At 40.2% G+C, this 287,240-nt stretch overlaps 6 protein-coding genes and 1 long non-coding RNA gene across 16 annotated transcripts; 4 read left to right on the top strand and 3 right to left on the bottom strand.

Annotated features, from left to right (window-relative positions):
• The first annotated feature begins 19,097 nt into the window (after positions 1 to 19,097).
• tslig3a (tRNA splicing ligase complex subunit 3A) lies at positions 19,098 to 24,882 on the top strand. The gene is made up of 8 exons (XM_086180046.1): positions 19,098 to 19,263; positions 19,828 to 19,976; positions 20,861 to 20,995; positions 22,089 to 22,270; positions 22,386 to 22,466; positions 22,558 to 22,674; positions 23,163 to 23,330; positions 23,588 to 24,882. Exons 1-8 carry the CDS (start codon positions 19,226 to 19,228, stop codon positions 24,215 to 24,217), a joined length of 1,500 nt encoding a protein of 499 aa, XP_086036172.1. The 5' UTR covers positions 19,098 to 19,225; the 3' UTR covers positions 24,218 to 24,882.
• A 335-nt stretch (positions 24,883 to 25,217) lies between these two features.
• LOC147247643 (uncharacterized) lies at positions 25,218 to 42,168 on the top strand. The gene is made up of 10 exons (XM_086181331.1): positions 25,218 to 25,231; positions 25,390 to 25,584; positions 29,586 to 29,625; positions 30,214 to 30,359; positions 32,851 to 33,409; positions 34,514 to 35,189; positions 35,532 to 35,599; positions 36,020 to 36,116; positions 36,220 to 36,338; positions 37,724 to 42,168. Exons 1-10 carry the CDS (start codon positions 25,218 to 25,220, stop codon positions 38,264 to 38,266), a joined length of 2,457 nt encoding a protein of 818 aa, XP_086037457.1. The 3' UTR covers positions 38,267 to 42,168.
• A 21,112-nt stretch (positions 42,169 to 63,280) lies between these two features.
• Positions 63,281 to 80,905, top strand: LOC147247642 (B-cadherin-like). Of its 2 annotated transcripts, none has more exons than XM_086181269.1 (18): positions 63,281 to 63,589; positions 65,037 to 65,151; positions 70,254 to 70,342; positions 70,881 to 71,081; positions 72,094 to 72,234; positions 72,474 to 72,629; positions 72,847 to 72,991; positions 73,185 to 73,357; positions 73,843 to 73,971; positions 74,202 to 74,387; positions 74,760 to 75,004; positions 75,298 to 75,440; positions 76,668 to 76,759; positions 77,761 to 77,893; positions 78,252 to 78,470; positions 78,699 to 78,826; positions 79,706 to 79,849; positions 80,064 to 80,905. In XM_086181269.1, the coding sequence occupies exons 1-18, from the start codon at positions 63,539 to 63,541 to the stop codon at positions 80,277 to 80,279; spliced, it is 2,706 nt and encodes a 901-aa protein (XP_086037395.1). In that variant the 5' UTR covers positions 63,281 to 63,538; the 3' UTR covers positions 80,280 to 80,905. The 2 variants fall into 2 exon arrangements, with proteins under 2 accessions (XP_086037395.1, XP_086037393.1); XM_086181267.1 differs by having other exon boundaries at positions 63,288 to 63,589; positions 78,696 to 78,826; positions 80,064 to 80,904.
• A 1,043-nt stretch (positions 80,906 to 81,948) lies between these two features.
• rasgrp3 (RAS guanyl releasing protein 3 (calcium and DAG-regulated)) lies at positions 81,949 to 142,033 on the bottom strand. Of its 5 annotated transcripts, none has more exons than XM_086181273.1 (17): positions 141,867 to 142,033; positions 133,543 to 135,647; positions 109,882 to 110,016; positions 108,276 to 108,378; positions 105,839 to 105,901; positions 105,008 to 105,139; positions 104,065 to 104,212; positions 96,946 to 97,119; positions 94,435 to 94,551; positions 93,971 to 94,249; positions 92,872 to 92,952; positions 92,572 to 92,685; positions 92,363 to 92,478; positions 88,318 to 88,465; positions 87,950 to 87,986; positions 87,231 to 87,380; positions 81,949 to 87,102 (listed from the first exon to the last, which is right to left on the bottom strand). In XM_086181273.1, exons 3-17 carry the CDS (start codon positions 109,949 to 109,951, stop codon positions 86,663 to 86,665), a joined length of 2,172 nt encoding a protein of 723 aa, XP_086037399.1. In that variant the 5' UTR covers positions 109,952 to 110,016; positions 133,543 to 135,647; positions 141,867 to 142,033; the 3' UTR covers positions 81,949 to 86,662. The 5 variants fall into 5 exon arrangements, with proteins under 5 accessions (XP_086037399.1, XP_086037397.1, XP_086037396.1 ...); XM_086181271.1 differs by lacking the exon at positions 141,867 to 142,033 and adding an exon at positions 139,431 to 139,664; XM_086181274.1 differs by lacking the exon at positions 133,543 to 135,647 and having other exon boundaries at positions 81,953 to 83,613; positions 86,726 to 87,102.
• Positions 123,216 to 130,599, bottom strand: LOC147247641 (uncharacterized protein K02A2.6). The gene is given in 11 exon segments (XM_086181329.1): positions 123,216 to 124,084; positions 124,136 to 124,719; positions 124,721 to 125,093; positions 125,260 to 125,531; positions 125,533 to 125,568; positions 125,570 to 125,787; positions 125,789 to 126,130; positions 126,388 to 126,709; positions 128,479 to 128,555; positions 129,775 to 129,923; positions 130,116 to 130,599. Coding segments are annotated over 11 exon segments (3,726 nt in total).
• Positions 142,034 to 146,567: 4,534 nt separating the features above from the next.
• On the bottom strand, positions 146,568 to 280,431 carry ltbp1 (latent transforming growth factor beta binding protein 1). 5 transcript variants are annotated; one of them, XM_086179748.1, is made up of 31 exons: positions 279,767 to 280,431; positions 269,812 to 269,882; positions 250,034 to 250,391; positions 229,852 to 230,003; positions 219,853 to 220,020; positions 208,888 to 209,094; positions 207,551 to 207,858; positions 205,241 to 205,343; positions 201,990 to 202,049; positions 198,251 to 198,373; positions 194,020 to 194,187; positions 188,889 to 189,062; positions 184,446 to 184,468; positions 183,886 to 183,988; positions 182,635 to 182,721; positions 179,951 to 180,076; positions 179,584 to 179,709; positions 175,348 to 175,467; positions 171,753 to 171,875; positions 170,876 to 171,001; positions 169,540 to 169,668; positions 166,045 to 166,173; positions 159,226 to 159,363; positions 158,435 to 158,596; positions 158,024 to 158,113; positions 157,376 to 157,504; positions 157,109 to 157,249; positions 155,978 to 156,154; positions 154,168 to 154,329; positions 151,136 to 151,285; positions 146,568 to 151,053 (listed from the first exon to the last, which is right to left on the bottom strand). In XM_086179748.1, the coding sequence occupies exons 1-31, from the start codon at positions 280,111 to 280,113 to the stop codon at positions 150,881 to 150,883; spliced, it is 4,653 nt and encodes a 1,550-aa protein (XP_086035874.1). In that variant the 5' UTR covers positions 280,114 to 280,431; the 3' UTR covers positions 146,568 to 150,880. The 5 variants fall into 5 exon arrangements, with proteins under 5 accessions (XP_086035874.1, XP_086035875.1, XP_086035878.1 ...); XM_086179749.1 differs by having other exon boundaries at positions 184,446 to 184,465; XM_086179752.1 differs by lacking the exon at positions 194,020 to 194,187.
• Positions 236,579 to 238,847, top strand: LOC147247639 (uncharacterized). The gene is made up of 3 exons (XR_015109345.1): positions 236,579 to 236,614; positions 236,976 to 237,788; positions 238,683 to 238,847. It is a non-coding gene; the product is annotated as an uncharacterized LOC147247639 (long non-coding RNA).
• Positions 280,432 to 287,240: the final 6,809 nt, after the last annotated feature.

Genomic DNA, 287,240 nt, shown 5'->3' with positions numbered 1-287,240 from the left:
CACAACAAATGGCCCCATTGGGGATAATAAAGACACTTTGATACAGATTGACATGTCCTTACAGAACCAGATAGGCAGGGAGTATGTGGCCAAGGTATTATCTAATGGAATGCTGAAAGTGAACTGTATGGACAGAAAGTAATATGAGGAAGCTATGAATGTGGGGAAAGTTGTGACCAAAGTAGAGAGAATAGAAACAACCCCTTGTGAAATCAGGGAAGTAAGGGGGTGGTCTATGGAATGTTTGCTGCACTGTCAGAACGGGACATTTTGGACAATATGGGGAGGGGGGGTAATGGCTGTTAGGAGATTCAAGACTAGGGAGGAGGCCTGAGGTGATCTGCCAGTCCTGCTGAAATTTAAAGACACCCAGCTACCAGGGAGGTTTTATCTAGGGGCTATGACATATCAGTTGAGGGAAGAATGGAGGGAGAAAACTACTACAATGCTATAACTGTTGAAGATGTGGGCATATTGCAGACTCCTGCTGTGATAAATGGACTCAATTTATGTAGTGCTTTTGTGAAATATTGTCTTGTATGGATATGGGTTTGTGGTGAGGACGTAGACCAACACAATGGTATTGCTTTTAGGCAAAGGCACAAACATTGTGTTGGTCTACCTCCTTACCACAAACCCATATCCATACAAGACAATATTTCACATGGTCCTTCGAGCCGGAGCAGAGATCAATTCAATGGATGAAGCACAAACAAATAGGCCAGCACGTTTCCGTAGACAACCTGTATATCTGAAGGATTATCACACACAATTCTCAGGCCCACGTCCAGTCAATCCTCTGTCCTTTGAGTCTCATCCTATCCCTCAGCCTTCAAAGCCTCCAGAACAAGCTAGATAGCCATGTGTAGCTTCAGCAGAAAGACCAGTTGCCAGTGGATCACTTCTCCTTCCCTCTGAACCCCCTAATGCTGCAGGAGAGGAATCTGCTAGTATGGACATGCAGGTTATGAAGAAAGAAATGGACCAACTAAAAGGTCTCATTCTGCTGCTGGGGAAGACTGTAGCGGCCTTGGGAGACAGACTGGACGCCCAGTCATGTTGTGGTGCATCTATTTCTCCTCATTCTTTACCTTCATTAGAGGATGATTGTGACACAGAGCAAATCCCACAATCTCTTGCTTCCCAGAAACCTCCTCCTATAGTGCATGAACTGCATGAGAAGTTATGTGAGCATAACATTCCCATCATTCATTGTGTCTCTCATTCTCCTTCACCAGCACTCAGTCGTCTTTGTTCCCTTCCACCACCTCCTAGTACTTTACAGGCTACCCTGCAGCCTGCTACATCAAAGTTGTCCCAGGCAACCCAAGTCACCGGGCATCACGATGAGCATCACTCGGACTTTGATGTGTCCAGTGAACCTGCTGACTTGCAGCAACCAGGTCAAGGAGCTTCAGCAGCTTTGCCTTATGGTGCTCCCCTGGATCTATCATCCAGGCCTCGGGAATATTATGAGCCCCAGCCTACTGACCGAGCAAAAAGTCATCTTTCTTTGCCCTTCCCTTGGACCCAAGATTTCAGAGCATCCTCTGCTTCTCAGCCCACTCATCTGACTGTTCAACCACCTCCAGTGACCTATCCCTCTCCCATGGTTGCTTTGGTTAATCATCCTTATTCACAGCCTCCTTCACAAGTTGCTATGCATCCTCCTGGGCCTACTTCCCTGCAGCCCCGTGCCCTTTTGTATCAGCAACAGTTTCCCCCAGCTGCTTACCCACATCCTCAGGCTACATCAGCCTATCGTTACACTGCTCCCTCTCTCCAGCATGTTGGCAGTGTAGATGCTACGAACCAAGCTCAGTTAGTGTTTCAATACCCATTACAGCAGCCACTGTAATCCCAAAGAGCTCATCCAGTTGCAGCCCCTTCCTTTCCCTACCTTACCCATGAGGATCCCAAACAGTTTGCACTGCTTAAGATTGCTCTTACAAATCTTCTACCTTATGATGAAAGTGAACAGTTTAAATACCATGTGCTGTTGGACCACTTGAAGATGGACACAGCCTATCACCTCGCCTTGGCCTATGCCCATCATCCCCATCCTTACACTGGAGCTATTCTAGGCTTGCAGCAGAGATACGGTCAGCCACAGCAGCTTGTCTTGAGATTACAGCCATCGAGAATCTTCCCTCTCTCCTTCTGGTGATTCTAGAAGCTTTAGTGACTTTGCCATCCATATCCGAGCTCTTGTTGGCATGCTCCAGTCATTAGAGAATGGTGAAGGGGAACTTCCCTCTGAGCATGTTGCTAATTATGCCCGCTTCAGCCGAGCTACCAAACCAGGGGTCCCTTATAACCTGGTTGACTTTTCCAACTGGCTTGAAGAAGAAGCAGAGTGTCAAGTTATGGCCACACAGACAAGTGACAGGAACGGGCTCCAAGAGGAACTTAAGTCCATGAAATCCAGTTACCCAAAGTTTCGTAACCCAGTGGCTACTGTCTTTCATGGCACTAGTCATCCTCAATGCCAAGTTCAGAAACCTTCAAATGATTCTGCTACATGCCATAGCCAGATATGCCCCTATTGTAGTGTCCCTGGTCATCATATAAGCGTCTGCCCAGATTTCCGCCAACTGTCAAAGGATGCCATTAAGAGATGGATTAAAGAGAAGGCACGTTGCTGGAAATGTGCTCGTGAACATCGGGCCAGAGACTGTGATTTAAAGAAATGCTGCCCAAAGTGTAATGGAAGGCACCTTGGAATCCTTCATGAAGTGAATCAACCACAAAGTGATTCAAGCACCTCCTGCCCTATTCGCTCCAGCTGCAGTACCAGAGTCCTTTTTAAAAGTGGTTAAAGTTCTGCTAAGCTACAGGGGGAGAGACTTTGAAACTCATGCCATAGTAGACGATGGGTCCGAAAGAACCATGCTTTTGGCAGCTGCAGTTAGATCTCTTGGTCTTGACGGGGCGGCTGAGTCTCTCAAGCTGAAAACTGTCCAGCAGGGAACTGAGACATTCACTAGCACAACCGTGACTTTCAACATTTCCTCAGTAGCTAATAAAGACAAGAAATGTATTATAAAGAATGCCTTTGCTGCTGAGAACCTAGGTCAGGCCCCACAGTCTTATCCTGCGCATGTTCTCCAGAGATTCAAGCATCTGCATAACTTACCACTCCAAGCTTTTCAAAAAGTTCAACCCCTTCTATTTATTGGCTCAGATCATCCTCATCTAGCATGCCCTGTGGAACGAGTCCGTCTGGGTCCAGGGGGTGGCCCAGCGGCAGTGCACACACGCCTTGGCTGGGCTTTGGAAGGACCCACAATGCTCCCTGAGGATCTCCTTGCCACCTCGGATTGTTCTCCTTCTGAAACTGAAAGATTAACTAACCAGTCCTTGTTCATTTCCTGTATATGCCCAGACGCAGACCTGTATCATGCCGTGGAAAAGCTGTGGAAAGTAGATGTACTACCTTACCAGAGTGAGAAAGTCATCACACGTTCCAAAAAAGACCAGGAAGCAGTAGCTCTTCTGAATAACCACACTGTGAGAGTGGATATCAGTCACTATGCAACCCCCCCTACTTCATAGACCAAATACCCCCAAACTCCAAGCTCCAAAGGAATCAGTCCTGCCTGCCTTCAGACGCACTGAACGGAGACTGTTAAAGAACCCAGAGCATGCAATCTCATACCACAATGAAATCAATAAGTTGCTGGAGGCTGGATATGTAGTCAAGTCAAGTCAATTTTATTTATATAGCGCCAAATCACAACAAAAGTTATCTCATGACACTTTACAGGGAGAGCAGGTCTAGTACCACACACCTTCAGTGAATTTACACCCAACAATTCTCCATGAGCAAGCACATCCTGCAACAGTGGCGATGAAAACCTTTCTTTTAACAGGCAGGAACGTCGAACAGATCCAGGCTCAATGGGGACGGCCTTCTGCTTTGACCAGTTGGGGGGAAAGAGAGCAGGAGAGCGGGACAGAGACAAAGACAGCTAATGGAAGAAGATAGATATGCAGAAAGACAGAGTGGGACAGAGATAAAGAGGGAGAGAAAGGAAGAGACTGATGGACAGACAGGGACATAAGCAAGTGGAGCTATGGGTGGTAGCTTGAGCCTCTTCAGGTCTGCAACCTCCTCCAGCAGCCCCCGGGATCTGGGATGAGGGGAGCCCGAAGGCTCCGGAGAAGAAGACGAGTTAGTAATACGTATGAGTATGATTTATGTATGACAAATATAGGAGGACAGAGAGGAGTAGAGAGAAGCCCAGTGCACCATGGGAGATCCCCTGGCAGTCTAAGCCTATAGCAGCATATCTAAGGGCCAGCCTAAGCAGCCCTAACTATAAGCCTGATCAAAAAGGAAGGTCTTAAGTCTGCTCTTAAAGGTCAAGAGGGTGTCTGCATCCCGGACCGAAACTGGGAGACGGTTCCACAAGAGGGGAGCCTGATAGCTGAAGGCTCTGGCTCCCAGTCTACTTTTAGAAACTCTAGGAACCAGGGATATGTCTAGTGACATCAAAGACATATTCCACCAGATCAGATTGGTGGCTGAGGACAGACCCCTTCTCCGTTTTATTTGGCGGGATATATCGTGAGGAGCCTGCAGTGGTTTACGAGTGGCAAGTTCTGCCATTTGGGACCACATGCAGTCCTTTTTGTACCACATATGCTCTTCAGTGACATGTGAAGGATGGAGGAGAGGAAGACATCAAAACATCAGTACTGCAGTCCTTCCATGTGGACAACTGTATGCAGAGTTTCGCCACAGACGAGGAGGCCAGAAGTCTCCTTGACCGCCTTCAAGCACGGCTTGCCTCTGGTGGCTTTGAGATCTGCCAATGTATCAGTAACCTCCCCTCAGTGGTTCTGCACCTTCCCAAAGAGGCCCGATCTGACAGCACTGAAATGTGGCTCATCCAAGACCACACTGACCCCTAGGAAGGAGCATTGGGTTAAGTATGGTTTTGCTCTTCAGACACCTTGGGATATAAACAGACCAGTCAGTCACCATCCTCTTACCCTCCGGAATGTTTACAGGATACTGGCCATGCAATATGACCCTCTGGGGTTCATCATCCCCTTTAACACCTGAGCAAAGGTTCTTCTTCAGAAATTGTGGTCCAAGGAGCGGGATTGGGATGACCCCTGCCTTCCTGATGCCTTTGTAAAGGCCTGGACCTCATGGGAAGAGGAACTCCCACACTTGTCCAGGATCAGGCTCCCACGCTGTTATGGACTGACGGAGAACCAAGACCCTTCAATGACCAGAGAATTGCACGTGTTTTGTGATGCATCTGAAGTAGCATATGGCTCTGTTGCCTATTTAAGGACAGTGGAGTCCAGTGGACAGGTTCATGTCTCCTTTGTCATGGCGCGTTCACGGGTGGCACCACGACGGCAAATTACTGTACCCCGTCTTGAGCTGTGTGCTGCTCTTACTGGAGCCCAACTGGCCAGGATGCTGAGAACAGAGCTGATCCTTCCCCTCCATTGTCTAGTGATGTGGACAGACTCAACCACTGTTCTAACCTGGCAGCACTCAGAGACCTGCCAGTACAAGATCTTTGTCGCTCATCGTGTCACAGAGATCCTTGAGACTACTGCTGCTTCAGACTGGAGGTATACAGATTCAACCAACAACCCTGCAGATGACATTACAAGAGGAAAAACCCTCACAGAGCTTGCTGCACCCCATCGCTGGAATCAGGGTCCTCCTTTCCTGTGCTTGCCCCCTCATCAGTGGCACTTAAACCCCTCCTCACCTTGCACTGAAACAGCCACAGAGTTGAGGAAGTCGGCCTTCTGTGGTAATGCTCAAGTACTGCCCCCTAGTGTTCCCCCAGACCTCTTGCAGTTCAAGTGCTGGGAGGATTTGGTGACTGGCACCTCTCAACCTCTCATCATCCCTGACTGAAGGTTCTCACCCTCCAGAGAGATTCCATGTGGAAACTCTTCTCCTCCAACATGCACAGAAGGAGAGCTTCCCCGAAGACTATGCTCTGCTCCAGACGAACCAACCCAGTTCAAAGCAAAGTCCCCTGAATAACTTGGCCCCAGAGTTTGATCACATCACTTATCTAATCAGAGTGGGAGGTCGGCTGCGTAAAAGTGAGGGATTAGATTGTGGCGGCATGCACCCAGTGGTCTTGGATACTGATTAAGGATTATGACCAGCGGCAGCACCACCCTGGCCCAGAGAGAGTTTATGCCAGCCTTCGGAGGAACTATTGGATTTTGAGATGGAGACAAGCAATAAAGAAACACCAACATCCATGTATGGAGTGTAGGAAATGTAAAGCCAAATCCTTGATCCCTCGGATGGCTGACTTGCCACCATCCTGCCTGCGGTTCTTTAAGCCACCCTTCCGGTCCATGGGGATGGATTGGTTTGGGCCCTTCCTCATCAAAATTGGTCGTCGGCGAGAGAAAAGATGGGGAATTCTTCTTAAATACCTCACCACCCGTTGCATCCACCTTGATCTTCTCCCAAGCTTGGATACTGACAGCTTCCTCATTTCTTTCCACCAATTTGTCGCTCGGCGTGGAACCCCTTTTGAGGTACATTCTGATCAGGGCACCAACTTTGTAGGAGACAAAGAGTTGCAAAGGGCCTTTGATCAAATGACCTCTGACCTCCAGGAACAACTGGCTAAATCCAAGGTTTGCTTCCTTGAGACACATTCCAGCCAGCACGAGGAAGTCCGCCAAGCCTGGAAGGAGAGTTTATTAATATATAAAAAAGAACTCTGTAATGCCAGAAGCGCTTACTACTCGTCCCTGATAGAAAAGAATAAGAACAACCCCAGGTTCCTCTTCAGCACTGTGGGCAGGCTCACCAAGAACCATAGTGCTGTTGAGCCATGCTTCCCCCCAAGTCTCAGCAGTAACGACTTCCTTTCTTTCTTTACTGAAAAGATTGTGAATATTAGAACGAAGATTGCCAGTAATGGAGGACAGACTACAGTCCCCATAGAAGCACCTCCCAGACTTGGTGCATACTTGGACAGCTTCTCCCCGATTCTCTTCACTCTTTACATGCTCCCATTAGGTGACATAATCCAGAAGCACTCGATCAACTTCCACTGTTATGCAGATGACACACAACTTTACTGGTCGATGGAGCCAGACGACACAAGCCAGCTTACTCATCTGCAAGACTGCCTGAAAGACATTAAATCCTGGATGTCCTCTAACTTCTTAATGCTCAATTCAGATAAAACTGAGGTAATCATTTTTGGACCTAAACACCACAGGGACACACTCTTGAATCGGATCTCTACTCTAGATGGCATCACCCTAACTCCGAGTACAACTGCAAGGAACCTTGGGGTCATTTTTGACCATGACCTTTCCTTCAGCTCCCACATAAAGCATGTGACTAGGACCGCCTTCTTCCATCTGCGAAGTATCGCTAAGATTAGGAATATCCTTTCCCAGAGTGATGCTGAAAAACTGGTGCATGCATTTATCACTTCTCGGCTGGACTACTGCAACTCTCTCCTGTCAGGATGTCCTAAATACTCCCTAAAGAGTCTCCAGCTGGTCCAGAACGCTGCAGCGAGGGTTTTGACGGGAGTTAAGAAGAGAAAACACATCTCTCCCACTTTAGCTTCTCTCCACTGGCTTCCTGTAGGATCTAGAATCGACTTCAAAGTCCTTCTGCTGACTTATAAAGCTCTTAATGATAAAGCTCCATCCTATTTGAAAGAGCTCATTACTCCCTACTGTCCGACCAGAGCACTCCGTTCCCAGAATGCAGGTCTTTTAGTGATTCCCAGTATCAATAAAAACAGACTGGGAGGTAGAGCCTTTAGTTACCGGGCTCCTCTACTGTGGAACCAGCTCTCTCCATGGGTCAGAGAGGCAGACACTTTAACTACGTTTAAGTCCAGGCTGAATACCTTCCTCTATGACAGAGCCTTCAGTTAGGACTGGTTCAGGTAGCTCTGAACCATTGATAGCTATGCTGCTACAGGCTTAGACTGCTGGGGGACACATCAGGTTACATGGAGCCCTTCCCTCCTCTCCTCTCCTCTCCCCCTCTCTCCTCCTCTCCTCCCTGAGCATTTTTGGAACTGTCACTACCACTACTTGTTGCACTTTGTAGTTTGGCCTTGGTGTCTTGCAGTCTCTCTGTTTCCATGGATCCACCAGAGCCCCAACCGCCGCCTGCATCGCCCCCCCCCCTCTTATTCCCTACTGTTACACCGGCCTGCGCTCTCCTTCCATGAACCAGTCTGCCATCCAGTCCCCCATCAAGCTGGCTTGCTCTCCCTGCCTCCCCTACCAGAAGCTTCCTTCTTCAGCTGTTATTAACATTTCCGTGTTTCTCACATTCTGCATTGTAAACTGTTTTCTTGTCTGTAACAACATCTACTGCACGTCTGTCCGTCCTGGGTGAGGGATCCCTCCTCTGTTGCTCACCCTGAGGTTTCTCAGATTTTTCCCTGTTAAAAGGGTTTTCTATGGAGTTTTTCCTCAGTTGATGTGAGGGTCTAAGGGCAGAGGATGTTGTTATGATGCCATGTGAAGCCCTTTGAGACAAACTGTTTGTGAAAACGGGCTATACAAATAAAATTGCCTTGCCTTGCCTTGCCTTGCCTTGCCTTCCTGAGGAATCCACCACATGCCCCTCACTTTGGAGGAACCTGGGAAAGAGAGGTGAGAGCGATCAAATCCGCTCTACGTGTGACCTTGGGTGATCAAGTTGGGACTGAGGAAGTGTTGAACACCGTGATCATCGAGGTGGAAGAAATCTTAAACTCAAAGCCCCTTGGATATCTGTCATCTGATGTGTCTGACCCTGAACCAGTCACCCCCAATTTCCTCTTCATGGGGAGGCTTGAAGCTGTCCTTCCCCAAGTAATGTATACCTGTCCTGACCTCCTGATAAACCAGAAGATGGCGTCACAGTCAAGTACTTGCTGATCATTTCTGGGTAAGTTTCCTGAGACATTATCTGCCAACCCTTCAACCTAGACACAAATGGAAAATGAAAACCCTGCACCTCACTGTGCATACTGTAGTCATGATTGTGGATTCAAATCTACCCCGGGCCTCATGGCCAATAGATAAAGTCCAGAATATCCTCCCAAGCTTGGACAGAAGAGTCAGAGTTGCTGAGATAATCATAAAAGGAAAACCTAATGTATGTCCAGTAAACCGTCTGATTGCACTCACGGAATTAAAGGATGAGCCTGACTCTCCGTCATAATGATTTTCTTCCATATCAAATATGGTCTCATATTTAAGGGCTGACTGTAGAAAATCCCTGCCTCCATCAAACACCCCTGTCTCTTAGTGTGATTGTTTTGCGTCTGACAATGGAATGCCAGGAGTTTAGTAAAAAATGGACAGGAACGAAAGAAGTATCTTGACAGACTTGAGAATGAGCCAGAGGTGATTTGTGTTCAAGAGACATGGCTGCAGCTATACTTGGACTTTGTAATTCCAGGATATGAGAGCTTGAGACTGGATAGGTGAGAAATAGTAGGGAGGGAGTCAGTGGAGGCTGATAGAATGCATGGGGGTTGTACAACTTTTGTTAAGGATGGGCTGCTGTATAAGAGAGTGGGAATAAAGGGAAATCTGGAATGTATTGCTGTGAAGGTAAAGGCTAATCAAAATCAAAGGGGTAAAGCCAAAAGTAGGGGTTATGATAATGGATAATGATAATGAAATAACACTGAGGGTCAGAATGGAAATAGTAGGGATGGCAGTATTAATAGTAAGAGCATCACAGTGATTAATTTTTACAACCCCTGTAAATTGTATTAGACAACGTCAGACTTAGATGATGTAATGGAGAAGGTAAAGTGCCCAGTAATATGGGCAGGTTACTTTAACCCCTGTAACAGCTTATAGGGCAGTATGTAAAAAAAGGGATAGGATTTGGGCTGCAGTAGAGGACTTTCTAGACAAGTATGGGCTGGTAGTGATAAACGATGGGAAGCCAACCTGGTACGATATAGCTAGGAATACCTCTAGTCACTTAGACCTTACTATAACTCATCCTAGCATAGTTTAAAACAAAATTAAATATGGGGGTATAGGGGCACCTCAGCTACACAACTCCATAATATTTGGAATGCAGGTAATGGTGAAAATGATCAAATCATATTCAGTGTATCTAACTTTTTCTTATTCCTGCAAGTAAAGTAACAACGATGCTTAAAGTATACAAATGTAGCACAATATACAGACAACTGTACTGCTTACTGTGTTAAGAGGACTCGGGTGGGAAGATGTTCAGCTCAGCCTGTAGTGATCACTATGAGCTCATTCTCTTGGTCCATCAGGAATAGCAGGGATACTTCCTCTTGGTTAGGACGTGGGCTAATCATGGTGAAGACATTCAGTGGTAATTCTATTGTGCAAAATCATCACCGTTAAAATTGAGGACATATGGTTGTAAAGAAAACATATGATCATGTGCGTCAGTATTTTTTTCTGGCCCTGTATGAAACGTGATGTTACTGCATATATGAAGACATGTCACACTTGTCAGGTTAAAAGGAAAACATAACCAAACAATAAAACCTGCTCCTTTGTATTCTATTCCTGCAGTGAGTCAGCCTTTTGAGCACCTGATTGACTGTGCAGGTCCTCCTCCCAGGTCCAAGTCAGGTTGTTCTTTTTTGCTAACTGTAATGTGCCAGTCAACTCGATATCCAGCTGGTTATCCTCATCGTTCAATCACTGCAAAGTCCTTTGTTAAGGCCATGAGTCAATTCACATCTGTTTGGCTTTCTCGAATGAGTACAGGGTAATGAGCGGTCAAAAATTTACATTGCTGCTATCTGAGCAAATCCTTGGACAACTTCATATAAAACATAACAAGGCCTCGGCCTACCACCCTCCAGCCAAGGTACACTTTAATGCTTTCACCAACATTTGAAATCTTTGCTGCAAGCTTACTGTGCAGAACTAAAAGCAGATTTGGAGGAGGGTTTGCCATGGCTCTTGTTGGCAGTGAGCAAGGTTGGTCAAGAGAGTACAGTATTAGACCTAATGAGCTTGTTTTGGCTCATACTGTCTGTGGTCCCTTGTCTGTGGTGCATGATCAGTGGAGGTCAACTGATACTCTGCAGAATTTTATTACCTCTTTTAATGGGTTTAGGCAGAGACTCTGAGACTGGGGAACTAGCTAAACTAAAGTTACAGATTTCTCAGAAAAAAATTAAAAGACTGTTTGGCTGCAAGTTAGAGCAATGACAATTTAGCCCGGGTGACCAGGTTCTGGTTCTTCTGCCACTGGTAGACTCACCTTTTCAGGCAAAATGTTTTGGTCCATGTCATATAGTCTGTCAGGTTTCAGAGCAAAATTACCTGATTGAAATGCCAAATAAAAGAAAATCATTTAAATCATGCCATATTAATCTGCTCAAGCCTTACCATGTGTGCGCTCTTTTGGGTGATATATGGATTTTTCAGGGCTGATACGATACCAATTATTAATAACCAAGCGAAACCGATAGCCGATACATATAAGCGAAATCTATTTGCAGTACAAATGAAAATTTTGGTGTCAAAATTTACAGAAACAGTATACTGTTTGTTTACACTGAAAAAATGGCCTTAACTTTTGTAAAACAACATGAACACGTAATTAACATAATACCATGAACAAATAATCTTAATTGAAATGCCTTTTAATTATATTAAAACAAAGTGCAGGGGCCTTCTGGCAGCATTTCTTAAAACTCACTCAAATGAATAAATAAATAAATAAAATAGCTCCGTGAATTTTTGAAAAAATGTTCCTCCCATGCTGACATTGTCTTTGCAGGGATTGCAGACTGCCTTTCCTGGGGTTGGCTGTGTGAAATACTGCCATTCTGTACTTTTCACCCGCTTCTTTGATCCATCCACCTGTAATGAGGATTTAGAGAAAGAGACAAAAAAAGAGTGAGAATTAAGAGAAAATATATATTCAATTATTAGAGCAAAACTGTCTCTTAAACTTCCACTACACTACATAATATTCTTAATGATATCATTAATTAAATGATAATAATGTAGGCTGTCTTATGTTCTCTCCCTCTCAGGTAGGATACATCTGATCCAGCCTGATTAAGACTCAACAATAAAGAGGGTGGCCAGAACCTTGGATCACTGCATTCATTTTATAGATATAACGATTACTTTTCAGATTAAAATTTTACATAAACAGCATGAGTAAATAAAGACAACTTTCAGTGCTCACCAGAGTTTCTCACTTATAATTCCTTATTTATTATTATATTTATTCATTTAGAGAAATGAATTCATATTTGGAATCTCAGAACATTAAATGTACACTATTGTGCTTAGAACTCAATACTGGTATGAGGTGTGTCGTCAGTGGTGTATGCATGTGACATGGTGTGGAGAGTGTTGTATGGTGTGAACATAAAATGCTAAGATGGCCGAAGCCAACCAAACCAAAAGGTGTCTGTCACAAACTACATGTTACATGGCTGACCTGTCTACTGTTACTAGACTGATACAATACTTGCCACCCGCTCCTGCTTCACCTTTGCCATCCTACTTCCTCCCTCAGCAACCTGGTACCTGGGAAGCAAATTAAGAGGGAAAAGGGGAGGCAAGACAAATCGATAGCAGGCACAGGATTATCCACACAGGCGACTATCGATGATAAGGAGCTCGGGACAAAGCATCTGCCACAACATTATCCAGCCTTTAATTTAGTGGATATCCAACCAATATGACTGCAGCAATAGCGACCACCGTATCAGTCGTTGGTTCGGACACTGCAGAGAGTTAAGAAAGGCCAAGGGATTGTGGTCGGTGTAGACCACCACAGGTAGAGAGAAAATGGTCAGTCAAACCGTGGGGCTGCCAAAACTGGGGCACTGCACAACAGGGCCTTCACCCTCTCAAAAACCTGTTGGCAAACAGGGGTCCACACAAAAGTTGCCTTTCCTTTTAGCAAATCAGTAAGGGGTGCTACCACTTCAGAAAAATTCCTGCAAAAACTCTTGTAGTATCCCACTTGGCCAAGGAAATGCATGAGTTCCTTCTTTGTGGCTGGCGGAGGATACTGCTCAACAGCTCTGATTTTTTCCTGCACTGGCCTAACTGTACCCTGCCCAACCACTCGACCCAGATAGGTCACTGTCGCCCTCGCAAACTCACACTTAGCGAGGTTGATGGTGAGCTGGGCCTCAGTCAAGCAGGTGAACAACATCTGGATGCGCTGCAAATGAGAAGACCATGAGTCAGAATAAACAACAACATCATCCAAAGACAGATCTGCCTGCTGAGATGTTGTAAGGTGACCCAAAAGACTCTCCAAGTTGCACAATGATTCAGAGTTCTTTAAACACCCTTGTAACATTAGAACATCAAGACAAGGCAACCCATCCTCCACCTCGACACTCTGAGGAGCAGAAACAACAGACACCCTCCCCACTGGACACACGGCCTGCACCCCCCTGGAGAAGACTGAACTTCACCTTCAGGTTTAACAGACAAACGGCAGTAATAAGGTTTTAACAAATTCACATGGCACAGTTGGGTTGACTTCCTGCGCTCAGGAGTGGCTATAATATAGTTTTGTTCAGACACTTTTCGCAGGATCTTATGTGGACCAGTAAATTTGGCTTCAAAGGGCGAGCTGACAATAGGCAGAAGTGCTAGAACCTGATCTCCAACACTGAACACATGACTCTCGGCGCGGCTGTCATTCAATTTCTTCACTTTCCCCTGTGCAGATGACAGCTTCTGTTTAGTGAGCTCCCCAGCTGCATAAAGCCTATGACGAAACCCATTTACATCGTCAATGAGACCTTTAGGAGGATCCGCTTCCTTCCACTGATCATACAGCACAGTCAAGGGCCCCCGCACTGTGTGCCCAAATACCAGATCATTTGGACTGAAACCAGTACTTTCTTGTGTCACCTCCCTAGCAGCTAGCATCAACCAGGGCAACCCCTCCTCCCAATCCCTCTCCATCTGAGTACAATAAGCACATAACACAGACTTCAAAGTCTGATGGAACCGCTCTAGAGCACCCTGACTCATGGTAAGCATATGCTTTGTTGTGCTTGACATGAAGTTGTTTCAGTACTTGAGCGAAGAGATGGGAAGTGAAGTTCGACCCCTGGTCAGTTTGGATGATCTTTGGGATACCAAAAATAGAAATTCACTGTGAAAGAGCACGAACCACAGCCCTTGCCGTAATAGTGCCCAATGGGTATGCGGCCGGATAACGAGTACTCTGACACATTACTTTTAGGAGATAACTTGCACCAGACTTCGAACGCGGAAGTGGACCCACACAATCAATTATCAGATGTTCAAACGGCTGGCAGACAGGTGAAATGGGTGACAAAGGAGCAGGAGCTATGCTCTGGTTTGGTCTCCTAGTGAGTTGGCAAGTATGACATGTTTTAATATGTGCCGCAACATCCTTTTTCAAATGGAACCAAAAGAAATTTCGCAAGACCCTATCATAGGTTTTCCTGACCCCCAAATGTCCAGATTCCTAATGAGTTATTTTCAACACTGATTCCCGAAACATAACTGGCAACACAATCTGAATAATGGGGTCCCCAACAAAACTGTCACCGTGAGGCACCCACTTTCGTACCAACAGATCACTATGCTTGAAGTAGCCCCGAGAGCTACTTTTTACCTCCTCACCAGGAAGCACCTGCTCAAACAAGCCCTTCAAAAGACGGATCAGCTCGCTGTTCCGCTTTCAGGTCTTCCTGCGAGATGGAGAGAGGTAGATCAGACAGAGAAAATTCACATACTTCTGATAAATCACCTTTCAAACTTTCAGAACCAGACAGAATTAAGGTTGTCACGCATCATGGAGCGTGTCACTGCACATGCAGTAAAAACCTCAGGGAACTGGACCTCATTTTCATCAGGCTGTTGTCTCACCAATGGAACTGAAGAAACCACAGGAGGGGGCGGCGGTGGAACATCTGCCCAAACGCTCCCTCCTGCCACACCATTACCCAGAATCAATGTGATGCCCCTGATAGGCAGTACCGGACGCACACCAACAACAACTTGGCCCTGGAACAAGTCAGAGTACAGCATGACATTGTGCAAAGGGACCTGCAAAGTTTTCATACCCATTCCTAGCATAGGAATAGAGCACCCAGTATCACTTTCCTCTGAAAAAGGCAATACTGAAGCTTGAATGAAAGAGTCGAAAGCAGCGGTATCAAGTAGTATTCGAACAGGCACCTTCACCTCACTTCCCACAAGAGAGACAAAACCCTCCGACACAAAAGGCGAAAATGAATCCAGCTCACCAGACGACACTTCTTCCTGCATCCCATCACCTACTACCCCCACAGGTGTCCTGTTTGACATAGGCACCGCTAGACATGCACCCTTTGCTTGCCCCACTGTACCAGTTGGTCTAGCCTTAGTGAGCAGTTAGATCACGAGCAAACTCCAGATGTGTCTGTTTATCCCCTTTCCTCCATGTACGGAAACGCTGACGGTACGCTTCAGGGACCAACTCATACGCCTTCAATACAGCTGATTTAACAATCGAATACTTTTGACTATCCGCCAAAGACAAAGATGAGTAAGCCTCTTGGGCTCTCCTAGTCAACACACATTGCAACATTACAGCATGAGCAGGCTCTGGCCACCTCCTCGTGTCGGCCACACGCTCAAACAAAGAGATAAATGTCTCTAGGTCTCTCTCATTAAACTTTGGCAACAGCTTCAGGTTGCCCAAAATATCAAAAGACTCCTCTGTAGACCCAAGACTAAAGGAGGACCTCTCTACCTCCCTAGAACCATCAGCAGCCAACCTCCCATTCTCAATTAAGTCAAGCTTCCTCTGCTCTAAAGTCAACTTTGCCTGCTCAAGCTTTATTCTGTCTCTTTCAATATCAGCCTTGTGTCTTATGCCATCATGCTCCAACTGCAACAACAACAACTCCTTCTGCTGGTCCAATGTCAAACCACCAGTTGCCATAACTGATGGTATCAACCCAGCAGCAGAAGTTAGATTAGACACCAGAGGGGCGGATACTTCTTCCTGAAGAGCCAAAATGCCACTTTCCCTTAGGTTTGCTTTCAACATCACTTTAACATTATCTTTCAACCGCTTATCAGGAATGCCAATGTCATAATGCTTCGCTATTCTTAACAGCTGCTCCTTTGTACACCTGTCCAAAAACTCCTCTGATGGAGCACTAACAAAATCAGTAATATCAGCCATCATGCAACAAAAACAAATGTCTAAACCCCACAACGCCACAGCTACAGAGGGCCAAGCAAGTGCCAACACGGTGGGTACAGGGTCCAAATTAACCCACAAAGAGTGCTTATCCCCTCTACCTACTCAAATCTAACTAGACTCAACCCTAGTCTTCATGCAGTGCCAATGGTGGGTACTTATGCACTGGCTACTACTAGCGCAGAAAAACAACCAAAAAATGGCCACTTCCCTGCAACTACGGAAAGTGCTCCCGAGCAGTTGCTCCAACCACGTTTACTGCAACACTACAAGAAAAAAAACAAACCGACAAACCCAAAGGGGTACCGCCGCTATGCCTAACAGGGAATAATGCACTCACAAACACATCTGCACCAGCTGACACCCACCTAAACCCCCTGGCCACAACACTGAAACAAAAACCAATCATACTCTCAACTCAAAAAACTGTGTTTCACCCTAGTAGATTAACTACCATCACAAAACCAATCAAGGATTACAATTTACACGATTACACTATAATTGGACGAGCCCCCACTTTGTCATGACTCGGCTCAGGAGCCATGACAAAAAAAAAGGGGAGAGACAGCAGTTTATAAAGAAATGGATAAGTTTACTTAACAAAAGCAAGGATGACTAAAAATACTCAATACTGGTATGAGGTGTGTCATCAGTGGTGTATGTATGCGACATGGTGTGGAGAGTGTTGTATGGTGTGAACATAAAATGCTAAGATGGCCGAAGCCAACCAAACCAAAAGGTGCCAGGCATGTGGAGGAAGAGACAAAACTGCCTGATCAGCCAGCATTTTATACCCCTGGGAGCACTGGCCAGGTGCTCCCAGTTGGACTAATTGGCCCCTCCTCCTAAGGCCTGCAGAGAAACAAACAGAACATCAGACATGGGGAAAAACAACATAAGCAGACCCAGTAAGGCAGGAGGCCATCACACTTGGCAATTGTAAATGCAAACATTAAAGGCTACTTTACACACGTGGGTTCTAGACGCGACTGTAAATTTATTGATTGAAAAAACTTGAAGTGTGCTCTCTGCTTGACTCATTGAAATAGCCCATCATTTCCCTGGACTTTACGAGTGACAGGCAAAAAGACGAATATTTATCATCTATTCTGTGTGATCATTGTGTAGTGACAGCATGAGCACTGAGGGAGAGGCGACTATAAACAAACAAGGACACGTTAGCGTGTGGTGTTAAAACTTATAGGCTATAATTGCCTCGGGTGTTGTTTATTGACAAACCAGGAGCCGCCCCACGGGCTGAGACACGTTAGGAGATTAATTATTCCCACAAAGTCATAGTTTTATTTAATTAAGCAAGGGACTTCAGGTCATCTTCACTCACATCTTTTTATCTTTTCATTTTTTTTTCTTTGTCGTGAGTGGTGCTAGTCCTATCTTGCAAAGCCGTATGCTTGATGTGACTTGACAAGTAGGTTGGTGAAATGTCGTCTATTTCTCCTCTGTGTCTGTGGCACTGCAGGTAGAGACTTCAGTGTTGATTGATTGGCTGTCACTGGCTCATTTGTGCCAAGTAGCCAATCAGTGAGGGATGTGGGCGGGACATTGTTACACAACCAAGCGAGTGATGACTTAAGGCAGAGACGGCTGAATCAGAGCCGAAGGAGCGCATTTTCAAATACATAAATTAATTTTATAGGTTATCAGGGAAAAAAAAACGGCCGATGCCGATGATCGCAAAAATGCCGAACATCGGCGATATTATCGACCACGCCGGTAATTGGTCGATCCCAAGTGAGGATGTCAAAAGTTATCCAGCTCTGATGGTAAATGACTGCAGGTCAGTGCTTGAGGGGGAGGAGGATTTTGCAGGTGATGGAGTTTTGCAATCATCCACCCATCCATTTTCTGCTGCTTGACCTGTTGCCTTTGTATGGGAGGTGGGATTCATCCTGGGTGGGTCACGGGTCCATCGCAGGGCCAACACATGTAGACGGACGGCCATTCACCCTCTTAGCCACACCTGAGGTCAATTTGGATCGCCCAATTAGCCTGGTCCTTTCATGTCTTTGGACTGTGGGGGGAGCCTGGAGTGCTTCGGGAGAGCCCACATGGGCATGGGGGGCATGTGGGCTCCATGAGGTGGGAGCCCGGCCTCAGAAACAGAAACTCTTGCAAAATTAGATGGAATGCTTAGTCACTCTTGTGCAGGTTGATGTGATTTGAGATTTCTTATTTGAGATCCGAGAGTCTTTTTGGTTGTCTGGGATCTCATCAGAAGAGATGAACACCTGAGTTGGTGTGAATACTCCTTTTAAAAGGGAGCACTGAGCATTCACTCTTTGTTTCTCCTGTTTGAGTTTCTGTGTTTGAGTTTTGGTTATTTGTGTCTTTTTTTTTACATTCTACATTTAAACACACACACACACACACACACACACACACACACACACACACATTCCCATATCTTGCAAACGTTACTGATGAACTGACATACGTAGGTCACTTTAATTGTGCCTAATTAAATAAATCTTTATTTGTGGCCACCATCTTTTGTCCTACCTCTGAGCCAGGTTGTGACAACAGGAAAACATGACACAGGGTCATGCCAGTATGCGCAGCCAGAAAAGCACATGTTCCTAGAAGGCAATAGAAAAATACAGAAGGATACCATCTATTTACAAGAATGTCACAACTAGGAGTTGAGGTCTTCTCTGTTTCTGTCTCTGTTCTCTTTATTTGTTCATATTAAGAACCACCAAAGTATTTCCAAGGCAATATTGCAGTTCCTACACAACATTAAAATGTGTAGGAAGCTCTAGTTAAGCAGGAGACCAGTTGAGGGCAGTAATACGCCTTACTGCGTCCACACTGCCGGAAATGGAAAAGAAGAACGCTCCACTTTGATACTCCAATCCGGTTGGTGGCAGTAATGCGGTACTGGGCTGGTTTCCTGTCGTCAATATTTCCCAGAGAAGAAGAAGCAAAGGTAAAACGTGTATCAGCTGAGCTGGCTGATGCGAAAACTGTTTGACATTACGTGATTTTACAACGTATCCATAAATTACTGGGATGGAGAATGATATCCTTGTCTCTCTTGAAGATTTAGGGTAAGTTAAAGACACTGATATCTGTACATCTGCATGAAGATTAACAGTGCCTGTGTTTTCTGCTACGTAGCTTGCTTCTCCTCCTAAATGGCTAACGTTACCCTGCAGTGGTAGCTAACGTTTCTGTCAATTACACACACACGTTATATATATATATATATACATAGAGAGAGAGAGAGAGAGAGAGATAGAAAGAAAGATAGATAGATAGATAGATAGATAGAAAGATAGAAAGAAAGAAAGATAGACAGATAGATAGACAGATAGATAGAGAGAGACAGCTGTAGACTTTTTTGGCAGCTCCAGTCATGGCTGCTATCAGGAGCAGTTCCAGCACATTCTTCCATCCTAGCCCTACTCTTTAAATACTTTTGCTACTGCATATGTTTCCTTTGTAAGAAATCACTGCACTTCCCGGGGCTTTTTTTTGTCATAAGCATGTCAACTTCTGAGGGAGTACACATTTTGGTTATGAGTAGTGGTATTTGGCCCCAAATCTCCAGTTATTCTGTTGTGGTTCAGATTGAATATGTTTTGATGTGAACTCACTTTGTGTCATTTAAGGTACCAAGGTCCTTTGTTGGAGGAGGGAGCTCTGGATTCTGCTGTCAATGGGGGCGGGACTTCACCTGAGTTTACTAAGCTCTGTGGTTGGCTTGTCTCTGAGCTTCGACTGTATTGCAAGCTGGAGGAAAATGTCCATGCCACCAACTGTAAGACATCTTTCCATATTAACTTAATTTTCCTCTTATGCAGAATTGAAGAGATAAGCATCATGAATTTGGCAAGTTATTTAGGCAGAGCTCTTATTCAAGATGAATGATGATGACTCTGGACTGAAAAAATAATAACATACACACAATCAAAAGTGGATTTTGTGTCATGAAGAGTTAAATAACATGTCAGACATTTATGTCTTGACAACAGCCAGGTCATTTTTTTTCCAACTAATCTTAGATCTTTCCATATATCTATAAAGGCATTTCCTCTTGATGCTGGACCGCACAAATGGAACTGGTCATGTGAAAGGCTGTATTTACTTACAACAATAGCGATAGGAAAACTGTTCAATTGAACCTTAATAATTTTATATAAATGAATTAATGAAAGCACATATGAAATAAGTTAAGTTGCTGTAACCCACCCAAAGCATGCTCCCTTCCTGGCTTTTCAGTGGCCTATCTTATCTCTCCATCTATGAGCTTCTTGTCATTTAAAAGAGTTGTTTGGTTGCTCCCTGGACTTGTAGATGGTGATGTTTTTCAATATGAGACTGGTGGTACTGTGGTTTGCACTGTCACCTCACAGCAAGAAGATCCCTGGCTCGTGCCCCCGTTGAGTATGGGATCTTTCTCTGTGGAGTTTGCCTGTTCTCCTTGTGCCTGTGTGGGTTCCCTCCGGGTACTCTGGCGTCCTCTGGCGTCCTCCCACAGTCCAAAGACATGCAAGAGGGGACTAGGCTAATTGGATATTTTAAATTGACTGTATGTGTGAATGTGAATGTGACGGGTTGTCTGTATGTATTGGCCCTGCGATGGACTGTTTAAGTATCTCGGGGAAATCATATTGCATGTGTTTGTCCCTCTATCCTACTTAGGTCCAAGTGAGGCAGAGGGCTTCCAGCTTGAGATGAGTGGTCTCCTTTCAGAGCTGGCGTGTCCCTACACCGTCCTCACCACTGGCGACATCACCCAGAGGTTCCTCAACAGGAACGACTGCCTGCTGCTACTCTGTAAGGTTAACAGCATTTGAACCATCTAATTTGTAAGGAGTACTTTCATACAAAACCTTTCAGCTTAGCTGTGTTGACTGTGTACTGTGGTTCAGTCCTACAGAATTGAACAGAAGTTGAGGACAGATGTCAGGGTGCTGGTCTGTGACTTCATATGCATACCCTAAAGAAACCACTAGATGGTGTAATGAGAAGGTTTTCTCAGCCTGTTTGTTCTTCAAACTGTATTCAATGTGTGTTCAGTCATTCTGCCTGATGTGACATCAGCTCATGTCAAATTAGGCTGGGAATGAAATCACACACACGTAAATATCAATGCTCTATTTTTTCCCCGTACATTTGCAGAAGCCCCCTACAATAATGAATGACTTCCTTGTTGAATCCCAATCAGCTAGAAATGGCCATAAAAACTAGTGCTTCATATTCCACACTCCAAAGCAAAAGGGTTTAGGTAATAGAGCAACTAATTGCTCAATTCAGTATTTCAGTCATTTCTACTTTTGTGAACTTTTAAAATTTTTCCCCATCTCAGAAATAGTGCTTTGTTCATTTCCATACATCAGCTTTGTTCTTCTAATCATTGGAGTTATACTGTGAAAGTCATCAAAGTGGTGTTTCCAAGTGGAGATGTTCTTGCTGAAAAAAATGCATGTCTCATCAACTTTTGATCGCCACAGAGCAGGTTTTCTTCAGTAATCCAAAATCCAATATAACAATCCCATTGGCTTTTGATGAAGGAAACACATGGAGATGCTGAGCTCTGGCTCAGCCTGTTTGATTGGGGTGGATCACTGTTTCCTTGTGTAACATGTTTGCATAGTGAAAACCTCACAAAATATCATAGTTATATTTCTCAACTCCCTGTTCGATGAGTTTAGGTGCAGCTAGTAGAGCTCAGGTACTATTACCTTTTGAGGAACAAAAGAGTTGGTATACAGTTTATTTCCTCTTGGCTGTTGTTCCTGATGTCTGATATGTACCATATTAACTCAGTCTCACATTTCTGCCAAAAAAAGGACTGGTATACTGTTTTCTTACACCCTTGGCAAACAACAGGATGTGCAGGTTCAATAAAATCCAATCTGTATTTTAGCCTTTCTGGTGTCTGAGTTGGAGGCTTCGAGGATGGTCCTGGTTAACAATCCTCAGAAGAAAGCCCAGGATTCTGGGAGTCCTGTGTTTCAGGAACTGAAAGGCATCTGCATGGCACTGGGCATGTCCAAACCTCCCGCCAACATTGCCATGTTCCAGTTCTTCAGTGGAATAGAGAAGAAGGTCAGTTTGATGGCATGGCAAGATGGTGCACAGTCAAAACAGGGACTGAGACATGACATGAGACAATAATGTGACTGCACTCATCTGCGTGTTGTCTTTCATGGCATTGTATTAGCTGAAGGAGGCAATGAGCAGAGTCCCAGCCAACCATGTAGGAGAGCCTTTGATGAATAAAACCCTTGGACCTGTGCACCTGGTAAATCCTGAACAATCCTGATCAAGTACTAGTCTGTTGAGGAACACTGCAATCTTGAATGACACTCTACCCTGTTTTCTTGTTTTGGCAGGAAAAAATTGAAGCCATTAACCAAGCACTTGTAAATGAATATGAAGTGAGAAGAAAGATGTTACTGAAGCGTCTGGATGTGACTGTGCAATCTTTTGGTTGGTCTGACAGGGCAAAGGTTTGTGGGATTTTGGTGTCTTGCTGAATACACAAATGAAACTCAGATGCATTTGAAACAGCATATATGCTTCTATACTATGGTTAATCAAGCGGAGATTTGAAGGGAGTGGATGAAAAGGCTAAATGCATACACACGAGTTGTGTCAACACATTTAAGAAATGGTCAGATCACAATGTGTCTAAGTGTTCTGAATGGAATGCTAAGCTGGCGACTTGTGATCGAGTCCCTCAGATAGCATGTTAACACATGACTGATTAGGGTCCTAGGGTACAGGATTTGCACTCTGCACTATGGACTCTTAGTATGTTTGGTACTTCGGAGACCTTGGTTCGAGACCAGAGTGGGGGACCTCCTTCCTCTACTGAACCTACCATGTTGCACTCAGGATAACTACTTTATAGGGCCTGAGCCAGAAGGCACTTCAGGTGAAGACCCTATTGAGATTGCTTGTTTTTTGTTGTTGTTTTTTTTTTTTCCTACAACAGACGCAAGCTGAAAAACTGGCCAAAGTTTACCAGCCCTTGCGCTCTTCTCTGGCCACCAAGAGCAAAATCTCTGTAGCTCACCTTCTCGCAGCTCGACAAGACTTCTCCAAAATCCTCCGCACAAGCAGTGGAAAGATACGAGAGAAGACTGCTTGTGCTATAAATAAGGTGAGGTGATTCCAATTATTTTTACCATTTCATTATATTTTTATGCTAGTAATATTACGTAGGATGCTTAAAAAGCCATGTTCTCATAAGTGCTCTGTGTAATCTGTAATCTTTATCACAAGATGTTATTTGCCAAATTATTCAAGCAAATATTGATTTTATATAGAATGCTTTGGTATTTAGAGACTAGTTGAATTGAATGAAAAAGATAAGTCACAATAGGAGCAGTTTGGCTTTGAACTGTATCTTTTTCTCAGGTTTTAATGGGCAGAGTGCCAGACAGGGGAGGTCGACCCTGTGAGATCGAGCCGCCTCCTCCAGAAATGCCCTCCTGGCAGAAACGTCAGGATGCTCCACAAGGAGGTGGACACTATGGAGGGAGCAGGGGGGGATACGATCACCACTCTCAAGGTGGCCGTGGAGGCTATGAGAGGGGGGGAGGACATGTAGAAAGGGGAGGTCGAGGAGGAGGCGGCAGCAGAGGGGGGAGGGTGCAGGGTGGCTGGGTGGAGGGAGGGGGAGGCGGGAGAGGCAGTTATAATCAAGGCCAGTATCAAGATGCACGAGGTCACCAGGGGGGAGGAGGAAGAGGAGGTTATAGGGAAGGGGGAAACCACCAAGGAGGCTTCCATGAGTCAGGAGGCAGCTACCATGGAGGAGGTGGAGGTTATCACGACGGTTACCACCAAGACGGAGGCTGGCACCAGGAGAGAGGTGGGGGTCGAGGAGGCAGGGGAAGAGGAGGTCGAGGAGGACAAGGAGGAGGCTGGGGAGGGAGAGGAGGCCAGAATTTTAACCAAGGAGGACAGTTTGAACAGTTCTTTCAACATGGTGGCCAGCACTACAACCAAGCTGGCTTCAGTCAAGGCCGACATTACACTAGTTGAAGACACAGTAAGGGGCATCGCAGCAGAGTCCAGCAAACACTCAACAGCAGATCTACACTGCCTTATCATTCTCAATCAGCATGGACAAAGATGGGTTACGTACACATCCTTTCCACACACCTCCAGGATGCTTCTGCTCTAAAGCAATGACTGCATTTCTCTCATGGTTTCTTGCTTTTTTCACACACTGTTTTTCTACTTTTCTGCCTCCACAATGTGTGATCAGACCAAAAATTTCTGTGCTAAAAATAAAGAAGGAAAAAAGTTAGCTGGTTATGTGGACTCTGCTGTTATGACCCCATTTGGACAAGTAATTAGCCTTAAAGTGGCCTCTTTGAAACACAGTAGAGACTTGAGAAATTCAGTGTTGGTTTACAGACTGCATATCTGACATTAAACAGTGACTATAGATATTACTCATAGGGTTATTGGAATCCATAGTTTCACTACGTTGATGCTTACTTGAAAAAGGCTTCTTTGTTCCAGTCTTCATTTTGTTTCAGTAAATTTGACTGGAATCTCCTTTGTTATTTAAAAGATGTGCGTAAAATATTAAAAGAAAAGCATCTTGTTCTACTCCTGAAAGTTTGTGTGAAAATAAATATGGGTGGTGGTTTGCATGGATGTGTGGCTGAGCAATAAAGTCTGAAATGGGAATATTATAATTTTCTATCACATTTTCTGTTATACACTGGAAGGAACTACAGCAAAAATACATGGCTTCATACTCTATAAGTGACATTATGCAGGGTCAAGCGTTTACTCCAGTACTGTATTTAAATGCAAATACTATGAATTAAATATCTTTCAGATTTTACTACTTTGCTAAGAAGTCAGTTGTTACTGTTGCACTGTGATCTACTTACCCTTTTGTGTACAGTGGACTACATTCTGATAACATGAAAAAAATATATTGTAGATATGTCCTACATTTTGGATAGTGAAAATTAACAAATCCCCCCCAGCGAGATCAGAAGATCAAAATGCAAACGAAGCGCTGATGTTACTGCACCGGTAGGCGGCAGCAATACACTAAACAGCAACTGTCTAGCCTAAAGAAGAAGACGTGTTCCTGCGTCTCAGTTGTCTGGAGCCGATAGCTGTGCTGTTAACCTGGACACAAGCTACTGTGGAAGTGAATTTACTTACTTGGAAGCAGTTTAATTCCACAGCGTGCCATGTACCGACCAGGTCACCCTGCACACGGGCCGGCACCTTTTGGACCTCCTCCTCTCGGCCCTCCTTTCAGTGTGGGAGGACCGTTTGGTGTTCCACAGGGACACGTACCACCTGGACCCAGTGGACAATTTGCCCCTTCAGCTCCGGATTTTCTGCTCAACAGACAACAAAGGGGACATTTCATCAGTGTACGTACCGAATATGAAGTTAGCTTTGCTGTATATTTCCTGAGTTAGTCCAGAATAGAACTGTGGTACCGCTAAATAACGTTAGCACCAGGCTAACAACATGAAGGCAGCCAATTCCTTCAGTTAATAATGTAATTGGCTATCGCAGCGTTACATTCGTGACTGTGCCCTGGGACACATAGACACCACGGCATGTAAATGACTATAATTTTACCTTGCAATTTGGGGACATTTTTGATGTAAGTGATTTGCCCAAATCTAGCGGTGTCTTCCGGTCTTTGCTGTAACCCACACCACCAATCATGTCAGTGTAAAACGACCCCCCCCCCCTTCTAATTTATCATGAAACGTTCAACAGAAACAGCAGTGATGCAGCATTAACACGTGTCAAAAGAAACATATTCAAAATATATTTGAAGCATGACATCAAAAAGAATTACGAATGATCTCCATTTAAAATAAGAATAGAGAAAGAACAAAACAAACATCACAAGAGTCTTAACATTATTGTAATGTTTAAATAATATGGTTGTTGGTAAGTTAATATTTTTAGTTTTCAATAGAGGTTAATTATTTTAAGGTCTAGAGTTTTAAAAATGTCGTAGAAGGGTATATTTTGGTCATATCATTAATCATTTCAGCAAACATTCAGGACCTGCATCCTTAAATTAACAAGTTGGTCTAGTTCCAAATTTACTGTACTGAGTGATCTTATGCTTCTAGCCACGGTCATATAAGTTATTTATGCTTACTCTGTTATTCTTGTATTTTTGAGGGAATAGTTTGCTTTTTTGTGTGTGAAAGTTTTGTCATTTTGGGTGCTGTTGATATTAAAAGACTGTGCTTTAGTATTACTTAAGATAGTCTGTTAAAAGATAATTAAGTGGACTTACAAACACTGACACTTACATTTATGAGCCAGAACATTAAACCACTGACAGATATCTAACTTAGTATAATACAAATATATGAAATAGATACCCCCTTCATTAGAATTATAAAGTGCAGTTTTTATTAAATCTCTTTTAGGGAGGAGTTGATCTGTTGTTAAGGTCATTTTGGAGACTGTTAATAATATGTGGTGCTGTTGACTGTTCCTGGCTTATACTGGGACGTGTTCCTAATAGTTTGTCACCTTGAATGGTATGAATGGGATGGAGAATACATCAGTAAAAGTCATTATAGTTTCACATCACCACAAACTACAGACCTCATCATGACCATTAAATTAAATAAACTGCTCTCTCAAAATGTTTCATTGACCACTGAATATTGTAATTGTTATGGGAAGGGAAATGGTTTAATTTTTTTAAATTTTCTTTTTATTTTGCCACAAAGCTAGGCTTGTGGAGTTAAACATGGGTGTTAAGATCTGTGATAAAACACCACGTTGCATATATATATATATATATATATATATATATATATATATATATATATATATGACTGAAGTGCAGAGAGATTAATGCAAGTGCATAGCTCATCAGTGTACAGTCAGCTGTTGACAAAGTTTCAGATGTAAACCAATGGTTTATGTTTGTAAGCTCTCTAATTGACAAGGCTGTTTGGGGGTGTATCTCGGTTTGGTTTACTGTACATTAGCATGAACATTGCTATTGTTGTCAAGTACAAATCACGTAGTCAAGTGATGGGTAATTCAAGCAAATTAACAAGTAGATATTAATTAGGAACTAGATTTCTTCAAGGAATGAGCTAAGGGTTCACAGTGTTGAGCCTTTAGTTGTATATTTAACAGTTTGTTAAGGTTCAGTACGACCCTCCTGCCAATTATACTCAGCACCATGGTAGTAACTGTTCAATACGTACACACAAAAGTTGTATTTAACGTTTTGTGTCTGCACATTCATGTTGGCATCCATTATTTAGCAATCAGAAGGAGGGCGGCTTTATAACAATGGCGAGATGAGATGAGGGCTGAACGCGATATCAGAATTGTAGAAATCACAATTTGACCCATCGCAATATCCAAATCACAGGAGGTGCAATACTTACAAAACAAAAATTACTGTCAAAATACCATTCTAAAGGAAATACTGTGGTGCTGCAGAGATTTCCCCAGCTTAAAATTACTCTAAGAAAACATCTATGTTTAGCACAGAAAAAGTCACACTACTAAAGTCACACACCATAGTCACACTACTATCATTTAAATTACTTCTTCAGCTAAAATGTGAAAAAAGACAAAATAATGGTAATTTCTTCAAATTTTGTGAATTGTATCACAATTGCATTAGTAAAAGTAATTACAGTATGATATTGTTTCAATTACCGGTACTTTCAGCCTCAGAGAAATAGTATAAACAAAGCAGATTGCAAATTAGTTTGATTTAATTTATTCTAACCTATAACAGCAGGGTTTGGCCCTGATACTCAACTTCTGCATTATTTTGGATGGCTGTAGTCAAAACTACTAGAAAGATTTTATATGCTTTTATAATATCTTTCTTTTTGATTTTTCAAAATTTCTTCTTTTGCCCATCCCACTTTCATAAATGAGATATCCAAGAGTCTGGAACCAGCAAATGTTTGATGTTATTGCTCGAAAAATAAACTGAAAAAATAAATTGATCTTCATAATACATACAGTATATGGCAATTTTCTTGTGATCATTTAATCCATTTATTGTTTGAACTGTAAGATTTCTCATACCTGGCATTTAACTTTGACTGCTGTCATACAGCTGACAAAGCCAGCGTGAATATAATGCTACTTTTTTCGAGGTCAAAAATTGAGTGTTTTGTTCAACTGGCTATGAAGCTTGAGAGAGTGCTGTTTGCTTACGCAAAAAATAGCACATTCAAATTTGTCAGCTGAGCATGGATCTGCAATTTTTGTGGAAACACCTGCATTACATCACAAATGGTAAGCCAACAGATACCACATTTGTTCTTTCAAGACACTTTTCCTGCTAGTATATTTATCGTGTGTCACTAAATCCTGCTAACATACCATCTTATTACATACTTAGTATTTAAATTTTTTTTCAGAAGTAGAACTTGTGTAAAATTGAATTACATATTTTAAAGTGGCCTTGTTTTTATTGTATTATTATATCACAGGATACTGTAATATATGTTTGTTGATATGTAATCAATGTTTAACACTGTTTTCTACTGTTAATTTTGCAGTGAAAAAATGTGGAAGGAGATGGAGCCAAGTAGGACAGTGCAGCATCTTTTTTATAGCTGGAGAAAAGCAGATGGAACTGATCTTGACAAACCTCATGTAATCAAAACAGAGGCACTTCGGCACTACAATAAAACGACCGGTCTTTCATTGTTTGTTCATCGTGTTAGACTGGAAATGTAGATGTTGTAAATGTACATGCAAGGCAAGGCAATTTTATTTGTAGAGCCCGTTTTCACAAACAGTTTGTCTCAAAGGGCTTTACATGGAGTCATAACAACATCCTCTGCCCTTAGACCCTCACATCGACTGAGGAAAAACTCCATAGAAAATCCTTTTATGTTGTGGCGTAGAAGTGTCATAATATTATATTTATTGGATTTCTTTCAGCGATGTGTTGACTTCTTTTAATGGTAATTTTCGAGGCTACCAGTTTTGGTGCTCTTAAACTGTACTGAGATATGTTTCCTCAATACACTGTCCTTTCCATTGAGTTGACATTTTGTTTATGATCAGTTAACTTTCTGATTTTATGCACAAAGATAAGTTGTTTTTCAGTCAAGGAAAATGAGAATTAAATAAAGACATACTGAGTCTATTGTAAAATGTGTGGTTGTTATTTTATAACTGCTTTGAAAAAGCATTTTCCACTCAAGGTCTGTTCTGTGTGTCCGTTTAGAACTCCCAAAATTCAATGAGCTGTCACTGATCTATGCATTCAATACTGAATTTGCATTTACGAGTTGTACAACTGTGACTAAATAAGATTTGAAAAAGTGAAATGTTTTCTGTGAGGTTGTATCAGCAAATCTTGTGTGCTTGACAGATAATTAGGCTTGTTTTTACTCCTCAGGAAATTATTTCAGCCATGGCAGCTACAGCATTTTACACAAGTGAGACACTCTTTTTGAATAACGTGAGACATCTTAACACTCAGGGCAGATGAACTCATAAAGAAACAACATACTTCTAGTTAATTAGGCCAAAATAGAGAAAAGTTTTGATAGCAGTTAATTCATATCCTCTATTCAATAAACCTGCCACTACACAAATACAGCCATGTGATATTTATTTTTGCTAACTATTGATAATGTTTCTGACTGGTACTTTCATTCTTTTGAACATGTCATGTGTGACATGCTAAATAATGATATTATGGTAATATTCCCAGCATTCTTGGGAAATTGAACAACACACTGCATGTTGTACATTGTACTGTGCAGTAGAATGTTATTGCAGTTTTGATCCTGTCAAATATCATGTGTTGAATTACTTCTACAATTTATATTAAAAAAAAAAACTAAACTAAATGCGTGGAACTGTTCTTATCATTTACAAATGATTTGGGAATGTATTTTAAAAGAATTAGGTTTGTGTAAATTATTTTTTAGGTTAAGAAGCAAACAGGAAAAAATTGCATGAATGTATTTTTGCAGTTGTGTCTGCTCTAGCGCCATAACATTATTTCTGAATACTCTCAGCCCCATTGTAGCAGCTTCTCCATAGATCGTAGTACAGTGATTGCTTTGGGAGGCAACCAGCCGATTGCCCCTCCTGCACAACAGCCACACCCTCAGGTCCCCCAGTGGAATTCCCCTCCAGTGGAGCATCGTCCACCAGACAACAGGTATATGCTACATTTATTTATATGTATCTATATATCTATATCTATATATATATGTATATGTGTGTGTGTGTGTATATATATATATATATATATATATATATATATATATATGTATATATGTGTGTGTGTGTGTGTATATATATATATATGTAGATGTGTGTGTGTGTATATATATATATATATGTGTGTGTGTGTATATATATATATATGTATATGTGTGTGTGTGTATATATATATATGTATATGTGTGTGTGTATATATGTGTATATGTGTGTGTGTGTGTGTATATATATGTATATATGTGTATATATGTGTATATATGTATATATATACATATGTGTATATATACACATGTGTATATATATACATATGTGTATATATACACATGTGTATATATACACATATGTGTATATATACACATATGTGTGTATATATACACATATGTGTATACACATACATATATGTATACACATATGTGTATATATATACATATATGTATACACATATGTGTATATATATACATATGTGTATACACATATGTGTATATATACACATATGTGTATACACATATGTGTATATATACATATATGTGTATACACATATGTGTATATATACATATATGTGTATATATACACACACATACATACATATATATGTATATATACAATGGGGGAAATAAATATTGAACGCATTAACTTTTTTGTCATTACATTTATTTCCAAAGATGCAATTCATGCGACATTTCTGCCAGACACTGGTATTAACTCAAATAATCCACACATGAAAAGAAATCACAACATTCAAATCCATAAATACTGATTATGTGGAATTTGTGCAATAACACAGGAAAAAAGTATTGAACACACTATCTGAGACTGGTTTAATACTTTGTGGAGTAGCCTTTGTTTGCAATGACAGCTTCCAGACGCTTCTTGTATGTATTAACTAATCGCCCACACTGCTCAGGTGTGATTTTTGCCCATTCCTCCGCACAGATTGTCTTTAAATCTTGAATATTCTTTGGTGCTCTCTGGTGAACCTTTTTCTTTAGTTCTTTCCACAAATGTTCAATCGGATTTAAGTCAGGTGATTGACTGGGCCATTCTAACACATTGATTTTCTTATTTTTAAACCATTCGAGAGTCAACTTTGCCATGTGCTTCGGATCGTTGTCCTGTTGAAAGGTCCAGCCACGTCTCATCTTCATCATCCTGGTGGATGGCAGCAGGTTCATCTCAAGAATTTGCCGATAGATGTTTCCATTCATTGCTCTGCCAGTACCACGAGATGAGAAACAACCCCATGCCATGATGTTTCCACCACCAAACTTCACTGTTGGTATAGTGTTATTTGGGTGATGTGCAGTGCCATTTCTCCTCCAAACACGGTGTGTAGTATGACAGCCAAAAAGTTCACTTTTGGTCTCGTCTGACCAGACAACATTCTCTCAGTATTCCACAGGCTTAACCAGATGCTGTTTAGCAAACTTTAAACGAGCTTCAACGTGCCTTTTTTTGAGGAATGGAGTCTTGCGGGCTGAGCGTCCATAGAGGCCATGGTGGTGGAGTGTATTGCCTATCGTTTTCTCTGTAACACTTGTACCTGCTGCCTCCATGTCTTTCTGGAGCGCTTTCCGGGTGGTCCTTGGCTCTTTGAGAACTCTTCTGACCATCTTTCTGACCCCCTGGTCAGAAATCTTGCGAGGAGCTCCTGTGCGTGGCCTGTTGATGATAAGGTGATGCTTCTTCCACTTGCGGATAATAGCCCCAACGGTGCTTACTGGAATACTCAGATGCTTTGAGATAAGTCTGTAACCAGTTCCATTCTGATGCTGAGCAACAATCAGGTTGCAAAGGTCTTGAGAGAGCTCCTTGCTTTTACCCATCACGAGATGTGTCTTGTTTGACTACTTGGTGAAAAAAACAACCTGTTTATAGGGCCATCAATTAGCACTAACCCAGCTGATGTTGGTTTGCACTTATAGGAAGTACAAAGACTAATTTCTTTCAGATTTGAGATGGTATGGTTCCTTTCCTTGCCAAACTATACAGCTTTCCCATGGTGTGTTCAATACTTTTTTCCTGTGTTATTGCACATAATTCCACATAATCATTATTTATGGATTTGAATGTTGTGATTTCTTTTCATGTGTTGATTATTTGAGTTAATACTAGTGTCTGGAAGAAATGTCACATGAATTGCATCTTTGGAAATAAATGTAATGACAAAAAAGTTAATGCTTTCAATACTTATTTCCCCCATTGTATATGTATATATGTGTGTGTATGTATGTATGTATGTATATATATATATATATATATATATATATATATATATATATATATATACATACACACACACACACACACACACACACACACATATATATATATATATATATATATATATATATATATATATATATATAAATTAAAAGTTTTGTGGTACTTGTGTTTGCTAGTGTTTGGAACACATGCATTTTCATTTTCAGTGACAGAGCTAGTGAGGAGTTCCTGCGATGTATTGCTGCCAACAAGCCTCTCCCAGACTATCTCAAAGGGAACATGGCATACAACCTGGCTGATGCACTTAAATCAGCTAATGTCCTGAAGGAGGCAGTCAAATCAGACGCTGAGCTGAAGAAACACCTGACTAGGAGCAAAAGTCGCAGCCGAAGTCGCGGGAGAAGTCGTCCCAAGTCTCGAGCTAGGAGCCGGAGCAGAGCAAGGAGCAAAAGTCGTGCTCGTGGAAAGAGTCGAGCTAGAAGCAAAAGCAGAGCTCGCAGTAGGAGTCGGAGTCATAGCAGAAGCAAGAAGAAAAGTCATGTACGGAGCAAAAGCCGAGGCAGGAGATCCAAGTCACCAAGCTATGAAAAGAGCCATGGCAAAGATAAAAAGAGAAAAATCAGCCCAAGCTACAACACAAACAGTGCTAGCAGCAGCACCAGTCTAGCTGGCAGTGGCCTGTTGGAGGGACTGAAGCTGGTCATGAATAGCAAAGAGCTGGAAGACAAGCTGCCCAGCCTCAAAGATGCCATCCTCACGATTCAGGTAGTCTACAACATGTCAGCTTTAATGTGATGTTGGTGGTTGCACTGAGTCACAATTTTCTCAGTACATGTTCAACAAAATACACAAGATGCATTGTCTGTGGAGCAGCAGTTGTTGTCATTTACCTGAATTCATCTAATAGGTTTTGAGGAGGCGTGGTCAGGTTAGATACTGAAATACTGCATTTTCTGCTTAGATGTCTGTGATAAAACAAGGCAGCTGCTGAGCAGGAGATGAACAAACATTGAAAAACTGAGAAAACACTGCTATGCTCCAGTGTATTTTGTTGCATCACTTTTTATCATACATAACATATTTCAGAGTTTTCACACAAGTCTGACCATTATAATTTTGACAGATCTGAAAGCTGTGTTTTAATATACAGTATATATGCATATTCATAAGTACATAGCACTCAGTAAAAATACAAATGCATTGGTTTTGTTTTTGCTTTTTTAAGAGTTCATGCATGAAAGACCTATATGCACACAATTTTTTTCCTTAGTGTTAAAATCCATATTCGTGAGCACCACATCCCTCCACATGACAGGTGTAATTAAACATATGTCTAGAACCAGCAAATCTTAGACGTTTTTGTTTGTTGATCGATCATTGTTGCACAACTACTCTTAAATGTGCAGTATTATCACACAACTTACTTCCTCAGATGTTGTACATAATGAGGGAGTGTTTTTTCCTTATTGCATCTACAATATTGTTTCCAAGTATTTGGCACTAGGTCCAACTGGTTGTTTCACACAGGCTTCAGTACCTGGAACCTGACCTGATATTTCTCAGGTCTGTAAGGGTATGGGTCACAGCTGGACAGGTCCAGTTTAGTTCCGGATAGTTCTTTTTCAAGTTTCACCTTCTTTGGGGCAGATGTCTATTGTAAATCTAAAAAGTAATAAGAATTAGGAACTGAAAGTCTTCAGACACTGGATTGCTGTGTGCAGTATCATTAGCTACCAGTATCTATTCAGTGTTCAGCCGCACTTTTAGGCATTCAGTTTTTGAAGGTTTAAGGATTTGTCACATCATTCCTATTAAACACATTTTCAGAAGATAAAAAAACTGAAGAGACTGTGTGTTTATCGTCTGCAGGCCTCAGATGAAAGTAAAACCATGGACAATTGTGTGCCTCGGAAGTATCAACGTGCCAGTCCAAAGAATTCTTTACAGGAAAACAACAACATGGAAAACGAGAGTGTGCTCCTTCCTCACGAGAGAGTAGTGGGTAGTGAGTTCTCTTGGCTCCAGGCGCAGAGTCACGAGGACACCACGGTCAGGAAAAGTGATGAGTTTGAAGATGAAGAATCTTTCTTGTATGGGAATGATGACGCTACAGAAAAACAATCCTGTGATAAACGTACTTCAGTTTTTCCTGCGCTTTCAAAGACTGGAGAACACATCAAACTGCAAAGTAACAATATGAATATGATGAGTTGTGGTCTTGGCAGTCAACAGCACCAAAGCAAGTCCTTTTCCAGCAGCTTTGGGGATATGCTTGATATGGACCAGCCATTTCAGATCATGTCCTCAAGCCAAACCTCTGCTAATCTGGACAGTAGTGAATGTGACAAGATCAGAAACATACTGCAAAGTCTGGAAAAAGCAGATAGCAGTAAGATATTGAAGATGGAAGGACCAAAGGAAGGGAAGCAGCTTTCGACGACACAGCTAATTAGTTCTGTCCCAGCAACAGCAACTTTGGGATTAACGGCACTGAATAGCCCCAATGTACGGCAAGCTTTGGAGTCCCTGCAGTCTCTCATTAAAGGTAAGAAAGAAAGAAATATGAAAAACTGCAATTAAATGTTATGTGCCTCATATATGTGATATAAAATGAAGAAAGTAAGCAGTAAAATAAAGTATGGGGGCTTGATTTGTGTCGCAACCTGAGTATTGTATGTAGATGTGTTATTTACTTGCCTTTTGGTATTTATTTAGATGTTATAATTTGTGTTTATTTTGGATCTGTTTCTCTCAGGCTGTCACCAATAAGATTTTGTGAGCGCAGACCGTGAAGGTGTACCTCATTGTACCACTTGTCCTGATAATTTATTATTTATTAATACTTATTATTTAGAATATGATGGTATAATGTTCTTTCTTTTCCAAGCAACCAAGGAGAAGCGGGAAAAAAGTGATTGCAGTAGCACATCTTGCACATCCCCTGATAAACCCAAGGTGAAACTGTTACTGTCTCCATGTATATGGACCACAACATTCTGACTCTATTTAAACACAACCACAATAAGAGTGTTTACATAACTTTCCCTTTGGAAATTGACCTGAAAAAGAATGTGTCATGTTGGGACATTATAATTATGATTAGAAAAAAAAGTGCTTGCAAAGAGCCAAATTCTCACCACTTGCTGGAAGGTAGACGTAAGCTTCTGTATCAGATATTGGATAATGTGATAAGGTGTTGAGTTTTCTATGTAATGTTGGCAGTGGCAGTGTCATATTCCGAATGTTGCCTTAACTGGGTTAATGTCGGGATATTGTAGTCAATGAAAAGTTAGTCAATGCCTACTCAACATCATGATTGTATTGAACTCACTGAAAAAATACTAAAACTGATTTTCTGAAATGTTCACTTCCCAGGCAGGGGAAGATGAGGAAAGGAAGAATGACAAAAAAGTCAGAATAAGTAAGATTGAACATTTGATGAAAGAAGTGGAGAGCTTGTTGGAAAAGGATGGTAAAATATTTTCTCTTGTTATATTCACAGGCTCCATGTTTTTAATTTTTTTTCCAACGTGTAGTACTCCATATGTTTCAATGCCTTTCTTGTCCTTTTGCAGGATTTAGATATCTAACACCAGTGATTGGATTTTACTGTCAGAAGTGTGAAGAGTTCATTGGAGATTTGAGTAGTGCTGAAATTCATTCAACCAACCATAGCCACAGTAACGTAAGCAGTGTAAGTACTATGTCTATTTCTCCAGGAATATAAAAGTGACCTTGACTATAAATATGACTGGAATTTCTCAGTTCTCCAAGTCCCTGCTAGTAGCCTTCTGAGGCATTGCTCTTGAGCACTGGCACAGTTTAAAGAGACCTGTTCTTATTTTCAGATTATACTTGGATCTCAGTTGGCTGCTAGAGTAGTCTTAGGTTTTTCTCATACTGATTAAACACGCTGTCTGAAATGCGCCATTCCAGCTTCTGGCCCTGAAAGTCCAACCTCAAATAAACACCTTCACACAGTTTGCAGGTCTTCTGAGTGTGCATCAGCAGTGAACATCACCACAATCACTGCTTCTAAAAAAAACAAAACAAAACCTCAATTTATAGCAGAAATCTTCCCCACGGTCCAGAAGACCGATAATGTCCCAACATCTGCCAGTTTATAGGTAGTTAGACTCATGACTTTTGACTTGATCTTAACGAATGGTTGCAGTACATCAAGAATCAAGTGGTATTTTCATTTACAGCCCTACTAGTGGTTACTGGTTATGCTAGCATGCTTTGCTGCTAGTGTGCTACCAGTACCATTGATGTTCATTTCCCAAAGATTTGACAATCCAGTTTCAGGGTTTCACTTGCAACAAGATAACATGGAGGCAGTGGAAGTCAAGTCAAGTCAATTTTATTTGTATAACGCCAAATCACAACAAAAGTTATCTCATGACACTTTACAGGGAGAGCAGGTCTAGAACCACACTCCTTCAATGAATTTACACCCAACAATTCTCCATCAGCAAGCACATCCTGCAACAGTGAAACGAAAACGAAAACCTTCTTTTTAACAGGCAGGAACGTCGAGCAGATCCGGGCTCAATGGGGACGACCTTCTGCTTTGACCGGTTGGGGGGAAAGAGAGCAGGAGAGTGGGGCAGAGACAAAGACAGATAATGGGAGATAAAGATAAAGGAAGACAGATATACAGAAGGAAAGAGAGGGACAGAGATAAAGAGAGAGAGACATGGAAGAGACTGATTGACAGACAGGGACGTGAGCAGGTGGTGGTTTGAGCCTCTTCAGGTCTGTAGCCTCCTCCAGCAGTACCCGGGATCTTGGATGCGGGGAGCTCGAAGGCTTCCCTCTCTTCTTTTAAGAGCAGATATGCTGCTGTAGGCTTGGACTGCCAGGGGATCTCCCATGATGCACTGGGCTTCTCTCTCCTCCTCTCATTTCTCTCTGTCCTCCTATATGTGTTATGTATAAATCATACTCATATGTGTTACTAACGAGCCATTTACCTCTAACCTTTGGCCCATTGTATGTGAAATATTAGGGTAGCTATGAACTTTTTGTTGTGGTTCGGTTACTATATCTGTATTATTTCCTGTCCTTTGTCTTTAGCTGAAGGTGCAGTTGGACAAGCATGCTGGAGATCACAAAGGACACCCAATCTACCACAGCAGCAAGACTGAAAACCAACAAGCCCATCCCTCAGACAAGAGGGATCAGAGGGACGATGGTTTTCATAGAGATTTGGGAGACAGCTGGAGTCTTAGGAACCACCAGCAAGAATGGAGTGATGAGAGAGCCAGCCAAAGCAAACAAGAGGATGACTACCGAGATCACAGGGCTGGGAAGGAAAGTATCTTGTTAAAGGAGGAGATGAAGAAGGAGAGGATGCTCATAACAGTGTCCCATTGCGAGACGCCTCCTAATATCAGGGCCAAGGAGGAGGTGAGTAAGGAGCTGGTCGTTGGAGGCCACGGCAAATTTAAAGTGGAAGACTCAGACAGTCAGGATAAATCCAAGGACCACAAAGAAAAAGCTATTAAGGAAAAAGATTCAAGCAGTGACAATGACAAAGAAAAAAAACACAAAGAGAAGTCCCTCAAGAAGAAGAAGAAAAAGGAGAAAAAGAAGAAGAAGAAGCGTGATAAGTCTTAAAAGGGGGTAGGCACTGCCTGTTTTGGGCTTTTTTTTCTTTCCTTTTTATGTATTTTCTTTTTTTTTTATTTAACAAAAGAAACAAGATATACAAACAATATGGCATCAATCTGTCATAATAAAACCTTTTTTAAATCATACTCTGATCATGATCATGAGCTCCTCACAACCTACACTGACAACAAATTACCACAATTATAGCCTCTTTCGCTAGCTAACAATGTTGACACATGGATTTCTTAAAAGAAAGGCTGCTGCTTGTGCATCCAAGCTAAACCTTTTGATTCTTTTAGACTCCTCCAGTGAGCAAATGAATCCCCACGAAGGATCTCTGTCGCACCAAACCTTTTATACTTTTCCCTCTTATCTATTGCAAGTTCTACGAGAGACCCTTTTCTTTTTGAAGTGTTTTCTTCTTGATCCATGCTCGTCCTCCTCGATGCTGCCCACCCAACACTGATCCAACAAGGCGTTGATACCTGCTTTAGGCTTCCTGGTCTCAGCCTTTTGACAGATCAGGCGCAGTCTGGTTTCGGCTGTTGATGGACAGTTAAACAGGCAGAAGTAAACTTGGCCCCGTATTCATTATGTAGTAGGGATTTTGATGCTTCTTTTTTTTAAACATAGTTTATTGGTTACCATCGAGACATCATGACAAATTCAGGGATTATAACAAAGTACATAGAAATCTGGGAGCCTACCCTTCCTTTAAGAGTTGTTTTATAGTTGTGGGTTTTTCAAATCTGTCATCGAAACAATGTTGGCAGATGCTGATGTCCAAGTTTCTAAATCTAAAACTCACACTTCTGATATAGAGTTGTTTCCTCCTAGTGGTTCTAGGTCCATTTTAGTTGTTCCTTTTGAAAGCGGGCATTGGACACCCCTGGGCTTTGGTCTTCATGGCTACAGAGACAGTCTGTCATTTGACATTGTGCTATTTTGTGCAGTTAACAAGAGACGTGATTCCAGGACACATGGATCTGATCCGAGGTTCAATAGACTTGAGGCAGGAAATTGGGAGAGCTGGTTCCAGGGTTGGTGCCAGCAGTTGGCCTGAACATGTGCTAGATTGAAGTCTGAACAGAAATGTAATGAAATTTAACATAGTTCTTTCATTTTTAGTTCAAAGTATCAGGGTCCTCCTTTTGTTTGACTGCCACCTAAGAAATGTTTTTTCAAGTCTGCGCTTGCATTCTGGTGTCATTTTTGCCTTCAGCTGTACCTTACCTGTACCTACCATGTATATTTTACAACAGCCAGTTAATTTCAGTGTTTGAATGTGGTATATTTTGTGTTCGCCTCAGACTTTGTCTGAAATTTCGTTTGAAATACAAAATGACCCCCAAGTCTGTCTCCTGTGGTGGCGTTTAAGACTAATCAATATCTGAAAGTCTTATAAGTCTTATAAGTATAGACTAATGGTGTAAAACATCCCCTTGACACACGTTAAAAAACCCAACCATCATTACAGGTGAATATGTACAAAAGATGTCATGGTTAAGTTTAATGTGTGTGTGCACTAGAAGATTCATTTATCTATCATGAGTGTCTGCTGAATAACTGGACCACAAGTCTCTTCCATGTTTGTAGTCCTCCTAAAATCAGATTTCCTACGAGCACTAAGAGTTGTTTGTGGGGCGAGGTCATGGGTTGAGTGGTGTTGTGTATGAAAGCCTTTTAATTGCAGACATCATTTTTAAAGTATAGAAAGTTGGAAACAAAACCAAAAGCAATAAATCATAATGTCTTGTCATTACAACTACATGCTCCACCCTTTATCTAACTGCAGGGACAGACATGGCTTAATCCTTAATCTCTAAATCCCTATACACCCAGGCAAACACAGACACACACATCCTTGTACTTCTATCATTGTGAAGACTTTAAGTGATGTAATGCATTCCATAGCCCTTTTCCCTAACCATCTCAACTGAGTGCCTGACCCTATCCTTGACTCTAAACCAAACCATGACCTAATTCTGACCTTGACCCTAAAACCAAATCTTGACCTTCTAAGGGCCTTTTGAAGATGTGAGGACTGGCTAAAATGTCCTCACTTTTTGAAAAATGTCCTCACTCTGTTGGTTAAATGCATATTCTATGGCGTCAGATAGCTGTTAAAATCATGAGAGCGCGAATAAAAACTGAACGAGCACAGGATCAGGAATTGAGGGCGTAAGAAACATAAAATAGAGAGGTCAAAAATACTCTTGTGGCAATTAAAGTTTTTGTCTCGAGCGTGTAAATTGTGACAGAGGGCAGTTGTGGAAGCGGTGGCGTTGCTTGCTCTCTCTTCTAACTTTCAAGCTCGCTCGCTTTGGATGTTTCCTCGCTCTCGATATTTTTTCCTACCTGAAATACGTCATGGGGGCAAGGCTCGACAAGACGATTGCCGATGGAAGTTCGTCGGCGGAGTACGCCTGTTAATGGTCAGCTGTTTAAATCAATGCCATAATATTCTAGTCCTCAATATGTAGCAAGGAAAAGAACACACACTCAAGCAAAGTTTTGCTTTATCAAATGGATAACTGGGGAAACATTTGTGGCATCTAAGCAAACTGAGATTGTCAATAATATTTCGTTGAATATATCTTGAGGACCTCTATTATTAATCCATACTTGCAAACAGACTGGTGATTTGAATTGTAAATTTGGATTTCCCAATCTCTGCAAGAGAGGGCCTTTTGCAGACATTATTGCTCAGGAAACATCTAATGGACCTGAAAAAAACGAAACATTAAACAGTGCAATCCGCCATCACAGTGTTGGATTGTGTTTAGAAAAGTTATTGGAAGAGTGGACTATTACTTAATGGTTGTCCGCACTCAACAAAGGCACCTCAGGCTAGTGATATTCACATGGGTACTACTCTGACTGTGACATGTAATATATGTTTCCTTTACTCCTGTACAAGCAGACATACCAAGATAAAACCATACTCTGGTAAAAGTAAAAGCCTCTATGCAAAGTTCTACTGCATTTTTTTTAGCTGGTATCTGTGTATTTCCGGGTCTTGGCAGCAATTAGACCTCTGATCTCTGAATGTCATGTTAGAGTGGTGTGTGTGACTGCTTTGACTATGTCCTCTTCAAATGTGAAAGTGGATTATCTTCATCAGGCCTTAATGTGTTTTTTATACATTTTTTTTTCCTTCAAGTAACTGATGGGTTCCATATAAATGCAACTGAGGTAAACAATTTTGTTTGAGTCCCCTAAAATGCAAATAATCAAATAAGATGCGGATACAATTTTTATCTAAGTGCAGTTAATATAGAATCCAGTAGTATAAATTTAGTGGAGTAAATGTAAAATGTCACCTTTAAATAGAAAAACTGAAATTCATTGGAGTTGAGTGCTGTTGTTCAATCTGTTTTCCACTGCTATTGCTTCCGTCACCATTGTCCATGTGTATATCCTTACATTCCAGAGATTTCCCACATTAACGTTTTATGGATCTTCATGAAAGTAATTAAAATGTCCCTCCCAGATTATAATACTCAGTTTCCTAATGAACTGTGTGAAAGCTGGGGATTTGTTTGTTCATTTTAGAGGCTCAACTTCACTGACTTTGACTTTGCCCCATGACAGAGCTTGTCACAGTTTTACACGTGCAGATAATGTCGGTGATGCTAGATTCAGAACACCTCTCAACTGACTGAGCTTCCAAAAGCCTTTTCCTGTCCCTCTGGTCTGTAACACAATCAAAGACAAGTAGTCAATAAAGTTGGTTTCCAGTGAGTTATTATTTTCTTGTCATCATGTTCATTTATTTTATGCTTTGCTAATATGTTGTAATTTTCCTGTATATGTTGTCAACTTTTAATGTAGATAAAGAGGGGGTTTATAGTGCAGGCATTCAATAACCTACACATCTCACTTGATAATTAATACTGCAATAAAGTTAAGACAAACTGGCTTGGACTTTTTCTTTTATCAATTCATTTGTTTCAATATCTGTAAAGACTTTACCTGCAATGGGTCCACTGATGGGATGGTGTGGAGGTTGTCAAATTGGTGCCTGGGTATCCCCAGCATAACTTGAGTGTCTTCCAGGGAGGTCCTCTGCATGGTGTAGTTTACTTTGCCTTGAATGGAGGCCTTTTAACAGGTATATCTAGTCTAGGGTTGACAAAATAACCGTTTTTTTGTGAGTTGAGTAATTATGGAAAAACATGAATTAATTAACCCATTTAATTGCACCCTTGCCCCGAGACACCTTATGTGGATTTAGCTTTTAAATAGAGAGCTGTGAGTAAATGGTGGAGAACAAATTTACTGTATCTGATGTTTCTGCACATCACTGAAGACAGTACGTTTTGACATTTGCCCCATTAAACCTACTCCCTGTAACTGCTGTGTTACTATGTCTTAAATTTAGCTGTTTGAAGAAGTACGGTGTAGTGGAGTCAAGTTATAACAGTTTCCCTGTTTTATGGAAAAATATCAAACATGGTTGCCTCACCATGATAACACTCTAACATCAGTGAATTGAAAGTCTGTTGTCATTTCCTGAAATCTTTAGATCTTGAAAATTACGATTTTGGCACAACCGATGTTAAATATCATTTCCTTTCACAGTTTCTGCTGTTATGCCCATAATTAGCCACTAGATGGAGACGTTCTCATTCCCTCATACCTGCGAAGTCCAGCTATGGATTGCATTCAACATGACAGTCCAGGAGAAAGGGGGAAACCGGAATTTATATTCACCGTGGTTTTCATCAGTTTTGATTTGTTAAAAACAAGATTAATATGGATCTGAGTGATTAATATCCAGAAATCCTAAATGCTGCCATCTAGAATTGGCAAATCAATGTGACTTTTGCCCCATGAACAGCATTGGACTGGATCACCTTGATCCAATAGCACAACAGCAAAAAATCTATAATACCAATTCTCCAGGTTACAATACATATAACAATGGTGGCTACTGTACATAAAGAACAAACAGAAGAAATGTCAGCTTGAAACCACTTTATGTATAATAACCAAAACAAAATACTTGAAAAACATCATTTTGCCAGTTTCAGTTTCTCATCTGACCTACAGCCTATCATTAATACATAAACATTACATCAGATTTTCAGTACCTAACAGATCAAGGCCACAAGCTCTTCATTTGTGTACTGAGAGGCTCACAAGGCAGTTTCATGTGTATTTAATCTATTTACAGATTCAAATCCAGTCAGAAAGTTCACATTTATGCCTTGTTGTATATTTTGTTATTTTAAGTTTCACTGGTTTTTTTTCCCAAAATTGAATTTCTTTTTATTGTAAAACTAATACTTTTGAATAACACATATTGAAGGTTTGATCCAAAAAAAAAACAACCCTACACTGGAATATATCATACACATATTGACAAATATTACTTTGTTTACAGCTTTGTACCAGTCATCAAATATTTTCATACATTTTTAATTAATTCTTATCTGTGTAAATACATTTAAAGAGTAACATTTCTTGTATGTGTAAAGTGTGTATAAAGCCAGATCTGTCTCTGATACAGACAGTCTACAGTTCATGACACAGTCCTCATTTGTATGTCTAAGAGTGTGCAGCAACATGTTGTTTCAGAGCTGATTCAGGCTTTGTCACATTCCCATCACTGCAAGTCACAGCCCATCCCCATCTGTGGCGCTTTGTCATTTAAAGAGGGTGAATTGCATTTTACATTAATGCCACTTTCAAAGTTATATCAGTCCATATAGTCAGTACAGAAATTCCCTCAGGATCCAGGAAAACATGTGCCACAGCTAGAGAAAGAACCATTATAAAGACGAAGAAAATAATGTATTTTATTTTATTCAAAATCTAGTTTTTCTTTTTTCAAATTTGAATAATGATTTTGCTTGCTCCTCGTGCTCTGCTCTCTCTGTTTTTTCATGTCGATTGGCTTCTTTTGTTAACAAATGTCAATGACTGCAATTGTAAAGAGCAACCACACCTAGACTCAGAGAGCAATGACAATAGACTGGCGGTTAAACACACACAACAAGGATAAAAAGGGGTTAAGGTGCAGGGTGTGGTCTGGAGCTTTCTCAGTGATTAATACCTGGGCCTCAGTCAGTCTTCACCTTTCCATGGGGGTTGGGTGGGTGGGGGATTAAGTACAATACAAATTCCCATGATTAGCACAAAATGTTCAAAATGTACCCAAGACAAAGAAAAACCCCAAAACTTTATTATTAGCCAGACAAAACTTCTCGATTAATTTTGGGGGAATGAATGAAAAATGAAGTTACGAGTGTTTGGAATCACCTTTCTAGTCCATGACCCCTCCTTGCTCTGTCGGGACTTCTGTGTAGACGACTATGGAGGGAGCTAATCTGAAACACAAAATAACACTGTCAAGCACAACACTGGCCTCCTGGACCTTGCAATCCTCTTGTCCATGTGACTTTTTTTTGTGTCTGCCAGTGCAGTGCATGATGGGATATAATGCTAATAGTGCAAGTGTCTGTGCTCTGAATCGTCAAGGTACTTGAAAGGATGTTGTTACTTTGTTAGTTTGTAAGGTGGGAAAGTCAAAACTCACGATGAAGCCATGCTCTGCAATTTTTCCTTGGGTACAGCTTGTGGACATAAAGAGCACACTAGGGGCGCGTTACCACTGGCCCACTTCGGCTCGGCTCGGGTTGGTTCGGCCCTGTTTCCACTGGCCCCAACATGGTACAAACCATTACCATTTTGGTCCCTGCTCCACTGGGGTTCCAAGCAAGCTCAGCAGGGAGTAAAATGTGACGTAAACACATAGCGGGGCACTGATTGGGTTACTTACCCGCTTACATCGTCTATTTTTGTATCATCTTAGCTTCGGTTGTTAGACGGGCTTTCTACCTCTGAGCCATGCTGCCCCCAATATTAGGTATTATTTTCCAAAACAAAAAACTAGTGGCATCATTCAGCAATGATGCTCTGAAAGAGTAAAATCAACTAATCAATGTATGAAGTGATTTTGGTGACACTACACTGACTTATTTTTGTTGTAACTTTTCAGGGTTGCAGTTTTTGATAATTCCTGCGACTGCCTACAAGTGCACCTGACTGTCGTATGCAGATCGGGATGGGTTAAATGTGGGCGAGGCTAAATATAAACATCTGGCAGCCCCTGACGCCCGGAACTGGGATTCAAGAGCTGACCAACCTCAAAAATATAATAATAAAACAGACAATATACAAGGGGAAAAAAAATAATTAAAAAAATAATGCCGACATATTCACAAAAATCTATAAGTACATAATAAAAAAAGGTGAAGGGACAGAAAATAATAATATAATAAGAAGAAGAACTGTTCAAAATAAGTGGAAAGTTAAAAACAATTTGCAGTGTGTAGGGGACCACAGGCAAAAACCAGATACAACAGGTAAGTAATAAGGTGCTAGGCTGCAGGATGCAGAGTGCAAAAGATGCAGAATGTGTGTCATTTAAGTGTTTATGGTCCGTATGGCCTGAGGGAAGAAGCTTTTTCTCAGCCTCTCAGTCCTGGCCATGATGGAGCAGAGTCGCTTGCCAGAGGGCAGCCACTCAAACAGTTTGTGTTTGGGGTGGTGATTTGCCCTGGACCTGCACCGTCTGGTGTAGATGTCCTGGAGGTTAGGTTTAAGCATTAGATCGACCCTAATCCATCAATGCCTCGATGATTGTGGCAAGTTTGCGGAGACAAACGTTTAACTCCACCCACATTGAGCCACTCCTCGATCTGCGAACTGTAGTCAGCCTAGTCATGCCTAAACATCATATTCTCTCTGATTGCCAGCAGGGGAGGACTTCTGTCATTGCAAAATAAATCTATGACAAAAAGACCCTACTTGTCACTTTTGTTATCTCATTTTCCTGCTCAGTTTTATTGTCTCAGCAGCAGCTAGTTTTAGGTCTTCTCCAGAACAGCATCATTGGACCTCTGGTCTGGCTGGAGGAATATTATATATTTTGGGGTTGTCATTATGCCGTCCATCTGCCTCATTGTTCTTTACCACAATAGCTCTTGAAAGCCTTGAGGGAATTTTTCAGAAATTTGCCACAAATATCCACTGAATTGTTTCTTATTAGAGTTCTTTGGGGGCCTTCACAGTTGATCACTTCTGTTCTGTGTGCAGCATCTTGCTGTGTGCTTCTGATTGCTGTCTTTTCTGGACTTGTTTTCCACATGTGATCCATGCATAATATTCTGCAGGCTATCATACTTTGGTTACATGTCCTCACGGTTGTGAATTTGGTGGGATGATAGAACCTTTGTTGAGGAATAACCAATTAGATTATAGATCTGATTCAGATCTGAGGATTTTATGTCGCCTTAGCAGTATTTGCTGCTCAACTGCCCTCTAGCATGATGATGTTGTCAACTTTGAATGTGAAGAGGACAAAGTTTTTTTTTTTAAATCGTTTTTATGGCAACCCATCCAGGGTGTACCCCGCCTCACGCACGAAAGCTGCTGAGACAGGCTCCCCCCGCCCCCCAACCCAACCCAACAGGATAAGCAGAAGAAAATGGATGGAAAGGTGGATGGATTTTTAAAATCTTTTTTTTAACATCTAATACATCAACACGTGAGCCATGAGACATTTGGTTCCATACCACTGTCACTCAAACCCATGCAATGGATAAAATCCAAATAGGTGCTAGGTTTCATTTTTCAGACCGAATGAAAGTTTGTCTCTGCAGAAAATATATCTACAACAACAGTGATTAAGAAACACTTCCACATTTTTTTATGAGTGACTTGTATTTCTGTATAATCCCAGTCACATTAAGTGAATGGGAAGTATGGTAAATTCCACACCCACCATTATAGGAGTGAACTTCCCTTTAGTTTTAGCTGCCCTAGTCACGGCATAACACACAAGGTCTAAGGGTATGACACATACCCACACAGATGGTATCACATGAATGTCATTCAAGCAAACTTTACATACCTGTTCACTCATCATGCCATTAAAAAGTTTCGCCTCTCTTTCCCGATCAGTTTCATGAAGCTGTCCACACTTATTGCAGCAAAACTGTGCAACATAACTAACATCCTGTGATCATTTTCAAACTCATGGAAATACAAAATGGATCGGACATCTGGCTAGAGGAGCTCTATTTGACAGAAGTCCTGGGGGAAATCTTATTCAGGTACATGATGTGTTCTCTAAGTGCTAAAATGTTTGCACTTGTGATGTGTTAATGATGAATCTTGAGTCTCTGTAAGTGCATTCACAATCCTCAGGTGAGGGAATGAGGCTATGGAGGTATGGGCACACTCTGAATGTGGTATGAGATAATAATAAGAAGAGAAAGAACCGAAAGAAAATCTAAAAATGGTGGAGCACCAAACTTCAAAATCATCAGTAGAGTAGTAGGGAAGTTCAGCAACACCTGCAGGAAGTGAACGGCGAATAACCTCATTTTGGTCAAATTCAGAAGCTTCAGGGGTGGATGTCAAAATAAAAACTATTCTCTTGACTATTACTTAGTGAATACTGCATCAGGAGAATTTACAAACAAATATGAAACCTAACCATAGGAGCCATTTTTACACATCGTTACAAGTCAAACACAGGTATAATCAGTAACATTAATTATGGCCTTGTTCTATTAAGGTGTGCCAGGAGTCTGGTATTGTATGTACATGGTGGTTCACCATGACTGTGACATTCAATAGAGTGGGACAAATACTATTTTGATGAAATACATTTGTGATAACCAGCCACGACATGTTGAAATGACACTAGAGAGACTTGAGGAGAGACCATCGGAGGAAATGTGAGCTGGATCAGCTCATCTGAGCCTGCAAAGGAGGGATTTTAGTGCAAGATAAAGGAAGGAAGGGGTCCTTTGTTGCAGTTGTTCTGTGTGTTCTCAGTTTTTTTCACTGGCTAGTAGGGGAGGTCTGAAGGGGGCTCCAACTTGTGCAAATTACCACGTTCACCCAGGATTTGTTTTCTATCAATGCCGACTGGAATCGAGACGATAAATAAAAGAAATCCTTTGCGTGAATGCCTCAGTAAAGATTCTCTCATTGTAGAAAAAGGTTTCTCTCCATGTATTTGGAGAGTGACATGACACACATCCTTAGTTCCTCATTCGTCAGTGATCATCTCCACAATTGGTTACTGTACATGCACAGAAAGTGCATTCATTTCCAGTGAAAACCTCAGTGATCTCTCATGTGTTTTCAAGGCTATTACTTTTATTTATCTATTTCAAAATTTACTGATAGGCCATGAACAGTGTGCTACCAAGAAAAAACAAATGGGCCTGCATATATTCAGTGTCTAGGTGTGAAAAACACATAAGACATGTGTCCCCCCCCCCCCATCCATTTTCCACCATTCAAAAAATATGAACATTTTAAATCAAGCCTTTATTTTAAAATAAATTCATATCTGTCCCTTTTTGTGCCAAATCACCTAATTGGCACGTCTGCTTGGTTTACATGATTGTATTACTCTGCCATTCAACACAATCATTCTGTGGCCATTCTTTAGCTTTGTTTGATTTAAATCCTGATGTATACTATTGGAACAGATTCAATTTGTATCCACCTACTGAAAGACACGGATGTCCTTTTATCATTTACCGCTTCTTCCATGAACATCTGGATGTATTGTGACTGAAAATAAAAGAGAATGCCAAAATTGGATCTGAAAGAACTTTCATGAGTGATGGAACAAAAGTGATTCTATTTTGGTTATGGGTAAACTTCAGAAGCGGTTGCGATCAAGCTAACAGATGCTATGTTGAGAGTCATGTCTGGGCTTAACCAGTGGTGTCTGCAACTAAATGTATGATTTTGTCAAAAAACAAAAACAAAACACAGCACAGATATGAAACTGAACGTCTACACCTCTGGAGAGACAAGTTGTCACCGTGTACAAATATCTTGGAAAAAATACATTCAGTAAGGCTTTATTTTCAAGGTCCCACATCATTTCATTCATTCAAGCCAAGAAAAAAGGCTCATTGACACCCATAGACAACGATGCTGTTATTTGTCTGTATCATGTGATCGTGTATTTGATGTTTTTTTTTTTTTTATCAATCACTGTGTGCTTTGTTTCTACCTGTTTTACATGTTGTATTTTGTTGTTTTTATTATCTAGTATGCCAATTTACATTAGGCAAAGGGACTACTGATGAAAAGTAGCCTTTCTAGCACTGGTGCATTTACATTTCTTAAAAATCTTAATTAATAATCACTGTCCCTTTTTTAAAAGAGAGAATGGAATATTCAGCCATAAATGCAGGCGAGATGTTAATATGATGAGTTAGTGGTAAAGCAGTGAGCAATTGCTGACACAATTGTTCGAAAGAAGAAGAGGATGAATTCCCCTCCTCCATGGTGTTGCTCTCTCCACCTCAGGTGAAATGGCTGCACATCACCCATTCCAGGAAGAACAGTCATGTCTAGGCTTGTCCCCCACAACACACATCAGGCCTTCTTAACCTGATATTATCTGTACTCCTGTTGGTAGTGTTGTGAGGTGCCTGTACTTGTAGTTTTGGTGTCTGCCAGCAAACTCATAGTACTCATGTGAACGTGTAAATGTGAACCAGAGGCTTTGAAACTGGAAGCTCTCATCAGAAAGTAAAAGACTTCACTGCCATAAAGATTTGATGAGAGCTAAAAGCTTATGAACAGTCTGCTGATGGGCTTTTAACAGGAAGTTAGTGTTACTGGATGATGGGAGTGTGTTTATGCTGCTGTCAGCTGAAGACCTATAGATAAACAACAGCAAAGGGAGAGACACATTGGGTCCAGAGTACAGAGTATTTCCTGTAAAACTGTTCTATTCCTAAATCACCAAGGTACAGCTGAGTCCTGTTAAATATAGCAGTGAAGAAAGGGATTCAGATTTATACTGTATATGATTGAAGCTTTAAAGCAGGCTTCTCTGGTAATGCTTTATTTAACATATTTGCCAATGTCCAGACTCACGTTACTATTATTACAATTAATCATTTACTCCACATCCAAGTTCTTCAATCTTGATCTCCTCCCCTGTAATGACCCACTCCCTGATCTTCCCACTTACCTGCATAACTGCGCCTCATTCAAGTGTGGAAACGCAGTGTGGATCTGCATGACACGCTGGACAGGGTTCGGACATATAGGTCATGGATTGAAGGTGGGTTCTAGTATGATGGTGGAGTGAGCCGACCTGATTTGGTGGTTTCAAATTCTTTGTTCTTTGTTTTGTTTTTATGCAGTAAAGACAAGAATATATCACATAACCAATCAAGCATAACACACTATTAATGCCTAATTGTAAATGTTCAGCCATGTCGCTAAATTTAGCTGGCACACTAATGGCGAAACATCATTACAGACAGTATGTGGTTTGTTACTCAATATTTAAAAAAAGATGAGTAAGTTAAGATGAGGCATTACAGACTTTCCTCAGTATCTTAACTGAAAGCTTTTCCATGATGTCACCATACCTGTCTGGATGATTTACCTCAAAACTTCTCCAACTTCTAAATTTTTTCTCCCCCCCAAATATAATTGTTCATGACTGTATAAATCCTGCAGAATATCTGGATGTCAGACCCAGGTATTGACAGGGTTACACCTGGATAAACACAAGGAAATCTTCTGGAGCTGGTACACTGGAGACTAATTACTAGTGTCTATCGCGATCACTGGAGTACATGCTGGGGCCTGGAAGCAGGAGGATCTCGATCATAGAAACCGGTTATGCTTTTGAAGTGCCAAATGTCAGATTAAGGTGTGTACTTCAAAAGTCATGGCCTAAACTTAAGCTCTGATTTGCAACCACAGAATCATCATCATCGTCATCATCATCATCATCATCATCATCATCAACAAAATCAGTCCAGTATCAGTTTGCTAAGGGAACTTTAGTGATTATCTCCATAAGCAATAACTGTGACTGCTGTGATGGCTTTAATAGATTGCTAATCTGATAGCTTCTTTTCTCTTATAAATCCAACACTTTGGTCATGCGTCAGTATCCCATAGGTTCCAATCTGAATATTTACAGTAAGCTACAGTAAATGAGTGCTGTGGTGCATTTGGAGACACTACATTATGTACCACTGATAAAGCACTTTACGTTATGATAATCTCAGCTTTATGGTAGAAGTTTAGTTATTCAGGTGCTTCAAGACAGTTAGCAGTTCCTGTTAAGACTGCTGCAGACTTGCAAGCAACTCTTCGAACACAAGACCATATAAATGGTTTCTTCAGACCCCTTAATAGAACACATTTCCTTGTGCTCAACATTTCACTGTAATCTGTTGAGCAATTCTTTTATATACAGTGCTAAAACTGATACCCTATTAAATACAGTAATGTACAGTTTATTATGACTACTTATCATTTAAAATATTTTGAAACTTCGACTCATTGCAATGACAGATTGCACACCTGTTATTTTAAATCCAACAATTTCTCTTTCCCCTCTGCTGTCAGGAGATACAAGCTTCTCTAAACATTGACTATTCAGTTAATAATTACCCTGATGTCCCTTCACCAGCAGCAGTAAAGGCCTCATATCAATAGACCATTTCCTGGTTAAAACACACAATGGATCCCTTTGTTTGTCTTGTCAAGACATTTACCTGACTTAATATTACACCAATGAATTACAAGTTGTCTTACCAAAGAAAGTATTGACCATTAGAGCTGCACAGGTCTATTTTTTTGTTGTCTATTTGTGTGAAAGTTATGCCTTGACCCTGACATATGTTTGGAATGTGCAGCTATAGCAAGAAAGTGGACCATGAGTTCTAGATTTTTTTAAAATGTTATCAAAATTGAAAGGATATCAAACCTTCCTTTGTTGTCACAAATTCTGATTGCAGAGCAGCTACTCAATGATCATGACCAAGTTGGCAGTCCACTGCCATGCTAGTTGCTCTATGATGCTAAACACAAACGGGGGTGTTCGTCCTGCTCACCATCTTAGTTTGAGATGACGGTGCCAATTACAGATTACATTAAAGATCTGGAAACTTAAAATTTCAGAAGCATCTGCTGTACTTTTTTACCACATGTAAACAAAAATATGGGACATGCTGCTATATTTTATTTATGGAGAAAGAGAAACACTTAGCAGCTCACCATCACCAATGAGATGACATTGTAAAGTGCTTTGACTGCCGCAAGGGTAGAATGGTGCTATATAAATTGAGTCCATTTACCATTTACCATATGTAGTCAAATTTGCTGTGGAGTTACAGGTGCACTGGAACTTAAATTTTCATTTTTGTTATATATGTATGATATATATGTTCAAGAAAAATTAACATTATCATATCATCTCAACGACCTTTCCAGGATGAACCCCGCCTCTCTGTGCCTGAAAGCCGCTGGGATAGGCTCCAGCCCCCCTGGGACCCTTAACAGGAAAAGCAGAAAAAAATTTGATGGATGGACTTCAACTTCCTAAACATTTTGCAGAGGAAACATACATCTCGATTCTTAGATCAACTGTCAAATTTGATTTACATATTTTCTGCTTTGTATCATATTTTAGGAGGAATATTCAAGAATTTCACAGTGGTGCTGTGGTTAGTGCCGTCGCCTCACAGCAAAAAGTTTCCTGGTTTGAGCCCGGGGCTTTTCTGTGTGAGTCTCCATGTTCTCCCTGTGCCTGTGTGGGTTCTCCCCTGGTACTCCAGCTTCCTCCCACCGTCCAAAGAGGAGGAAATTTGGTTAATTGGTGACTCTGAATTGACTACAGGTGTGGCTGTGAGTGTGAATGGTTGTTTGTCTCTATGTGTTGGCCCTGCGATGGACTGGCGATCTGTCCAGGGTGAACCCCGCCTCTCGCCAGAAGTCAGCTGGGAAAGACTCCAGCCCCCCCCCCCCCATGTCCCTTAACGGATAAGTAGAAAATGGATGGAACAACAAAATCTGTGGCTTCAAAATAGACTAGCTAACATATGAGGAACAATAGTAATGTGTAGTTAATGTTATAATGTTTTAAGTACAATACTGTCTTTTTTATGGAATGGTTCTTCTATGTGCAGTGTATGATATTAAATATTAAATGTAGGCTGTAATGTGTTAAACTCGTGTAAATAGTTTTTGTTTCACACATTTCACATTGGACAAAAAGACATTAACATGTGCTAACATCTGGATTGTAACTGCAGAGGTAAAGGGAATAATCTTCATTCATTATCAGTGGTCAGGGGATTTATCTGGTCCATCTCCCAGGCTAACATGATATCTTTTACCTGTTTGCATGCAATGCCACACTGCAAACATTGTAGACACCTGTCACCTGACCAGCTGTTCCATAGACAACACCCCAGCTATAGTTTATGGGCAGTATAACATGGTGATTTTTTCTTAAAAATGTAATTTTTTTGGTCCGAATTTAAAAACCCTCATATACAGGCTAATTTTGGTGTTAAAATTAGATCAAGTTATGCTTTGTTTTTTCCATCCATCCATTTTCTTCCGCTTATCCTGTTAAGGGTCGCGAGGGGGCCGGAGCCTGTTATTTCTGAATTCCTCATCACATGGATATTTAGATATTCCTCAAAACAGAAAATATCCTCCTTGTTGAGGTGTTAGAGGAAAGTCATGGTCATCTGGGCACAATACATCTCTGCTCTCATTGGACACCATCTGGTATATGAGTGTGAACCAAAACTGCAGATCAACCAAGAGCCATGTTACCAGAGCTTCCACTCAGTCTTTTGCTGTTGTCTTGGGTCTTTTCTTGATTGTATTATTTTATGTATTGTGGATTGTTCCCTCTCTTGTAAAAGACAGCCATTGTGTGAACAGGAAGGTTTTGCGCTGTGTCCCCACACTGACAGTTGCGTAATTCATTTTTTCAAGTTTTTCAGAAAACACAAAATTAACTGGAGACAAAACATCGTAAGGAGTTGATTGAAGCACAAAATTTTTTTTTTTGTCCAAAAATGACTTAGGCAATCATTTAAAGAAGGTGACGGTATGTTAAAAAGGACCTTACTCTGGGAACAATTCTCCCACTCTGATCCCTTTTCTTTCTCTAATAATTAACCAGGTTCATCTCCAGTCTGGGAGTTGGTGTTGCATTCCAGCGTGATAGTAGAAGGACAACGTGCTTGTTTGTGTGTGAGAATGTGAGAGAGTGGAATTTCACCAAGGATAAGAAATCTGGTCAGAATAAACTTCATCTTTCAGTTGACACACATGAAGACAGTCAAGGTCATTTGTTCAACTGGAATAAAAATAGCAGTTAATGGGGGCAGATCTGTCTTTGGACATTTTCTTTACACACTTGCTTCTACTTATGTGTGATGCAGAGTTTGATATGACATATATATATATATATACTGTATATAGACTGAAATTTCTAATACCCTGACCATGCTGTGATTCTGCTATTTAAGAAAAAATGGCTTCAAAAGTGGAAATTTATTTTTGAACTTCCAGGGAAGCCTATAATTGCAACTGACTATATTTAACAACAAGCAATGTTAGATTTTTGTTTGCCTGATAGCATAATTGCCCTAAGTCATGTTTTGGCCAAATTGAGATATCTGTCTAACTCACTTAACTAACTAACCTAAAAATGTATTTGTTTGTTGCGTTTTTTTTTTGTTGAAAACCTTAAATATGACTTACACAATTCTTCTATGAGTCTAACAATTTAAAATATATTTAAAGACACTCCTCGAAATCCCTTAATATAATGTGGCGAGTAAAGTGAACCACTGGTATAGGTTGTCAGCACTAACAGGTTGACTCTATAGATGCACATGCAAAAGACTATGGTACTAAATGAAAGAGCATCACTTTGAAGCAATATTTGACCTAAATAGAGTATTTTGCCTTTTGCATTTTCTTCCCCTCCAGTATTACTTCTTAGTGATTCCAGGGTCCATGCTCATAGTCAGTAGCACTGAATTGGATGTGTTGTGGTTTGTTTTTGGCTCAAATCAGTGTAGGTGGTTTACTGTGCATACAGCTAGATAAAGAAGAGGGATTATACTGGATGATGGACTTGAGGGTTTGTGAACGTTGTAAACAGGGTTTGGGACATTTTTGGACAGTTTTGCTGCTCTTAGCTGTCAGTCTCCATTAGCTTCATGCTACATGTAAGTAGCTTGCTTTTTCTGCATTCTGGTGTCACAAAGAAGTAATGCAGGAGGGAAAAAACATTTTTGTGGCTAAAGACACATATTAATGAGAACTTCAGAGGCAAAAACAAAAAAACAAAACCCTTTTTCCTTTTCCAATAGACAATGTTCAGTAACCTATCATCTCCTCTACTCCTACTTTATTTCTAGTGGTCAGGCCACCTAAAGAGTTTGAGTGAGCAGCCAACAATGAAGTTTCAACTTCTGTAAGGGTAAAGGGTGGGGTTGGGACACAGTAAATGGGCCCTTGGCAATGTGAAAAGGCTCTTGGAATGTGGAGCATCACCTCTCTGTGGGGGAGGGGTGGAGATCTGTTGCCACTTCATCCCATGATAAGGGATGTTGTCTTTCCAGCTAAGGAGAAAGGAAGAGTACAATGTTACATAGAATGTAACTTCAAATCTTCTCTCTCTCTCTCTCTCTCTCTCTCTCTCTCTCTCTCTCTCTCTCTCTCTCTCTCTCTCGATTCCCTGTGTGTTGTTGAGTGGAGCACTGTTATGAACCGAATCTCGCTTGGTGATGATTAAAGTCTTCTGATTCTGATTCTAATTCTGAAATATTATATCTGTATTTGTGATTTGTGGAGAACCAGAGGACAAGTTACCATTTTGCCTCGTCAGACTGAACACCTGAAGGTGGAGAGGCAGACCAGACAGCAGCTTACTCCTTTCATGTTTAATTATTTTCATTTATATTTTTTGATTTTTTTTTGTTTAAAAAAAGGCATGGGTTTGGACTATATTATAATTGGAAACTTAACTCACAAATATACATATACAGACTATACAGCAGAGGACTCAGACAGCAGCCTTGGGGTGGTCCTGTGTTTAACACTATAGAGGCTGATGAGCAGAGCTAACTCTGACAGTCTGGGAATTGCATGTTAGGAAACCCTGTGTCCACCTGCAGATGGAATTACAGAGGCCCAGGTCTAACAGCTTAGGTATCAGGATAGAAGTTCTGATGGTACTGAAGGCACAACTATAACCAACAAATAGCATCCTGACATAAGTATCCCTGCCCTCTAGATCAGAGGTGTATGTACCATGGAGGGCCTTGTGTATGCAGGTTTTGCTTCTGACTGAACACTTTAACAGGTGTTTTCACTGATTAACACACCTTCAACCACAGAGGTGTGTTAATCAGTGAAATCACCTGTTGAAGTGTTTAGTTAGAAGCAAAACCTGCATACACAAGGCCCTCCATGGTACATGGTTCCCCACCCCTGCTTTAGATGCTGGAGCACAATATGCAAAGCTGAGGATGCAGCATCATCCACAGCTCTGTTTGATCTATATGCAGATAGTGGATCAGTTGAGACAGGTATGCATTTGTTGATATATGCCTTCACAAGCTGTTCAAAACATTTCATTACAACAGAAATCAAAGCTATAGATATGACACCATTCATACAGGTGACAGGTTTTTTTTCTTAGACACAGGAATTTTTTTTTTTAAACAATCCAGAACCACACAGAAAGCAAGTGACATGTTAAAAATGTCAGTGAAAAGTTGGCTATAACGTCTTTAAGACTTGTGGGGTGATGCCATCAGGCCCAGCATCCTTCCCTGTTTTCACAGATTTAAAAACCTTTTATCAGCTTTACAATCTGACTCTGCTCATGGCCTTCTACCCGCTCTGCTTGGCTTCTCCACTGCCCCTTCCTTTCAGTCCTCCTCTTGTCTTGAATCCTTCCCTCCCCATCCCTCATTGATCCTGTTCACTGGCTAAGTGGTGACCACTGTAAATGGACCAGCCTTTCATCTGCCCCCACGTCTCCGTCTTTCTGTGGTGAGGAAGGATGACTAGTGGAGGGGAAGAGCAAGAGATAACATCACTTAATTGCTTTTTGAAAAGTCCCCCATTTTGTGCTATCAAAAAGCCGATATTGGCATGTATTACTACTTTATTCCATGCTGTTGTCTGTAGTATCCTTTGTTGCTTGCATGCTTGAATAATAATCAAATTTGGAGTCTTTGAAATGAAATTACCAATGTAGTGTTATTCAAGTAGAATATTTTTTTTTACATAAGGTTTTTTACGCAAGGCTTCATTCTTTTATTTTTGTGTTTTATTGTAATGATGCCAGTGGTTGGTTAGTGTTCTACATATGCACATGCTTCAGGGATGGTGTGTTCTCTGCCTCTGGTAGGCTACAAATAATAAAAAATAAAAAAGAATTACAACACATCAGCTGACATTATTAGCGCTTGGTTGGGATGACTGATATAGTAAGTTAACTAAAATTCAGTCGTTATTTCCTTTTATCCTCCACATAATTATCTGACAGTTCTGTTAGATTGATTGGGAACTGTATAACACTAGTGGAAATTACAAGTATTATTAGCAACTATTCAAAAATGTCTGGTTAGCAGCTACAGGAAGTTTTTCAATGTAATATAATTTTTAATTTGTTGTTGCATCATTATTTTGTTAGCTGTCATAATGGGAATATGACAACAACTGCAGTGCTCAATAAATAATAACTTCTGTTTTGAGGATAAAATACCCTGTTGCAAATGTAATATCTAATTACTTACAGTGCTAACTAGGTCCAAGCTACAATTGCTAAGAAAATAAAAAATTCAATATATATTATTTGAATTTACATTTTGAACACCAACTGCTTTATAATGTACATACAAGTCATTAAAGTACTAAATTGCAAAGGGCATTTTTTTTTACATTGTTCCTCCTTTTCTGTGGAGGATGTGTTTGACATGGGGCTTTCTAGTTTACAAGTTAGCTACAAACACCTCCCTTTTTGTAACATGCCCATGTCAATACCAATAAACCTGTGGATGTACACTATGCAGTAGTGGTCGCCTATATGCCAATAGGGTCTGAATCCAGATCCAACAGATGTCACCTCCGGACTGAGAAAAATTGTAAATAAATAATAATATTTTTATAATAATAATATATATATTTTTATTTTTTTTAACAGCTTATGTTTCTAAAGACGTTAAAAACATTAAATAAACTATATATTTATGGCAGGCTATCTTTTTGTTTCAATATTATAATACTAGTAACCTTAGCTGACTCCTGCACTGAGCTGCGAGCTCTGTGGGACTGGTGCGCGCTCACGCTGCAGACTTAACGCTGCGATTGACAGGAGGAAAAAGCGTGCGTTAGTTGAGAGGGGGAAGGAAAGAAATTTTATTCAGTTCGTGGTTCAAGAGAAGGATTGAGTGCTCGTAAAAGAGAAAAGTGGACATTGAGAACCGAACATTTAAAGACAAGTGGACGGACTCTGGATGTTTACTCTGCCTCCACGTAACACTAACCCCGTGGGTCCGACATGCTCTGAGACCGTGGGACTTGTCAAAAGTAGTTCAGCATTTTATCTTAAAGGAGCATAGGTCTTCCATCAAGCTCTCAGGTTTTTATTTTGTATTGTTATGAGCAGCTGAATAGCAAAATGCTTACGTGAAACAGAAAAGGATATTGTCACATGTTTAATGTTAATGTAGAAATGACTGATAATTATTGAGGTATTATTGAATGCACTTTAAGCCCTATGTGGCCCCCCTGCTGGACAGTATGTTTAAGGTTAATTAGGAAAAACAGACAATAAATACTGTTGAAATATTATTGAAATGTAGGCTAAAACATTTGATCTGAAAGTACATTGTTGACAAAACAGACACTGACACAACCAGACAGCTTAAACAAAAAAACCCAGGAAGTTGAGAGAATATGGCGCCACTCCAAACTGGAGGAGTCACATATAGATAGATAGATACAAGATAGCCTTAAAACCTGTAAGAAAGCCCTATGTATAGTGAGAGCAGCCTACTACTCAGCACTAATCGAGGAGCAGAAGAACAACCCCTGGTTCCTCTTCAGTACTGTAGCCAGACTGACAGAGAGCCACAGCTCTACTGAACCAAGCATTCCTGTTTCCCTGAGCAGCAAAGATTTCATGGACTTCTTTAATGACAAAATTGTCCTTATTAGAGAGAAAATTCACCTCCTCCTGCCATCTACTGACAACATGGCACCTATAGCCTCAGAAGCCTTGGAGGCAGCTTTGAGAGTTTTTCTCCCATTAGCCTTCATGAGCTTACAACAATAATTTCCTCCTCTAAACCCTCCACCTGTCTTCTAGACCCCATCCCAACTAAGCTGCTCAAAGACTCTACCCCTCGTTAGCACCTCTCTTGGACATGATCAATGTGTCGCTGTTATCTGGTTACGTCCCACAGTCCTTTAAAGTAGCACGAATTAAACCCCTTCTCAAAAAATCAACAGTGGATCCAGAAGATCCTTTTCTCTCCAAAATTCTGGAGAAAGAATCAGAAACTGTACTGTTCTTCTGTACTGGCTTCTCTGCATTGGCTCCCTGTCAAATTCAGAATAAAATTCAAAATTCTCCTTCTAACATACAAAGGTGTAGAATGGGAGCCAGAGCCTTCAACTATCAGGCTCCCCTCCAGTGGAACCGTCTCCCAGTTTTGGTCAGGGATGCAGACACCCTCTCGACCTTTAAGAGCAGACTTAAGACCTTCCCTTTTGATCAGGCTTATAGTTGGGCTGCTTAGGCTTAGGTTTAGGCTGGCCCTCAGATATGCTGCTATAGGCTTAGACTGCCGGGGATCTCCCAGTATTGCACTGGGCTTCTCTCTGCTCCTGTCTTTCCTCTCTGTCCTCCTATATGTGTTATATATAAATCATCCTCATATGTGTCAGTAACTCATCTTCTTTGGAGCCTTCGGCCCCCCGCATCCTGGGTGCTGCTGGAGGAGGCTACAGACCTAAAAAGGCTCAAGCAACCACCTTCAGCACCACCTGCTCACGTACCTGTCTGTCCATCAGTCTCTTCCCTTTGTCTCTCACTTTATCTCTGTCCCTCTCTTTCCTTCTCTGTATCTGTTGTCCTCCATTATCTGTCTTTGTCTCTGCCCCGCTCTCCTGCTCTCTTTCCCCCCAACCGGTCAAAGCAAAAGGCTATCCCCATTGAGCCTGGGTCTGCTCGACGTTCCTGCCAGTTGTTCTCCTATTGTGTTTGTGTGTGTGTGCGCGCGAGTGTGTGTGTGTATGTGTGTGTGTGCATGTGTGTCCTCATAACTATTCAACAAAGTGTTTAATTTGCCAATGGTTCCCAAGAAAATAAATGAATACAACCTCACCTGGAAATACCCTTTTCCTTTTCTCAAGGCTGCTTTGAAAAGGGCCTGCCATGGGACAAGTAAAGGCCTGGTTATATCTGTCCATAGAATAAGGTTTGGTGACTTCTAATGTAATTTAGCTGCAATTCTACTTTAATTCAACATCTGCAAAACTAATGAACATGAAGAAAGACATGAGCTTACCAGGAATTCAACATTATGTGCTTTCAGCTTGTCAAGTATTTCTGAACATTTGTTTGCATTAATAAAACAAACCTGTGTGTCTGTTCCTGCTGACCAGGCTGTTTGTTGTGAGTAGCTCTGTCATCTGCTTGCTTTTCCCGCTTGCAAATACAAGTTTTGACCCTATTTCCATTTCCCCACTAACAGAACGAAACAGCAGGAAAGTTAAAGGACAGCTAATGATTGGTTGCTATCAAACCCATAAATTTTCTTAATGTTGCCCAACACAGGAGTGCATCCTTGCTGGGCTGAGCTGATTGTAGTGCGGGAGTCATGTCTGCATCTAAACGCTTTGTGCACAAATTGAAAGATATTTAATTTTGGTGCTCTGCACAATACAGCAGTTGTTGATGTTCAATAGCAGTGCCCATTGCAAAAAAGGACTCCTCAAATGCCACTGGGTAATTCAAACCCTGATGCAAACAGGTAACATGTAAAATGTGATCCCATCACACGATAGTCTAGGCCTGTAAGACTGTATGGCTATACTGTTTTATGTTAACAGGCCCTTTTATCTTGAATGTATTTCATCACATGATTTGGATTTTAGGCCAGGTTTACATGTTTGGTGTGACAGTGTTGTTATTTAATAGCCCAAAAATCACTAAAGTTGAAATGGAATTTATTTCTCTGTCCAGGGGGAAAAAAGTGCATGGAATGGGTACAGTGATGCTCCCAAACCGCAACTTGTTTAATAAAGTCAAAAGGATGAAATTCAAAATTAAATTTGATGGCTGGCTTTGATTTCTGCTAAAACTATAAAAAAAAGTCCAATTAAAAAATACGGTTATTCAAAAATAATTTGTTTATTTAAATCATGTTGGGTAAACAGTTTTTGCGCTGAGCATCTCAACATTTTCTAAACTGTAGAATAACACCCAGTTTTGCTCAGAAACCCATGGACAATTCCTACAATCTGATTGAAATTAATTAATGTTTTTGGATGTCTTTCTTGGGCTGCAGGGACGTGCAGTGGTTAGCACTGTCATCTCACAGCAAGAAGGTTCCAGGTTCGAGTCCTGGCTCGGGCACGGGATCTTTCTGTGTGGAGTCTCCATGTTCTCCCTGTTCCTGCGTGGGTTCTCTCCAGGTACTCCGGCTTCCTCCCACCATCCAAAGACATGCAATTGGGGACTAGGCTGATTGATACTCTAAATTGACTGTAGGTGTGAATGTGAGTGTGAATGGTTGTTCGTCTCTATGTGTTGGCCCTGCGATGGACTGGCGACCTGTCCAGGGTGAACCTCTCGCCTGTAGACGCTGGGATAGGCCCCAGCCCCCCCACGACCCTTAATGTACGTACGAATAAGCGGAAGACAATGGATGGATATCTTTCTCCAGTTCCATTCACATGGTTGCCTGTTTACTACTGAATCTTAATGTCAACCAATGTCCTGAAAGTCTGGGGAGAGTGAAGGATGAATGCATGAGAGAAGTGCTCTTTTCTTTGGAATCAATTATTAATGGTTTAAGACCATAGTGGATGACTTTAAGGGTACCTTCAGATAATTGTTTATAAATGAGTGTGTACTACAGATTATTAACTGATTCCATTGCATATGTAGAAAACTTAAAAGCAACATAAATATACTCATGGTGAGATGAGTTTCAGTCACTATTGGTTGCACATCAGTGTTCTGAGAGGCGAGTTGATGCACATTACTCGTGAGTGTCAAGGTGCCTAGATGGCCTGAGCTCTATAGTCTGTAAACAAAGCATTAAACTCCAAACTGACCCAAAATCTGTGTTGCCTTAAACTGGGAATTCCATCCTTATCACTATTGAGAAATTAAGAATCTCACTGGGGTGTCAGTGATGATGCTCTTCTGAGATGTGTCACTCTGATGACTGATGGACTGGTTTGAGACTGGTGAATATTGTGTGCGTGTGTGTGTGTGTGTGTGTGTGTGTGTGTGAGTGTGCCAGTAGGTTCTTGGTTGTCATGATGAGTGTGGTAGTTAAGGGAAACACATCTAAGATGAATTCTGACAATTCTGAGTCAACATATACTATACATACTCTCTCTCTCTCTGTATATATATATATATATATATATATATATATATATATATATATATAATACAATATATACAAATAAATATATATACTATGTGTATATACACACAGTATATATATTTATACATGTATGTGTTGACAAAAGGGCTACTTTTTTAAAATCTTATTTGGTCAAATTACTAGGTGAAGAATAAGATAACCTCTTTTGAACATGATTATTACCTGAGTAGCTTTTTCATCGTTTTTGGCTTATGTTTGGTATGATTTATTTTGCTTCTGTTTTACTAATGCTTTAATCTTTGTTGCTTAAACATGTTGAACTGACTGAAGAAAGAATTGTTTTAATAGGACAGAATGGAAATGGAGAGAGAGAGAGAGAGAGAGAGAGAGAGAGAGAGAGAGAGAGATGCGCATGCATGTTGGGGGTGGCTGGAGATAAGAAATGAGACAGAGACTTCATAGAGACATAGCCCTCCGCTGGTCAGTATTACCTGGCAGGATCTCTGGTATGTGAATCGTCACCAGGAAGTAAGAGGAACTCTTGGTATCTGTCTATTTAGGCGTGTCTGCCTCTGTGACCATATGAGGAAGACGGAACTCGCACACCTGTGGGCTGACGTCATAGACAGAAAGTACCTGCTGAAACTCGTCCAGCTGAATTCATTCAGTTACTGCAACGACCCGCAAGGGCTAAGACAAAGAGCAACGACGAGGACAACCAAGACGGAATACATTGGTATTTAATTCATTTACTTGTTTTTGTTCTTCACTGCAACGACTGGTGACAGAGGACTTCTCACAGATGGGTGCCGCTCGCTTCGCGGTTTGGGGCAGTTTAATTGTCATTATTCAGGTGAGATTTCTTTTTTTTTTTTAAACTGACTGCAGTTGTCCTATTACTAACCGTTTACTCACTTATTAATGATATCAATCCATTTTCTGTCCAAATCCATGACAATAATTTCGCCGTTTCAGGGAAGTTACGCTTCCTCCGTCTGCAGCTAGGTTGAGGAAGTTTGATAGAGAGATGACTGGCGTCCATTATAACTCAATTAAGTGCAGCTTTCTCCATCGGCGATGTTTCAGTCGCTACTTCAGAGAAAATGAGTTCATAAACTCTAAGCATATAAGGTCCATATCGTTGGAACTTTCTGTCGTCGTGGAGCCAACGGCGGGGCCTCGCCCTTGTTCAGTTGATGACGTTGCCGACAGGTTAAACTTTGACTCTGTTTCGTTTTGTTGACTTCTCATCCGTGAGTTTTAACTTGTAATTGTATTAATGTCGATTGGTTGCTGGTACAACTAACACACAGTCTTTCTAATGGTTAAATTGTAATTGAAAAGCGTATATTAGTCTCTGAGCAAACCAAGGTGACTCATGCAGGCTGTAGTAGCTGGGCAGATTACTGTAATACTCACCCCTCTACCAAAGAATTCAGTCAGTCAGGTGTAATTAATTCAAATTTCCGCTGTACAAGTGTTAAGTCCTAAAGGACAGTTCACATTACTCCCAGTTTAAAATCTTTACACTGGTTACCAGTTTATCATAGTGATCTTAAAATGTCTTGATAAATTAAAAGACTTAGATGGCCCTTACTACATTTTAAAAATGCTTTCAGTTTATGAATCATTTGTTTCAGCTGTTCCACAAAGCAGAACCGCAGTGTCTGGTGAAGCTGCTTTTAGTCATGTTGGTACAAGCTTCCTGAGGACCTGAAAGGGTTGTGGTTGTTTTGTTTTTTTTTTTAAACTTAATTTGAACACATCAATTTAGTCTAGATTTTCTGTGCTATTACTTTTGCTTTAGTTGATGTTTGGGTCCTCACATATTTTAGTATAATATGCATATTACTGGTGCTGACCTGTACTCTTTATTCTCTTATTTGATCTTCATTGAATTATTTGACATTCAAAACACTGAAGAAAGTTATTGGTATTGGGTAAGTGTATATTAACCTGCCTGTTGACTACATAAAGCATTTGAAGCGTTCAATGTCCGCTCTCACAGACTTGTAAGGGACTTTACAGGTTTTACTGATATTACAATAAAACCTGTAAAGTCCCTTACAAGTCTGTGAGAGCGGACTGGATTAATAAGATACTGGATTAATAGTAAATAAAAACTTTGTTGGTTGTATACCCTTTTGTTCCACTGTATCCACTTGAATTGTGAATTACGAATGTACAGTACAGTTTCCCCATAAAAGTTGACTTGAAATGTTTTATCTTCCTTACCGTTGTCATACATTACTTCAGGTAACTGATCTCCATGATTTTGTCACATATTTTTCTTCTTTTAGGTATTGGCTGTGGTCTTTGCTGAAGAGCAAACATGTGCACCTGGATTCCAGTCAGATATGTTGATTTTCAAAGTGAACAGCGTGCGCCTTAGACCGGGCACATTGGTGGGCAAAGGTAGGAACAATCCAGGAGGTGGTTGTGAGTCATTACCCAATACAGTTCAATGGTTATGCTCAATTCTTATGATTGTTTGAGGTGTTTTGGTCATTTGTTACTGTAGAATATTGCACATTTTCAATCTAAATTAAGACGTTCAGCTGTGGTAGTATTTAGAAAAACAATGTCCAAAATTTTTAAGCCAAACACTCCTATGCCATGATAAAGGGCTCAAGATGGCATTCACAGATTAAGCTGTTCTTATTGTTGACACATGTAGCCTAAACAATCATTGGGCTCAGTTTGCTCTCTCGCTGCTCTTCATGTAATGCGTCCCCTGCAGGGCACAATAATGTCCCCAAGCCTGTTCTGCAGGCTTGGGGACAGGAAAAGGTGCCAAATGCTAGAAGCACAGGAGCAAGTGATTTTTGTTGAATTCTTTTGCTCCAGCCAAGCAATTTTCAGTGGGCCATAACCTTTAATGACTGTTGTTTTAATTGGGCCCTATAATTTCCATGGTCACAGATCGCAGAATTGGCAAATTGACATGGAATCTAGTTCCATCCATCAATCCATTTTCTTCCCCTTATTCCTGTTAAGGGTCACGTTGGGGCTGGAGCCTATCCCAGCAGCTTTCGGGCAAGAGGCGGGGTACACGCTGGCCAGGTCGCCAGTCCATCTCAGGGCCAAGATATATAGACAAACAACCATTCACACATACGGTTAATTTAGAGAATCCAATCAGCCCAATTGCATGTCTTTGGATGGTGGGAAGAAGCTGGAGTACCTGGAGAGAACCCACTCAGGCACAGGGAGAACATGCAGACTCCACACAGAGAGATCCCGTGCCTGAGATGCCACCTGGAATCTAGTTTTAATATGGAATTTCGTATATTTTAAATGAAATTCTGTTTTCATGTGGCAGAGGAACATATGTCAGGGGGAAGCAAATCTGAGTGACACAACCCTTCCTGTCTTCTCAGCACTCCTTGCCCTCCCTCCCCCGTCAAAACAATAACAGTATGGTGAAGCAACTAGCCACGGCTCTGACTTAGTCAGCGAAAAAAATTAAGGAACTCGATGCAAAGCCCTTGGTGCCAAGCCGAGCAGTTCTCAGCTGATATTTATGTGTCAGGTGAACTTTTGTAATTTTGTAAGTTTTGTCAAGTTCTGTTGACTGGAGATGCAAAAATACATGTACTGACGACTTGTTGTCCAAAAGCTATGTAAAAAAAACAAGGAGAATTACAATAACGCGAACAAGGTAACCACGTCCCTCCAAACTTGCATTACTGCTGTTTCATTCAAGTCTTGGGACTCTAGAAAAGAGTTTGTTGAGGATTTTGTCACAATGTGAAGCGTAGACTCACACACTAGGAAATACGTAAGGGCCAATTATTCCTGGTCTATGTAGGTTGATCCATGCAGATCTTTATTCAAATGGTAATTTGTTATGTAATTCTGTATATCCACAGCACCCAAACTTTACTTTTACAGTATGGTCAGGTATATTAAAGACTGCCAAGCTGTATCTTTGGTAACGGCATCGATTAACTTCCATTCGCTTAACCCTTCTGTCCCTGTTTGTTCTTCCATTGTAAAAAAATACCAACAGGTTGTCAGTGGACACACCTGAGTAACACAGTAGTGGTTATTTCAATTATCATGAAAACAAGATAATCAGAATAACATTTGTGACTATGCATTATTGAAATTCAATTAATCTTCTAGATCTAATTAACATGCTTAACAAAAAGTGTTTTGAATGACAAGTAGAAATTACATTATACTTAATTTTGTATGTGCATGTCAACCCTAACTGATTAAAAATACGAAGGGCAATATAGTTTTTATGCTTACATCCAGTACAGTTTAACAATTCAAATTTCATTTTATTCTCCAAATGTCCATAAATCTAAATCGACACGTTTCTCAAATAGATTTTGATAATAAAAGTGGAGCGCTAGAATTGTCATGAAAGGAACAAAGTGGACCTAATTGTTAAATGGAAAGTTTTTTTGTTTTTTTTTCTGCTGCGGTATTTTTGGAACAGAATTTCTCATACATTGCGTGATCATACTCAGAGGTGCACATAACTGGTGCGCATGCGTTGTTGGAATGCATGCTGCGCGGTAGATCAAACGCATTGAAACACTCTTGCGCATTAACAGCTGGGACCGCTGGGAGAGGAAGCACTCGTCAAAATGTCTAAGAAGCAGGTGATGATGATCGCACCGTTGATGATGTGGTGCAAAATATGCTGCGAGGATGTTCACGTTTCAATGTGTTTGATATACTTAATGTTAGTTATGACTCACTCATTTCCTGGGTGCCCATCTTGAGTAAGATGGTAAGGGGCCTGTACTTTGCAAGTCAAACCACTCATACTTCCTGAACATAACTTGTTAAACCATTGGGTTTAAACCCCAGATAGTGATATATTGCCATGTATCATTGCAGACATGGCATCTCCATTCATGCCTTCAACCTTCAGACATAAACTCAAAGCCTGAAATGATCAATACCAAATGTTCTGTACTTAACATAATGACTATGCGAACATTTTCCCTAGGTTTTGACTACCTCTAACTAGTGCACACTAGATATCATCTATACTTCTACTACTCTAAATGTTTCTAAAAATGTTAAATTAGCATATTCATGTGATTTTTTTTTTTGTCTGATTTGTTTTTTTAGGACACAGCCTGAAAATATCCTCATTTCCCAAACCTGACTGTTGATGCCTCATTATCTTTAGACATTTGAATGCATTTGCGCACATAACAAGGACTGTGGTTTTATTGTCTGCAAGTCCAATAGGAAGGAGAACTGCAGAAATAAAGAGTGATAAGAGCTTAACCACCTGACTGCTGATTTTAGGACAAATATGAACATCTCATTAACACACACACACACAGATATATCGAGATAGAGATGGAGATAGATAGATAGATAGATAGATAGATAGATAGATAGATAGATATAGCAAGTTGTGTTATGCGTCTTCCCCAAAGTCATGAGTTTAGATCACAAGACATTGTACAGCATGGTCACATTAGTTGGTTGTGTCACTGGTAGTGTCACACTTGATTGAACTTCCTTCTAAGAACAAAATGGTTTGTGTGATGCAATTAGGTCTGAAACCCTATAAATACAACATGGGTATTCCAGGAGTGTAGCATATGGTTTTAATTTCATGTTAATTACCTGCATCAATTCCTCAATGCTGAATTTCTATGCACTCCGAATATAACATATACCTGAACTCACATGCATACTTCTGAATTCTTCACACAATGTAATGTGTTCGGATTGCATAATAGTAATTAGGCCTGGGAATTGCTACCGATTTTCTGAATTTATCTGATGTATAAATTTGTGGTTCAATATTAAAAAAATAGTAATTTCAGGTTCAGAACCAATTTCGCTTGGTTATCAAAGACATTTTGATTTAATAGTGCTGCAAATTGTGCAAAGATGGAACTCTCATCCGTTCCATTATTAATACTATGTTAAGTTTTAAAAATTGACCCGGAAGTAGTAAAATTACTGCACTCTTTATTTAATATGACCCACACAGAGTGGAGCTTTTTTGTATTTCCACAATATTTTACCTGTAGTTTGCACATTCACATACAGAGATTCTTTTACCAGCTGTTTTGTCGTCATATTTTGTCATGCTGCAAGACTTTCATGCTTTCAGGCCTAATGATGCTTTCAGTGGAGCTGCTTTCATCATGTGTTGGTTACAGAGCTTTTTAGTGACACTAGTACAGAGGATACAGGAAATAGGATTATTTCCTGTATCCTCTGTACTAGTATCACTAACAAGCTCTGTTAGTTGTGTTAAAAGATGTATATTAATTTAGGATATTCTAAATATCTTGTTTTGTTTCTTGGTTAGTCTCAGGAGTATAAGCATTGACCAAATGGAAAACAGTCAAATGTCTGTGTGACACAATTATCAATACACTTGTTAATGTTCACATTTTCATCTTTTTATTTAATCTCCATTGAGTGTAAACTTTTATGGTCTAGACTGTTGTTGGCAACCGATAACAGCTATGCTTTGGTGCTGTTGACCACATGATTTTACTTGCATTATGTAAGTACCTGCAATTGTACAATATCTGTATTTATGTTAAAAATAACTGATAGTTTGTTGTGATGAAACATTAACATTTCACTCAACAGTATGTACTGCAACCTACAAAACTCTCAGTGGATTATTTAATTATACACTTTCACTGAATTAGCAACCTACCCTTTGCATTTCTAGCAAATTTATCTGAAAAATGTTATATAAAATATCAAGGGTAGTTTTCATGAAAGTGTTGCTATTTTCTGTTCATTTGTTGAATATGTTGGGTGTGTGTGTGTGTGTGTGTGTGTGTGTGTGTATATAGATAGATAGATAGATAGATGGATGTCTATCTATCTATCTATCTATCTAATGCAATATTTACATCACTAATATTTTTAATACTAGTCATTACGAACTACATTATTACATGCAAGGCTGTTAGTCCACATTACTGGTCACAGGAATTACAGTAGATCAATAATTAGCCTGAAGTAGGATACTAGCATGGTACTACATGCTTACAATTACATGGTAATAATTTCCCTGCGGAACAGTACTCCAAAAGCACAGGGCAGAAGGGACCCATTTAATTGATGTACCACTAAAGTATGCTGAAGAAAACAGTCAGCTGCGTCTGTTGGTTTTGACTGAAACGTCAAGTAACATTTGTGGAAAAAAAACGAAGCAAAAGACCAGTCGGACTTGCATAAAAAAGTCTTGCTCTAGGGTCTTCTATGAGAACAACATAAAAATATGATTAAGGAACAATTTTGAAAAATTCTGTCATATCTGGTCATATGGCCAGCACTATGTCACTGTATAACCAAAAGTCTTTTTACCTCATGTAGAAAAATAGTTTGCCAATTCTTAAACTGAACAGATTAGAATGCATCAGTGCACTTAAACCCTTGTCCGCTTATCAATGACATTGATCTACTTACCACTTGTCAGCAGAGGTGACCATGACTCAGCAAAATGACATGTTACTTTATACTTGAGAACATTATTAATTATTTTTTTCTGTCCCTTTTCCAAGTGGGCTTCACTGACTGCACAGACCACCAAATATTTCCTTTCTTGAGTGAGAACTCACGTTTCAAGTTACAATCAGATGGAGTTTTAAAGGTGAGTGGGTAGAATTTTGGAGCTGATCATAAGAACCTAGTGGTTCATATTTCACATCTCAAGATGGAAAATGTCCACCCATTTGTAAGAAACCATAAAATGCTTCTGAATTGTGATTAGGGGGTGTAGCTCTAAATTTACAACCAAGCTCTCTGTCTTCCAAAAAGGACCTACTGTATGCTCAGTCAGTTTCAGGATCCCATCGAGAGACAAAGTACTTCTTCAGTCCAGTACCTTGTGCACCGTAGATCAGCCTCTAGTGTGAACAATTGTACTGTATGTTTGCAAAGAAGTTTAAAATATCCGGTTGAATCTTTCCAACTTGCTGCTGATCTACTTGGGAAATAGGCTTCACCCTCCTATCATGTAAAGATTGACCTGCTTGGTACAGATTGGCTATATACGGCATATGAACTTTGCAATTCAGAACATGATCATATTCCATTCAAGTGTTTCTCCTTGTGGCAGAATTTATTGATGACTTCAATGTTGCAATTTTAAATACCACATTATATATTCTATGACAATTTTTTGCCAGGTAAATAGAGAAGTTGTTCTTTATGATGGACCTCTCAACTTCCTGATCCACACCTGGACATCACAAGGTCAGAAGATGACTGTTCCTGTCAGTATAGTGCATCATCATCATGGCAACCACCATCAAAATGCTGGGCACCACCATGGGGACCACAACGATCAGCACCATCATGTAGACAGGAACCCAGTCAATAATACAGAGGTGGGATTTTAGGCACTATTAAGAAAGCATGAAGGGTAACTCCATTTGTGGTTTAGATGAGTCATCACCCAAAAAGTATATTGTGCCTTTGAATTAGGTACAGATTTTTCCCCTCCCACATTACTTCTTTGTGATACCACAATGGAGACAGAAACAGCGACATAAATTTAGCTTGGTGCTAATGAAACCTTTAAAAAATAATTGTTTCAAAATGTCCATTCACAAACTATGAAGCATTGCCTGGTTAATCCATGTCTTCTTCATCCAATTTTATGCTCGGTAATAATTGGTGGATTATACTGGACACAGCTTGAGTTTGTTGTTGGACAGTTTTGCTGTTGCTAGCGATTAGTATCTGTTAGATTAAAGATAGAAGTACAAGGGGAAAAAAAAGGTTTTCCTCAGCTCAGGACATCTATTTTTGAGTGCTCGATAGTCACTTTTTGGGTGAAACAGTTTCTGTGCTGAAACAAAAATAACATTAAATAGAATCTCTCTCCATTGAGTGCCTAAGTCCATCAAGACCAATGTAAAGAATTCATGTTTCACTTAAATTGATCTGACCTGTAACTGGGTAGGATTTTCCTTTGCCCTGGCTCCACTCCTCATCATTAGGTGTAATACTGTTGAGGGACAGACGAGTCTAATAATATTACCTTCAAAACAGGGGAGGAAAACTCTTAATAGGAAATATTATTTGGGGTTCCATATCACTCAAATATTTGAAAAGAAAGTTGAAAAGAAAGCTGAAAGGTTCTGTTTTTTGAACAAACATCGCCCCCTTGTGATTGTAGAAGAATGGCATGAAGCTACAAAGGATTTTCAGATGGGAATCCAGGCAGTGACTTGTAGGATACAGCTTTTATATTAACAGTATGTGCTTGTTGTGCTGATTTGTTGTAATGGGAGCGTTGAACGCCCAAACCAGAGACATGGTAGGATTGGAAGCATGGACATAAAAACTCGTGAATAGCTTAACAAACATTAACTTGATTATTGCATGCTTTTGCAGAGTGCAACTGATCCAGAACTGCCTGTCCTGAGATTCCCAGTGTCCAGTGAAGGGCTTAGGAGGAGAAAGAGAGACTGGGTTATTCCTGACATCAATGTTGCTGAGAATGAAAGAGGACCTTACCCCATGCAAGTGTCTCAAGTAAGATCTGCAGCCTCTCTTTTGACTATTTGATTTAAATTAAAAAAAAAAAAACTTGTAATGTTTCTCAATTTATCAATAGAAAGAACATGTTTTTAGATAATGTGAAATATTACACTGGGAACAGGATTATCTTAAAACCCATGGTGTTTTCCACTGTGGCTATCTTGATGAAGTTTTCCCCAAATATTATTGCAGTCATGTTCTGTCTATATTCAGCCGTGATATCCTTTGTCCAGATTCGCTCCAATGAAGACAAAGTAAAGAAGATCTATTACAGTATTACTGGTCCAGGAGCTGATGAGCCTCCTGTTGGTCTATTCACCATGGACCGAGACACTGGTCATCTTTATCTGACTCAACCCCTGGACCGAGAGAAGGTGCCCAGGTACACGGTAAGCATTCAATTATTTTTTTAACATGTAAATGAATAAATGACACGAGATTATACATTGACTGCTCTTTATTTTTACAATGCACGTTAAGCAAAAATGGTATGATGCATTTAGGGTATTTAACATTTATATGTAGAATGCAAAATCTTTTTTTCATTATGCCTCGAGTGATGGGAAATTCGTGCAGTGTGTATTATTCATACAAATGTGATTCCAGTTTCAAGCGCATGCAGTGGCCCAGGGTGCAGTAAATGCTGAGGAGCCCATGGAAATCATAGTGAATGTCATTGACCAGAATGACAACAAACCTGTTTTCAGTCAAGCCACCTTCCTGGGACAAGTGCCTGAGGCATCACCCAAAGGTATTTATTGGAATTAGTTTTTTAAGCCTGACCAACTCATCTATGAAGGTGTAAGAATGCCAAAGTTAGTTTTCATTCGCAACCATTTTTTCCCCCCCAAATCGAATAACTAATTTAGCTCATGCGATTAGCAGGGGTAGATGGAGAGTGAAGTTCTGCCAATAATTTGCTCCTCTTACTTCTTTCTCTTTAGATTTTGAGGTGATTAAGGTTTTAGCCACAGACCTGGACCAGCCCAATACTGACAACTCAGATATCCGCTACCGTATTCTGAGCCAGGACCCTGAGTTACCCTCTGAATCCCTGTTTGAAATCAATCCAGTCACCGGATCCATCCGAGTCAGTGGTACCGGGTTGGACCGAGAGGTGAGTCTATGAAGTCACATTATACTTGTCTCATTATGCTTTTATATGTGACTGATTTTAAATGGTGTGCAACTTAACCATGTAATATAAACATGAAACAGTAGTGTAGCTACCAAAGTGAAAACTTAGACTCCCATCTAGTATTTGACATTACGCCAGCCTTCAGTCTCTGGCCACTTCCCAGCCACATTGTTGTCACCACTGTATTATCTTATGTTTTATTTTTATGATAGCGAGGAGTCTTTTGCTTGTATACATGAATGTACACATTCATCCTTCTATTGGTTTCATAGATTTGGGCATACTTAATGCTGTTTTTTCTGACTGAATAGCATATTGGTACAGAACCTCTACATTTTTCTGAATGGCATTTGAAATTTCAAGTAACTCAGAGGAGATATGAATCCTTCAAAACACGAAATGAATTTGTCAAATATGAAATGGCAGCAAAATGTTTCAGCCCTTTTGTGTGTTTGTTCCAACAGAAATACCCTAAGTACACTCTGGTGGTGCAGGCAGCTGATATGGTGGGAGAAGGGTTGAGTGGAGAGGCTAAAGTGATCCTAACTGTCACAGATAGCAATGACAACGCTCCAAAATTCACTCAGCCCTCTGTAAGTACACAATACCTTGAAATACCGTCGATGTTATGTTGATGTTAGTGCCTAAGTTTTAATATTTGTTGGTCTGCATCATTCGATAGTGACACTTTAAAATAAACCTAATTGTATGACAAGTCAGAGCTTTAAAATGAAAATGTTGTTTTCAGAAATAAGAAAGATGAAAGAAAAAAAGGCAACATTAGCCATTTTTTCCCCTATCCTTTTATCTAATTCTTTTCCAGTATGAAACTGCAATAGCAGAAAACAAAGCTGACACCGTAGTTGCTAAGATGTTAGTAGATGACCAAGATGAGCCACATTCCCCAGCCTGGAATGCCATGTTCAAGATTGTTGATGGTGATCCTGGAAAACTTTTCACAATTAAAACCGGACCTAACAAGAATGAAGGAATCATCTCTACTGCCAAGGTAGGAAGTTGAACACAGTATTGAAGTTGACATGTCTTTTAATGTTAATGTCAATATACTAGAAACAAAAAGCAGAGTTGAAAAAGAGTAATCTTTAAAGAACATGTATTGAAAATTTATGAAAATAAAATAAATATCTTGTTTTATTACTTTTTGTCATGTAGTTAAATGTGCAAAAACTCAGGGTTTTTTTTCCCTGGGGGTGAAACCTTGTATTTGATTCAACAAACTACTTCTCTTCAAACTGTCAAAATCACTGAAGTAGTTGAACACCATCACTTTGGAAATACATCAAAGTTGTTCAGCAGGAAAGAACTGTAAGATATTCCGTGATTAACTTTGTGGCTTTGCCATCACTCTCGGTCCACACAGGGTCTTGACTTTGAAAAGGCCAGTCAGCACACTTTGTTGGTCTCAGTGGAGAATGAGATTCCTTTTGCTGTTCCGCTGCCCACCTCTACTGCCACTGTGGTGGTGAACGTGCTGGATGTGAATGAACCTCCAGTCTTTGATCCAGTGGAGAAGCATGTGACCAAAATGGAAGACCTTGCTATTGATGCTGATGTGGTGCACTACACAGCTTCTGACCCAGACATTGCACGCAAACAGAAAGTCATGTAAGATTAAACTCACTCTGCAATTCCCTTAATTTCAAACCCAGTCATATTTATGTGTATATACATACTTACACATACATATATATGTACACATGTATGTATGTACGTATGTATATATGTCTGTCTATCTGGCTGATAAATTTATTAGCCGAAAAAAGTTTTTTTTACTGAAATATCAAACTGTCAGAGATTTCTAATGTTTCTGCCCCCAGAAGTAGGAGGCATCCAACTGCTTGGTGGTAATTCTGAGCAGTCAGCTAACAGTTGGATATCTGTTTCTTTTCTATGACCAGGTATAAAATCGTCAGTGACCCAGCAGGCTGGTTGAATGTGGCCAAAGATAGCGGCCTGATTACAGTAAAGTCTGCCATGGACAGAGAGTCTCTCTTTGTCAAGGACAACAAATACCAAGCTCTCATTGGTGCATTTGACAACGGTAGGTGGGACACCCAACAATTTCCAGTTCAGCTTTTTTTGATTAGAAATGGCCATGCAAGAAATAAAAGCTTTGGGGAAGGTGATCTTGCTTGCTGAGTCCAAAAGTTACTGTTTGACCCACCCCCACATACTAATGTACAGTTGTTTCTTTTCATCATGTCATCTCCAATGTCGTGCTAGTGACTGAAAAACAGTAATTAGTTATAGTTACTAGTTACTGTAATTCAAAAGCAACACAGTTACTAACTCAGTTATTAAAAGCAAAAAGTAAAGCATGACTATGAAAAGTAACTATTTAGTTACAAAAAAAAGTTCAGAACTTTTAGCATTGTAGGCTCTGTACTACTTGACATGCATTTTCATCACTGAACTGAACTCTGCTCAGCAATATGGTCTATATTTATACAAACACTAAGATGTTTCAAAGTGATTGATTAACTTTAGCCTGGCTAGCAGCAGCACTCCCTCGCTGAAAAGAACAACTCAGGCGCTGTTGCTTAGGTGCATGGGGTGAGGTGACATCTGTGTCAGTATCTGGGCCGGTCCCTGACCCGCTAGCTTTAGCAACAAGTTTCGTTGCCGCCGCATGCTGCGTGCCTGGATGCTGCGTGCCTGGATGCTGCGTGCCTGGATGCTGCGTGCCTGGATGCTTTAATAGAGTAGAGCTGCTGTTTGCGGCCGCAGAGAGGGTCTTAGTTCCGAGACACAAGTTGCATTTAACAAACATCTTTCTCCTTCTGCTCAATGAAGGAGAAGTAGTGAGCGTACTTCCACGTGAAGAAACTCGCTCTAGGTTCCGCCGTGATGTCTTGCACGTTCTTGCTGTTATAAACAAATACGCCCCCACAGCGCAGCTCACTCTCCTCCTGTCTCTTTCACTTCCCCCAAGCCCCCCCGACACAGGAAGTAAACACTGTGGCTCAGCGGAGATAGTAAAATAACGTGAAATAAACTAATAAACGGATCGTTTAGTAACTATAACTGAGTTATTGAATTTTTAAAATAATGCGTTTGATTATTAGTTACTGCCAAAGTTACTTTTTTGGCAGTAACTAATAACGCAATAACGCGTTAGTCCCAACACTGGTCATCTCTAACTTAACATGCAAAAGTGGTAAAAAAAAAAAATAGTTCAGTGTTTTGTATTTGAGAAATTCTTCAGGAAGAACATGAATATAAATATGAATTTAATCTCATCATGTCTATGTGCATGTGTTGTCACTAGATGAAGTACCAGCCACAGGAACAGGCACCCTAATAATCCAGCTTGAAGATGTTAATGACAATGCCCCCTCCATTGAGCAACGTGAAATCAAGGTACATGTTCTCCAGCACACTGAACATTTGTCATGGGTCTGAACACGTTCAATGTAGATTAAAGTTAAACTCACTGATTGATGGGATGTGGTTTAAAATGTGGTCGTTCATGTTTAGATCAAATGAAAACTAAACGTGGAATTTTGGCATTTCTCTCTGAATGTTGGCCAGGACTAAGACTGATGGATTATGGTTTACTTTCACTTCAGCCATTCTCCATTTTCTATCCTTGTGAATGCACTGCTAGAGCTATGAAGAATGAAGCTGAAGCTCTGTTTTATCTTACAAAAATAAACCTTAAATCTTAAAAAATTCCATGTCCTTTTTAGTCCTGTTAGTTTTTACAAATTTTACAGTTTTTTTTTTTTTAGTTGATGATGGATTTGCATACTTGTACCATTTTGTTCATAACTGTAAAAGTTACAACTGTGTTGTAATATTGAAGGGAAGGGAATGAAACAAGCAGGAACAAACATTCACCACATGACTTACAAAGTTTATCCTCCCTTTCACATTGGAAACCATATTACTACAAACACATTACATTAAGGGAACACAGTTATGTTTGCACACAGCTGAGCAGATGTCCTTTTCCCTTTTGAGAATTACAGCGTAGCTCCATGCTATGGCAGTCCTTAATTTACAGCCTACCCTAATCATGAAGCAATTGATAATAAAACAGTTGAAGTGCCAACCAGATGCTTAAATAGTTGACATGTTCCATGATCAGTGGAAGCCCTTTGTTTCATGTTGGCACATGGCAAGACGTTCACTTGTCCTTTTCTTTGAAATGTTTTTTGAGTTAATGTTGCAGGGAGTTACCACCCTCTCAAAATTAAAGCACTGGAATGAACATGTAAAGTGAGAGGAATTTAAAGCTGACTTTAACAAAGGTGTACGTAAAAGGTTGTAAATTGTATGCTGTGCTCTGTTAAAGGTACTTTACGATAATAAATTGTTAATTCCAGATTTGAATTTCACTGAATGTGTTTGTTTCTCAGGTGTGTAACAAGCAATCGGCTCCTCATCTGCTGTCAGTGACAGATAAAGACGGCCCCGGAAACACTGCTCCATACAGGGTTTCCTTATACGGCATGTCTAAGGCCAACTGGACTGCTAGGATGAACGACTCCAGTATGTACATGATGGATGAATGCATCTATTTCAATAGGGAGACTATGAAGTTATTCCTGAAACAAATTCTTTTCAAAGTCAGCGAAGAAATAAGAACCTAATATATAACATTGGAACAAATAAAAGTGACTGTTTTTCCCTCCCCTGAAACCAGTATATCGGTTAATGTTTACGATCTCTGATGAGATCAGGGATCTTCTCAGATTTTTATTGTTGGAGTATAACTTCATGTAAAGAGGCCATGATGAAAGATACTTACCAGGACACAAACTTTTTAGCCAATGGCTAAAAGGCAGTGGTAAAAGATCAAATTGTAGTTGCAGGTTGCACAGTAATCCCTGGTCTTTTTCTGATGCAGAAACAGGCATTATCTTGAACTTGGCCACTGAGCTGGCCAGTGGAGTGTACACTGTGGTCCTTCGGGTGGGAGATAACCAGGGCTTTGAACAGGACAGCACTGTCCAGGCTAAAGTGTGTGACTGCAGCGGTGAACAGGTTATCTGCAAAGGGCGTGTGGCTGGTGGCACTGAACTGCCCGTAATCCTGGGAATACTGGGAGGCATCCTGTTGCTGCTCAGTGAGTGTGATATTTGATTTGTATTCAGTATGGAATGATGTTTATCATGACATCCTCGATGGAAAGTCATGGGATGTTAAATGTTTTCTTTGGGTCTCTGCATTAGTTTCAGTTGAGCTCAGCAATATTAACAACACTAAGACTACTTACGTTGACTGTTCAGCTGCACAATAATCAACTCAATGTGTCATGACAGTGCTGACTGTGTCTCTGCTATTTTCTCAGTGCTGCTGCTGCTGCTGCTGCTGTTTGCAAGACGAAGAGGAGGACGGAAAGAGGAACCTCTACTGCAGGATGACGACATCAGGGACAACATCTACTACTATGATGAGGAGGGAGGCGGCGAGGATGATCAGGTAACTAACCCTTGGTTTCTGGATGATAAACACTGGTTTCCAAATTTCCTGAATATTTTTTGATATTTTTTTTTTTTTGTTTTGTTAATATGGCCACTATGTTATAACTAAGTTGTCATTCCATAACTAGACTACAATAATTTTCTCAGCATGTGTCATGTGATTTTGAAATGCTTTGTGCTCCATAATCGTGTAAATTTGGGCATCTCATTGACTTGAACATCAGTGTATGTATGAAGGTGCATACAGATGACAGGGTGGCATCAAGGTATTCTGTCGTATGATTGTTGCTAAATCCAAATTACAAATGATCCTATTTCTATTTTGCAAAGCAATTTCAAAATGATATGCAATTTTACATATCAGGGTCATAATTTGGAGGTAGAGAACAGGAAGCTGGTCACTGCTGGTCAATGGTCTCTTGGCTAAACAAAATATGTCTAGCTGGGGACGCATCAAAATATTTCCACGTAGAACTTGATGACTTTTTTTTTTTTTTCCCAAACGGCCTGTTTGGTGCCTGCAGCTGTTATTGTGTCCTCCTGCAAGAATCTATGGATAACTACTGGCCTGGAGTTTACAAAGCCAGGGAGAGTTGTCTAAAGTCAAATATTAGACTCTCTGCGTTGTAAGCTATAGAATGTCTTATATGCTACATTGACTTCTGACAGCAGCAGCTCAGCTTTTGTTGGTTCCTGAATACATAAATATTTTTGGAGATTCCATTCAAGTCTATTTGTGGTTATAGCACAGTCCCCTCTGGCCTGATCTAAAGTCTGGATTCCATTTTCAACAATGTGTAGAAAAACACTGTTATCATTCTGGAATCCTGTGTTTTGTATGTGATCGAGTTTAATATCTCTAAATTATCTCCATCAGGACTATGATCTCAGTGTCCTCCATCAAGGTCTGGACAACCGGCCTGAAGTGTTCCGGAACGATGTGGTGCCAAACTTCATGCCTGCCCCACAGTACCGACCTCGCCCTGCCAACCCAGAGGAAATTGGCAACTTCATCGATGATGTGAGTCAAGAGCTCATAAACACTTCAATGAATGCTAGTTGAATCATATCACGAATCTTTGCTTTGATACATGCTTTTTTATGACATGTTTACACATGTTGCTGTCTTAATTATTAATGTTGCTTTAGAAGCACTTCAGAACTTGTACACCGACTATGTCGTAATGTCAGTGACTTGATGATGCAGTCTTGTGTAATTCCTGATTCCCCCTCAGAACCTGAAGGCAGCTGACAATGACCCAACAGCACCCCCCTATGACTCGCTGCTGGTGTTTGACTATGAAGGAGGTGGCTCAGATGCAGGAAGCCTGTCGACTCTGAACTCGTCAAGCAGCGGTGACCAAGACTATGATTGTCTCAGTGACTGGGGACCTCGCTTCAAGAAACTGGCTGACATGTATGGAGGTGGAGAGGATGACGACATGCTGTAAACACACAGAAGAACAGAATGGATGTGAGTGAAGCTTTGTGACAAACTTGGACTGATAAATGAATGTGTCCCAGGAAAACCGCTCAGCCACATATCAATAGTTTTGAGTTTGTGTGTCCTTATTAGCAGTTACGAGCCATTGCTCAGAAGCCAGAGGGAGGTGTTAAGAGTTTTCACATTGAATGGTGAAGCTCTGATGTCTTTTACACCCTTGTTGGACTTCCAGCCTAAGAACTAAAATACTTTTGATAATCATCATCATCCTTGAGCTCGGCAGCATTCATCACATCTTAATGTTGATTTGTGTATTTTGTACAGATATTGTTGCTTGCATTGTGACTTACTGGGTCACAATGGATACACATGCACATGCTTACGGTTGTATTATTCTGGCAGTTTATGATGCTGAGCCATTTCTGTTTTTGTAGTCTGCTTCAGGGACGTGCCATTATTTTGTGTTTCTTAATCAAATGACCATGATGAAATCAGTTAGTTGTTTTTACTTTGTAATGCCACAACACTTGTTTGCTGTTAACTCCAAAGGTACTTTATTACAAACATTTGCTAATTTTGGATTTTTTTATAAAGTTGTCTTAATACAATTAAAGGTTTGTGAGTGGCCTCTTTTTCAACTCATGGATTTGTCATTCATGCACCCAACACCATGTGCCGAAGTGGGTGTGTATATATCAACTTAGCAAATGCAGTTTTGTGAACATAATGTATATAATGAACACCCCTCACCTCCCCACCCCGTCCCCTGGCCTTCATATGCTACTTTTTAACTATAAAGTGAACATGGTTGTTTGATACAGACCCGTCAAAGACTTTATTTTTCAAATTTGGGGAAAAAATGTCTAAATTTGTAAAGATTATCATTTCAAATAGTACTTGAGTGGTGTCACAATGACATCTGTCAAAATGTCAACTTGTGTGGGAAAGTTCCCTCTATCTTTTATAGGTGGGTGAGGATGATTCCTGATGGAAGACTTAAACATGGCTGTATTAGAGGTGCAGTGTTATACAAGTTATGCCTTTCGACGGTGATTAGAGAGGGAAAATCCATTCAAACTGTCCCCCCCCCCCCCAATCTTTGTTCACTATTTTAGAGAAGAGTATTAAAATGTGTGAATCCAATGAAAAAGTATAAATTTCAGTCCCTTCAGAAAAACGTGATTATACAATTGCATAATTCAAGGCATAATCAGCCAAAGTCCGCAAATTTCTGCGGGGGTGGCTTTTTTTTTTTTTTCAAAGACACCGCACTTTCGCCCCATAAATTGACCATTTCCACGCAAAATGCGCGAAATATGTGGGGCTTGCATGATTTCATAATCCTCATTTTCATTGCAAAACAGCCACACATCTTTGCAGAAAGTTGACAAATGTTGCATTGACTGCACACGAGCAGCCGTTTTCCTCCTGTTGCCTTGGGAACATTGTGAAGTGATGTCATCTGAATGCTGCAAACCCCGCGAAGAAGACATGATGAATTTCACGAATTAGTCTCATTTGCTAAAAAAAAAAAACAACCTTGGAATTTCTTTGACTCATCAACGTTTTGTAAGTTTGAACCATTTGTTTATTGAGGTCTGAAACCAAACAAGTTGAGAACTTAATTATTCCCATTTACTGTGATGACGTATGCTTTCTTATCACAGGAAGTCATTAAAATGACTCTACATTAAGGTCCTTGCCTAGTGAGAACAGAGTGTTGGGGGAATCACTTTTTTTTTTCTTATTCATCAAACTGCAGTTTTCACAAGTTCCTGCAACTTTTGCAAATGCCCGAAAATTCATCACATACAGTCGCATAAATATCCTGTATATTCCATCGCATTGTAAAAGAAAACTTTCCGCACAAGGATTTTTGCCCCCAACAATCACAAAACACTCCGCATTTTTCTGGAAGGACTTTAAATACATTTGCAAGAGACTTCTGCTGTGCTAAGAAATTGATGAAGTGAATCACAGTTTCATTCAACAGTTTCGATTGCTGTGATGTCATAAAATTAAAAAGATGATCATAATTTAAACTTTTAAGTTTATTATTACAAGTTTCAGCCATCCATCCATCCATCCACCCATTTTCTTCCGCTTATCCTGTTTTGGGTTGCGGGGGGCTGGAGCCTATCCCAGCAGCCTTCAGGTGAGAGGCGGGGTTCACCCTAGGCAGGTCACTGGTCCATCGCAGGGCCAACACATAGAGACAGACAACCATTCACACTCACAGTCATACCTATGGTCAATTTAGAGTATCAATCAGCCTCGTCCCCAATTGCATGTCTTTGGACTGATGGAGGAAGTCGGAGTGCTAACGTGAACATCATTAATTATTACCAGACACTTCAGTTAACTTGTAATGAATAGTTAGTTGATGCTTATTACTGTAGTAGCTTATGTTAATAATGTACCCTTTTATGTGTTTCATATTACTTCATCATTACCTTTATGAAAAGAACACATTTTGTGGTAGGTGTGTGGTGTCAATGGTATTCTGGTCCTCTGATATTTTGTTTCAATATTTATTTTTTGTGAAACAGTTAAAGAAGACAGTTTTCCAAAATATCAGCACACTTTCTTTCTCACACGATGTGCCCTTTAGTTCATAGCTGCTGTAAATTAATTGTTTATACATCATTGATTCTAAAGAGGATCTTTCATATATCACAATAAAACAGTCTTCATATGAAAATGAAAAGATCACAACTAAATATGGAGTTGACCCAGCTGTAGTTGCCAAATAATTTCATCTTCATCTCCATCTTTCAACATCACAATCCATGATCAATGTTCAGGATGCCTTTTCACTTTCATTTTGATTTCCCCTTTATTAGCAACCCCACCTACAAATATTAACACACACATGTACTGATGCTTCCTCTCATTGTTCACTGCAAAGTCTTCATCCCAATGACGATGAGACATGGTGGACCCATGCTGGACCGAAAAGCAACTGGCTGCTATCAAACCATTAAACTTAACTCATCTTTTGAAAACCCTTCTTACTTTCTCGAGTGCTGATTTAAATGTACCACCTGGAACAAAAATCTTCTTAAGAATCTACTCCAGTCCCTAGGATTGAGGTGTGGTCTCATTTGACTCAAACTGGGCAGCTTGGTGGTCTGCTATCCACGGATGCCAGGTCATGGCCTTCACTGCATCCATCAGGCGTCTGCATGTTGTTCTGTTGCTGCTGTAGTCAACAGAGGACCTGAAGGGGGAATTCAGATGGCCCAGCACCTCCCCAAACAGAAGATCTTCCTGGTCCCAGATATTAGGAGCTTTCTGGACCCCCGGGACTGGCCCTCATGTCCGTGACCAAGTCAGCTGTCCTGAGAGGGAAGAGGAGGGATATTTTCTCATTTAGATCTAGAATATCAGCATTCTTACTTAAATGTCTTTCACTGTGGTCCTGGTTTCATTAAGTTACATATACTGCCTTACAACATTGCCAAACAATCTATCGGAACGTTCATTGTTTGGTCTTGACAGGTATTATTTTTTCTCTAGTGGATGATGATGTTCTAGGTCTACATCTATTCCGAGGCTCCACATAAGAGACAATCCAAGCAGGGCTCATGTTTTAGCTCTGCTGCATGCTGGATTTCTGTTAGTTATGACAGTTAAACGCAAGACCTTTCCAGACCCTTTTTAGATCATTTGGACCACAATAGCACAATCTGCTATTGCAGTGTAGGTGTTGTTCCTACGACATTATAAACGTCTCCCTCTTGTGAAAGAGTATTTGGCGGTTCCTGGTATGACCCTTGACACTAGATGTTTGTGAGGAAGTCACTGAACACTGATGATGTCATCGGTGTATGAATGTATGTGGATGTGTTACTAAAGTTGTCAGCTTTCATAACAGCCTATCAATATTATGAAAGTTTTGTAAAGGGGTTTAAGTATCTTATAGACTGGAAAAGACCTATAATCAATTTAACATCTTAGATAACCCCTGCTAATATTTTTCTTACTTGAACTTAAACCTGTCATATTCTCCATCTAATAAAAGTCCAATATCGATTCTCTTTTATGTCCCCTTTGGCTCATTGCTTGTTCTTTCTGACAGTAGTGGACACTATTTTCACTCAAATTCTGTACCTAAGTACAGTGTCAAGGTATCTACACTTATTGATTATTCATATTTTAAGGTTTTTTTTTCTCCATTAAATCTCAAAGGATTTTTTTTTTTACTGCACTACATTTTTACCTAAAACCATCAATTGCGATTTAGAGTTGATGATAATCCATCGTCATCTTCTGCTTAGTCCTTGCTAGTAAGGGTCGCGGGGGGGCTGGAGCCTATCCCAGCATCTACGGGCGAGAGGCGGGGTTCACCCTGGACAGGGTGAATATCAATAAGCCTAGTCCCCATTTGCATGTCTTTGGACTGTGGGAGGAAGCTGGAGTACCTGGAGAGAACCCACACAGGCACAGGGAGAACATGCAGACTCCACACAGAAAGATCCCGTGCCCGAGCCGGGACTCGAACCCGGAACCTTCTTGCTGTGAGGCCACAGTGCTAACCACTGCACCACCGTGCAGCCTGCCCCTGATGATGATGTAATTTCAAATTTAAAACCTTCAACTGCAGAAAAAAGAGCACCACAAATGAAACACATACCTTTAAAACTCAGTGGTTTTAGGCTTGAATTCTCCAAAGCACCAGAATACACAAACATCAGGTAGAATGTATAATTTACTTAAGTAAACCAAAAATCAAACCCTTTTACTTGTAGAATTTGAAAATGAAGCTTTTACTTTTGCCAAAGTACCATTTGATTTGTGTATTTCTGCATTTGCCACCGTTATCTGGCACATTCACTCCAAATGCTCCACTACAAAACTGTGTATTTAGTTCTGAGCATGTCATTGGCAGTTGAATTTTAGAGCTGTACTCTGAAAACAGTTGCCTGCTGCAGCAGATAGAAATAATGGAGGCTGCATTGCAAGGAGCCAGCCTGCTCATCAAGAGCATTTGGAGCTTCAGTATCTTTCTCAAGAACATTTCAATGTAATCACTGGGGATCAAACCAGTGACCCTTTGGTTATTCGATGGCCACTTAAACTCCAAGCCATGCTGCCTCAAAAACCACACAATGAAAACTGTAACAGTCAATAAAACAGAACAGAAAAATGAGCTGAACATGCAGAGCCTTCAGTAATTCAGTAGATACATACGAGTGACGCCTCTGACATCACACTCTTGTCATTTTTATATACACAATAAAAAAACTATTGATAACTGACTTCAGTAAATTCATGTTTAGATAAGTTAAACAGTTAAAACAAATAATATCAGTGATGTGGAGTTAGATTACTATCATGTGTAAATGTCAATGTGAGGATTTATGTAACAGATTAGTTTAGTTAAATGATATGTATGCACTGGTGAAAAATTTCATCTGAAGTAACAAATTTGCATGTGTTAAATTCACAGCTGTGAATATTGTCTGAAATCCATTTTAAATCCAAAAAGTTAAAGTTGCAACCACAACTGACAAAGCATACTTTGCAAAACTTCCATCCATTTTCATCCTGTTAAGGGTAACGGGGTGGGGGTGGGGGGCTGGAGCCTATCCCACCAGCTTCGTAGGATTCACCCTGGACAGGTCTCCAGGTCTCCATTGCAGGGCCAACACATATAGACAGACAACCATTCACCCTCACAGCCACACCTACAGTCAGTTTAGAGTATCAATCAGCCTCATCCCCATTTGCATGTCTTTGGACTGAGGGAGGAAGCCGGAGTACCAGAGAGAATCCCCACAGGAACAGGGAGAACATGGAGACACCAAACAGAGCCAGGACTCGAACCCGGAACCTTCTCTCTGTGAGGCAACAGTGCTAACCACTGCACCACCGTGCTGCCTCTTTGCAAAAGTTGTTAGTATTGTTTCAGTAAAATTTGGTCTGTTTATTGCTATTAAATCACATTAAAATCTTAGTTGGAAATAGCTGCTTTGAGGGCTATGAGGCAAAAATATTGGCTGATTACAAAAAATAAAACAAATAAAAAAGATTAAAATGGAGTAAAGTCTGCTGCTCCTCCTATTTTGCAGATGAGAATAATGAATATTTCTGGTTTACTTCAATTTATTCATCATGCAGTGGAAACACAACATTGAAATTGCTCTCAAGGTCAGGGCTGGAGTTTCATTGTCATTGCATCATGTTTGATCGTGTTCGTTTTTAACTTGAAAAATTCTATTTCATCATCTGCAGTTTTGAGATTAATGGCATCACAAGTTAATGTTTTATTCTATTTGTTACTCACTGTATGCTTTTCCCCCCTCTTTTGCAATTGACCTCCAGGAGACACACAGGTGTCCTCATATAGAAGGCTTATATAATGTATCATTATACAATATATAAGCCTTACCTCTCTGTGTAACAAATGTCATACTTTAAATGAAAACCTATATTGAGCTCCTCCATTACCTTCCCTCTGTATGTGATCCCGTTCTGTATGAGCTCTCCTGAGACTCTGGACCTTTCCTGAGATGCCGCACTGCACTGTGAAGAAACTGCCTGTCGCTGTGTGTCATCCTGGTTTACCCAACAGGCAAAACCTTTATTTTTAGAAGTCTTCCTGTGAGTTCGGTATTTCATTTTGGGGAAGGTGTGGGAACCACTGTCTGCGACCCCCCAGCTGTGTTCAGGCCACAGAGGGTCAGTCTGTGTGGCCTGGCTGGTGGTAGCTCTCTGCAGGCGCACTGAGATTCTCTGGGCTGAGCCAGTCATCAGGGTGATGGACTTAGTATCCAAAGCCGGACCTGTAGATGTGACAGCTGGGAACTCAAACACTTCGTCCTCGTCTAAAGGAGGGAGTACAGGAGATTATTGAGGGAATACAACCTTTGAGAGTACAAATGCATTGATGAATTACATAAATATGTTTAGTACTGTTTGGTTGTTACTATGTTCGGGTTTGCAGATATCTGACCTTTACAACTGGGCAGTGCAGGGCTGCTGGGCAGTGAGCTGTGGGTCAGTCTGGCTGGGGAAACACTGCCCAGAGACCCTGAGCGCAACAGCTTCCTACAAGCCAGAACCAACAGCTCCCGACATTGTTTATGACAGTTGACACCACAGTCTGTGAAGACAACACACACACATAAGCCTTGTATGAATGCTGGTCTTGATTTTCTAGATAAGAATCTGTAGATTCTCTGTCTTTGAGAAAGACCAAAATGATCTTGAAACTTCCATCCATCCATCCATTCTCTTCCGTTTATCCTGTTAAGGGTCGCGGGGGGGCTGGAGCCTATCCAAGTGGCTTTCGAGCAAGAGGCAGGGTTCACCCTGCACAGGTCACCAGTCCATCACAGGGCCAACACATAGAGACAGACAACCATTCACACTCACATTCATACCTACGGTCAATTTAGAGTATCAATCAGCCTCGTCCCCATTTGCATGTCTTTGGACTGTGGGAGGAAGCTGGAGTACCAGAGAGAACCCACACAGGCACAGGGAGAACATGCAGACTCCACACAGAAAGATCCCGTGCCCGAGCCGGGACTCGAACCCGGAACCTTCTTGATTTGAGGCGATCTTGAAATTTGTGTAAACTAAATAAAAGTCACACTGTATATGAAAATTATTATGTACAGGATCCCAGAGGAACCATTAGCATTGAATGATGAAGGATACATCCTTTACCTTTGCACTTATAGCCTTGTTTAATGATTCCCCAGAGCTTCAGGAGCAAGTCCACCATGATGCAGTCCATTAAGGTCCATAAGAGCGGTGAAGAGGGTGCAGGAAATAAAGAAAACCCACATGAGATAATGAAGCAGCTCATTTTACGAACCAACATTTTTGCCGCAAATAGGAGCAAGTCTTCTAATATCATCCTCGGATAATAAAGAGTCTGACTGAATACCTTAATGAAACTACATAGGGAAAGAGTGTATGTTCAGGAGGGTATCTGCAGGATAACCTTTGAGACATTTGTACATTTGTGATTTTAGGAGGGAATGTAATTGAGAGATATGACACATGCAGTGATGGATCTATGAGATACTCACAAATCCAGCACAATGTTCACAGAAGGTGGGCTTCAAGTATGTCATTTCTTGAAAGTTGTGGATGAAACCTGGACCCATTTTACACTGGAGCAGCGGGTTAGCCCGAAGGAAATATGCTATCATTTCATCTTTACTAATCAATCCATCTCTGTGAAAGAGAAGAAAGAGTACAAAAGAAAATATTAACAGCGAGAGAGGTGGCCATTTGCAAATGCTCTAGTCTAACCATATCAACAAATGTGTATTAAATCCCTCTTAAGATTCATTAAAGGGTTACAAACAAAAACCATGCCCTCTCTCAGTTTTCCCTCAACATCTGTAACTTTATTTTACCTTGTCAGAATTCCAAGTCAAATTTCCTGTTGATTTCAGTTAGCATCATCATGGTCTCTTCTCTTTAGGTTAAAGTTTTGTCTTGTGTTAGTGTTTTAGAAACATTTGTCAGTTCTTGTTTTACTTTGAAACTCACTTCCCTCCTGTATCTCTGTATTTTTATACTTCCTGTTTTTGTCTGTTTCCTGTGTTTCTTTGAATACCACCTTTGTCTTATCAGTTAATCCGTGCTCATTAGTCACAGCTTTATTCTGTGTTTCTTGTCCAATCTGCTCCTTGCCAGCCCTTGCGTTTTCCCAGCTGTCTCTTTTTACGTGATTAGTTGAGTTTTTATTTTAGTTTGTTTCTCTGTTCTTGATGGTTCTTCCCGTTGTTCCTGTGCTTTTAAGTGGTGTTGCATTCAGCAGTTATACAAGGACTCCAAAAAAGTCAAATAATCAAATCTGGTTCATGAGATATCTAGATGCAACAGGAACTGTTCAAGTTTTGAAAGCATTGGCTATCACTGGCTGAAAGTGACAAATGTCAGTTATGAAACAGAATAACTGCCCTAATAAAATCACTATATGCATTTCCTCTCCTCTTTAAAATCATAAAGGTACTGGTAGTCACTTCAGGTGTATCTCTATTAGAAACTACGGATGACGCAGGCATTTGAATTCCATATTGTGCGACAGCATATGACCAATGCTACTGCATTCTGAGAAAACCATCACATGATCATCCATCAACATCTTCTGCTTATTCCTTACTATTAAGTGTCGCGGGGGGCTGGAGCCTATCCCAGCATCTATGGGCGAGAGGCGGGGTTCACCCTGGACAGGTCGCCAGTCGATCGCAGGGCCAACATACAGAGACGAACAACCATTCACTCTCACATTCGTACCTACAGTCAATTTAGAGAATAAATCAGCCTCGTCCCCAAATTGATGTCTTTGGACGGTGGGAGGAAGCTGGAGTACCAGAGAGAACCCACACAGGCATGGGGAGAACATGCAAACTCCACACAGAAAGATCCCGCGCCCGAGCCGGGACTCGAACCCGGAACCTTCTTGCTGTGAGGCCACAGTGCTGACCACTGCACCACCACGCAGCCCACATGATCATATCAATCATATATTTTAAATATATATATATATATATATATAGAGAGAGAGAGAGAGAGAGAGAGAGAGAGAGAGAGAGATAGATAGATGTAGATATAGATATGTACTGAAGACAAAATATATTATCTAGCAAAGAAAAAAATTGTTTAACTGTAAATGTATTTAATATTTTAGATTCTCAAAAGTATCCACACTTTGCTTTGTTGACAGCACTGCAAACCCTTGGCCTTCTCTCAATGAGCTTCATGATGTAGTCACCTGGAATGGTTTTCACTTCACAGGTTTGCCTTGTCAGGGTTCATTTGTGGAGTTTCTTGCCTTCTTTATGGCGTTGGGACCATCAGTTGTGTTGTGCAGAAGTCAGGTTGGTACACAGCTGACAGCCCTATTTGACAACTGTTAGAATTCATATTATGGTAAGAACCAATCAGCAAAGTAAAGAGAAACAACAGTCCATCATTACTTTAAGAACTGAAGGTCAGTCAGTCTGGAAAATTGCAAAAACTTTGATTGTGTCCCCAAATGCAGTTGCAAAAACCATCAATGATGAAACTGGCTGAAGTGAGGACCGCCCCAGTAAAAGAAGTCAAAGAGTCACCTCTGCTGCTGAGGATAAGTTCATCCAAGTCACCAGCCTCAGAAATGTAAAGTTCACACCACCTCAGATGAGAGCCCAGATAAATGCCAGGCAGAGTTCTGGTAGCAGACACATCTCTACATCAACTGTTCAGAGGAGACTGCGCCAATCAGGCCTTTGTGGTAGAATAGCTGCTAGAAAACAAGGAATGGACATCAGACCAAAATCTGTGTTTTGGTCTGATGACTCAAAATTGGAGATCTTTGGTTCCACACGCCATGTCTGTGCAATGCGGAAAAGAAAGTAACGTTTATTTATTTATCACCTTTCACAAATATAAAATAACAAAGTGCTTTGCATTAAAAGACAAACACAATTAAAAAAGAGATAAAAAGAAAAGATGATAATATATATGTACACACACTTTGGACAGTGGGAGGAAGCCGGAGTACCCAAAGAGAGAACCCACATGGGAACAGGGAGAACATGCAAACTCCACACAGAAAGATCCTGTGCCCAAGCTGGGCCTCAAACCTGGAACCTTCTTGCTGTGAGGCGACAGTGCTGACCACTGCACCACCGTGCAGCCACACACACACACACACACACACGCACACACACACATATATATATATATATATATATATATATATATATATATATATATATATATATATATATATATATATATATATATATATATATATATATATATATATATATATATATATATATATATATATATATATATATATAATTAATAAAATTAACAATAGGGGAAAAAAAGTACCGGGACTGACAAGTTAAAAAAATAGCAGCAATGCAGACAATGAATGCGAGTTCAACCAAAAACCTGTCTGAATGAAAGCATTTTCTGCTGCTTCATGAAGCTTTCACAGGGATTCAAAGTTGAACAGATAGTCTCTTCATGTATAGTTCTCACCGTGATGCATAGAGGAGGAGGTGATGTGTGGGGGTGCTTTGATGGTGATACTGTTGGGGATTTATTCAAAATTGAAGGCACACTGAACCAGCATGGCTACCACAGCATCCTGCAGCAACACGCCATCCCATCTGGTTTGTATTTAGTTGGACCATCATTTATTTTTCAACAGGACAATGACCCCAGACACACCTCCAGGCTTTGTAAGAGCTATTTGACCAAGATGGAGAGTGATAGAGTGCTGCACCAGATGACCTGGCCTCCACAGTCACCTGACCTAAACCCAATCTAGATGGTTTGGGATGAGATGGACCACAGAGTGAAGGCTAAAGGGCCAACAAGTGCTCAGCATCTATGGGAACTCCTTCAAGAGTGTTGGATAGCCATTTCAGGTGACTACATCATGAAGCTCACCCAGAGAATGCCAAGAGTGTACAAAGCAGTAATCAAACTAAAGGGTGCCTATTTTGAAGAATCTAAAATATAAAACATGTTTTGAGTTATTTTACTCTTTTTTGTTTACTACATAATTCAATATGTGTTCATTTATAGTTTTGATGCCTTTAGTGAGAATCTATGATGTTCATAAAATAAAGAAAAACCATTAAATGAGAAGGTGTGTCTAAACCTGCTAAAACACACACACACACACACACACACACACACACACACACACACACACACACACACACACATACATACATACACTGTATGACTGATTCCGTGGTACAATTTATTAATATTTGTATGCCTCTGTGGCTGCAACAACTGTGGGATGGAAGAAATATGTTTTTGGATTGTCCATCTGTCCCATTTTTATCAACAACAAATCTAAGGACAGTTTTGAGAAAATTCCGATTTGGCACAAAAATGTTCACTGGGATTCATGGATAAACTAACAAGATTTTGATGGGCATAGATCAAGGTCATTCTCACAGATATACACTGCAGAGACCTACAACCATGGTGCAGAATTTCTTGTTTGTTTTTAACAATTGGATTATGGTCAGATGTGCATCAGTGTCTTATGTAAAGCCTTTATATTTGGGTTTGTAGATTAATGCGCAGATAGTGTCCAGCACTCACTGATCTTTGTCCAAAACACAGAAGGAGTCCAGGAAGGGAAAGTTAGCAGCAATGCTCTCAAAGTCTTCTTGAGAAATATAGCCATCATGGTCATGATCATAATTCCGGAACACAGACTTCCCAACAACACATAAGGAAAATGGTTACTTCAAAAAATATTCAACCGACAGGTCATCTGCGTAAAACTGAAAAAGATATTGTGAACTCACATCCACCACTTTCCTGATGTGTTTATTGACCAAGGAGGGGTCTGGTTTAGTGGTGACACCTGAGGCCCAGTCCAGTGGAGCCAAAGGTTTATTGGGAGTTGTTGGAGAGGTAGGCTGGGAGGACACAGAGTTTTAATTATTCAGTTCAGCACTGACAAAAATTGGTTGTAATCATAACTGAACATACAGTATCTACCTTAAAAATCGCAGAAGACCAAACATTTTAATGTAATACACAAATTTAAGTTGTAGCTATGCAAACTGGATAAACCAACATCAAATTATTTCAATGAAACATACCAAAGATTTGGGGTTACGTGGTTCCCTTAGCAACGACAGCTCGTAAATCTCATCCTCTGTGTAATACAGGTCTAAAGAAAGCTGCAAAATACAAGATGTTTGGATTTAATTTGCTTAAAAAGTACACGGAACAGTGGCATATTGAACCTTCACTTGATGTGCACATATATTAAATATGTTAAGATAAGTCGGAATGATCTAGACTCTGAATGGTATGAAATCATTTTTCTCTGTAGCTTTAATCTAATTTTCCATCCTGCTTTTCCTCAGCAAAAGTCTAGAAAAACATTTTCGTAGAGTTTCTCACTTTTTTTTTTTTTATAGATAGACACCATGAGCACTCATAAAAACTGAAGCCAACAGATCTCAATTGCCCCCTGATGGTTGGGTGCAGTGTAGGCCCATGGTAGAAAACATAAATTGTGACAAACTGTGTCAAATTTTTTCTGTGATTTTATTATCACATTGATGTGAGTTTTCCTTTTATTTTAGCTATTTTTTTTAAGATATTGTAAGTATGGACATTGAGATGAGATATCAAGATAACTTTCTGAAACTGTGATTTTTTTTGTTACAAACAAAGTTGTTCTGCTCACAGTTGACTCAAGGGGGACTCTCCCCAGTAATCACCTAGCTGGCCACCAACATTGTTAAACCTTCATTTTGTGGTGATTAAAATTCATTGTCAGGGCAACGTCTAATGCCAATTTCAGTTTGATATAAAATACTTATGATAGCTGATGTTGACTCTTTGTTGGTTTTATTCTGCCTTGTTAACTAACAAAAATCATGATATTTTGACATGGGGGGGGGGGGGGTAATTCAATACAAAGTTTAATATGTCAATGGACCAACACTGAGTTTCTTTATAAAAATGATAAGTTTCCAGCTGAGCTACTAACAATCTCCATTCCAAAATTGCAACTGCTCAGAATCAGCTTATAAATGAAGTCACCAGTCCAAAATGGTAGCACCTATATCCCATATATTTTGGCTTCATTTTTGCCTTTTTTCTCTTTTTTTTTTTCCATTTGTGTGAAACCTCACAGAGAATCACAGAGCAGTCAGCATAGAATGTGGTGGTTTTTTTTCCCCTCACCGTTAGCAGGTAGATCAGGTCCATGTTGGGCTCCACTTGGCCCACTGCACTCTGCAATGATACCAGCTCATTGAAAGTCATGTAGAGCTGCTGCATCTTCACCAGGTTCACCTTATCACTGTCATCAACCCAGTCAGGAAAGACCACATGGACTGCAATGAGGTCCTTGAGGTGCACGCCCAGAATAGGGATCTTAAAGCCCTGGCACTCACTGAAGGCCTTACGGTAGCAAGAATAGTTGTTGTTGGAAGAGACCAGTTCTGTCATCTCGCTCCAGATCTGGAATGGGAAGTTCAGTTCAGTTATGGTTTGGATAGTTTAACGAAAGTAATCATGATTTAAGATTTCACTATACAATTAGGGTGACCAAAAGAATTCACATTAATGATGCTGCGTGTTTGTACTGAATGTGTTATGGATAGACAGTGCAATAAAATTTCCTTAAAAAGTTGATGTAAACTTACCCTAACAACATCTGCAGACAGATATGAGTGAGTCTCCTTCAGCCGAGAAATGGAGCTGTGGCTCAACCCCCCCACCACAGCCATCAGAGTGTTGAAGTTCTGCAGCTGTAGAAGTTTCTGATGATAGACAGTGACAGGTTTCAATGTTGCTATTGTTTTCATTAATGCGCTCTTTAAAGATGTCTTCATCTGGGTGCTATATTGCAAAAGAAGTAAACAGTAGGATCTGAGAAACAGATCAGGAACAGACCAGATCTAATTCTGTATACACACATTCATCCTTGAGTCTGTCTGCAGTCTGTCAATAGGAGACAGGATCACTGAGCATTTGTTATTAGATGATCTATTCCTTTCAGTATTAATGGGAAAGTGACAGAGAAGCTCTTAGGCTCTCAAAAGATGGAAATGCACAGCACAACTGCCAATAACATTTAACAAATTTCATTGTCAGCAAATGGACTTTACAACCACTTGACTAACATTAGAAGTGCAGTGGGAGAGTGCACATCTAGCTGATGTATAAAATTTCCTGAGGACTCAGTAAAAATGTCCAGTTAAATTTTTATTTTCATGAAACTTCATGATACATGACACCAGGTTCATTTCACGAATGAATACATGATGAAATATTGGACATAAAAATGCATATGTACAAATTTGTGAGTAGGAACAATTTAAGCCATTTTATGGCATTCATCAACAGTTCTTCTGTGCTCTTATCCAGTTTTAAGCCAACATGTACAAAGCCATCTTGTTTGGGGTTTTTTGCCATGAAAGACACGGTGAAAAAGAATTTACTTCATTAAAAATAACTGATTATGCTAATTAAAGATCATCAGTGCTTACTATTTTGAAGGTGCTAAAACTCAACATCCTGCCTGCAACTCTTTTAAACTGCAGAGTGACAGCAAGGTTGGAACAATGTACTGCTGGAAGAAGTTGGCTTATTTGGTAGCATATTATGATACAACCACACTCACATTGGTGAAAGAAAAAAAATCTAAAGGCAGAAAGAATTCTTTTTGTTCCACTAAGGTTGAATTTTCCTTCCCTTTTTTCTTCATTTATCTGAGTTTCACATAACCAAGAAAACAGATGGTACATGAGAACCCACCTGAGCAGAGGTAATGGTTCCTTCAGGGTACCAGACTTCTATTTTATAAATTGCTTTTAGATGTATGTTAGAATAGGCAAAAATAGAGCAGCAGTTTAATTTTAATCCTGATCTTCCAAGTATCAATATTGTATAATTCATAGAGGTGCATAGAACAACATAACTGTAAAAATAAGAGAACAGCTGTTTCTGCAGCTATCAGTTTATGAAGTGTGCTTGACTTGACTGGAAATTGTTTGCAGTATTCAACATACAGCATTCAAGGACTGCAAACAGCTTCCAGGGATTGAAAACAATCTTTAACGAATGTATTTCAGCATGTTGCATTGTTTACCAGGAGAACAAGACTGAAAATAGATGCCTGAAGATCTAAGGAAGCAGGAGATATAAACTGGAACACACAATGAGGCCACACCTTAAATATTTCAGGTTCAGATATATCAACATATCACAGAAAAATAATGTTCTAATGTTTGCGCAGTGTGGCATGGTAGTACAGTGGTTAGCACTGTCGTCTTACAGCAAGAAGGTTCTGGGTTCAAGTCCCAACTCAGGCATGGACTCTTTTTGTGGGGAGTTTGCATGTTCTCCCCATGCCTGTGTAGGTTCCTCCCAGAGTCCAAAGACATGCAATTGGGGACTAGGCTGATTGATACTCTAAACTGACCGTAGGTATGAATGTGAGTGTGAATGGTTGTCTGTCTCTCTATGTTGGCCCTGCGATGGACTGGTGACCTGTCTAGGGTGAACCCCGCCTCTCGCCCGTAGCCGCTGGGATAGGCCCCAGCCCCCCCCCCCCCCCCCCCCCACGACCTTTAACAGGAATAAGAAAATGGATGGATGTTTGTTCAAAAATATATTGCAGAATTATACACACAACACTATTTTGGAGACATTCTTTGTCACTTATCATGGATAAAGACTATATGTTTTGTTCATTTAAACTTTTATATAGTGCCCCCCGTGTTATTTTTGTTCTTTTGACTTAGCTAAATTCCACACAGCCATGGCTAATTAAGCAAATTTATCAGTCATTTGGCATGCTGTTTTGGACTGAACTTTTGACTGTATATTAATACAACTGATTAGCATACGGGATTATTATTATTATCATTACTATTCAACTGCCAGTTATCTGATGAATATGTGTAATTTGCATGTTTTAGTAGCTGAATTTACATAGATTTGTTCATGAGAATCTGAGCTTCTAAATGATGTATGGCATGAGTAGCTTCTTAACTCTAGAATTTTTGGTTGCAGTGTTGAATGTTGATAGTTAGATAGATTGATAACAGGCCTTTTCCATGTGTTATGAAATGTTGACAGTCATACATTGGCCCTGTCTAAGGTCATGGTACTCTCTGGACACATGCTCTGTATCTTACTGCCTCGCTTACCTGAGCCACATGGATGTATTTGGTGATAACCTCTGCTCGGGTTGGAGGTGTTAGCTTGCTTAGCACCATAAGCTGGACCCACTGCGAGACCCCATTGAATAGAGCTATGGAGCGCTCCAAAGTGGGGTTGTCCACCAAGCAGCCATGGATCACATAGCTCTGGTAATCAGTGAACTGGAGACAGAATGACAGCACAGATGAGGTGTTCAGGTGCAGTTTTCAGTATTGCCTTTGGGGAGTATTAATACCCATTTAAAGCTGGTCAAAACATCTGGCTTTTGGGATCCAAAAACATCAGCTTAACAGGTACAATCCATATTTACTCCTGGGTAACTTTGTGGCAGTCTCATATATAGTGTATAATGTATCTACTCCTGTGATCGGCTCAGCTGTGATAGAAACATATTAGTTATTGCCCTTTTCTGATGTAATGCCTGCCCATGAACACCATAAACACATCTGTGACCTGCCACCTGGATGGATGCTCATCTTCAACTCACAATCACTGCACTGCTGGGATGACTGACAGTAATTAAGTAAGACCAAATAAAAAGAAGAAGAAGAGAAGAAGAAGAAGAAGAGCAAACAAAGAAGCAACAATTAGTCATTTCCAATGAAATAAAATATTACAGTAATTAACTCCACAGTTCAACTTGTCTAAAGACTAATACAAAGGAAACACATATGATTTTGAATTCAATAATTTCTTTGGCATCAATTTTAACATTTTGTGTTTGGGAAGAGAATTGCATCTTTAAAATCATAAAGCTCAAGTCAAAGTGAAGTCAGTAGCTTTAGTTGGGTCAAAGTGGACTCACAACATTAATTTAATTTAGAAATCAATCTGAACTCTGACTAAAGTTGAAGTACTGAAAACCAATTTATCTTGACCATAAAGCACAGTTTTTTTGGTTAATGATTGGAGGAAAGGCTTAGTTTGGTGCGTGAAAATTGATTGAGAGTCACCCTAAAAATTTGCCAGCATCATACAAGATTTAACAGCAAAAAACATCAAAGAAAATGGACATGAGGAATTGGTAAAAGCAATACTTATCCAAATACTTCAATTTATTTCTCATGCTAAACAAGTGTTTGTGGATTATTTTGGATAAAGAAGATGCAGATACATTGGATAATGTGCTTTGTTAGCTCTTAGCACTACAATAACACCATCAATGTTGGCGTGGGCTTGTAGTTATTGTAAATTTATTGTCAGGTCATGCTGGAGGAAGCCGCATCAGTAGTGCTAAGAGTGAAGCCGGCCTATCATGCGATGGTTTAGACTTGATGTGATTTACCAGTGGAGGAAACAGAAGGAAAGCTTGTCTTCTAGCAACAGGAATGTAGCTAAGTAGTGGATTTATCCAAGTTGAGAAAAAAACTGTGTTCTAAGTGCAAATATGGCTCAAAGATGGCATTTGTGTCTGTTAAGTAGATACAAAAATTCACAGTGTGGAGGCTGTAATACATGATGACCAGGGACTGTCTGGTAGGGCAGAAGTATGTGGAGATTTCAAAGCTCAAGAGGGCACGCCAGTAAATCCCAGACATACCACAGACATATTTTGTGGCGAGGCCCTGTAAGACCTTAAACACACAGTAACCAATAAAATAAATATATATAATATAATATAATATAAAATCTTAATGGGGGAGCCATGTGGAAGTGAGCACAGAGGTAATATGATCTTGTCTTTTGTCCCTGTAATGGGACAAGAAGCAACGGTGAGAAAACAACTTAACATTTATGACAGGATTGTCAAAGCAGGTTATAATCAAACATGAACCTTGGTATCGTATAGACCGTATATTTGCAGCTTTTTCAAATATCTGTTTGATTGTAATGTAATTTGTATGTAGACCTAATATTGTGGTAACTGAAGAAAGGAGATATGTAGGGGGACCAGAATGGTTTTTCCCTCAGGGAAGAGTCCTTTTTCCAATTTAGCGAGTGGTGACATGTTTAGCCGCATGCATTCATTCCATCGCTGCATGTCTAGGTGGTGCTTAGATAACAACGTGGCTTATATAGACTACTGAACCTCCTTCTGGGGAAAGCCAAGTCTGATTCCTAGAGATGGTGTCCAGCCTACTTTGGATGGTGCATCTCTCTTATCTAGGAACATAGGGCAATTCATTAGCCATACTAATCCCTGACAAGCACCCAGAGTTCAGACCGGCAGGCAGAGTTTAACACTCCCCTCTGCTGGTTCCTTTGTGTTGTCACCCAGCCTACAGAAACTGTGTCTTCTTCAAGGCTGTATGAGCCTAAACCCACATCTGGAGGAGTAATTTAACTTACCAAATTATATCCCACCTGGGAAAAAATCCCACTTCAGTAGATGTTTATGTGACACTGCTGTTTCTAGATTTAAAGAGCTTATTCCAGCAGAGCTTGCTGCCACAGCTTGTAACAATATAATGGGCAGTTGTGCTGATTTCACCCCTATATTCCATCTTTTGGATAGCACTGCAGCAGCACTCTTTGGGACACATGATTCCGTAGCTCCCCTGAAAAAGAAGGTTATCAACCAGAAAAGAATAGCTCCCTGGTACAGCCCAAACCTGCGCACTTTGAAACAGAAGACCAGGCAGCTGGAAATGAAAACACATACCAGCCAGCATGAGGAAGACCATAAAGCCTGGAAGGATAGTTTATCAATATATAAAAAAGAACTCCGTAATGCTAGAAGCACTTACTACTCATCCCCAAATGAAAAGAATAAGAACAACCCCAGGTTCCTCTTCAGCACTGTGGCCAGGCTAACCAAGAACCATACTGCTGTTGAGCCATGCATCCCCCCAACTCTCAGCAGTAACATCTTCCTATCTTTCTTTACTGAAAAGATTGTGAATATTAGAACAAAGATCACCATTAATGGAGCACAGAATACAGTACCCATAGAAGCACCTCCCAGATTTGGTGCATACTTGGACAGCTTCTCCCCCATTGACCTGTCAGACTTAACTTCTGCAATCACTTCCTCCAAGTCAGCCACTTGTCTGCTGGATCCCGTCCCTACAAGCCTCCTTAAGGATGCCTTCCCCTCAGTCAGCACTATACTACACTACACTTCTATATTGAACCAAGTCAGTCTTTCCCTAGTCACAGGTTACGTGCCACGGCCTTTAAGGTGGCTGTCATTAACTATTTACTTAAAAAAACCTTCTCTTGACCCAGATGTGTTAGCCAACTATAGGCCAATATCCAACCTCCCCTACATCTCCAAGATCCTTGAGAAGGTTGTCCTGGAGCAGCTACATGAACATCTGCACAACAATGAGCTCTTTGAAGCTTTCCAGTCTGGATTCAGGGAACACCATAGCACTGAAACAGCACTGGTCAGAGTCTCTAATGATCTTCTTATAGCTTCAGACAGAGGTCTTGTCTCTGTGCTTGTCCTTTTGGACCTCAGTGCTGCATTTGACACCATTGACCACAGCATCCTGCTACAGAGACTAGACCATGACATTGGGATTAAAGGAACTGCCCCAAAATGGTTCACTGTAAGTCATACGTATCTGACAGGTTTCAATTTGTTAATGTAAATAACGACCATTCGGGATATAGCAGAGTTACATATGGTGTACCACAGGGTTCAGTTTTAGGACCAATTCTCTTCGTTCTTTACATGATCCCATTAGGTGACATAATTCGGAAGCACTCAAACAATTTTCACTGTTGTGCGGATGATACGCAACTCTACATGTCAATGGAGCCAGATAACAGAAGCCGGCTCACCAACCTGCAAACTCCTTGCTACTGAATTTTAATCAAACTGAGGTCATCGTGTTTGGACCTAAACACCTCTGGGACACACTCTCTAATCAGATCACTACTCTAGATGGCATCAAGGTCATTTTTGACCAGGACCTTTCCTTCAGCTCCCACATAAAACATGTGATGAGGACCGCCTTCTCCCATCTGCACAGTATCACTTAGATAGAATTGGAATATCTTTTCCCAGAGTGATACTGAGAAACTGGTACATGCATTTATCACTTCTAGGCTGGACTACTGCAACTCTCTCCTGTCAGGATGTCTGAAAACTCTCTAAAGAGACTTCAGCTAGTCCAGAATGCTGCAGCGAAGGTTTTGACAGGCGTTAGGAAGAGAGAACACATCTCTCCCACTTTAGCTTCTCTCCACTGGCTTCCTGTAGAATTTAGAATAGACTTCAAAATCCTTCTGCTGATTTATAAGCCTCTTAATGATAAAGATCCATCCTATCTGAAAGAACTAATTATTTCTTACTGTCCTACCAGAGCACTCGGCTCCCAGAATGCAGGTCTGTTAGTCAGTTAGTCAGTTAGGTCTTCCAGTATCTCTAAAAGCAGACTGGGAGGTAGAGCCTTCAGTTACCGGGCTCCTTTACTGAGGAACCAGCTCTCTCCATGGGTCAGAGAGGCAGACACTGTAACTCCATTTAAGTCTAGACTTAAGACCTTCCTCTATAACAGAGCTTTTAGTTAGGACTGGTTCAGGTAGCGCTGAACCATTTTATAGCTATGCTGCTATAGGCTTAGACACATCTGGTTACATGGAGTCCTCTCCTCTCCTCTTGTCTCCTCTCTTCTCCTCTCCTCTCCGCACATTTTTGGAACTGTCATTATCATTACCTGTTGCACTTTGTAGTTTGGCCTTGGTGTCTCGCAGTCTCTCTGTGTTTCCACAGATCCACTGGAGCTCCATCTCTTTGCACCAACCGCCGCCTGCATCGCCCCCCTTACCCCCCTTTTTTCCCCTGCTGTTAAACCAGCATGTGCTCCCCTTCCATGAACCAGTCTGCCATCCAGTCCCCCATTAAGCTGGCCCGCTCTCCCTGCCTCCCTTGCCTACCAGAAGCTTCCTTCTTCAACTGTTATTAACATTTCCATGTTTCCCACATTCTGTGTTATAAACTGTTTTCTTGTCTGTAACAACATCTACTGCACGTCTGTCCATCCTGGGTGAGGGATCCCTCCTCTGTTGCTCACCCTGAGGGTTCTCCAATTTTTCCCCTGTTAAAAGGGTTTTCTATGGAGTTTTTCCTCAGTCGATGTGAGGGTCTAAGGGCAGAGGTAAAAACAGGACATACAAATAAAATTGCCTTGCCTTGCCTTTGAATGAATGAAATGACCAATGTATGATTTGGATCGTTTTTGTACAAGAACGAATTTGTCCTGATGGAAGAATGAGAGGAAGATTAAAGGGTCACACACTTGTCACATGAACATTAAGACACAGAAGGGTTTTGTACATGATTTTTAGAAATAAACCTGTAGCATTATGTTGAAAATTACAGTAATGAAAATTCTGCAATTAGTTTTTCATGTAATTACATGTCAACACAGACATACTGTATGTGTTTTTCCATATTCAGTTAACACCCTGAAACACACTCTGACTTTCTCTCCACTGGCCAGGGTAGCAATAAGCCAGCGCCCCAGAGGCCAGCTAGCTTCATATCCCAGTTCATGCAGCAGCAGCACAGACTCCCAAGAGTCCTTCAGAAACATTTTCATCAGCTTTCAATCAATTCATTTCCAGAGGTTGATAATGAAGTTTTAAGTAAAAACTTGTAGGCTAACCTGGAATCATAAGTTGAGTGATTTATAAAACAATACCACAGAATACACATTGTGTACAATTTAGCCAACACTAAATTCTCTTAACTGTAGCCAATAAAGGTGTAGTCTTTCTGTTCTGGCTTTCTACAATAAAAGTTCTGAATGTGTACTTGTAGCATTCCAGGACAGATTACATGCACTCGCTTATTTTACAATGTGACTAAATACAGTTGGTCACATACACATTCAAGTGTTATATATTTCAAAAGAATCAAACAACTGAGCATACTTTTGATAATCTGGATTCAAATTACTTTTCTGTGACTAAAACCCTACTGCAAGGATTTGTAACTTGCTGAACAGTAAATGCTAAGCTTAAAAACTTGGAGATGTCAAACTGTGAGGACTGTGAATTTGGTTTAACAGTGCTACTGTGATGAGGTGGCTATAGTTGATATTTGATATTTGGCCTTTGAACAGGAAATTGTAGTAACCAGACTCCACATATTCAGTTCCGTTCTTTCAAATTCAAGTGCCACTTAGTTACATAATTTACATCACTATTATACTTTATCTTTGCATGATGTACAGCAACATCAAATATAGTAAATGAGTGTTCTCTTCCACCACCTAGTGAATGCAGGAAAAAGATAATTACACCACAGAGCTGCATTGGTCTGCTCCATGTAAAAAAATGTAACATTACCAGGTCTCAGCTCCCTCTCACTCTACACAGCCACACGCTATGGTATGCGTAGAGGTGTTGGGGGCCTCCTAATGGTGCTGGTACTTTTAAGGTCCCATTTGATCTATTCCATCTGAGTTAAAGACTAAGGTTCTAGACCTGCTCTTTGTGTAAAATGCCTTGAGATGGCTTTTGTTGTGATTTGGCAATTTGTTCTAAAATATATATATTTGTTAAAACAAAAGACATAATATGTTTGCAGTTGCATATTAGGACAGGGACAGTTTTCCTTTCATTCCACCCATGTGTGACTTTAATAGTTAAGAGATGTGCAACTTCTATATTTAGTGTAATGTTCCACATTTCTGCAAAATACCACTTGGTATTTATAGACCATGTACTGTATGTAAATCGTTGATCACATAACCACTAAAATGTATTTTTTAATAACGGTATCTTTAAAAAGTTGCACTTCATATCTACAGATTTATTTTAGATAATTCATTGATTTATTAGACTATACAAACAGCTTTGTACTAATAACATTAAATTGTTATTAATATTATAAAAAATGACCTAAACCTCATTAAGTTCAATATTTATTTCTGTAATTGTGATGGCAGCAAAAATGCTAAATCACTAATTGTTGTTCCACATTGGTTCACACCCAAATATTTGCCCTCATCAACCATTAAAACTGTCGTGTGTATCTAAAAAGAAAATTCAAAAATTTATCTTGTGTTTGTTTTGCTTCTATGCCTTAGTATCTGGCAATATTTTGATAGGTTATTAAACTAAAGAAGCTTACGCTGTTTAAGTCCGTATGCAAGCATATTTTATGCTATTTTGAGGGAGAGACAAAGAGAGGTGGACAGTAGACCTACCGATATTCTCCTGATGGACTTGAACTCAAGAAAGGTGAGATGTTCAGCCAACTCCATTGGCTCCAAGTGGTCAAACAGCAGCGAGGCCTTCCCTTTCTTAGCCTGCTTCTTGCGCTGGGTCAATTTACGCATCCAGTCATATGATGGACTAGAAGAACAATTTAGAACTTTAAACTTTAGAAACTGGTGGGATGTGGTGGAATGTAAAAATTGCTGGCATGTCAAGGTGGTGCTCAAGCATCTGCTGGTGAACATTGTATATTTTACTTTTTCAATAGTGTAATAGTGCCTTACTAATACCAGACATTCAGTGTGTGTATATATACATATTTTTAAAGACTTTTTTTGGGCACAGACACCTTGATTTTGACAGTAGACAGACAAGAAACGAAGAGGGGTGTGTGACATGCAGCAAAGGACCTCCAATGGATTTGAACCAGGGTCAACTGCGTATGCGACACACACTCTAACCTCTCACCCACCTGCGCGAGCCTTAGTGAGTGTATATATTTTAACTGAAAGCTTAATCATGCAGATCACACCTTTTACGTTCTAATCTAATAATTGTCTTTGTCAAAGTTTGTAATCCTTTTGTCACTCTCTTTTTTTAAAAATGACAATTATTTTCCTCTTCTTTCACATTCACCCACCCCTTCACCAGCCTCCAGCCAGCTGTGTTATCCAGGACATAAGGTGAATGTTGGGGCTGTGAAGTTGAGGACCCGTAGGGAAGCAATCAACATAAAGATGCGATGCAGAGGTCTGGTTTCCTCCTGTCATGGTTACCCAGATCTCTTTCATTTTGAAAGTTGTGGTGTTTAGTTGAATCAGGTGATGTCACTTCAAGAATTTTATCAGCTTTTAATCCCACAGCTCACTGTTAAGAATCTAAACAGACTCATCATTTAAATCGATGGTGTAACTGCAGCTCTCTTTGACTTACATGGTGGAAATATCAATGAGTTTGAAATGCTCCTCAAAGCCGAGTTTAGCTGCCATGTCTCGGAATTCCTCTGTTATTCTGATCAGACCCAAGTCCAGGTTGAACTCTGCAGGGAATGTCACTATCCAGTACCTGCACACACAGTTTAACAGCGTTTACATGAACAAAAGCTCTTAAATCCAAATGAAATCGTTGTGATGAAATTTCAACTTACTGCTTACAATGGACAACAATGATATGATAATCACATGCTTCTCTATGCCAAAAGAATTTATTCAGAAAAGATGTTTTTTCTTGATGGTTCACTGGAGTTCAGCTTTGTCCATCTTTTAAAACACTTTGAACAAATAACTGCCTGTTATGAGCCTTATGAACATCAATAATCTTAGCTCTTACTGTAAATTAATTTTAATGAACAATTATCTAATTAATAATTAACTACCAGATTCAGTCAGTCGCTTCCAACAGAGGATGTTTACATGAGGTCTTTTGATTCTGATGTTATTCAGATTATTCGTGGAACATGAGGGTCCAAGTAAACAAAATTTATTGACATGTACTTTTGGGCAGCAAAACTGCAGTATGACAAAACAGTGCATTCAGATGTAGCTCACAGCGTTCTAAACTAATCCAGAAATTGAGCTTTGTGATCTTATGTCCGATCGTAGCATGCAACGTATACAAGCACGACTCAGGGTTAATTAAAAAACGACAAATGACAATGGTCATCCTTAAGAAGTCAGAGGTGATGGTGTGACATTTGTATGAACTGAAGCAGGCTTTATATCAGTAGCTGTGTGCTGATGTAAAGGAATGTACAGCATCTCTTACCTCATGAAATAACAAATCTTGAGTCTGGTTCCTTGGCAGTTGTCACCTTTGCAGTCACGGTACGTAGAATTTGGTTAAGGACTTTTTTCAGTGATTTGACACACCAATGCACTGTAATGTATGATTTATCATTTTCATGTAGTGTACATTCTGACGTAGAAAAATCAGCACAGCGAAGAAATAATTCACTACAGTTGACAGTTTAATTTACTGCTGCCTGTGGCTGACAAACTGCATTATATTCTCCGAATGACACATGATTGAATGTGCTGCTACTGTATATCTATACTAGGTTGACATGTAGCTAGATTCTAAGACACAATACTTCATGCAATCTATTATTTTGAAAGAATGCGGAAGTTTGGCACAGGCAATCTAAATGATCCCTCCTTCTGGACTGTGGGAGGATATTAAAGCACCCACAGAAAATCTATGCAAACTTTGGGACATCATTTTTATTCTGGACTTTAACAATGGTTCTTTGGCAAATGTTTATCAAGAGAAAATCTTCCTCTTCCCTGTTTTTCCCTCTGTATCTATGTGTATATTTTCATTTCATTGTTATCATTGACAAAGGCAACAGTTACGATGACGACACTTATGGAAACTTAACATCACAAACACAAAGATACTATATAAATTATGAAAGAAATCTACCCACCCATACACCAATTTTTGTATATGACAGAAAGCTTACTTTAGGTAACTGTAATAATAAAGAAAACCCATAATAATAAAGATCATTTCAATGCCATTTTAAATTAAATAATTCATTGTAAAGCATAGAAAAGACAAATGTAAGTTAGGTATTACGTTATATGAATGCTAATCACAACCCACTCTCAAGGTATTTTTTTGCCAGGTATTGTGCTGGGGAAGCAATGTGAAGACGAAGGGCACTCTGAGGCTGGACAAGCGAGTTTGGTGGGAAGGCTCTGTGGTCAGTCTCAAAGAGGACAATCTGGAGTCAGTGGCTGTGAGAAGGACTCAGAACAAATTACTGACCATTGTAAAAAATGAGTGGCATTTTCTACGTGACATCATTGCTAAGTAGTAGAGTTTGGTCAGTGGAAGGCTACTCTCCCAGAACTGCTAAACCAAAAGATTAAAAAACAATTCATTCCCAGAGTGATTAGGCTCTACAATTTCTCACCGTATCCTTAGGTCCCGTGTGATATACTGACCTTCCCTCCGTCAGTATATCTCCGGGTTGTGCAATGTAGCTCTTAGCTATTTATTCATTTTTTGTCTTCCTGCATTTCGGTAAGCTCATCTCATACCAGTTGCTTGACTTTTTGCAACCAGCTGTACATAACCGTATTTGGACTGGAATGTCGAGCAGAGCCAGGCTCAATGGGAATGCCGTTCTGCTTTGACTGGTTGGGGAAAGAGAGCAGGAGAGTGGGGCAGAGACAAAGACAGATAATGGAAAGAGACAGATATAAAAGAGGAAAGAGGGGAAGAGATAAAGGCGGAGAGAAAAGGGAAGAGACTGATGGACAGACGGGGACTTGAGCAGAACTTCATGCTAGTGATTAAAACTATGAATTAATTAGGAAAATGTTTACTGAGGTAATACATCAAGTGAGACACAAGAGTGGTGGCACGGTGGTGCAGTGGTTAGCACTGTCGCCTCACAGCTGCTGGGATAGGCTCCAGCCCCCCCACAACCCTTAACAGGAATAAGCGAAGAAAATAGATGGAATGGATGGATGGAGACACAGGAGCATTTCTTATAACCTTCTATGCAGTCTTACTTGTTTTGCTACCAGTGGAAGTAACTCAGCTGGAAGGGAGACCCCCACAGAAGAAAGCTCCCTTCAAATCTATGATGCACCATTTGTAGATATAATCTATAAAGGTTGGACAGAACAGAAAATCCCCTAAGGAGGCCCACATGTCATCAGACTGGGGTGGGTGGGGTAGACACTGGTTCCTGGGGGCCACAAAAATACCTTGACACATGCTTGCAGGTAGCAGCAGTTTCTAACCCTATTTTTACACTGACTAAACTGATCTCTTCCTATAAAAATGTGTTTTCTTCTGAACCTTTACAGGGTCCACCATAAAGCTGACACATTACTGGATAAGATCATTGTCACAACTGTTTTCAGAAAGGTCACTTGTCTGAGCGATTACTCTAAATATATCCTCCAAATGAGGTGCTGTACAAACCTAACAAATGTTTGATGTCTGACAACTCGACTGAGCACCTAAAGGATCTCTCTGAGTACACTGATCCAGGAAAGGATCAGTCAGGCAGAGTAGAGGAAAGGTGAAGGATAGACAGTCACTGAATGAAAACAAAGCACCAGCGCTACAATTGCTATGAGGGACTCGTCAGAGCAAATTGATCTCAGGTGTCACTATGCGGTGTGTTGATGTACAGCTTGTTGAATTTCATCAAACAGTCTGTAATGTCAATCATCAGGGATATATCATTAGAAGTTTCCCTGCCAGTTCTGAGGACGTCACATACCAGCGATGCATCAGCAGCAGGCTGCGAGGAAGGAGGTTTGCCTGTAGCTCTCCATTGTCATCTGTGAAGAGGAGAAATTTGATAATATTATGCATTTTATTATTTTCAAAAATTCATCCTCCCAAACCTACAATGAACCGATCCCATAACAAAAACTGTACTGGCCCTTTTCTGACTGGTACCAGCTTGGTTCGGTTCGACTCTACTTTGTTTGTTTTCGGATGTAACGTTTGTTATACCGACTTAACAGCGCGAAATAAAAACAAAACAAAACAACTTACCACCCTCCATAAGGGACTAAAAAAAAAAAAAAAGCTGAGTGGAAGCTGCCCCCTCTCCTGCTGTTAGCAGGCCTATGGCCGTAAATGCTGTCCATTTGGTCAAACCACCTCCTGTTCTTCCTATTTGACCCACTCAAGCCGTTGTGGTCTTTCATAGACCTATGATCGCTTTTAAGTCATGAGAGGAGAGACCTCTTGGAAAACTTTCTAGTTCCCTGTTGCTCCATCTAGCTCCCTATGAATCCTGTCATCTCTGATTAATGACAGAAATGTAAGGCACATTCTTCTTTTGCTCTGACATATACTATATATATATATATATATATATATATATATATATATATATATATATATATATATATATATATATATATATATGTGTATGTATATAAGAATGGTACCAGGCACCAGGTGCCAATCAATGAAATCACCCGTAAGCAGTGGAAAAGGGCCATATTATACCTAATATATCTTTAGATCTTCAGTGCCATAGAACTCCATTGTAGTCCCAAACACATCACTAGTTTTATCATAGCTACACAGCAGACACACTTCATTCCGCTGCAGCACTCACTAGAAAAACAAATGTGTAGTCATCCAGCACTGAAAATAGACCCGAGCAGATGCCATATTTATTTGCTACTTAGACTAGCTGTTTTAGAAAACTACTGAGCTAATATGAGTATTTTTTTTACAGAAGACCTAAAAGCATTGAGACAGAATGAGTAAGTTTACATGCACAGTTTGTTCGAACTACAATTACAGCTTGATTAGGCCATTTAATTGGACAACTCTTTTTTTCCGTACACATGAATGAGGAAGAGGTGATTCATTCACCGAAGTATGGCCGCCTGTTGAACACTAGGTGACAGTATTACCTTTTACAGCTAGTGTACATCTGAAGTTGGTAGTGCAGTCAGATTTATTTTTCATCACATACCAAAACAAGTTCGATCACACAAAAATACTCAACTTCTTGAAGTGCGACAGCATGAAGATTGTCTTTTTTGTTCTGAAATACTGTATATTGTTTCTGCTGTTGTTTCAAATGCCATGATTTTAGTCAGAATCAAAATCAAGTTTTAGTCAGACAATTAATCAGCTTTTTCTAATGTGACACAAATTTCTGACATGCATATATCACCAAATAAAGTCACTTTTATCTAATAACACACAGTAATCCTGTGACCTTTGTGTCCAATGTCTATGTCCGGTCCAGTCTTTCTCTGCTACAGTGTAGGTAATCCAGCCTTGGTTGCAATTAATTCATGTGAACCACTCACCAAATGCTTGAATGCATTCATCTAAAAGGGCATTAAGAGAAGCTGCCTTTCCCAGTGTGGATGATCCCATGGTGCTGCACTGCAGGAAGGTCAGGGGTCTACACTGCTCACTGCTCTGCACCAATCAGGGTTTTCCTAGGAATGGGAGAGAGGCAGTCATCAATGAGAGAAATTGACATAATAATGGTGCCATATCAGTTGCAGATTGTGATTCATTCTGTGTTGAATGTATGCTCTACATTTCAAATCACACTCCACATAAGCGCAATAGAGTGTCTTAATAGACAGGCATTCTCCATGAAGAGGAATAGCTTTTATTTAAAATGCTTAAACACAAGAATCTGAAACAGCACCACTAACCTGACTGAATATATCACTGTATTTGCAATTTTTTTCGCCCTTTATTTGAATAGAGAATGTTTTTAGCCCTTGTAACTGCCAACGCAGCAGCCACCAATGCATTGATGCCTTTATCACTAGATATCATGGTCCCTATTGTTCAAATCACAGACAATACCATGAAGTGTTAACGTCAAGGTTGAGTCTATGAAACATTGGGAAACTTTTAAAAAGCTTACAAGACTGACCTCAGTTCGGATTTTAACGACTTTTCCTGAAAATACAAGTGACACAATCTCATTCACTGATAACAGAGGTTGATGAAGTGGATCATTTTTGATTATTAATTTTCATACACATCAAGAGCTGCCCTGATGGCCTCAAGTTTTCTATGTATTTTGATTAATTAGGGAAAATACCGGGAAAATGACCCAGCTTTCTTTCAAGAGACCATCAAAAATGGCAGAATAGATTTGATTAGTTTAGAGTAGATAACAGATCAGAGATGTTTATAATCCACAAGTTAAAATGTGCCACATACATATAAGCTTAAAAAACGTATAGTGCAGTGGTTAGCACTGTCTCCTCGCAGCAAGAATGTTCTGGGTTCGAGCCCGGGTACGGGGTCTTTCTGTGTGGAGTCTGCATGTTCTCCCTGTGCCTGTGTGGGTTCTCTCTGGGTACTCTGGCTTCCTCCCACTGTCCAAAGACATGCAAGAGGCCAATTGGATACTCTAAAGTGACTGTGAGTGTGAATGCTTGTCTGTCTATATGTGTTGGCCCTGTAATGGACTGGCGACCTGTCCATGGAGTACCCCGCCCCACGCCCGAATGCTGCTGGGATAGGCTCCAGCCCCCCCGTGACCCTTAACAGGATAAATGGAAGAAAAATGGATGGATGGATATTTAACATTAATATCACATTATTACAGTAAAACCATATGGAAAGTAAAAAATCCTTTCATTAAAAAAATCTACAGACAAATTTGCCAAATCAACTTTATTGATATTTCAAAAGAAAAAAAATGAAATATCAATTGAATTCAAACAATATTAAGAGAATGGGATAACTGATCAAACTCCACTTAGATAGCAGTACAATATTCAATATAAAGAGCCAAAACAAGACCTCCAAACACCTCTATATGAGTTCTTTCTCTTACTCCATTTAACTGTAGTGCTCTCTGTAACAGGTGCAAGTGAAAGACATGTTTCCTCTTCAAGACACTTCCACCCAGTCAAGAACATGTTGCAGATGCTGTCTTCATCAGTACTTCATAAATGTTTTACGAGATATGCAGGGTTTTTAACTGTTTTACTCTGAGGCTGTTAAAAAAAATATTGTCAGCTACAGTTACGTAAAATAATAGATACCCATTTTTTAGTAGAATTCTAACAATTCTGTTGTAAAAACAATGGGAGGGAGGAATGGGAGATAGAGTTGATTTCAGAGAGTATGTCCTATAACATAGCCACCTTAGGAATAGACCTGTTTCAAATGACTTGTATAAATGACATATGGCACCCTATTACCTATGTACTTGAAAAAGCAAGCCGATATTTGACATTTTCTTTCGAAAAACAGCAGTAGTGTTTATGAAAACTAGACAACACATGGTGAGTGTATACCACCAAGATGAACTTTCAGCCCCTTCACATTCATGTTTGCACCCTAGCAAAGATGGAAGGATCCTCATACCCATACCTAATAATTACAAAAAAAAAATCCCCCGTTAGGGATGAATAATGTTTTATATTATCTTATCTTAATATTTATATTATGTCTGAAGGAGCAGATTAATGTGTGCACTGATGGTGCAAACACATCCTGCGTCTACTAGGCGATACAAGAGTGCAACAGTCCAATGTTGCTGTGCATCATGGGAAGTGAACACTGTGTAATTTTCATGTATGTTCTTTTTTTACATCAGGCTTACTTCCGGAAACCAATAGATGGTACTATTACTGTGATTTTAACTAAGTTTGTAGCTGTTTTCATACTGTGACCAATAAGGGCAGTTATAATAGCAGATAGATAGATGGATTGATAGATAGATAGATAGATAGATAGATAGATAGATAGATAGATAGATAGATAGATAGATAGATAGATAGATAGATAGATACTTTATTTATACCCTCTGGGAAATTCAATGTATCCCACAGCTCACATACACAGAATACACACACCACAACATACAGTCATTAGCCTGCACTGGGGCCCCTGAGAATGATTTCACATCAACAGTATAATGAAACATTTCCATGTTACCCACATTTTGTATTGTAAACTGTTGTCTTCTCTGTAACAACATCTACTACACGTCTGTCCGTCCTGGGTGAGGGATCCCTCCTCTGTTGCTCACCCTGAGGTTTCTCAGATTTTTCCCTGTTAAAAGGGTTTTCTATGGAGTTTTTCCTCAGTCGATGTGAGGGTCTAAGAGCAGAGGATGTTGTTATGATGCCATGTAAAGCCCTTTGAGACAAACTGTTCGTGAAAACGGGCTCTACAAATAAAATTGCCTTGCCTTGCCTTGCCTAATCAGCAAACTAAAATCAAAAATACCTTTTTAGCCATTTAAGATCTCCAGTCATATTGCAAACCTATTTCACGATGTATTACAAACTGTCATTCATGGCAGCACTCAGCGCAATCACGTGGCACATTCAACTGAACTGACTTGTTGTCTTGTTCATGGAAGCAATAATGTTTGCTGATAACTGCACATATGGCTGGATAAAGAAGATGTGGATTATACCAGAAGATCCAATTAAGAGTTTGTAAATGGACGTTTTCAAATAGCGTTGCCGTTGCATGTAGTTGGGTTGACTTTTTTGCATTCTGGAGTCACAAAGATGCTGTGGTGAAAAAAGATCAAAGTGAGCTCAAGGCATCTATTGCTTAGAACTTGAAAGGCAAAAAAAAAATAAAAACAGACTTAAAGTGATGAGCAGCCTCCAGCCTTCATGTGAACACTGCAGAAGTTGGATCAAATTCAGCCAGTTTGGCAACGAGGAGTCCACATGGTTTCATGGGTTTATAATCAGACAATTAGCTCTGTTTGCTGTGCTGCGAACATACAGCTTTTAGCTGATACAGCTTTGTGTTGCCAGGAGCCAGAGCCAGTAAGAAAATGTTACTCCTTGTCATCTGGCGGGGATGTTGTGTTTACTTTAGTTTCAACCGTGTATATCACTAGCATTAGCATAGCATTAGCACTAGCATACACTTGTACTAATACTAGTAATGCAACTGCTGTCAAGAAATCTGCGAGGGAAGAAAGCACAGACACTCCAGGGAAGAAGGAAAGTTATTGGTCTGAACTTAAGTCTGCCTGAGGTGGACCTAACACTAAGCTTGATTAAAGAGGAAAAGTTTGAAGTCTGCTCTTAGAGAAGTGGAAATGGAAGAAAGTCCAGATTTTGAAAAGCCCTGCACCAGAGACAGCTTAAGTGTCACAGTCTCAGCCAGAGACAATTAAATCCAAGGTCAGTGTACTCATCTAATTTTGGAACAACTGAAGGCTGGTATCTACAAGATAAGGCATGTGTTTCTGGCAGTGATGTCAACCACCACCATGTACCAACACAGCCCACTTACCTCTCAGCCAACAGCCTACCAGCCACTGCCAAGACTGAGGCCAGAGATGGTGCAGACACCTCAAATTGCATAGCATGTCAGCAAGAAAACTGAGGAGATCACTGTTTCCACTGTGGAGAGTCTGATCATATTGCCTGTGGGTTAAAGAGACATTCCAGACCCTAGGTCCCACGATAAATCTGCAAGCAAGGGTATGGAGGGAGCATGGAGGAACGCTTGTACGATCTAAGGAACAGCATACCTTGATGGCAATCTCAAGCAGTGTTGTGTTAAGCTCAGCCTCCACAAGTTCAAACTCAAAAGAAATGTCAGGTTCCATGGAAAACTGGTCAGTGGCGAAGGCTACACAATGGATATTAAGAACCTGGTTCCTGTCCAGGCTTCAAATGGAGACCTGTAGGAGAACTGCATCAGCTCTTGGGCTTTATCTCATATTACAGACCATACATAAATGGTTTCTTCAGAGTTGCAATGCCCCTTTATATGTCTTCCTCTCCTCTGGCCTGTCAGGCTCACACACACACACACAAACACACACAAACACACACACACACACACACACACACACACACACACACTCAATCCTCCACCAATCACAACAATAAGGGGATGTAGAAAACATGCAGTCAAAATCCTCCCCTAGAGCTGTCCTGTATCACCTAAAGGTGGAAAGACAGCTGTCATCGCTCATAGCTCAACGACTCTGATACCAGCTGAGAAAAACTAGCATATGTACTCAGGCACGTTAGAATTCCTGGCTATGAAATGGATATCATGTGCTATCCTTTGTTGTGTACACCAGCCACAACCGCCGACCATATTTGCTCACTGCAATCAATGCTACTAATCAGCCTTGGGTAGCAGAGCTGGCTGATTTGAATTTTACCTTCAAGCCACTGGCCCTGCAAGTTCAATGCAGATGCAGATGGCATATCAACAGTTTTATGGATTCATGTATAAAGGAGATTCACCCTGACACCATCAATGCCACTGTGACTTACAGACGCTGTGGAAGAGAGAAACCTAGAGTGTGGGTCCAAGCACCATGAACCCAGTCCCTTGTGTTCTCATATCTCCCCTGTAGAACTCAGAGAGGCCAAGGAGAAAGATACAGTCATTGGCAGAGTTCTCTTGTATCCCCACCACCTTTAAGCCGAGGGATGCGTTGACCTCCACAGAAGAACAGAGAAATATCAACTGATCATGCAACAAGTTTTCCATTCCACAATTTTTCAAGAGCTGCATCAGACAGTTCATTTTAGAGCGACAAGAACAATGAACCTCATCAGGGACAGTTTATTCTAGCCCTTGCCACTTGTCAACATTGAGCATTTTGTTACAAAAAATATGATTGTATCATAAGGAAAAAGCCACAGAGAGAAATGAGATCAGATGGCGAATATTGATTTATTCCACCCAGGAGGCTGTAAGCATGTATTTGTGTACATCCTGGTTCTAATGAACCATTTCCCTCAATTTGCACAGGCCTTTCTGAATAAAAGCACAGAGGCAGACTGTTGCAGAGAAACTTCATCATTCAGTTTGGCTTTTCATGTAAAATCCACAATGACATGGGAAGGGGAATGGACAACTTCCCACAACTTTTAGAATTTGAAGGAACTGAGTGGCATACGAGGTTCTCATACCATCCCATATCATTGAGAGAGGATTCGTCAAGTAAAAAGGTTCAAAGGGACGCTACTGGAATCAGTGTTTTACTCCCCTCACTTTCTCCTCTTTGGAAGATCACCTTCTTTTACACTGAGGCTTCTTACCTGTCTCCTACGACAGTCCTAGGCAGAAAACAAAGAGACAATCAAACAGAAAGAGACAGACACATCACAAACAAACACAAAGATCACTTCACAAACAGGCAGGCAGATCCACGAGACAATCTAAGTGATGAGTACAACAACGGGCTCAGCCCTTGTGGAATTTAAAGAGGGTCAAAAGAGAGAAGAGGAGCTAGTGTTGGAACCAGAGCCCTTCAGATGTCATTCTGCTTTGCCTCTTTCCACTTCCTGGATAAAGTTTGCAACTGTGTATTTGACCCCTCATCATCATTAACATTGTTGCCCTCTATGTTGTCTTAATCCATCAGTAAATCAATCAGTAAAAAGAGTCTGATATGCATATTAGGTGTAGAAAGAAGTGGTAATTCTTGATGAATTTTGAATTGTATTTGTTGTATTTGTGAATATTGCAGTTTATCTCTTAATGTACTTGATATGAAAAACAGGTTATAACTGTGAATTATGAATCCAACAGCTTTCTGATTATGGTTTGATTTAATAAAAAGGAAATATTTACATACGAATTGTAATAGAAGAAATAGGCCTATATTGGCATGTTATATATATCATATCTATGTTTTACAATAAAATATTCCTTTTGATTATTACATCGTATTATTATATATTACCGTTGATCTAAATGATGATCAGTTTCGAGATGAGAGTAAACACACTGATCAGCTGATTTACAGCTTTCAGGAAACATCAACATCAAAACTAACCTATGTCCCCCCTTTAGTCAGCTAAAGAGTTCTATGAGTGAAACATCCGTGTGCCAGAACGAGACTAGATCAACCATTTCACTTTTTGAGAATCTATGAGCCACAAGTAGACTAGCTTCCAGCATTTTAGACAAAGGACTTGAATGCTAGTCTGGATTTGACTTGGAGCCGGAGCAGAGAAACTAATATGGAAGAAATTGTGTCAATATACATTTCTGAACACCATCTTGGACCAACTGGAGAGTCTGAGATAGATGAGAAACTTATTGGGGCAACACTAGTCTGAAATTATAGTAATCTATCCCAGAAGAAACAAATGCCTTGACTAGTGCTCTTTGCTGATTAGGAGAGAGTGATAGGAGCTGGTGGACTATGGGAGATAGGAGGTTATTAATGGCTAACTATGTAATCAGCTGCCATCACCTTGATGAGACTTGTGAGGCAAAAAAGATGTAATTGGCCAACATCTATGTTATTTGTGACCACTTGGGTTTGTATCACACTCTGTCAGGATGTTGTAGTGATTTCCAATGTCTCTATTGATTTTAGTGAAATGCATCAAACATGAAAGCTGGATCTGGAGAAATAAGTCCATAGCATCAATGATGGAGCTGTGCACAATTGTCTGTGTTCCAGACTATGATCTTTGATGACAATTGGGTTAAAATTTAATTGTAAGATAAGATAAGATAAGATAAGATAAGATAAGATAAGATAAAATATACTTTTATTGTCCCTGTGGGGGAAATTATTTCCTGAACTCTGTCCAGCTGCAGTTTACAAGTGACAGAATAAAACACAGGTGCAAAAAAAGCAGCAACTTCACACAAGCGAATATGGAAAAAAGTATACATACGATGTATAAAATACATGAGAAAGATGTACACGTCCTATTACACAGAAATGAAATATTGCACCATGTAGCTTATTGCATAGACAGTTATTGTTGGTTGTTGAGCAGTTTGATGGATGTTGGCAGGAATGAGTTTTTATAGCGGTTTAGCCTAGTTTGGGGGACCCTGAATCTCCTGCTGGAGGGCAGTAGCTGGAACTCGTGGTGTAAAATGTGAGTCGGGTCAGACACAATTTTCTGTGCCTGTCTGGTGACAGACTGCTCATAAAGCATCTGGAGGGAAGGATGGTTCTTGACCACATGATCTTCACGGCAGTTTGCAATCTGTGACCTCAAATGCATAGTCAGGTTGCCGTACCAGGCTGCAATGCTGTATCTGATGATACTTTCCAGTGCAGCCCGACAGAACAGCAACACGATCCTCTGCTCCACTCCATAGACCCTGAGTCTGTGTAGGAAGTAAAGACACTGTTGGAATTTGGAGCAGAGACTTCCAACATGTACCTTTTAGCTGAGTGTATTGTCAATGTAGAACCCTAGATACCTGTATGAACCCACCTGGCTGATGTGTTTGGTTTTTAATGACAACTGGCCTGTGGTCACCCAACAGTCTTTGGATCAAATATTATCTCCTCCATCTTCCCCACATTCAACACAAGATGATTTTGGTCACACAAATTCCTCTATGTCTAAGAAATAGTTCAGTGGGCTATTGTCAGCATGCAGCAAGCTGACGATAGCTATGTCATCAGAGAACTTGATAATAAAGTTCCCTGAGTGTGATGTTACACAATCATTTGTGTACAATTTGAAGAGGATGGGGGAGCTGACGCAGCCCTGTGGGGCGCCTGTACTTATTAATCTGGATTCCGAGAGGGCACTGTTGACACTAACCCAGTTGTTAATAAAGTAGTATGCAAGTACAGCAAATGAGAAGGTGACATGGAGAGTCTTATTCATTTGACACAGTGGCTGTTTTATATTCTACTCATCAAAAGAGGGTCTGGCCTTGCTAAATGCGGGATTTGCCTGCATGATGACACTGGCTCACTGAATCTATTGATTTCATGCTCTTTAAATCTTTGTTTCACCAAGTATCGTAGGACCACACTGCTCTTTAAAGGAACACCCAAGGTCAGAAATACTCAGCATTTTCTCATACATTAACCTGTTTTTTTATTCATGAAATGAGCAGTAAAACAGTTCAGCGCATCAATTCTCCCAGGAGGACACACCCTTTTTTTTCAACCATTTCACGGATGATGCTGGTAACAGGAGATGTCAGGACAAAAGATAATGTACAAAAAATTAACAGTCATTCTTAGTATTAATACATTCTGTTTGTGAGTTGCTGAAAAGTCCAGTGGTGTTGACATAGATAAATTTAGTCACTTCACTGTGTACTGCTGATGGCTGCTCATGTCCATTAACAGAGAAGGGACACCAGGATTCAAACTGAAATCAGGGGTGTGTTAAAATATTACAGGGTCTGCGCTGGTGGGAGCAGTTGCTGTAAACTACACGGTTACTACTTCTAAATCTTGGAAGGAAGGAATGCTATAATCTCTGTTGAATGAATGGGTTACTTACTTATGATGTGTAAATCAATATTAGCATTTTCTTTCAAATGTAACCCTGGCAGCTTTAAGTGAGCAAGGAAAGAGTTAAATATAAAACAGAAAACAAACCTGTAAGTGCTGTGAGCTGCAAATGTTAGGTCATCAAGTACAAGGCTTTAGAGCTAAAAAAAAGAAAAGAAAAAAAAAGGGAAAATACTTTCAAATTAATTGCAGCTAAAAGAAAAAAAATATTCAGGAACAATGGACAGGTCAATATGCAAACACTTTTACACTACATACAGAGCTACGCAGACACACATGTTGCTGATTCACTCAGTTCTTCCAACTGACTCCTTTTATTCAGTCCCATAACTATACAACCACACACATCACTAGTTGCTTAGTGCCATCTATTGGTAGAAAACAGAATAACCTTTAGGTTCTTACATAACATCTCCTGCCCACTAAGATATGTTGTCAATAAACACAAAGCATTTTCCTGTAACACAATTTAAAAGATTACTTTACCCATACATAACTTAAGAGGTACATTTCTTTCTTTTCTTTTCATTTTATCAACATTAAAGAAAAACGAGAGAATTATGTTACTTTTGTATAGCACTTCCAGGTTTCAGTACTCAAACAAACATTGTTCACTAGCAACATTTGCAATATGTTCACTCATCATGGTAATGTACTGGTGGTTTCGTTATCCTCACAGGATAGCGTCTAACAGTCCCTGTTACCTGTGTATGTTCCGTGTGTATCGTTTCAGTGGTTTGTGGTGTTTTAGGGTGTGTCTTTGGTGGTGTGGTGGACTCTGGAACTTGATCAGTATCCTCTTTGTGCTGAGGTGTACTATGATTAAGTGTGGTGCCACTATCACTCTGAGATACTAACAACAGAGGATTCACAGGAATGTTCAATGTAGTCTCTTGTGGCATTGCCTCAGGCCCTGACTCAGGACGAGTGAAGAGCTGGTCCACATGGCGTTTCCATACCCCTTGTGTTCCCACCTTCACCTTGTGCGACACTGGTCCAGTCTTCTCCATCACTACACCTTGTGTCCACTTATCCTCCCCCTTCCTATAATCACGCACGAGGACTGGCTCTCCAACTCCAAACTGCCTGTCCTTCGAGTGCTGTTGACGGTGTCACTGTTGAGCATCCTGTGATTGGTGCACTGCTCCACCAACACTGGGTCTCAGGGTATCCAGTCGCGAACGTAGCTTGTGTCCGATGAACAACATAGCTGGTGCTTCATTTGTTGTTGCGTGGGGGGTGTTGCGATATGTCAAGAGAAACGTATCAAGGCATTGTTGCACTGGTTTTGTTCCCCTGGAAGATTTTAAGGCGTGTTTGAACGTCTGCACAAAATGCTCCGCCAAGCCATTACTGGCAGGACGGTACGGTGCTGAGCGGATGTGTTTGACGCCATTGGACTTCATGAATGCGCCGAATTCTTCCGAAGAAAACTGCAGACCATTGTCGCTGACAAGAATGTGTGGAATGCCATAGCGACTAAAAAGTCCTCTCAGCACTTCTATGGTCTTACTGGCTGTGGTGCTCTCCATGATGTGCACCTCAGGCCATTTGGAATGTGCATCCACAGTGACCAGATACATACGTCCTTCAGATGGACCTGCAAAGTCCACATGTATCCTTTCCCAAGGACTGGTTGGCCACATCCAAGGGTGTAATAGTGCCAATCCAGGGTCTTTTTGGACACGTTGACATGACTGACAGGATTTCACTTGATGCTCGATTTGAGAGTTGATGCCGGGCCACCAAACATAACTGCGTGCTATGCTCTTCATCCTCACTACACCTGGATGTGCTAAGTGTAGCTCTTCCAGAACACGGGGGTGCAGTTTGGGTGGCACAATCACTCTCAAACCCCACATGAGACATCACTGTTGTATGGTGAGATCATAGCGGCGCAGGAGATAGGGTGACAACTTTTCACCTGCATCCTTTGCAGCTGGAAAATGACCAGTTGTGACCATTTCCATGACAAGAGACAAGGTAGAGTCAGAGATAGTGTCACGATTGATCTCGGTGTTACTGACGGGTAATGTATCCAACTGAGACGTGTAGAACACCTTTACTGCACCTCGTTTCTCATTTGTAGCATGAGGAAGAAGTAACCTCGACAGTCCATCAGTGTTGGCATGCAAGGCACCTTTCCTGTACTCAATGGTGTAATTGTGGGCTGACAGGAGGAGTGCCCAACGCTGCATTCGAGCTGCCACCATCGATGGTGTGCTTTTCACTGGACTCAGGATGGTTGTTAGCCGGCGATGGTCAGTGAGTACCGTGAACTTGTTACCATAAAGGTACTGATGGAACTTGCGTACTCAAAAGACTATCGCTAACGCCTCCTTTTCGATCTGACCGTAGTTTCGCTCCGCTTTGCTGAGAGTTCGTGATGCATAGGCTATAGGTTTTTCTTCACCATCAGGCATGATGTGCGAGAGCACGGCTCCAACCCCATAGGGTGAAGCGTCGCAAGCAAGGCGGAAAGGCAGCTCAGGATTGTAGTGGGTGAGTACATCCTGAGACACTACGAGTGCTTTAGCTTCCTGGAACGCTGACTCACAGGCTGACGTCCACTGTCATTTCTTCTCCTTATTGAGCAGTTCATTCAATGGTGTTAGAACAGTGTCTAGGTCGGGAATGAAGCGTCCATAATAGTTAAACATTCCTAGGAAAGAACGTAGCTGGCTGACATCACCTGGTGCTGGCGCTTCCACAATGGCAAGTACCTTCTCAGGTGATTTGTGGAGCCCAGCTGCGTCAATGACATGGCCCAAGTACTCTACAGACTCCTGGGAAAACAGGCACTTATCTTGTTTCAGGTGTAGGCCGTATTCCTCTAGCCTGCTCAGGACAGCATCTAGGGTTTTGAGGTGTGTCTGTTTGTCAGGGCCACTGACTAGGATGTCGTCCAAGTAACAACGAGTGTGTGGCAGTCCGAGAAGCACTTGGTCCATAGCCTTCTGAAACAAAGCGGCAGATGATGCTTCGCCAAAAGGTAAACGATTGAACCAGAATAGTCCTTTTTGTGTAGATATTGTCAGCAGCTTCTTTGAGCTCTCTTCTACTTCCATCTGTAGATAGGCATTTGATAAATCTAACTTACTGAAATGCTGACCTCCAGGTAGCGAAGCAAACAAGTCCTCAGTGCGTGGGATTGGGTACTTGTCCACGCACAGAGCTGGGTTTAGGGTGACTTTGAAATCCCCACAAAGTCTCACAGTGCCATCCTTTTTGCTAACAGGCACTACGGGTGTAGCCCAGTCACTATGCGCCACTGGTGAGATTACCCCAAACTCAGTCAGGCATTTTAGCTCGGCATCCACTCGTGGTCGAAGAGCATAAGGCACATTACGTGGTGGGCAGAATTTGGGTACACTGTTAGGTCTTCGGGTGAGTCTGGCTTTAACTCCTTTCATTGTGCCTAACTTTTCAGAGAAAACAGCTGAGTGTCTCTTTAACACATTCTCTAAACGGTTTGTTTGTCTTTGCTCAATGGCATGCGCAGTGTCCAAGTCTCTCCAGATCAGTTTAATGACTCTCAGCCACTCCCTACCAAACAATGGTGGAGCATCCACTTTCATCACGTATAAGGGCAAAACAGCACTTTGCTTGTTTAATTCTACTTGCACTTTAATGACTCCTTCTGGTGCCAGAGGCTCTCCAGTGTATGTCTATGGCATGATATCAGTGGTTTGCAAAGGGAATTTGCTCAGATGTATTTTGTACTGTTACCAAGGAATTAATGACACAGCAGCACCTGTATCCAATTCCATCTCCATTTTCTTTCCATTGACTAAGGGCATTACTGATATACGTGAATATTTCCCTTTTTGAGACACAGAATAAAGTCCCAAATCACTATCAGTGTCTGATTTAGTTTCTTCACTTTCACTTTCGTTTGCCTCGACATGATGAATTTTCTTCTATTTATCTCTCACACTGTGTTTAATTGCATTACCTTTCTGTTCAGGCTTTCCATCTTTCTGTTTATGTTCTCTGTTTTGGCTGCTTTTGGCTTTACTCCTGCACATTCGTTTTGTGTGGCCTTTCCTCCCACACTGGTGACAGTGCCGATCTATGTACCAGCAGTCATCATCAGTATGATTCGATTTCCCGCAACGGCAGCATTTATCACTTCTTTGCGAAAACACCATGTTCACTTTCAGAGAAGTGCTTAACTGCTGCACGTCACGTATGGCTGTCTCTGCCAACACTGCATGATCGACTGCTTTCTGGAACATTAGATCTTTCTCAGTCAAAAGGCGCTTCTGAACAGTTTCACATTTTAATCCACATACAAATCTGTCTCTTAGAGCATCTTCCAAGTAGCCACCGAAATCACAGTGTTCCAAAAGTCTCTTAAGCACCGCGACATACTGTGCTACCGTTTCTCCTTCCCCTTGATTTCGCTTGTGGAACCGGAATCTTTCAGCAATAACAAGCAGTTTTGGAGCGAAATGGGCTTGCAAGCACATCAACAATGTCTTTATAGTTCATTGTACCAGGCTTAGTGGGAGCTACCAAACTACGGAGTAGTAGGAAACGGGAAAGCCTGGTTCCCAGAGAGTGTCCTGCCATTTTTCTCAGTCCATCTTTCAGCTTTCCAACAGCTCTTTCTGCTAAGCCATTGGAGGCGGGGTGATAGGGGGCCATGCAGACATGACGGATGCCGTTTTTCTCCATGAACTCCTTGAAAACCTCACCAGGGAATGTGGGCCCATTGTCTGTCACGATCATGTCTGGCAGGCCATGTGTAGCAAAGATGCCTCGAAGTGTCTCTGTAGTAACTGAGGCAGTGATGGTTGGCATGATATGGGCCTCGAGCCATTTAGAATGGGCATCTACTCGCACCATGAACATCTTACCCATGAATGGACCAGCAAAATCCAGGTGAAGTCTGGACCATGGGCGGCCTGGCCACTGCCATGGGTGAAGCGGCGCTGATGCTGGCATCTTTTGGTTACTTTGACATTGTGGACATGCCCTCACCTTTTCTTCCAAGGCACAGTCCATTCCAGGCAACCACAGAAATGACCTGGCAAGGCTTTTCATAAGTGACACCCCAGGGTGGGCATCATGTAGCTCCTCCATCACTTTTGCTCACCCTGGAGGAGGAACAATCACTCTGGGGCCCCAGAGGATACAGCCATCAAGCACACTTAACTCCAGCCTGCGCTTGACATAAGGCTTGAATTCCTCCTGCTCCACAGTTGCAGGCCAACCTTGCATCACCCATCTCTTTTCCAGTGATAACACTGGGTCTCTCTCAGTCCATAGTTTGATTTGTGTTGCTGTCACTGGAGCATTTGACAGTCTTTCCATCAGAAAAACAGTCTATGGGGACATGCCCGTGTGGCTTGGTGTGTCAGGGAGAGGCAGGCGGCTGAAGGCGTCAGCATTTGGATTTTCACTAGCTGCCTTGTACTCAATCCGATACAGATATGCTGACAAGGTTAGCGCCCAATGTTGAATCCTCACTGAAGCCATGGGAGGAATGCCCTTTGACTCACTAAATAGACCTGTTAGGGACTTGTGGTCTGTAAAAATGGTAAAAGGGCGACCAAACAGGTAGTGGTGGAAGCGTTTCGCAGCAAAAACTATAGATAGCCCTTCTTTTTCTAACTGCGAGTAACCTTTTTCTGCTGCAGTGAGAGTACATGACACATAGCTAATGGGCTTTTCACTTTCATTCTCCATACGGTGAGAAAGCACTGCCCCCATGCTGTAAGGGGATGCGTCACAAGACAGGAGGACCTCCTTGTTGGGGTCAAAGTGCACCACCAGTCGTGATGAGTGTAACAGTCCCTTTACATGCTGAAAAGCGTCCTCCTGAGCCTGCTGCCACTTCCATGATCTGTCTTTGTGCAGGAGCTGGTATAGCGGGGCGAGTACAGTGGAGAGGTCTGGTAAGAGCTTCCTGTAGTAGTTCACTAAGGAACAACCTGAGCTCTGCTACGTTCTTTGGATTTGGAGCCTCCTTTATCGCCCTCACTTTCTCTTCCACAGGTGATTGGCCCTGAGCCGAAATCTGGTGGCCCAGGTATGTGACACTTGGAGCCTGGAAAACGCACTTACTGCACTTCAGACACAGTCCAGCATCTGACATCCTTTTCAGGACCTGGTCAAGGTTTTGCAAGTGTTCCTCTTCTGTTCTACCTGTGACCAGGATGTCGTCTAGGTAGACAGCAACATGAGGAATGTTTTGAAGTAGATTGTCCATGGTCCGCTGAAAAATAGCTGGACTGGATGCAACACCGAACACCAGGCAGTTGTACTTGAAAAGACCCTTGTGTGTGTTGTCTGTGTAGGTTCTCATTCATCCAGGTCATCGTAGATCAAAGCGAAGTAAAATCTGGTCAACTGGACGTAAGTTTATCTTGAAGACGTTTCACCTCTCATCCGAGAGGCTTCTTCAGTTCTAGTGAAGAGTGTGGAAACTCCAGCTTATAAACCTATGTGGGAGTGGTTTTGATTTTTGGTTTTGATTCTTCGTCCAGCAACAGCTGTTGGTACGCATGACTCATATCCAGCTTTGTGAATGTCTTGCCTCCTGCTAGCAAGGTAAACAGGTCCTCTACCCGAGGCAGGGGGTAGGTGTCAAGCTGTGAGACCTAATTAATTGTCAATTTGTAGTCTCCACATATGCATACTTCGCCATCTTCCTTTATCAGTGGCACAATTGGAGCCACCCAGTCAGAGTACTCAACAGGTTCAATCACCCCCGCCTGCTGCAGCCTCTCTAACAGCCTCCACCTTAGCTTTCATGGCATATGGCACTCCGTGGCTGTGCGTTGGGGTCCACACACAGTTTCACTGATGTGCCTTTGAGGGTGCCCAGCTTGTCTTTAAAAACATCTGCATATTTAGCTAGAATGTCTTGTACTACTGTGACGCTTTTGACTTCCCCCCAAATGTCCTCCCAATTCAGGCACACTTTTTGTAGGAGGTCCCGACCCAATAAATAAGGCCCTTCCCTCTCAACCACCAGCAGTGTCGTTTTAGCCTTTCTGCCCCTGATACTCAATGTCCACATCTACAGCCTCAACCAGTGGAATGCACTCACCAGTATATGTTCTCAGTTTTATTTTGGGCTCCTTAAGTTCAGGTGCAGCTTTTGAACTCCACAACTTGTTGAAAGTGCTTCGACTGATCACTGAAACTGAGGCACCAGTGTACACTTCCATCCTCAGCTCACTGCCATTTACCTAGAGTGTTGTATAGATGGGCTCAGCCCGGGGTTGGTCAGTGACATTAAACATGTTGAATGAACAGTGCTCCTTGGACTCCTCACTCTGCAGGTGATGTGTGCTCATCTTGGGCTTTGCTTTTCCCCCCTCCTTCTTCTGTATATGTTTAGCTCCCCTACACTTTTAAGCAATGTGTCCCTTCTTCTGACAGTTATGAAAAACCAACCCTTAAAACCACAGTCATTTGCGAAGTGAGTTCCTCCACAACGATAAAACTCCACAGACTTTAATGGCTTGCCTCTTTTATCTTTTGACACAAGATGAACAGCGCATGGCTGCGCACTTCTGGTAGCATTTTGAATGTCTTTAGTGTTATTTGCTGCCGTTTCCATAGCTTGGGCAATCTCAAGCACCCTCTTGAAGGTCAGTGTGGCTTCTCCCAACAACCGGCGCTGAATGCCGTCGTTATTAATCCCACAGATCAACCTGTCCCGCAGCATGTCCTCCAGCACCGCACCAAACTCACGGTGCTCCGACAGCTGTCTCAGGTCCATGACGAGCGCAGCCACCGTCACTCCCGACATGCATGAATGAGTGTGAAACTTGAAGTGCTGGACAATTACAGATGGCTTGGGGTTGTGGTGATTCTGCACCATGGTCACCAGTTCTTTCAAGCTGATATCTCCCGGTCTCCTCGGCGTGGCAAGATTGCGGATAAGCTTGTACCTCTTGGCCCTGCACACACTGAGAAGAATCGACCGCTGCTTTCCCTCATCTGTAATGTCGTTGGCCAGGTAAAAGTGTTCCAGTCTCTCTACATACTCCAGTCGCCGTCCTCCTCGACGAACTCGGTGAGCGAACCGACGGTAGCATCACTCCAACTGCGCGCCAACTTCTCCTCCGATTCAAAACGGTATACACTCGGCCAAGATCCCTGGCTCGACTCTCGCCTTTTTAATCCTCGTCGCCAGTGTAGTAACCTGAGCAGTTGCCTTGCATGGCAAATAATGCACGCCGACGGCAGGTACCGTTTTGCTTGTTTACTCTCGTCAACAGCAATATACACAACTAACCAGTCAGCCGAACAACACAGATGGTACACAACATATGCGTCTATCTGGCGGGGTGGTGGAAACACGAGCCCTAACAAAGGTTCCGGGGCGCTGCCCGCTAATGCGGCAGTCATCTGCATTCACTCTGCAACACTAGGCTTAAGACGTTCCTTTATGACAGAGCTTTCAGTTAGGGCTGGTTCAGGTAACTCTGAAGATAAGCAGTAGAAAATGGGTGAATGGATAGATGGATGAAGTGTAAATACACCTCATGGTGAGATGAGTGTAAGACAACACACAGTCTGATGATCTGATGCAAAGATAAAATGTTATACATGAAGTTAAATATTTGAACAAGTTCACTTGAGGTGAGGTAAGTCTTTTAACTTTTTTGCAGCCTCTGCACCAGAGTGATATATGTGAGCAAAATCGTTTTTTTTTTTTAAATAGTAACATTTTCACAATGTGTTAATCATAATAGTACCTCAGTTTTAAAACTCATTTTATCACTTCTTGCTTGACAGTTGTAGGAGCTGAAACAAAATAGTGTGCCTACATTATGGCACTGGGTCCTCAAGAATAGATGGATATCTGTATATAGTTGTGTGTTCTTGTAAATAGCTGTGTTATTGTATTTTTTATTCATCATTTGTGCATGTTTATTTCAAAATAAATCAAATTTTTCATCATAAGCAGAATATGTGTTTATTTCAGTCAAATGGCTTTTATTCTCCCCATGCGCACACCACATGTTTTTGCAAATCGTTAAGTCCATAATGGTCCTTAAATTGTCAGATTCCAGGGGAAGTCCCCCAACTCAATATGCAAAGATATTTGTGCTGGAAACCTTCTATGATGAGAAATGTATTTGTGAATATTCTCAGTTATCCAGGTCATTGTAATCCTCAAAAAATGATCAAACTAGGCAACTGGACTCAATCCTCTTGTAGGTGAAGACGTTTTACCTCTCATCAAGAAACTTCTTCAGTTCTAAAATTCTGATGGGAAGTATCAGGTATATAACCACCCAAGGGGGTGGTGGCAAAGTCCTAAGATCCCTCCCCAGGAGGTGCAGCCAGCTTTCATGCCTTCATTCAGGTGACCTGAATGACCCTCCTAAGAGGGCTGGGAGGGGTAACGACCCGAAACTGAGGCCAACGACTCACATCCCCACCTAATGAGCCTATTGTTCTGGCCTGACCACCTCTTGTTTTTTCTTTGCCACAACTCCCTTGGGTGGTTATATACCTGATACTTCCCACCAGAATTTTAGAGCTGAAGAAGCTTCTTGGATTAGAGGCGAAACGTCTTCACCTACAGGAGGATTGAGTCCAGTTGCCTAGTTTGATCATTTTTTGAGGATTATGATGAGAAACATGTAAAAAATCTACAAATTTTGTACTACTACCTGCCTCAGATGGAGGAGTTTAAGTATCTTGGTATCTTGTGTACAAGTGAGCGTAGGATTGAGCAGGAGATTGACAGGAGGATTGGGGCAGTGTCCGCAGTGATGCGGGAGCTAAACTGGTCTGTTGTGGTAAAAAGGGAGCCAAGTCAAAAAGCAAAGCTCTCAATCTACATTCTAACCCTCACCTATGGTCATGAGCTCTGGGTAATGACTGAAAGAATGAGATCATGAATGCAAGCGGCTGAAATGAGTTTCCTCCGCAGGGTGGCTGGGCTTTCACTTAGAGATAGGGTGAGAAGCTTGGACATCCGGGAGGGACTCAGAGTAGAGCCACTGCTCCTCCATGTCCAGAGGAGTCAGATGAGGTGGTTCGAGCATTTGATGAAGATGCCTCCTGGACGCCTCCCTTGGGAGGTTGTTTTTAGGCATGCCCAGCAGAGAGGAGGCCTTGGGGCCGACTCAGGACACACTGGGAGATTATATCTCTCAACTAGCCTGGGAAAGCCTCAGGATTCCCTTGGAAGATCTGGTGGAAGCAGCTGGTGAGAGGCTGGTCTGCCCCCACGACCCGGGCTCAGATAAGAGGGGGCAGACAAGAGATATTAAAAAAAAAAAAAAAAAACCTGGCACTTCTTCTCTACTAGATGACAACATCTGCAGCCAACCAAACTTGAATCACTTTGTCATGCTTACTAAGGCTTTTCTACCAGTCTAAATTCTTGCTTGTCGTGTACATAGCTTTAGACAAAAGCATCTGCCAAATGAAAATGCAGAATTGTACAAAAGCATAAATGTTTGTCCATTAAAGTCATGAGGAACAGTACCTCTAAACAGGAGGCCATGGTTATGCACAGGAAAACTGTGCATTGCCCAGTTCAAGTAAGGGATGAGCCTTTAACCTAAGTGAAGGAGTTCAGGTTTCTTGAGGTCTCTTACTTAGTGTGTCATTGTCAAAGCTACTGTTTCAGTGTCCTTGAAGACATTTCGACACTTATCCAAGAGGCTTCTTCAGTTTGGTCTTTAGTCTAAGTCACTGGTGGGGAGTGCAGACTTTGTAGAGGGTTACACCCACACGAGTTATAATAGCCTTCACTGACGTATATTGAGGTCCTAGAGGGGTGAGTAGATGATGGAGTGTTAAATGGGCCAGAGAATAGCAGCAATGGGAGTAATTTTGCATTCTCTTTATTGCACTAATATGACAAAAAAGAGAGCTGAGCCGGCAAGAAAAGTTTTTAAAATACTGATCAGTCTTTGAACTTACTCTCATCTGTGATAATGAAATTTGGGTCATGAGTGAAAGAACAAGATCATGAAAAGAGACAATCAAAATAGGTTACTTCAGGAGGGAGGCTGGTTTCTCCTGAAGGGATTAGGTGAGAAACTCTGTCATCGGTGAAGGACTCAGAGAGGAGACGCTGCTCCTTGGGGTTGAAAGGAGCCAGTTGAGATGGTTCGTCTAAGGTTTCTTTATTGTTGTTGAACATTTCTGTACAATGAAATTTAGTTGGACGCAGTCTGTCACACAGAAGCATAAAAAGATAAATAAGAACAGAAAATAAATAACAGGATAGAAAAAAAATAAAGGATAGTGTACAGTGAGTCCAATGATGTTGTAAGTTTGTGAATTGAATGTCCATCACAAGTGAAGTGCAGGATGGAAGGTGCAACAACAGTTCACTTCGGGCTGTCATCAGAGCTTTCACAGCCCTGGGGAAGAAGCTGTTTCTCAATCTTTCAGTCCGTGCCCTCATGACCCTGAGCCTGTCAGAGTGAAGGGGGTCAAAAAGACCTTGTCCAGGGTGCGTCCAGGCAGACCTGATTTTTCCAGCTCTGTTTCCAACTGGGCGGAATAGATCTGATGCAGGGGTGTGAGAGGGGTGCTGATGATTTTTTTGGGCAGTCTTGATGATCCGCTGCAGGTCTTTCCTCTCCTCTGAAGTGCAGCTGGAGAACCACACAGTGAATCCATAGCTCAGGACACTCTCTATGGTGCACTGGTGCAAGTTTGTAAGGAGTTTTTGTGGTAGGCTGGTTTTCCTGAGGGTCTGCAAAAAGAAGAGTCTCTGCTGGGCCTTCTTCACCAGTTCCCTGGTGTTCACTCTCCACGTCAGGTCCTTGGAGAGATGAACACCAAGGTATCTGAAACTCTCCATCTGTTCCATCACTTCTCCATTGATCATCAGACTGGCATGTGATGGGTCCCTGTGTTTCCTGAAGACGATGACAAGCTCCTTTGTCTTGCTGGTGTTGAGGAGCTGGTCATTGTTCCGACATCAGGATGTGATGGCCTGGACCTCCTCTCTGTAGGCTGCCTCATTACTCTTGGTGATCACCCCCACGATGGCTGTGTCTTCTGCAAACTTGAATGTGTAATCTGTTGAGTGAATGGGAGTGCAGTCGTGGGTGAAGAGTGAATAGAGGAGGGAGCTAAGAACACAGCCTTGGGGGTGCTGGTGTTGAGGATGGTGATGGATGAAGTGATGTCTCCCAGTCTCACGTGCTGAGGTCTGTGGGAGAGGAATTCTTAATTCAACTACAGAGGTGGTAATCCAGGCCGAGCGACAGCACCTTGTCAACCAGCTTGCTTGGGTTGATGGTGTTGAAAGCAGAGCTGAGGTCAACAAACAGCATCCTCACATAGGTGTCGGGGATCTCCAGCTGAGTGAGGGCGGTGTGGAGCAGGAGTGAGACGGCGTCGTCAGTGCACGTCTAGTCAGGATGTTTCCTGGGTGTCTCCCTACAGAGGTGTTCCAGGCACATCTAGCTGCAAGGTGGCTACAGGGTATACTAAAGACCAGGGTGAGGGATTACATCTCCATGTTGGTCCCCTGGTCAGATTTGGTGGATGTGGTCAGATTAATGAGCATTGAATGATACTATGTATGTACATTATCAAAATGTATGAATGATTTTTGTTGTTTGTTTTGTGTTTGTTTTGTTTTGTTTTGTTGGTTGATCTTTATAGTAATTCAGCACCAACAAGAGAGTTGTTTATATCAGTTGGGCTGTAAAGCAAGGAACTTTTAATAAGTAAAGATATTGCTCAGTCATCCACCATAGTAGTCTCTGTTGTCTACCAGCTTGCCAGTTACAGTATTCCTTTTTTTATTCCTAGTTTTATGGAGTTCTTGCTTGCTTCAAATATACCTAATTTTGACAAGTTGCTGATGTTTATAATCAGTTGTTTTAATCCTGATAAAATGGGCTTTCATCCACTGACTCTTTCTGATGATGCTGTCCTTTTTCATTTTGAGACTGGTCTTGCACAGCAAAACGCAATTGGCACATCTGGCTCAACCTGTTCTCATTCCCATTTTCATTTATAGTAATAATTAGAAATAGGAATAGTAATAGTCAGTAATAAAGATAAAACTCTTTTGGCAGAACTAAGTCCAGGAAGTCAAATTACACGACAGTGCACCTGCAAAGTAACAGCTGTTGTATATTTGATGTATATCATAACCACTATGCACAGATTGAAACAAGCAGGCCTGTCTTATTGCATGGTTCAAATCATTGTCAAAACATTTTCAGTGTGTGGGCATGCTTGCTAGCGCAAGGTTTAATTTTGAAAATGGCAGCATGCAGAATACAGAAGGGGCAGACAATGACAACTGAAATAGTTGCCCAGTGCCAAGCAAATACCTGCAACTGTATTCTAGCAAACTAGCCTATGTTGAGATATTCTAATACTAATGTATGAGTACAGAAATTGGTGTTTAGAAACCACCAAGATACAGGAAATAATGTCTGACCCTCAAAATCTCACTGTCAGTCAACCCCTACCCAGCTCAGACCTCTCACTTTCTTATTTTTCTAGAGTGACAATGGCAACCCCACATTAGCAGCCACCTGTGTGCCAATTCAACTCACTCAACCTGAAATGAACATGGTGCTCATAGAAATAAACATGGTGCTCATAATACTCATACTCATTTATTGTGTTTAAATACTCATTAGCTTACTACCACAGTTTATTACTGCAATTATTCATACTGTTTAAAGCAAATACACTTTCACTGTTTGAGCAGTGCCAGCCCTTCTTCTCAAATAATGTTAACTTGCAATAAGACACTGATGGTGACCAGATTTGAACCTGTAATACAACCTCTTTTGCCTCAAGTACCCTAAATCACACATTTCCTATTTCCATTGGTTTTGATAAATTCTGTCTTAATTACTGCCATGACTCATCCTTCAGTCATTGTAACCGCATTGACTTCATGCACATTCAGTCAGGCCTCTCATAATGACAACTACACTTAATGTCAAGTAAATATACACCAGTGAAAATATAACTGCAATTTCTTAGGTTGAAATCCTGATTCTAATGACAGAGTAAGTGAACAAAATCTCCACAATTAAAGCAAGGACACTTAATGTCTTGAAAGTGTGACACAGCAATGCGTCATCAACAACAAACAGACTATTCTAAAACTTTCCAAATGATGCCAGTCACTTTGTCTGTGTGGACATCATGCTGCTGTCATGGTGCGTCAGACATTAATGCGTTATATATTAATTGCTTCAGGATCAGACTCACACTTTCTTATGTATTTTTTTCCTTTTGATTTCCTGGGTGTGCATGTTACAGTCAGCTGTGCCCTTTAGCATGGCTTGTGCTTTTCTGTCTCCACAATGGGTCACTGTGTCTCTGCCTTCTGGTTTGCAAATGCCTCATTGTGTAATTATAGACCAGTACTGCTTGTAGGTGCACACACATACATGCACATTCAGAGAGTGGAATATGAATGTAAAGGTGTTCAACATACACACACAACAATCACACACACACACACACACACACACACACACACGAACAATTGCTATTTCAAATATCAGGCAATCTGTGTTGTTAAATGTTATCTTTGACATTCACTTCCTACCACACTCATTGTTTCAGCGCAACAGTTACAACCTTACAAACTGAAGTAATAGATAATAAAAAAAATCCCGAAACAACAAAGTTGTGATTTTTTTCCCCTCTTCCAACAGGCAAGATGATCATAACCTCTGTGCTAGAAGAAAACTACCCATTACAAATTGCACACAAAATAATGCATAGAATACGAAATGTAGAGTGTATATTTAGCATTGAATCTTACCTTCTAAACAGCAGGGTACCAGCCAATCATCCAGGCTAAAGACGAGTCCCCAACTGAGATAAATACAACTGCTGCTGGATGCTGCAAGCCGCTACTGGCTGCAACAACTCCCATGGTGGAGCAGATACTACACTATGACTTCCTCCTCCTCCTCCTCTTGTTGGTAAACACAGCAGCCTGGAGCAGCAGTGGTCTTGTCATGTGACCTAACACACACACACACACACACACACACACACATACACACACACACACAGACACATACACACACACACACACATACACACACACATACACACACACACACACACGGGCACACACACACAAACACACACACACACACTCCCAAATTCTCTTTAAATGAATTCATGAAAATCACTTTGTGGTACATTTGGGAGCTATGTTGAACAGGCTCAGATTCTACTGTAGAGCATTTGTACTTCTTTTGGAAGCAGCCATTTATAGCAATGGGTAAGGGCAAAATGGACATCTTGCTAAGTATCTTGCAATCAAAATGAAAGAAAATGTAATTATTTATTCTTTGTTCAGCATAAAAGTAGGCTAGAATATATCCAGCACAATTTCTAGCCTCTGATTTGGTGGGTAAAAGACGGCTAAGTATGTAAGATAATGACTTCATATGTTTGCCTAGTTTCCATTTCTGGCACTTTATGTCCTTCTGCGGTCTACTGTTTCACTGAAACTCCATTCAAACAAGAAAACAACCACAATATTAGGGAAGTAAACAATGTAACTGAAAATTGCTTTAATTAAGAAAACAGCAATGCTACTAACAATTTAACTATTAGTAACACTGCTACTGTCTCACACATCTGTACACATTGCACGACATGTCTGAGGCTAATGTTACTTCAAACTTCTGACGATCACACACATGCTATCTATGTAGCACACACTCATTCATGCTGCAACAATGACAGAAATTGCTATCTCATGACATTGTTGTTGTTGTTTTTTTAATCTTCTGGCAAAAAGCAACTGTGTTGTAGCACTGAAGCTACAAAACAAATTATACACACTGAGGGGGTAGAGGTTTAGGAATAAATATGACATCCAGAGCAGAGAAGGCAGGTTTGGACTGATGTTTAGTCTACTGCTGCAGACAGATGTTTCATCGACCTTGGGTTCAGACAGCTGGCACAACAGCTTAAGCAGATGGCCTCTGTCTGTGTATTTATGAGTGTGTGTCTTCACAACAACTTGTTTTGCCTCATCCATGAGTACATTACCTGACCAGTCTGGTTAATCTTCACTCCTGTGTTTCATCAGCTTCTGACAAGCTGTAATAATCGCAATAAAATTAGATATGTATTATATAAGAAAAGAGAAACGATGTCCACTTAACCTCAGTATTGTCTTTGAGCCCTTCTACATTTCTACAATTTCATTTAGCAGACACTTTTGTCCAAAGCGACGTACAACACAAGCAAGAATTCAGACTTAAGGAAAAACCCATAGGAAGCGCAAAACTGCTTCAGTTGTGATTTGGTGACAGGTACTGCCATCTAGTGGCAGAAGAAGTGTCGCCCCCCCCCCTCTTTTTTTTTTTTTTTTGGACAAACATACAACATCACACAACACAGTTAGTGCTACATAATCACTAAGTGCTCGGTCTTGGACCCTCTGACTTATTCTACCCCAAAGAGGAGAAGAGTCAGGTTCAGTGCCAAGGTGCTCTCAGAACAATTGAGTCTTCAATTGTCTCTTAAAAGTAGAAAGGGACTCAGCAGAACGCACAGAGTTCGGTAGATCGTTCCACCATTTGGGAACAACAGAAGAGAAGAGTCTGGCTAGGGATTTGGAGCAGCGCTGGGCTGGAAGCACCAGGCGTCTTTCGCATGCAGAGCGTAGTGGGCGAGAAGGAGAGTAGACCTGGATCAGGGATTCCAGGTAGGCTGGAGCCGTTCTTGTGATTGTTTTGTAAGCCAAGACAAGTGCCTTGAATTTGATCCTGGCTGCCACTGGAAGCCAGTGAAGAGAAACCAGCAGCGGGGTGACATGTGCCCTTTTGGGCTGGCTGAAGACCAGACGTGCTGCTGCATTCTGGATCATCTGCAGAGGCTTGAATGAGCATGCAGGGAGGCCTGCCAGAAGAGAGTTGCAGTAGTCAATGCGTGAGATGACAAGAGCCTGAACCAGAATCTGTGTGGTCTGTTGGGTCAGGAAGGGTCTGATCTTCCTGATGTTGTAGAGGGCATAATGGCAAGACCGAGAAACTGAGGCCACATGAACCTTAAAGGTCAGCTGGTCATCAATCATGACACCCAGGTTTCTGGCTGAGTTTGTGGGCACAAGTAGGCTCGAGCCCTTAGGTGAGTAACAATAGTAAATAGATCATGTGACCTCATTTCTCATCTACAGAGGACGCATATTAGTGAATTGGTGCTTCGGTAAATAATTATGGATGTAAAACTTGTAATTTGTGCAGTGAACAAAATTATAAGACTGTAATAATAATAATAATAATAATAATATTAATAATCATAAAGACGTTGCTGACAATCACTACACATATATTTGTTTTCTGAATAGAACTTGGAATGTCTATTTGCCACTCTGGTGGGTGAATATTTGTGCCAAAATAGCCCCTCCCCCAGCCTCATCTGTGATAGAAGTGTCAGGCAGCTACATGGACTTGATTCTAGAATCTATTTACAATCACAAGAATCTTTTTTAGATTTTGCTATTTGGATATTTAGAAATAAAACAGTAAAATTATGTGTGTAACAATAGAAATCGCTGCATAAATTCACACTTTAAGGATGGGTTTTAAATTTATGTTAAACCTATATCAACGTATTTAGCTCCTCTCAGTCCTTCAGGGAGATGTTCGTATGTTTCAGAGTAGACAGAACTATCTTCCAACATGACTAGAAACACTTTGTGGATGCATGTAATTTTGATATACAAAAAGAGTTTTATATACTGTAGACACAACTGAGATGTGTTACCGTTAAATACACTAAAATCTTCTTAAGGACCCACAGATAATCATGTCACATGTTAGGTTTCTTGTTTGTTGTTTTTGCACTGTTGACAGTTGGTGAAAATGGTTCTGAGTGTGTGCTTATGTGACAATGTGACTATTGTGTTTGCAGAAAGTGACATCAGGCAAGTCACGTCAGAGACAGTGAGCTACATGTGATGTGTCGCTAGCAGGTCACAGTGACAGAAAACCAATGCTCCTTTTGACCTAGTCTGGGACTTACTGCTGCACACACCCTATACACATAAAAGTTGTTATACTTATTCTAAATGTCTCTTACATTAAAAACAGAGCCACTGTGTCATTAACAAATATACTCTTTTACACTTTTCAAATAAAAATGTCCTCCCTCTGACAAACAGATTTCCATTTGCAGTGTGTGTTGGCTTCTGAAGCCTTCCACACTTATAAGGACCACTTTATTGTGCACAACCCAGAAAAGACTGGAGCACACTGTTTCACTTTGCTTAGGGTAAATAGAAATACTTTTCTGTCTATTTGTAGTCTGACGAGGACTTTTTAAAGCACAAAAAAAAACACAGTAAATAAAGAAAAGCCTGTGTAGTTTCTATTCCAGCTGTATTATCAAGGCATTCTTGTTCATCACTCTCAAAGAGTGCTAAGACTGATGTAGTAATGGGCCATTCAACTAAGGACACTTTTTTTTAGGATTGAATCTAGGATCGGACCATAAGGTTGGCACTGATGACAATGTGCATACATGTATAAAGCTGCTGCATAACCGCAATTCTACATCAGTCATGTCACTGAATAAAAATACCATGAATATTTTCCTATATACTGTACAATTTGATTTTTAGGATGTGTGTGTGTGTGTGTGTGTGTGTGTGTTGGTGGCTATGCAGTAATCACTAAATATTTGTATTTTACACCATGTTTACACCTGTGTACAGAGTTACTAAGATAAATAACATCTTTCAAATAAGTGAGTTTTCATTTGTTCCGATGCAAGTCATGGTCCTTACTCTAAATACTTTGCTCCAAAAAATTGCGGTTACCCTTAAATCACGCAACTCAATGAAGAAAATGTAAAATTTGAAAATCTCCATTGCTGCATTCATTCTGCAATATATTGAGAACAAAATGTAAGAACAGTCAATGGAAAACAAAATTACAAATTCCACCAAGAACGGGTTTCAAAATAACCACAAAAACCACAGTAAAATATCAAAATAACTGGCTGATCCAACATGTGTGATTTCCATCATAAGAACTCATAACTTTGCTCAGTGGTGTGTCCGTAGTCACTCACAGCAACATCTGAGTGTGCGCCAGATGAGATGGTGGGTATTGTTTTCTAATCTACGCCACCAATCCTACCTCTGGCTGGTGCTAGCAGAGGTCTTACGTCATCACTACTTGTTTGAACAAAACACACAATATATACAACAAATAATAACAATAAAATGTAAAATGATCTCACAAAAAGCATGCGCTTAAACACCATTAAGCAACTTCACCATAGTGGTCAGAACACCCCACCCCAAAACATCCACTACTGAGGCGCCATTTCTTTTGTATACAGCTGATCATGTTGAAGCAGGTTGTCATGGTGACTGCTACATTTCAACATATGAGAACACGAAGAGATTGCAGAGGAGGAAAATTACGATGAGTGTAGTAGGCAGTGTCCTGCAGGCCGAGTCCAATAAACTGTTAACCACGGGGCATTATGTCCATACTACATACCCCTTACAGTATTGTTGCTTTCATGCCCCCTACGCTAAACCGCTATTTGTGTGTGACACAATTTTCTGTGGTCATAGGAAAACCCAGCAAATGTCCAAATGACTTCAATGACAGGAGGTAAGAAATCATTTCTTCTGTATTTCTTCCTCTGTTTAGGGTAACAATGTGATTTTCCACCAGGGATTAACAATATGGTCTTTTTCCCTATTCTAAAATTCAGTTTGTGTTGTGAGAAGTCATTTCCACAAGGGACAACATTCCTTAGAGGCCGGTGGAGGTGGAGTGGCTGAGTAGTTTAAAACCTGAGAGAGTTTAAAATATTAAATATGGGTCCCCTACCAAACATTGTGGGGTCCTGCAGTATCTATCACACTAGACTGTTAACAGTTACTTTGAACTAAATAATGTCAGTAGCTTTTCACTTTCTCCATTAAATTGTTAACAATTATTTCTCATGATAAATGTTACTCTGGTCTTATTAGACCAGGTAGGATTTCATTTATCTCTAGAATGATATGTACTATCTTTGCAGTGAAATAGAGAGGGAAGCGGTGATCCAGCAGCAGCAAGTTATAATTATTCATTAATCACAGAAGTAAGTGAGCTCTGGTTCAAACCAACTTCAGCAGCCAGGTGATTTGAAGGGTTTCATAAATTCATAGAGAGTCATATTACCATTGGTATATTCTGAGCAGTTACTTAGGTGACAACCAATGAAATAATTATGCAAACGACATGCTGCCCGTGTCTGCTGCTGCTCTTTATCAAAGCATGCAACTCAAATGGACTGCACACTGACGAAGGAGCTTTGGCAGTACCAGGAAGCAGCCACTAAAATCAAAGAGTTTCGGTGACTAGCTATTTCTTGCCATAGAAAATAACATATCTTATTGAGTAGCATTAACCCACAAGAACCTGGACCCATTCTATTGAATAAACCAAATACTGTAACACATGGAATATATTTACCTTTGTTTATTTTTCTAAATCATAAATCCCAGTTAATTATTATTATAATAACTTTAATAATGACTATTACTGTTTATATCTATTCCTGGGTGATATCAAAGCATTGTTTGGAAATCATGTCTTGCTATGAAAAGATCCTCCTACGCTTTACAACCTGCCACAGTAAACAACATATTGAAAATTGAACAACATACGTACATACCTCATCTGTGTCTCGATCCACTTTTTGCGCATCAACTTAAATCCACATCAAAACAAATCCAGCTGAATCCACAGAATTGCTAATAAACCTAGCATAGCCCTCAAGTCATGGACCTTTCAACAGATGAGCGTCAATGCTCTCTGAGCCATTCACTGCTGCTACACATTTAGTCAGCACTGAGCCCAGTGAGTTGTTTGACTAAATGACCAGTAGACTTCCTTCTATTCTTTCCCAATTTGGTTTCCTGCCTGTGTTGCTTGGTTTCCCTGCACTGAGCTAAATATAGGGAGCACGCAAGGTAAAGAGCAGAGCAGGAAATGTATCACAATATGTTTGTGCGTACGTCAGTGTTTGTCTCTGAGCGTCTTCCTGTCTCCAATCAAAGCAATGTTCATGATTATCCAGTAAATGCCATCTGAGATGAATGGTTTCAAATTGGCAAAGTTGAAGTGACGCATTTAAAAAAAAGTTATTCTGCCCAGCTACTTCATAAGAAGTATGTATGTGTGTGGATGTGTGCGTGCGTGTGCATGTGTGCATACGCCTGCATTGTTACTTTGTGCTTGTGTGTGAGGTCAACCCATCCCATATTCCACTCCAGTGACGTTGTTCGCATTGTTTTGTCTCTCTGGGATTCTAAAAATGTCTGCCTAAACAAAAACACTGGCTACACATCCTGCTGCCTGGCTGAACAAAAATAATTCAACTCTCACACACATTTACAGTGAGCTAGTATGTGGTTGTTACTCAAGGTGTGCTGGTTTGGTTTTGAACGGGCAAATGGAGTGAAAACGGATTCCAATTAAATGATTACCAGAAAGGTAAATCATCCGTTGTAACTGTTGTTCTCATGAAAGAAAACAGATGTCAAATGCAATTCTGCACATCTAGACTTTTGTGCTAATCATAAATAAACATTTCTACAGTGTTAAATTATTCTTTGTTTCCAAGACTCATAGGTCCATGTGCAATGATAGCAACAGCATCTTCTGTAGTGGGTAATAAAATCAATACAATACATGGCAATTTTTTTCAGGATTCTGTATAGATATCTATGATCGATACATTAAAAAAAACTTCTCTGACTCTGTAGATGTTGCTGCATGACTAGTTACTTTCTATCACCTCCACGCGCCTGTCACTATTTCATTCAGAAGATAAAATGTCATGGCGGAACATATTAAAACAGCCGCTTTAAAGGCGAGGTTTGAGTGCACTTTGGTTTTTAAGAGAAACAAGGGAGAGAAGCTTTCCTTTTGACATTCTCTATTTTGATACCTTCAGTAAATCACGAGTATCCTCATATGTACTGTATTATATCATATTGCTATCATGATAAAATTGTGCCATGCTTCATATACTGCTTTGAGGTCCTGGCTAATACCAGGTCCTAATCTCCACTTCGTCAAGGAATTTTCTTTAATAGGTCAATTAAGTTAGTGCAAAATATATCAAAATTAATTGACAAAATACCACTGGGCAATGCCATGTGAGTGGTGCTACACAAGTGCTGAATTCACTTGACGCAAGCACTTTAAACATTGTTTGCTTGTTGTTTTGAAAGTAAGTTTAATGGGTGAATGTGCATCCAAGCTGGTGAGCCAGAAAAAAGTTCCACTTTCCCAAGATTAAACAGCTCACACACTGCAGGGCTCCTGACGTTCAACAGAATTGAACTGAATTTATTTCACTGAGGTGACGTTTAAAGCATCATTGTTAATTTATTCACAGGATAACTTGTGTTTATTTGTCTTACTTACATGCTTGTACTTGTGTTCCTGATATGGGTCCATAACATCATGTCGAGATGCACACAGCTCAGTGATTTTCATAGCTGTCTCAACTGAGTCCATCTGATTGATAATGCAATTTAGCTGTGATTTTATTGAATCAAACAGATCAAAGAATTTTCTGAAGTGACCATTTCACAATTCCTGCAAAAAGATAACCGTATATTCAACCTTTTCCCTGTGGGAAGAATTAGCTACAACACAAAAAAGCCTAATAGTCTCCCTTTTATCTCTGTTTTTTCTCTGAGGGAAATGTCTTGCTCTCTAGCTGCTAAATGGCATTCACTGTCTCTTTGCAGTTTGGTGCTGAGCAGATTGAGTACAGTGGCTTTTTACAACATTTTCTTGGAAAATATCTGCCTGCTGCGGCCACGAACCACGCTATGAGAGCCATCAGAGTCAACCAGTAGAGAGAATTTGCAGCCAAAGAGATAAACAGTGAGCTGAAAGACACTATAAAGTCCCATGAATGTGAGTCACTCAGAATAATCTATAGAGGTGATCACTACAAGATGACAGAGAGGGCCTGAATTTTGCTTTAAAGTTGGCAACCACCTACCAGGTTGTGTCTAAACCCACAGTGATGCTGCTTATGGTCAAACTTCAACAAGAGTAAATAAAGCTACAGTGTTTAGGAGTCACTTACCTCTCTGTGATCCACACAAACATTACTGCCAGCTGACCTCTGTCATGAAAATCCTAATCCTGTATCATCACTGCTCATAGGTAAAGTCACTGATCCATGAAAAACCAACTTTAAATGCTGGTGTGAACTCTGTCTGTCCAATAACTTCCACAAACACTCTCCCTCTGTCTTTCACACACACACACACACACACACACACACACACACACACACACACACACACACACACACACACAAAGGCTCTGCCTATTAATAGATTCAGAGTTTACTGGAAACAAAGGTTGGTGTGCAGGACAGCTCTGCAAATATCAGAGCTGGAGCCAACCGACCTCCAGAAGGGAGGAGACCAACACAACCAAATCTACAGCGAAGATGTTTTTTCAAATGTTGGTCCTAGAATACAGACATTGTGAATATTGGCTTTTGCCATAGCATAGAACAATAAACTAATCATCTTTAAATAAATTGCTGGCTATATATAGCAATCAGGTCCACTTGAATGAGTTATACTGTTTGTTCTCCCATTAAAAAGCCATGTTACATTCAGCTAAATGACAGATTATGCTGACAATTCTTTATACCACTGCTCTCCTCTATTTTTCCTCTCTCTTAATTACCTCAGGTTACAGCAGGTACATGTTTTAGATTGCTTGTGACTTCTTCAGGATTCACTGATGTGTTTTTATACATTACATCCACCTTTCAGAAGACAGATGTCACATTCCCTAAATAATATGCAACAAAACCAAAAAAATCTGTAGACTGCAGTAGGGCTGCAACGATTACTTGAGTAACTCGAGTACCTCGAGTACAAACAATGATTGAGACAAATTCTTTCCCTCGAGGCTTCGTTTAATTAACCTCACGTGATGATATCATAACGAGAGAGAGAAACCGATGAGGTGCGCGTTTGTGTCACCCAGACTGTTGTGACTGACGGACACGTCCAAGCAATGCCGGACGGGTTGTTTTGGACACCAACAAATTGATTTATTTGTTTAAAAACAAAAAAGTATAATTCGTTAAAGTACTCGATTACTCGAAGAAATAAACAGAAACAGAATACTCGATTCCAAAAATACTCGATTGTTGCAGCTCTAGACTGCAGTAATCATGCCCTGCTGAACCTTTGACTCAAGAAATGTGTCGCGTTTCCTGATGAAAATGTATCCTCTCTGCCATATTCAACTGTATCCCCGTTTACAGGCAACATGTAAAAAAATCCACTGAGCTTTTATGCTGATAGTCTGAAAGAGTGTGTGAAAAGGGAAGGCCAACATCCAGAAATGGTCATGTAAGACTGGTGTCCTAAAACTACATTCACACAGTAAAACAGTTGGAGCTGAGAGAGATTGCATAACCACCATGCAGAATTTAATTCTCAGACTTGAGTGTGACCTGTGAATCATTTAATGTTACCGAGTGATGTTGGTTCACTCTTAGTTGTGCTTGTTACTGACAAACACACATGCTATTAATACCTTGCACACAGAAAGCGATGATAAGAATGGCTGATGACCTTGTGGGCAGCATGTGCACAGACAAAAACACACACACACACATAGAAGGAGAGGGGAACACTGTGTTCCCCTTCTCTGCTGACAGCTGACATTGGGTTGAGTTGGGTGTTTTTCAGGTATATTTTAATCTGTATCCTGGCTGATGTGAAAATGTCTGCTCAAAAAAGCTGCTCTGCAAGGGCCTGCGACTCCATTCTTTACATGCCTCTAAGCATTGTTTTCGGTTATTAATTAGGTTGTAGCTGTATATTGATTTTATGCTCCATTCTTACCTTGTTGGTGAGATCAAATGCTGTAAAGATGTCCCCATTTGACCACCCATGGTTCTCACTGTTACATTAGCTAGTGCTGTCCTGTAGCTACAACCTTGACAGCTGAGTGAAAGGTAATGGAAGTGCATCCAACCATGATCGCAAACGAGAGAAATCTGTGTAAAATGGCTCTATGATTGAAAAAGCATAAATAACATGAAGGTAAAACCTCTAATCATTTTAAGTATTTTGAGTTGACAAGCTAATTATCTTGTTATCACAAGGTAACACAGCTTATTTTCCCATGATAACAGGCCCATTTATCCTCAGAAACCTGCTTTTGTTTTCTTGAAGATAGATTAACCCTTTATCTCGAGAAAATCCATCCATCCATCCATTTTCTTCCACTTATCCTGTTAAGGGTCACAGGGGGGCTGGAGCCTATCCCAGCAGCTTTCAGGGTTCAGCCTGAATGGGTCGCCAGTCCATCTCAAGGCCAACACATAGAGACAGACAACCATTCACACTCACATTCATACCTACGGTCAATTTAGAGTGTCCAACCAGCCTAGTCCAGCATGTCTTTGGGCTGAGGGAGGAAGCCGGAGTACTCGGAGAGAACCCACGCAGGAACAGGGAGAACATGCAGACTCCACACAGACAGATCCCTATGCTCGAGCCGGGGTTTGAACCCAGAACCTTCTTGCTGTGAGGCGACAGTGGTAACCACTGCACCACCGTGCTGTCTTCTTGAGAAAAATATACTTTCTTATTTTGATAAAACAAGACAATTTAAGCACGGTGGTACAGTGGTCAGCACCGTCGCCTCACAGCAAGAAGGTTCCGGGTTTGAGCCCCGGCTCGAGCACAGGATCTTTCTGTGTGGAGTCTGCATGTTCTCCCCATGCCTGTGTGGGTTCTCTCTGGTACTCCAGCTTCCTCTCACAGTCCAAAGACATGTAAATTGGGTACTAGGCTGATTGATACTCTAAATAGACTGAAGGTGTGACTGTGAGTGTGAATAGTTGTCTGTCAATATGTGTTGACCCTGCGATAGACTGGTGATCCGTCCAGGGTGAACCCCGCCTCTTGCCTGAAAGCTGCTGGGATAGGCTCCATATGGAGTTAAAATCATGCCAAAACCTCACAAAGACACAAAACATGTTTTACTCACACCCAATGATTCACAAATGCAACATGTTTTACACATAGGAAGAAACATATTTCTTCAATTCCCCAAAAAAATATCCTTCAAGTACAAACTAAAATGTTTCAAGTACAAAAAAAATCCCTCAAGTACAAAAAACAATTCTACAGCTACGAAAAATTGTCACGTGGCTTTTGGCACTAATGTTCCGTCTTGCAGATCCACTCGTTTTGTGTGTTTGTGAGTGTTTGGCATGATTTTTAACTCCATAATTCCATCGCCATGCAACCCTTAACAAACTTAACTTATCAAAATTATTACTTTTTTTACTCCCTTATATTGGAATTGGTTTCTATCACCAAAATCCTGTTCAAGCTGGGCTCTTAACTTTAAACGAAGTGGCTCCATTTCCCTGCCGATGTGGTGGATGAATCACTGACCTTTCTTTCCAGGAAAGTTGGTGGATCTTTGTCTACACTTTGAATTGACTAAAAGCCACTGAAAATAACAACAAATACTCAGCAGAATGAAGACAAATTGGCACTGTCCTAAAGGTTTGCTAAAGGTCATAACAACACTGTAGTGTGACATCATGGCTGCAGCTAACCCAAAGGAAAACAAGATCATGTATCATCTAAAATTAGTTTTTTTGTGGATATCAGATCGTTTTTTTTTACCTTTTGTTTCCACGCTTACTTACTTACTTACTAATAGTAAATACATTGAAAAAAGCATCAAAACACAACTTTTTGACATCATTCCTTAAACAATGACTTCAAACGAACACATTTCTTCTTTGCACTTTGTTTGAAATTCTGACACGTCTCACAAATAACAAGTTTCGGACCTGTGTGATGCTGTTTGTGTACTTAAAGCATTATTTGGCGACATTTTGATCTGAAGTCCAGTTTAGACCAAAGATATGCAATTAAACTAGACAAAACTTGCAACTGCTTGCAACGCACTGGTTTAAAACTTGATAGGTTACATGCTGCAATTTTCTCTGCAACTGCCTTGTCCTTTTGGTAAAAAATAATCTTAAAAGAAACAACATTTTGATCCTCTCATACCTGTGCCAAGGCTGCATTATTGCAGAAAAATAGACCATCAGTGTAAAAAAGCAAGCCATAATAGCAGCCCCAATTGACCGACTTGTGAAATAATCATTGTTAATGGAAGCCCTCTGTAGCCCCATGTGTGTGTGTGTGTGTGTGTGTGTGTGTGTGTGTGTGTGTGTGTGTGTCAGCCATTCGATTTCAATCTCCTTGTATGCTGATTTTGATCTCCTTATATGCTGAATTTTTTTTTTTTTACAATATCACAAGTACTACAAAAAAGGAAGCTCTTACAGAACATGCAAATTTCAATGAACTGGTACTCTTTTGAGGGAAAAACAATGACCCAATAAAAACTGCTTGACCTTTTCTTTCTGTTCACTTCGTCTCATTGATTGAGACTGTAAAAAGTAAGAGTTCATTTTATTGCAGTGTTTTTTTCCCCCTAAATATTTCCAATATTTATTGGCTCATGAAAAATGTTCTATCAAACAAATTATGAGAAAAATCTACTGTTTTTGATATGTGACATTTAATTGTGCACTATGACATTAACAAAACATGTTTGAGTTCTCCCTTCTTCTCACCATTGTGCTGCTATCATAGAGACTCTGGACTTTAAATTGCTGTCAGAAGAAACCCCGTCAGTGAGAAATGTGACAGGAGCAAAAACAAACCCAACCAGAAGCTGATTCAGAGGAATAAAAAGAGACAGTCAATTCAATGTAAACATTACACTTTGTGTTTTATTACCAAGGGGTTTAATGTACATTGTAATATGAATTCATAGAAAAAGCTATTTATTCATGTACAAATTACAAATACATCAGCTGTTTTCTCCACTCTTTTGTTTAAATGTACACAAGTTTCTTCTCTCCCCCCTCGCTGTCCCCTAGCAGCTTTGCAACCTGGCAAGACTTTGCAGTGAAAAACAGAGAAGTATGTAAAATAAGACAGTGAATTTCAGTCTCTGAGGTGGAGGAAAATGGAGGGAATACCAAGTAACAAGGAAAGTCTTTAACTTTGACAACAAGTGGATGAAATTTAACCACTCAAGACAAAATCTTACTAGACATTCAAAAAACTTCACATGAGCTCATTCTTTTGGTGCATCAAGATGGTCCTGCATTATTTGGTGTTGCTGTGGTGTAGAAACAAGCTTGTATTTAGAGGGAGAGCGATGGAGGAAGAGAGGGAGCCGACAGCTGGCCTCTTCACAGAATTAAATATCCACAATCAGTTTGACTGGGTAGCAAATACACCTGGATCCCCCAGCACATGTCCATAGGGTTTGTCAACATGTTACATGGATAAAATGACCTCTGAACACGCACATAAAACTCCTTTTAAAAACAGTAAGAAACAAACTTTTAAAAGCAACAGACAAAACATAAATTTTATACAATTCTGTGTTGTTGTTCCCCACTTAGGCACCACATATTAGATTAAGTAGAATCTTCATCTCAAGTAAAGTACTGTTTATTTCATTTCGTGTGTCTGATACAGTGCAGAGTACATGGGCTTTAATTAAGAAAGCGTGTGGGTGTGTATGTGTGTGTGTGTGTGTGTGTGTGTATGCATGTGTGTGTGTGTCTGTGTGTTGTATTTCTGTACTTTTAAGGACCAAACATCCTCTCAGGGATCTAGAAGGTGAAAGATACACTGCTGAAAATAAACAAGGAAAAGATTAGCTTCACTTGCTGTGCTTCGATTTAACTATGACTGTCATCTTGAACTGAACCAACGATAGAATGATTTAAATGCAACTTCTCTGTGACATCTGAGACCCAATCGAATACTGTGCTAAGACAGGTGTATGGTAGAAATGCATACATGAAATGCATATATAGAAGAAAGAGAAAGAACAAAATTGAACTTGGAGATAAACTGGCTTACTCTGGATATACAGTATCTCACCACTTGGATAATTCATGTAATTCATTATTGACTCTGTTCATGTTTCCATCAGAGGGAGGGAATTTTTCCTTTTGCCACATTATCTGGTCAATTTAATGATTTGTCCAGTATTTTGATTAGTTGTACTTGTTGTACGCACATTTTAATAAAAATCAATATTAGCATGTACCAACTATCATTAACTCAAAGGACTTCTGTGCTGAAGACCAGCCTAATAGATCTTCTAGCACAGCTTTAGATTTAATTTGACTGTTGTCAGAACTGCCTACCTACATACACAGTTTCCTACCCATATACAGTGTGAAGCTAATTGATTTAATATGGATTTGGAAACCAAGTCTGAATGATTAAGTACCTGCAGTGATTCCCCCACAGCAGAAGTGAGACATGCGACCCCTCATTAAGACACAAGGGACAGCATACACATGTTGATTTCTTGTACGTAGCGTCAACAGGAAATGATCAAATCTGTATGAATATCTATCAAACTAGCTTTAGAATTAAAGTTTTAGTATCAACTTCTTCACACCTGCGGATGATGGTGTCACTCACGTATCAGCTGTGTTTCCTATCACACCAACATCCAAACCAACCATCTTAAAGGAGGGGTAGGCTCCCAGATTTCTATGTACTTTGTTATAATCCCTGAATTCGTCATGATATCTCAATGGCAATCAATAAACTATGATGTTTAAAAAAGGAAGCAGCAAAATCCCTAATACACATCAACACCGTCAAAAGACGGAGACCAGGATGCCTAAAGCGGGCATCAACGCCTTGTTGGATCGGTGTTGGGTGAGCAGTGTCGAGGAGGACCAGCATGGAGCCAGAAGAAAACACAGCAAAAAGAAAAAGGCTTTTTGTAGAACTAACAATAGATAAGAGGGAGAAGGATTAAAGGCTCGGTGCAACACAAGTGATTCGTGGGGATTCATTTGCTTACTGGAGGAGTCTAAATGAATCAAAAGGTTGAGCTTGGATGCACAAATAGCAGCCTTTCTTTTGGACAGGTAAGTAACCCATTTGCCGACTTTGCTAGCTAGCTATGGAGGCTATATTTGTGGTAATTCATTGTCAGTGTAGGTTGTGAACTAAAACAAAACGCTATGTAACTGATGCTGATCTATTCAGTGACATACTTTGCTTCCGGGAAAGGCAAGCGGGAGCGAGGAGGGAGGGTAGATGATCAGAGTATGATTCAAAAAAACATTTATACAGATTTATGCCGTATTGTTTGTTTATCGTGTTTCTTTTTTGAATTAAAAAAAAAGTTAAAGAATACGTTAAACAAAGAAACAAAAAAAGCCCAAAAAAAAGGTGGCAGAGGTGGCCCTCCTTTAAGCCAATAAGCTCTTTCACATGCCACAGCAAGGTAAATAACCCCTAAATGTAACAAGGCCATAATCAATGTTATTAATTACACCTGTGTTACCCTGCAATCTGGAAGGTCCTATAGAACATAGATGTAGAATGTAGTATGGAACTGGGACACTCTGCAAGAATAAAGGTTAAAAAAATGAACTACTGCAAGCATCATCTACCTGTAGTTTGTTTCTATTGACAGACATTTTCTCTGTTTACTTTTTCTTCAAGTGTGAGATGGAAAGGTTTATATTCATCATTTCAGTGTGTTCAATACAGAGGTACAATCAAATGTGAAACTGGGTGTTTTTATATGATATTTACAGAGGAGTTTCATGCTGGAATTATTTAATCCATCCACACAAAACTCTAGTAGTCGGCTGTACCAACAGAGCTGATATGAAAACACACATCAACAACATAAAAAAAATACTGACATTATATGAGGCTGAGTTAATGTTTGTTGACTTGATTCACTGGCTGACTCGTGAGAGTGATTTCTCTTATCGACAGCTTCCATTGCATGGTCAACAAGTTTAGTCTTACAAGGTGGTACACGCCCCAAAGTCTAGATCCACAGAGGTTCTTTTCAACAGCCCTAGATTGACCTACGGCTGTAGGCCTGCTGTGTCAGGGGCCTAACATGGAACATGCACTAGGATTGGGTGTGGTTGCTGCAACTGACATAGTCTGGAGCAGCCAAAAGCTTTCCAAAGCAACTTGTATTCATTATTTCAAGCAATGGGGTGAAATTAGTCATCACATGCTTACATAATAATTTAATGATTTAAATCTACATTTAAGATAGCATTAACATGGTTTGATTTGTTAGTTTCCATTAAACTACAAAACAGTAATACTCAAACTTAGATATGTGTGCTTACAAGCGCAAATATGTGGTGAGATAAATGAGACCATGATTCTGAGACTGTAACAATAACTTCCTGTGTACTTTTTTTTTCATGCAACCAAGCGACCTATCGATACTTGACCAACTACAACTTTCACGACCTCCATAGGTTTTTTTGGTTGGAGTTCTGAACTAAAAATGTTTGAATCCACCATGAATATTCCAGATTGCAAGACAGGTAAATAGTGCACTGTGGATCCATAATTACTTCAGCGGGGTGATTTTGTCTGACATAGACTGTGACAGACGTCTTTAGCACGCAAGGGTGGAACCTAACTTTTCACCCTACTGTGGGAGGAACACAATGTTTGACTATTTCTTAAGGACATTAAGAAACAAAACTAATTTGGGCAATTTTTACTTAAAATCTTTATAAAATGGGCCTTATCAATAAGAGTTTATTTTAAAATACTCAGGCTGGACAAACACTAAAAAGAAGATAATACATAGCTAATATATGAAAGAAAAGAAGTCCTGTGGGGATGGTAGAGTGGGGGTTAGGGGCGTGAAGTGAACCAGACTGGTAGAAGGCAGATCAGCCGCTTAGTCCAGATTAGAGCTCGGATTCATTAAAGGTGTTGTTTGTGAAGATTTAATTTAGATTTGGGGGAAAAGATTAAAATCAGATGCATGGTTTAATTTACAGTCCCTCATTTTTCCGTCCCTCACTGTTCTACAACAGTGTTGATGTGCAGCTGTGGGGTATTTTGGATGGTGTGGGGTCCTGAAGCCAAACCATGAGGATATTTTTAATGTTCAGCTATGACTGGAGTCTGTGGATGTCCTCACAAGTATAGAAATACAAGCTTGTGCGTGTGGTTTTAGAGTCTCTTGTTGCCCCCTAGTGTCCGCTCACTGTGCTTGTGTTGCTGTTTGGTGTGTCACTGCCTCCACACAGTAGTTCGGTTTGTCAGAAGCGTTGAATCCTGGCAGACACACACACTGGTAGGAACCAACTGTGTTGATGCATTTAGCATTTTTACACAGCGACATGCGGTTATTAAGTTCTGAGCACTCATCCACATCTGGGGATAAACAAGGAAAGATTCGATAAGAACTCCACTCTCAGAGATAGGATATTTAGGGGAAGTCTGACAGCTCTCTTACCAGTGCAGGCCATGCGTGACAGGTCCAGGGTGTATCCATCGAAGCAGTCGCATGTGTAACCCTCCTGAACCCGCACACACCGACCATTCTCACAGCCATTCAGTATCCCACACTCCTCTGCTTGCAAACCCTCGAATGCCTTGAATGGATCTGTTCAATCACAAGAAAGTATGTGTGTGTATGTGTGTGTGTTACTAAGAATGCAATTGTGAAATGAGAATAAGAAGTTTACATAGGTCCTTTATACTCAAAGTAAACAATGTGTGTTGTATGTGTAAGTATGTTGATCATAATTATTTCATGTCAGGAGAGAAGAATCAAACATGACAATGGGACTGTTTCACTTCATTTAAATAGTCAATCGTTTTGTTTTATGTTTACATATTTACATGTCTAAAGATTCTGGTTTAAGTCTGGCTTAAGGCAGGTGGAAGCTACGAATTAAGCTTTGTAAAAAACTGATTCAATTCATTTTGACATTTGATTAATAATTGGTTTTTAAAACTTGGCAATAGAGAATGACAGCTTCATAGCTGTGCCCTTACCAAGGAGCTTATAATGTCCTGTCTCAGGTGAAGCTTTCTTTTGACCAATAAAACTTTCAGACCAATATCAAATCTTCCATTTCTCTCCAAAATTCTGGAGAAAGCAGTTGCTAAACAGCTCTGTGACTTTCTCCATAGCAACAGCCTATTAGAGGATTTCCAGTCAGGGTTCAGGATTCATCATAGCACAGAAACAGCACTATTCAAAGTTACCAATGACCTCCTACTAGCATCAGATGAGGGACTGGTCTCTGTGCTGGTCTTATTAGATCTTAGTGCAGCTTTTGATACCATTGATCACCATATCCTTCTACGGAGACTGGAACATGTCATTGGCATTAAAGGAACTGCACTAAACTGGTTCAGGTCATATTTACTAGGTCGATCGCAGCTCGTACTAACTAATGATAAACCCTCGGAAACCACTGCAGTCACTTATGGTGTTCCACAAGGCTCTGTGCTTGGACCAATCCTCTTCACCCTTTATCTGCTTCCTCTTGGTCACACTTTTAGGAAACACTCAATTAATTTTCACTGTTATGCTGACGACACACAGCTGTACTTATCAATGCATCCTCATGAAATAAATCAGCTGACTAAACTGGAGGCCTGTCTACAGGAGATAAAAACTTGGATGACCCTTAATTTCCTATTATTAAACTCTGATGAAACTGAAGTCATTGTCCTGGGCCCAAAACATCTAAGAGACACCCTATCTAATGAGATAGGTACCCTGGAAGGAATTACCCTGGCCCCCAGCACGACCGTAAGGAACCTAGGAGTTCTTTTCGATCAGGATTTGTCCTTTAATGCCCACATTAAGCAAATTTGTAGAACTGCTTGCTTTCATTTACTAAACATTGCTAAGATCAGACACATCCTGTTTCAAAAGGATGCAGAAAAACTAGTCCATGCCTTTGTCACTTCCAGGCTGGATTACTGCAATTCCCTCCTATCAGGCTGCACTAGTAGGTCCCTAAAGACTCTCCAGCTGGTCCAAAATGCTGCTGCCCGCGTGTTGAAGAGAACTAGTAGAAGAGACCATGTCTCTCCTTTACTGGCTTCTCTGTATTGGCTCCCTGCCAAATTTAGAATAGAATTCAAAATTCTCCTTCTAACATACAAAGTCCTCAACAGTCAGGCTCCTTACTTGTGGTTCCTAGAGTTTCTAAAAGTAGACTGGGAGACAGAGCCTTCAGCTATCAGGCTCCCCTCCTGGGGAACCGTCTCCCAGTTTCGGTCCGGGATGCAGACACCCTCTCTACCTTTAAGAGCAGACTAAAGACCTTCCTTTTTGATCAGGCTTATCGTTGGGCTGCTTAGGCTGGCCCTACGTATTACTAACTCGTCTTCTTCTCCGGAGCCTTTGGGCTCCCCTCATCCCAGATCCCAGGTGCTGCTGGAGGAGGTTGCAGACCTGAAGAGACTCAAGCTGCCACCCGTAGCTCCACCTGCTCACGTCCCCATCTGTCCAACAGTCTCTTCCCTTTATCACTCTCTTTATCTCTGTCCCACTCTTTCCTTCTGTATATCTATCTTCCTCCATTATCTGTCTCTGTCTCTGTCCTGCTCTCTTTCCCCCGACCAGTCAAAACAGAAGGCCGCACCCATTGAGCCTGGATCTGTTCGACATTCCTGCCTGTTAAAAGGAAGGTTTTCGTTGCCGCTGTTGCAGGATGTGCTTGCTGATGGAGAATTGTTGGGTGTACATTCATTGAAGGAGTGTGGTTCTAGACCTGCTCTACCTGTAAAGTGTCATGAGATAACTTTTTTTGTGATTTGGTGCAATACAAATAAAATTGACTTGACTTGACTTGACTTTAGGGCACTGGATATGACAAATAACATGACTGCAGGTGAAGGGGGAGTATTCAGCTGCTGCAGCTGGAGACCAGTAAATTCTAATACTTCTGTCACTAGATGGCAGCAAAGTTTTGCACAATGACAGCACGTAAACAAGAAGCAGAGCCTGCAGTGATACTAGGTTTAACACCCAACAAAGGTCAGTCTATATGACACTGTGACCTTGTGTTAAAGGGCTTTGTAGGATGTTTCTCTACTGATAGCTTTACACTGAAAACTTTTCATACTGATCATTGATTAAGAATGGTCCCAAAAATCTGTTCCAAATCCTGATGTTATTCTTAATATTCATGAATTAATTCCAATTTTTTAAAATGAGCTTGTGTAATACACTGTATTGCATTAACAGTCTTCCAAAGTCACTTAAATCAATGTCACATGCACATTCAAAAAATTCTTGTACCTCATCATTCAGTTTGGTGTCAAGTGATGCATAATCTACATGCGCACATACTTCTATTGACCTCTATTGACCAAGTTAAATACAAGGTCTCTGTTCCTGAAACCTGAAAACATTCTGAGAGACTAATGTTCCTTCCTGTCCTCTTTATCTGGTCTTAAATATTCCTGTTTCAGCACTGGTATTCTGCTAACCTAGAAGTCACACAAAAAGCAAATACTTACGTTCTTCATTCTCGTAAAAAGGCAGGGCAGCCTGCTCCTCAGGTGATGGTGAGTAGTCAGGGCTCACTTCATACTCATGGACGGGGCCAGCGACAAGGGCATCATGACCATACGGACGCCGCCCACCACCCATAGGAAGGTTACACATGGCTGCATAATCCTCTGAGAGACATAAATCATAAAAAAAACATAAATCCCTAAAAAGATGTTTACACAAAGTGTTTACAACTAATAATTTCACACAAGTTTTTTTTTTTAGTTGGCCCCTTGCCTCATCAGTCAATGCTACTTTGCCGACTGTAGTCTTTTTTAAAGTTAAGTGACTTGGTAGATGCAGGTGGCATGTGGGAAGATATTTTGTAGGCAGTCAATGTTGAGAAAAATGTAATTTAAATATTGAAGTTATTTAAACTTTGTCATTTATGTGTTCATGATGGATATAAAAATATAATTACTATTCACTTGATACTCTACTTCAGATTTTTTCCACCTATAACATTTCCCTGAAAATAAATCTCATTCATCTCTAAAAAAAGTTTTGTGTATATGTGTGTGTGTGTGTGTGTTTGTGTGCGCGCATTTGTCAACACCTGCTCACTAGACTCAATTCAAACTCAATGGCTGTATCATTAGGGGTCTAAGGAAGTCTGTGATCTCATATTTTGGCTCTGTATTATAATATAACTATGTTACTGTACAGTTCAAAATGGGGGGGGGGGGCACTGCTATTTCAGCTACTGAATGGTTTGAACCACCAAGTAAGATGAGCTTGGCCTGTGAAGTTGACTACATTTTCCTGCATGTATCTACAATAAAGACTGGACTAAAAGCGTTCTCCAAATTTCAGGAGAACCTGCCATGACAAGAGAGATACACACAGGGGCTGCTGGGGCTGCTGTAAAGTAAAGATGTAAATTTGTTTGTAACATTAATTGTACTAGCTTCTTTCCACTATCTCTTTCATCCAAAATAAGTTTGTGTGTATATATATATGTGTGTGTGTGTGTGTGTGTGTGTGTGTGTGTGTGTGTGTGTGTGTGTGTGTGTGTGTGTGTGTGTGTGTGTGTGTGCCTGGCAGTAACACATTGTAGGCACACTAATGTGTTTCAGGTCCTACAACTGTCGAGCAAAAACTGATAAAATAACCCATTACAATGTAACTATTTAAAAAACCTTTTTTTTTACATATATCGCTCTGGTGCAGAGGCAGCAACAAATTAGAAGACTCACCTCACAAATGTGTTCAAATGTTTAACTTCATGAATAACGTTTTATCTTTGCAGCAGATCATCAGACTGTCAGTTGTCTTATACTCATCTCTGGGCCATGAGGTGTGTTTATACTCCATCCATCCATCTATTTTCTACTGCTTATCCTGTTAAGCGTTGGGGGGGGGGGGGGGGGGGGCTATCCCAGATGCCTTTGGGCGAGAGGCAGGGTACACCCAGGGCCAACACATATAGACAGACAACCATTCGCTCTCACAGCCACCCATGCAGGCAAAGGGAGAAAATCCAAACTCCACACAGAAAGATCCCATGCTCCAGCCGGGGCTCGAACCCAGAATGTTTACATTTCATCTTTCATTAATCCCATCCAGCTTGTTATAAAGAGTTATGAGGGAAATGACGCCTGCCGAGAAGTTAGACGACGCTCTGTCTCACACTTGAGACACTTGACAGCTTGTTTACATGACTGTGTCAACCCTGGCGAACATGGCTCATCAAACAGAGAATATGCTGACACACAGTCTATCTGGATTTGCACTGATGACATGGTTGGAGCAGTATGTGTGTTGTCTAGAGTGTACCTGTTTTTTTAGGCGGGCACAAGGCACAGTCCATGCCCCAAGCCTCTCCATACAGACAGCAGCACTCTGTGTATGTGGTCTTCCTGTTGGGACCCAGTGGCCGGGTGCATGTCATAGTTTTTGTCACACGCTGCCAGCAGATACCCTGGAAGTCTATCTGCCCCATCTCATGTTGCTCTGCAATCACATACACAAACACGCACAGTTGTATAAGATGAGTCTCCATCCAAATGTTTTAAGCAACTAACAGACAGATACAATTTCATGTTTTCTGTTTACATACAGTAACTGTGTTAAAGCCCATGAAAGTGATACATTTTAAAATCTAACTTCACAAAAAATCATTATTAATTGGTTAATCTTACTCACGTAATGCTTGTTTCGCAATCTTATACAGTATATAATAGTGTATAAATTATTAACCAACTGTTATGAACTAAAGGTTCTTGTATGTAAATGGAGAGATTTTTAAAATTCTTGTACTGGTCTCTCCCCCTGGGTCCTGAAATGTTCCATTTACACAAAAGGCTTCTGATCAGGTCTACCACAAACCCTGTATTTAAATCAACATTTTTGTTTTATAAAAGGGTAGCAATTAAAAAAAATCTTTCCCCTTTCCAAGGTTTAAAAAAAATTGTGGATTATTACTTGTATTGTACACATCTTAGTTTAATTTACAGTTGTAAATCATTTATCACCTCATTTCCAATACAGCACTGTGGAATCTGTATTTGGCAAATTGTGTGCTTTACCACTGCATTGTTAAGTGGCAAACTAGCAAGAGCCGATAGCCTATTCAGTCAAGATGGATAAAAATACAGTTTACAATGCAGGAAATAACACACTTACAACCACTTATTAAGCCTTTATTAGAAACTTGTTGTAAAGTTGTACCAGCAAAACATTCCTTTAAAATAAGTGTAGTGGCTGCACTCTTACTTCTGTAATGCCTATGTTGGTACACTGTACTGCTATTTTAATGTCTTGTGTAAAGTACTGGATAAATGCTGCTACACAAGTATATTTGCTGTTCCTTTTGGAATAAAGCAAAACATTTGTGGTGGAACAAGCTGAAGTTCACATCTCATCAAATGTCTCTTTGATCAAACATGCAAGTAAAAACCTTCTCACCAGCAACCTCAGGAACAAAGACACAGCGGTTACTGTTGGGGTCCAACACCATGGGATGTGTACAGAAACAAATGTATGACCCCTCTGTGTTCAAACACTGTCCACCAACACACACTGACTCATCCAGACACTCATTGATGTCTGCGGGAAAGAAAAGCAAACAGACATTTAACAGAAACATCAGTCAATTTTAGGATTTTCGTCATTTCAGCCACATTAGTATCCACAAATACACGTGTGCGTGCACACACACACACATACACAGACCTCTGCACTCCAGTTTGACGGGGTCATAGTCCTGTCCAGTCTTACAATAACACTCGTAGCTGCCCACATTGTCCAGACAGAAGCCTCCTTTACACACCTCAGGGCCAAACAGTGTACATTCATCTGCATCTGCAAACAGCCAGAAAGTCAATGTTGTTTAATTGCTGTGTTAGAAGTACAATGACTCTCAGGGCTGGAACATGTGGGTCTGCACTTATTGTGTATGCAGCCTTCATATGGGCCAAAAAAGTGCCTCTGCTAACCAGTTCTGTTGAAGTTTAAATCCACAATTTTTTCATAAAACATTAACTTCATGTAGTTTCTGTGTGAGGTAGGAATTTAGATTCTTTTTGGGTGAAAATGGAAAAAACTTCAAATGAAGAAAGCGTTTTTGACAAACACTCTGTTCTGTTAATAAAATGTCATTGTGTCCTCATTTCATGCTTTGAGGAACTTCTGTGTACTCATCAACTCAAACATACAAACTTTAACTATCACAGAAATTTTAGGTAGCGGTATGAAACCAGCAATGTTTTACATGTCTGTCACTCTAATTGCTAATAAATTACTGATTAAAAAAAGGCTTTACAACTTGGCAACTGCTAACAACTGAGTTCCATTTCCATGGTGTCAATGAACTGCTCTTACCTTTGTAGCTGTCAGCAGTGGGAACTCCATACAGCAAATCCTCTCTGGGGATAAAACCTCTTCCAGATGGACACATCTGGTTAAACTGGTCTTAGGGGGTGATGATGCAGAGATGCTCAGTTCATAGCAAGTTATTAGAATGAGTATGACACATATTTCAACCACATTGCTGTATTAGTACATTTTTCCTTTAGCTTTATCAATCAATCTGAAAAGGATGATTCATAAAGGGAAGGCAGATTCAGAATAGCCACAAAACTGTTCAAAGACCTGTCTTTTTTTTCTTTTTTGGTTTTGAAAGCTTCCCACGTGTACAGTTGTCTAAGAAAATTGGACATTTTTTTATTATCTTTATTATGCTGGCAAGCACACTGCATCGCTGAGTGGTTTTAACTTGGACCACAAACTCACCTGTGCCATTGACAGGGCAGGGATGAACCTCACAGTTGTCACCCCAGCCAGCTCCCAAGGTGCAGCAGCACTCTTGCAGGGTAACGTGGCTCGTCAAAACACTCTCACACAAGTTCTCATCATTCAGACGGAAATAGCACTCCTTACGTTCCACAGACGAAGCTGAGGGATGAAGGAAGGGAGGTGGGGGGTTGAATTTCGTGCAAAATGATCTGAGACTTGATGTCATCATGATGCAGACCTGATTATTATGTCTGGACTCCAGCAAAGGAAATCTCTTATTCAATATTGCCACTCCCAACTGTAGATATTAGTAAATCAGTCCTTTCAGAATGTTGCATGCTGGTGTTTTTGACTGGTGACTTTTGTGCCTGGAAAAGCGGACGGTCAGTTTACTTATTTGAAGTCAACTACTGCTTCGGATTATCTCACATCATCTCTAAAGAAAAACTTGTGTTTTATCCTGTGCTTTAGTTCATTATGATGCTGGCGTTTCAGTTTCTATACTCATATGGGTATTTTTACAGAGATCCATTGCTGATTATGTCAATGTTTTGTTTTTTAGCTGTTTTTAGCATTTAACAATTTATGTATTTGTGACATTGGTATACCTCACTTTATATTTAGAAAAACACTGTGGATGCACAATGATGTTACAATCAGAAAAGCTGGATCCATCTGACTCCAGCTGACTGAGGTCTAAAGGGCCACAAGCCAAGATGCTCTTGATTCAACCCCACCAGATAAGTCAAGACCTTTTTTAATGTGTACGAAAGCTGAACAGGGCTCACCTGTGGGGACGGGTTCACACTTGGCAACCATGACATTGTACTCCTGTCCACTGGTACACATGCAGAGGAAGGAACCATCAACATTCACGCACTGGGCTTCCCCACACACACTACTCAGCAGCTCACACTCATTGACATCTGTTGAAGGGGAAAAGACAAAAATGTTGATTATATATATGTATGTATATGTATATATAATATATATATATATATATATATATGTGTATATATATATATATATATATATACATATACATATATATAGTTCATATTTAGTCTAGTGACTTTGAGAACAGTGGATGTAATATAGAATTTTGAAATCCTAGAGAGCACATTTACTTTTCAGTTTCAGAATCATCATAACTTGGCTTGAATCTGATATGGAATTCATTTAGTAAATCATATTGATTGACTGTATATCTTGGATGAGAATGGGGGGGGGGGGGCAGGATGTGTTTGTACATAACAAGACTATTGTTGTGCCTGTTGTTTGAGAGTCTGTGGGTTGTGTGAGATCCCAAACCTCTCTAATTAATCTCTGACTTGGAGTTCTGACTTTGATATTGGGAGTTTAATCTCTGATTATATTACTGGTATTACTAATAGATACCCACACCTCTTTATCCCTTGTTTTCCTTGTTGTTTGAGTAATAATATGGTAATAAATATAATTCTTGTATTAGCCTACTGATTTTCTCCATAAATAAATGTATTTATTTAATGTTAGTTTTTCTAGTTATTTTTCTCATGTAATGAATACTTTTGTGTCAGTCATTATTTTTTTCAGTAATGAGTAGAGGTTATTTTTTTAAAGCACCCTCAGAAAACAAAATAAAACAAAACTATTTTCATCTTTTAAGAACATGTTTGTTCCCACATCCATCACAGCATCAAATTCCACTAACTAAATATTTTCTACCAGACTGAGGCATTTTCTCCTGTTTGACATGAGGAACAAAAACAGCTGGGCATATCTGGGCTGTGACCTGCCTACAAGAGGCTTTCAGGACATTGTAATGTATTGATAGCCCCCTTTTATGGTTATTTTATGTCTCGTATCATTTCTCTTTCAGGGTGGTGTTCCCACTCCAGGTTTGGGGGGAGGTCCTGCCTCAGGTGGAGGAGTTTCAGTATCTTGGGGTCTTGTTCACGAGTGAGGGTAGGATGGAGTGGGAGATTGACAGGTGGATTGGGGCGGCATCTGCAGTGATGCGGGTGCTAAACCAGTCCATCGTGGTAAAGGGGGAGCTTAGCCAAAAGGCGAGGCTCTTGATTGTCTTCCAGGCATGCCCGACTGGTAGGAGGCCTCGAGGACGACCCAGGACACGCTAGAGGGATTATATCTCTCGGCTGGCCTGGGAACGCCTTGGGATTCCCCAAAAGAGCTGGTGGAAGTGGCTGGGGAGAGGACAGTCTGGGCACCCTTGCTGAGGCCGCTGCCCCCGCGATCTGGACCAACCAGATAAGTGGAGGAGGACAACGACAACGATCATTTCTCTTTCAATCTTGATTTTATCTTGTCATTACTCTAATACTGTAGTTGATTCAGTAGCCTAGAGGTTAATGTTTATAAATCATGATCCATGTACTCCAGTTGAGACCAATGATCCAATGGGTTTTACTTTCTTAAAACTTGTTATAGTACTATTCTAGCAGTGCTGTAACATGTTCAACCAGTATCTTCAAATAGGTTGGGAAACAGACTTTTGAGCAGAAAAATGATCACTAGGGTGTCTGAAGCGTAAATAAACTGTATCATAACTACTTTCATGTTTTTAATTACATTATGTACACATCTAATGATGCACCAGGAATATACAGTTGTTGAGATAACCATGTTGCAGTCATATGGTCCTTGCTTTATGTGATGATTTGAATATCCAGAATGCATGACGGTCGACATCCCTACTGTGTTTGGGATTTTTTAAAATGTTAACAGCAGCTGTAAATCTTGCTTTTGCTGACCTCCAAGTTATTTAACATCTGGCCTTGCTGTTGTGATGTCAGTGGCCTCATTACTGAATATGGTTACTGAGGCAACAGCCACACCCAGCAGTAATGCTGGGTTTATAGATTTTCCTCACAGTCTTGGGTCAGCATCTTGATGACCAACAGTGTTTGAGTATCAGCTGGGATGGTGAGGCAGTCTTTTTTCCTTCATGTAGATGTATAATAATGATGATAATGACATTTGCACCCCAGTCAGGTAGGTGTGAAGCAGGAATTCATAGCTCAGTCATCATCATGCTGTCCCTTGCTTGTCATCTGGGGTGGCGTCGTGTGTAGAGCCAATCAGGTTCATCAGGCCTTTCCATTTGGGTCGATCTGGGGTTAGAGACTCTGCTTCCGCCATTGACAGGCCCAGTTGTTGCAGGTCCCGTGTTACAACGTCTATCCATCTGGTACTCCATCCGGCCACTTAACGTTGTGGTACCAAGCAGGAGGCCAAGGGTTGTTGCGTGTGTTCTCGGAGTGTGGTATTGTGGACTCAGTGATGCCATTTTATACCCGCAATTGTGCAAAGTGCTCTGGTATCAAAGCCAATCAATTCTGCCAGCCAGAGTCCTGTTGAGTGGCCAGGTTTCTATCTGTAGTTTGGTTGCTCTGGAGATGGAGTGTTGTTGCCACAGTGGCTTCCAGAGGGCTTTCATTGCACTGGCTCCAGCGCACGTCGCTGGTTAATCTCAGGTCTAAGGTTGGCATTGTTTGTGACCGTTGATCCAAGGTAGGTGAAGGAAGACACAAATTCAACTTCCTCTCCATCTATTTATAGCGGAGGGGGGACTCCATAACCGATGTGTATCAACTTTGTTTTGGCCCAGCTGACCTTTAGGTAGAGTTTGTTGGCTTCCTCCTTGTAGATCCTCAGGCCTTCTTTCAGTTTGGCTAGAGTGGAGTGGAATAGTGCAGTGTTATCTGCATATTCCAAAACTGTGAGGAGGTAGATGGACTCCTGGGCCCCAGGCACAGGCCTGATCCATCAGATGGTCAGTGATGGCTCAGTAGGTAGTTTAATATTCAGCAAGCTTCTCTGGGTTGGGTTTTCTTTGAGCAAGCCACGAAGCCATTAGAGTGCCACAGGGATGAGGTACTTTTTTTAGGCCAACAAAGAAGTAAGGATCACTTGGGTTCCCTGCACCAAAAGCCAACTTTTACAGTAGATGTAATAATAATATCACAATTGCCCAAAATAATCTGTGGTGAAGTTTTGTTTTTTGAAAAGTGATTCAGGGTCTGGAAAGGCTCTCATCTGGAACATTTGCCATGGGGGGAAATCTGCACAGCAGAAGTAAAGTTAATGGATAAAATTATTTTGCTATCAGAGCTGCTTTAAAAAGATTCCTGTGAACAATTCCTCTAAAACCCAACAACATTGCGGGCTGAGGGTGTTTCTTCAAGGGGGAGATGTCTTTTATGTTCTCACTATTATATGGAAAATTTTAATATCAAATCAATGCAAGGAAGCCAAGAGATTTCTCTAAAATAGAATGTTCAGTACAAACTGATGTTCTCTTGTTACAACCCCCTTTTTATGAGATCTAAAGAAATTATTCTGTTACTGATGGTCATAAAAATCAGTAAACTTGGAAAAACACATTTGTAGCATCAGTAGCTCACCCAATTTAAGGTGTTATGAGGCCTACGCTCTTTCCAGAAAGCAATTAGAATTCATATGTTGAATTCGTTGCTGAGGCTGCTGCCCCCACGACTCAGACCCACCGGATAAAGTGGAGGACGACGACAATGACATTGAAATCCTTCAGATCCAGAATTGTGTCATGGAATTGATTTGAACCTTAATCGAGTAATATTCGTGTTTCTAAAACGGATTGTAACTGTGCAAAACATTGCTGCCATCTTACTATCTATCTATCTTTCTATATTTCTATATTTCAGTCTTAAGTATGTCATCCCCCTTGTAACATTGCTGAAAAGTATCATTTGACATCTTACATTAGTTTGCGTTAGAAGGATATTTGGCAAATCTCCATCACCCTATTAGTGGACAGAGAGGGCTTGTGAAAAAGAAGAGATGCAATTCATGAACCATGTTTGGACATCAATCCACGAACATTTTCTCTCAATCTGAAGACAGAGTACCTTGACGGGTTGCTCAACTTTTATAGAGAATACATTTGCTGTAACTGCTGTAATTAAATAGTGGGTTAAACTTAATAACAAAACTGTCACACTGCAGCCTTGCAGATACAAGGCCTCCATGGGGAGAAACAAGAGAGATGATTGAAAGCAGAATCCAAGGGGTGCAGAGAGGGAAACAAGAAGGAGAAGCTTTCAGACAGAGGCAGGATAAAGAGGAGAAACAGGGGAGAGGAAAACAGAGGAAATAGGAAAAATAGGCTGATAAGAGGAGAGGGATGGACGGAAGGGAAGGAAGGCATTCTGAATGGTTAGTGGTACACCACCAGTGTGTGTGTGGGTGTGGGTGTGTGTAAGTGAGTCCATCTGGTCTTGCCACAGTACAGTGATGGCTTGGCAGTTAAGGGAGTAGCTGGCTGGACTGAACTTGGGTGCGACCTTGCAGCACTGCCAAATTGCGGAGGGGAAGTGTGTATATATGTGTATAAAACACTCGCTACACTGAGTCAGAGCACCATGGTAGTTATGCTGGTATTAATTAGCGCTGATACATGGGTTGTTCTTGGAATACTCATGAACTCCTTGACAAACAGCGTTGTTTTATGTAGAAATGACGTGTAACGTTATTTCAATCTAAAGCAGTTGGCAACTGACCCATAATGATTTTAATGTTGTGGGCAAGCAAATGCTAACACTGCCTCCACATAGACATGAGTAGAACTTCAGAAAGATTCTCCCGAGCAATTGTTTGTTATATGTGAGTGCAGCCAAAATCACAGCACAGTTGTGCGTTTGGAAATTTTCAAGACATCACTGCTGCTAATGAAGATTTTTTTTAACGGCTCCAGGCAATAGCATAAGCTACATGAAGTTTCACATGAACAGGCATTGTAATTGCAATTGTAATCGCAAAACAACTGAAGTAAATCCTGAACAACTTTTAAACATACAAAATATACATAATACAACCCAAAAATCTTTCCAAATTGCTGATTTTTTTTAAATTAGTTGTGCATCCAAATAGAACACCAAATTTCATTCCAATTAACATGAATGTGGCAATGGCTTGAAAATGCATAATATCTATTACCTAAGTTGATAATATCTATTACCTAAGTTGATACAGGAGTCTTGTCTTTCTCTGTCTTAGTCATACTTTTTGAAGCTTTTATTGTGATTTCCAGAGCAAATTCCCTTAGGAGCTATAAAGGGTATTTCATTCCATTTCATTTTGAAAACTATTCCTCTCGTGCAAAAGTGTTCACAACACACTCCAGGTATCTTGAGCCTCACCTTTAATCATTTGCAACTGGTTGCAGGTGCTAGACGCCTTTAAAAAAACATGGGAACAGAACCTCCCACACACCAAAAACCCCATATGCGCCACCCTTTTGGATTTTTAAAAAAATTTCAACTCTCTGTTTAACATCATATAAATGTATTGATAGTTCACAGATTTAACAAATTACCATGTTCATTGACCCATGTTATGATCAATTTTGCACATCCTTTTTATCTATTTTTTTAATCTTAGTATTCTATTGAAGACTGAAGATAAACAATGAGATACAAGGGAATTTAATAATGTCAATATTAATGATAGGATCAAAATTTTTGATGGTGTCTCTTACAAATGTGGGGGTGTAAGAGACACCATTAAAAATTTCAGTAAAAAGAAGTTTTTGAGTTTCAAGTGCTGACAAATAGGTGTCTTGAGGGCACAAAAAGTTTTCTTTCTTTCCTGCATTATCCCTATATGACTTCAGAATGCAGAAAGAGCAGCCGTATTTAGCTTTAAGCTAATGGAGACTGATGGCTAACAATATCTTAGTTGTCCAAAAACATGTACTATAATCTAGTTCTTCTTTATCCAGTAGAGTGTGTGTGTGTGCGTGTGTGTGTGTGTGCATGTGTGTGTGTGTTCATGCACACGTGTATGTGTCATCAGTACTTTTGTTAGCTTGTGCCAATCTCAGTGTTGTGCAGTTTCTCTGTATCTATGAATCATCTAGAACAGTTTTTAAATAATAAAGCTAAGGAATACAATGATTATTTTCAGCATTAAAAAAACATACAAATAATCTACTCAGCAAATAGTGTTATTTTAAAATGAATTTTGAATCTAGGTAATGCACCCCAGAAAGCAAAACAACATTTCTGTTGTCAATGTTGTGATGATTTTTATAGTTGGTAATGCAAAACCCCCACATTTTTAATAACCACCAACATACATAAAAAATCAGTAGAAAATGCAGGGAATATATTAAATACTGCATTCTGGCTGCTGAAAATGCAGGTGTTATTAGAAAAAGGAGTGAAAATATGTTACATTTTGTAGAATTTTTACATAATGTGATATGTGTGTGTTGTTACATAATACACTGTAAGGTATTACTTAAATCTTTTCTTAATTGACCAACATGCAACTGCTTAACAAAGTGTCACATTTTGATGTTTATATTAACTATAGCCAAGTTTCAAATACCTGGGTAAAATAATCCCAATGAGGAACTGCTCATAACGCTTGGTCTCAACTGTATAATGCAATGCTCTCTACATGGTCTACACACACAGTGGGAGTTTAACAGCTGTCGCTGGTCATCCCTGTAACTAGATTGTAAGAATGTAATACGACCATTTGGTGGGTTTAAGATTCATATATCGTATGTAAATATAATACTGTAATATCTCAATATACAGATAGCGTACATTAACACTTACCCATACAACCTTGGCCATCTTGGGACTCCTGGTAGCCCTGGTCACAAAGGCATCTGAAGGAACCCAGTCTGTTCTCACAGAAACCATGAGGACTACATAAAGTCTCATTGAGGCCACATTCATCAATATCTGTAGATCAGAGACAAAGGATGTCAATGCTCATTCCTGGATTGACTTGTTTGACGGTACAAATACACCCAGAATGATCAGTCTTATCCTTTTCAGGCCCAGTCTAAATTTATTGATATTTTCATTGTGAAGCACTTTAAACTGCACCATAGTGTATGGTAATTAGATGAACAAATGAATGTTGATCGCACAAATAAACTGGATTGAACTAATCCTCTGTGTTTGTCTGCCATACAGATTAAGGTGAAAATTTAAAGAATACTGACAAATTCAGCCTTTTGAGTTAGACATGCATGCTCACTCGCACACAGACACACACACGCACACACATTAAAACACTCTTAGTCGTCAGTGTAAGCCCCCTGCATAAATCATGAGGCAGAGAGCAACAAATATCCCTCCTTGTCTAGACAGCCAGCTCAAAGGCTTCCGTCTGTTTCTTTTTCTCTTATTTTTTTTCTTTTCTCTCAGGTTTTTTTTTCAGAGGCAGGAAAGGTATTAAAAACAGCTCTGGTAAAGACTCCAAGACTCCTACCACAGTGGAGCAAATAGGAGCAGCATATGTGAAAGAAATTGGAAGCTCTTTTCTTTATATTTTGTATTTAAAGGCAGTGAGAAAACATGGTACAGACATGGACGGAAGGAGAATGAGCCCATGAAGAAAAGGGGAATGAAGGTAGACAAGACAAAAACAAGTGGCTGCAAAAGTGAATCAATCCTAACATAATGATATATCAGCATTTAAATCACATTCATTTTTAATTTATTTTTTACACTCATTTGCACATTGTAATATTGTTAAATGCATTCCTGTTGAATTAATTACACCTAAAAAGCAATCATACAGACCACTTAAAACATGTATTCCACTATATTTTCATTGTCCAAAAACCTTGGGAGAGGGATATGTCTGGACTGATCCACTGCGTGCAGACAAATGAGGCAAAGAAGCAAAGAGGCCAAATAATAGCCTTATGTTCCACGCTGACCTCATCATAGAGGTCAGTGAGGAACATCATGATAACACATGTTGAATTTAGCGTTTGCAGTTTCGCCAGCATTCATCTCCACAACTGCTCACAGAGTGAGGCTCTCACTCGTTATGCCGCTGCCAGGAGTTACGCTCAGTGACTTCGGGGCTAATTTGTGTGCCCACGTTACATGTGATGAGGAGTGAAGATAATAATGCTTAATGTCCTCTTGAGCTAGAGGCAACATAACTGAAACATAATGAGCACATGAAAGTGGCAGAATACAAACCCACATAATTAAGTACTAATACAACCCCCTTAAGTACTGTATTGCACTGGAAATGTTTGGAAGTATTACATGTTAGAGAAAAATCACTGTTGCTATGATGTAATATTTTTCAATGACAATATCTAGTATGTATCTTTTATATCATGTTTTCAGGTAAAATCAGGACTTTATTGAGTTATAGGGTTGAGTCTTTCACTTGCTCTAATGTGTTACAGCTACCTGAAGTATATTCATGATGATCATAAGTTTTAGTATTACCATTTGTGTGTTTGTATGTGCGTCACTGGGGCAGGGGTGGGCTGGCTGTGGTGGGCTAGAGTGGGTAAATAGGTCCAGAGAAATGTTTGAGTTCCAGTCTGTCTTTGGTTAGAGGAGAGGAGCATTTAAATGGTTCCATTTGCGTTGTAACAAAGTGGTTTTGCTGGCATCCTACTCCTACATAACCAACTTTTAGGGGGAAAAAAATCCTCAACAGTGAGAGACATATTTTAACATCCATAAACTTGAATCAAATCTAAATCCCTTAAAATGTCTTATCAAATACATCCAGGTTCTGCCAAGACAGATTGAACAGAAGTTTAATTTACTGAGAATCCAGAGACACATTAGATGTATAATCTTGTAGTTATTCCAACTCCAGATTAGCTGAGCCATTCAACAGCCTAGACAATTTATCACTCCAGGTCTCATTGGACTGCTTACATATAAATGAATGCATCCCAAGTCAGTCTATGGTGGTGTTACAGAGTAAACCAGCCACTGATTTAATGTGCTGTCACTGTCATTGCTTGTTTGTTTTTTTTACATGGTAGCCCCCAAAAAGTGGTATGTCTGCTATTGCAGCTAGGAGGAGCGGATTTAAATATTTCTATGAGAGATCTATTGGCACATGAGCTTAGTGATTCAAACAGGAGGTGACTCCAAAACTCTACGAGTATTCAAACCAAACACTAAAGTATGATAGAGATGATCGTGAAAGCCATATAGTTGGCCAATGTTGCTAGGACCCCCTTTACAGTTTACGTGAAGATCAAAATCTCTTTGACAACAATGATGTTAATGACAGCCAAGTGGCAGTTCTGTGTATGTAACATAATAAAAGAAGAAACCACTGAACACAACTTCAACTGTGTTCATAGTCAGCATATTTGTTGCCCCATGACGGCATGTGTTAGGACAGTCTGTGTTGTATGTATGAATATTTAAAAAATTACTTATCTCTGTTCATTTCATCCTTTCTTAAATTTACTGAATTTGAAAACATTAAAACCAGCACAGGGCAGCACGATGGTGCAGTGGCTAGAACTGTCGCCTCACAGCAAGTAGGTTCTGGTTTCGAGCCCTGGCTTGAGCAAGGGATCTTTCTGTGTGGAGCTTGCCGAAATGACACAAATTATATTCCATTTTATATGCTTAACTGTAATGAGTAATCTACATCATTGGAATTTAAACATTATGTTCAAATAGGATATACTGTTATAATCGGGTGGCACGGTGGTGCGGTGGTTAGTGCTGTCGCCTCACAGCAAAAAAGTTCAGTGTTCTAGCCCTGGCTCGGGCGCAGGTTCTTTCGGTGTGGAGTTTGCATGTTCTCCCTGTGCCTGCGTGTGTTCTCTCTGGGTACTCTGATTTCCTCCCACAGTCCAAAGACATGCAAGAGGGTACTAGGCTAATTGATACTCTAAATTGACCGTAGGTATGAATGTGAGTGTGAATGGTTGTCTGTCTCTATGTGTTGGCCCTGCGATGGACTAGCGACCCGTCCAGGGTGAACCCCGCCTCTTGCCAAAAGGCAGCTGGGATAGGTTCCAGCCCCCCTACGACCCTTAATGGGATAAGTGGTAGAAAATGGATGGATGGATATTTAACATTAATATCACATTATTACTGTGATGGATGGATGGATGGATGGGTGGATGGAGAAACAGCACATAAATGATTAACTGACTGAAATTGTTCAATATTATGAAAATAAAACAATACCTCTATGAATATTATTGGAACTAAAAAATAGAAGTTTATTGCTGAAAGAAAACTTGGATTGTCTCTGCAGTGTGTGTGCGTGCGTGTGTGTGTGCGTGTGTGTGTTTTGCAGTTTCACCCTACCATCGCAAGAGGGTGTGTCGAGGTTGGCAGTGAATCCACTCTCACACACACACAGATAGGATCCTTCTGTGTTGAGACACTCGCCGTGGGGGGAACAGAGCTCCGACTCATCTGCACATTCATCAACATCTGAGAGACAGAATCCCAGTGAGAGTGAGTGTGTGTGTGTTTGTGTGCACCCTCTGATACAAAACAAATAATGAAATATTCCCAATCAACATTTTCCCTGCCGGTTTATGGCAGTCACTGTTTTACTGTTATATTGAAGGGGGCACTATTACAGAAAATAGGTCATCTGAGTTGTGGGATGCAGTGGAAGTAACCTACGAATCTACAATCTAACTATCCTTCTGAATCTCAGATGCTGTAATGTAGCGTCATAAATGAAATGTCATTCATAAGTGCATTCATTTTAATATAGTTGTATTACTGAGATTGCCTTTGACAGTGGATGTTTGTGCACTGCCAAAAACTTCATGTAACAACATTTGCAATTATAGAATACTTTTTTATTTAGGATTCTTATTAAAGTAATTATATCCAAATTATTTGGACAAGGACAATGTTCCATCTCAAATCCATGTATACTGCTTTTGATGTTGTGATGACTAGCAATGTCAATATTAAGCATAGTATAGGTAGAAAAATAGAGAACAATCAAAACTTGGGACATTATCTCACAATGTGAGACAAAGAAAAATGCTGAGCAGCCCTACATCTATTCAGACTCATAGCTTGTTTCTGTGTATATGCCTCTAAAATAAATGTTTTGCTGTTAAACCTATTTTACTCTTGTGCTTACATTTCTAGGCAAGCAATTTTCATTTATGTTTCTATATGCAACACACTCTGACACCAATATGGCTGCAATAATGCTTAAATAGAAGTTGATAAATGCTGTTTAAGCTCACCTTCAGCTCCAACTGTGGATTTCATCTGTGAGACTGCCATGTTGAAAGGGAATTATATAATCTATCAAAATACTGCAGAGGCTTCGCACCTAACAGTTTCTTAATGCACAGAAGTGCATATCATGTTGACCCTTGCCTGTAGGTAGGCCAAACATGTCATGAGTCGGGCTACGAGCAGCCAAGATGAACAGCTGGTCTCACATGAAAACATTGCACCAGATCTACAGGCAGGAGATATTTGAATGAACTAATCATAAATCTTGAGTCTAAACGTCACCTAAAATATTACATAAAGTGACTAATTGAGAGCAAGAATTAAATTGTTCAAATTCTGTCTTGGTAGATTATTCATATGTTGATCTATCCACTTGTGACCAGCTCCTCCAAGACATGTAAACAGAGAAGGAATACCTGCTCCAGCTCACCTCTGCAGCTGGTGCCGTTGATCTGTCTGTATCCTCGGGGGCAGGTACAGCTGTAGGACCCCATGTTGTTAACACACTCCCCAACTGACTCACAGGCACGGGCTTCCTCTAAACACTCGTCCACATCTGCAACATAGGCATATCAGTTGTTTGAGAGGAGGTTTCTCAAAGACACACATTTGAACAGTCTTGCTGCTACTTTTGATTCGATTGGCTTTGGCACAAAACTAATACCACTTCACAACACTAGAGGACGACTGAGAGGGAAGGACAGTTGTAAACTGTAACTGCTTTAAATAAAAGTGAAATAAAAGTCTTCTTCTAAAGAAAATCACACAATCATAAACTTGGTATTCTGTCTGCCCCCTTCAGGCTTGAGGAAAAATGAATGTACAAAGACAACACAAAAAAAAAAACCCAGCATCACATACCACACATTGATATCTGCAACACACTCTGACACCAATACGGCTGCAATAATGGACGGATAGAATTCGATAACTTCCAATCTTCTCTTGTAAGATGTACTTAAATGTTAAGCATTTAATAATTAGATAAATTATTTCTTTTTACACTTTTCAACTGCTTTCCATCCATCCATCCATCCATCCATCCATCCATCCATCCATTCTCTTCCTGTTAAGGGTCGCGGGGGGGTTGCAGCCTATCCCGGGTATGAGGCGGGGTACACCCTGGACAGGTCGCCAGTTGAACTGCTTTCATACTATTTAAATTTTTACGGTAAAATAAGTTCCAAGCAGTTTGTATTTAAAACCAATGTATCATGTGTGCTGTAAAAATGTAACAAAATATTGTTATTGTTATGTATCACAGTTCTTGTGTGTGTGTGTTTGTAGTACTAGAGTATGCACCATACCATCACACTGGTCTCCAGCTGGTGACACCCTGAAGCCTGGCCCACACTGACACTTAAAAGAGCCTTCGGTATTTAGGCAGTGGCCCCTGGTACATACACGCTGATCCTGGCACTCGTCTATATCTGACACATCCAAAAAAATGGACAACATATTACATAAACAAGAATGCAACACTTAAAATCATTGATTTTCCATTTTGCCAAAGATTTACTTTTTTCCTTTACAGTAAATAACTACAAAGTATAATATCTATATCCAAATTTACTGTTGTAACTGCAATATGCGGAAAGTAATGACAAAAATGCTCCTTTAACAATGTTAACAACTGAATGTAGTATTTCCTTTCCAGGTCTATTGTGACTTGTTTTGTTCACATGTATGGTGTTGCAAGCTGGCCTAATTAAATGTTTGACACTTAAATACTTGTGGAAACAGGAAGAGTAACTGGAGTGGTGACTGCCATTTCTGTGGGGTCTTTGTTTTCAATTTGTTTGTGAGTGACCACACTCAACTGTAGACACCGAAATGTCTTCACTTGTTGATCATGTGCAAGATGTCCAACATGACTACAAAATTTCTACTGGACAACCCTGTTGTTCAAGCAAAATAAAGTGTTTAGTAAATATCAAAACCATAATGTCATGACCTAACACATAATTAATTCAGTGACACTGACTTTGGAGTGTTGTGACCACCTCAGTTCCAACAACAGCCCCATCATTCTGAGGGGACACAGCTGATGGTATAAACTTTGGAACAGAGTCAGATGAGATCTAAATCCCCAGAATGACTCAAAGTCAAACACGTGCTGATTTTGAACTCTTGTGGAACCAAAAAGACATAACTAAGAAGGTATCACAGACTTAAAGATAACACAGACTTGGCTTATTAGTCTATAAAGAAAAGGGGCCGATTCAAGATTCAATTATTACATCATTCAACAATGGTTGAACAGAGTAAGTCTGAGGTCCATGTAGCTCTAAGCTATTAAAGATACAGATGTTTGAATAAATAATGAATGAAAATGAGTTCTTTTTGGGAAGGAGGGGTAAAGAGTCTAACAGTTTGTAGGCTGGAGGTACAGCAAAAGAGACTTATGTATCTGGGATTGATTTTATTTCATTACCATTTAACAACAAATTATCAGTAATTAGGTCATCATGGGAAAAAAAATAAATAAAAAAATAGAAAAGTGACTGGCCAGTGTCTTCTGCCAGGCAACTTGTCAGTTTCTCTTTTTGTCATCAGTGTATTAAATTGCATTGCATTCCTATCTGTTATGTGGTACTCAGGTCCTTGTTGGAGGAGTCGTGTTGAATAATTTGTGGTTAAAGGTGTGTTTTAAGACTTATTTTGATGCTGCACTCCCTCTTGCAGCTCATTCAGATTGCGTCCATGGTGGTGAGCATCTAATTGGCATGAATCATGACAGTACAAAAAAATCTATATTTCAGGTTCAACAGCAGGCAGATGACATGTATATATGTCACCTGCCTTGTCACGTAAACATACATGTTTGAGTGAGAAAGTATTGCGTCAGAAATGTTTATATGTTCATTAGTTGTTGGTGTAAATCCTTCATCACTGATCGGTTTCTTTATTCCTCATTGCTGTGACAGGTTACCCCTGATTCCTTGTTTTGGCCATGAGCCTTAAAATAAACAGATGCCCTAATTAATACAAGCTTTTTAAGCAAGCAAGAAATTCATAAATAATGTAGTGCATACTAGAGTAGATCATTCATTTCTGGTGAATTGGAAAGGCTGATCCAAGTTTAGTTTCTGTCAGTATGAGCAAACACTGCAAAACAAAATACATGAAGAGATAACACAATGGTGTGATAAGACCAGCAGGTGGGAAAGATATGGAGCTACTTAACATTCACTTCTCCCACATGCAATCAAAAACACTTGGCAGTGTCATTCAAACATCTGTGAGCTTGGTTAAAAAAAAAAAGGCCTCTTCAACTTGGGCTAATTATTTCCTCTCAGCGCCACCAACATTCCCTGCCACCCCACTGTGGCTTGGCCTGTCTGCACAATGTGTGCAATGTGTGTGTGTGTGTGTGTGTGTGTGTGTGTGTGTGTGTGTGTGTGTGCGTGTGCGTGTGTGTGTGTGTGTGTGAGTGTGTGTGTAGGAACAGCAAACTACAGAAGAAAGCAAAGAAGAGATTGACACACCTTTGGTTTCTGGCGGGAAAAAAAAATACCACTTCCAGGAAAACATGGGCCCACTATGTGTTCTTTGGAAGGGTTCATTGGTTTTACTGCTTGATTGGAGGGATATTCTATTCTACATGCATTTCCTGGCTGGTTTTCTATGGCTTTTTAATGGGTAGACATTACACACTTTTGAGGTTACGATGTAATCCAACTATTCCAACAAGGGTACATACAATTTCAAGTCCAAACGGCTGAGACTCTAACCCTGTGCACACCTGCCATTAAGATCTATCCTGATGTGACCTGACCACAAGTGGACGGCTCTGTTGAGTGTGTTCACGCTTTGCTTTAAAATGTGTCTCCATGTGTCTCCAAAAAAAAATTGTGTCCACATGTGTCACCTGCAATCAGATTTCCCTTCCCAATCTGTTTGAAAATGAAAAACTACATTATTTCTGTTTGCAACATTCTTGGTAGCGTATTTACCTGTGGCACTTTTCTATTCATTACAAGTAGCGCACATGGGTTTTTCACTCAAATCACGCTTTGATGAAACATGTTTATTTGTTCCTCTGGATCCTGTGGATCAACACATCCATTCAGTATATCACTGACATTTTTCCTACAAAAGGACTTACTGGCTTCTTTTATGATGAGTGGTGTTTGAACAAAGAGAGAGAGAGAGAGAGAGAGAGAGATCAGCTGATGGGCTAGAGATATTAGCTCTTTCTAAGAGAGTAAAAAATACTTTCCCAATCAGTCAGAATTTAAAAGCAGAGAGAAAAATCCCAACAATACAGGACATTTCTGTTTCTCCACAGCTCCAAATCAGCCAAAGCACCCAAGATGTTTGATGCAGATACAAAAGGTGTCTATGGGCTTTTCACATGATCAGGCATCGCAATCATGTGCAGCCGTTTGCATGCTGATAAGTAAATATTTCTGCTTAAACAATTCCATCTTTGGCTGAAGTATTGCTATGTTGGCTCCCTTCTTAGAAGTCAACAAAGCTCCCCCATCAGCTGAACTCTTGCTCTTTACAAAACTAGACACAAGGTAGTAATTCCTTAAGAAATAAAAATATCATTGATAGATATGGGTGGATGTGCTGATTGACACAACATCCACAGCTACAAATAAAAGTTTGTCCTCTGAATTGAGTGACATATTTCTCCTTCACCACTTGTAATTAAATACAAATGCATAAAAGCATTGCAAACAGAGTTAATGTAGGTTTTACTGGCATACAAAACAGAAAAGTGAGTTTAGATCACACACTCAGCAACTGTCTACTTGGATCACCCACTTCCGAACAGGGTCTCTGGTTAAGGTGTAAGGAGCACACACTTAGTTCAGGATGTAGTATAGTACATGCATCAAGTGTATTAGCTCACCAAGACACAAACAAAGACAGTTTTTTTACAGCACCTACCAGCACACTGGCCTCCCCTTCCCAAGAAGCCAGGAGGACAGGAGCCACAGGTGTATCCTCCAGGTATGTTGATGCAGATGCCTGAAGGACACAAAGTCTTGTTTCCACATTCATCGATATCTGTGGAAGAAAAAAATATAAGGCTTTCAAAAAGCTTTTATCATAGAAAGCCAGATGGTCAGTCTAACCATGAAAACATTTTGAATCTTTAATTCTTCATGCACATGTAGCTTTTAGATAACAAATGTTGTTACGGTGGAGTTCAGATTGGGTTCAATGACAGTGTGTACTCTACAGTCCTGGGTATCAAAAAATACTTCTGTAAAAATCCTGTTGCATAATTAGGTCAGAAATGCTCAAATTAGGATACATGAATTATCCACCTGCTTCTTTTGAGATGTGTGTGTTTCTTTCCTCCAACGTATTTTAACTCAATTTATTGTTTAAACTCATAATTTCACAAAATTATTAATTAAAAATGAAGTCTCTTTTTGATCATTATTATGGGAAACACAACATCTCATGTTGTCATTTCAAATGTGACTATAACAAAAATACAGACTCCAACTTATATTGATGCACTGGTAAAGGTGTTTAGAGGGTGTCATATTGGTGTCAGAATGCATGATATGTTGCAGTATATCTGAGCTATGACTGTAAATCTTTCACTATCTTCAGCTGTCTGGTGTAACAGCAGTTGTATCCCATTCAAAATAATGTACTTTCTAGTCTACGTTCTTCAGGTGTAATAATAGCACCAGGAAAACTGATTGCTAGAAAGCACTCAGACAGCACATACCTATGCTGAGGCAAACATTCAAGTTAAAGTTGCAATCAGCAATGAGCATCCCCTAACAACCCCCATGCATGCTGTTGCATGAGCGTGTTCCATAAAGAAAGAGGGTGGTGAAACCTGAAAATATTTGGATTTTCCTAAGGAGCAGACTGGTGCTGCACTGTGACACAAATATAACAAGGTGATGCTGGAGAACACACACTTAATATTCATGATGCTGCTGTGCATCATATGAATACAACAGGCTTACTTCCTCTAACCACTAGCCATGGTGCTGTGACTTGAATTCAGTTTGTAGATATCTTAAGGTCAAGATTCTCATAAAATGTATTAAGTACAGAAAAGATCTGACCATGAGGAGTCCAGTTTGTGGACAAAATTGGTGACAGTAACACAGTGTAAGCAAAAACCCACAGTCTTCACAGTAACCCATCACCAAGTTTTTAACGTGTTTCCGACCACATTTGAGATGATCTGGTTGACCCACTAGGATGAAGACATTGAAAAACAGAAAGAAAACAGGCAATCAGTTTTCTGTTTTCAGATAGGACCAGGGTTTCCCGCAGCAATTTACAACTTAGGCGGCCACCTAAGCAACAAACGCCTGCCACCTTAACTAACATCTGTCATGTCCGTGCATGTAATGGTATTCTTTGTTTGCCTTGTGACTATGTTGTCTCATGGCTTCCTGTTTTATTTTGAAATTTAACTCTCTTCTCGTTTCTGTTAATTTTCCCTTCCCCCTGGTGTGTTTCCCGCCAGTCTGATTGTCTACCCTGCCCTGATTGTGTCCACCTGTTTCCCATCACTTCATGTGTATACAGTATGTAGTCTGTATTTCCCTTTGTCCGGTGCTAGTTTGTCTTGTCCTTGATGTCAAACCGTGCTACGCCAATTCAGATCACGTTCCATGTCACGTTAAGTTTGCATTTTTGTTCCATGCTTCGTCAGGTTTGTGCTTTTGTTGATACTTGGTCTAGTCAGGTTTTTTGTCCATGCCATGCTCATTGTCTTGTTTGACCTTTGAATTTCTTAGTTACTTTGTTTAGTGACGTATTCCTCATCAGAGTGACTTTGAGTTTTTGCAGTATAGCCTTCTTCCCTCATTAGAGTGATTTTGATTTGATACTTTGTTATTAAACTTTCTTTTTTCTTGAACCTTGCCTGGGAGTCGTGTGTATGGGTTCACATCCATGCTCAAGTAGGCAACATCTTCAAAAAATTGATATTGGCCGTGTTATTCTGCCCTGCTTTCTTCCTTTCATTACAAACCGTGACCAATGCCAGTCTCACTTCTCAGCAGAACGCATTAAAAAGCATCTCGTGAATCAGAAAGAATCAGTGTTTAAAATCTTTAAATACAGCAGGTCTGTGGTATGCCTCTAAATCATGGGATGCATCCGAACAGCAGCATTTCCTGGTTGAATGTCATTGCGCCATGTTGCTCTCTGTCATCTTTCGTCAACAAAAAACCTTTTGGGAAGATGTGCATCTGGAAGTTGGATAGCCAACGGACCCTCACTCTATTTAAAATATTTTTCAATATTTAGTGTTTATTAAATAATTGTTCAATATAGTGCAGAGTCTGTAGTCTAAATTGCACCCCCCCCCCACACACACACACACACACACACACCTGACCGCTCTAACTTAAAAAATTTCTGCAGGAAACCATGGATAGCACTGACCAGTCATGGGTTCTTCCTTGGCCCATTCTAGACCCTTCCACAAAGGTTTGTTTTTTTTTTAAATCGTACTTAGAGATATACTTCCTAAACAAATCTAGTTAGCTGACTTTTCACCAAAGGGTAATGACTTATTTTAGAATACCAACAGTGCATACAAAAAAATGACTGCTCTGCAGCCTGTTTTATGTTAATCTTATTAATAGATATTTTTGGAGCCACATACATGCAAGCCTCTCAAAAACATCATAATTTAATCCATCCACTGTTCAAAAGAATAATTTTATTGCAGCTTTGGAGAAAATAAGCATAAGGTCTGTTTGCCCTCTCAGTGCTAATTCAGTGTCATTTTGGTGGGTGGGGGAAGCTGTGTTGAAATGGCAGGAAACCACGTAATGGGAGAACGCCTCACATTTATATCCCAGTAAGGGATGCAGCAGGCTTGAGGGTGGTGCAGTCGTACTCACTGGTTGCATTGTGGTCTCTCTCAAACTTCCACAGACTTTTAATTCTATCAATATACACTTGTAACGGAGTGGAGCTTAAGTTTGGCCAGCGTCAGGGGCATATCGTGTGTAATGACAAACAAGTGTACACATCTTGTCCTTCAGCCTGTCTGCTGACCAAATACACAAAAAAATATAGGAGCTCAGCAATGATTGCCTCAAATATAAGTGTAAACATTTGTAGTCATCAGAGGATTTTTTTGTGAAAATTAGAACGTGCATCAAATAAAACAACACGACAACAGAGGGTAAGAACATGACATGACAGGCAGATGCCACTGAAAAATAAAACAATCATCCTTGAAAACAGATCTATTTTTATGAAATGACAGCTAAACAATCTTTTTTAACTCAAATTGTATATTCTCTATAATGAAAATAAGAATAATGACAATAATTAGGGCCTGAGCCTGAAGGTACTTCAGGCGAAGACCCTATTATGTTTTTAATTATTGTTCTTAATTATGCAAAAACTGTTCTTAGGTCAAAATTTGTGCTCATATTTTGAAGTTAGAGGTGGCCTAAAACATTGCAGGGAACACTTTGACCAGTATCAAGGCTACTGGCAAGGCTATCACTTTCATTTGGGTTTGTTTCCTATTGAAAGCAATATTTATTCCATCACAAGAGTAGAATTAAACATGTATTTTCATTTCTCTGATGACAGACAAAGCCAAGGAATGAAAAAGACTTTCAGTGAAGAGAAAAAAAAATAACACATGGCTGGAAAATCACTCAGTGGGCTCAGACCTCCAAGGCCAAAGTAAAAAAAATGAAGTTTTGAAATATCAAACAAATCTGCCCAAAAATGTAAAGGCTTCTTCTGAGCCCAGTTAAAGCACTCCCCAAGTGTCATGAAAATTGGTGTTCTATTAATGCAGAATCCAGCAGAAAGAGACAACATGGTATCCTCCTTAACAGCAGTAGAAGATTAATACAATGGGTTATTCATAGTTGCTGCTCAATTTATCATGTGAGTCTCCATGGTGGGAATTAAAAATACAACGACCCTAATCCCAACAACTCAGTGATGAGAGGATTCAAGTGTAGGCTGATTAAAAATATTCAGCAGTCTTTATGAGGCGGAGGAGAAAGTTAAATAACGTATCTGCTGCAGCTCGATTTGAGTTATACACACAATGATACATGCTTCTTTGGCTTTATGAATTGGAAAATGTGTGTATGCAGCAAAAAAAAAAAAACAGAAATATTCTGTTGATGTAATGGTGAAAAACATTTAGATGCTTACCCTCACAACTGGTTCCCTCTTCATCAATGAGGAATCCCTGCGGACACACACACAGGAAACTGCCCTCTGTGTTTATGCAGTGGCCGCCAAAGCACAGAGACTGGTGTTCCTCACAGTCATCTATATCTGCACAAACACAACAGAAACACACACACTATTAATTAAACTGAGGTTGCTTGTAATTTTGGAATGAAACAAAATATGTTAAAACTTCAACATTAGATCTAGTAGTGACAAGTAGTAGTAGTAGCTCCACACTATATCGTTCACATTTTAGTATTAAATAAGATTATATAAGCCAGGAACCTTCTGGTACAGTGAGATTGGACTCAAATAATGTGACCATTGACCTTAGCATTATACTCACCCACGCAGGTAGTCTGGGTATCATCCAGGCTATATCCCTCATCACAGTGGCAGGTGTAGCCATCAGCTGTGTTGTAACAGATCCCCTGACCACAAATATAAGGGTTGATCTGGCACTCATCCACCTCTGGGCCAGACGAGAGAGGATACTTTTTAGAACTAGTTAAGGGTTCAACAAAATACCATAAATGGATCTGAGGACACATAACATACATACAATTTAACTTTTCATCATAAAAGTACCACACACACCATAGAAAAAGCTTACAGGTAATTGGAGGCAGGGTGACAGTGATGTCATTTACTAGTCTGATTGAAATTCATTCACAACTCTTTCATGAATTTTATAGGAACACTCACTGGTACCCTGCTGACATTGCTGATTCTTTGTTAAAATGCATTTCTGTGGCCTATTCTTAAAATTTTATTTAATTTGTAGACTAAACACTGAGCAGCAGTTTGCCTGATTGTTCTGTATGATATGAACAAACTTGCATCTCATGATGAGCATGTGTTAGTTTACCACAGTAAAGATTGCTCATGTTTCCTGAAACTCTTATCAAAATGACCAAAAATGTTCACAGAACACCTCTCCATGTGAATCAACTTCATTAGTTAGAATAAAACTACTGTATTTAGCTAATGCTCTTATGCTAATTTGATGGTTCACAAGTTCAGGATTCTATGGTCAATGACAGTGAGGAGATAGTGTATGCTTTGTGTCAATGAGGGGAATTGTGGTGACAAGGATACTGTACACATCCCAGCTGGCAGGATACAAAAGCTGACTGGGACGCAGAGCATCCTCTTCTTAGTGGGGCTCGCGAAACAGTTATGGCTGTGTACCAGGACAACACATGCCAAATAGGTGATTTAAGCCTCATCCATGGGTGAGAATATTTAGCCTGTTCAGGACTGCATAGTTGAGCCCTGGTGGGCGTGGCCCTTCCCAGGTGAACCTAGTGGGAGCCTCATCCCTGAAATGCTTCAGCAGCAGCAGTAGCAGCAGATAAGGCCCTCACTAAGGTCTGAAGGAGGACCCAAACTGGGGGGGGGTGAAGTCATCCTGGAGCAGAAGGGTGAAGGATTTTGGTGGGATTTTGCAAAGTTGAGAGCTACAAACTGATGGAGAAGGAGGTAATGAGCCTGCATGAGAATAAGGTCATGATGGAGGCCTGCGTAAGACAGTAGAAGAGTCATGACCGCTTTTAAATGAATAGAGAGCAGGAACTGGTTGGTGACTGATGATGACTCTCTTCTCCTGAAACTGTGTTAATAATGTAGGTTAGTATTATATTAGTATTATATCTCATGATATAACATCATGAGAAGTGCCTATTAGCTTGTGATTTTGCCACTTTTGAGGGTTTAAAATGGCCACAAGCTGAAAGTACTTAATCTGTGTGAAACCTGAGAAAGTCATGGCCACGTGAACTAAAACCAAGTCATGAGATAGTGACAGTCACACTCCTACTTCTAAAATACGCATATTCTGGAGATTTCTCTCTGAATCCTTGGCACCAGACTTTGCTTTTTTGTTTTTTGTGCTTACTGCATACTAGATCCTGCATCTTGTCGAAATTGGTACATGCTGCTACTGAAATAGGCTGCCAAGCTCTTCCACCCTCCCAACTCTGAAGTATTTATATTGAAGAAGGGCAGTTTAGGAGATTAAGAGAACAGAGTTACTATATGAATTAAAAAGAAACGACAGCTAAAAACATTCTCATAGCAGGCCAGACAGAAGAAAAACACCCAAGAACTCAAGGTCAAAATCTGTGGAATTTCCTATTTTTTCATCACATATAGACCACACTGTGAAACTGGCATCAGTCCCACCACCCAGTATAGTTCTCATTATCCCTTGTAAGTGATGTGTGTCTTTGTGCAAGTGTGTGGGACACAGTGCTGGGGCTCAGCTTCAACAGTCCTCTTACAGCCTACCAGCAGTTCAACAACATAGCCTTAAACCCAAACAACCTAGATCTGGTAGCATCAGCTCTTTGGAGGTTCAAACTTAATTACCCCACTTACCTTTAAACTACTCATTTTAAATCTCATATTGATTTTGTTAGACTTAGTTACACTTAGAATAATCCATCCTCATCAATCCATCGTCATCTTCCGCTTATTCCTACATATTAAGGGTCGCGGGGGGGCTGGAGCCTATCCCAGCGTCAACGGGCGAGAGGCGGGGTACACCCTGGACAGGTCGCCAGTCCATCGCAGGGCCAACATAGAGAGACGAACAACCATTCACACTCACATTCATACCTATGGTCAATTTAGAGAATCCAATCAGCCTAGTCCCCAATTGCATGTTTTTTGGACTGTGGGAGGAAGCCGGAGTACCCGGAGAGAACCCACGCAGACACGGGGAGAACATGCAAACTCCACACAGAAAGATCCCGTGCCCGAGCCGGGACTCGAACCCGGAACCTTCTTGCTGTGAGGCCACAGTGCTAACCACTGCACCACCGTGCAGCCCCACTTAGAATAATTATTTGCAATTTTCCATGTTAAACAATATTCTGATCTGTTCACATTGGCTTTGTTTTTTTGTTTTAGTAATCACGTTTAAATATCAGCTCCATCGGTTTGAACATAAAATAGGCTAGTTTATGCAGATGGGTATTTCTGAGAAAGAAAGAACTAAAAAAAACTAGAGAAAATTTTGGATCCTACCAGCTGACTGGGTTGGAGCAATGTCCTGGCCGGCGTTCGAAGGCAAGATCTCCACTGGAGCAGGGGGAGAACTCCTCTCAACAACCTCTAACAAATTGAGACAACACAGTAATATATTAATATCTGCATCACCCAACATAATACAAACCTGTTTATTACACCTAGATTGTTCTAGCTGAACACTTAAAGCATTTACAGCAGACAAGATTATATATTTTCACTTCAATATAACAGTATGTATTTCCACTACAGTCAAGACCAAGCTAGATTTAGCATCTCCAAGAAACTTTGCAACTAACAGTGGGTGGTTGATTTTCCATTATGTTTAGAACCTCTGTTAAAATTAGAGTTCTTAGTAGAGGTGATTGTAGAGTCAGGTTCTTTTCAAATTGACGCCGCCATCTTATCACTTCAAGCTTTCGGGATGGAGCCTAGGCAGCCATTTTTGTTCTTCCTGTTTTGATTAACCAATAGAAACCATGACAACTAGAGACATTTATTTTTGATGCTGAAAGTTTTTGTCTTTACATTCATTACTTAATGTTAATTGATGGTGTAAAGTGCAAACATGATGCCACTGTGGCACCAGCACCTCTCTGCCAACTTTGCATTCAGGTTGTTGGCTGAAATAAGAAACTGTTCATTGTTGAAATACAAGGAATAATGTAATTATTTTTGATATACGTTATATTCCTGATAAGTTTATTTTGTGACAGAAGATTTTAAAAAATGCTCTTAAATTCTCCATTGTTTTTTCCCATTAAAGCACACAAACCTGCAATATGTTGACAAGCTAAACAAAACGAATGTCAATTTACCAGAATGAGGAAACGTGTCAAAACTGATAATTTGAGAATATGTGGGGTCTTACAGCGTCATCACAAATTTTAATTTTCAGCTGCTCTGAAATCATGATTTGGATTTAAAGAAACAAAACAACAGAGGAAGATGTGCTCATAATGTAATAAAATTATGAGTATTCTACTATCACTGTAAACTACAGGAGGCCTACAGTGGACTCTTCAGGACACGTAGAGTCTGAGCTGTTCTCTGAATGTCCTAAAGCTCAGTTGCGTCTTTTTTGTTAGCACTACTGTTCTTTTGCTCTTTTTTTTTTCCTTTTTATTTTTACAGCTACCTGTAATAATTCTAAATGTGTAACATTAGCGTTCTATGAAATGAAACAGTACAACTGGACCAGACCAACTAATGTTGAACATGACTCCTGCTGCAGGGTAGAGAAGCAAACACCTGGGTAAGCTGCCTCCATCTTGACAGTGGATACACCTGGAGATAGCTGGGGCAGGATAGGTTCAACTACTGGACTATTACTAACCGCAGGGTCTACCAGTTCCTTCAATGAAAAGACACAGACAACAATACCAGAGGAACAAGTTGAACAGAACACTTATGCAGATCTTAAATCCATATATAATAATTTAAATTTGATAACTGAAGTATATCACTTCTGTCATGCAGTGCTGGGAGGCAGATGTGAACTCAACTTGCATGGGGACTGACAGCAGTTATTATATTATAGTTAAAAGAGTAAGAATAAACAGCTCAGCAGGGAAGCCAGAAAGCAAAAAATTCTTGCCGCTTTGACACAGACTTCTGTCTGCATGTCAAACAACGTTAAAGATTTCAGGTGATCTGTGGAACTAAACATATATCCAAACTGATCAGCTGTTCAGTGCTGAAAGTCATGCAGCATCATTGCTGACTTCATGCAAAAGTGATTCAGCAGCTGAGAGGACATGTGTGCATGCAAACTGCTCCTACATTTATGCTCACAAATGCACCCAACCTACCTGATCTGGTGCAGTTGTTGCTACTGACCACAGAAAAAAAGAAACAAAAAAGTAAGTTTAAAATTGTAAATATAATAACCTGTCTGTTTCAAGTTTTCAGACATAAGGCTGCACTTTATTCTGTTGGTCCAGAGAAGAAAGTTTTTGCTGATTTAGTGTCATCCCTGTTTGTGTCTTACAACATGTAAAGCAATGTTCATTTGCAATGACCACTGGAAGGCTGGTTCTGACCGAGGGAACTAGGTGACTGAGCCACTAACATGCTAGCCAGCTGAAAATATGTTTAGCATTAGTGAGTCACAATAGGTTTATAATGTTTACACTCCAAATGTGCAGGGCTATGCTGCAGTGGGTGGTGCATCGGAAATACACAATAGTTTGACTTTTTGGCCTTTCAGTGCTTTTGTGTGCTGGCATCTTCTCATCCCTGTGTCTGTTAAGTTTCCTATACTTGTTACTTTTCTTCCTTTCCGAACCAAAGGCTATTCAGCATTAACGATGGTAATGTGGACCTTCAGGTAGACGTGTATCTCTACAACTGGGAGCAGTTAAAACTTAAGTTTGCCTGATGCAATTTTTGTAAAGCCAAACTTGTTATAAACAAGGTTAAGGAAAGATCAGTTGGTGCAACCAAAATTTACAAATTTATTAGCAAAACCAATCTTTATGTCCTAATCCTCCAAAATCAATGAATGAAATGCAAAGAAACGGCCTTTTTCAATTAATTTACAAAATGAAAAAGATATATGCATTAAAAATAAGATCTCTTGAAGTACAATATGTCACATAATTATTTAAAGGGTGGATATGTTTGAAAAACCCACATCACATTCTTAAGCTTGAACTTAACAAAACTACATCCCACCCAACATGGCTTCCACCAGTGCCAAAATGCTAATATATGTGTGTCTGCCAGGCGCCACATTACTTGGTGGTATCACTAATCTACACAGGTTTTGGGTGGTGGATTTCTGTCAGACCTGTTTTTGAGGCCTGTCCCGCATGCCTGGAAAACTATACTTCGCTGCTCCAGAGAGGCTTAGTGGTAATTTGGACTGTGTCTGGCTTTTCCTCGGATGCTGCAAAGTTTCTCCTTCCCTTGATCATTGCCAAGCATGTCTTGAATAATAACAGGAGACGGTGAAGCTCCTCTCTCTCTCTCTCTCTCTCTCTCTCTCTCTCTCTCTCTCTCTTTCTCTGTCACCAAGAACCATTGCCAGTTTTGTCTCCCCCTCTGTATCCCTTTTTGGGGAGGTGTGGGCTAGGATGTATTTGAGGCAAATGCCAAGTGAGCCAAAACACTTTAATCTTTGTCCTCTTTAAACAAATGTCACAAGAGGGATGCTTCTTTTAAAATCTGGGTTCTTAATCACATGCAAAAGAGAGATCATAAATCAGGGTTTATAGTTAAACTTTGGAGATGCATTTTGCAAAAGTCAGATTGACATTCATTCCAGAGAGAGACTCATAACTACAATCGCACTACATATTTACTAACTTCTTGTTAGTAACTTGCTGTCTTGTACTTCATTAATGCTGCTCGATGTTAGCTACTTCATCATGTAGTCGAGGAGAGGATCATAAATCTCTTCCCTCTGCATTACATAAACAGCCTTTCAAAGATATTAATTTCCTTTAAAATGACATTTAATGGGTATGCCAGAAGAAATATGGCTGAAAAATATTAATGTCTTTATACCTTAGAACTCTGCAGCACAGTAGCTTTCAAAATCTATTATCAATATTATCTTTCTGAAGAATTTATCATTTCATTTAACTATATTTCCATCAACACTGACAGGAATGACAAAATTCCCCTTTATGCCTTTATCATGTCTATGTGATAAAAACAGCAGCAGCTCAGCAGCCCAAAAAAAGCAACAGCTGACATGTCTGCTTTACTTCACCAGTAATGACCAACGTTGAGGGAAGAATACATTTTTCCCTGTCTGTAGCTGCAGAACACAGGCTGCTTCAGAATACTGTAAATTAAAGTGTAAGTTGAAGTTACAGGGTTTTGACCAGTGTATTTCAAGCCAACCTAGACAGCGCATCAGGCCAAAGCATCTGGTATTTTTTAAAAGGAGGTCTTTATGTTTTATAAAAGTCGAAAAATCCTTTAAGGAGTAACTCATTGTAGAGCGTGAGTGTGAGTGTGTGGATTTTTGATATATTTTGTTAGTCTTGTAATAGCTTGAGAGACACCATCCTGATGAACTTCCCTGGAATCCTGTTTTCTGATAATATCTTATCTTATCATAGAGCTGAAGGCAGATCACTCTTTGTCTCTGTCACATTTGCTCTCATGGCCAAAATGTGATATATAATGCGAGAGTACAATACAAAGTAAACTGACTGAAGAATCAAAAAGGTGCAGATGCATCCACACCAACAGCTACATTTACATGACCTAAGTATTTGAAAAGTAAAGCAGAAATGAACAGAGTGACTACAACAAAAAGAATACTTCTATAAGGCAGCAGTTAAAAGTTCCAAGAAGTTTTTTTCAATGACTCATCAACACAGCTCAATCAAATAAATGTGTGTCCATGATCTTGCATTTAAAACAGTCAATACACTTCTTAATCTCTCAAAGTAAACTACTCAGCACAAACAGCTGGTTTGCAGCTGCACCGATAACGCTGGTGTAGCAAGTTAAAAAAAAATAAAATCAGAGTATCTCCATGTACTTGCTGGTTTATTTCTAGATTGAACATCATAAAGAGTACTGTCATACTAAGGGCGAGGCTCACTGAGGTAGATAAACATACACAAGGACAGACATTTATGGTAATGTTAACTCTTGTATAGTTCAGCAAATGCATCAAAAACCACCACCTGCTGTAACTCAGGTGTTCACAGTGGCAAGACTATGTTGTTATTGGTAAAGCTATTCAAGGGTCATCTTCATTCCAATGCTCCAGCAATCTCTGCCAGGTGACAGGTGTAATTGACAGAACTGAGTTGAGTTGAGAATTGAGCTTCCTGGTGAGACCTTAATTTATAAACATACTGTTTTCAACTGCAGACCTTAGGGCACTTGCTAGGTGGGACAAATGAAACCTCCTTTTAGGCTATTTCATCCTGTCTGTTTCCTCTGACATTGGTGGTGTTTGTTTTATCAAAACTGTTTCAAAATTAGTCAAGTTGAGAGTTATGACAAAGAAAAAGCTAGGGGAGCAGCCAGTGTTTGTTAGGGTCAAAGAAAGATCAATAAATGGCTGCATTTTGAGAATGCAACATCATGGAGTCCTGACTAATGTTTGGGATCCTTCAAAGACAAAGTTCTCTTTTCTGTGAAGTTCCAAGAATGCATCTGTGGATTCTCTGTAGTCTTAAATCACCCTGAATCCCATGATGGCCAAATTATCCAAACCATGCCTATTTGAAATTTGCTCTGATATTTAGGGAGGTGGGAACACCTGCTGTGTGGGTGAGTCTGAACGGTTCTTTTGGCAGTGAACAGCCCTACTCCAGAGATGGTTGGCCAGACATAATGTCGTCATCCTAGAGAGAAAAGTCTTACTTTGGCAAGACCTTGGTCATTTACCACTGACTCTGATGTCTCTGGAATGTCTTGAATTATATAATGACATTTTAGTCCCAGATTAAAAACAAGAGTGGTTATTGCCACATAAGCTTGTTTGAAGGGGAAGTTCAAATTCATGCTTTTTAATGAAAAAAACAGTGTTGCATCTAAAGAGTTTTACATCTTTGCACCTACTGTTGGAAAAAATATACAGAGTTTAAAATTATAGTGAACTTTCAGATTGATTTCCTTTATTAAAATTAATTTGGACTTCTGAAATTTACAGAAATTGAGAAAGGTCTTACTTGCAATCATTTTTTGTCTTTATAAAGAGATTACAGGATATCTTCTTGATATCCACAAGATATAGACAAAATAATTTAAGCCAAGATATCAAGATAATAACCTGTGATCATGAGATAACAGATGTTTGTTCAAGGTAACAAGATCATCATAGTCCTAATAATTTTAGCTCATTATCGCTGTAATCTCATATCCAGATAATATCTTGTTATCTTAAAGCTTGTTACATAATGTGATAAAAGGTTATTTATCTTGTATGAAATAATATTCTATTATAGTCTTTCTTTTTCTTCTGTAAAAATGTATATTCTGTAAGTACAAGAGGTAAAAGCACAACATGCTAAGGTATTGATAATGCCAATGATATTAAGGTCATAAGGTTTATAGCATATTACAATTTTTTCACTTTATTTTGTCATAATTTTACACAAAACTCTCACTTGTTGTGGATGTAAAAAAAACGGTGAGGGATGCCCGTTTACTATACATTTGCAAGGTGGGTTCTTCAAATAAAATGTAGTGCCTGCAGAGTTGCAAGGCTAACTGACATGGACAAATAACGATCGACAAGCACCCTCCTACGCATGACATGAACAGGTGTAGGCACTCACCTGGAATAATCTCCTCCGGTTTCTCAAAAGCCTCAACTGGTCTCTCTGGTGTTGGTAGAGGGTGGGGGGGGACTGGGTCTATGGGCTTTTGGTGAACTGTAACTGGCTTATGGGCGGGCGGATTTGGAAGAACAGTGTAACCCATTCCTCCAGGGCAGATCTCTTTGAATTGAGCTACATGAAAAAAATACAAGTGCATATCATACAAATTAGATGCAATGAAAAGTACATTATACATTTTCAATTGTACATGAATTGAAAAATATCAATTGAGCATGATGCAACACTTTCTTTGATCTCATAGTTTGAACACAAGAATTTTACAAATTCTTATTCAATAATCACGGTTTTCCATCTATCTGAAACCACAGTTTGAGCCCCATTGTTCACGCTGATTTATGCAGCTCTTGTCTCTGTAGCAACAGTATTTGATCTACACAGGTTCTGGCCAAGGTCTCAAGTTAGGTTCAGTCCACTTCGTTTATATGCTGCTTACTTTAAAATGTCTCTCTTTCTTGAAAATAAAGTTTGAAGCTGGTTGTCAATATCAGTCCAATTCAGACCTCAACTGCAGAATAGAGTAGATTAGAGAACAATATAATACCTGTATTGCGTGATCACTGCTTCTGAATGATACCACAACAAAAACAATGCCCGTCATCTTAGCCTTTGTCTTCATCAAGCAATAAAAGACAGCAAAATCGATAGATATGGGCATGACATAGTTCAGTTAACAGATGACGCACTAAAATCTGTTCCAGAGTTGGCAGATGATAGCTTTTATAGCACTCTAGAATTTGCCAGAGAACAGCAGCTTAATCAGATGATGTCTGGAGTGGGATGGCTCTGTGAGGCCAGCGAGAGAAGGTGAAGTTGGTGAATAGCTCATGAACATCTGTGCAGAGCTCTCTTAACCTTTTCTGAACAGTTGGTGTACCACTCAGTGATGTAGTAGCCAATACAGACACCAACACTTGCACAGGAAGGTTGCTGAGATGTCGAGAGAAGAAGTCGAGCCTCAGCCATGCCTTGTTGACCAGAGCAGTGGTGTTTGACATCCTTTCACCTCAAAATGAGCAAAACAATTTAGCTTGGGAAGCATGGCCGTTATGGTTGTGGAAATATCCTATCATTAGTTGGTGATGTGCTGGACACCATCTCGTCATGCTGGATCTGGCACCACTTGACATTTCCTTGTCACTAGACCTGAAAGTTGCATTGAGGTGTCTGAGTGGGGTCTGGACCTCCTTTGTCATCCTGAGGTTTCGATCCGGGATAACTCCATATGTGTTTGTTGTTGGGATGTTGTTAACCCACTGGTAGCACATTTGATATGCTAATCAAATTTTGTGCGAACAGACTTCAAACTAAATATGCTAAATACGTCTTTTGGGACAGAGGATTCCTCTAAACAACTGAAAATTATGAATGAAGCTGACAATGTCTGCAATAATTTGAGACTGTCTCTTAAGATCAGTAATGAAATAATGTTCTGAGCAAGATTACGCAGGAGTTTGGTGGCAAATCAACAGGGATTATAGCGAAACAGACACCATTTGATTTATATTAATGAACTGAGGTGGTTCCAGCCCTGGTAGTCTACTTTACTGTAGCATGCTGGAAAATCTCAGGAAATTGTCAAGACAAGGACAAAACCATCTAAAATCAATCATTTGTAATTCAAGTACAGTAGAGATCATGCTGCAGAGACAATGTTTCTGTCTTTTCCAGGACAACACCCCATAATTACATCACAAACATTTACATGACTTTGTAAGCAATTGGCTTAAATACTCTGATGTAATTCAGGGGATGACTGTGAGCATATGAATAGACACCATCTCTCGATTACAATAGAGACAAAATGGAAAGCAGTAAAAGTGAGCATAATAACGTATACTACTAGAGGCTCTGGTAGGCTACTGGAAGCTTAAAGCAACTACCTAGTCAAGCTGTAAAACCTATGCAGAAAGAAAGAATGAGGGATACAAGAACAGGTCACACTGCTTACTTTATGTTGTCATTTCCAGGGTTCATTTACTCAAATGACTCCTGTAAGGCCAAGTAGTTTTGAAATAGAAGGGTCTGTAAATAGAATTTTTCCAAACTGTATGTGCACTGAAATGCATCCATTTACATTGCTGATAGATTTCTACTTTTAGCCTGTGTTAACTTAATGCTGTTGAAGTTTGTAAAGTCATGTTGTGTTCCAACTAAATGCAAAACACATTTTTCATGTAAGGCAATTACAAAGGCAGCGTAATAATACAAATCAGAACCGAATACCGTGATGCAAAACTGACTGACTCTATCAACCAATTACTTCAGTTGATTTGATCCAAACACCATCCAGAAAACATTTCACTTCTTGTTTTAAAGACAGATCTAACAAAAAACTTCGACATATCTGCCTCATGATGTAACAATACTCAAACTAGTTTGATCAGTTTGGCCATTTATACACAAGGTGCTGTAAAATCGTTCAAGAGTATGATTGCCTTGGAGGAGGCAAGTGTTCACACTTATAATGTTGCCCCATGTCCGGGCATGGTTTTATATGTATACCCTCAGACACAGTCGGTGGCAGGATGTGCCTAGCTCTACCAGTAAACACAACATAGAAGAAGTATACAACCACTAAATCATCTGACAATATTTGTTTATGTCTTGTCTGTGGAATTCAAAGACTAAATAGAAGAAGTTTGACATTGCAGTAGACCTTGGTTATCTGCCGTTTATTTGGAGACATCATTGACAACAACCCTCTTTCCTGCCTTCTTGCATTTTTCTCTTTGGCCTTGCGACTCAAAGGATAAGATTGGCCTGTGTTGCACTCATATACTGGTTCTGGAAGAGACAGGCGGTGTTGAGAGAAACCTTCACAGCTGCTCTCACTGACTCACATGCATTCATCCATAAGGTGAGAAACACAGCAGTTGGTGATCAAAATCATCTTTTTTCTTTCCTTTTTTAAAAAAAATTTGTGTCACATGGTGGCCGACCTCCATGTTTTGGACCCAATGTTGTCGGTGCTGGAGCATGCATGAATGGTTCCCAGAGATTTGCTCCTACAGCCCACATACTGAGATCAGTCATTTGATTCTAGAGCCCGCACACTGGAAGTGGATCTTGTTAGCTCTGAAAACAATCCTCCTCGTGGAGGCTTTTGGAAATGTTTTAACATATTCGTTCTTGTCAAGAATTATAGTATTTTTTTATCTTTTTATCTATTGTTGGTCAGTTGTCTTTAATTGAGTTTTTTTTCTTGTTCATTCTCGTGATGTCTAACGACAACTGAATGACAGAGCATCAACTACTCTCTCTGACCCTGTTGTTTTTAGACAAAAACATATGGACTGAGCTACACTCTTTGCTGAACACCCAGAGACACACCAGCTTAGCTGTTGCTAAACTGCAATTAAATGACTGATGGACTTTGTCATGATATTGTTGATTGCTTCAAACTCACATAAGCATCTAGTTGTTGTTTTTACACATACCATTAAATAGGTGCATGATATGGCAATCAGTGATGTAATGTTAAATGATTAGAGCGATACTGCACTAAAAATGTTTTTTTGCCACAAAAAGATGTTTTTTTTTCCGTCCCCCAGTGACTTTTCTGTCACCTGAGAATGCAAAAAGAACCAGCCACGTATATTCACTTTGAAGCTTATGGTGCCTGACAGCTAAAAACAGTTTGTCACATTCTGGACTGCATGATTTTAACTTGAGGAAATTAGGTTTTGGGTTCTTCATTAAGTTTTTCATCTCTAGTTTGTGCTCTTTATGTTTTGATTTAGGCCTGAATCAATTCCTGTTGTATTTTGAAATTTACTTCCCTCTTGTGTCTTGTCTACTTTATTACCTGTCTGTCCTTTTTCCACCTTTTTTGTGTGCTTACCCGTATCTTTTCCCTGTCAGTCATGGCTCTTTTCCCAGTCTTTCTTGTCCAATGAACCCATTCTCAGTCTTTGTAAGATCCTTAATTCACCTTGCCTGCTCTTGCAAAATGTTTGCTGCCTACCTTAAACAAACTATTTGGGGTTTTTTTGTTTTTGTTTTTTTTACAATAAATCCATTCATTCTCCCATACCTTCCTGCAACTGCCGTGTTTATGCATTTGGTCCATCTGGGCTCTACAAACCTGACATAATAAAACTGCCCAAAAACATGTGTGGACACACTCTCAAGAGAATCATCCAGGCAGAGTACACCCTGGACAGGTCACCAGTCCATCACAGGGCCAACATATATACATAGACAGACAACCATTCACACCCACAGCCATGCCTATGGTCATTTTAGAGTATTCAATTAGCCTAGTCCCATTTGCATGTCTTTGGACTGTGGGAGGAAGCCAAAGTACCCAGAGAGAGCCCACACAGGCATGGGGAGAACATGCAAACTCCACACAGAAAGATCCCGTGCTTGAGCCGGGGCTCGAACCCAGAACCCTGTTGCTGTGAGGCGACAGTGCTAACCACTGCACCACATGCCGCCCCTACCATGAACAAGTTTGGATAATTGTGCATGAGTTGGCGCAATAGAATGTGCAGCTGGTCAAACTTTTGGAAACAAGTGTTCTAATTAGTTGGGTTTTTTCGGTCAAATCAAAGTGTTTGTGGATTACTGGGTACACAGCTGGATAAGATGACTAGGGCTATATTGGACAATGCACTCGAGAGTCTACAAACAGACATTTTTTTAATAAAGTTTTGCTGTTGTTTGCAACAGCCTTCACTAGCTTCAAGCTAAATAAGTGACTGGCTCTGCCTGCCTTCTGGCATCACAAATAAGTGATGTAGGAGGGGGAAAAAAATCATTGTGAGCTCAAAACACCTATTTGTGGGTACTTGCAAAGCAAAATGCACCTTTTGAATGAAGTATCTATTTAATTAGACATTCTTCATTTTCCCTCAACGTTAAAAGCACTCTGAAATTATGATACTCTGCTCCTTCAGGACACCCAAATCATGACACAATTGTGTGTCAGTTCTACAAGACAGTGATTTGATAATTTGCGGGGCAAAACTAAATTGCTGACTTGTTTGTCATAATTTTCTTAGAGAATGAAGTTCGGAGCTCTGATTGAGATAGGTAAATGTCTAGCATTGACTGGGGGCCTTACCTGTTCCTGGAGGGGGACATTTGTCACAATGTGGTCCCCAGGCTTTCCCCACACTGCAGCAGCAGAGCTGTTTGCTCAGCTGGGCAGACACTGGGTGCAAACACTGTCTCCCTGAGCTGACCAAACGGAAGCAAGCCCCCTTCTCCTCTTGGACGGCAGGTGTGTTGGCTGAAGAGGAGCACAGGACGAGGACAAAGGAGGAGGAGAGGGGATGCGACGGCAGTGGTGCACCAGAGTGTAGGAGATACATACATGGGGAAAGAGATGACATAGTGGAGAAATAAAGAGGTCCCCTTCACCAAAGCATCTTCTCTTCTCAGCTGCCACAAACATGATCTAAACATATTTCTACAACAACAGCAGATTGCATGAAGAAAAACTTTTTTTTTGCGGAGACAAACAAAAGCATAAACACAATTGAAGCACAGCACAAAACACATTCAAACAAAGCAGAGCAAATACTAAATGTTGAAGGAAAGACATGAAAAAAGATCTTCATGTCCATGCCTATGCTTCATGCACAATCACATCAAGCACTGACTCAGATGAAGGCATGCAGTAGAGTTTATGTTTTCCAAGTTGTATGCAATCAAATATCCTGATTAACAAATGCCAACTGGAAAAAGTTTGAAGGGGAAAATAAAATATTGCTTTCAAAAGGGTACCAAGAATGCTCAGGTTGACCTTCTGTTTTTGTCAAAAACATTTTCTGAAGTCAGTTTTATTTTTCCAATTGTTGGATAAATTTTGACCTATTTTGCCATCAAATAATCAGATATCACTTCAGTAAGAAGCTGTCTGAATCTTACATTCAGTTGCCTATTAAACAGTTTTGAAGAGTTCAACATTTTGTAAAATATGCTTGTTCACATTTCTTTTGAGGGTATGATTGTAAGTACTGTCTTTCAGATGATCAGTTCATCTCCCTGCACCACAGTCAATAAAGATTAAAAGCACATATTTAAGGTGAGATACAATATAAATTCTTATCATTGTTTCAGATAGGAGTTTTATCATGAGGTTTGATATGTGACGTGCCTTCATTTAGACAGTCTTTCAGCTTAGAAGAAGCTTGAAAAAGGCATTTGTCACAATGTGGTAATATATATATATATATCTATGCATGGCCTTTCATTCAGCTCAGTTCAGGGAATGCACAGGTTTTAAATGTCCAATGTACAATATAGAAGTCATAGCAAAAGACACCCAACAGCCCTCTGCAGCGTGTTCATGTGCACCATCAATTTACCCTGTATTTTTTACAACAAAGCTTTGTGAATTTTTAATCATGTTAAGCTTCTAAAAATGCAATGAATAATATTTGTATGTATGTATGAATGAATTTCAGAGGAGCCTTTGCACCAGCTGGTGCTTGGGTCCTAATTAGAGACCATTAGATGTGTCAGGAGGCATGTATTCTATACTTTTTCCTGCTAAACTGAGCAATACATGTGCTGAAAAAGCAAATGAGAACTTTTGCCTGAATGTTGAGCAATACTTTCCTGATTCTTTTAATCATAATCAGTGAGATGTCATCATAATATACATAGGTGTGAATACTTATCTCCAAAACTACAAATAACCATCACTTTATCATGGTCCATCGTTTATGATGTAAAAGTTAAAAAAAAGAAGCTTGACATGGAAGAAACTCCAGAATGAAATTTTATCAAGGTATAGCCATATGTATATAAAAATGTCACCACATTTAAAGCTCCCAGGAGCAAAGTAAACACCATTATTTTGAAATTAAAGATCTCTGAAACCACCAAGACTTTTCCTACTGTCTGCTATTTGGCCAAAATGAGTAAATAAGCGAAGAGAAGCTTGGTCAGGCCACTTGCTGCAGGGTTGGTCCGCAACCTGCCAGAAGGAAAGCTATCCCTGTAACACTCTGCCAGTCTAGCCTCTATGACAGACCGAGTAGCTGAAGCTGCTCCAGGTGACAGCAACCTGCACTTTGCCAAACTGCACTCAAAGGACTGTGAGAGAATGAGGAAAATGTTCCTGTGGTTTGAGAGACAAAAAAAAAATAATGCTGCAAACTAGATTTGCCAAAGGAACAGCATGAAGGTTGCAGCCTCATACTAAGGGAATGTTTTTCATGAGGTAGTCACTCTCGGATCATGTTTTAAGTAAAAGTGGATAGAATATACCAAAAAGAAAACCTCCTGAACATAATTCAAAACCCAAGACTCACAGACTCCGTGAGCATTCAATTGAAGCAATGGTTGGATCATTCCAAGTGCCAGAAAAGCTCCTCCCCCTGCCCCTTTAAGATATCTTAATCAGAAGAAGAAGAGAGGGTTTTTAAAAAATCTTCACACAATTACTAGTGTCATATATTTTGTGTACTTTATGACCATCTGGGTCACTTTTGCCACTAGATTTTGTCAAACAACACATAAAAAAAATCTTGTCTTGTTTATTTCATTCAAGTGGCTGGGGAAATAGAGATCTGACATCCTCAATCATTCAAGTCAAGCTGCCCCAGAACAAGAAGGTTATGCATTGGACAACAACTATGACATCACGGAGGTGCATAAGCTTCATGCCAGCTGATCCGTATCTAACAGTTGATTGTGGTGTTTTCTTCTTTTATTTCTCAGTCGTAGTACAAATTGCAGTGCAGAGTTTTCCACATTGTGTGTCCTGGATTTACGTGCATGCACCAGAAACTCAATTCCAAGCCCAGAGAGTTAACTGCAGCTAGACTTGAAAACAAATTCTGCGGAGCCATTAGTGTTTGAAGGGTGAGGACAGTCAGGTTGGCATTCTAGCAGACATGATGAAGTATAGTGCCAAAGACTTGCAAATCAACAACTATCGTGGAACACAGACAGCATAGTTGTCATCATGTCAGTTTGTCTCCACTTGCTTGTTCGTGACAGCTGAAAGTGTCATAAACATTGACAGTGCACTTGTGTCTGTGCAATGACTCAATTGGTTAGATATGTTTTCACAGTTCAGCCAACCATGAGTCATTTGGAGAGAGGAGTGGGATATCTTTGCCATATTTCAGTAAACGGGATTGTATACCTGTCACTATGCACCACGAAAATAACACCAAAAAAAATGAGGGCTGCACGATTATGGGCTCCTATAATTTTCAAATCACACACATTCATGAAAAAGACTAACCGCATGTAAAAATTCCACTTTAAATTAAATTTTGTGACGCTACAGAGATGTGCAGATGTACTAAGAAATCATCTTTTACAAACTTAAGAAAACATCTTTGTGTGATTTAGATTCTCTCAAAAATCACACCATTATCATTTCAATGAGGTTTTCAATAAAAAGAGAATAAGTCTATTAGCATTTCCTCTCATATCCCAAATCGCAATGACAATTATCAGTCAAATTAATCACAATTAGATAGTTTTTTAAAATTCATGCAGCCCTTGAAAAGATGGATGGATCAGTCTATTATACATTGCAAGAGCTGCAATGACTCATATCAGATTTGGTTCCAGTATGTGAACTTCAGCTCTAATCCTTTTAAACTGCATTCAGACACTGAAGGAAACCATGTGAAGGATTCAAGATGCCACTAAGTCATTGGTCTTTTCATGTAATACTCTTTTTTTTTTTCAGTCACTGTTAAGCTATGTGCTCTGTGTGTGTGCATGTGTGTGTGTATGTGTGTGTGTGTGTGTGTGTGTGAGTGAGTGTTTGTGTGTGTTCCACTGCTCCCCGATTGATCTAGACATGATACAAATGAACTTTGATTTCATTGGCCATGAGGTAGAAGTGAACCAGACAAACACTTGAGGTCTCACATTCTCACAAACACATCTGCAGCACTGTAAAACGCGGGTGCATGAAGTTCATGAAGACGAATGCTTCACGTCAATCATCTTCCAGACTCATCACCTAACTTCATCTCCTTGTTCCTTCGATGTAACACACAAGTCAAATATTGGATGTGAATAAATGGTCTGCTTTGCAGTTCATGCTTGACAGTGACAGTGGTTTTACGATAAACACCATGCTTTCATTCAATGCTTGCACTTTAAAGCAGGAAATAATGGTACTTTATGTTACTTCTGTCATATAAAACTAATGGAAAGCTTTTAGATGAGCAAATCTGCATGTCAGACAGCAGCATGCAAATGTAGGGCATTCACATCTGAAAAAGGATCTGCTCAGTCTCAGACTGCAATGTTCTGTGTTCTATGTTTGGCTAATCATGAATTAGAAAATGACGAGAGAACACTGTAGGACTTACATATACATGTGGTGAGTGTGGGATCAGGGATGAAGCCAGCGTTACACATGCACCTATAGCTGCCCATGGAGTTCAGACAGTTTCCATTTGGACACACCCCCTGTAGCTGGCACTCATCTACATCTGTGAATGAATAGAAGAGCAATTAATATCAGGACTATAACAAGATTTTATGTTTACGTCCATGGAAAATAGTCCCTAAAATGTCCCCTTTTTCTTCTCGTTTGATTGAGATTTGCTGACGGATACAGTCATAAATAATAGTTTCCAGACGCAAGGGCCTATTTCTGAGTCCTTTATCTTAATTACACTACATATTTGTTGAGATTTGGACATAATGATGTATTTTTAATTAGAATTAGGTTTAGATTTTTTGGCCTTCTCATGGGAAATGCTGGCAATAAGAAAAATACAGAAACATTCCAGCTTTATCCTTTACACTGCATAATGAAAAAACATCAGTGTATATGTTTATATTAAAAAGTAGCAATTGGTAGTCTTACATATTTTGCCAGTGCCTGAATGAAATTGTGGATGAGGAAGACAGAAAAGTCTAGTCATACCAGCTCTTTGAAGCTGTACTACAGTACAATAGCAGTTCATTATCAGGCCAACACTAGTCTAACATGATATCCTGCTAACATCAGATATTTGGCCATAAGCCTTGTAATGGATGCAAATTGGAATACGAGAAAAATGGTGGGACATCAGCAAAATCATTCAGACAGCACCTCAGCTATATAGGGAATGATGCACCAATCCGTCCAGTCATGTTGTGGTGTTTCCATCTGGACTAAAGTGTTTGCCAACATTATCCTCCCTCTAGCCTGGCCTCTGGCATGTCAAATGTAGCACAATGGGTTTTTTCACCTATCCAACTCACTTTGATGCTGTGAAAGTCAGCTGCGAATTGTTGAGTTCAATAATTTCAAATTCCTTCAGTGAGAACACACTTGGCTCATGTTCCAGACCGTGACTCATGTCTGTATCCCACCATGACATCCAGTTTATAGTTTTTTAGTTTATCACAAGCCACTAGGTTTTAATATGCTGTTTACTGACTCCAGGAGTTTCCCCACCATTATAAAAGTGTCCACATAGTGTTTCAGCTGTAATTTGCATGCTAGAAAGAGGGAAGGGCCCAACAGACAGAGACACACACACACACACACACACACACACACACACACACACACACACACACACACACACGCACACATACCAGCCAATTAGAACTGAGTTTGACATTAGCCATTAACCATAAACTCATGTTCCAGAACACAACCTATGTAAGCTGTGCTGGACTGAAGATCTAGTTGCTGGAACGGCAGGGTTAAAAGGTCACTGCAGTGGGCTTGCTGAAATTAAACAAATTATATCCCATTTTATATGCTTAACTGAAATGAGTAATCTACATCATTGGAATTTTAACATTATGTTCAAATAGGATATACTGTTATAATCGGGTGGCACGGTGGTGTAATGGTTAGCGCTGTCGCCTCACAGCAAAAAAGTTCAGTGTTCTAGCCCTGGCTCGGACGCAGGTTCTTTCGGTATGAAGTTTGCATGTTCTCCCTGTGCCTGCGTGTGTTCTCTCTGGTACTCTGGTTTCCTCCCACAGTCCACAGACATGCAAGAGGGGATTAGGTTAATCCGATACTCTAAATTGACCATAGGCATGGATGTGGGTGTGAATGGTTGTCTGTCTATATGTGTTGGCCCTGCGATGGACTGGCGACCCATCCAGGGTGAACCCCGCCTCATGCCAAAGGCAGCTGGGATAGGCTCCAGCCTCCCAGTGACCCTTAACAGGATAAGTGGGAGAAAATGGATGGATGGGTGGATATTGTTATAATCCTCTCACATTTAAACAAATTGTCTGAAATTATTAAGAAAATTCATTCAAAGGCAAAACTATTTCCATGCTGAAATCAATACATTCTATATCATTAAAAAAAAATCACCACATTGATTGCAAGTAGGAAAATGCTCTGACATGAGATACACACATCTGTCTTCATTGAGTGACTGGTAATTCATTCTACTTGACTTCACAACAGGAACTGCTTTGAATAGGCTTTTGAAGTTATGATTGTGCACAAAAACCATCACAGAAAAAAAAACAGAAATTCATCCTTTACAAAATGAAAAAGCTCTAAATGTACCACCATAACCTACAGAATCAAGCATGCATTTAAAAAAAAAAGCCCAACCATAACAAAAGGAAGATCCAAGTGGACATTGTGTCCAATAGTGTAAAAAGGATGGGGCGGTAAGAAAAATGATACAACAATAAATAAGAAGAAAAGGATGTGGTGAATTGTAGCCAAGCCTTGGGTTGAGCGCGCGCACACACACACACACACACACTCACACACACACGAGTCACAGTCACAGTCACACACACACACACACACACACACACACAGAGTCACAGTCACAGTCACACACACACAAGAAGATCTGGCAGCTCATACTCCTGTCTGAGCCCCTCAGCTTCCAAACACAGCTGGCCAACATTGTGGATAACATGCAACTGAGTGCTTTTCAAAGGTGAATCCAGCGCCCTCTATTGGCGCTCTGAGTAAGTACATTTCATCGTGGTTCACTTCTTTTTCCCACAATCTCATTCTCCACCTTGGAAATCAGTGAATAATCTTACATCTAGAACCATTTAGTAGCTGCACTGGGGCTTTCCATCGTCATCATAGTTTATCCCTCTTTAAGCAATTTAGGATAGAGAAGGCGTATTCAATCTTATTATTTCATGTAAAATAATTCTTCCATTAGGAATGCTTCTTCACTTCACTCTTCGCTGCCTGCTCTGGAAACTCAAGCATGCAGTAGCTCTTCCGACTAAATATTTCTGATTCATGGCATTCATGACAGCTAGTGTCAGAAGCCACCTCCTTGAAAATGGTTAGCATGGTTCTTTTCGTCCATGTTGGCCCTAATGCATAGCTCGTGGATTTGCTAGTTATTGTTAACGAGTGCCAGTGTTTTTATGTGTTCCAAAGTCAGATTGGTGAATTAATCCCTTGAATGGATCCTCATTTTGTCCATTCCTCTCCAATGCATTTCATACATCTCAAGTCCAAATATGGCTGAACCGAAAGAAGCACTTCTGGCCAGTCAATACCCTCTCTCTTAACTTCTTGTAGAGGACTGGTGCTGCCATGTCTGGCTCTTTAGAATGTCATCAGTCAAGAAATGAACCAAAAATGTCCCTTTGATGAACATGACAGTAGTTTAAATTTCCATTCACATTAATATAAAACCTACATACAGATATCTCATTTAGATTGCATGTGTGTTTGTAGCCCATAGGGCAGTGGGAATACTGTGGAAACTTTTGTAACTCCCAATTTCTCAATCAGATTGCAGTGAATCTGTAATAAATCTTAGATGTAGTCAGTTCCACCCAAGCTTTCTCACGGGTTCATCTGCTGACTGACTGAACTCCAGCAATTTCTTGTTCCTCGACTTCCATGTTACCAGGTTTCCACCAGCATAAACCTAGTACTGGACCAGTGCCATTATTGGTCTGGCACTGTGAAAACCATCTTCTTCTCCACAATTCCTGAAGAAAGCCATTAAGCTTCAAGAAAGTAGAAATACTGTCCTTTGAACCGCTGAGGTTTGGCAGTCACATATCAGTACAGTAGTATACAAAAATATTAAAACACATTTTTACATCAATAACATCATGTTTGATTCAAAATGAAGCGAATACTCTTACCTTGGCAATGGCTGCTGTTGATTCTCTTGTAACCCTGAGGACAGTCTATCAGAGGGATAGCTGTTGAGAATGGAGAGAATCAAAGAAACAAGAGAGGGCAAAGTTAAAGCTAATTCACTTTCCAGCTTTTTTAATGATCATTTGCATAAATTGTAAATCCCATTCTTTAACCTTGATTTATTCAGCAGAATCTTCCTGAGAGTGTTGCTCTCTTTTGCTAGAGCATCCTGATCAGATTCACACCTACAAGGTGCTCAGTGCAACAACAGTCTGATCTGCAGTTTCTCTTACCTTAAGGCAACCACCGGCCACCTACAGTACACATCCAGTCAAACTTAATATGTGTCTGGACTGTGATGGTCAGGGCTTGAAAATGTAGCCCCACACACAGGGGTGGTCAATGTGCCTATAATTTGAATTACTGGACATTAAATTCTCATCTGCAATTTTATTTGTTGTTAAAGCATACAGTTCTCTAGAATCCTCACTGGATCACACAAAACTTTGATAGCTGCCGGAATATGTTTTATTGTGGCTTAAGTGACTATTGGAAAACTTGAGTACATGAAAATGTGGCCTTTACCAAAAGTACCAAATCGGCAGAGATAGATAATTAAAGTGAGACAGTGAAAAGGTCAAGGTTCACTTAATTGTCCCACAGTGTTGGAAATTGGCTGTTGTACATTCTACAAACAAAGGGCGACATGGCTCAGAGGTAGAGTGGCTGTCTAGCAACTTAAAAGTCGCTGGTTCAATCCTCACTTTCCCCGGTGACCATTTTAAAGTATCGTTGACCAAGATACTGAACCCCTAATTGCTCCTGATGGCCCTGCGACAGACTGGTGACCCATCCAGGGTGAACCCCACCTCTTGCCCGATTTCAGCTGGAATGGGCTCCACCCCCTCCTCCCCACAGACAGACTCACACACACACACACACACACACACACACAAACACAACCCTAAATGGATAAGCAGTATAGAAAATGCATGGACATGCTACACACAAAATGCACAACAGTATAAAAAAACAATTTTCCTATGAAAGCGCACCAGGAGAAAACATAAAGTAAAGATTTGCACAAAGAGGTTATAACCAATTCCCATTTTGGCTCACCTTTTCCTTATTTGCCCCTATTTAAAGGATTTATTTACCCAGGAATATTTCATTTAGGGCACTTGGAGGGCATCCTCCAAGGGGGCACTGGCTGATACTCATCATGTAGAACATGGGCTGGGTCAGAGTTATTTTGCCTCAGGGCAGCCTGCTTGTTAAATTGACTGTATGGATGAATGCCATTTTATACTGATAATTTTCCGGGAGGGCAACATCAGTCAGACCAGTGTGGACTTAAGTAGCCCAGAGAGGTAATACACCTCTTCTGATGAGGCTCTCAGAGACACTTCAGGTATCTCTGGTTGAGACTATTTGTGTGTATTTTCAAATCTTGTTTGCTGTTATGGCCTGAATCACTCGATAAATTTGTATTTCCTGCCTTTGAAACACCCTCAAACAGTCACAATGCTCAATGCAAACCAGCTCATAGATAATGAATGAATGACACAAGCCAGCTGATCAGTGATTCCTCACAATTAATCACAGCAGCGACCACGGGAAAGAGCCAGAAAACGATATTATACTTGAGTTTCACTGCACCGTTGACACCAATCAGATTGACAACGTCACATCTTAACAACAAGACTCCATCAATCAATGTTGTCCTGATGACATTTAAACATAAACAAGTTTGATGGTTGAAAATGATTTATGCTACAAAATCCATGTACAGGTTGTAAAGAGTGTGTGGCGACTGATGTGACGTCTCTGGGGCAAATGACAATAGAGGCAGACACACTAAAACAACATTGAACAAAAATGGTACTGGGTGATGCCACTGACACTGGAAAATATCATTATAGACTATTGACTTTGTGTTCAGTAATTCTTTAGTATGATTATGATAATTTTATACAGCCCTGGAACAAAAATACTCTTCTCTATTCCGGTGGCAGTAACAGCAAGAAACAATGGTTGAGCAGGCTTTTATTTATAAGATTTCTCATTTTCTATTGCAACAGTGTTTATAGAACATTATAACTTACTGTAATGGCATGGTGTCACAAAAGTGAGACACATCATTATAAGTGGAGGTCTACGCCCTTTCCATAAAAGTTTTGTTTTATAAATCCCAAATTTGCTTAGAAAGTAGCATTTGCCTTCCTCTCTGTCTACACAATGGTTCTGAATTAGGCCCCTGTCCTTCAGTCACCAACTTCCATGGGGTCAAACACCATCAACTCTTACAGGCTGGTTTTCATCTCACTATGTACAAAGCTTTAAATTACATTATTAGCCAGATTTGTTTGTATGTTCTCTCATTAAAGCTAATCTGACAATTGAATGACGTCATTGGTGGGTCTGTAGCTTCTACACTTGCTTGTGGTGCAAGGATGCAGTAAAAGGGCAGAGAAAACTGAGAGGTGCCCCAGACAAGTCAAACTCTAGTTAATCTCTACTGGTAGAATGCTTGGCCCTGCTGTAGGTGGACAAAGGAACCAGTTGGGAGGTGGTACCCAAATACCTGAAAGCAGATTGATATTTAGTTCAACTGGAAACAAGGCCATGTTTGTTTGACTAATAAAGCCAATTTATCTACCAGCTACCAGTGTCTCCATGGCACAAGAGAATGTTTCACAAAAATGGAAAAAAAAAAACCTGAACTCATGCCCCTTCCATTCCTGAGTAACAGAGGAAAGAACAAACCACTGGCTCGATGTGCATTCCCACTGAAATAAAGCAGAAGCCTGCATCAACTGGATTTTTTGATTATTTGGGCATAGTATTTAAATGGATTTTCTTCATTACCAGTTGTTTCTGTCCACATCCAACAATCCACTGTTATCATTTTTCACTTGTGATGTTTTAGTTGTGATCTTTAACATGTTTGTGTACAACATTATGTGTCACCCGAGCTGTTCCATAAACATTTGAGCTACCTGCTGTCATTACGTCCCATACTGTTTTGCTGGTACAAATCGCAACAAAGCATTTGCTTCTCCTGTATTTTTTGATGTCATCAACAATTGGTCCGGATCAGCTTGACTTTCATTACATCAGATTAATACAATATGATAAGAGTGACACCAGGAAAAAAAAAAAAAAGTTTCAGGAAAAATGAATCTATCTCTGAATGTATCTCTTATGGATGACAGAGAATCTTCACTGACACAAATCATTCAGGAGTACTCACATGGGTTCTTCGGACACTTCTGACATTTGTGGAACCCCCATGATGTCCCGATGGTCCCGCAGCATTGTTCTTGCTTAACAAGGCCCGGCAAAGCTTTGCCACACTGACAGCGAGAGACCAAAGAGAGCAAAGAGAGACCGAAGCAAAGAATATCAAAACCATGGACTTTTGTCTGTTCTATTTATATCTGATACCCACATTCAACCCTGATTCAAACACAAACAAATACACAAAAAAGAACACACACTTTTCGCCTACCTTCTTCTCCTACCTTGTCATACCCTATCTTTACAGCAATAACTGCACAGCAAAAGAGAAGGCCAGGTCCTTATTATAGTAATTTATCACCTTCGCTTAAACTTGACATCTTTTAGAGTAAGACAGTAAATCTGTTCGTCATTCCTCTCCTGGACTTGATATCTATTCCAGCTATCTAGTCTGAACTTGTACTGTTTTAGAGGTGCCACTATAAATTTGTCAATTTCCCTGGCCTTGTCCAGGCTGTATGCTTCCAATAAGTGCATTAATCCAGGCCAACCAGATCTTTAGCTTAGCTCTTCAGCCTTTTTTAGTCCAGAGATAAGAGTGATAACAGTTTTTTCATATGTAAGAAAGCAAATGTTCACACTAGTAATAATAATAATAATAATAATAATAATAATAATAATAATAAACACACCAATCAGACAACCTGTTGAAAGAATTTCTTTGAAAAAGGGAATGTTAAAAGAGAATATAATTCTGATCAAAAGATGGAAATTTAAACATAATTATAGTTGAAATGTTAATAAAAATCAAAACAAAATAAACTCACTCAATGTGCATTCCTGTATGATAATGCCGTTCTAAAATTTAGTGTACTGGTCCCAGAAATATTTGTGGTTGAAGTCTACAGTCATCACTGGTATTATCATTATGTCACATATAACTTATATACTAGCAGAATTTATTCACTGCACTTAATTAAATGGCAATCGGCGAAACATCTCCAGTAGTGTGCTGCACTGCTGTACACAAAAGTTTCCTACACTGAAGGATTGACTCGGAATTATAAGACATTTCAAGTCACAAGAATCCAAGAACAAGTAAACTTCTCCACCAAGCCTCTGACAAATGAGAACTATGCCTGTAAAAACACACGTTGCCTGAGCTGTAGCCAAAAAATACTCAGAAGACATAAGAATTATAAATGCATGACTAGAAGTTATGACTAGGGCCCCTCTATTCATGCAACAACAAGAAGAAATCAAAAGGTCTTAGCTGCGATGATTCTCTGCCAGTTACATCACTGGTCTCATAAATGTTTATAACTTTGAAACAGCTGAGCCCATGACAGTGATGCATGAAAACAAGGGAAGAATCTCCCTCTAAAGAAGATCAAATTATTGGTTGGATGCTGCAGACTATGAGCAGGTAAAACTGCATCTGCAATTCATGTGTATACTGTTTGTTTTTGTTTGTTTTTGTTAGTTTAACTCTTTTTAAGGACAGCATTAATATCATCACATTATAGGCACAGTTCCACTGTAAGTGATATTGCCATAGCCGACATCCTAACTTGAAATGTGGTTGTAAAACATATAATCAGAATGCATGACAATTTCATGACAAGCAATGAATATTTTTGTTGGACTGACAGGATCAATATGCTTCAGTGATCTGATGTCTTCCACATAAAGAAGCAGAATATGAGAGTACACAGTGTAGTTGTATAGGGGTGTGTGTGGTTCATTTGTAATGGTGGATGATATTTAAAGCACGCCTTGCAGTTTTATCAAAATATCTGTGCTGCAGCCTTGAGCTGACTGCAGGATAACTGAAGGGTCGAAGAGTCTACCACCTCATACTTCTGTTACATGTCAAATTGCCATTGAGCAACAGTGAGGAGTTCTACCAGGAGGATGCAGCACATGGAAAGATAATGCTACTCCCCCCAGGTCCTCCATCCAAACAGTAGCCCCTACTGACCAGAGAAGGCACTAGTGCAACCTCCCGCCAGTCTCTGAAAGCACTAGTATTTCCACTCCTGCTGGTACAAGTGTTTCTGAGTTGACTATGTTTGCAATTAAGCTCATTTGCATAGAAAGGAATATAAGCTCATTTAAATCCAAGCAAAAAGAAGCAGAGTGGCTATTTCCTTTGCAGTTACAGTAGAGCTGCATTCTACATTTGTGTTTTTTTTTTTGTAGATTATATTTTCTTTTTGTGTTTCTGCAAACATTTGGTGGTTGCAAAAAGATGCAAAATCCTGTTTTAAATTTTCCCTGGTTTTTGTATATTTTGGTCAAAGACTTCTTTCTGACAGCATACCTGACTCCCTGCAGTCTCCTGGAAGCAGCGGCCCAAAGTGTTCTTGGAGGTGACAGGCTGGTACTGAGGAACCTGGTAGCCATGCTGGCCTGGGTAGGCTATGTTGTAGCCATGGTGCTGGATCTTCTGGCTGCTCTCTGTGTGATGGAAGGAGTAGCTGGTGCTACTGGAGGAAGAGGAGCCCGAATGGGAACCTTTCAGCTGTTGTCCGTTGTTGTGGTAGTTGTCTAGCTGAGACACCTGGTGGACCTGGACTGAAGCCTCTGGAGGATGCTTGATGTGGATGTTGACAATGCTGGGGCTGAATACTGAAGGTACAAAGGAAAGATACATGGCACAGCTGATTTTACATGTCAAACGTAACAACAGATAAGCTAATCCATCATGGAAATATGAGTTGCCTGGTCTATACTTTAACATGTCTTTGAAGATAATGTCACATAGATGCCATGCGAGTGGAGGCTACAGTTATAATAAAAAGCCTGCAGCGTAAATGGGACGTGAGGACTATGACATTCATAAGGCAGGGAGGCTCAAGTTAAATACACTATTTGGTTGCATTATGTAAATTGTAGTAAGAAAGAGGATGAATGTGAAATCGCTCATTGGATTTAGTGTTGCATCAGTCAATAATTAGTCTGACTCCCAACCTGCCTAATGCTGTTAATATGTGCTCAAAAGCATTATCTGTGCCAATTGGGTGTGGTGACGATAACATCATAGCTATAACTAGCAACGAAAAAGTGGCTAAAATGTTAACATATCAAGATGCAATGATCATTTTTGAGTGACTCTGAATCGAATCGTGAGGTGAGCACGGACTTACACCTAGTTAGAGTGCTGTCAGTGTAGCTAACTGTTAGCTAAATATCATCATCACAGTGGTTCATCTTTGTACTGTACATGTCAAAATTGTGGCTTGCCATACTTGACACAACCAGGAGACAGTGATAAACTAAACTGTGTTTAGTTGTAGTTGTTGTTAGTTGACACATGAAAGAAAACACGGCAACTTAGAGACCACATGACAGAAATTACCATTTTATGTTAGCATGTCATGGTTTGCGTAAGTTTTAGCCCATTTACTACAACTCATCTTCGCATCGTACGACTATTCCATCTATAGCTGTAGTTTTTTTACATTTCCTGATCTTTCAGACAGCCTTTTCAATGCATGACTTAAAGTAAAGGATGCATGCATCCATTAAGAGGAAGTTCGCTGATCAGAAATAAAAGGAAAGTTTTATTCTCTTACTTTCTCCACCTACAGTTTGTATTTTGGTCAAACACAATCAGCCATTCACTTTAGAACTGGCATTGGTGACAGCAGCACTTACCAGGACTCTGGCCATTGCTGTAGGTCAGAGGCAACGTATGTGTGGAGTGGACCTGAGTCTGGCTGTAGCTGCCTGACGTCTGCTGTTGCTGCTGGTGTCCGTTCTGAACCAGCATCTGACAAAACTTCCCTGTAAAGTTTGGAGGGCACTGACACTTGTCTCTGGCACTGCACTTGCCCCCATTTATACACGGCAGATGACACACCACTGAGAAGACAAAAGAACAAATGATCATAATGCTTTATAATGTTCTAAACAATTTATGAACCAAGAGAATTGCCCCACACAAAGTAAAAAAAAAAAAAAAAAAAAAAGGATATATCAACCCATCTGAGAGTGCATCTTGAATTTTTATTTGTGTGACTTTGAACACATCTGTCAATACTTAGGCATAAATACGTCATGCATCTGGAAGCTAAACCCCAGAACCTGTAAACAGCAATGGGAAAAGTAAAATGCTAATTGCTCTGTCTGTCTGACTTTTGTGTGATGCATTCAATGCTGATATAAGCACTGAAAAAGAACCCACACATCAGCTGTCCAGCAAAATTACAATCACATGCTTAGTTGTTAGACATGACTAAAAATGGTATGCAGACATGCATGCTATTAAAAGGCTGACAGAATTTCAAAGTTTTCTCCATCTTTATATTTTGACTAGATGTTTGAATTAATTTTTAGTCATTAACAGCATAGTAGAATACATATACAGCATTTACTGTAATAACATAGTAAAGACAACAACAGTGCAATACAGCTTCAAAGTGGAGTACAGCTAGATTTTGTATGTGTGCCAAAAGATAAATAGTCTTAGTGACAGTCAATAAGTCCATATTTATGTAAAATTATAATATGTTTTGTGTGATAATATCCATTTATGCAAAAAAAAAATAAACAGAGATAAAATGTCATGAATACAACAAATTTTCAACTTAATGTGTTCTATTACCCCTCATATATTGTTAACCTACCTTTTGACTGATTTTGTAACAAAGGACTGCTCTTTTACCACACTGCTAAGGAAAGTTCTGCTTTTGGGATGTTTCCTGTTATGTATACGCCAGTCATTACAATTTCATATGGAAATCCACGTTTCACAAGGGAAAACTATGTCTCCCATGTGAAGTCCATGTGAACTATTTCATGTGTTCCAAATATTAACAAGGGATTTGCACATAATTTAAAATAATAATGAAAAAAATCAAAATTTCACTATTTTTTTGTGTAAGATATTTTAGGTCAATTTGTAGTTTTGAAACAGCTGCTTTTGTCATATAAACACTTAAAAATGTGAATTTTACATTGGGGGAAAAGCACTATAATATTGTTTAAACAATTAACCTTTTTCTAAACTTTTGCATGATAAATCCAGTAAAAGCGATGATCTACAGTTAATAACTTCTAATCACCCTCTAGCATTTGCAAAAAAAAACACAAAAAGGATCAAGACACTGAATTGTACCTCTGTCATCCTAAAATGTCTATCATAAATATATATAACCAGCCACAGTTGAGATTCAACTTTTGTATGCTTCTCCATCTCTTTCTTTGCCTTGTAAATGTGACGTAAACAGTTTCTTCAGTAAGGAGGATGGGAACAGAATTATCATCACTGAGCGATATTAAAACGTTAATTTTTTGCTACAATTGAGTTGGTGCAAATCCATTAAATCTTTAAACGTCCCAAATTATTATGGCTGTCAGAATGAATACTTTTTGAGGTGAGATCTCTGCAGCTGAATAGTTTGCATTCTCATGGTGTGCAAATACTGACGTTAATCTGTTGAAACAGAAACAGAGTGTGGCGTCATACCTTGAAAATGATCTTGGGTAAAGTATAGACACCAATTGGCAGAAAAATACTATTTGAATTAATTCATCATCAAAACAGGATGAAAGTGGAGTTTAGAGTGTCTGCCTTGCCATTGCCAATATTTGTCATTTGAACCAGTGAAAGGAGTCAGAATTGCCTCACATATTTGTCAGCTGAATGTTGTGTACAATTACACAATTTGCAAATGAGAAAGCGGACAAGAGGATCTGTGTGGATCAGAGTGAAATAACAAAGTATTTAAATATAATTAAGAAGGATTAGATTTTGATTCTTTTAAATAAGACTGGATTGACACCTTGGGATTAGCTCCAGACATCTAGATGGCATTAGAAATAACAGTTTTAATAACAACGTCAACATTTGCTGCAGCAAGTCTGGTATACAGTTTTGATAAAAAGGAGAGGACTGAGGTGGATATGTCAAAGCTAGGAAAGAGGATCTGAAACTATACTTAAGCAATGTCTATATTAAATCAAAATAAACTGAGTGACTGATGATCAAGGGTGTATTTCCAATGGCCTCTCATAACAGTAGGCTAATCCCTTCCCAGTGTGCGTATTCCATGATAGTAACGGATGATTAAGGACTAACAACAGGTGTCTGCTACAGTACATACAAACAGAACAAGCAACAGTGAGGATAAATCAAATACAAACATCACTGTGGTACTGATGTAAGAACCCAGAGTGAAGCAGGGAATACATGAATTCTATGTTCCGTAGCCAAAAGGCATTAACACACTAAGGGCAGGAGGTAATATATAATAAAATTCTGAAGAAACTTAAAACAAGATCCCAGACACAGACAAAACAGAAACATAGTTCAAAGTTTTATTTGTCTTCTCTCATCTCTTTGTTTAAAAGAAGCTCAGACCTGACAAAGTCCACCGAGACAGGCCACATATCAGCAAAGGTCCTATAGTTTAGGACTCGTATGTAAACGTCAAGCCAAACCAGTCATCAATTCCCATCATATGGCTTCCAGCAAGTAATGAATTATACCAGAAAAATATAAAACATCTCAGAAAACCTGTTTTCAGTTGCTTTTTTCCAGAACCCAGTGACCTAAACTGATTATTCTTGAGAATTATGATGACCTGGATGACTAAGAATATACATAAATACTGTTTTCAAATGAATTGTACAGTCATAGAGATGTTGCACAAGATAAACTAGAATTTATAGGTTATTTGTAGCTTCATATTCCATGCTCTTATTCAATAGGGGCAACAAATTGACAGAATGACGTGGTGTCCATCTATTTTGTAAGGAATAAGGTAATTCATCAAACTGGACAAGAAAAGGATCAATGACACATGCATACAGAATCTATTTCCTCTGTAGGATGACTTTCCTGGGTCCCTGTTTTCTAATGCTGCAATGACACAAGCTAAAGTTCTTATTTTTGTTATAGCTCAACTTCCTTAAATGTGTGACAAGATGGACCAGCACAAGTTTATTTAGGTTCTTGAAAGGGACACTGGAGTTTATTTTAACTTTAATATTTTTTGCCATTTTAGCTATCATTTCTGTCAATTAGAAAGAAATATGGTGTTCATTTCCAATCGCCATATGGAGAAAAGAAAGATAGAAAAAATAGGTTTTAACATCTGTTTGTGTGTGTTTTTTGAAGACGCGTTTAAACATTATGGGTGGCACGTGGTGCAGTGGTTAGCACTGTCGCCTCACAGCAAGAAGGTTCTGGGTTCGAGCATCGGCTCGAGCATAGGGTCTTTCTTTCTGCATGGGTTCGCTCCAGGTGCTCCAGCTTCTTCCCACAGTCCAAAGACATGCAAGAGGGGACTAAGTTAATCCTGTGAGTGTGAAAAGTTGTCTGTCTATATGTGTTGGCCCTGTGATGGACTGGTGACCCGTCCAGGGTGAACCCCGCCTCTCACCCAAAAGATGCTGGGATAGGCTCCAGCCCCCTGCGACCCTTAACAGGATAAGTGGAAGAAATGGATTCAAACATCTTTTTTTAAGTTTTGACAGCCACAGTGATTAGCAGGACTGCTGACCCCATGGAACTTTGCAGTTTCCCCTCTCAACTCCAGAGTTACCTGAGCAATCGAGCAACTGATGGCACTGAAGGAAAAATCAGCCTGTTGCTTTCTGGCTACTATTAAAAACCGACACATATTTTTGAGTTGCTATATATAAAATGAAAGCAGGCCTGGTGAGGAGAATGTCAAACTACTTTAGTCGTTCTCAAGTGCTACGCCTGTCTTTATCCTTTAAGCCCTCCTGCCTTTTCCTTCCACACTCAACTCACCTCCCCAAAAATCAATTTGTTATAATCCAACTGTAAATGATTTGATATTGTCTGGACTGCAACTGACACAAATGAGCTGGCAGCTATAGGCGTCTTTAATAAAGGAAGCAGGAGCCGAGGCCAAAAGCTCTCAGCACTTGGCTTGGCTGCAATCACCTGGGAGAACTTATGCCAGAGAAGCTGGAAAAACACCATTGAAGTCTCCTCTCCAAGGGCTGTGGCCAGCCAAATGGGACACACATACCACAGACTGAATCACTCCGATTCAAAAAAGGAACCTCACATGTGGTCTACTCAGTCCTTTACTTTTACTATCACCAGGTAGTAGTTGTAGTTGCAGGGATAGTAATATGGAAGAGGGTGACTTCTCTTTTAAACATATTATGAAACGAGATCAAAAAACTGTCAAGAAGAGTGCAAAAACTAGACAAAATTTTATGTATTTGTTCCCAGCTCATGATTTAGTACCCCTCCTTCAGGAGTATTAGTTTGTTAGTCTATGCGAAAGAGGGACAACTTTTTAAATTTTCAGTAAATAGTGCCTGCAAAGAAAGAAAACAGTGTAGTGCAACAGCAAAAACAGAAGTTGGACAAGATTGTAGCAAATGCTATTTGAGGCAATGATGAAATATTCCTTAAATTGTGAATAGCAAAACATTTCTCAGCACAGCCATATTTTAAGCTAATGCTAATAACAACATGCTACACAGTCAAGAATACTGTACGGGGATGCTTAGCAAGATTAAGTATGTTCGCCATTTTATGGTTTGTGCCTATATTTTTTGGGCACCTTCATCTTTTTACGTGTGTTTCCAAATGAAGAGCGAGTGTATGCAGCATGCTGCCACTTAGAAACAAGTGCCAATTCTTAGGGCGCTCCAACGTGTTTGTATGGCTACTTTGAGTACTTCCAGACAAAAATCCATCGACTTTTCAGAAAAGTCCTGGTGTCGTCACAGGTGGACACTAAACATGGATGTTTCGGAGATGGTGCTGCCAACCTCCCAGAAGAGGAGTTCAAATCACTACTACTGTTGCTACTGTCTGACCTGAGTGCTTCCATTCATCCATCCATTCATTATGTCTACCGCTTATCCTGTTAAGGGTCACGGGGGGCTGGAGCCTCTCCCAGTAGCCTTCGGGCGAGAGGCGGAGTACACCTTGGACGGGTTGCCAGTGAGTTAAAATACCTCTGCCATATAAAGTATGAGAGCGACACTCCTCCAGTTGGTGCTTATGGTGAAAAAACAAGGTCAAACAATTGCAAGGTCCACAGTTTCATCAAGTGCATTTGAATGATGTTTCCATGCCTCTGAGGTAAATTTGAAACTTGAAAAAAAAAATCCATGAAAAAATATACCAAACCAAAATTAATAACTATGTCAATGACTATAAATATTTGGTTTGATACAAAGTAATTAGTGGAACCATTACAGATTTTTCTGACATTCTCTAACATTCAAGACTTTTACAAAACATTGTGACTTCATTGATAATTCTAAAACTTTAAACACGACAGAAGGATTACCAAGGGTCTTTTTAGACCAATGATAAAAGTAAAGTAAAACACGATGGTGACTTTTACATGTGTGTTTTCTACGTTTTTGACTCCACGATTAAAAAGACAAAGTGAAGGAGAGAAAAAGATTACAAACAGCCGATCAGGCACAGAAACAACCAGACAAATAGATGGAGCTCTGGGCTGGTGTCCCAGTGAGCATTTAAAACTAGTGAAAAGCCCTTGGCCATCTGTCTAACTGTCCAGGCTACATTTGGATGAAAACAAAGTTCCTTTCACTGCGATATGATAGTTTTATAAGTAATAAATACCCCACAAAACAAGACAATCAGCAAGGCATTATCATATTTTCAATACCCATTAAGCTTTTTTTTTTGTTTTCCTCAGTTTATAAAAAGCTGCTGAGGCGGCGATAAATCCCTCATTAATCTTATCTTCTGGAAATGATACGTATGTTAATTGGCCTATGCGTCAACATGGCCTCCGGGCGAGTTTAAACAGAGCCACCCTTTCCTTCCATTGTACCATGAATCAACACTCCTCCCTCTCAGCCTCTCTCATCACATAAGTATGATAAACAAAACAAGTGCGATTTATTCTGCCTCGGTTCTTTGAGCTTGGCCCGGACTGCAAATAAACTTTCATCTTCTCAGTTCCTTGGCTCATATCACCCTATCACATGGACAAGAAAGACAGATGAAGGAGGGGAAGCAAGCCCTAATGGCAGGGGAGGAACGAAGCAAGTCTGAACAGGCCAATGAAACTTAAATGTTTCTCCACACAGTACCTTCTTAACAGGCCCAGGTGCAAAGCAAAGTATCTGCACAATTTCCTGAAGGATCACACTACCAATACAGCTGACTAAGGTGGTGTTTAAGTAGGTAGGCAGTGTTTTCCAAGTTAAGTTGGAAAATACTACACTGTTATTTATGATTATGGCCTATTTTTCTGACTCTTTCATACCGCCAGCATATGCTTTTGCATGAAAAAAAAGATTATGGACTTTGTGTTTATTCTACACCATGAAAGTGTGCCACCAACACTGAATAGACATAGAAATGGAACGAAAGGTCGATCCAGTACAGTGCGTGCAGTATGTGAGGTTACACCCACTGAGTGACAGTGTTAGCGTGCTGCTTGAACACAAAAAAATCAAGAAAAAAAGGAATACACTTTTATGTGATTGACTGTAACAGAGGCAACAGAGGAAATGGTTTGCAATAAAATCTAGTCACCATCACTGCAACATTTCATGACACAGATATAACTTGGGGAATAATCCATGGCTAACTCAGATTGCTTTTACATGAAAAAATAAAGTGGCAATGAGTATTGAGAATGCAATGGTGTTGGTTTCCCACCAGGATATAACCCTATCCCAATCTGAAAAAATGTGGAAGCAGTGTATAAAATTCACCTAGGTGTTCTAACTTGAATAAACAGATGAAAAACTATTCACTGGGAGTCATTTCCAATACCATGAAAGCTACAGCTGCATATAATGTGCTTCCTGGGTGGTCCGATCAGAATTGGACTGGTGTGAGATCACATTTGTAAATGTAGCCTCATAAATTAAGCACTGTGAACGCAAATGTGAACAGGGCCACACTGCCTGTTAGTGGCTAGCTTGTTTGAGAGTTTGCAAACTAGGCAGAGGACGTTCATAATGCCAGATAAAAACAACAGCATATTTTTTCTTTACAAACAAGAATTGCGTGTGTTTATTTTCTATGGAGTAGGTATATGAGATCTAATACAAGCATGTGAAGGTGTATTCTATATTACAGGTTTGAACTTGAGATCATATCATTGAAGGTGCATGTTGATTCCAGGTATGACCAAAGCCAAGTCTCACCAATAGCAGTGCTGAAGCTGTAAATACATGTACTGAATGTTTATCTTTCATTTACAAGCATGGATGCCATGTGATTTGACAGTTTAATTTTAACATCTGTAGAGAGAACAACTGACAATGTTCAAATGTTGCCCCACAAAGAGTCTTGTATGGGTTTATTCTGATCATTTTTAAACACATTACATTTTTTTTACACACATTTATGTTTCTGTCATTTTATATGCCTTGGGGCTACAAAGTTGTACATAGATGAAAAAAGTAAGGTGTGTTGGTGTTGGAGGCTTGGTGAGTGTATCAGATTGAATTAATGACAATGGAAGCACTCAGGGCGGCACGGTGGTGCAGTGGTCAGCACTGTCACCTCACAGCAAGAAGGTTTCGGGGTCGACCTCCCGGGCACGGGATCTTTCTGTGTGGAGTCTGCATGTTCTCCCTGTGCCTGTGTGGGTTCTCTCCTGGTACTCCAGCTTCCTCCCACAGTCCAAAGACATGCAAATGGGGACTAGGCTGATTGATGCTCTAAACTGAACGTAGGCCTGGCGGTGAGTGTGAATGGCTGTCTGTCTATATGCGTTGGCCCTGTGATGGACTGGTGACCCCTCCAGGGTGAACCCTGCCTCTCACCCCCCCCCCCCCAACCCTTAACAGGATAAGCTGTAGAAAATGGATGGATGGATGTCACACACATCTCTATTTCTAATTAAGAAGAATTTTAAATGGAGACTTTTACTTTCACCAGAGTTGAATTTTTTCTGGGTATTTCTACTTTTACAGGTACAGGAACTGTGTACTTCTTCCACTACTGTGTTTGCCCAGGTATTTCAGCTAAAATTAGAGCAGAGCAACATTCAAATTATTTTGTCCTGACAATGAAAAAAGAAAAAATATTTCGCACAAGGATGGAATGTTTTGTCACTTAACTAGTTTGAAGTACTTGCTTTAAAAACAGTACCTTGTTGTGCTATGTCAAGTTTATTAATCGTCATATATTTTTTCATTGACTTGTTTTCTGCTAACAAAACCTAAAAAAGAGAGAGAGAAAGAGAACAGAATTTAGAAAAATGGAAACATAAACATGGAATTTGGGGGAACAGAGCCCTAGTAGATGGTCAGCCTCAGTCTGAAAACTATTGAGTGTGACCACTTTTATTCATTTTCTTTCAATTCTACAAGTGATCTCAGGAATCAATAATTATTCATTCAAGTAAACAGAAGAAAGCCTCTGTCTCTCTGAGCTGGTGCTACTAGAGTTACATTTGTTTAGCTGAGTCAGAAAGGAATTCATCTTCCTCTGCCCTTACCATGTTTCTGCATGTGTCAGCCAGAGGCACAAATATAAGAGGCAGGTTAAGACAAAGAGTGATGGCTTCGTGCAACACATCAAAGAGCACACAGGTCATGTGCTCCATCAAACAAACTGGAACTGGAAACTGATGTTTCATGATATCCTGAGATACTGCTCTTACTCTGAAAATATCATGAATATCCCTCAATTTCATTCCTTAGATCGCATGTCATCAAATTATTTAATACAACTTTTAATGCTCAAATTTAGCCAACAGTAAACATAGCTTTCTTGCTGGGTGAAAGTTAAGTTATACGCAGAAGGAATAACATAAATGTAAACAAACATTTAGGTATTGCTAGCTACATGGTGTGGTTCCTCAGGCTCTAGATCACATAGTGGCTATTACTACATCTTTGTTGTGTTTCTTTTAACAGACATCTATACATTTTCTTCCCATTACTTCTTAAATAGTCAGTGGATGTGGGTGCATAGTTTCCAAATGTGACAGTAGTCCTTAGAAGTAGTCGTAGAAGTCCTGCAACCGGGTGGTTGATGCTGGTGGCCCAGAATAGCCTTAATCAACTTGAATAAAGCTGAGGACATTATTGTTTCTATTCACCCATTCAGGTTTCTCCCCAGTTAGGTCACACTGGTTGTTAATATCATTGGACAATGATGCAATATGCTATGATTGGTTACCAATGAGAACTCTCTCTTTGGCGATGAAAATGCAATGAATTAAAATGGCTGCAATGGGAGACAGGTCAGACTGAATAATGAAGTGAAACAAAATGCAATTCTGTCTTAGTGTCAGGCTGGTCTCCATCAACTCCTGAGAAAAAAGCTGCTTTTAAATACTTGATTAGTCACCGACTAGTTGCTAACTTTGTCTGCCATTTGGTACAGACTGTTTTTACAAAAGCAGCTGTCAGCTACAGCTAAAAACTGCCCAGATGAGAGTACTGAGTTCTAAAAACCAAATCAAGCCAAGCAAAGCCATTACAACGCTCAAAGTAACAGGGAGCTCTATATCTGTGATAATTCCCTTTCACCACAGCACCTTAGACGTAGTCTTTGGATTAACCAGAGCGTTTAAAATACTGTATATGGAGTAATGAGGTAATAGTATTATCTTAGGCAGAAGGTCAGATTTTCCTCTGCTTTGATTTACTGTGGACGTTGGGTTTACAGATCACACTAGATCCAGAAGTAAGCAGAAAAACAACCATGTACAGAAAGTAGTTTTTCACTACAACTAAACAACATTTTTTTTATTGTGGGCTACTACAACTTACCACCAGTATACAATCAGATAAGGCAGACAGCTTGACATAATGTTAAAATCTTGGCCCTATTCAATTCTATTTTCCCATACTGATTGAGTATGCTGTAATTAGCGTAATGGGCATTTATCCACATCAAAGTAACAAGTGGTTTACAGGCTGAGATTATTATTTTGTGTCTGACAGCTGCATGGAAAAGATCCTCTCAAGGGTACATGTATGGCTAACATGTAATGAAATTCTCCCTCAGCTTCTAACTGCTCATGGGAGGTAGCTGTCTCAGGAAGACAACAGTATAAACTTGAGTGAGTGCTAGCTACAGTAAAGACAGGGATTGGAGGATAGAAAGCTTAGTGTGGCTATAGTGGATTAAAACATTTTGTCCATACATCCTGCCAGCAGTGGCCATTTTGAGTGAAATGACAACTGCTAATCAAATAGAAGAAGTCACACAAAAACACTTTTTTCCTCAGGAAAAATACTGTTCCAAGAGCCAAGAGACCAGTTTCAGGCAGAAAGTCATGTATTTAGCTCAGTTACAGCGTTGACCTCTCATGAATACTGATGAGAGTATAGCAGGATGGCAGCAAAAGTAATCTCTAAAGAAGCCAATACTAGGTTGAATAAATTAAACTACAACACAAAACATAAATAAAGAAGCTCTATCTATGTGTAGATCTGTTCCATAATCTTGTCATAGTCATAACATCAAATAAATATGGACTTCGTCACAGTCAAATGCCCCATTTGGCCATTCCAGTCATAGTGTTATCTAACTCTATTAATTATCTAGACCCAAAAAGGTAAAACCATGCTGTAGGTATGCTTATTGGAGGCTAAGTGTTTTACCAAGGATAGGTACAGGTTTGAAGAGACAATGCATTAAGTCAGTATTGAAAAATCCAGATCACTTACCTACTCTGAAGTTGGGTGCTGTTAGGGTGTCAGTCGCATGGCCATTTTCACTAATGATAGTGGTGGTGTTTCCCAGCTCACAGTTGTTGTGACATCTGCCTCCTATACAGGTTAGTTTGCAGATAGTGGGTGTGAAGACCACCTTGATCCTTCCAGTGTGGTTGCCCACTACCACCGAGAATATGGCATAAACCAAGAGGAGGGGGAGGAAGAGCAGACGAACTTTGGTTATTTTTTGAGCCATTAGAAAATGTGAAACCACTGAAAGTTCCAGCTTGTGATTATCAACTGGTGAATGTCCAGTCAAAACAAAGACAAAAAAAAACTATTTTAGAGTTGATGTGTCTCCTTGCATTTATACACTTCCAACCACCCCTCTATCTGTTCCTCTTCCTCTTCTGCTGCTCCAAAATCCAGTGGCGCCTCCGAAATGAGTGCAGGAATAAAGAAAAAAATCTGGGAGAGAGAAGTCAGCAAACAAAACTCTGGGATGTCTTCCAACTCCTCATCATAAGTCTCTGAGATGTGGATATTGGCATGTGACCATACCAATTTTTATTCCAAAACAGATAAACAGCAGGCATGCCACCTTCTGCTCCTGTGCCTTCTTACAATGCGTCCACTTTTCTTCTCATTCTTTCTTTCCTCGTTTTAATACTCCATGACAGCTGTGCTCAGGAACATTAGAGCCTCAAAGAAAAACTGTTTTTTTTTTGCTGCAAATCCACAAAAAGATAAGTTTGATATCCCTTTGGAAGTACTGTAAGACAAAAGTTTATCTACCTATCTTCCTTGTTCTCAACCCTCATGAAACCCAGCCCTCGGTGATGACGAGCAGGAAAAAGACGTGAGCAAAGAGTACTTACTTTGATCAATTCTGCACCACACCTCAAAGTGGCAAACACCTTTAATCTTATTGTCTACTTCACAAGTTTACACATGTTTCCTAAGGTAGATAAAGCTTTTTTTTCTTTTGACTGGCCTGACTGTATTCATTTTTCCTGATCCTTTCACATGTCTTTCCTGACTCAGGTCCAAACCCATGTCTCCAGTACTCTGTGCATCAACTGTCAGCTGTTCACACACATGGAATTAAGCCAAGCAGCCAAGTGGAATGTTTTCTAAAACCTGAGAGGCAGGAAAACCCACTGGATAAGACAACCTAGGCTACCTAAACATTCCCTAATACCCACAAAAATTAACCATTAAAAGGGACCTTAGATGATGTAGTGATTAATATAAAATGTCAACTTAACGGTGGTCTTACAAATGCAGCCAGTATCATATAGAGATGTATATAATTTGAAGTAATCATGGGTTTCCCAATCATCTTTGGTGGGGAAATCCTTTCAACAGAGAAAAAAACTAATAAAAGTGTGGTAAAAACAACTCTGAAAAGGTAGAGTGAGGGCACTCTTACTTCTACAATCCACAAGACAAACGTGAACCAAAGGTTTTAAAACACTGAATTTGTGCTTTCTCACAACTTCACTGACATGGTAGTCAAATGGTAAAATTCAAACGATCATAAAACAACCATTACATCAAAGTTAGTGATTAAAATATTTTTTTTGTCAACCCATTCCATTGACTACTTTCCCATTGCCAGTACATGACTATGCATTCCAGTCCAGTGTGTCACATTCTACATCATGAATGTGCCAGAACAGCAGGGTTATGATGAGGTGATGTCTGATAAAATGGACCCATTGTGTCAGTGAAGGTCTTGAATGTGAGATGCTTCCATCAGATTATGTGTGATTTTAAAACCTTGCCAAGATGGTGACTCGCAGCAAGTTTAATGTGTGTCATCCATAGAGGGTAATTAACAACAACTAAACAAGTAACTATTGCCACGGTGTTTTGTTTCTACAGCACCAAGCAAAGCTGGGTTTTTTTCAGTGTTGCCATGGCATCTTGCCAGAAAAAGGGGTAAATTGCTGCAGCTGATTTACCTTTTCCTATTGAAGACATGGCTCAGATGATAGTTTGGGTTTTTCCTTGCCCAAAAAAGTTAATTCTAAGCCTGAGCTTTTGGTTTAGGTTTAGGACACAAAGGACAGATTTTCAGACTTGAATCCACTTCAGTAAAAGATCTCTAATAGACTAACCCTCACTCTTATTTGAATGAAAAAATATTCAACTAAGATTTTAATGGTTTTGAAAAAATACCGTATTTTCCGCACTATAAGGCGCACCCAAAAACCTTGAATTTTCTCAAAAACCGACAGTGCGCCTTATAATCCGATGTGCCTTATGTGTGGCTCAATATTAGTTCATTATGGCTACCGTAGTCAGGGGGCGTCGCCGAAGTAACGGCGGTAAAAACGGTATCGTCACTGAACTGCCAGACAACAACGGCAACACTGACTCGGATAATGACGACTTTGACGAGACGGAACCGGGCACGTTGGATGCCGTACTCGCCCAACTGTTCAACTCGGACACTGAAGAGGAAGAATTCGATGGATTCGTGGATGAGGAATGAACTGAAAGAGTGAGCTTTACGTGTTTCTTTCACGTGTTTACAACTGAACGAGGCTTGGGAGATATTGTGAATATGGACATCAATGTTTGGACAACGTTGAGTTATTTAGATATTGTTATTTGCACTATTTCGAGAGTTACTACTTGCACTAGCGTTTGATTTACTGACTGTTTCTTTTACGTGTTTACTGAATCAGGGAAAAGTTCCCCTCCCCGTTTGTGAATGCACTATCTTGTTTTGGGAGTGAACGGAGTTGTCAGAACGTTGGTTTGTATTCTACGAATGAAGTTTGACCGACTGACTTATCTGACTGTTTTGTTGACGTTCCTTTTAGCACAGCTCCATCTAGTGGATGCATAACGCAACTCCAGCCACTACAGTCGTTTAGATTCTATGCGCCTTATAATGCGGTGCGCCCTATATATGAAAAAAGTTTTAAAAAAGGGTCATTCATTGAGGGTGCGCCTTATAGTGCGGAAAATACGGTACACTGCTGAGTACAAATGTTTAAGGTGTTACCCTGTCTTCTACTAAATATTGGATTTGACACACTGCAAAGATGATGACAGATAACCAGATGACTGCCAACTCACTTTCCATTCTGTGCCCCCGTTTGACAGTAGTTTGACAGCCAACTGCGTCTGCATGTACTCTACAGCAGAGACACAAACAAAACAAACTAGCCAATGTTTTTGGCGCCACAGTGAATCCACCAGAATTTTTGTCACTGCCTTCCAACATATAGCTGTCAAAAAATCCTTCAAAGTTTTTTCAGGATTCCATTGACCTGTAATGAGATGTAGTACTGAGATACGGGGTGAAGATAAAGTTAACAACACCATCAAGATGTCCCCAAATTGTCTATAAGTGACACACTAATGTGTCAGAGTACCAAATTGAAGTCTGGCAAAATTGTGATTATTTTTGAAGGAAATTAGACCGTTGAGAGTAGATGGAAAGCAATTAGCAGTCATATCGGCTTTATGTAATTTTAAAAATTAAGTAAGACTGATCTTAAAGGGTGAAAATGACTCCAGCCAATAACATTCAGCATACTGAATGGACTGACAGAGCAGTTGCTAAAAAAGGCTGATTATAGCCAAAGGTGTTAGACACATGGCAAAAAGTACAGAAAGGATATAATTGACAAAAATGAACGGCTGAAACGTCGCTAGCAATCAGTAGTTTAAGAAATTGACAAAAGAGCTTCCATGGCTGCTGTCCAAGTGAACCTGAGTGTGTTTGCTGAAAGGTGACATAGATGTATGCTACAGTGGAGAAATATGCTTTGAAAACTGCCTTGCGTCACACAGAAAGTGTGGAGGACTGTGTTTTTTTCTTTTTCTTTCCTGAAAGCTTTCTCATCAGACTCCTGCGGTGCACAATGATAAGAATTACATGAATCTTAGCATGTCAACATTACTTTGACAAGTTTCAGAGCGGCAGGACCCTTGCTACAGTTATGATAATGCATTTTTAAATTAGCAGGAACCTCCCTCACACTTACAACTTCACTTGTATGCTTCAGTCAGTATGCACATGTTGCTAGCAGATTCTTTGGTGGTGTTTAGCATATGGAAAGGGAGTCAGAAGAGCATTGCAGACATAACACAGACATCAATCAAGCTGGGTGAGATTAATCCATGTTCCAGAGAGGCTGTGAGGCTGGAGCGAGAGCAGCAGGGAAGGTATTCAAGGAAAAGTAAAGAAATAATTTACAAGCAAACAGTGATTAGAAGTTTCTTAAAATTAAAGCTGTAAGCAGCATTACCTGCTTTTCAAGTTTGACAAAACTGAGAAAAGTCACTTGGTTAATTTGATGATGTTGAAACAGTGTGCATGCATTCATAATTACACACTCAAAGCGAAATGCCCCTATAATAAACCTGTCATGTATGTTACTCAACGTGCAGGATGTTTCCAGTGTGTTTCTGGATCAGAATTACTAAACAGTACAATTATATAATATAGCCTTTCCTGCTTTGGGTCAGAGCATGCACACCAGTGACTGGGAAATTCTCTCCACTAGGTTTTCATATGCCTCTATGTCATGTCCCTTGTAAGTCAGGCTATTTGTTTTCAGCAGCTGCATTTATCAATGGCAGGTTATTCATATGCCATGACAGGTGAATCCAGTCAAAAAAACAGATTTGTATGCTCAGATCTGCACTGCCCCCCCCCCCCTCCCCGACTGATACATGAGGGCCATTTTGGTAGGTGATGGCTATGTTTTGGATTTGCTCATTTACAGTTTGCTCACGTGAATAAAAATTTGTATCTCGGTCTCCAAAGGCTGGGTATCACATTTTATGGTGATTTGACTCATGTAAAGTTTTTCAAATTGATGGCACTGTGGAAAAAAATGGCAGACACGGATGGTTCAGTTGGATTATTTAAGGCACATTCAGATGGATTTTTTGTTTGTTTTTTCAAATGGATTACAGCGCCACCATCTGACCTATTCCATAAATGTTCCTTTTGAAGCATTTGCACATAATTTCAAATTTCATATCTTTAAGTATTTCCGACAGCAATATGAGTGCATAAGACAAATAGTAAAGCGGGAGGACAAACTTAGGGTAGTGCCCCTTCTATGTTTGAAGCGTAAGAAAATTAGAAAGGCAGATTTTTCTCTTTCTGATGCTTTTCATAGGACTAAATGTGGCTTGTGTGAGCCATGCATGGGAATACAAGTGTGGAGCCTTTAGATGTAAAGGGTGGTAAAACTGAAACTGCAGTCAGTGCTTACTCAAAACACATTGCAGGGATAAATAGTTTGAAATGAAGGCCTTTTGCCATGTAGGGTGTGTTTGCTATAAGAGTCACATCTGGCAATCTGGCAATATTGGTACAAGCGTGGCACGAGCAAGTATTTTGAGGGACTTTTCCTGTCTCAGACTCAACCCTGTGGTCAATGAGGTCAAATCTTTAGCAGTTCTGTTACACAGAACAGCTTCATTTGAAGACAAACATGTTTTAGCCTGAGAATCATTGTCAGTTGTGCTTGTCAGTGATTACAATGTCAAGTAAATCAGTTTTTTAAACTTAAAGGTTAATTTTCAAAGAGAAATGAGTCATGTTTATACAGTGTTTATGAGGGAAGAATGACCCTAACAAAGGACATAAGCCCAAATGAGCTGGTCCTTCTATTAAATAGTTCGTACAAGGCTCCCTGGAGTTTTTTGATCATGTTATTCTTATTTGATCATCATGATGATGGGAGGTGATTGTCTTGGCCCACACCTTCAGTCAAGGCCAAGACTATAACATTCGTCTGAGGGTGTTTTGGCAATGTGGGTGAGCTGAGGGATAGCTACAAGGAGACGGAGAATAGCTTTCACAGATGTGGCACCGATGCCAGTTGCTTGAAGGTTGTCGCGTGGGACAGGGCTAACAAAAAGGTTGTGGGCTTCCTGATTTAGAAGAGCAAACATGACAGCAACTGTCATAAACTGCAGTGCTGACTGCATTCTGGGTAAACTCAAGCCATTCATTTAAGGTAAGAGGCTATAAATGCTATTTCTAGATACACAACTTTGCTGAAAATGTTACACAGGAAGGGAACAGCCTGAAGTATCGGTTCTGGTGACATTCATGACAGAGGTTCTGGTGCAATTTTTTTCCCAGGTTGCAACTCGACATATGAAGATCCACATTCCTTCCTTCCTTCCATTTTTATATATGTGTAGTTCTGCTTTGAGGTTCTGAAATAAATCAAAAATATACATAAAAAAAATCCTACTACTGAAAGGAGCCTTGAAAACTATTGTGATTGAGATGGAAGGTCATATTGCTCTGCTCTCCCTGTGGTTGAAAATATTGTTTGATTGGAATGCTCTCCTGATTGGCACAGCAAAATTCAGCCAATACACCACAAATATACTGTTGAGGTTGACAACTTTATTGTCCAATAGCACGAAGTAAGATTTTAAATTGTCAGATTTGAAAAGCCAGGAATCTGTCATTACCATACTTGAAAAATGTATCTGTAAGAAATCAACTGTGTACAATTTTATGTGAAATCAACATGCATCACAGTTTGCCACAGTCCTATTCTTTATACTCACAGTGGGGGATGTCAGACATTTTTCAATTCCAACACAAAGATGGAAAGATTGCTGAGGACCGTCTAGTATACCACTGATGTATTATTTTACTAAATGGGAACTAAAATATTTATTCATGGTTTGGGCACCAACTGGCTCCATACAGTATTGGATCTAATTTGACAAAAAAATGCCTACTTTTACTATGCTCTGATGTTTATAAATCTCTAATCAAATCATTTATCTCTTTGGACTCAAAAATGCTAGTAAAAAACTCTTACGTTGTAAACAGCATATTCAAATTCTTAAAAGAAACTTGGTTATAGAGTTAATAACGCTCTGCACGACAGTATCCGGACAACCCCAAAGACAGCTGCTTAAATAAGCAGTCCATACAATGGATGATGGATGGATTTCGTACTTTGACAAAACAATTGGGATGTCCGTGGGTACTGTAAGAAAGAAGTGTATGCTAAGTCTCTTAGCATGAACCAGAGGGCAAACCTCTAAATGTCATTCATTTACATTCCAACTCTCACTTAAGGTCACTAGCTTTGACTAGTGACTGAAAAATATACAAGTGGCTCAAACATATTTCTGACTTCATGCCCTGGGTGCTGCTCGCTCACATTACCTGTGGCTCTCTATGGCTGGGTGAACCCCTCCGGAGAGAGATATGGTCATGTATCATAAAGCCAGGTCCTGCTGTATGAAAACAGATACAGATTTGGCGCTTATTACCTACACAAGGTGAACAGCTGCATGTTAGGGCTTCATGTTACAGGGGCAATATCACTGCTGGAGGGGGGAAAAAATGGTATCGCGGATGAAACTATCTTTTTCAGTGTGTCAAATTATCTTTTAAATGCCACTACTAAAAACTGCAAATACAATAATGATTAACTTATCAGCTGCAGTCTCCAGTCTGTCTACATTCCTTGTTTAAGTTCAAGCAAACTGAAGAGATGCTTTTAAAACTGGGTCTAGGTCACTGTGGCCAGGTCTGGATTTGCTTGAAAATGCAACACTGTAAAGCCAAACATCAACACTGCTCTGTCTGCTAACCTCCCCCACTAATATACCCACATCAGTCTGTCTGGTTGTGGCCACAGGCACATCCATTCAAACTGCAGTCTACAAATTCTTTGAGAAATGTTGACTTATTCCTAGATCCATACAAGTGAGTCTGATATTTGGCCTTGAATGTATGACAAGCCACAATGACTAACCAAGAACTGGCTGTCATTATACTGTCAGATCTATAAGAGTTCAATTTCAAACCGAAACATTTTTTTAAATGATATGGGGAGCAATGAAATGCTGAAAAAAGTGAATTCCACAAACAGGCTTCATAGGAAACTAATGTAGCTGAAGGTGTGAGGATATAATATTGGAAAGGTTTGTCTCTATGAATAAATTAAACAAACAGTCAATAAATTCAAATTGGCTTATTGGCCATATGTAGTTGTTCCATCAGCAGCACAGGTAGTCACAGAGATGCATCGATATCTGCACGGAAGTGAGAGGCAGCACGCATGCAACACGTGTTTATCACATCAGATCACATGAGAAGATTGCACTGTTGAGTTGCATTTATCGAGCGTCAGCGTTAGTGCTGTCAGGCCGTGGTAGTCAAGCGCTATTGGCTGTCCCGTCCATCAATCAAACTGATGAATCAGCCGATCTGCAGCTGCTCCGCATCAGCTGTTCAAATCCCTCGCTTCTGATTGGCTCCTCTCAAACTTTAAATGTCACCCGGCCTCAACTACCGCACTGCTAGCTTCTGGTTTATGCTGCTCTGTCTGCTCTTGCTTCTTCAACTCGCAACTTGTTACCCTCCACCTCCCCAGCTCCACCTTGTCGTGTATACATGGCATAGATCGTTCCATGTCATGTTGCTTGCTCTGTTCAGGGGGTATGTTTGCTCTTCCAGTCTTAAACTGGGAGAACCTTCCTTCACGCTGCTGGTCCCCTGTTTCATGGCGCTCATGAAAAATGTCAGGGGACTCCTCTGAACAGAGTCATACCGCCAATTTGTACTATAATAAACAAAATCAAGCTCATTATCATCTCTTGTGTTTCTTGACGTGAATGGACCTGACAGACCTCTAATTTTGTCGGCACAAAACGCTTGATATAATCCTTTGATGTATATAATCACATGATGACTCTTATACTGTCTAAATATGAATGTCTTAATTTGAACATTATTGTTTAAATTCATTTGTGTTCTCCCTGTGCCTGCGTGGGTTCTCTCCAGGTGAGTACCTGGCTTCCTCCCACAGTCCAAAGACTTCAATGGGGACTAGGCTAATTGATACTCTAAACTGACCGTAGGCATACAAGTAGCTGTGAGTGTGAGTGGTTGTCTGTCTGTCCGTGTTGGCCCTGCGATAGATTGGTGACCTGTCCAGGGTGAACCCTGCCTCACGCCCGAAGGATGCTGTGATAGGCTCCCCCCACAACCCTGAACAGGATAAGAGGAAGAAAATGGATGGATGGATGGGCATGAAAGGGAGTCATGTAGAAAATATCAGCTCGGCTATGATAATCTAAAACCGCATCACAGCCCTGTTTTCGATATATACTCCCTGCTCCCTTGAGCTTGGACCACTAATAAACTGTGTCTTCGTAACATTAAAATTATCCGTCACATTTTTCTCTCTCTCTCCCCCTGTCTCAAAAACAATATCATGACAGGATGACAATCTGATGACACATCTGACACCATGTATCCATGGCGTTAAATTTGTGCACCTTAGTAACCTCAGTATATGTGCAAAAAAATCTAGTGTAATTGCATGTGAGATGAGTGTTCTGTGCTCCAGCATGTATGGAGCTTAGACCTGCGTGACTTCAAGCATCCCTGCACACTGGCGCCACAAATCAAATCTAATTCCATGATAAACACGGGATGAATTGGCTTTAAAAGTAAAGCATAAATGTTACCTGGATCACCTGGCATGTGACATTGTGTATGTTCGGAAGGGGGGGGCTTGGGGAGCTTTTATATCTTACTGTCACATTGTTAAAGGCACAGTGATTGATTACTGTCAGCCATCAGAGTTATGCAAAGTCATCACCCTTCACATAGTTTTTGAAAATATATAAAGATGATACTTTTCAAATAATGCACATATTGTATTTATCAAAAATCTTCTTTATGAGTTATGAAACCTTCTTGAGATATATAAGCCCCCATTATGAACATCGTATCTGCTTCAATATTTAATAAAGTTAATGTAAATGTTGCACAATAAGAACTGAAGTAACCTTGGGTACTATTACAAGCATTCAGTCTGATGGGTCATGTGTTTTTGCAGCTTTGTAAAAGGCATCGAAAGCAATTGGAGAGGAATAGATGAGACAATCTATTCCAAATCCACATATTAAATTTCAATATATTCACTTTTAATTATGACACATTATTAAAAAACATAAAAAGGTAACTGTATGATGACTTACCGTGTATTGGGCTGTGTCCAAATGTTAGGGGGATTGGTCTCTCAGGTTGGGATTGGACATGCGTCTGGGTGTGAGTGGTGTGTGTGTGGTAATATTTTGGCTTTATAACATACTGTTGGCTCTGACCTGGGTGCATGGGCACGGCCTGAATCCTGGAAGGGGAAGAGGAACACAGTCTTAGATTAGTTTTGTCATGATACAAAGACTATTTTTACAATGGGATACCTACCTAAATATCTTGACATTGATACTTAAACAGTACCATGATGAAAAGCTCATTTAGCAACAACAGTTATGTAATAATTGATGGCATGGAACCCAGTTAACTGTGTTCAATCTACTTCAGTCCTCTACCCTTCGTGTGCACGTTCGTACTCCACAGCTGTAGTGTGTGAATTCGTATATTCGCAGCATTAATAACTGATTGTTAAAAAAGATTAGCTCAAAGTCAAATGGAAATAAAGAATGCTTCATGTGCTGAAAAATTTACTTGATTACTGTATGTAACTATTAATTTGTTTGAACCAAAGTATTACTATAATGCATTTCATAAAGCACATTGCATCTCCGCATAATAATTAGTGCTCTGCATTGTAATATTTGTTCTCTTAATCTTTAGCAACTTGGTAACAACATATCATAGTAAGGTCACCAGTGTGAATTTTTACATTTTCATGGAGATACGTAAATGTAAATAGGGTGGGGGGACATGATGAATGAATTTTGCAGTAATGCAGTGACAAATGCGAAGAGGTCATCACACCTCCGTGTTCATAAGATCACATTTGTGTACAAAGAAATGACACAAGATTTTAGCCATGTTATACAACAATTTCTTTATTTGTTTTACAAATGAAAACCACTATATGGCTGTCAATATTGATACTGTGGAAGGCCAACACAAATAAATTAATGTGTGGGGGAACAAATCACACTCATCAACTTCTATTTGAAAACAGAGGCATTGCTTGTTGTCTAATCAAGGGAGCTGCAGCTTGACTGAGTGGAAGCAGAGGGCTGCAAGCACAAACACACACACACACACACACACACACACACACACACATACTCACATACCGTATTTTCCGCACTATAAGGAGCATCGGATTATAAGGCGCACCTTCAGTGAATGGCCTATTTTAAAACTGTTTTCATACCTGTATACCGTACATATATCTTAGCTGGCTGTAACATGGATACAGTTACAACTGTTGGAGCTTTCACCATATCTGTATGTATGCTCCCATCAATTTATGGCTCAGCTGACGAATGGGATGATCTTTTTTACAAGATGTTAAATTAAAAAGTAAACCACAGTTACACATATCTAATCAGGAAAATGAGTCATGCGTTTACTGCACTGACAGTAAAAGCAGTCTTTACAAGCTCAGTCTTAGCACGAGGTACCTGAAGAGCCACCCAGTCGCTGGAGCAAGTTAAATGTGGACCAAAGTTCCAGTGCATCAGAGACGTGATATATGATCGAAGTTTTCCCATGGCGGCTTTTTTCATATACAGATACCTTATTATTTTTGGCGGCAGTTGCACCCACTGACAAGGAGGAGACGGGCTTTATGACCTATACTGCAAACAGCCACCGGTAGGAGACTAAGATTGCCTGTTTTTAAGTTTTGGTTAGCTCTCATGACGTCCATGTATGACTAAAGGCAGCTTTGTGGTAATGTACTCTGGTTTTCCTAAGTCAAATGGTCATATTATGTACATTAGAACAAAAGATTCTTTCTAATCAGATCTCTATCTTGGTTATGCTGCTAGTAAACAGGTCATCTGATCTGCCCCACATCCTGTGCCAGGCAGTCACCCTCTACATCAGATATGAAGGCCAAAGCCTGTGCAGAGCCACCCACAAAACTTCCCTGTAAAGCCCAGCTTCTATCATTCTTCTTTTACAACAGCATAATTCTTGAGGCCCCACAAGGTAAACTCAGTTATACACCTCCACCAGACGTCAAACATCTATGAGAGCCAAAAGAATGCACTCCATCAAAAAAAATAAAATAAAAAATAAAGGAATGTTTTTGCAATCAGACTCTCATTTTTACCATACCTTCAAGTAAAATGAGATTGAAAATAAAATTAAATAAAATTAAAAATAGTATATTCAAGGGCGAGAAAGCATTTGGTGCTGTTTTAGAGAACATCATAAGTGTCTTCCAAGTCTGGTGGAACAAGGCATAAAAAACATTTTCAACAAAAAATAAAGGTCAGGTTTGCAAAAGCAATATTTTGAAAGACTAGTAGTGATTGATGATAAGGCCAAATTTCAAAAGGATCTTTTGTAAAACTTGTAATGTTCATTTTCAGTGGACAGTGATTCAGAGAGCTTTTAAATTAACATCATGGTTGGAGTATACCAGTTTCATGACTACTGCGGTATAAAAACTGATTAACATTTATTTTTCCATATTTTCCATATTATGATATGTTATCCTTTAATTATGTAGGCTATCTAAAGTTTTATTTTGTCTAGACATTTTGTGAAATTATAGTCAAGCATTTGTTTAACCAAAAAAAATATTTTCATATGTGCAAAGATCATTATGCCTGATAATATCTGATCAGGTTTGCGTATTGCCATAATATTATCACACGATACAAATCAGTGGCGGCTGCTGGTCTTTCAAGGAGGGGAAGCTCATTTTTCCGGCCTACATCACGACAGACAGAACAGGCAAAACAGAGTCAAACAACAACAAAGACAAAGTCGCTGAATCAATTTAGGACAACGGAATCAAACACTTGGAAAACGCTCCGGTGGATGTTTGTTCTTCAAGATCGCTGATTCACTCATTTAGCTGTCAATCAAAAAAAGGATTCAGACAGTTCGTCCAATCATCATGCAGAAGCCGAGGGTCTGGGCCAGCCCACTGCCCCATAGACTCCGAGAGACGCTGAGCATCTGATGGGCGGGACAAAGCCCAGCATTTATCCAATGACTGTTTAGTTTCGCTACAGTGGAACAACCCGCTCTACGCTTCCCCATTGAAGTTAATAGAAGCTGAGCGTCCGGCGCAGTGGTGCTGCGGGGATGATTGAGAGGGAAGTTGCATCAGTTACTTGTGATAAGTCGCTGATTCTGAACAAAAGATGAAGGCTTTCTAGCGCGTATTTAGTCAATGAAATGTACACACAGCAGTACATATTTCACCACTTTTTTTTTCCTGTGACATTTTAGGGGAAGCTGAGCTTCCCTTACAGTCTTAGAGCAATCGCCACTGATACAAATCTCACACCGTAGTAATTCTCCTCAAGACTGTTCAGTCATTGAGTCACAAACTCAACCAACTACACTACATCCTGCTTACTTCCCACTGGACTGCAGGTTATGCTGGTGTAGTTTGTCCTTTGAGAACAAGAAGCATCTCAGTTCCTCCAGGTCATGGGTGATTGGGTTGAATCCAGAGCGACTGCCCTTGCCTCATTCCTTCCTCATTGTTCCACACATCCAAGCGGCTTATTCATTTTTGACCAAATAGTAAGAAATAGCTTACCTTGCAAAGCAGCTGGGTTCTTCCAAGATTCATTTGATCGCACACAATATATCTTGCCAGGCTTAACACTAGAAGCTAAGCTAAAGTTGACCTAACCAATCAGCAATTAGTTTAGGAGTGACGACAGCAGGAAACATCTGTTTTTGTTCAAACCATTACATCTTCTAATCCATCCATCCATTTTCTATACCACTTATCTGTTAAGGGTTGTGGAGCAGGGATGGAGCCTATCCCAGCTGACATTGGGCCAGAGGCTTGGTTCACCCTGGACAGGTCACCAGTCCATTACAGGGCCATCAGGAGCAATTAGGGGTTCAGTATCTTGCTCAAGGATACTTCGACATGGTCCCCAGGTTACATGAGGATCAAACCAGCGACCCTTCAGTTGCTAGATGGCCACACTATCGCCAAGCTCATACCAACCCTATATCTTCTAATATTAAAAGTAATTTGTGTGAATTCCTATGAGATGGTTGGGAATAGACTGTTTTCCCATGCTTCATCTTCTCCGTTAGGTCAAATAGGGTTTACTTCACACTGAATGCCAGAGCTTCACTCAGCCAAATGGGGCATGTGATCCGAATCGTGATCATGTAGTGACATTACTGGAGATAAGCAGCTTATCTCAACTTAGTTACAGAGATCAATTCCTCTCAAACAGATAAAGGGGAAGGCTGTTGACAAGAATGAATGGGATTCTCTGCAGTTCGTGGATAGTTCTAGGATATTTGAACCAAGGCCCACTGGTTTGGGGTCAAAATTATAGTAATCAGTCTGATATCAAGCAGGAATGCTGACAGAAAAGCTCAAAAAGGTAATCCTGTTTTCTCCAGCTTGGTTGTTTTTGCCACAAAGACACATAAATTGTTATTCTGAGAGCCTGAAAGCACCAAGTGAAGGGTCTCTACAGAGATAGACATGAATCTGACAATTAACAGAGGAAGTCTGAGGGTCACTATGACCCTTTTTATACCAAAACCCAAGCAAGCCAAGGTTATACTCACACTGACTCTGCATTTGAAGGAGTCTGATTCAGCTTTATAACCCACAGACAAGGGTGGGCCAAGCGTTGGATAAAGGCAAGGAATAAGTTCACCAGAAAGGTTTTCCAATACAATGATGGTGATCAAACACTGGGTGAAGATGGCGATCTGACAACACTTGAGTGCTGGAGCTCATGGGACTGCTGAAAATATTTTTTGTATAGGTTACACATTCTTGTCTATGTTTTTATTTTCTTTTTTATATATGCGTAAGTTTTAGGCTTTATTATAGTATAGGTAGACAGATCAAGATCAGGATCGGAGCAATACAGAACTGACATCTGAAACTAGGTTCCGTCTTAATTAGAATGATCATGACCGAGGATTAAGCTATCTTAGATTACGATGGTTGAGCACTGGACATCCCCCTGGTCTGACCTTGGTCATTGGTTTGAAAATGATATTTGTGAACCCGAGCTTGTTCTCAGGTCTGATCAAGTGGTACATCGTCCTAATTACATTAGGGCAAAAATGTTTAGGATAATTTCTGATCAGGTTTTTTTAATGCATGGATCTGTTTTGAGTCTAGTATCACCACCCATGGGTCCTCTTCATGTGCCCCTTTAAAATGCTGAAATATCACAACACTGGATTGCCATTAAATTTGGGTGAATGTAATTAGTTCTATCCAGTTAATTAATTTCATGACATTTCTGATATTGTCGCCAAACGTGTTATGAACATTAATGATTCCCAGGCAATGCAGCCTTTAAAGGTCCCATTAAATGACAAATACATGTTCACAATTTTAATACTGTGTCCCTGTGTTCATTGTTCATTTATCTCTTGATATATACAAAATGTAAGTAAAAAAAAAAAACAGTTGGTGACTCGTCCTGCACTCAGCTACATAAGTTCATATGCTTAGCTCAACTGACTTAAGATTGTGAAAGACTTAAGATTGTGAAAGAAGCAAAACAAGGTGCATAGATTATTAAATAACCAAATAATTAAATAACCCCTGCAAAATGTCTCTTTGAACAATTATAATTTGTCACATTTGCTCTCATACCATTTAGAAAGTTCAATGGGGCAAACATTGAAATCACCTGTCCATGTTCATTAGTAGAGTACTATCAGAAGTTTGGCCATCATAGGTCACTGGCATGTATGCTCTACCATGCAGGGGTATTATGCACATTTAGCACCACTGTTCAATCAACATATGCAGTAAGTCCCTCACTTGTTTGATGTGTCTTAAAGTAAAACATAAATATTTAAAAAAAAAACTCTTGTTAAAAAAAAAAAAACTACTGGATTATACATCACAGTGTCGGTAACAATCCATATCTGCAACATCCCAAGAAACAACCCACTGGCTGACTTTAATGGTATTCATCAGCAGTATTTTATTAAAACAAACATCTAAATGGTACTATACCACTATTATGAGTTTCAAAATTAAAATATTCATCTGAAATGAATTTTATCTTGCTATATTTTTCATCTGTATCACCAAAGCCTAAGGGAGACATACATATCCTGTTCATATGATAGGACCCCCCCCCACAGTATAAATAGACAGAAAGGGAAAAGCCTCGTAAATGATTTTGTTATGACCATGTTTTAGAATAGCTCTTCTGTGGAGGTAATGCAATTAATTAGAGGGAATGTGAATTTCCTTCCACAATCCAAGGCAATGACTCCAAATATATTCATATGTATGAGATGCTCACCTCTATAAAGTCATAAAAGCTTGGATGGATGGATACCTTTGGGGTTCCTTATAGAAATAGGAAACGCAATTGTGTGCACTTATGTTTACTCATGTCAAAGGTCAGTGTGTGATACCTGAAAGGAGAGCCGGACTCTATTCAGACAAAAAAAGGGTGCATTGTTGTTATGTTAAGTGTTATCTGGTCCAAGCCAACCACACACTTCACTAATTGATCCATACAAAAATAAAGATAGTCAGTTCTATTTCTAAAATAACATATCTGCAGCCTAGAAGACTAACAAGAAACATTTCATCACTCGGAAATCTAATTGCAGCATATTTATCAACAACTTATCTCTGAAACATTTTCTGACTGTTGCTGAAATAAAGTTACCCTGTAAAGGTCAGACCACAAGTAGCGCTGGGGAGCAATGATTCAGACAATTGGTCCCCATTGCGTTTTCTCTCTTACACTCACACACATGCCTGCGGATGATGCAATACACATTCCTGACAGCGGTTTTTGACTGTGTATCCTTTATTACTTGATGGTAGGTGTACTTTTTACTTTTATTTAATTATTTAAAATGGACTAAACATACTGTCTACTACATTTACCTCAAAATAGTGAAAATATTGCCAAAAGGCTGACTTGATTGCTTTGGTTGCTACTGGCAACTATTGATTTTACGGCAACAAACAGAAAGCAGTGATTTCCAATTGTGTACACTGATGTAACAGTTAATGCTAGCTGCTGCTTCTTCACTACTCTAAAAGAGTAGTTGCAAAGGCAACTTCCTGGGTTGGTTTTTAAGACTAGAAGGGAAATTTGTTCCTGGTTTGCAATGCTAACCAGCTGTAGCAGAGCTATTGAGGTCCCATTCTGACTAAAATTTTTTTTTTTTCTTACAGTAAAAATGTGGTATCAGATTGGCATCAACTTAAGTACAGATACTGATGCCAGAATCATTTCCAATACTTGTATCTGAATGGGAACAACTCTACCCGACAGGAGGAGATCTCAAACTCAGATGATTACTATGGATCTCTAAAGAGATTTTCACCTCCTGAAACTCACTCTTGAGCTCTAAGTGAGACAAACAACTTCATATGACTTCTAACATGTGATTGCATCAGGCAATGGCTCAGTTAAGACAGTATTAACTTGTATGGAGGCAGGAAAGCTCAGGTGCAGGTAAACCTCAGTTCAGCACTCATATCACAACTCCTGAAGCTTTCAAGCTGTCACTCCATCTGGAACAAGTCTGCAAGCTCTGATTCTACTAATCCTTTTTTTTAACAAGCAAGTGTAGGAAGAAATGCGTGAAGACAGTGGATCTGTTTCCATGTTGATGATTTCATCAGTAGCAGGATTGCGTTCAAGTTTCCTATTAATTTTTATCATAACAACACATTAAGGGATTCCATTACTGGTTGTAGTGCATGTACACAAAATGTTATGTTTCCAGATTAACAACCACAAAATTGCAAAAACAAAGAGCTTTAAACCTGAGTCATGAAACAGAGAAAAACAAAAAGGTTATAAACAAAAGATCGCTTTCTAGACTCAACAAAATATCTGGCACGGCCATGTGTGTCGGCAATCATGGTGCCAATAAACGAAACAAGTAAGAGAAGAGACTGGAGAACATCCAAGGAATGGTTACAGGAGCTGGCTGGACTTAAAAATCTGAGAGGAGATTTTACTCATTTCTACATACACAGGTTGGTGAGTCAGAGTGAGGGAGTGAGGAGGGAGTGAGGTGTGTGTGTGTGTGTGTGTGTGTGTGTGTGTGTGTGTGTGTGTGTGTGTGTGTGTGTGTGTCTGTGTGTGTGTGTGTGTGTTTTGTGTGTGTACACGGAATTTGTGTGTGAAGGGGCTGAATCTGTTCAGTCTCGGCCTTCACTGCTCTGGCTGCTATCACAATGTACCGCCGACTTCTACACTCCAGTCATCCAAGTCTTCTTCCCCACGAGAGCTGACATACTCTGGTCTACCGTAATGAACCCACTGAACCTCACCAGAGCCTGCTCACGTATTCTCCATACTCCAACTGAGGGCAGGCAGCTGAAAGGGAAACTAAAAAGAGGCATTATATCTGCACTTGATCAGTTCTGACTGGTCAAAGAAACGCTGGGTTACCAACTGGGCAAGGCAGACCCCCCAGAATCCCCATAGGAAGAGAGGCACCAAAGACCTCTGTTGATAATATCTAGTTTTAACCAGATTGCTCCAAGAATTGAAAACACTAGCCCTTCTCATTAAATTGAATTACAGTAGATGCTGGATCAAAATAGGCAATTTATAGGAACACACCAACTTTTCTGGGAAATACACTTATTGTCCATCATTTTAGAGCCAGACCAGCAGATAGAGACCCAGCTAAGCTAACAAGCAGTCAGCGGTGGGGGTCTAGAGCTCTGTAATGCATGAGAGAGTAGAGCAGGGTCTCTATCTGCTTGTTTGTATGTTTTCTTGTCATCTAGTCCGATACATAATATGAGTGTATATTTCTTTGTATATACTATTCCATGTTTTTCCAACTCATTTGCTGTTTTTGTGGAAATTCTGATCAAATGGGTTGCATTGATGTATACATATCCTTTTATATCTTTCAGCATATTTTCTTTATGCAATTCTTGATCCAAGCCCATCATTTACCTTGGATGGAAACCATGTACACATTAGTCATAAGAAGAGCATATCGATCGGAATATCAACACTGTGAACTGGTGTCTCCCTCTAAATTAACCTCTGCCAAGGAATCCATAGTGACTTGACCTTCATCCTGTTCTGTAAAACTCCTCAAAATACATCACCCATAAATTTTGCCAGGGATGTCAGGGGTTAGCTCCACCACATCTAGAGATGCTCAGAGTTGTGCATGTTTATATACATTTTTCCTAATAATTTGAAAAACAGTAGGGTTTTGTATTGAATGCATTTGAATTAAACAGACACATCTGATATTCTGCATGAGCATAAGTTATTGAATGATAGTTTAAAGTTATGTGAGTTTGCAGCAGATAACCTGTATTCCTAGATTACCTAGGTGGTGATATTTTTTTATATTATAATTTTGTAATATTATTTTATATTTTTTTTATTAAAGAGACACTAGAGAGAACAGGCATGTGGCAAGACGCAGGTAAAAAAATGTGAAATTGTTTGGTTTGCATATTCTACCTTCAACATGATGGGATAGAAGCTCCACCTCATATAGGAAGATCATTCTAAATTAACAAAAACACAATTTTTAGTTTTAAAGATAACAGAATGAACATAATATTTCATTTCTACCAATAAACCATCATGAATTCTACACATTAGATCTTAAACATCTTGGGAACTTTAATTAATTCTATTATATAAACCCAATTATTTCATAACACAGGTATTTTTTTCCAGATCAGCCAATGAAGCTTCCACAGTCACACACCACAGAGCACCTAATGTGAGGGGTTCTCCACAGTCAGCGCCTGACACCCCTGTAGAAAATAAAGGCCTTCTCAGGCTGCAATTCTATATCAAACCTTGAATTAATGTTTCCGCTCCCCTGTGGGACATAGCTTTGGGTTACTCTGAGAGGTATTCTGTTCTTTCTGCCGGATGTCACACCAAGGGTTAGCGCTGCAGTGTTTGACCTTTGTAGCCGAACCACAGTGACAGCCATTACAATAGAATTAACCTGTCATCCATGATTTATAGGTGGGACTGCAATGATAGGGAAGCACTCTTCATCACGTTCTCGCCTTACATCTACACATGAACCCAATGGGAATTGCACAACAGTGCCAGTGCAATTGCTCATTGTCCTGCTGGCACAACAGCATGACTGGCCAAGACATTTGTCTCAGCCCTATCTCATCATCATTTCCTCCTCTTTGGCTTCTCTTGTGGACCACACTGTACATGATTCATCACATAAAAATGGTTTCACGTTTGTCTTCTGACTTCCACACATGTGCATCAGATACAATTGACAAAACATATTTTAAAGAAAGTTGTCTGTTTCTACAACAATTTCAGGTTGTTTTCAGGGAACTCTGTAGGAGAAAAAAATACCATGTAGTGTTATGGTATTTGACAAACCAAAAAAATAGGGCCATTATCCTTATCTGAAGGGCCATTCCAGGGAGCACGTTGACTTTGTTTAAATGGATAATTTTTGTAGAATTAATCTCAGAGCCACCTGGGATTAATAAAAAAATGCCTGCCCTAGTTTTTCCCCAGCAGCATTATCCAACAAAACAGTCAATATCAGCTTTTGGAGCATACCCTTACCAAAAAAAACAACAGCATTTGTCATTTGTTCAAATACCAGAAAATTCTACATTTTTGTGGCCCTGTGTATAATGACCAATGTCGTTAAAGGTTGAAACTCTGAGGATCTCGGATAACATCACTTACTCCTGGGTTCAATTCTTCTACTTCTTCATAACCACCATCATCAGCCAGCACTTCCTTTTGCTGCTCCTCTCCAGCCCTAGAAAAACTACTGGGCCAGAAAACTTTACAAATATCTTAAAATTATGTTCTTGAAGGCTGCATAGAGAATATGTACTCCAGTTACTGCTGGCGCAGTAGATATACATCAACCTGCCAAAATAAAACTACCCTGTCAAAAGAGACTTCAGCATCAATCACGTGTTCAAATACCTAAATGCAATGGACACACAAGCAACCTCTCCAGATTTTGGCAGAAAAAGCAGAGGCAGCATTACATTGTTACTTTTTAGTGAGAGGTCACTTGTAGACTGATTGGTCAAAGAGGTACGTGATTTTTAAAGGAGAAACATGTTTGTTTCTTCTTTCTCTACCAAACCTCAACAAAGTAGGTTTGTATATATTAAGCCCTTAAATCTAACCAAATCATGGCAGAGGCAAATCAGAAGGCAGTCTAAGAAATCTTTCACGGTCTTATGTTACAGTCAGATTACATTCTAACTAACTCATGGTTTTGGAAATCACTGGAAACTGGTGTCATCCTGGGAGCAACATATCAGACGGGTAACACTGGAAAGCAAGGATAATTTGGTATTAGGAGATTTGGAGGTATGTTTTTCCTATTCAGTTATTTCCCACGCTGTCAAAATCTATATCACCACACTACCTGTTATCCCGGATGTTCCTGATGACTCATCAATGAAATTCCTTCTCCTGGCTCTACTCCATCCTCAGAGGCTAAAACTCATAGGGTTTTATCCTTATTTTTTAGCAATTTTCATTTGGTAACCATAGCAGACTTCGACAGGTATCACAGACAAAATAATTCATTATAATAATATTATCATAGAGCAGATTGGGGCGGCGTCCGCAGTGGCACTAAACTGGTCTGTTGCGGTGAAGAGGTAGGTAAGCAAAAATGCGAAGCTCTTTATCTACCTCATGAGCTCTGGGTAATGATCGAAAGAACAAGATCATGAATACAAGCAGCCAAAATGAGTTTCCTCTGCCAGGTGGCTGGGCTCTCCCTTAGGGATAGGGTGAGAAGCTTGGACATTCGGGTTGGACTCAGAGTAGAGGTGCTTCGGGCATCTGGTAAGGACATCTCCTTCAGGGGGTTTTTCGGGCATGTCCGAGGAGGCCTTGGGGCCAACCTAGGACATGCTGGAGGGATTATATCATTCAACTGGCCTGGGAATGCCTCGAGATTCCCCCAGAAGAGCTGGTGGAAGTGAATGCGGTCTGGGCTTCCTTGCTGAGGCTGTTGCCCCCGCGACCCGGACCCAGATAAGTGTAGGACGACGACGACGATGACATCACTAAAATAATATGAACAAAATAATAATAGTGCTAATAGTCCATGTTTGTTTCTTTCTGTTTTTCCAAGTAGTGGATTATGTAACCATAAAAAACCCCACTCAATGGTTGTATATATTAAATCGCAAGGTCATTATCAGCATATTTTGTATAGTGAAGGATTTTCTATGGCTATAATTTTATTTCTCACTCCCAATCAAAGCATCTTGTTTAAATATGCAACTTTACTCATTAGATTTTTAAACTATTCCAGGTTTCATTGTGCCCTTTGAATACATCTGACATTAAACCAAATGATTATTCAAATGAAAATGTATTTCTCCTTATTGAAATGTCTGCTTAGCAGGGATTGACAGCCAACATGAAAATAGGTTTATTAAGAATGTGTTGATCTGGAACTGAGGTGGAACACTTTCTAAAGCTTTACTACAACACTACCCTGGCTAGGGGAGAAAGTCATTTGCCATCTGATTTAGAGTGTGAGCACATCATGTATCTGACTGATAATCTCCGATTGAAACATTGTGATATTATTAATATTATGCCCACATACATACATCTTCCAATGTTTTGTTGCCAAAAAGCTAAAATGTACATTTATGTACATTTAGCATAAAAACCTTTATCTCTCTTTCATTTAGCCACTAACGCCGACCCAAAGGGCCTAATGTGATATTCCTCACCTGGGGATTTTTGCCCTACATTTTATCGGAGGACAAATCTGATCTGCTGCTTAAACCAATAGGAAAATGGCTCCTTATAAAAGACTAATCCCTCCTGCAAATTGAGAGCAGCTTTCGAGGACACAGATCTGGTAGCAATTACTTGTGGAGTGCATAAAAACCCCTCTGACGTTTTACAGAGTGCATGTAAAACCTGTGTGCAAGATGTATTCATTATTAGCATATTGTTCATCAGCATCACAAGTCAGCAATCGGGCAAACTGGATACAGTACCAGCTAATTTTGTATGTTTCCATCAACATAGTACCCTAACATTGAGTTGAAAACCATTTGAAACTATTGTCATCGTTTGTAGCTGGCAGGGCCATATTTACTGTCAGATGCGATGGCAGATTCCGCAACTGTCTGCTGTAGTGATAGTCTTGGTAGCAAGAGAAACCAAAAGGTATCCACTGGTTGAGTTTGTGAAATTTCAGTTGCACTTATGAAAGTGCTTGGAGAAATTCAACATATTATTATTTCACTGATGGATGCTGATAAAATGAATGTCCCAGCCAGCAATAACAGCAAAAACATATCAGCCCTAACAGGAAAATTCATGTCTAAAACACATGCACACATACACTCACACAATATTCCTTCTGTTCAGATAACCAGTGGCATGGAATTAGTTTGCAGGATTTACCATTCAACATGCTTCTAGGCATACACACAGCTAAACACACTCGCTATGTGATTATCAACAGATGAATGCTCATAGCAACTTGGGGCAATGTTTTTCAGAAACCATGCGAAAATCACATTGGTAGCCAAGGAATCTTTAGGCCTGATAGTCAAAACAATTTCAATAGACACAAGAAAACTGAAATGGATCAAACCTGACAAAATATTAATTGAACTAACTGGAGGTTCATGCTGACATGAACCTGAAATGAGCTCCAGTTTCTTCTCCTAAGAACTTGTAATAAAAAATGTATAAATACAGCATCTGTTTTTTAAGTAGAGACTCACACCCACAGGGTCACATGACATTTGCCATGCTGCTACAGTAACATAACCCTCAATTACCCTCTGCATAAATATCTGATTAAGAATCATTGTCACTGAGAGGGAAAGCACATGTAAGGCAAGAATATGAAGTTAGCTGTAAAGCTATCCTTGAAAAAAGCAATGCTGAGTGTGTAAGCAGTGTAGGGCAGTAGTCACAATACTAAAGACAATGACTGAAGGGTGTCAGATGAACTTGATAGTTGTTGAGACGCTCAGTAAGAAAAGAAAAAAATAAGGCAGTTAAAAAGACAATGAGTTTTCATGATTTTAATATTAACCTAATCGGCAAGGCAGTGTTACAAAGGCAGAGGCTGCAATTAAACCATAAGAAGTTCTGAGAGAGACAGAACTGATACGTCTGAGGATCTTCTGCTCTGTTTAGTGGCGCATATTTGACTGGAAAAAAAACACACACACACAAAGTCCCCTTACAGAGGTGGTTGCCTGATGCTCAGGTGATTTTGTTTAAAATCCTCTTCTGTCATACGCATAAAAATATTAAAAATGGTATTTTGGAACCTGGTTGCAATAACAACATTTCACGTGTTTTGAATAATTTCAAATACGGCAGGGAACATACAGATTAATTTTCATTATGTTTAAAGGCAGATTTCTATCAAACCCAAATGATGTCATTTTCAATAAATGCATCACTTCTTTTTCTGCACCTCAAAGGTTGCTAATCAAACTAAGTAGTAGGTTATAGATACAAAGAAGCAACCCTATTCCAGATTTGAAGGTAAAAATGATGTAAAAACAATGCCATTTTGTTAGAGCAGTTTTGTTTCAGAGGGGGGGGATACGTTGAAGACCAAGGTGCCACATATGTCTCACTGGCACTTAGATGCCTTGAAGTTGCTACAACAAAACAAAAAACTGGGCTTAAAGATAAGATGAATTACCCCCCTCAATAAGGAAATAGGGAGAACTGTTCCATATTGAGTTCTTACGATAGTAACATAAGTAAAAATATACATTCTATGTGATGTTAATGTATTCCAGTGATTGGGAGTCTTCAATCCTCAAAACATTGAGCTCCAAATGTCAGGTTAAGCTGATGTGTCCCTATCATCCATCCATCCATCCATCCTTTTTCTTCCACTTATCCTGTTAAGGGTCGCTGGGGGGCTGGAGCCTATCCCAGCAGCTTTCAGGCATGAGGAGCGGTTCACCCTGGACGGGTCGGCAGTCCATCGCAGGGGCAACACATATAGACAGACAACCATTCACACGCAGGCACAGGGAGAACATGCAGACTCCACACAGAAAGATCCTGTGCACGAGCCGGGGCTCGAACCCGGAACTTTCTTGCTGTGAGGCGACAGTGCTAACCACCGCACCACCGTGCTGCCCTGTCCCTATCGCATAAATACTCAAGAACAGATGCCTCTACATTTTACTGTAATAAAGTAAAAGTACAAACACTTAGTTACTTTCCATCATTTTATGAGGGTCTGGAGAAACTCTGATTGGGAGACAGGGTCTGGTCACAAGGGTTTTTTTCCCCCCGAAGAACTGGAAAACAAACACTGCAAGGACAGCCATGTATTACTGTCCTCAAGAAAGCAGTAATTAAATCATGCCTGCATTCTGCCTCAACCCTTTTAAAACTATCTCCGTACGTTATGTTTGCTTTTCTCCTGCAGTGCAAAATCTAATATAAGATAGGGGGCTTCTGTCTGTGGTCCTCAATCACAGCTTGAAAAAAAGCTAAAGTATTTTTTGCATAAATGCTCATATCACCTCCAACTCAAATATGACAGGATATGCAAGGTTGACCTCCAAGGCCAGTATTTTCTAAAAACATCTTTCACCCATAACAGGAAAGAAAACACAAAGAATGTCTCATGGAAATCATGTCATCATCATTGACATCATGGAATGTTGCTACAGTGAGATCAACCGAAGTCTTGACAATGAAATGCTTCAGTCATTTCGAACACATGGGACCTCTACAACTCAGAACTTAACAGCACTTTTGGATGAATGGCAACATCTTCGACAAACACCCAGACCATTAACTCTTGATCAAACTCTTCTTAATTTACCTTGATCTTGGTGACCAGACAGACATACTGCAGCACATTTTAGGTTTCACAGTCTTCAAATGAGGGAAACTACATAAACAATTAACAAAGGCATTAACCTGATATTCTGACCACATGGATGCATTCCTAACAGTCTATGTTTAGGCTCCATTGTGGCCACGGAGCTGAAATGATCATACAAAAGTTTTTTCTTTGTGAATTAACAATGCTTTAGTGAAAGATGAATAAAGCATTGTCAGAGGTATTTATTTCATCTAGGTGAAAAGAAAAGAATACACTATTCCATTTTAAACAATTTTACTAACCATTCAAGAATTTCTGAGTTTAGTATAGTTTAGAAAAGTGTAACTGAATGTACCATGACTTCTTACAGTTTTCCATGCAAAATAAATACAATTTTAGAGGTTATAAGGTGCACCTTAAAGCACCATGAAGTTTTGTTTTCCAGTCTATGACAGAATGATTTTTTTAAGTGGTAATAGCCTCTCAACTTTAGATGGTGTTGGTATAGGCTAAGAGTTTGTTTTTTTTACAGTGGAATGACAAGAAGTCAGATAGCAGGTGTGTCTGCTTCAGTTTAGGAGTCTATTGGAGAGCAAGCCCAACTCGGAGCCTGGAGATGGTCTGTGGCTGGAGATCCTTCATCTGATCAGACAGTTGCAAGTGCTCAAGCAGTTTTGTTTGGATGGGACTTAGTGTAAGGTTACCTATAATGTTGTATTTTATTACTACCATATTTTGGTGCAAACATTTACCTGCCAGTGTGTCAGCCTACTCTACAAGATTTACTACAAAAATCTATATGTTGGATTATATGTTATTCAATCAGGGAAGGCGTAATCCCCTTTTTTTTAAACGCTTAAATGCTAGGCAAATATAATTTGCCGGTCATTAACATAACTGTGACACCAGTCCAAATAAAGGCTGTGTTGGAAACACCAAATGCATTAAAGTGTGTTAAGGTCCTCTAAAACCAACCAGAGGAGGATGTCCTAGCTCAGCATCCTCAAGAAGAATAAACCAAGGTATTGATTGCCATTTCCAGTGTTAAAACATCCTCATCCAATATTATCAAAGCCCCTATTCTAATCTGGCATTAGGGTGTGTCCAGAATGATCTATTCACAGCAGGACACCTTTCAGTGAGCCATCCAGGTCATGGTACTGTATTTCTTAAATCTTAAATTAATTTTCAGCAACACTGAAACCCAGCACTTACATGTGAAAGTGACTCTGTAGAGGGTAACACTCACAAAGTTATAAAAAAAAGTTATATAAAAAAGTTATGAAAAGCTTGCTTTTCAATTTAACATAGGGAACTGCATGGCTCAATGATAGAGTGGCCATCTAGCAACCAAAGGGTTGCTGGTCTGATCCACACTTCCCCCAGTGACCATGTTGAAGTGTCCTAGAGCAAGATACGGAAACCCTAATTGCCCCTGATGAGTAGGTTGGCACCTTATATGGCAGCTCCACCATGTGTGTGATTGTGTGTGAACGGGTACATGAAATGACACTGTAAAGCACTAATGTAGCAAGGCACTATATAAAAATGAGTCCATCTACCAACTCACTACCAGTGACTTAGAACTGAAGAAGCTTTTTGGATGAGAGGTCAAATGTCTTCAAGGAAACTGAGACAGTCCAGTTACCAGCTCTTCATGCAAATAAACAGCAACTTCCAGTGTGCTTCCTTTGGGTCTATTTAACTGCAAAAAATTGCATTTATTAAAAGCAACAAATGCAAAATATGTTGCTCAAATTGTGCAGGCATGAAAGAGCATCCATGTCATTGAATTGTTTTTCTTCTATAGTGTCAACTACTAGTAAAGTGTTAAGCACATGAGTTAAATGGTTGTTTTCTCAAGTAACAAGCACTTTCACGTTCCTTTTTTCAAATTGTACTTTTACTCTTTACACAAGTATATCTTTGAGCCAGAAATCTTTGCCACTTGCGCCACCTTGTTACAAATAGTCGAGTCTAAAGATTCTCAAACTGTGGTAGTGGTATGCAGGCTCCTTAGCATTTGGAGGAATCCCAGAAAAAAAGTCAAAAACATTTAAAAACAAAGTATACTTTTAGACAACTAAATGTTTCTGAATGAAAATATGTAAACCTAATTGTCATTCACAACAAGTTTTGTTTTTCCTGTAATATATTTGTGTAAGAACACTAAATGCTCACGTTCCTTCATGTTGTATCATGCTCACATACTTCTGATTTTCTCAGGTGTGAACCCTAAGCGACTTTATCCAAGCCAAGTGGCCCTGAGAATACTGGTTGCCCAGCCCTGCTGTAGCTGAATAGAGTCGCGGTTCTACTGCAATTTTAACTTCGGTCATAATGGTGGTAGTTGGAGCTCTTCATTTTTTCCTGCGGTGGTACTTGGTTGAGAAAGTTTGAGAACCCCTTGTCTGGTCTGCTAAATGCGTGGGTTGAGTGTGAGGGAAGTACCTGTAGAGCATCTCTACAAATGTTGATATCAGCTGCCTGGCTGAAAGGATAAGTATTTGGGAGGCAACAACGCACTAAAAGAACTAACTGGAATGGCAATCTGGGACCTTTTTCCCAGCTGGGGACAACTGCAAAATAAAGTTTGTCAATTTTTGAAGCTGCTATTGCCACGCATGCTACCCTATGATGACAGACACATTGCATGGTTTGTTGTTCACACCACGACTGCCAGGCTCAGCCCTTGAGGCATAAATATAAGAGCCTCCTAGAGGCCGTAGGGCCCAAAGCAGCACCTAAGATGGCCTAGAGCAGGGGTGTCAAACTGGTCCAGTAAAGGGCCGGTGTGGCTGCAGGTTTTCATTCCAACCAAGCAAAAGCAATACCTGAATCTACTTAAATCAACCAAGCTGTGTCCACACAGCTCATTGGTTGGATCAAATGGTAATTTTCAATGTTACGTGTGTAATTTTTATGGGGGTAATTGTACTTTTGCTTGAAAAAAGATTTCTAGTACTCTATCCACCACTGCAACACACCCATATCAAACACTGAAGTTTTATGTGAAGGAATTATCGTCTTGTTTAGGATAATCTGTCTGGTTTATTTGAACACAAGGCGCTTGATTGATTTTTAACAAGAACCAGAGCAAGTCCCACAGGGATACATTTACCTGTGTCTATTAATGTGTAAATTGAAAGCAAAAGAGGGAAATCAAAACAATACAGGGTGGCACTGTTCTTCAGTGTGTTCCTGACAAACAAAACTACCCAAAAAGCACCTCTTTGGGCCTTTCACACAATCAGACTTTGTTAAATTAACAAATCATGTCAGAAGCTTGAAATTATGTGATTTTAAGGGAAAGTATTTTTTTGCAGTGGAAAGCAGTTGACGACAATGGGAAAGCTACACAGACTTGGCAAGAGTAACTAAGGGGAGGCTGGCCTTTGAGAAGGGGCCATTCTCTCTAGCCCTCTGCAGTATGGATTCAACAAAAAAAAAATAAAAAACTCAAACACGCAATGCATAACGGGACTGACCAAGCTGACATCAGCAACAATGCTGCATGCTACATGCAAGCCAGCATTCTAAGGTTAAATGCTCTTAACCAATACCAATGATTCATTTTTACAATCAGTGTCAGCTGATACAGGTATCATCCTGATAATATTGTGTATCTCTACAAGAAACAGGCATTTGAGGACAATAATGCTACTTGACCATGTCAAAGTGAAAAATTCTTCAGTTAGCAGGGGGAGGTAGTCATGACATCGCTTGTCATCAACTTAAAAAGCCATCCTTTCAATTTCTTCTTTCATTTGGTTCCAATCTCTTGTCCAGATATGGCTACCTGAGGTTGCAAAATGCCAAACTTAAAAAAAACAGTGGGTATGTCCCCTCATTTTATACAATCTGTGGTCAGAATTGGAGAATCCTTTTGAACAGTAAGCTCTTCAAATACCTAACACAAGTCCAGCTGTTCTTGACTACCCCTGTAGACAAGCTGTTTTAACATTCAAGCTGGTTAGAGGACTTCTTTAAATTTGCTGGCATTGGACAGTGGCAAAAAAATTATGTAAACATGTTTTCTGCTTTTTCTATGTCCACAATTTAGGAAAAAAACAGACCACTCTGAGATAGATCATGGTTTGGCTGCGAGAACTACTTGGTTTAAGAAGACTGGGTTATATATGGAACTAAATCTTTCTTTCAGATTCCTCAAATCCAGGTCTGAATAACACCTTTGAGTACTGCATCCACTGCAATGAAATTGTGATTTTTGTGTAATTTTGTTCATGAAGCTCTTTCTCCTGACATGCCCTTGAGGAAGTTACTGAAGACCGCAGCTGTCGCAGTTGTTCAAGGGTCATCAGTAGCAGAATTTATAGGCAGCTTGACTGGGAGCCGCAAATACCTTACAAGTAAAGCTAGAGTTTGAAGTAGAAGTTGTGCAGACAAAGGCTGAATACTTACTGTTGTTGAATGTGCTGTTGGATGTAATGTGGCCGTACAAGCTGTGGGGCAGGTTTGACAGTGAGTTTCATCTGGGCCATGTTGTTAGTTGGAGAGGGAGACTCATAACCACTCGGAGGCACTTGCTGGGGTATGGGCCGTTGAGGGACCATGTTGTGTCCATTCCCATGCCCGGTGGTGGGTCCATTTGTGTGACCGGTCGTGTGCCCATTGCTGGGTCCATTCCCAGGCAACACTGGAAAGGGCTGTGGGGGCACAATTTTCTGTTCGCATGCCTTCCCATTTGAGCCAGGCTTGCAGACACAGAGCTGAGGCCTGAGGCACATTCCTCCATTCTGGCACTGAGGGATGCAGTTAGCTACAACACAAAATCCAGACAGAAGAGAAAAGAGAAGGACAGAGTGACAGATGGTGAATGAGAATGAGTGATGATGGTAAGAGATCACATACAAAAACACAGACATTGTAAGCATTTGGTTAAGCTGGACTCAACTTTTTTATCATTCAAAATGCACGCAGTACTCCTCTCAGGACTCCTGACTAGGGCACTGCAAGAAGAACTCACGTTGGTCTCTGTAGACAATAGGTTAAATATTCTGGTGTAATTTGAAATGAAGATTTTCTCCTTATCGTGTAGGTTGCATAGGCTCCAGCCCCCCCACGACCCTTAACAGGAATAAGCGGAAGAAAATGGATAGATGGATGGATGGCTGTATGTGTCGGTTGCAAGTAATCATTTCATACATTCCATATATTCAACTATCACTGTCTTTTAATGTAGAGCTTTGGTTGGTCATATAGAGAGGAGAACTTAAATGACAGCATACCTGGTATTTTTATTTTTCTCTGAATGAAAGATTTAGCCCCAAAATAGTGTCAGACAGCTACTTAGTTTTCTGGGTAATTGTTGAATGAAAATAATTAGACAAATGGTGTCTTAATGTTCATTGAAATTGAAGGGAGAGGTGTCGTTCATTGAATTTTGAAGCCCATCATACATCTATCACCCAAGGAACTCAGAATTGGTATTAGCAGGAATCAAAGAGGCAAGGCAAGGCAAGGCAAGGCAATTTTATTTGTAGAGCCCGTTTTCACAAACAGTTTGTCTCAAAGGGCTTCACATGCCATCATAACAATATCCTCTGCCCTTAGACCCTCACATCGACTGAGGAAAAACTCCATAGAAAACCCTTTTAACAGGGAAAAATCTGAGAAACCTAAACCTAAAGAGGAAGATGTAGCCCAACTAGAGCCAAGAATCAGGTTCTGCCCTCCAGCATAGTTCAATAAAGACCTGCGATATGCCTCACTGCTATGATTTCCAAGGTAAAAAATAGGTAGGGACAGTGGCTTGTGAGTTGTGCACTGACAATTAGCCTCTCCCCTAATCCCTTCCCTGACACGTCTAGGAAAAAGTAACCCCTAGCCTGGAGAAGAATCTTTATAGCCAGCCACCCAAAGCATTCTTCATTAATTTTATTACTATATTATCCAGTCAACTATTCAAATTAATTGGGAGGGTCAGGGGCGGTATGGTGGAGCAGTGGTTAGCATTGTCGCCTCACAACAAGAAGGTTCTGGGTTCGAGCCCTGGTGAGCCTGTGTGGGTTCTATCCGGGTACTCCTGCTTCCTCCCTACTGTCCATAGACACGCAAGAGGGGAAGAGGCTAATTGGATGCACTATATTGACCATAGGTGTTGCTGTGAGAGAAAATGATTGTCTGTCTATATGTGTTGGCCCTGCGATCTACAATGGACTTGAGACCCATCCAGGGTGTACTCCTGCTCTAACCTGAAGGGAGCAGGGATAGGCTCTAGCCCCCCCCCCCCCCCAACCTTTAACAGAATAAGCGGTAGAAAATTAATGGATGGATGGATGGTAGGGTCAGACATACTGATAGGACCAGAGGTGCACATGACCTGCAACCAGTTAATTGTTCATAATCCTGAAAACATGATATAATGGAGAAAAAATGCTTTCATGTGAATAAATACAGATAGCCTATATACTGTATTTTCAGCTGCTTGCTTTGTAAGACTCATGAGACCTATTTATACCCTGAAAAGTTGCTACTCCGCAGCATCGTTTTCAGCTGAAAGTGATGCAGGCATACTGGGTCCTATGTAGTAAGATTTGCAACCCCTGTTTTAGACTAACATCAGATTAGAGAGTCTACAGAGCCTGTCATTATCATATGGCAGTGTTCTCTTTATAGGGGTGTATATTTAAGAACTATGAAGCCTGTCTTATAGAACTTTGCATACTGTATTCAAGAGAGGCATGTTTGCAAGGAAGTTTGTGAGGAAACAATATAAAGAGCAAGATTCTAACACCAACAGATCCATTAATTAATAAACATGAACATATTTACGACAGTAGTTGTCAGAATTAATAAAAGAAAAACTAAACTTGTGTGTCTAGGCTTGATTGTTTCTATTCTTTGGTTTGTAATATACCCAAAAGGGTAAAGCTGTACACATATATGAAGCCACTCATTTATCGCTACTGTATGTTGCTGACAGTTGGTTGCCTAAGTAACCCTCCTGTATTTTTCCCATTTCTAATGAGCCTGAGTGAAACAAACAATAACTGGCAAGCTCACTGCAGACCGCAAACATTGGTAGTGTTTGTTTGTACCAGACTCTGTCTACTGCATATACTGGTAGTGGATGTAACACTTCAGTGTAAATGATTCAAGTTCAGTATGAACATACTATGTAAGGTTAGGGCTATTAATGAATGTCAAAGTGATTTTGCAAAGCCAGAAGGAAAATGACTCAAAAAGAGTCTAGTTCCTCTCACTATCCCAAGGGTCCCTGAGGGTGTGTCACCTCCTCACTCAGCTAGTTAGCCTAATTAGTGGCCTCAAGATTTGTGAAAATGAGGGGAAACCTGAATGACTGATGAAAGACATCTGCGAGCATGAGGAAACAGATACCTCCTCTGTGGCTGCTAAAACTGCTCAAGACCCACATTTTTTTCTGATATGACAGGTTTCCTATTAAAAATCTGATCTGGTTCAGTCTGTACATCTGCACATCATGAGTGACAAAACTACAAGCCAATGAGATGTCTCAAAATGGCATTCCCTTGTCTGTTGTTTGCCAAACGGAAGCCCACCACCTCGGAGTATCTTAATGAACCATTTATTCATATTTATAGGTTACTGTTGTGGGTTTGGTAAGGGTTTTTAGGGGGAAAAAATGTCTTCAAAAAATGTTTTACACAAGCAGCATGCATCAGTGGATCTGTTGTTGGAGCTGGTGACTGGGAATAAAGTCTCGAGGGATGTCACGATATGCCAGTATGAAAAAACTGTAATTTTAAAAAAGTAAATACTAATGTTAATTTTACTCACACAATATTATTGTAAATAATCCAGTGTGAGCAATGGTCTGGTTCACAATCTAAAGCAATGGAGCTGTCAGTTTCCCACTGGCCTCTTGCCATAAAACAAAACAAAAAAATAGACAATGCACTAACTACCAAACTAGCAGCAATAGTTTGTGCTGTGTTGCCAGAACTGCTGTGCCGTTGGAGAAGGACCATATGAGAACAAGACACACCAAAACAGTTTCTTTTTTCCCAGTAGTGCAAAAGATTGAATTTTTTTCTATCAGATATGATGGTATTTTACAACTGATTTTGGCCAATAGCCTATATTTGTCAGTATAAAAAGAAGTCTATATAACATTTACATTTTATACATAAAGAAAAATCCATGTTAATATTCCAGACTTTGTTTCTTTACTTCCAAACCCTTCACAAAAGTCCGCAGTCCTCATAACTGATAGAACATTGATGATGGATGGATGGATTAATGTGCATTTGAGCAATTTTGAAACTGTAACCTCACTCAGCTGTTAGTGTAGCTAAGCTAACCAGCAGTTAGCCATCTGGTGAGAGTCTGTAGCTCCATAATGCACCAGAGAAGAGAGAAGGTTGTCTTATGCTGGACTGGCACTAAAAACAATTAACAATAAGCAAAATTTTCAAAAATTTTGCAAGTTCCTTTAAAAACCTGTAAATAAATATGAGGGAACATTACATTAGTACATACAGAAGCTTTTGACAAAGTTCAAAAACTGCACATAAAATACAAGTATTTATTCTGCTTGTAATGTACAGTATACATTTGTAAAATTGATTTACGTATGTTCGAATTGCTTGATATTTGTGTGGAACATGCAGTCGAGTGTTCCCAAAATAATTTTCAAATAGTACATATTTGAAAATCTTATTTGTCATTTAAATCGTGTTGTACAAGGGCTGAGCTACGCCTCAGAAAGTGTCCTTTGTTTGACTTCTTCACTGGAGCAGTATTCAAGACTCAGACAAGACAAAAAGAGGCACAGACAAAAGTCCAGTTTGGACTGAAATGCTTGCTCTTTTTCACTAGATGCACGGCACCACAATGAAATCAAAAACATTTAAATCCTTCAGTTAGAACTCCTGTGTACAAGTTTCTCCTTGCTTAAACTCATTTGTAGATCATGAAATACTTATTTATGACCACTTTAAATCTGATCTCTCCATGATACTAAAAATAATTGATTTCAGTACCAAAATATAGTATTTGTATGTGTCAAAATGTAGCTTTTATGGATGTAATCCAATGGACTTCTGCCAAAAACACATTACTTCCAAAACATATGTAAATTAATGTCTACTTTCAAAGTGTAGTATCAGTTAGGTTACACCCAATGTCCTCTTCCATAGAGTGACTTCCTCAAAGATGACATCATTGACGTCAAGCCCCCCTCGGAGTTAAATTATGCTTTCTGAAATAACACAGTTAATTTTCCACTTTGGGTGAAGCATTTTGCTTTATTTTCCGACTAACATAAAAAGTTTTCTTTCTCCCACCCCTCTATTGCCTGGAGCAAAGGCTGCCATCTGTTCTGCAAATAGTTTTCTCTTCCTCTCTGTCAGACTGAGGTCAACCACATAAGGGCTCTATTCTGTGAACAGGGTGACGGACTAAGTGACGGTAATTTACTTGTTAGCTGGGGACAGGAAATACATCAGTCATGGTGATGTTCTTACACTTTTGATCAAACTATGCTGAGTCTGGCATGTGGGAAGCTCCACATCCACTGCTAGGGGGTCTGTAAGAGTTAAAAAATAGTTTGTTTATGTGGCTGTGCTCATGTGGTAGTGATCCAAGGTGAGAGGCAATAACAGAGGCATAATGATTTTCTTTGTGCCACTGCCTTGTTGCAATACCTCAAAATTCCAAAGTGAGGAAAAGAAAATTGCTCAGACTTTATGGGTAACTGCAACAGCCTGTTTAACCTTGCATGCAGCTGGGACAGATGTTCACTGAATTCAGAGGCAGGTAGTGGTGGAAAGATATGACATCAATATATGAGGTATTGAATTCCACATTACCTGAGTCACTGCTGGCCCTTCGAGTTCAGATTAGCATTGATAAGGCAGTTGAGAATCTAGGAGACTCACTAATTCCTCTGAGCCAGATGGACTTATCTTTTCATTGGCCAGCTATGGTATTATTAAAAACATAAATAAAATATCCTGGTTATTCATAATGATAATGTTTACACGCATTGCAAAGATCTGGCGTCTTGCCTTATTTAATTTTAATTATTATTATTCAATACAATATTTCGATTAATATTTACACAAGTTGCCTAAAAAAAGAACATTTATATTTCAATTTACAAGCTACAGAGTAAGTAATTACAGAGGATGCATGCTTGCGTTGCACCCCCCATATCCTATATTGGAGTTTCCCTCTGGAATGTCAGGAATGCTGTCCTCCAAAGAAAAAGTGTCATCCTTTTGTAAACAAGGAAAGTCCAAACAATTAAGCAGAACACACGAGAAGCCAGAGTGTAGTTCAGCCATTTGACTGTTGAACAGACAAAAACTGGTCTTGACTGCAACTTAACTTAGACAGCTAAAACATTTTCGGGTTATTTTTAGCATCAATACACTCACTGATGGGTGGCACGGTGGTGCAGTGGTCAGCACTGTCACCTCACAGCAAGAAAGTTCCAGGGTACTGTGATCAAACTCAGGCACGGGATCTTTCTGTGTGGAGTTTGCATGTTCTCCCTGTGCCTGTGTTGGTTCTCTCTGGGTACTTCAGCTTCCTCCCACAGTCCAAAGACATGCCGTAGGTGTGACTGTGAGTGTGAATGGTTGTCTGTCAATATGTGTTGGCCCTGCGATGGAATGGTGACCTGTCCAGGGTGAACCCTGCCTCACGCCCAAAGGCTGCTGGGATAGGCTCCAGCCCCCCGGCCCTTAACAGGATAAGCGGTAGAAAATGGATGGACGGATGGACGGATGGTTGGACACTCACTGTTGACCTGTCACATCAACCCAATTTCAAATAGTTTTATATTTTAATCTAAAATGAGTACTTGGAAAAAGAAACTTTTTTATTCCTCATTTCACTGTTTCTTTCTAAACAGGGCGTTAGCTCGCTGCATAGCTACATGCCTGAAAACAAGAGTGGCGTGGTTAAGATCAACACAGCGGTACAGTGAAGTCAATATTCCTACATAGCCATTAGTATGGGTGTTACAATGATGGGTAGGCTAAGTTCTTCATTTTAATATTCTTCAATGTCCTCCACAGGAAGCCATTTCATAGTCTACACATGAAACTAGGACTGCAATTAAAATGAGATCATCCTTGGCTGTAAAATTAACCTTAAAAAGCTTTAGAATATTAACATTACTTGCAGTGGGCGCCTTGCTGCAGGAAATTGTTTCAGTTCTGAATAACTCCTTCAGAGACCTTGTATCAGCAGTGGTGGTTAAGTGGGGTGAACATGGACATCATCCAGACACAATACCCATCGACAGTCACGTCTTAATAGACTTGACTCCCACATTGCCCTCTGACCTGAGGCATCAGGCACATTGTTGAGCATTTGCTGTGCCTCTCCTTCCGTTTTATAAAACATGCATGAAGCACACAGCCCTCCAAGGTTAGTGCTGCTGATGGACACTATAATGAGCTGTAATGGGCTTGGACACTGGGAAATGAGGAGCAAACTACTTGAGTCAGCAAGTTGCCAGGTGGTATTCTGGCCAAAGCATAAACGGTAACAAATGGTAAAGGGTGAAAAAGAAGCTTAAAGACTCCTGTAGATGTGCAATATTTGAAATATTAAACACAATAATCTAAGTGTTCTCTGTAAAAGTGTCATTGAGTTCTACAAAAGCATTTATTAAATAAAAATGTTTTTTTATTTTATTTTCATGAAATAACTCCTTTATTCAAAGCGAACCAACTGCATTTTGCTTTGACACAGCTAGATGTTATCCCAATGTTAAACTACCAAGTAATATGATGATTTGCCCAAACTGTTTTGTGCCATGTAACCATCTTTAATAGAATTCGACAGAAGAGTCTCATCAAGAGGAGCAGCTACTGATTTATCACATCACCTGAGAGAGTTGATTTATTATTTACCAAATAGAAATTCAACAAAACTGAACGTGGGGATGCAGAGAGGAATGATGACACATAGGAAGTGTTGTCAAGCATATAGATGAAGTGGTCCATATACAGTATGACTACATTTTTGTTATGTGAATGGGGGGTGTTGGAAGGTATGTTTGTTTGTGTATGGGTAAATAATCATTGTCTATGTGTATAGCTATAAGTGCTTAAATGTAACCTATCTAATGCTGGGATCAGTACCACTTTCAGTACGTATTTTTTTTCTTCATCTAATTTAGTGTGATTCAAATAGTCTAAGTTTCATTCCATGTTTATGTTAAGTAATTTGTGTACTTCTCACATTTCCTTGAAAAACAATTAACAAAATGCCCCTTTACAAAAAAAAACTAAAAATGAGGAGAATTTGGGTTAAATTTGGTAGTCCCTTTTGGACCTTGTAGATTTTAAGCTACTGTGGTTTGTCTGACTGTGGTTTGACTTCTGTCATTTATTGTCATGGAATCCTTAGGTTTCATCTGTTGCATTGTTCCTCATTTCCCATTGTCTTTGGTTTCGTTATAAGCAATAGTCAGTTCCTGCTTTATTTTGACATTTACTTCCTACCTATGTCTTGGCTTGCTCTCTATTTCCTGTATTTGTCAGCTGACCATTTTTTTGTGTGTGATCAACCAGTCTCATTAGTTCATCAGTCTCTTTCAGTGTCAGCCAGTCACAATCCAGTCATCATAATCCTCCTATCATCTCCTTCCCTGCAGTCACATTTTCCCATCCGTCTCTTTTTGCATGATTAGTTCGGTTTGTATTTTAGTTTTGTTCTCTGTCTCTCCGTCATTTTGGTATCTTCTCAATCAATTGTTCATTTTTTTCTTGTGCCTGTTTTGTTCACCTGTCTGTTATTTTGCATTCTAGTGGTTATTTCTAAGTTTAATTTTGGTCATTTTGATGATATAATTATCTGTTACTCATTCACCAGCTCTTCAGTGTCACACACAACAGAACAGTCCAACCAGAAATGGACCCACCACAAATCAACAAGTTTGGGTTTTTTTTCAAAGCAGGTGGGAAAGGCCAGGCTGTCTAACTATTCCATGCGCTTCAGCAAATTTTCACACTCCCAAAGGGCCAGTTTCAAAATTTACCAAACACTCAGCCACATGGTTGAGCCACACACTAGGCTTTGAACGTGTCTTTCAATGGAAATATCCCAAAGCTCTCAATACTCTAATTGCCCCCAAGTTTATTTACTCCCTGGGCTAATCTTTTTTTCTCCCAACTTGGCTGCATTCTTTCAGGAAAGTGAATTCAATACAATTCCACAAAGATGTCTTGTCTGCTAGGCAGTGGTGATGCGTTCACATTGGAAAAACTCGACAAAGACTCATTCTGCTTCGAAGTTCAATAATTGGCTGACATTTGACTTTCAGTGTGGAGGAGTAACTGGAATGTGTCCTGATCATTTATCTAGAATCTGATAAGTATGGCTGAATCACACCACTGCCTCCAAAAACCTGAGGAATTTTTTAAAAAATAAATACAGCAAAAAAAGGTGAAGATTCCACTTTGTCCCTTTCTGGTAGTCAGGGAAAACAGAGATGCAATTGGTATTGGGTCCAATACTGTGAGCCAATACTGAATACACCGATGATAATATCTTGGGCATCTTTGGGGAGTTGTGAAATAATTTATACTGGATATTTAATCTGGATGAACTAAACAACACATTTTCCAACAAATAAATATCCATTTATATGACCTTCCGCTAATCAACTAAATTACTTGCAGATGATGCCACACAAAAGCTCTGAAGAGGATGGAAATATGCCAGCAATACCATGTGGTTGCTTTTGGCATGGTCTTGAGCAAAAGTGACACACTTCCTGTTTTAGGATTAACAAAATAAAATCAACAAAATACACAAAAAAGGCATTAAGGGGTGGCAGAAGCAATATACAACAGATATGGCTCCATCACACTAAGAATTTTTGTAAAACTCTGATGCAGTCACTTCCTGTTGTACTTTATCATTTTTATCCCAGCTTTCTCTTTGCTACTCCTGTCTGTTTAAAGCACAACATACACATTTTTCTTTGAATATCCACAGTAGCTGACAGTAGCACAAGATATTTTCCGGCAAAATACAACACAATTCCTATCCTAAATAATTAGTGACAATTTTATAGAACACTGGTATCCTCACTCACTGTACAACAGTTAGTTCGTCTTTCTTTAAACTGTAACCATGATACCTTAGTGAAGCAGTGGTTAGTCATTGTATATCTTGTGCATACCCTTGGTTCACAATTGTCTACTAGAATTTTATCTTTGGTTAATTACAGCACCATATTAATTTTTTTCCATTTTCCATATTTCACTTCCTAAGTTTTAGTTGGACGCTGTTGCTCTCTTTTATGCAACACATGTCTTCTCTTTTTCTGGATCAGTAAACCTGTGATCAACTTTGTGGTCTCTGTACAGAAGCTATGAACCGTAACTTAGCCAAATGTTTAACACCTGGCTTGACCGAGTTGCACCTTTTTATACTTGTTTGGCAAACATGCAAAGAGTAAAGCAGGATGAACTGATTATTGTAGCTAAGGCATCACATTTTCACTTATCCTGGGTATCTGAATACTGCTTTTGTACAGCAGCCCCTAATTATTTTGTTTACATTTGGTTCTTCTTAGTCAATTTAATGTAACACTACAATTAAGAAAAAATTGAAATACAGACTGAATGGCTATCTATTATCTGTTTTGTAGCTGATGCAAGAGACTAGTTAAGTGGCTGATATGAGATTAGCAGTATATCATATACATTCATCCAAAATTGCTTCTCACATCTTCTGGAACTCAATCCATAAAAACATTACCATATTCAATCCCTCAAAACTGTTTTCAGTCCTTAACTTCTCTTGACTTCCTTCTTGACTTTAATATCTATTTGAGTTTATATAAAAGTTCTATATATATTCCTTGAATTTTTTTCTAATTCTGTAATACAGATTTTCTTGATTTTAACTGTGAAAAATATACTCAGGTTATATATACTACAACAGGTTTTCATGAAACCAATTTACATGGCTTCCAAAACTCTCAGGGTTTGTTTATCCTTAGCTTCTCCAGCAATGGAAAATGTTATTTACTAGTTATATGACTTTACCAGGTTTTTCTAAACAGTAAAATTCCTGATTGTGTCAGTGTTATAACTGCTTATATATTAATTGCCAACTCAAGTTACAAATTTTGAAAGTGGCACTGAATGGACATAGTGTAGAAATAGTTGTCTGTGTGGGAGGTTCAAATTGTGGTGTCTGGAGTTTACCAGAGTGAGGCGATGAGTTGGGGGGGGTTCTGTCAGTTCCTTTTGTAGGAAAGCTTCTCATGAGCTGATTAGTCATATCCTTTCCTTTATTTGAATCAATCTCTTTTTATTCAAACAAAAACTCTTGTCTATTGTAAGAAAATTTCCAAATGGGCTCAAGTAGCTCACTCTTCCCATGTGGCCTTTCTTTGACTCGGCACCCCCTACAAACCTATATTAATACTTATGATAATCATTGAAAAGCTGGTACAAATCAGTATGAAACTTCTGCACTACAAATGTTTGATTTCAGAATTTCAGTAAGGATTTAAATGCTGCCTGATACAGAGACAACACTCAGGAAACTGAAAAATAACCTACCGATTACATGAGGACAAGCAAAAGTGTCACTTCCTGTTTTTTAGATCTTTATGTTGCAAGCTTTGACATCATTGACCACTGCCTTGAAACATCACCTTGGTATGCTAATGTAGGCTGACACTGGCAGGGGGATTCCCATGATGCACTGAGCTCCTCTCCTTTCTTTTTCCTTCTGATCTCTTTCTCACTCTCACTCTCTCTGTCTCACTTTCAGAAATGAAAAGAGCATAACAAGTGGTAAGAGTGTAAGAAATATCTGTCTTAAGACCAATAGCAACCACTATGGCACTGACCTCAAGGTTTTGCTCTCCAGCTCAAATCTGTTAATCCTTGAATCTGCCAAATTTGAAGATTTCCTGCAAGTAGATCCTATGTTTGTAAGAAAGGGATGATAGACAACCTGGAAAAATAATGCCCCACAGCTGTCACTGTTACATTGGCCAAAACAGTTTTTACTAATATACCATATATCCCAGGTGTGCCAAAGATTGATGTCAGATTATGAAGTGTGTTGCTACAAGGGCTGGGTGAGTAGTCTTTTTTTTTTCCAATTAGGATTTATCACCCCAACAAATATGAAAATTTGATAATCAAGATAAAACACCTATTGTGCAAAAGCCTGTTTCACAATAATGTTCTCATTCTGTCTTCTACCATAAATCCTGCGCACCCCTTTCCAGCAGTGCATTTTCACTCCTCCCTAAAAATTCGCTTTCAGCCAGACAGTGACATGTTCAGTTCAATTCTAGTCTATAAGAAATTTAAAACCAAATCAGCTATTTGGGACATTTTGGGTTCAAGGAGTCTGATGAGGAGCAACAACAAGCAAGCAAGCACGATATTTCCCCATGAAGAGTAACAGTGTTAAATGATCCTGATAGGAATTTCTGCTGTACTTGAGTACCAGTTAGATGCAGAAAAAACAGGGGGGGGGGGGGCATCTTCAGTCGCCATTTGTTTTTCTCTTTAGAGATATATTAATTCAAAAAGAAATGACTGTTTTGATCATTACATCCAATGTTTCTTCAACATAAGCATCTGAGATTATAATGACATAGACTGCCAGAGCTAAAGAAGCAGGCCAATGTCCCCCATTGGTTGTTGTCCAGAGTGTTTGCACAGTGTTTCCTGTGCCTGTATAAACATAAAGAGTCTCTCCACCCAAATGTCCTCAAGTATTTCACTGATATGGGCTCCTGAAGGCACTGTGCCTTAACACTAAACTAAAACACATACACTGGACCAATCCAGATGTGGATCCTCCTCGGTAATCAATACAGGACGAAAGTGTTGCTCAAGAAAAGGCTCTCAAGTATCAAACATGGGCTCATTCTCCAAACAAATGATGTATGGTTTTTCAGCATTTGTGCAACTGGAGTCAAATATCCTGCTAGAAGTCCCATTACCAAGACTGCTAATGAAAGATTGCGCTAATACACAACTGGCTAGTTGGTTTGGTTAATACAACAGTTGAAGCAGGTCATCAAGAACTGCAGTTACAGTCTATGTTGCCAAGATTGTAGTGACACTTTCGGAAAACTCAACAAAGACTCCTTCTGCTACAGCTGACATTTGACCTCCAGTGTGGAGGAGTAACTGGAATGTGACCTGATTACTTCTCCTGAATCTGATAAGTATGGCAGAATCCCACCACTGCTCCCAAAACCTGAGGAATTAAAAAAAAAAAAAAAAAAGTTTCTACTTCAATGTTTGTCCCTTTCTGGTAGTCACCAAAAACAGAGCTGCAATTGGTATCGTGTTCAATAATGTGAGCACATACTCAATACACCAATGATACTATCTTTGGGCATCTTTGGGAAACTGTGAAAAACTTTATATTGGCTATGTAATTTGTGTAAACAGGAAAAGGGTGTAGGAATACGATTTTGTCAGATTCATTATCCAGTTCTAATCATGTGTGGATATTAGGGATGCAAGATATTGGATTTCTGGACGATATCCAATATGCTGATATTTTAGAACTCATTAGGCCAAAAACCAACACTGATACCTGTATTTTTTCCCACCACACCTGATTGCAGATATCATCTACTTTCTTTAGTGGAATTAACATACAGAAGAATACTGCATACTCTTTATCATGTTGGCACGCTGGCAAATGCAGATATAAGACAAACCTGAAACTCATGTAAACATCGGTAATCTTTAAATATGCGAAATAAGAAAAACAATTCAATTTATGTTATGTAAAACATGTCACTTTTATTCATGACCATTTTTTTTAAACAAAACAATTACATTCTTGTAGCCTATCCTACTTAAAACAGACTGCTCTGCTCTGTGCAAACAAAATCACAAGAAGTTCAAAAAATATAATCAGCTCCAATCAAGTCAGAATACTATTAAGGGGGCTAGGTCCTCATTGCACTATTGTCTTAGCTACTAATAATGTGTAACAGAGTAGGTGATGTGCAAACAAAGGTAAAAGTGCCAAACAAAATCAACTTCAGTCCTCAGTGACATTGCAGCCTTTCTTTAAAGTCCAATGAACAAGGCTGAAAGACTGACAGACAAATTTTGGACAAAAATGAGCATCTCTGCCTAGCTCGAAAACATTAACTTTGGTGAACTATCATTAAAACACAGAACAGGAGCAAGTGTGCGGACAATTTATTATTTTCTCATCTCTGCCTTTTTGCAAGAGATGCGGCTTATCATCTTTTCATCGACCACATGGGTGGCAGCACTGAGCAATTGTTCACTGTCAACACTAGTGCTGGGCGCACTGAGGTACTTGCACGCTACACAGGCAAGAGCAGGGAAGCAAGCCTGGTTGGACTTCCAGTACTCCAAAGGAGTGGCATCTTAGGGAATGGTGGCTTCACCCAGGTATATGTGTACCTTTTTAAGAAGATGTTCTCTTCTATTCCACTGAGCTCTGCATCATATAAAAAGTTGAATTCCACCTGGTGGAGATGTGTTGTTGTAGCCCTTTAATGGGCATCCTGAGTTCATTCTGTAAATCTTCAAGTTGACTGCAGGCATGTTGCAAATACTTGAAGTGCCCGACTATTTTCTTCCCCACAGCCACAACATCTGCGATGCTGCGTTGAGACAACACACTCTCATTCACCGTGAGCTGTAGGGTGTGTGCCATGCAGGGCAAACTTTGCACGCCTAACTCTATCATTACCTTGGTCATGTTATGTGCATTGTCTCTCACCACAACGTGCAGTTTCTCCTTTGGGATTTTCCACCTTTTAAGCATGTCTTCAAAAGCTGATGTGATTGTAACTGCAGTGTGAGATCCTTGGCACTCTTGTGCATGAAGGACACCCTTTTCAAGTTCAAAGTTTTTGTCTGTCCATTGTGCTGTAAGGTTCAGCATGCTAACAGGGCAAATACTTGACATTCAAATGTCTGAGGTAAAACTCACCAACGTGACATCAGCAACGAGTTTTTCAATGTTGCTTGAAATGACCGCTGGCAACTCAGGCAAGGCTACATCAGAAAAATACCCCCGACTAGGGACCACGTAGCGATGCTCAATGTAGTCCAAAAGTCCATGGAATCCAACATCTTCAAAAAATGAAAATGGGTGGTTGTCCGGAACAATAGACTCCATCAGTTTCTGAGTGATGCCTTTTACTCTTGGGTGGTTGTGGCTGTATTTCCTGGTTTATTCCAAGAACTGGGGAAGAGACTGCAGGTGACCTGTTGTTTCTCATTTTCCTTCTTTACTGCCATAAACTCGTCGTAATGGAATGACAGTTTTTGAGATGGATAATTAAGTTTGTAGTGTTGAAAGACTTAGTAAGGGCTCCTCCTCACATCACCAACACTGAGCAGTCATTGCAAATAGCAGTTTTAACATCCGTTTCCAACACTTTGAAAAACTTCCACATGGCTGACATTTTGGCTCCTCTCTCTCCTCTGCTGAAGATAGACGCATGTCACTTAATTACGCCGCACTTTGGGCGACATCCTTAATACGCAGGGTTGATCAAGGAAGCAGAGCCTGTTATTTTATTGGTTAATTACAATTATATATTTTATTGGTTAATTATACTAGCAGATATCGGCAGAATTGGCCTATGTCTATTAAATAGTTCTATCTGATTGTAATTTCTGCTATACGTGAGTACCAGTTACCTTTAGAAAAAATTAGGGGGGGGCATCTTCAGTCGCCATTTGTTTTTCTCTTTAAAGATATATTAATCCAAAATGAAATGTCGGTTTTGATCATGACATCCAATGTATCTTCAACATAAGCATCTGAGATTATAATGACACAGACTGCCAGAGCTAAAGAAGCAGGCCAATGTCCCCTATTGGTTGTTGTCCAAAGTGTTTGCACAGGGTTTCCTGTGCCTGTATAAACATAAAGAGTCTCTCCACCCAAATGTCCTCAAGTATTTCGCTGAAGTGGGCTCCTGAAGGCATTTTGCCTTCACATTAAACTAAAACACATACACTGGATCAAACCAGAGGAGGATCCTCTTAAAATTGATAGATGCAGAACCAAAGTGTTGCTCAAGAAACGGTTCCCAAGTAATGAACATGGGCTCATTCTCCAAACAGATGACGTATGGTTTTTCAGCATATAGAAATAGAAATCTAGAAATATCTTTCTAGAAGTCCTATTACCAAGACTGCTAATGAAAGACTGCACTAGCACGCCACAGGCTAATTGGTTTGGTTAATACAACAGTTGAAGCAGGTCATCAAGAACTGCAATCAAGGTCTATGTTGCCAAGATTGAAGGGACACTTTAAGTTTCATAGTGATAGTGAACATGTTTGAAACACTTTTCCACTGCTATGGACTGCTACGTATTTTTAACAGGTGAGCGAGCCACCTTCTGAGTCTTCTACCCTTACAATATCATTTATAGAGCGAGATGCTGTGAGAGCCAATGAACACAGAAACACTAGGGATGCCTGTCATCCCCCAGAGAACATAAGCAGTCTTTCCCTCTCCAAAATGCAACAGATGGACATGGCAATGGAGCAAGGCTGTTACTTTATTAAGTAACAAGTTGGCAAGACACTGCAAATAAGAAAGGAATCTGGCCAATGAGTCTGGGCCCAGATGTATAATCCATGTCAAATCCGGTTCTTTTTCACTCTGAGACACGTGCTCCTGCCAGTCGGATGGAACAATAATAGCTCTTTCATGACTGCAGAGGCACAAATTGAAAAAAAAATTCTGGACGTTTTATTGTGAAATGCATATTTGCATTGATTTGATCTTTAGTATTTGCACTCCCTAAAACCTATCATAGGACCAATAAGACATGCTTATGTAAGCAAGAGCAAAATGTATGTGCGTACCGTCTTCTAAGTCCTAAGATTCAAAATGAAAGGGACTGAAATGTATATAGAACACAAAAAAACTTGTGATTTTATATGTGAAATAACTGAAAGTCACAAATTTATAAACTACAGTAACTTGTTTTTCTAAGCATGTCAAGTTTGGATGTGATGTCTCAAATGGCTGACAGTCAGTCAAGTAACACATGCTTATGTATGGGTGAGCTTTCTTAACAAGGGCCTATTCCTTTTGGTATTTTGAGCTATCATTTGGCTCTACAATGGGTATCTGGCTTTGCCATCATAAATCTGCTGAGTGTAAGATTACACCATTTTTTTAACACTGACTTAAATAAGCATCATTTGACCGAATCTTTCATAAGCTTGTCCAAATCAATTTTAAGTAAACCCATCAATTCTAATTCTATTTTTCATAATGCTGACTCAAATCTTTTGTGTTTGTTCGTTTTAGCATGTTGTGTTGGTTCAGTCTAGTTATCTCTCAAACCGGTAACACTGTGTCTTCTTTTTTTATTAAACAAGTTAAAATGTACTCCTGTGTGTGATTTTACCAAAACTCCTGTAACCATTCATTTCTGTTTTTAGCAGTAGTAGCAAACACTTTAGAGATACCGCGCTTCTTTAACCTAGCCATTCTTCAAAGGCACAGTCAATTAATTTATTCTATTTCATCATTCCACAACACTTATTTGGCATTCTGGTCTGCCATCAAGAATGTCAAGTCATGTAAATCTTATTTATATTGTGAAAATCATAATAGAAATCATATGTTTAGATGAAATTCCATCCATCCATCCATTTTCTACAGCTTATCCTGTTAAGGGTTGTGGGGGGCTGGAGCCTATCCCAGCTGCCTTAGGGCAAGAGGTGGGGTTCACCCTGGACAGGTCGCCAGTCCATCACAGGGCCAACACATATAGACAGACATCCATTCACTCTCACAGTCACACCTACATTCAATTTAGAGTATTGATCAGCCTAGTCTCCTCTTGATGTCTTTGGACTGAGGGAGGAAGCCAAGGTACCCTGAGAGAACCCACACAGGAACAGGGAGAACATGGAGACTCCACATGGAAAGACCCAGTGCTCCAGCCGGGGCTCCAACCACAACTTTCTTGCTATGAGGCGAAAGTGCTAACCACTGCAACACGGTGCTGCCACTTGGATGAAATTATATTGTATAATAGTTGGTGCAGCCACCATTTTTCAATATCAGCAAGTCATCGGTATCTGCAAACATTAGTTTTAAAAAAGGAATTATCAGCAATCAGCATGTAATACCTTCAAATGTAACAAGACCAGTTTTGACAGAAATATTATCAATTGGTGGGTTACTATGAGGCTTCAGAGGTGAGATGCCTTAGTTTTAGAAATGTTTGTTTGATCACTGGTTCCTGGAAATATTGGTGGATTTTACTTGCAGTTTTGTATCTAGAAATGGTTGATTTGCAGCAATGAAATCACAAGAATCTTAGTTTTCTGATTAAGTTAGTGCCAACAGTTGTTTACACAGCATACTGGGACTACCTGAGACCATCAGTTCATTTTGAAAAAGATTGCAGTGTCAGAAATTGGACTGCTGAGTTTGCACAATTCTAGTGTAATTCAGTCTGCAAGCACCATCAACAGGATGATCACGTAGGGAGGGACAAAAGTTATATAAAACATATAATACAGTATTTAATATTCTTGGCCACATGACAGAAGACTGTTAAGAGCCATTATGGATCGCTGAGGTGACTTCTTCCAGAACTCACAAGAAATCAACACACCTTCTTCATAAAAACTCAGTTTGTCATGTATTATTTGTGTTCTGATTCACCACCAAGTCAAAAACAAAAACAAAAACAATGAAGCAAAAAACTTTCGTCATTCATGACCTATTATTTCCTGTTCTGAATGAAAAAATAGTCAGGAAGGGGAGCGTGAGAAAACACAATTGAATCTTTTACCATCATTTCTATTCAGTTACAGGAGAGGCAAAGAAAACGAATACAAAAGTATCATGCAACACATTTGTTTTAACACAAATTTTTCAGGACTTCATGAAAAAGATCTCATATATGGATACAAAATGTTTCTTTCCACAAAATTAGTTCAAAAAGATTGTTAAATTTTTTTTGCTGTCAAATCGGCAAGCTAATATGAAAAATATTCAGGAACATAAATTAAAGTTCAGTAACATAAGTAAAATGTTGAAATCTAAATATGTTCAGTTAATTTACAATTACTTCAAAAATAAACACGACGCAAACACCACATTTTTACGACGTCGAACCTGTGTAATTGTCTACTTGATCCTTACCATGTATTTATGACTTGCAAACACAGAAATTAAGCTGCTATCTTTTATCACATATGCGCAATTGAATTATGCCATTGCAACTTCCATCCATCCGTTTTCTATATCGCTTATCCATTAAGGGTCACGGGGGAGAGGGGGCGGTTGGAGCCTATCCCAGCTGACATTGGGCGAGAGGTTCATCCTGGACAGGTTGCTAGTCCATCACAGTGCCATCAGGAGCAATTAGGGGTTCAGTATCTTACTCGAGGATACTTAAACATGGTCACCAGGGGAAGTGAGGATCGAACCAGCGACACTTCTGTTGCTAGACAGCCGTTCTACCTCTAAGCAATGCCGCCCAACACTGCAACTTCCCTTCTCTAAAATCTGAAGTTGTTAACAACACACTGGAGACATGACATGGTTCATAATGGATTTGTTCATTGAGGATAGGTTTAAATTGTATATTCATATGCAAATTGTAAGTCAGATTTTTTTTTTTCTACTGATGTATTCTCGATGATGAAGGATTTACATGAACAGCAGGATAAAATTACCGCATTAGACTTATTTCATTTCATTTATTTCATTTCATTTATTTATTTAAAGGACAGTGCACATTAATCAGCATTTCTGTAAGTATGCCAGCATTAGCCAGCAGGATATTTTCAACCGTAGTCCTTGTCCTTGGCAAGATGTGGAGCGAGGCACAGGGCGATTAATGAGAAGTAGTTATTTGCCGCTTTGACATGGGCTTGGATTGATGATTATGTGCTATTCCTAAATGACTGACAAGCACTTTCTTCAATTCTTCCTCCCTAATTGCTTTGTGGCTTTGTCTATTTTCATGATGAGCAAAGTTGCATTAGTAAGACAGAGGAAAACAACATGTCTGAAGCAAGAGTGTAGTGTCAAAGAAGTCAGGAGACACACATTTTTGAAGCTCTTGGCCAACTTCAGAAAAAACATAATTTTTTTGTCTGGGGTGCTTTTACTGGCACCAAAAATTTATGTGAAGACTTGCTGTTTAGGATATAAAGACACAGCTGAGTTATAAGGGGCTTAGTGTACACTTACGCTTTGTGCACCGCTGTGATCCCTGAGCTTTACTCCATCCATGACAGCACTGGCCTCCGCAGACATTCACCCTGCGCAAACATAACAAGCAAAACCAGACATGTAACTCAACAACAATAGAAAGGAACAGCTGTCTCTCTGTCTCTCTCCCGTCATGCTTCTCTCCTGTCGGCATCAGCAGTTTAAATTCTTGTCTACAAGGTTCAGGAGAGTTGAGGAGCAAGCCATGACATCAGCTCAAAGTTGACCTTAGACAACTGAACTTGGAACAAATGCACCAGTTGGACTATGAGACTATCAGATTATGTAGCCTAGATCTGCACTTGTGGTAGGCCTCTAAATATAAGTGTTAGGGCAGGAAATTTCTATCAAATCCATGTTGCTCAGATGTAATGTTGATACCGTGGCTGTTTCAGGTTCAACCAACCTGAGGACTCCTCAACATCATCTTAGTGCAACTTGAATATTTTGAGATATTAAAGACATAAAATGAGGAAGCACCATGAACTCCAACCACAGAGTAGGCCTGTTGGAATTGGAAAATTGTCATGAGACCATTCTGACAGTCATCGAAGAACATGCAGCCACCTATTGATTTAAATAGACAATGAATGTCGCTTAGAGCATTCTCATGGACACAGATAGAGTGCGCTGCATCTTCTCACAGAGCAACTACTCTGTTTTACAGTTATACAAAATATTTAATTTAACACAGCAGGAGTGCAGGTCCAGCAAAGCATTGGTTCAAATTTCACTAAAAATGAGGGAGCTGTGAAAGTTCCAGAGCTGATGATGCAAGTAGCTATTGATCATCTCATGTCCATACATTTTCAGCAACATACACAATAACTATCCGGTGGGATGTACAGACTTCATTACAGATCTTCAAGGTTGCCTGGGCAGTAAACAAAAACAGCAATAAATGTGCAAAAAAACAGACAATAAATGTGCCATACCACAACACTCCAACCAAATGAAACTCTTGTTCACCTGATAAGCTCTTTGTATTCCATTTTCTGACACCACTGCTTCAAATAATTATGTTTGAGATATCTAGAACTATAATGTTGATCTGTTGTAAGCTTCAGAACTCTGAAAATGTCATGGATTCAGGATAAGCTGAGTGTCATTTCAGTGATATAACTATCCGGTGAGATGTACAGACTTCATATATAGATATCTGGAATTAAATCTCTGACTGATGTGATAGATTTTTTTGAATAAAATAGACTAGACTAGATACACACACCAGTTGACTGATCCAAATGAATTAAACTGCATTTACAACTGTTGAGAGAAAGGCAGCTACAGATACCACCAGTAGAGGCTAAGATGTCTATACCTGTGCCAGAAGACTGTATTCTGTGTGATCCTTGATTCTACCTCAGAGTTTTACCTGCCAGCCTGAGCTAAGGAGAGTAGCACATGATTGTAACAACAGTGCAACACAAGGTTGTTGAGGAACAGGCTTGTTTATGGTATGAACAATGATCATATTCAGCAAAACAAGCTGAAACAAATAAAAAACAAATTTGATACTAAATAACAAATTTGAATTAGCATACCAGATCACTGAAGCTGCAGAAGCCGCAAGCAAAAATGCTAAAGACTTGCAGGATTGAGTAACATATTAGGTTGTGAATAAGAGTCTTAAAGAAAATGCAGATTAGAAGCTGAGATAATGTTACAGACATCATGAGAAGCAACACAGTTCAGCGGAATGCAGATTTAAAAGTGAAAAATGCCACTGTTGTAGGAGGATAGGGCATATTGCCAAGAGGTTCAGTGTCAGACCATATGACGAGACCTCAAGGAGACATAAAGACATCACAGACTCCACGAAAAAAAACTTCTTGGGATGAGACATGGTGCCAATATACACAGTTAACAAGAAGGGTTTCAGAGAATAATCGGCACGCTGGACAGAAGGTATCAGCTATTCTCCCAAAACTTTTTCTCCAATGTTGCTGTCCACAACTTTTACAACAAACACTGACATATGCGTGGCCATACACTTCATCTTGCCAATGGTAAATGAATTCTTTCTTCCATACATTGCCAGTCAATAATGAAGCCAATTTCTCCTGGTAAAAGAAAAAAACTGATAAAACTTTCCTTTATTTAAAAAAAAAATGTAATTGTATGTGATAAAGGGTCATAGTTATGAGATGAAAGTTGAAATGAGATTAGAAATAAGGAGTAAGACATAATTTGATGTAGCACATCATTATTATGAGATGATTATGAAGTAATCATAACTGAGCTCATAAGTAAACAAGATTTCTATGACAGTACTGTGCCAACTCTATTTAAACTACTATGTAATTATGACTTTCTATCTCATAATTGTGAATTTCTATGGAATATATTATTTAAAAGGTTCATGATACCATTAATTCATTTTTTATATTGTTATCGCAATATTGTTCACTGTACATCTAAATCAAATAGTGCAGCACTAGTTTGGGTGGCAGACGTTGAGGTAAAATATGCACAGAACAAGCAAACATGACACATGATGGTAGCGACAGGTTAGGGGCTGACTTCCCTAAGAAGAGAGTGGTAGAGCAAAATAAAGCTTAAGAGGGATAAACAGGAAAAATGAGAAGTTGACATTACAGTGCATGCCAACAAAGAATGAGGAAGTGGTTATGTACTTTTGGTCTGCGCATCATTCCGTTTTCCACGGGGGCCAAAGTAGACAAAGTGCTAGACAAGCCTTTGAACAGGAGCATATTGCTTCACAGTGCTGGTAAGGTGACGCTATATGGCAAAAACAACTGCCATAGTGCCTTCTCACTAGAGTTATGCCTGACCTTTATAACATCCTGGAGGGAGAAGTTCTCCTTTAACAGACTGGCCTTTGGAGTTTTATCAGTGCCTGAAAATTTTCAAAAGACAGCAGAGAGCCTTCTACAAGGCCTGACCCAGGTAGCTGTGTACGCTGACAACATTCTGCACTTGAGAATGCTGGATGAGGTTTCTTAAGCAGGAGTTGTTACAGTATACTATATATTCTTAAAACTGTTGGCTGTAGTCCTACAGATTTTTCAGGTTACATGATGGTCATCGGGTTAGGTTAAGGAATTAACGGACAAAATATGATAACCTGTTATACTTACCTGACTTGCTTGTAGTACAACACCACACCACAAGGGGGCATAAGATCACAGATGTGATAGTCCACATGCAAGTTCTTGAGAAGACCTGCTGAGTTCCAGTGGCTTATGGATGGTAATTTGTCACTATTAGAAAACATTATACTGCATCCAAAAGTTGCCGTCATTTTCCAAGGCAAGTTTCCAAATATATAGCTTGTAACTCTCTGGGTTGGGAACATAGATAGTAGTGCTATGTCTAGGACCATGTATTTTCGCATTATCCACCGAAAGATCAGTGTGCAATTGATATGGGTGCATTGATGAAACAGAAGCCCAGCCAAACTTCTGGCTGACAGGTGAAATACACTATACAGGGCAATAGTTTCCACATTTTGTTCCATAAAAGAAAAAACGTAATAGTTTTATTCATTGGTTTTATATTGGCTGGGGTTAAACTGAGAGTGCTTGTGAAATCAGAAAGCTCACAGCCGTTGATCATACATTGACTTTTTACAGACTTTTTCTTTTTGCAGAGCTTTATTTTATATTGTACGGATCCTAAATGTGCCTGAGAAAACAAAAGTGTGTGGGTGAATGTGCTTAAGTCAGAAAGGAATATTTCCTTACGTGTACAGAAAAGCATAATTCATGTAAGCTGATTATTCCTCCTCAATACTTTACTTTTTTCATTTTTTAATTCCATGGCAATTTAGAACATAATAATATTTTAAATTAACATTTCAATATTTTTGAACAATTAAACCCATTTAAATCCTTGGAATTTAACCACATATTGCCTTTCCATTTTTTCATCAGTTACAGAATTATATTTCTTTAACTGGGGAGCAATCATGCACAATCAGAGTGGGAGGTTCTGGTCATGAGAGTAAAAACGTCCAAATGTAATTTTAGGTAATTAGTAGAGCAGGACATCCAGAGACTTGCCAGGTCAGATGCAGTAATCCAAATACCAACATAATTATGCATCTGTTTTGGAAAGGAATCTCTAGAAGAATAGGGGTTGAATGCATGAATAAAGCCAGCAGACAGAGGTGGTTCGATTGGGGTTCAATGGGTTTGGTATTTGGACCCAGTTATGAGCATTTATTTATGAGTCACTGGGAATCCCGGTTCATTCGGGATGAAGAAGGCTGTTCTTTTATTGATGGTGCTTCTTGGATATAAGAATCACTGAACTGCTGGAAGTTAGAAATTATATCATTGGGACATAACTACCCTCAAATGTCCTACAGAATACAATAAGGACCAGATCAATTCCCAAGACTAGCATATTTCAGTGGGTCATAGCTGTATTAATCCACAGATTAGGATTAATGATGGGGATCACTAATCAATTCCCTTACCCAATAAATTCCCTTAAACAATAAGGAAGCTTATCACAAGTTTTGTTATCTTATGGTAACAAGATAAACCGACACGTTACAGTATTATATCCAACAAGTTAACAAAGCTCATTATCTGGATATAACAGGATTTCATTATCATGTCATAAAATCAGTTTTCTCCAGAGAGGGAGATAATTCTCTTGTAATAACAAGTTATTATCTTGAAATCACAAGATAACAAGTTTTGTTATTTAATGATAATCTCACTTTATTGTGTGATTATGAAGCTAGTTGTTTTAGGGCATGTTTCCACTGGCTCACTTCGGCTCGGTGCGTTTCCACTAGCACTGGGTACCGCATCAGCGTGGGTGGACTCACCGGCCAAGACTCACCGGCCGAGACTTCCCCGGCGTAATTTATGTGCGACACAACAACAACAACAACAACAACAATGGACGACATGGAGGCAGCGTTATGCCTGTTGCTCTGTCAGTGGTTTTTGCTCAAACTAAAAATAGGGGACGACACACAGGCAAGGCTTCAAGCAGTGAAACAGAACACCCAAGGGAAGTATGAAAAATTTACCAAGCGATCGACAAGTATTTCGCCGAGGGCAAGATGATACGAGGTAGACGACGTAAGCAGGTAAGTTATCTAGTCAGCGCCCCGCTATGTGTTTACGTCACATTTTAATCCCCGCTCGGCTCGCTTGGAACCCCAATGGAGCAGGGACCAAAATGGTAACGGTTAGTACCGTGTTGGGGCCAGTGGAAACGGGGCCAAACCGACTCAACCCCACCCGACCCGAAGTGATCCAGTGGAAATGCACCTTTAGATTAGATCTTGTTATTCCAAAATAATGGCATAAAAACTTCTATTGAAAATACAGTCACTTCCATAGTATTGTATAACTGATCTTGTAAATTATCCATTCATCAGTGCTTGGGTGTTTTTCTGACAGTAAAACAGACATCAACCCATGTGTCCAAACTGCTGGAAACATGGAAAAGTTTGGCAAAGAGCCAGAAACATTCAAATGGGTGGTCAAATTTCAAAATGATGACAACAGAGTTGGCAGTTTACAAAATCATCATTTTAAGCACCAGTAGAGGCAACTTTTTCCTCATGTATCATGGGTCTAAATTTCAAGGATTGCCAATAGGTGACAGTCCGCACACAAGTCCTGCTGTTTTTCAGCAGCATGCCTGTAACAAAGGCTGAAAAATGTTTGTATTGTAATAAAATTGGTACCGCACAGAAAGGCTTTACTTAAACAACCTGAAAGAAAACACTGTGCAAATGTTCACGTGTTGTGTCGGCCTTATTTTCACCACACATGTGGGGAATAGATAAACAATCAGATCTATAAAAAGCATCAGCAATGGCATTGGTAGCTATATAATCTTATCAGTTCCTGTCCTGAGGGACAGAACTAAACAATTACTGAGAGAATTTCCTTTTAGAGTCTGATAGTAAAAAAAACACAATGGAAAATTCTTGAGGTTCAGGTTGTTGAAAAAAAACCAACAATTCAATAGTTACCAATACCAGGAAAAGACCTAGTATTATGGGTAGGACCCGTGGGTCCAGGCCTGCCTATACAAGATTTATCTCCCCCAAGAGAAATAATTATTAAAATTCAGCTATTTTGCAATGCTGGCATGTAAAATACTTTGTTTTTATACTGGAGTGAAATTCAAAAAGAACTGGCTCTGTTTCTGTTGTGGGGCATAACTCTGTCCTCTGCTTCTGATCGTCTGACTGATTCTGAGTTAAAAACTGTGAGTGACAATGACATCACATTTATTATAATAAATGTGATGTCATTTTTTATAATGTGCATAATAAATGACATCACATTTATTATGCTGATTATAATAAATGACATCACATTTATTATAATCAGCATAATACTTCTGTTGTCTAATGCCGGGTAGCACATCCAAATACTTTAATTTGGACATGGATGCAAAAGTGTGCATAGCCACCAAGGAAAGCTCAAAGACATCAGGTTAACATTATGACGGGGGTCACTCGGCATGAGCAGCTACAGGACAAGGATCAGACACCACAAGCAGCTTGCTAACAGCAGTTACTTCAATGTATGGGGCACAAGCATTGACATTCTCATCTCACTAGCAAGTGTGTCAGCAGGGACAAATGCAGCCATCTGCTCTCAGCCTCCTACATCCTTGCTGTCCCTCAGAGCTTCTGGGGCCTTGGTCAAAGTTGTTACCACCAGCATCATCTTTGCCAGTCTTTCAATAACCATCACTAATTCATGATAGGATAAACAAAACTTTTCTGTGTCATCAGTTTTGAAGTATACAGTAAATACACTCTTCATTTAACGTATTTTTAAACTCCATAATATTGAACTATTCAATGTTAATCCATTGTTACATTAATAAGTCTAGAAAATATGAAACTATGGCTAATAAAAACCAAAGGCTCACCAAGTGCGTCACTCCTGCCACCAAGACTGCTACTGAAATTTGACAATTTCTCAAAACGATGAGATCAAAAAGAGTACATGGGAACTATCTGCTGTGATTCACTCGTAGAGAAACAGCCTAAAATGTACGCATACAGGTGCACTATTTCAGTTCTTGCGCTCTCAACATGGACTCTCTGCCACCATGGTAGCCATGATGCGTAGACATATCAACCCTTTAACAAACGTATAACAGCAAAATCATTAATCTCCACAACAAGCACCTGGACACCAAAGCTGCAAAGAAGTAGTGAAGATTGATGAGCTGCATATGCACTGACCTGATCCCAAGGTGCATAAACACTGGTCTGACCCGGTCTGTGTCCATCCCAGAGGAGAGAGGACCTGTCTCTCACAGTTTATCTGTAGCGATAAGCTCCAACAAAGCCCTGCATTAATGAAGTGCTCTTTCCTCTTGCCTGTAATTTATTGATTTACTTTGAGTAAATATGTCAATACAGTTGCAGTGGTATGCAAATCCAAGTCAAGATAGTCAGCTAATACAGAGAGGACACCATGATTTGTATACAACTGATGCAGCGTCCAGCTGTACACCAGTCCATTGTTTGACGTCAATCGAATGGTCGTTCGTCCAGAAAAGTGAATATCATGCATACAATGTTTTTCCTTTCTGTTAAGGATTTTTTTGATGAAAAAAATGACATCTGTATATTTGATACACAGTTATGTTGGCACACATTCATATGCCAATATGCCAGTAAGCATGTGTGCAAATAGACATTCAATTCTCTTACTTGTCTACAGTGTAAGAAATGACCTACATATTTTTTAGTACCATCTGGGTAACAAATGTGAAATCATAAATTTGATGACGTAAGTGTACAGAAACAAAGAAAGGCCTTCCTTTCAATTAATTTTTTCATGCCGGCATCTCATGATAACCCAATATCGACTAGATCTTGACAACAGAATAGTAACTATACACAACAATCTTGTTATCTCACAAAAAAACCAAGTAATTATTTTGCTATCATGAGATTATGAGCTTTGTTAACTTGTGATAATGAGATAACACCCCATTATCACAAGTTTCTTTATCTTGTTTCACAAGATAACAGAGCACGGTATTGACACAATATCCTGTTATCATGGGACATGTGACCGAAGGGTCATCTTAACCCCAACTGCACCTCTAGAACTGTGAAGTGGCCAGCAGATCAGACTGTGGTTGTACTCGGCAGCTTCCAGGTGTGAACGCGTGACTGCGAAAAACATGATCAGCCCACTACTGTAAAAGAGACTATCACTCTCAGTGAGATTCCCCTGTGAATAAATGAAGTTCAAAAAAATCAAAATAATGGCATAATAAGCAATGATGCAGGTCTAGCCCCTCTCAGCTTCCACAGATATGCTCAGCCACATATAACTTAAAGCTCATGGCATCTCCATGGCAGTTCTCAGTGGACGGTCTCTGAGTGGTAAATGCCCCAGACTCAGTTTGAGATGACAGATTCACTTACAGACTGTGCAGAGCGTTTCTCTTGACTGTTCTGTTTTTTTTTTGACCTGACATTTTCTTTAGATGTTTTTCGCCACTATAATCAAGTTACTGGAGAGAATATAAACAATCTCACAAAAGGTTGGTGTCAATGATGACATCCTCCATTTTTTTTCAAAACAGGTAGCTACTAGTCTGCTAAATTTGTAAGTCAGTGTTCACAAAAAATAAAACTGAACACAAAACATCTGTGAATGTTTATTAATCCTCATGAGCACACCCACTGATCGTAGCAATTCCAGTTGAATAAAGTGCAGTTATCTTGAAGTTACACCATTTATATCCTGATGTACCCGGGTCTTATGACAGCTCAACATATCTGCTGGGGAAATCCAACAAATTCCTTGCTCATGTCATGATCAGATATGTTGCTGATGGGGAAAATTTTCTGATAATGCAGATGTGAGTGCAAACATGGAAGAACCCCCAAAAAAAAAACTTTTTTGGGGCTTTGTGAATGTCTAGAGTTTTAATCTCTACCCTATCAACAATGTATTATCTGGAGGATAACAACATTCACATTTCATTAACACGAGAAACTTTAATGTCCGTATGCGGGTTTCATTATGTGGTCAAAAATTAATAAGCCTTTTTCCAGGTGTCACATTACATTGTGGTTCTGTCATCCGGTTGGTGCTCACGTCTGAGCCACCATTTGAAACACTTTGTGTGTGTTTACAAAACTGACTCTTACTGCCCCAATTGCAGCTTAGCCAGTGTGGCTGCATGATACTGTTTTTAGAAGATAGTTAGCACAAGCGTACCGTGCTATTTGTTTCCATAGACTGTATAAAACCAAGATTTGGCTGAAATGCATTTGTTTTAACAGCACTGAGCTGGGCAGGTGACAGGTGTGTTCTGGTATCATGCCAGAAAATTAAGCATGTCCACCTGGATGTCATGCATCACTGCTGAATGGAAGTGAAGCAAATAAATACCCATGACAATCAAAATCAGCGTGTCCTTTCCCACTGAAGAAAAAGCCAGATGTTAGCAGATGTTGATGTGTGTTAGTCCAGCGTGAAAGAGTAATTAGATAGTGTGAGGAGGAAGGAGAGAGGAGGCACTGCTCCTTAAGTCAATCCTGTACTAACTTTGTTTCGAAGTCACAAAGTAAACCTTAAGAATAATGGCACGAGTTAGCCATCATCTAATTCAGTTTGACTATGTCATCAGCATGACCAGAAACCAACATCAAACACTGTTCGGGCCCAACAGTTCTGACCCGCCAAGCTGGAGAGAACAAACACCTCTCAGATGAACACTGACAGCTCCAATTAGGTGTCACTAAGAAGTCACACTGGAGAAAACACCACCCCTACCACACTTTCAGAGGAAACCAAAAACATTAGATGGGGTGTAGTAATATGCCACTTTGGAATCCCTTCAAAAGATAATGTTGAGTAAGGTAACTTTATTTGATCCATGATAGAAGCTGCATTTTCATTCCCCACTGGCCTACATTCCTTCCCGACATCCGTCCAAGGTTTCTTACCCCGACAGCTTCAGAAGCTGCTTCTGCGGGTTCTGCTCCTGACCGCTGTGTCTGACCACCGGCTGCGGGGCGGACACCGCTTGAGTCCCCATCCTGCGGGTCCGGACCTGTCCTCCAAAGTTAGCGGTGAGCTCCACGTTGTAAGTGTGCGGCTGCCCCGCCGTGCCGTGACGCGTCGATATCGAGCTGACCCGCATCCCGCGGTCCGCTCCTGCTGACCCCGGCCCGGGCTGGAGAACGTACAGTCTCCTGAAGCCGCTCTGGCTCTGCTGTCGCTCCGCTGACACAAATATCGGGGAGAGCAACACACCGAAGGAAACTAAGAGGCCCCATCTAATCCAAGCCATATCCACAACTACCCGAAGTCAAGTAAGAAAAGTTTGAGGGGCGAGGTTACTTGGTGAAAAACTCCTTTTCTTAGAAAAACACTTTTATATTCCTGAGCATATTCCTGTGGACAGAACCCTCCAACACTGTATGATAATGCACCGAATAAGCTAACGTTACCGAGGAAAAAACGTTAACTTCCCTGCGACAACTCTGAAATATAATAGGGCATGTAAAGTAAAAAAGTTCCTGGCGTGTAGAAGTGAACGCTGCCCCGCTCTCTGGCTTCTTCTCGCATGGAGGGTCTCCGAGCTGCTGCGGGTCTCTCTCCGCCTGGTCAGAAGAGCCAGAGAACTCCAGGAAAGTTTCTCTGTTGGAGGTGAACAGTGTCAGAGGCAGCAGCCTGCCTCCAGAAGTGACGTCAGGAGGGGCAGTCTTCACACTAACCCCAAGTACGTTTGCCGGGACTTTATTGGGGCGAAGAGAGTCAGTGGACCCGACCCACGCTCTTATGCTGACGCACCTCATCCGCTTCATGTCCCACACATCCCCAGTGAGGGTCTGTTCAGTGAGTCTGACATTCCACTTTGAGTAAACTATGGCAAGGGTCTTGTGGGGACCGGGGACTCCCTGGGGTCCCTGAGGTTTTTCCAGTAGGTCCTCTGCAAAATGAGGAATTTAACTCACAGTCACTTTTAAAAAAGGTTTTTTGAGCATTTGACACATGAAATCTGGTCAGACATTTAACATGTGCCGTACTGGGGACAACCCTTTACCGTAATTTGTTACGTTAGGCAGTAACGGAGTCATATGGCGTGTTTTTTTCTTTTATGTTTATCATTACAGTTACTGTGTCCAGTATGCATTACCATCCGAAATGAACCCTCATGTTATTAATTTGCTTTGTTTTGCAATGATTAACAGATATCCAGAAGCTGACAGAAATATATGTAGTTACACATTATATGTACATTTATATACGTTTTCAAGTTGATCAATGCCATGGATGAATATAAAGCACTTCAATTTTTAATGCCTATTAATAAGAATCGAAGCACTTAATTTGATGAAAGTAACATACCAGTAAGAAATTATTGTACACAGACAGTAATATTTCAAAGTAACTTATTACTTTCAAATGAATGTAACTAATAAAATCTACTATATTGCATGTCTGGGGTAAACCACATGTACGTAATCGTAATACTTAAAGAAATATATTTTAGGTATCATTTTAAACACCTATTTTGCACCCAATTTTCCAATATTTTTTAGATAATTCCTTGCAAATGTACCTATGGAATTTTTCTCAATATATTTGAAAGGATTGGTTCTGTGAATACCACAAGTGGCCCAGGTTTGCAACAACAAACGTACTCTAAATGAAAGCCTTCAGCAGCAAATGTTTCTTATTACTTTATCTTTGCTTTATTCCAGGTGAATATCTTATTGAAGTATTTACAAATGTCATTGTCTTCAGTCAACAGATGTGTGGACCACAAACTCACATATGGCAACTTGGGCTTCTTTGCCAAGTGATCACAGTCTGCAAGAGGGCAGGACAGTGTGTCAGACATGATGCCGCTGCACAGGGGTCTAGAAGTCAAGTCAAGTCAATTTTATTTATATCGCGCCAAATCACAACAAAAGTTATCTCATGACACTTTACAGGTAGAGCAGGTCTAGTACCACACTCCTTCAATGAATTTACACCCAACAATTCTCCATCAGCAAGCACATCAGGCAACAGTGGCGATGAAGACCTTCCTTTTAACAGGCAGGAACGTCAAGCAGACCCAAGCTCAATGGGGACGGGGGGCAGAGATAAAGACAGATGATGGAGGAAGACAGATATACAGAAGGAAAGAAAGGGACAGAGATTAAGAGAGAGAGAACGGGAAGAGACTGATGGACAGACGGTGACGTGAGCAGGTGGTGCTACGGGTGGCAGCTTGAGCCTCTTCAGGTCTGCAGCCTCCTCCAGCGGCGCCCGGGAACAGAAGGGAACAGTCTTTTTCTTTGTTTTTCCTTGACACCGTCTAGACTGCAAACTTTACATACAACTCACCCACCTGCCACATGCAAAAGTTTCCTGCTGACTCTGGTCTTGTAAGTCTCATCAAAGATGACAAGACTAGTCGTGCAGAAACTCACCACTGACAAATGACAGAGAAAATGGAAAAGGCGCTAAGACAAAGTAACATATTCTGAGTGTTAGTTGTGTAGTAAGTGACAGAGTGTGTATTCAATCCAGAGAGTGGACACTGACAGATGTGAGCGTGCGCACGCATGCACACACACACATAGTTGTGCAGCACTTAGTAAGAGGTTCAATTGGTGTCAAGTCCATCAACTGCTCAGGGATCCCTTATGCACCATTGAGGCCATTTCTATCTTGGAAGTGACCACACCTATAAGGGGAAAAAAAAGGTTGGTCACTGGGTAAAATCTCAAATGAGCTTGCAATGAGCCTGAGGTGGGCCCAAAACAAACAAACAAACAAACAAACAAACAAGACCGCAAATTGCTCCCCACAGCTTTTTTGGGGTACTGCCATCATCATTTTTTTTCTGTTGAGGTTTGTTTCTATATCCTTTTATCAATCGATCACCCTTGCTTACACCGAATAAGCCAAACACTCACCCTAACTTCAAGGAAAATCACAAAATTGTATCTTGTGTTTGTGTGTGCATGTGTGTTTGTGTTTGTGTTTGTGTGTATGAGAGAGAGAAAGAGAGCGAGAGAGAGAGAGAGAAAAATCACCGTGAGGAAGGCACAAGAATGTCCGCATATTACATAGTTGCCCCCACAAGTTCAAGGACATAATAATATCAGTAATAGTACCAGTGGTTCAAATTGCTGATGGCCCAAAAAGATGGAAACATTTTTGAAGTTGTAGTGATGGTGTAGTGTTGTGATAACATCAACATGACAGTAATCCTTTCCCAGTCAACCCAACTGGTTGAGGCAGATGGCTGCCCACCCTCAGTCTGCTCAAGGTTTCTTCCTAACAAAGAGATTTCTGCTTGACTCTGTAACTAGTGCTTGATCACCGTGAACTGGTAGGCCTTTGTATGAAAAGTGTCCTTAGATAACTGCGGTAATGAATTGGCACCATAAAAATTTAATCTAATTTAATTGTAAAACTTAAATACACGTTTTGTTATTGTTGTTGCTCAATGTCAGGATCCAGCACATACATTTTATGATTTATGTTGTATAATTTTTGTCTTCAAATGTTCTTTGTCTCTCTGTCCTGGAAGAGGGATGCCCTCCCATCCTTGAAGATTCAGCCAATTTTTTTGCCTCATAAAAGGATTTTTTGGAGGCTGCTTTTGTGTTGCCCAAAGCTGTCAAAAGATAGAGGATAAAGCCCCTTGTGGCATATGATTTTTTTTTTCAAGCTATACAAATAAAATGACTTTGGATTAAGTTCAATACTGTTTTTTGAATTTATTCTGCCCTGATCAATGTGTCAGCACCATGGATAGCGACATGCACTGAAAGAAGGCCAGAGAGAGAAAATGACTATCCATGGTAATGACATATTGATCAGACAGGTCATGGCACAAATAGACACGACTTCAGATATCCACCTCTTGAAGGGTTTTCATCCGTTCACCATTTTCTTTGAATTATCGTTTCATGTTAAGTCTGAATAGCAAAGAGACAACCAACCAAACAAATAAATTAACAAACATGCCACTTATTGAATAATTTGTGTCAACAACACCCAAAACATTAACTATATTTTCTAGCTTTCACAAGGATACGTGGATAACCCCGTCAAGTCTGCTCTGTAGTTATAACATGCAGTTTCCCTTCATCAGGAAACACCATCAGCTGGGCAGTAGGAAGACGTACACACTGTGGTTCATGCAGTACATAAGGCAAATGACACACATGAACAATTCATAAGTTTCAACAGATTTCTCCCACCTTCTTCTCATTCAATACATCAATAAATGGGTACTTTTGTGGAATACACACCTTCACAGCATACTGAACTGTGACTGTACTGCATTTCTGAGACTGATTATGTTATAGTTAAGATTCAACTTAAGTTTGGTTGGTGATGTTAAGTCTTTGCTGGTCTTACAAAAGTCTGACTTGGCAGTTAGGACAAGGCTTGGTGACATAGAGACATCATCATAGAGGTATCAAAAGTTATTCCTTCCCTTTACTTTATCCTGTAAGCACTGGTTTCTGAAGACAACCAACAATCCACTGCACTACTGGACTAGACAGACTGTACAATTCCCTCAGGCTAATGTAATCTTTAAGTGTGCAATAATCATTCAACTGGGAATCTACTTCTCCTATTTTCACGTGTACAACTGTGCATATTGTTGATTTTTTTTTGTGGGTACCCTGTTTGTCTTTTTGTATTTCCTAATATTTATATTGTACATATATTTTGAAAAGTTACTTTCCTCTGTATAACATGTTGCTAACTGGTATTTATTATTTATTATATTCTGTTGCTCTATTCTTGCTATCCCTTGGCTGCTGTAGCCTGCCAGCATTCCTGATTTTATTGTGAGTGTCCCATTGCCAGGTCTATTTCCTTCCAGGGTCACAATTCTCACATATTTTTCTTAATTTATGACACCCCTTGACATTTTTTGCTATTACAACTACTTTCTGGGACTTTTCCACCCAAACAACAATACAGGCACACCATGCCACTGATGTCAGGCGCTACTGCACAATGAACCATGAAGGTAGATTCAGGGTTGGTAGTGAATGATTTATGTGGAATTAATGGTTTGAAGGGTGGTTTGGGAACCAAGAGGGGCGCAGTGAGGTCAGAGTTTGGTGTGCTGCTGGTGGGTTTGGCTGTAATGGCTGTAATCAGGTGTGTATAACAGACTGGCAGGTAACCAGGAAGTCAAAAAACTATGGGCCAAAAGGTCTTCAAAAATTGGAATAACTCTGGTAACTTTCAGTTGGGGTCTTGACACAAGTAATCTCTATAAGTAGATTCTGCATATAACTATAGCAACACACTCCTTCCATTAATTTACACCCATGAGCAAGCACATCTTGCAACAGCAATGATGGCAGGGCAAGGCAAGGCAAGGCAATTTTATTTGTAGAGCCCGTTTTCACAAACAGTTTGTCTCAAAGGGCTTTACATGGCATCATAACAACATCCTCTGTCCTCAGAGCCTCACATCGACTGAGGAAAAACTCCATAGAAAACCCTTTTAACAGGGAAAAATCTGAGAAACCTCAGGGTGAGCAACAGAGGAGGGATCCCTCACCCAGGATGGACAGACGTGCAGTAGATGTTGTTACAGACAAGAAAACAGTTTATAACACAGAATGTGGGAAACATGGAATTGTTAATAACAGTTGAAGAAGGAAGCTTCTGGTAGGGGAGGCAGGGAGAGCAAGCCAGCTTGATGGGGGACTGGATGGCAGACTGGTTCATGGAAGGGGAGCGCGGGCCGGTGTAACAGCAGGGAATAAAAGGGGGGGGGGGCGATGCAGGCGGCAGTTGGAGCTCTGGAACACAGAGAGACTGCGAGACACCAAGGCCAAACTACAAAGTGCAACAAGTAATGGTAATGACAGTTCCAAAAATGTGCGGGGAGGAGAGGAGGAGAGAGGGGGAGAGAGGAGATGAGAAGAGAGGAGAGGAGAGGAGAGGAGAGGAGGGAAGGGCTCCATGTAACCTGATGTGTCCCCCAGCAGTCTAAGCCTATAGCAGCATAGCTATCAATGGTTCAGAGCTACCTGAACCAGTCCTAACTGAAGGCTCTGTCATAGAGGAAGGTCTTAAGCCTGGACTTAAACGTAGTTAAAGTGTCTGCCTCTCTGACCCATGGAGAGAGCTGGTTCCACAGTAGAGGAGCCCGGTAACTAAAGGCTCTACCTCCCAGTCTGTTTTTAGAGATACTGGGAATCACTAAAAGACCTGCATTCTGGGAGCGGCGTGCTCTGGTAGAACAGTAGGGACTAATGAGTTCTTTCAAATAGGAGGGAGCTTTATCATTGAGAGCCTTATAAGTCAGCAGAAGGATTTTGAAGTCGATTCTAGATCCTACAGGAAGCCAGTGGAGAGAAGCTAAAGTGGGAGAGATGTGTTCTCTCTTCTTAACTCCCGTCAAAACCCTCGCTGCAGCGTTCTGGACCAGAACCAGAAAACCTTACTTTTAACAGGCAGGAACCTCAAGCAGACCCAGCTTCAATGGGAACAGCCATCTGCTTTGACCGGTTGGGGGGGAAAGAGAGCCGAAAAGCAGGTCAGAGATAAAGACAGATGATGAAAAAAGACAGGTTTAGGGAAGGAAAGAGAGGGAAGGAGATAAAAAGATAAAGGAAAGAGAGAATGACAGACAGAAATGGTCGTGAACAGCCTGAAAGAAGAAAGAGGAGCAGAGAGAAAGTCAGTGGGACAGCACAAAGGCTCCGGAGAAGGAGATAAGTTCGTAACACATGTGAGTACCAGAGAACAGAGTGGAGTAGAGAGAAGCCCAGTGCATCATGGGAGATACCCCTGGCAGTATATCTGATGGATAGCAACATGTGTAATGTTTTGGCCAATCACATTTTAGCAAGCCTCAAGTTATATCAATGTTATGTTAACAATTCAAAGCTATTGCAGTGGTTTGAAACTGTTAACTGAGTGAAAACTGACTACTTTTGAAAACATCCCAATATTCATTGTCTCTCAACTCCATGACAATGTCTTAAGTTTCTACACGGACAGTAAGCAATGAGTGTTGGATAGGACAAAGAAGTCTTGGACCGGATATCTGCTGGTTACACCGGAAACTCCAAAATACTGGCTCTTGATCCCAGAGGCAAAGTCATCAAACATAGCTGATGGGTTGTGAGATTGATCTGAAATTGTTGGTTTGAAGGATGGATTGGGAACCTGGAGGGGAGAGGTGAAGTCAAAGTTTGGTGTGCTAGGGGCAGACTTGGCTCACTGGGTTGTGGTCCAGTGGGGCTGGCAGGCAACTGTGCAGACATAAGACCCAGTATTTAGGAGACAAACATCACAGCAACAGGTCTGACAAAATGTCAACTTTCATCTGGGGCTTTGACAGAATAAACTGTGTTTTTGTCAGAATCCCGCTTTTATAGTGGCTGGGTGATGAGTAAGTGCCTGTAAGAGGGCAGAGAGAGAAGGGGA

The sequence above is a fragment of the Aulostomus chinensis genome, chromosome 16 (assembly GCF_037954235.1).
Source record: "Aulostomus chinensis isolate RoL2024-O1b breed Wild chromosome 16, RoL_Achi_v1.0, whole genome shotgun sequence".
NCBI classification, from domain to species: domain Eukaryota; kingdom Metazoa; phylum Chordata; class Actinopteri; order Syngnathiformes; family Aulostomidae; genus Aulostomus; species Aulostomus chinensis.
The sequence above is the reverse complement of the archived record's forward strand: the minus strand, read 5'-3'. Positions and strand labels throughout refer to the sequence as shown.

What these genes read in the sequence shown, in the direction of transcription:
- tslig3a (XM_086180046.1), top strand. Translation starts at nt 19,226, where the DNA reads ATGGAGAATGATATCCTTGTCTCTCTTGAAGATTTAGG. An exon ending in GTCTCTCTTGAAGATTTAGG is followed by an intron (nt 19,264 to 19,827) that starts GTAAGTTAAAGA and finishes GTGTCATTTAAG; the next exon opens with GTACCAAGGTCCTTTGTTGG. An exon ending in TCAGTGGAATAGAGAAGAAG is followed by an intron (nt 22,271 to 22,385) that starts GTCAGTTTGATG and finishes GCATTGTATTAG; the next exon opens with CTGAAGGAGGCAATGAGCAG.
- LOC147247643 (XM_086181331.1), top strand. An exon ending in ATGCCATCCTCACGATTCAG is followed by an intron (nt 33,410 to 34,513) that starts GTAGTCTACAAC and finishes TATCGTCTGCAG; the next exon opens with GCCTCAGATGAAAGTAAAAC. An exon ending in CATCCCCTGATAAACCCAAG is followed by an intron (nt 35,600 to 36,019) that starts GTGAAACTGTTA and finishes TTCACTTCCCAG; the next exon opens with GCAGGGGAAGATGAGGAAAG.
- LOC147247642 (XM_086181267.1), top strand. Translation starts at nt 63,539, where the DNA reads ATGGGTGCCGCTCGCTTCGCGGTTTGGGGCAGTTTAATTGTCATTATT. An exon ending in TGCTAGGATGAACGACTCCA is followed by an intron (nt 77,894 to 78,251) that starts GTATGTACATGA and finishes TTTCTGATGCAG; the next exon opens with AAACAGGCATTATCTTGAAC. An exon ending in AGGCATCCTGTTGCTGCTCA is followed by an intron (nt 78,471 to 78,695) that starts GTGAGTGTGATA and finishes CTATTTTCTCAG; the next exon opens with TGCTGCTGCTGCTGCTGCTG.
- rasgrp3 (XM_086181273.1), bottom strand. Translation starts at nt 109,951, where the DNA reads ATGGGATCATCCACACTGGGAAAGGCAGCTTCTCTTAATGCCCTTTTA. An exon ending in AAGATTTGTTATTTCATGAG is followed by an intron (nt 105,140 to 105,838) that starts GTAAGAGATGCT and finishes CTGTGTGTGCAG; the next exon opens with GTACTGGATAGTGACATTCC. An exon ending in AATACATCCATGTGGCTCAG is followed by an intron (nt 94,552 to 96,945) that starts GTAAGCGAGGCA and finishes GTCTATCATCAG; the next exon opens with AAACTTCTACAGCTGCAGAA.
- ltbp1 (XM_086179748.1), bottom strand. Translation starts at nt 280,113, where the DNA reads ATGGCTTGGATTAGATGGGGCCTCTTAGTTTCCTTCGGTGTGTTGCTC. An exon ending in CAACAGCACATTCAACAACA is followed by an intron (nt 230,004 to 250,033) that starts GTAAGTATTCAG and finishes TTCCCCTTCCAG; the next exon opens with GATTCAGGCCGTGCCCATGC. An exon ending in TGCTCCAACCCAGTCAGCTG is followed by an intron (nt 180,077 to 182,634) that starts GTAGGATCCAAA and finishes CGTCTGGCCCAG; the next exon opens with AGGTGGATGAGTGCCAGATC.